The sequence below is a fragment of the Hyperoodon ampullatus genome (assembly GCF_949752795.1).
Source record: "Hyperoodon ampullatus genome assembly, chromosome: 9".
Classification (NCBI taxonomy): Eukaryota; Metazoa; Chordata; class Mammalia; order Artiodactyla; family Ziphiidae; genus Hyperoodon; species Hyperoodon ampullatus.
Window position 1 is genome coordinate 67,685,777 of NC_136922.1, and position 288,358 is coordinate 67,974,134.

At 41.6% G+C, this 288,358-nt stretch overlaps 1 protein-coding gene and 1 pseudogene across 2 annotated transcripts; one reads left to right on the forward strand and one right to left on the reverse strand.

Moving 5' to 3' along the window:
* Positions 1–13,526: 13,526 nt before the first annotated feature.
* LOC307057732 (heterogeneous nuclear ribonucleoprotein A1-like) lies at positions 13,527–14,546 on the forward strand (annotated as a pseudogene). Its single transcript has one exon. The product of its transcript is annotated as a heterogeneous nuclear ribonucleoprotein A1-like (transcript).
* Positions 14,547–39,169: 24,623 nt separating this feature from the next.
* On the reverse strand, positions 39,170–216,230 carry AOAH (acyloxyacyl hydrolase; the record flags this gene model as incomplete). Its single annotated transcript, XM_079711786.1, has 21 exons — positions 39,170–39,298; positions 50,517–50,593; positions 57,595–57,691; positions 58,961–59,020; positions 59,103–59,161; positions 65,593–65,765; positions 75,478–75,552; positions 76,265–76,301; positions 93,280–93,362; positions 110,735–110,826; positions 133,391–133,485; positions 135,348–135,396; positions 137,796–137,844; positions 138,709–138,779; positions 139,863–139,923; positions 148,337–148,407; positions 154,269–154,328; positions 176,009–176,108; positions 184,168–184,234; positions 200,576–200,671; positions 216,104–216,230. The coding sequence occupies 21 exons, from the start codon at positions 216,228–216,230 to the stop codon at positions 39,170–39,172; spliced, it is 1,728 nt and encodes a 575-aa protein (XP_079567912.1).
* Between the last annotated feature and the right edge of the window lie 72,128 nt (positions 216,231–288,358).

Consider the following 288,358-nt stretch of genomic DNA (forward strand, 5'->3'; position numbering starts at 1 on the left):
GTTGCTGTGCGTGGGTTTTCTCTAGTTGCAGTGAGCGGGGGCTACTCTTCGTTGCCGTGTGTGGGCTTCTCGTTGTGGTGGCTTCTCTTGTTGCGGAGCACGGGCTCTAGGCTCATGGGCTTCAGTAGTTGTGGCGTGCGAGATTCAGTAGTTGTGGCTCGCGGGCTCTAGAGCGCAGGCTCAGTAGTTGTGGCGCACGGGCTTAGTTGCTCCACGGCATGTGGGATTTTCCTGGACCAGGGCTCGAACCCGTGTGCCCTGAATTGGCAGGCGGATTCTTAACCACTGCATCACCAGGGAAGCCCTTGTGTTTATTTTTGAATAGGCATTATATGTCATTATACAAAGTTCAAAAGACACAAAGAAGTTAAGGTGAAAATTATGTCTTTTCCTCTTGTCACAGCCACTTTTGCCAACTTTGCCGTGTCCTCCTAGAGAGATTCTGTGCATATTACATCAACATATTTCTATTCTTTTGTTCATTAAATATATTTCACACATACTGTTTGTTGTAAGTGAAAGAAAAAGGCATAACAGTATTCCTTAGCAAACATTATATCTTAGTATATGTATAGAGGGTATATAAAGTTCAGTTTTAGAAGAAATTTAAGGTAATTATGGAACATATGTTAGAAATACCTCATAAAAGGGAACCCTCTTGCACTGTTGGTGGGAATGTAAATTGATACAGCCACTATGGAGAACAGTATGGAGGTTCCTTAAAAAGTAAAACTAGAACTACCATATGACCCAGCAATCCCACTACTGGGCATATACCCTGAGAAAACCGTAATTCAAAAAGACACATGCACCCCAATGTTCATTGCAGCACTAGTTACAATAACCAGGTCACGGAAGCAACCTAAATGTCCATCAACAGAGGAATGGATAAAGAAGATGTGGTACCTATATACAATGGAATATTAGCCATAAAAAGGAATGAAATTATGCCATTTGCAGAGACATGGATGGACCTAGAGATTTTCATACAGAGTGAAGTAAGTCAGAAAGAGAAAAACAAATATCGTATAATGTTGCTTATATGTGGAATCTAGAAAAATGATACAGATGAACTTATTTGCAAAGCAGAAATAGAGACACAGGCATAGAGAACAAACGTATGGATACCAAGGGGGGAAAAGGGGGGTGGGATGAATTGGGAGATTGGGATTGACAGATATACACTACTATGTATAATATAGATAACTAATGAGAACCTACTGTATATCAGGGGGACTCTGCTCAGTGCTCTGTGGTGACCTAAATGGGAAGGAAATCTAAAAAAGAGGGGATATATGTATATGTATAGCTGATTCACTTTGCTGTACAGCAGAAACTAAAGCAACATTGTAAAGGAACTATACTCCAATAAAAATTAATAAAAGAAAAAGAAGAAATACCTCATAAACCGTGGGAAATACTGCTCTGAAAATTTCAGTGTTTTGTGCCTAGGGAGATTGTTGAAACCATTAGAGTCGATAAGATCATCCAGGGAGTATGATGGTGGAAAGAGAAGCAAGAACAAAAAGAACATGATCTTTAGGGGAAAAGTGAAAAAGGAGTGGCTGATGATTATCTTCCATGAAAGAAATACAAGAGTGATGTCTGCTGAGACCAAAAAGGCTCTTAAGATTTGACCACAAAATCAAAAAGTGGGTTAAAGAAAACAACTGAAATTTGAAATGGTCAATTCAATAAAATGGTTCAGATGAAAAATCAGGTTACACAGAGGAAAAGAATGACAGATTTGACTGCATAAAAAATTTCTTTCCTGATAAATTTAAACAAAGTTTAAGCAAAGTTAAAACATAAGCCCCAGACTAGGAGAAAATATTTACAACACATTTAATAAAGAATTAATACACAAAATATATAAAGAGCTCCTTTGGCTGGCTATCATCGTTTAAGCATTTACTGTGTACCAGATTATATTCTTGGTGTTTTGCATGCATTATCTCATAATCTTCACATGACCTTATGGTATGGGCATTCAATGAGGAAACTAGAACTTAGGTAACTTTTCTAAGGCAACATGCCTGTTAGAAAAAAAATCAGCCATATCCTACTAAGAGCATTCCATAGATAAGAGATCTCCTAGCAAATATCATTAGTCTATTAGCCAGGAGGTCAAGTTTTCAGCACATTTACAAGGAGTTTATGGGTCACCTGCCTTCTTCCTTTCCTCAGAACAAAAGGCCAGGTATTTTAACTCCTTTTTCGCCACTCTCCTCAGATGAACTTTGAGGTGAGCAAAGTTACATAGAAGGCTGATCATTATGATACTGTTTTTAAGGGGAAAAATAGAGATAACTTGAAAGTCCATCAACAGGAAAGAAAATTGGAAATAATCTCAAGCCCATTAATAGGAAATCATGGCGCACCCTTTCTACAACACACCATGCAATGTTCAAGAAGAAAAGGAATCCTTATATATATATATAACTTTTCAGAACAATTCATGGGAAAGAGGGATATGCCATGCAACATGAAATTATATATGTAACATACCTGTGTATAAATACCTAGATGAAAGTGTGGAAGGAACCACACCAAATTTTATATCGGAAGTGTAATGGAAAGGTTGGGAGTAGCACTGGGTGGAGAAATGCTTTGACTGTTGATTCTATTTCTAGAATATTTGATATGTTTACAATGAAAATATTTTCATTTTGCTTGTGTTCGTGCACTTATGAACACTTTAAAATTTAAAATCGGAATGAAACTTTGAGTGAGTGGAAGACTGAGTAGAGACTACAGGTTGTTGGATTGAGACGGAAAGGTGCAATGGGACAATAGTTTGGTGGGGAAATATTGAGGCAGGATATTTGTTACTGCACTGATGGGGAAGAGCCAAAGGTGAGGAAGGCCCCGAGGATAGTGGTAAAAAGGAATATAAGAGCCGGGGGAGGAGGAATTTGTGGAGCAGGGTGAAGGGTGATAGGACCCAGATGATAGGTGCAGTTTAGACCCCATCCCAGCAGTCAGCATGTTCGTGGGAACTTTGTGAACAAGTATGGTAGAATTGGGGCACCCAAACTATGCAATCATGGAGGACTGGACAGCGATCTGTAGGTTTTACTCCTTATTCATGAAATATGCTGGCTACTGGGAGCCTTGTAGAGGCTGGGGCAATTGCAATGTGGAAAACTGCACAACGGTTTCAAATATGAAGTCAGAGCGTGACCAGCTATAGCAGAGAAGGAGACTCTGCACAGGCCTCTATGGTAGTAATCCCTAAACCCTAACAGTTTATACCCTAAAAAGAGTCTGAACCCTAAAAGACCGTATGACCCCCTCCCATTTGCAGGGACTGCCAGCAGGCCCTGCCACTACTTCTAACTCCTTTGTTTTGGTTGAAAGCAGAGATATGAGAACCACCTGACTTGCAAAAGGATTTGTTATTCTGCCTTGAGAGTCCAGGAAAACTGCTATTTGAATTGTCCCTTTTCTTTTAGTTTGGGAGGTTTTTACATACCAGGAAAATGACATGGACCCTACTGACAGTAGGGTCTGTCAGTACAGACCTCCAGTTGCCAGCTGGAGGAAGAGAGCCAGGTCCTAGGGTGTTGAGCCACCTGGGAGCAGAAAGGTGCTCCATTGGTTTGTACCAGTGGCAACTATTGTTATGATCTGAACTTCACATCTTGTTGAGGCTTGGGATACATTTTTTCTTGGGACTCCACAGCCTTCTCTTGAGACTTCCTCTTGAAATCTGTCTTCTGTCATTCCTCCTGCCCACTCACTCTTGGCAGGCAGTTTTCCATGGTTCTGTGGTGTTTCTGCACAACTTGCACTTATCTTGCAAATTTGTTCTAGACTATCTTTTCACAGATGTTGTAGAAAGGTTTTGGAAGATGAAGTCTCAGCCTCTGGAGCAAAGAACAGGTTTGCTTACAACCTTGGAAGCTAGAGATAGTGTCTTTCTTGAGAGCAAAAGGCAGACATACTGCTCATTATAAAAGATGCAGTTTTCCTAAACACAGAGTATCTCAACCCAGAGTATGTGCAGGTGTCATCTGGCCTTCGTTGCATTGTCCTATGGGAATTGAGGTTTGGCGAACCAGCACAAATGCTGATACTCTGACTACTGTTGTTGCTGTAATACAGTCCTTTGTCCCTAACCCAGGATTGTCTTCTGTCAGCACACATGAAACTGTGGCCGGCTAAATGGTTAGCCTGCAAGTAGGATAAAAATCTCGGACCCTTTGCCTACCTGAGTTTGTCTGATCTGCCTCATGTTTCTAAATCCCAACCTGGGGTAAGTATGGAGATGCAAGAAAAAATAAAATCCCAGGTGGTGAGAAGCAATGTTCATCAAGGACTGATTGAAAGACAAGCATTTTTAATGTTACCCTTGGAACATGAACTTTCGGCTCAGGCACTTATTCTAAATTGTATTTCCATTTTTTTTGCCATCCGCCTATTTTGATGGACATGATAAGAAAGAGCAATGGGGCTTCCCTGGTGGCGCAGTGGTTGGGAGTCCACCTGCCGATGCAGGGGATACGGGTTCGTGCCCCGGTCCGGGAAGATCCCACATGCCGCAGGGCGGCTAGGCCTGTGAGCCATGGCCGCTGAGCCTGCGCGTCCGGAGCCTGTGCTCCGCAATGGGAGAGGCCACAACAGTGAGAGGCCCGCGTACCGCAAAAAAAAAAAAGAAAAAAAAAAGAAAGAGCAATGGGAAAATTTGCTGATCTTTGGGATAGTTTCAAGTACACCAACTACAGCATTATGCAGTGACCTTTTTATGAGGACCTACGGGAAGAATTTGTCTCAGGTATTAGGAAAAGCTGCATTTCTGTTTAACAGCTGTGGTGTGTTTGTCCTATGGACACTATAAATCTTGTAACTGACTGTGTATCTCAGCACCTTGGAAGAATGAAGCCAAATTTGTGGTCTAGTTCTTGGAATTACTTGAGGCCAGACAGTATGCATTTGAGATATTAAGTTTACCCCAGGTTGTTTTCTTCAATCCGTTTCCTCATTTATTTATTCTTCTGTTTTTACAGTATGCCTATTTTTCCATTTTTATTTTAATCAAATCTTGAGGGTCTGATATTTCTACAAAGTTTATTATAAGACCAGTTCTCCCTGCCTCCCCCGTCCCCATCCCCATGGCTCCTGAATCCTGTCTCTTCCTCTCCCAGGGTTAAAGTCCTGGTTTTTTTGAAGCATCTGAGAATAATGCTGGGAGGTACATTCCTGAGGGCTAACTGGTCTAATGTCATTAGTCTACCATCATACTTCACTGATAATTTGGCCAGTTCTAGAATTCTAGGCTAGAAATAGTTTTTCCTTAGATTTTGAGGACTTTGGTCCATTGGTTTCTAGGTTCCAGCATTTCAGCTGTGAAGTCCAAAGCCATTCTGATTTGGATCCTTTGATGTGACTTGTTTTTTCTCTCTAGAAGCTTTGTTGGGTTTTCTTTCTGTTCCGAGTGTTCTGAAATTTCGGGAAAATAATGGGCATTTCTGGGGTCTTTCTCCATCCACTGTGTTGGGCTTTTGTAATGTGAGAACTCACGTCCTTCAAATGAAGGTCATTTTTCTTTTCTTGTCTTTTTATTTTTATTTTACACTGGAATATGGTTGATTAACAATGTTGTGTTAATTTCAGGTGTACAGAAAAGTGATTCAGTTCTACATATACATGCATCTATTCTTTTTCAAATTCTTTTCCCATTTAGGTTATTACAGAGCATTGATCAGAGTTCCCTGTGCTATACAGTAGGTCCTTGTTGGTTACCTATTTTAAATATAGCAGTGTGTACATGTCAATCCCAGACTCCCAATCTATCCCTCTCCCCACCACCCCACTGAAGGGCATTTTTCTCTGTTTCTTCAATAATCTCCTCTCTTGCATTTTCTGAGTTCCCTTTTTAATGACTTTATTTAGGTTTTAGACCTTCTGGGTCAGTTCTCTCATGGAATCTCATGACTCTGGTTTTCCTTCTCTCTATTATTAATTTCTGTTTCTTGGAGGGTCTCAGTGTATTAGCTTCCTATTGCTGCCATAACAAATTACTATAAACTTAGAGGTTTGAAACAACACCCATTTATGATCTTAGTTTCTAGGAGTCAGAAGTCTGGGCACAGCATGGCTCATTTGGGTCTTTGCTTAGTGTCTCACAAGGTGGAAATCAAGTTGTTGGCTGGTTGAGCTCTTATCTGAAGGTTTGGGAAGAATCTGCTTCCAAGGTCATTGAGGTTGGTGGCAGAATTCCATTCCTTGTGGTTGTAGGGCTGGAGTCAGTCCCCTTTTCCTTACTGGCTGTCAGCCAGGAGCTGATCTTTGCTCCTAGAGGCTGCCCACATTCCTTCTCATGCTTCCCATGAGCACCTAGAGGCCTTTCTCAGGTAGTGTCCTTACCTGAGGCCCCTACACTGCACAGCCCTTTCACATCTCAAATCTCACTTAATCATTGGGATTCCTCTTCTGTAGTTAAGGGCTCGTGTGATTACTTTGGGACTTACTTGGTAATCTAGGATCATTTCCCTTCTTTAAGATTGGCTGATTAGTAACCTTAATTGCACATGTAAGTCCTTTCACAGTAGTACCAAGATTAGTGTGTGCATAACTGGAGGGTGGGGATCTTGTGGGGACATTTTTGGAAGTCTGTTTATGACACTCCTCAACTATATATTGCAACTCTCCTGTTTCCTGAATTTTTTTTTAATAACATTCTGTTCTTGGGACCTCTGCAAAATATCTTCTCTTCCTTTGAAGATCTTAGTGAAATTATTTTCTTTTGTCTCCCCCTGCCCCTCCCCACATATTTTCTGTTTCTTCTAAGTTTCTTTCTTCTGTTTATTAGTTTGGGGCTTTCTTTTTTCACATTAGAAGCTTTCCCCAAGTGTTCAATTTCAGTCTGTGGCTCTCTGTCCATGTTTACGAATGAGGGACTAAATGCTGACTGCAAACTCTGTATGTGGCAGACTCCACTTAAGTATCATGGGGTGGCACATTTCACTGTGGGTCTACAGTGTCAGTATATGTGGGATTATTTTCTATGACCAGAGAAGAATGTCCCAGTCCTTGGTGGAGGACCTGGCTGCCAGTGAGGGAGGAGCCTGGGAGCATCTCCAGATTCAGCGGACAGCCTTCCCAAAGCCTCCTGTTTCCAGTGTGGCACCTCAAACCTCACTCTGCCTGTCGTTCTGGAGCAGAGTCTCTCTGGCTCACCATTTTCTCAAAATAAACATACACCATTTTGCTGAGGTTGGGGAAGGAATCTACTGTTTCTTAACAGATTTTTCAAGCCACCATCCTGTTTTTGACTCTGATTTTACCCTCGATTTCAGAGGTACCTGGTGCTGCTTGTTTCTGAGATTTTGTGAAATTCTGCAAGGCAATGCTGGTGGTTTCTGGGCTTCCCCTCCTCTGGCTTGGCTCTTGGCTCTCTTGAGTTGACCAAGCCAGCTGCTTTTTACCACTTTCCACATGCTGTTGCTGCTGTTTCCTCTCCCACTGACTTTGTGTAAATTATGAGTCTCTTTAACAGAACTCCATTGCTGTCTTTTTGTGGGCCTCCATGAGAGAGCCAAAGTAAACACATCTGTCCAATGCACCATCATTACTCAGAAACTCCATACATTAGATGTAGGATTTTATTTTTAATGGAAAAGCCTTAAATCCTTTTTGGAATGTGATGAGGAAAAAAAATCAATTCACTAAATTAATATTGTGTCTGGGAGTCTGGGAAGTTTGCTTCTGAAATGAATTTTCTCATTTGTAAACAACCTGAAAGGTTTGCTATAAAGATAAAATGTGATAATATTTGAGAGTACCTAGGACAGTACTTGACATGCAGTCGACATAAAATATATGCTTGTTGAATAAAGGAATCAAATGCATTCACGTGAAACCAAAAGATAATATATACCTATATTGGGGCAGGGGGGTAGATATGGTGAGCCAGGGCTGGTTATAGACATGTGGTGCCCAAAGTAGGGTAGCAATATGGAACTCCCCCAAACCAACGGACTTCCCATGTTTGTTCAACATTTATTTAGTTTGTGGTTGAAGGGAAGACATGAATTTTCTCTTTAAAAAGTTGTATATCTCTTTCGAATTAAGGGCTTGTTATTTAGAATAAATGTAACATTTTATTTTAACTTTCTTAGAAATGTCTTTTTTGGGGCTTCCCTGGTGGTGCAGTGATTAAGAATCCGCCTGCCAATTCAGGGGACACAGGTTCGAGCCCTGGTCCGGGAAGATCCCACATGCCGTGGAGCAACTAAGCCCGTGTGCCGAGCTACTGAAGCCCGCGCGCCTAGAGCCCATGCTCCGCAACAAAAGAAGCAACCAGGATGAGAAGCCTGCGCACCACAACAAAGAGTAGCCCCCGCTCTCTGCAGCTAGAGAAAGCCCGCACGCAGCAACGGAGACCCAACGCAGCCAAAAATAAATAAATAAATAAAAATTTAAAAATAAAAGGAAATGTCTTTCTTTTCCCCATGCCATGTGGCACGTGGGATCTTAGTTCCCTAATCAGGGATTGAACCTGCGCTCCCTGCAGTAGAAGCGTGGAGTCTTAACCACTGGACCCACAGGGAAGTCCCAGAAATGTCTTTTATTTCACAATTCTTCCATAGCATTATTCATGTTCACTAATTATAAGGGAGAACGAATGAATGTAGTTGTAAAGTTTTATTAAAATATGTTTAGGGCTTCCCCGGTGGCACAATGGTTGGGAGTCCGCCTGCCGATGCAGGGGACACGGGTTCGTGCCCAGGTCCGGGAGGATCCCACATGCCGCGGAGCGGCTAGGCCCGTGAGCCATGGCCGCTGAGCCTGCGCGTCGGTAGCCTGTGCTCTGCAACGCGAGAGGCCACAGCAGTGAGAGGCCCGCGTACCGCCAAAAAAAAAAAAAAAAATTGTTTAAAGCCTTTTTATAACTTTCACAATGGCAAACGTTTTTCATTTTTTTGGTAGATGTTGTATTCCTTCACTTTTATTTTTTCCTGAACCGGACAATGTTTTGGGAGGCCTATTAGAGGGTTAAGACACATACAGTAAAGCAGAACCCTCATTCTTTGTTGACTGCACCAGGTCAAAACTCACCCGGTGCCAGAGCTTAGGTTGACTTTGTCCTCATTGTAGGACTGTCAGCCTATCCACGTTCCATCACTGATGGAGAGGCAGAAACAACAACAAGCAGTTGGCCTATGGGAGGATGGCTTTTCAAATGCCCACTTGTACTTTGGGCAATTGGTGAGAGCAGGACCCATTAGCTTCCCAATAAAGCAAGAAACTACATGTGGAAATCTCAGCTAACTGGCACAATATTTCCTCCTATTCCAGTGATGTCTTGGTGCCCATTATGGGGTGGCACCATGGGTAGCTGCCAGCCTGGCTTGCCCCTTGATCTATTTCTGCCCTCAGCCTCTGCGTTTTTTACTTTTCCCACTGGTGCCCAGTGTCCTGATAATCTCTCTCCTGCACTCCACGAAATAGCTGTCAGTGACTTCATTCACATTCAGGTATAAGCATTTGATAACACCATAAAGACCTTTATTTCTCGTGACGTTTGGAACTTTAATAAAGTACCATACTTACAGCTATACAGTTGGCATTTGTAGGGTGGATTTTTAGCTATCAGCCCAAAGAAGAGCATTGGTCAGAGTGACTACTTCCCATTGTCATTGAAATGCACACTGTAGACCCTCTCTCCCCACTCTCTGGCCCTGCATCACTCCTCTAAGTGATGCCATTTGCTCAGGAAACACCTTGGACCACGTGAAGGTAAGCTCCAGGGTATATTTTCCATTTAACACTGTGAATCACCTTTGATCACTTTCTAACTCCTTATTCTGCTCTGCAGCCAACCTTCCAAACACTGTTTTTGCTACTTTTTCTTCCATTTTCATCTCGGCCCCTCTTTAAGAGGTTTAATACTTGACTCTATTTGGCTTCTGTGAGCAGTAATTCTGACTCTTCACTCTGGCTAAGCTTCCTTGATGAGCATCCTTCCTGATTTCACTTGGCCTCTTATCTTGACTTCCCCAGGTCTTGTGAGTGGGGCTTGGGCAGCATGTGAAGCAAAACCAGAATATGCACCAGAGAGCCCCAGTCATGTAGAACACATTACATGCCAGGGTAATGCTTAGACAGCCTGTCTGAGGGACCATTGGCTTATCTTCTGGGCTGCTGAACCAATGGTGGTATGTAATGCTAGATGCCTACGAACATTCATTCTTCCTTTCTTATATCAGAACCACTGTATAACTTGGCTGGGGGTAGGGGCTTGAAGGGGGGACAGTGTGCTCAACTAAATATAAGAGTATATCTCCTAAACTTCCTTGTATCTAGATACGACCATGTGAGTTGTTTCTGGTCAGTGATATGTAAGAAAGTTTCATTAAGAGGGACAGACACTAAGGAAATGTTTTTTCTCCTTCCAGCTCCTTAAAATAAATGCATGATGACTGGAGCTGCAGCAGTGATATTGGATCAAGAGGATAGAGGCTGTGTCCTGAACACAGTAAAACATAAAGATAAAATAGGGCTTCCCTGGTGGTGCAGTGGTTAAGAATCCACCCGCCAATGCAGGGGACAAGTGTTCAAGCCCTGGTCCGGGGGGATCCCACATGCCGCAGAGCAGCTGGTCCCATGTGCCACAATTACTGAGGCCCAGGCACCTAGAGCCCATGCTCCGCAACAAGAGAAGCCACCACAATGAGAAACTCATGCATCACAACTAAGAGTAGCCCCTGCTCGCTGCAGCTAGAGAAAGCCCGATGCAGCAACGAAGACCCAAAGCAGCCAAAAATAAATAAATAAATAAAATTTATTTTAAAAAATAAAATAAACATAGTTCTCTGATAGATTAATGATGTCACCTTCTTAGACTATTTCTGAACTTCTTTTATGTGAAGATAATAAACATTTGCAGGTTTAAGTCGTTGTCACCTGTGTTTTCTGTTATATGTTGCCAAACCTAAGCTAAACATATATACCAACAGCTTCCCTTCCCTTACTTTTATCTTGTTGCCACCTCTGAAAGGGAGAGGAATACCCTCTAAAATTGGTGATGACAACCCAAAGTCTTGGATTACTCTTCTAGGCTGTTGCTGCCACCAGGGCTGTTGAAGCAAAAGGGAAACATACTGTTTTGCTAAAAGTAATAACATCCATGGCCATAGCTTCCAAATCCCAGGTGCCCAACACGTTGACATCTACCAGCAATAAATAAGTACTACTCCTCACCTCCACCCTTTACCTGTGGAAGTGTCTCCTTCTTAGAAAATGTGCACAAAATCTTTGCATGCAAAGATTTGAAAATCACTTTATCAAAATAAAATAATTTGAAATCACTTTATCAAAGTCAATGTATGAATAGACCTTTAGTGGGAATTCATAGATATATGCTGAAAAGAGTCTCTTGCTCAGATTCACTCTTCCTCCAGCCTTCAACATTTAATTTTTAAAAATTTTCAAAAATACAGAAAAGTTGAAAGAATGTTACAATGAATTTTACTCATACTCCTACCAAGGAGATTCAATAGCCATTAACATTTGCTGCATTTGCTTTGCCTATACTTATATATATTTAAAGCTAAATCTATATCTAGAGCAACTTTTTTTTGGCTTACTATTTGAAAGTGAGTTGCAGACATCATTTTTTCACTCAACATATTCAAAATTCCCAAATTGTGTTTTATGTGGTCACGAGAGGGCCAAAGGCATATTTTCTAAGTGTTTTCAGCCCAAGAGTGTGTGTGGCTTGGAAGGAGGTCTTCAGCTTTGTTGTGGGTCAGGTGAAGGAAGAGTATGAAGAAGCAGTGTTACAAAGTGAACAGCAAGGCTATCTGTATTTTGTTGGCCCAAATTAGGGAACTATTTCCTTTGTTCCTAAAATACTGAAAAGTCAACTAAACTCCACCAAATCAGTTCAAACACATCTGAGCCTATAATGTTGACTCCTGGATATTTCTGGAAAGCCATTGTTAAGTGGGGTGACCAAGTCGTCCTGTTTTGCCCGGAACTTGGTTTTAGCATTAAAATCCTGGGAGAGGGCTTCCCTGGTGGCACAGTGGTTGAGAGTCCACCTGCCGATGCAGGGGATACGGGTTCGTGCCCCGGTCGGGGAAGATCCCACATGCCGTGGAGCGGCTGGGCCCGTGAGCCATGGCCGCTGAGCCTGCGCGTCCAGAGCCTGTGCTCTGCAACGCGAGAGGCCACAACAGTGAGAGGCCTGCGTACCACAAAAAAAAAAAATCCTGGGAGAGCCCTCTGTCCCAGACCAAACTGGGTGGTTGGTTACCCTACTTAAAATAATTCTCTGACTTAACCTCCCTAGTGAAAGAGTTGGCAATTATTTCTTCATTCACTTAACAAACCCTTACTGAACAGCTGTTGAGGTGGACCCCGGGCTAGGGTTGGCCATGTATTGGACTGTGACATGGTCTTTGCTCTGCAAGGATTTGACACTATCTGCTGTATTTGCCATGGGTAGTTAAACACAAATCTCTGTGTTTTAGAATTGAAATTTCTATTCTTTTCAGGGTTGCAGGTAAGAGAAAGAATGAGAATGGCTTTACAGAGAGAATAATCTGGATACCTAAACACACTTTGTCCAACTGTGGGGAGATTTAGCTGTCTTAACCTTACATTTCCAACCATGGTTCCTTAACACAGAAAAGTTAGTGCGGAAGATAAACTTGTGGCTACAATCTCTCATTGTCTCCTGAGAGCCTTCAAGCTATTAAGTTGCTCAGTGTCCTTTGAAGTAAAAGCAGGTTTTTCACAATCCAACAGTCCATTTGTGAAAAAAAAGCTGATGACAGATTCCTAGCAGGTTGTACTTATGGCTTATAATCAGTGTCTCTGTCCCTGAAGAAAGTGACAATGTCACAAGTGCCACATTCTAGGCTTTATGGCCCAGGAGCTTTGAGCTCCTTTACGAAAGGGTACTACTTCTGAGGTAGGAAAATGTTCGCAGCCACCATGTCTTATTGTTTTAAAATGCTGAGAGCTGTCTGATCACTACAAGGCCAGGTGTTGGGTTTCTTCATGCCTGTGTTTCCAGCTCCAGCCCAGCACCTGGCTGGGAGGAGAGTCTCACTGAAGTTGTTGTATCAGATAGATTTGGATGAAAAAGGGGAAAAAAAAGAATTTAGATCACTTTACTAAGTAAAAAGTACAAACTGAAAAAATATAAGACACAAATATTTCAGTTAAAGTCTAGCATGGGTGTGAGCTGGCGAGATTGTAAGGATTAGATGATGATTCCTGGCGAATTTATCTCCTGCTCTGACATGATTAGGTTTCTGTTGAAAATATTTAAGCAAAGATGCAAAGATTACTGTTCTCTTGTTTAACTAAACAAACAAAAGCCCCAGGCAAAAATTTGAAGAGCCTAAATTTGCACATTTTTACCTCTATCGGGCTGCTGTGCATTCTGCTTCTGTGGGTGAAAGGCCAGTTCTATGCTTCAGTTCTCAAATTCAAAACCTCTGAGGAGCTTTCTGCCCATGGATGCCGCCGAGTAAGCATCGGTGAAGTCTCCCCCCTCCACTGCCATCATGTCTAAGTCAGAGTCACCCAAAGAGCCCGAACAGCTGCAGAAGCTCTTCATCTGAGGTTTGAGCTTTGAGACAACTGATGACAGTCTGAGGAGCCATTCTGAGCAGTGGGGAATGCTCACAGATTGTGTGGTAACGAGGGATCCAAACAGCAGGTGCTCCAGAGGCTTCAGGTTTGTCACATATGCCACTGTGGAAGAGGTGGATGCGGCCATGGATGCAAGGCCACACGAGGTGGATGGAAGAGTTGTGGAACCAAAGAGGGCCGTCTCAAGAGAAGATTCTCAAAGACCTGGTGCCCACTTAACTGTGAAAAAGATTTTTGTTGGTGGCATTAAAGAAGACACTGAAGAACATCACCGAAGAGATTACTTTTGAACAGTATGGGAAAAATTGAAGTGATTGAAATCATGACTGACCAAGGCAATGGCAAAAAGAGAGGCTTTGCTTTCGTAACCTTTGATGACCATGACTCCGTAGACAAGATTGTCATTCAGAAACTCCACACTGTGAATGGCCACAACTGTGAAGTAAGGAAAGCCTAAGCGAGAGATGGCTGGTGCTTCATCCAGCCAAAGAGGTCGAAGTGGTTCTGGAAACTTTGGTGGTGGTCGTGGCGGTGGTTTTGGTGGGAATGGCAGCTTTGGTTGTGGAGGAAACGTCAGTGGTCGAGCTGGCTTTGGTGGCAGCTGCGGTGGCGGTGGATATGGTGGCATCAGAATGGCTATAATGGCTTCGGTAATGATGGAAGCAGTTTTGGAAGTAGTTTTGGAGGTGGTGGAAGCTACAATGATTTTGGCAGTTACAACAATCAATCTGCAAATTTTGGACCCGTGAAAGGAGGAAACTTTGGAGGCAGAAGTTCTCGCCTCTATGGTGGTGGAGGCCAATACTTTGCCAAACCCCGAAACCAAGGTGGCTATCGCGGTTCCAGCAGCAGCAGGAGCTATGGCAGTGGCAGAAGGTTGTAATTACTGCCAGGAAACACAGCTTAGCAGGAGAGGAGAACCAGAGAAGTGATAGGGAAGCTACAGGCTGCAACAGATTTGTGAACTCAGCCAAGCACAGCGGTGGCAGGGCCTAGCTGTTACAAAGAAGACATGTTTTAGACAATACTCATGTGTATGGGCAAAAAATCTCAAGGACTGTATTTGTGACACTGTATAACAGGTTATTTTAGTTTTTGTTCTGTGGAAAGTGTAAAGCATTCCAACAAAGGGTTTTAATGTAGATTTTTTTTTTGCACCCACGCTGTTGATTGCTAAATGTAATAGTCTGATCATGATGCTGAATAAATGTGTCTTTTTTAAAAACAAAAACCTCTGAGGAATCCTATTACCAGCTCCCCTTCATGGAAACCCGCAGCTTTTGTTACAAAAGCTTAAGAGCTGTCAGTAAACAGCTTGGGGACAAAGATATTCACTCACTGAGCCTGTTCCATGCCCTTGTTTGACTCTCACAACTATTATTATTCCCTGCAGACAAGGCACTACTATTACTCCCACTTAACAGATGAGGAAGCTGAGCCTCAAGGAGCTTATGTGATTTGCTGAAGTTCATGCAGCTAGTAAGTGATAGAATCTAGGTGTTTTAGTTCCCAAATCAGTGGTCATTCCATCACGTTTCTCCTATTTTACACTGGAGACATGATGACAGATAAAGTATGGTTTTCAAGAAGGAAAAAATCATGACTCATATAAATATAAAATGAACATATGTCAAAGGTTTTCTGTAACTCACTAATTAATGAGGAACTGGTAAGACACTAAAACCAGTTTAAAGAGCACTGAAGAAGTAAGATATTTAGAGGCAGTGTTTGGTAAGATTGCTGGGTTAGATGTAAAACTGGTCAATGTCCAACAGGGCAATAAACTATTGCCTTTGAGGTTATCTATTCTAATGAACATAAATTATTTACATCTCCACTGAAAAAAATTCTACAAATTAACCTCTGTCCCCAAAGATTTGTGAAATAGCTCAATCAATAGGAAGTCAAGTCAGCACCACAGTATAAGAACACCTTGTAATCTTTTCTGCCTATTTACAAGTTTCAGATAATTTCAGACGGTCTTTCAAATATGACTTTTGATTGAATTTGACAGATACATAAGAAAAAACTTTTTCTCCCTTTTAAGGAAGAAGGTACTTGTGGCATTCTCCTTACACACTGTAGAGTTTCCTTTCTTATGCCATTATTATTGTTGATATCTGATACATTATTATTGTTGACAAGTAATACACATGCCAGTCCAAAACCTGCAGGAAATCTGTCATCAGCTTTCTTATGTAAAGATAAAGCTGTGAAAAGCCTTCACATTTGGTAAGAAAACTGACTTTTGAAACATTATATGGTTACTACCCGAAAAGTCTTATGTTCTTGTAGTAACTCACTGAATTTCTAATTAATGGAAATTCTAAGGACAAAAAGTGGATCTTTTCCTATATTAGACAACTAGTATTTACCTGATTAGGTTTCTCTGTTATAGTGGAAAGACAGACCAGAGTTGGACTACCTGATTTTTGCCAGTTACGTTAACTTATTTGAACCTTAATTTCATTATCTCTAAACTGGTAATAATGCTAAACCACATGCATTCCTCAGTTTAAAAGTATTACTAAGTGTTCTTTATCTCTGTATTGTAAGTAGAAAAATATTTAACCAAATATAACTGGACCATTTTGATTTTTAAATATCATGCTATTTTCTAGTAAGATCTTCTTGGGGGCATACAACTGCTTTGACCAACTAGCCACAGCTGATGAGGGTCCATCCATTTAACTTCCCCATAAAGTTAAAGGTTAACTTATAAAAGCTGATATGGTGTGTGTGTGTGTTTGACCTGATAGAAGATAACCCTACATGTTATGGTATTATTGCTCTAAAGGAAGTTAATCAGCTTTATATCTAATCTGACATTCTCATTTTTGCATTGTTTTCCCACTATTATAGCTTTATTTCTCAAATGCTCTTCTTGCCAGCTCTTTTTGTCTTTCTGCTGATCCCCTCATTAAGTAGTTAAGTAAAGCTTTATGTTTTCTAATTGTATGAAAAGTTGGGTTGTTTTAGAAGTAGGTTTTTTTTTTTTTATCAGTTTGAGAATTAAGCTTTTAACGAACTAAACAGAAACAAACAAAAAACCCAACAACCCGAACTTGATTCCAGAATCTTGGAAGAACAACACAGATTTTCACCGAATAGTCCCAGAGACAGAGTGGAGGGGATTATCGTGCCCAACTGCTAAAACGTGCCTTGTAAGTTTCTCTGTCTCCCCAAAGTCCCAGACACGTAAGTAGCTGCCTAAATTCTGTTCGTCCCTCTCCCAGCTCAGTCTTCCAGTCCCCACAGTCCCCAGGCTCTGCTGTTCTCACCTCTCTCTCCCCTCCTCTGGCAGACATACCCTAAGGTGACCCCCACTGAATGACATTGAATTTTATAATCTTCTCCTTGGGTGAGAGTGGGAGGAACCTGTGACTTGTTTCTAAGCAATAAAATATGGCTGATGTGATGAGATGTATTCCTGTGATTTCGTTTCATTATCTAAGACTGTTTTAGCAGATTGGAAGGAGACTCGCCTACTGGCCTCAAAGAAGCCAGCTGCTATTATGTGAACTGGCTATGGAGAGAGCCACGTGGCAGAAAATGACAGAGTCCTCTAGGAGCTAAGAGCCTCCACTCCAGCACCACAAGGAACTCAATTCTCCCGACACCCACTTGAGCTCGAAAAAGGCCCCCAAGTACCAGGAAGGAACGGAAGCTGACTGACTCTCAATGCAGCTGGTGAGACCCCAAGCCAGCTAAGCCAGCCTGGACTTGATCCTTTGTGAGTAGATCAAGTGAGATAAATCCACAGTGAGATAATAAATGGGTAAGGTTTCAAGCTGCTTAGTTTGGGTTAATTTGTTACAGAGCAAAACCCTCTCATTCTTTTGGCTTCTTTCATTTGCATCCCCATAAACTTCCCCTTCTCAGGAAATCTAAAGGATCTTCCTTAGCACCACACTCCTGAGAAACCAGAGTGTGTGTGTGTGTGTGTGTGTGTGTGTGTATGCACGCATCAGAAACAAACCATAAGTCTCACTTCACCATCTCACTATATTAAGTTGCTCATTCTCCTGGTAAAATCTATTGACTAATAACCATCCAGATGCCAGTAGGCTGCTCTCCAATATGTGTGTGCATTTCTGCTTCCACAAGCAAATGGCAGAAGAGTCAATGTTGTTTGTTCCCAAATCTGATCATACCAGTTGTAAATGTTATTGTAAATGACATAGTTAAATATTACATAAACTGAAAGTGGGAAAAGGGAATTTTTTTTTCCTTTGAGAACTAGGAGAGGTTCTATAAGGAAAGTGCTGTCATATTAAGTAGAAAAGAGGAAAATAATAGAAATCTAGAAGGATATTGCTCTGAGATTTCTTCACAATGTTTTTAAATTCTGGTTCTTTTTAGGGACCTGAACATTGCACATTGGTTGTTTATGTAAGGAAGAAGCTGTATAGCTCATTCTGCACTTCAGTTAAAATGAAAGGCCTTGGGCTTCCCTGGCGGTGCAGTGGTTGACAGTCCACCTGCCAATGCAGGGGACACGGGTTCGTGCCCCGGCCCGGGAGGATCCCACATGCCATGGAGCGGCTGGGCCTGTGAGCCATGGCCGCTGAGCCTGTGCATCTGGAGCCTGTGCTCTGCAACGGGAGAGGCCACAACAGTGAGAGGCCCGCGTACCACAAAAAAACCAAAAAAAACCCCCAAAACAAACAAACAAACAAAATGAAAGGCCTTGTCCTTACAATACATTTGATGAATGAAAATGAATATTTGAGATGTGTGTGTAATCTTTTATAATGCTTTCCCACTTTAATAGACTTTTTCAATTATTTGATAGTGCTAGATAAAAGGCTCCTTCTGAATTTTAATTTTAACACTTTTTCCGCTGTCACAGTAAGATTGCATACAAGAAATTCTGTTTTTAAGAAAAGGAATGTTTTGAGCTTACTGGCTGAAAGTATTTTAGGAAAAATCTAAGGCCTTGTCATAAAGCTAACTCTTGAATTCTACTGTTTATCTTAGAGCAGCAGCAAAAAGAGCTGAAAAGTTAAATGAGAGGTTTGACAACAAAACAGGAAAGTTATCTCCACGTGGTGGCTCTTGACATGTTTTCAAATGCATAACGTAACAGGGTTGGAAGATACTGTTATTGCTGACCTTGGCAAAGAATAACTGGCTATTGCGAATTAATTTATAAAAGGTAAATAACAAAGGACTCCCAGAGAGGACTTCCTCCCTCCGTCCCTCCTCCCTCCGTCCCTCCTCCCTCCTCCCTCCCTTCCTTCCTTCCATCCTTCTTCTTAGATCTATGGTTTACAACCCATATTTATCTTAAGGCATAATGAGATCCCAAATTTATTCCTGACGGCCAGTACAAGCACATACAACGATCATATCCCTGGAACTAAAAATTCAGACAATTGGTTTACCAGTGGGGACAGACTAATTGAAACTGGGACATGAACTTCTCTTCTGCTTTGGATTTATATAAAGAAGGGCTTGTGACTATTGCTAACAGCATTAAGAATCTGAATTCAGGACATTGCCTGAAGAGTTGCCTGTAATATTTCTATTTTGTCCTTGGACAGGCCTTTGGAGAAGACAAATACCTCTCTTAGCCAAGGGAGTATTCAAAATCCCGCTCCAGAATCTGCAGAAAGGAGGCTGTTAGGAAGTGGGAAAAGAGCATAGTAGATTTGCTTCTGAGATTACTTTGCTTTCTGAGATTACAAAGAATCATGAAAGCAGCTTTCCAGACAATAGGCTCCTTCTTGGGCTCCAAGCTCTAGACACCTGTCCCTTCTTGCCCTGGTCCACCTCCAACCATGCACCTCCTCTGTGAAGCCAAGGGGACATGCCCACCCACAGCCTGCACCTCCCCTTCTAGACCGTGCTCCTGGCCTCCGGGTCCTCAAAATCCCCACCCAATAGGCCACGGTCTGCTTCTGGGGGCTGTGCGGGACTTTCTCTCTGGTCATCCTCTCAAGGATCGACCATGACGCCTGTGCTTCCTTGACCCTGAGGGGTGGCTGTTCATAGGGTGACATGAATAGAGTTTAGAGGTATGGGTATCTGCATGTGTGAGTGCAAGGCCCCCTGAGTGTGGGACTGAGATAGGGATTGAGAGAGAGAGGAGCAGCTGCAGGCTGGAGGCTGTTCACCATCTTCTGATGCAGAACGCTGAGAAACCCATGATTTCTAAATTCAGCCTGGAAGTCCAGGTCCTTATGAAGGTATATTTATCATGGCAGTAGAATAGAATGTACACACTTTATTTAGCAGCTTGTTACCTTAATTGATAAGTTTTACATATACTTTTCTATAAATAGCATGCAGGTCTTCACTGCACTTTGTCCCACACTCTGCATATAGTTGTACTGCTGATAACAATACAAATTAATACAACCCCTATGGAGCAAGCTGGCAACATCTATCAAAATTAGGAGACACTGCTTTGGGAAACGTTCCCGGTGTTCTCCTTACTTGCTGCAAGTAATAAATTCTTCCTTCTCCCCGCCAAAAAATCTATCGAAATTATAAATGTGTACTCTATGGCTCAGAAATTCCACTTCTTGGAATTGCACAGATGAATTTGTACAATTGCAAAACAAACTACATACAATGCAATTTTGAAATAACAACTGAAAACAACACATGTTCATCAATAAGAGGTAGTTAAATAAGTTAGGGTACAGCCATACAATGGAATATCATGCAGCTGTAAAAGAAGATGTGGAAGTTCTCTATGAACTGATGTGGAAAGATTTTCGACATTTATTGTTAAACATAAGAGCAATCTACAGAGCAGGGAGGGAGAAAAGACAATGGATTCATATTTGTTTGTACTTGCAAAAAAAAGATTGGAAAAAATGAATAGAAATTATTACTTTTGTTTATTTGGGGATGTGAGCAAGATTATATACCTTTGTATGTTATTTTTAAACTCCATGAATGTATTATCTATTAAAAATATAGGTATATGTTTTTCATTTTTATTTTAAAAATAAATGTTATTTTTCTAAAAGTTAACAAAGAAAATATTTTCCATTTTTATTTCTCAAAGGAAGCAATATATATATATTATAAAAGAAAACTGATTTCCAAAATGTGGTTTGAGCCCTGGAACTCTCAATAAAATGAGCACCTCTGTAAGCCAAGGCAGGCGGCTCTACCACTGGGGAGCAATCTCTGACCTCACCCAGGTTCCAGGCAGCGCGGGGCTCCTGGGCACACCACGACTGCACTGTACCCTCACTCGGCCCCTCAGTCTTGGGACCCTCCCCCCGGTGTCCTGTCTCGTTTCTCCCCTCCTCAAAGCTCCCCGCACCCTCTCCCCACCCAGGGGCTCATGCACGATCTCCTAAAGAGGCCAGAAGAGGGAGCCTCTGAGCAGCTTCTCCTAAACCCAGGGCCTGGTTATCCTCTCAGCACGGGGTGGGGCTGGGAGCCAGGAAAAAGCTCCGAGAACACAAATAGTCTCCTTCATTCTGATCCTTCTGCAGCAGCAAACACCGAGCATGACTGAATATCGGAATAAAATTGTGTACTTTACGTAGACGAGGAGCTGCTCTAGGGGATTCTAAAATCCTCTTCACAGCCTTTTTGGCTGAGAACATGGACTTAAAGAACTCCCCTGTTTCCAAGAAAACCACTGTTGCGGGAGAGTCGGCTACTTCTGTTTGGCACCCAGGGGCCCAGAAGGGGCCTCTGGAGGCCTGAGGGAAGTGGGTGGAGTAGGACTGTATCCAGGAAGCCTGGGTCTCCGGCCACTGCCTTGGTGGCCGCTCCCAGCCCAGGCCTCTGGGGCGTCCCCGCCCCCATCCTGGGCAGAGGCTGCTGGCAGCAGCACATAGGGAGGCACTGAGACCCAGAAACTCAAGACAATGACCAGTTTCTCCAAGGGATGCCGCTTCCTGCTTCCCTAGGACTCAAAGCAGCATGGAGAGGAGAGGCGGCCAGTAGGAGCACGTTTGGTCTGATGAATTCCTTCCTACACAAGGACCCATGAGTCTCCCTGCTCTGAGAGGGAAGGGGGCTTGAGCCTCCTTGGTTAAGTTCCTCAGAGGAGAACCTAGAATTTTTTTTTTTTTTTTTGGTGGTACGCGGGCCTCTCACTGCTGTGGCCTCTCCCGTTGTGGAGCACAGGCTCCGGACGCGCAGGCTCAGTGGCCATGGCTCACGGGCCCAGCCGCTCCACGGCATGTGGGATCCTCCCGGGCCGGGGCACGAACCCGTGTCCCCTGCATCGGCAGGCGGACTCTCAACCACTGCGCCGCCAGGGAAGCCCGAGAAGCTAGAATTTTAACAGAGCTGGTGGTGTAGAGGGTGGTTACCATTGCTCTAGGTGAGAGTAACACTGCTTGGGGGGGGGCTTTTTATGCTGTTTTGCACATTTAAATATTGTATGTTTCATTCTACATCCTATTTGTTGTTTCTTCCTTAGTTCATCACATCCTTCTTCACTGTCTCATAGAAGGATCAAGAGCAGGGCTTTAACAGACTCCAGTCTTGTCTGCTCAAGGGGAACCTAGTGCAGGGATGTAAACCCAGGACTGGGCATTGCTCTTCACTCATGCCAGGGCCCCTGCTTCTCAAGGTCCAGCTTCCTGGCTGTTGCCTTTGGTGTGAGAGCCTGAATACACAAAACAGACAATGACCAGACTACACATAAGAATAGAACTCTGACCCACAATCTGCAGCAACCAGCGGAGAAAACCAGCTCATTATCTACAATAAGCAGCCCAGGAAGCCAGTTTGCTATCTATGGGTCAGACTTGTAGAAAGTCAGGCCGTATCTCTAGTCATTGCTCCAGGAAGCCAAACAGTAAGCCCTGGAACAATCGACCCCAGATGGCCAGGACTTGATTAATAACTGACAGCTTCCCTAATTTTTGTCCCCACTTCCAATTTAGGACAAACCTGAGAAAGTGAAATACGAACTTCTAACCAATCGTAAGATGCTGTGCTTCTAGGTAGCCTGCCATAGCTTCCCCATGCCAGCCGCCTCCATTCAGGGCACACTGGAAGACTTCCCCCTTTCCAAAGCTCTCCCACTCCTCTGCCTGCCTTTGAGTCTCAGCCAACACAAGTGAGAGACCAGTGGCTGACTCCCTTGTTGTAGCAATCCCTGAGTAAATTGCCTTTGTCTGTTTCACATTTGGGTAGCCTTTGTTTATTTCCATGATTGCAACAGTTTTCCAAATCTCCCTAATTCTCACATCTAACCCAAAGGCAACACTTGAAGGCTAACAATGATTACTCAAAATATTTATGTCTTTATTATTTACTTAATACATGTAAATATTTTTTAAAGTTTTCTGAGGTGGGGGAAAAGGATTAAAAGTATTTGAATGTTGGGAACCTGGAAGTATATACACGTGTGTCTGTATTTGGATTCTTATAAAATAGTTCCTCATAAAACTTTTTTTACGTATGTTTTCTTTTAACGTAAACATGACAGTATCTCAGTCTGCTGGTGTGAATTTACAGAGCTGATTATAGACATTTTGGAAGGAGGTCAGCACTGGAGGAAATAACACTGGCTTGTTGATCAGTAACCTCTTTCAGTTTAAGGATTGAGCTCGTAGCAGCTGAAAGTGGTACATGCACAGTTGCAGTTTTCAGTTTCACCAGAGGATGGCACCCATACTTCTCTGATAGGTTTTGCCAGGCTGCTTCGGCATCCTCTCAAGCGGCATCTGAGAGACATTTTAAAGATTGGTTACCTAAACTGTTAAGCAAATTAAGGTTTTTATTATTAATTCAGCTTTATATACAGTTAAAAATAAGTATAAGTCTATAACATCTTCAGAACAATTTATGCCAAAGAATAAAGCAGCCTGAAATGAATGGAAAGCTACTTATTTCCTGTAACTGTACTCTCACTTTATATTTAATTTATACAACACTCAAAAACCAGTTTCTACAAGTCAGATCTGTCAAAATTTCCATTTTCTTGCCATCTGCTGCTTTGTAGATCAGTCATTTAATATTAAAACTTGCTCAGAAGCTGTGCTCTTTAATGCACGTACTAGCTCATCAGGTGATTCCTCGAACAGTTGAGCTGTTTGCTCCTAAGCTGAGAGGGAGAGTGCAAGTCGCCGGTCTGTCTTCTTGGCTTCCCTGGCGGACTTGAGACAAAGGTACGGTCATTTTCTGGTCTCCTCTTCCTGGAATCCCCTCATTTGTTCAATGGTGTCTTCTGAACATGAGTGACCATGATTTTTCCTCCTTAAACTTTGTATCCTGGAGACTCGAGAGCTGTCTGGAGGTAGTAGGAGTCTTTGCTCGGAAACTGTGCTTCTCTTTGGGAAGATGACAACAACCTCACTTATATTATATAATCCACTCAAAAGCAACCACAATCAACGCACATAAACTCTTTTAACATAAGTTGAATCCATACCTGGGAGGTTTTGATGTGCCATGAAGTGGGAACAGTGAATTTATAAAGTGCTAATAAAATGAGGATGTCATAGAGGTTCACAATCCTTTATCTGAAATTCTTGGGGTCAGATGTGCTTTGGAATTCAGAATGTTTTGAATTCATAAATTTAATCCAGTGTATATACTGCATATTATGTAATACTCCAGAAGGGTCTAGGGCAACTCCCCATAATCAAAACATTACTACTTCTACAGAGAAACATGAATATTTACATTAAGTGGGATGAAGACTAAATGGCCTCATGTCATGTCATGTCAGGTTTTGCCTCCAAATGAGCTAGGAAAACCCCTTGGTTATAGGAGATTTTTGGATTTGGGGAATGCAGATAAGGTATTGTGGAGCTATATTAGGTGATTTTCATGTACTATGTCATTTAATCCTCACAGGTGTCCTATGTTAACCATAAGGATCTAAGAATATGGGGAACCTGAGGATCAGAGTGGTTAAGTAACTTTCCCCAGGTCACACAGCAGAGCCAACATTCAAACCTTGGCCTGATTCCAAAAGGCAAAATGTTGCATTATCTCCCACATTTACTAAAAATACTAAGTATTCTAAAATACTAAAAAAACTTTAACTTCCTTGCCAACTTTGTTTTTTTCACCCACATTTTGCACTATTATTTATTTTCTTTGGGGTCCATGACAGAGACTATGAAGGCATAGTGAATTATTCCACCATGATGGATGGAGGTAAAGCCCCTCCCTGGCATCTTCACGGAGCAGCCTTGCCTGGCTGCAATGCTGAAAAGCAAACAGTCAACACTGCAAATGGCAGATTTTCCAGTGGTTAGAGATTCCTGTTGTGCCCTTGGTCCACACAGCTAATCAGCCTTGACATTGTCTGCAATATAACCCAGCATCTAATTAATGTCCCCCACCTTCTTTTGCAAATTTTGCACCACCCTGGCCTCCCATAAAGGTATTCTGTTTCTTTGAACGGGGACTTCAGAAGTCACTTGGCTTAATAAAGTTGTCAGCAGGCCAGGGAGGAACTGTTGGCTCTATTCTGTACATTTTCTCAGGATGGGAATGAATTAAGATAATTGTATTTTAAAACTGCTTTCAAGGTAATTCAGGAGCTATGTTCTTTTTTTGCGTCGTAATTATCCTTTTTTCGCATCCTAATTATCCTTTTTTCTCTTTTCCCTTATGTCTTTCCTTCTTCCAAGTTAGGAGCCCATTTATACTCTAAAGTTTAGGAGCTTACAGTCTTTTTTTCTCTGCTGTTTCTTTCTTGTAATTGAACCAATAGCTTAGCAATTGCATGAACACACAACTCTTTTTATATGCCTGTAAAAATATTACAGTTCTCAATAAACTGTGAAACATTTTAATGGATTCTTCCAGTGACATTTTATAGATTTTCAAGATTTGTTCAAAAAATGATTCATCTATAGATGTACATATATCTATATGTCATCCTGTATTAAAAAAATCACACTTGACTTATTTTTATAAAGGTTAATAGCAGATACAGGTATTAATGCCTTCACACCTAGCTTCCTACCTGTCCATAAAATTTACCTACAGTGAAGTGCACAAATCACATTGTACTTTAAATATATTACAATTTTATCTGTCAATTATTCCTCGACAAAACTGGAAACCCCCCACACAATAGGATACAACTTCATACACATTTGGCTGGCTGTTATTTAGAATGAAGAAAAAATGGAAGTTAACAAGTGTTGGTTGAAGATGTGGAGAAATTGGAAGCTTTGTGCATTGCTGGTAGAAATGTAAAATGTTGCAGCCACTGTGAAAAATAGTTTGGTGGTTCCTCAAAAAGTTAAACATAGAATTATCATATGATCCAGAAATTCCCCACTCCAAAGTATATACTCAAAAGAATTGAAGACAGGGACTCAAACAGATACTATTAAGCCAATGTTCACAGCATCATTATTCACAATAACCAAAAGGCAGAAGCAACCCAGATGTCCATCAACAGATGAATGAATTAGAAAAATGTGGTTATATGCATACAAGCTGAATATTGTTCAGCTCTAAAAAGGGATAAAATTCTGATACATGCTACAACATAGATGAACCTTGAAAATGTGATGTTAAGTGAAATAAGCCAGACAAAGCAGGACAAATATTGCATGATTCCACTGATATGAGGTACCTAGAATAGGCAAATTCATAGAGACAGAAAGTCAAATACAGTAGAGGTCACCAGGGACTGGGGAAAGGAGGAAATAGGGAGTTATTGTTCAATCAGTACAGAGTTTCAGTTTGGGATGATGAAAAAATCCTGGAAATGGATAGTGGTGATGGTTGCACAACATTGTGAATGTACTTAATGCCACTGAATTGTAAATTTTAAAATGGTTAAAATGGAAATTATTATAAATATTTAAACAGAATAAAAAGTGAAAAAAGGGCAAAAAGAAGAAAGTTTCCATTTATTTCAATTAAAAAAGCATCCTTAGGGCTTTATTATATGTATGGTTTTATTGAGATATAATTTACATTTAGCATTGTTTTTTTTTTTTTCTTTCTGCGGTATGCGGGCCTCTCACCGTTGTGGCCTCTCCCGTTGCAGAGCACAGGCTCCGGACATGCAGGCTCAGCGGCCATGACTCACGGGCCCAGCCGCTCCGTGGCATGTGGGATCCTCCCGGACTGGGGCACGAACCTGTGTCCCCTGCATCGGTAGGCAGACTCTCAACCACTGAGCCACCAGGGAAGTCCACATATAGCATTATATTAGCTTCAGGTGTACAACATAATGACTCAATATATATATATATTGTGAAATGATCACCACAGTAAGTCTAGTTAACATCCATCACCACGTATAGTTACAACTTTTTTTTTCTTGTGATGAGGACTTTTAAGATCTACTCTCTCAACAACTTTCAAATATACAATACAGTATTATTAACTATAGTCACCATGCTGCACTTACAGCACCAGGACTTATTTATTTTATAACTGGAAGTTTGCACCTTTTAACCATTGCCACCCATTTTGCCCATTGCCCACCCTCTGCCTCTGGTAACCAACAATCTGTTCTCTGTATCTATAAGTTCAATTTTTGTTTTTTTTTAAATTCCACATATGAGATCATATGATATTTGTTTTTCTCTGTCTGACTTATTTCACTTAATATAATGCCCTCAAGGCCCATCCATGTGTTGCAAATGGCAGGATTTTCTTTGTTTACAGCTGAATAATGTTTCACTGTGTGTATATATAACACATTTTCTTTATTCATTCATCCGTGGATGGACACTTAGTATTTTCCCCACATCTTGGCTATTGTACATAATGCTGCAGTGAACATGGGGGTCTAGATATCTTTTCAAGTTAGTGTTTACATTTCCTTCAGATAATTACCCAGAATTCGAATTTCTGGATCATATGGTAGCTCTAGTTTTAATTTTTTTGAGGAGCCTCCATACCGTATTCCATAGTGGCTGCACTAATTTACATTCTCACCAACAGTGAACAAGGGTTCCCTTGTTTCTACATTCTTGCCAACATTTGTTATTTCTTGTCTTTTTTCTTTCTTTCTTTCTTTTTTTGTGGTACGCGGGCCTCTCACTGTTGTGGCCTCTCCCGTTGCGAAGCACAGGCTCCGGAAGCGCAGGCTCAGCGGCCATGGCTCACGGGCCCAGCCGCTCCGTGGCATGTGGGATCCTCCCAGACCGGGTCTTGTCTTTTTGATGATGGCCATTCTAACAGGTGTGAGGCGATATCTCACTGTAGTTTTGATTTGCATTTCCCTGATGATTAGTGATGTTGAGCACCTTTTCATGTACCTGTTGACCATCTGCATGCCTTGTTTGGGACATGTTACAGAGTATTTTCATGCCCTAAATATATTGCATGTGCTCCACTTATTCATCCCTCCCTACTCCCCCACAATCCCTGGCAACTGTTGGTATCCATAGTTTTGCCTGTTCCAAAATGTCATGTAGTTGGAATGATATAATATGTACCCTCTTCAGGGACTTCCCTGGTGGTGCAGTGGTTAAGAATCCACCTGCCAGTGCAGGGAACACAGGTTCAAGCCCTGGTTTGGGAAGATCCCACATGTCGTGGAGAACTAAGCCCGTGCGCCAAAACTACTGATCCTGTGCTCTAGAGCCCGCAAGCCACAACTACTGAAGCCTGCGTGCCTAGAGCCCGTGCTCCACGACAAGAGAAGCCACTGCAATGAGAAGCCCGCGCACCACAATGAAGAGTAGCCCCCACTCACCACAACTAGAGAAAGCCCGCGCGCAGCAACAAAGACCCAACGCAGCCAAAAATAATTAATTAATTATTTTTTTTAAAGTACCCTTTTCAGATTGGCTTCTTTCACTTAGTAAAATGCATTTAAGGTTCCCCCATAGCTTTTTATGGCTCAATAGCTCATTTCTTTCTAGCACTGAATAATATTCCATTGTCTGGATGTACCACAGCTTATTTATCCATTCACCTACTGAAGAACATCTTGTTTGCTTCCAAGTTCTGGCAATTATGAATAAAGTTGCTATAAAAATCCCTGTGCAGGTTTTTGTGTGGACGCAAGTTTTCAACTCTTTTGGGCAAATACCAAGGAGTGGGATCACTGAATTGTGTGTGGTTTTGTAAGAAACTGCCAAATTGTCTTCCAAAATAGCTGTACCATTTTATATTCCCAGCAGCAGTGATGAACGAGAGTTCCTGTTATTCCACATCCTCACCAGCATTGGGCGTTGTCAGTGTTTTGGACTTTTGTCATTCTAATAGGTTTTCAGTGGTGTCACATTGTTTTAATTTGCAGTTCCCTAATGACATATGTTGTTGAGACTCTCTTCATATGCTATTTGCCATGTATGTATTTTCTTTGCTGAGGTGTCTGTTCAGATTTTGGGGTTTTTCTTTTTCTTACTGTCAAGTTTTAAGAGTTCTTTTGGATAACAGTCCTGTATCAGATATGTATTTTGTAAATAGTTTCTCCCAGTCTGTAGCTTGTATTCTCATTCTCTTCATGGAGTCCTTCACAGAGCAGACATTTTAAATTTTAATGAAGTCCAGTTTACCAACAGTTTTTTTCATGGATTGTGCCTTTGGTGTTGCATCTAAAATGTCTCTGTCAAACCCAAGGTCATCCAGATTTTCTCCTATGTTATGTATTATAGTTTTGTGTTTTACATTTAGGTCTATGACCCATTTCAAGTTAATTTTTGTGAAGAATGTAAGGTCTGTGTCTAGATTCATTTTTTTGCATGTGGGTATCCAGTTATTCCAGCACCATGTGCTGTTGTTTTCCACTGTTTTCTTTCAGAATTTTTCTTTATCTTTTACTTTTTGCAATTTTAAAATGATATGCCTCTGTGTAGCTTTTTTTGGTGTGGAGGGTGGCATTTATCGTATTTGGTGTTCTCTGAGTCTCCTAGATCTGTGCTTTGATGTCCGACACTAATTTGGGAGAAATTCTTAGTCATTGTTGTTTCAAATACTTCTGTTCTCTCTTTCTCTTTCTTCTCCTGGTATTCCTATTATGTGTATATTATACCTTTTGTAGTTGTCTTACAGTTCTTGGATATTCTGTTCTTTCTTTTTTCTGTCTTTTTTCTTTAGCCTTTACTTTAAAATTATAGTTATTTTAAATTCCCAGTTTGATAATTTCAACATCCTTGCCATATCTGAGGTTTGTCTGATGCTCACTCTGTCTCTTCAAACTGTGCGGGTTTTTTTGCCTTTTAGTATGTCTTCTAATTTTTGATTGAAATCCAGACGTGATGCACTCAGTATTAGTTTCCATGGAGGTTCCTGCTCCAGTAAGTTGTGATTCTCTGTATCTGTGCGTCTATCTCTCCAACTCTGGGGGCAGTGGTTTGCTCTGTGACCTCAGATTTTATGACAGATATAAGAGGAGTTGTTGGTTTTCAGTTTGTTCAGCTTTTTTACTTGTTATTAGGATGGAGTGACAACTTACAAACTCATTATATGCCAGACCAGAAACCAGAAGTCTCTCAGTGCAGTTTTATTTTGTATTTATCTAATTATGATTGAAGTGGAGCATATTTTCCTATCTTCCTATGTGTAAGGGGCATTTGATCCTTCTGTGAACTTTGCCCATTCATATTCTCTGCCAGTTTCAATCTTGAATTATCGGTTTTTCCTTCTTTATTTCAAGAACTCTTTATACGTTGGAGAGATGATTAGCTCTTTGTGAAATGAGTTGCATTCCCCCTCCTCCATTTTTCCATTTGCCTTTTGACTCTACTTATGGTATATTTTTGCCTTACAAAGCTTTTTACTTTCAAGAAGTAAATTTATAAATATGTCAGTGGTTTCTAGAATCTGAGACAGATATGGAATCTAAAAGATTTTGAAATGCATGAAGGTAAAGAGGAATTATTTACGATTATTATTCAAAACACCGTCTTCCATAGCCACTTCTGTCTCCCAAGGGAGTGGGGGTCTTTCTCTTCAGAGGAGATTTTTTGGCAATTTCCCTAATGAATCCTGTAATGTGAAAAGACAGACCTCAGCGGAGTAAGGTGAAGAAAGGAGAAATAACTTGTGCTGCAAAATGAAGTAAGAATAGGTACATTTCCAGGAGTACCTCAGACAGGGGCTCAGGGGAGGAGCTGAGGAATAGCAGAACTGACCAGCACACTAGGTGGCAGTGAGCCTGGAGAAGGGCACCCAGTGGAGGATTTCCAGGTGGGGTAGGGTGGAGTGTTGAAAGGCAGGGATGTGGGACGCACAGTTTTATGTTGTCTTTTATACTGCACTACAGTGCAACCTCCTGCATTACTCCCAAACCATTATTAAGTAGGCACAGACACAGCCAAAATAGAGTGGGGTGAGGTATGATCAAGAGAACAGAAGCCCCAAACAAATTTCCAGAGAGGCAGATGAGACGCTGCAGGCTGGGTGACTCAGGAGTTACTGTGAGACAAATTCTTTCCCCCAAAAAGCCTAGAGCCACAGTTTGCCAAACTTGGTTATACATTAGAATCGCCAGAGGGAGGTTTTTAGAATCACAAATGCCTGGATTTCACCAAGGCCAATTAAATTAGGTGCTCTGTAGGTAGGACCCAGGCAACAGGAGGCTTTAGAAAGTTTCCCAGGTGACGCTGATGTACAACCAGGGTTGAAAACCATTGTTTTAGATCAGTTCCTCCCAGACTGAAGTGCTTCCCAAACGATTTGAAGTGTGCAAATAAATCACCCGAGGCTATCGTTATAATACAAATTACAAATCATTAGCAGGCAGCCCAAGATTTTGCATTTTTAACAAGCTTCTGGGTGACGCTGATGATGCTGTCTGAGAACCACATTTTGAGTAGCAAGGGGTGGAGGTAGCTGACGTGTGGATTACTGCTACTGCTCAATTGCCTTCCTGGGGGCTTCTAATTTACTCTGAGTTGAGACTGCTACTTGTCCTACTATATCCATCCTCCCTTCTCTCCTGGTAGTAGAACTTCCTAGTTTCAGCTGCACACTTGTCTAGACAGAATTTTTAGCCTCCTTTACAGCTGGGTGGTCCTGTGACTATGCTTGGCCTACTGAGGTACGAGTAGAAGTCATTGTCCGGCAGGGGCTGTGGCCATTCCTCTCCCCACCCTTCTTCCCGCAGGCCCAGGTGCAGTCAAGGCAGTGGTTGCCCAGGAAGCCTTCTTGAGCCACAAAGTGGAAGCTACATGCTGAAAGTGGTGGCAACGAGAGAGAAGGGGCCTGGGTCGCTGGCCACACGGAGTCTCCTTCTAGCCCTGCACCACCTGCCACTGGAAGTCTTTTATGTGAAAAATAATCTTCTCTCTTTCTAAAGCCTTGTTCTTTTGGATTTCACTCATAAGCAGCTGAACCTAATCCTAGAGATACTTATGACCTCTGGCAGACTGTGTGTCTGTATCTTCCCATCCCTGACAACAACGGGTTGAGACAGATCTTTTTTATTTTATTTTATTTATTTTTAAACATCTTTATTGGAGTATAATTGCTTTACAATGGTGTGTTAGTTTCTGCTTTATAACAAAGTGAATCAGCTATACATATATCCCCATATCTCTTCCCTCCTGCGTTTCCCTCCCACCCTCCCTATCTCACCCCTCAGGTCACAAAGCACCGAGCTGATCTCCCTGTGCTATGTGGCTGCTTCCCACTAGCTATCTATTTTACATTTGGTAGTGTATGTATGTCCATGTCACTCTCTCGCTTCGTCCCAGCTTACCCTTCCCCCTCCCCGTGTCCTCAATCCATTCTCTACGTCTGCGTCTTTATTCCTGTCCTTCCCCTAGGTTCTTCAGAACCATTTCTTTCTTTTTCTTTTTTTTTAGATTCCATATATATGTGTTAGCATACAGTATTTGTTTTCCTCTTTCTGACTTACTCCACTCTGTATGACAGACTCTAGATCCATCCACCTCACTACAAATAACTCAATTTCATTTCTTTTTATGCCTGAGTAATATTCCATTGTATATATGTGCCACATCTTCTTTATCCATTCATCTGTCAGTGGACACTTAGGTTGCTTCCATGTCCTGGCTATTGTAAATAGAGCTGCAATGAACATTGTGGTACATGACTCTTTTTGAATTATGGTTTTCTCAGGGTATATGTCCAGTAGTGGGATTGCTGGGTCATATGGTAGTTCTATTTTTAGTTTTTTAAGGAGAACAGAACACCATACTGTTCTCCATAGTGGCTGTATCAATTTACATTCCCACCAACAGTGCAAGAGGGTTCCCTTTTCTCCACACCCTCTCCAGCATTTTTTGTTTGTAGATTTTTTGATGATGGCCATGGTGAGCTGGATCTTGAAGAATGAGTAGGAGTGTTCCAGTCAGAGAAGGAAGGGAAGGCTGAGGAGACAGCACATGGAAAGACATGGAGCTGTGAGAGGGCCTGGCCTGTGTTCAGGTCACCATTGCGGCAGACCAACACCCTGGAAAACTCAGGCTTGAAATGAGAAGAGTGTACAATATCCCATGATTCTGTGGGCTGGCTGGGCTCCATGTGGTCTTGGCGGGAAATGCCTATGTGGCTGCATTCAGCTGGTGGAGGGCTGGTCTGGAAGTTCCAAGAAAGCCTCTTTCGCACCTCTGAGGCCTTGGTGTGGGCTGGGGTGCCTCGGTTCTTCTCTGTGTGGCCTCTGTCTTCCACATGGTGTCTCACTCCCAGGGTCTCTCTCACAGCAGCATTGCCTCAACTTCCCCCAGGATGAAAGTGGCAGCTCAGCTTCCTTGTATTAGGCCTGGATGTGGCCATCTCACCTGCACCTCCTTCTCTGGGCCAGGCTGGCTTGGAAGCGTGGGTACAGATGCTCTCTCCCTGGAAGGAACGGCACACGTGGGCAGGGAGGGCAGCCGTTGGCGACTTACCCACTGCCTGTGCTTGTAATGACAAGTTTCCTGTGGCCAGGATGTAGGCTAAAAGAAATGGGCAGGGAAAGAGTGAGCCTGCAGAGGCACAGGCTGTGGGTGTTGATGAGTTCCGGTTTAGACAGACTCCAGCCTGCGTGGTGGCTAAACTATACCCTGGTTGTAGAGACAATGAGAGCAAGTGTTGATCCATCACTCGTCATGTTGTACTAGTATTATCTTGCATAATAAAGGCGGGGTCACCTCGTGGCTAACAGCACGGAGCCTGGAGCCAGACGGCCTGGCTGCAAACTCCTGATTCATCATTTATTAGCTGTGCAATCTCCAGCAAGTTACTTAACTGCTCTCTGCTTCTATTTCCCTATCTGTAAAAGCAGATAATCATGGCAGACCTGCCTAATGTAGTTGTTGTAAGGATTAAGTGAGATAATCCACGTCACGTAGCCCTCTGTGAGCATGAGCTCTTGTCGTTAGTGCTCCCAGGAGCACTAGGAAACAGGTGTTATTGCTCTCATTCGAAAGAAAAAGTAGCTGAGGCACCAGGAGCTTAAACAAGATTCAAACCCAGACAAGTGACTCCAAAACCTCTTGCTTCCTGAATTTCCCACTGGTTGTGCTTTGATGTGTCCCGCAGCCAGGAGGCAGCAGGACAGAGTTTTGTTCTTTCCCACCTCTTATTTCTCAAAAGCTCTCTGCTCCCCTAGCAGCCTCGTACAACGTCCAGGCTCCCGCTGATATTTGCAGAGGTACAATGGGGGGGAATCACTGTAAAAATACTAACACCTGGTGTTTTTCTGAGCCTGTGCAAAGTGTGCATCTCAGAGGGTAGAGTCCTCAGGGGAGACTGAAAGTCTCCGGGGTCTGAAGCTGCCTTGAACGTGGGCTGCCATGGAAGCCCTTGGTGTGTCCTCTTGTCCATCTTTCTGCTGCAGTTTATTGACTGCAGCTTTGTGAACCCGTGAGTTACATTTGCAGCATTCTGAGGCCGAAAGCGTTCCTGTAGATACTCCATGTAATTAATTATAAACAAAGCAGCCAGCCAGGAGCACAATGCCCAAACAAATCCTTAGCAAGCCTCATTGTGTGCTCTTTACCTCTCCTCTGCATTTCTATCCATCCAAGAGCTTCAAAAGTGTAATCCCCAGGGGAATTAGCCTCCAACACACTCACCGGCTGTGTGAGGAATTTCCCAGGTATATTCAGACTAGAATCCCCACTCCTCATCTTCTGTATAAAACAGGATGTCTTTGGAATTCTTCTCACTGCAACAACAGCTTTTCTGGTAGAACTAAAAATGGCAAAGGCAGCATCTCCCAAGGTGTTTCTGTAGAGCACGAAGACCACAGAGTGTTAATACCTCTCATAGGAGGAGAAGGTGCTCTAGGTCAAAAGTGTTGGGTAAATAATGAGCTGAACACACTTCTCTACTGCAGAACTTTCACGCTGTGACTTTCCAGGAAGCAGAGAAATTATGCTGTGCTTCCAGACTTTTTAGACTGTGGAGTTCTTTTTAGACTGTGGAGTTCTTCCTTCTCAAAGCAACACATCCCAGAACATACAACTCTGTGTGTGTCATGCACCCCCTTGGCAGGCTGGGGAAGCTGGGGATCCCTTCTCAGAATAACGTTTTTAAGTGCAAAAAATAAAACACATAGGATTACAAGGAAACCATTTGTATCAAAACCTAATATCACATTACTAAAAATATTATGAAATATTAAAAAATGGGCATGTATTAATATATGTATTTCTTTTTTTAATGGATCTAATAATTACAGGTGTTTCAAAGTACTCATGGCCATAAATGATATTTCAAGATAAAGTCATTCCTCATTATTCACAAATTCTGTATCTGTGAATTCACGTACTTGCTAAAATTTATCTGTAACCCCCAAATCAATACTCGTGGCATTTTTGTGGTCATTTGAGCGATGAGAAATTTCAATCACCTGACCTGCACGTTCCCAGCTGAGGTTGAAAAAGGCAGGGCTCTGCCTTGTTTCAGCTCTCACACTGTAAAAAAAAGGTGTCTTTTTCACGGTGTATTTACTGCCACATTTTGGACATTTTTATGCTTTTCGTTGGTGACTTCACGGTTTAAAACGGTCTCCGAGTGCAGTGCTGAAGTGCCACCTGTGTGCTTAAGTTCAGGAGACTGTGATGCGCCTTATGAAGAAAATAGATGGGTAGTTAAGCTTCATTTAGATGCGAGTTGTCGTGTTGTTGGCCGAGTTCAACATTAATTAACTATAAATTAAATAAGGTGTCTTTAAACAAAAACCACACATTAAAAAAAGATTGTGTATTGATTGGTTGATGATAATGTTGTGACCAGGGGCTCACAGGAATGTAAGCCCATATTTCCATTAGGCACAGTGGTTCAGCGTTTACTAATTCAGTATTCAAGGTGACTATAGCACATAACTGTCCTGAGTAACGAGAATTGACTGTATCTGCAACAAATGTAATGTGATGTGAAAATGTTTGTGACAGACAGCTATGAATACAGTTGCAAGCATACAGTATTTTGTAAAAAAAATACAGTGTTGGGCTTCCCTGGTGGCGCAGTGGTTGAGAGTCCGCCTGCCGATGCAGGGGACACGGGTTCCTGCCCTGGTCTGGGAAGATCCCACATGCCGCGGAGCGTCTGGGCCCGTGAGCCATGGCCGCTGAGCCTGCGCGTCCGGAGCCTGTGCTCCGCAACGGGAGAGGCCACAGCAGTGAGGGGCCCGCGTAACGCCAAAAAAAAAAACAAAAAAACAAAAAAAAAACAGTGTTTTGTTGCCTACGCTCATAATTAAAGGAAATGGTGAATTTTACTTAGAGGGTAGTAAAGACAATTTTTCCTTCAAGTTCATAGGCACTCTTAATTCTGGGAGAGGGTGGTTCCCATAGACTGCAGTTCAGAATCCCTTCTTTAGTGGGACTAACTCAGGAGAGGGTAGAGTGGGGTAGCTGGTGAAAATTCCTGGGGGCTCCAGTCCCTGCTATGTTGTGGGTCAATAAAAGTCTCAGATTTTTTAGCTGATTTGCTCTTGCTGGGGGGTCTGAATTTTTTTTCCACCAGGTCCTGAACCCAAAAGGCTCTATGATAGAAGTTCTTGATAATTATTCATGTGGAAAATGAGGAGTCCCATTCCAATAGCAAAGGGTAAGAGAGGTCTTTAATCTGAAAATAGGAGAAACAAATGACAATATTTTATTGGGGCGTTTAGATGAAAGTCATGTCTTCTGACCAAGGGTGTCCAGAAAGGAAAGCATCCCCTGTGTTGATTGCTTTTCTTTCTTACCCTTCACACCACAAGGAGTATGATTCAACAGGGCTAATTCAAATGTGTCAAAAAGAGGCTTCTTTTTTTCCCCTAAATAGCAAGATATAAGGAAGTGTGCCCTGGAGAGCAACTCTAATATTCATTCATTCATTCAATCAGTACTACTTATTGAGCACCTCTCATGGGCCAGGCATTGTTGTAGGGCTATTGATACAGGAGTGAACCTGACTGGCCTGGTTCTCATCTCCTGGAGTTTCTGTTCAGGTTCTGGCTCTTCTCTCCAGGAGGCCAGTCCAGGAACTGGGGAAGGGGATGGAGAGGGGTGCAAGCCACCCCAAGAAAGCCCTTCAGGTACCTGCCAAAGGACAGCACTCATACACTATGATTCTGAAAAACTAGAGGCTGAAGATAGTAGCTCAAGGGGCACCAGTGCAGAAATACAGAATAGAAACTGTCCCCCATGGCTCTACCATAAATTCTGGACGCTCAGAAGCTATCAGAAGTATATACAACACCTTACAGGGACAGAATATCCCCAAGCCAGAGAGAAAGACATGGTTGAATCTCAAAGAAAGAACATGTCTGGATGGGAGTATAGAAAATGGAGGCAGAAGTGGACAGGCCTCACCCATGCGCTCCCAATCCAGGGAAGTGGGCCTGGCCTGGGACTCCAGTTCTTGTGGAGACAATGGTGATACCTAGTATTTCATGCAGCATTAGTGTTTTATAAAAAAATTGAGATGGGAGCACCATCTTCTCCCACCCTTTGATTTCTTGGTGCTTTGCCCCAGGAATGAGGTCAGGGCTCAGAACCCAGGTACCTCCATCCTCCCATCTGAACCTGTTCAGGTGGAGAATGAGGAATATGGAACTGGTTAAATTATCCCCAAGGTGGGGGGTTCAGTCTTAAGAGAATTTAAACAGGAAAAAGTGGCAGGGACAGAAATGACATCTAGGGTGGGAGACGGGAGGTGGTCGGGCTCAGGAGGATCCAACCTGGGAACCCCCTCCCTGTACCTTCCAAATCTCCCTATACACTCCCTCTAGTTTCCCCCAACTTTTAAAATAATTCTATTCCTTCAGGGCCTTCTGGAAAAAGATCAGGGCCTAAAATGAATTCTCCATCCCCCCAACAACAGCAAAAGCAATACAAGATTATTGACTTCACTAGTACTTGGAAATAAAAATTAGAATAGCAATAACTTGGAGGCGTTTTAAACAGGGGGATTGAATAGAATTTTCTAAAGGAATACGAAATTTTAGTGCACTGTTCTCTGGGTATATTTTGAGACTGAATGATTAAGATTTCAGATTAAAAAAACAATAACAAAACAACACTACAACAAGTATTGGTATTTTAGTCCTTAGAAATAAGATGGGATGTTGGAACACCAAAACCAGGAGGGGATGGATATACCAGGTGTCCACAGCCCCACACCTCCACACCTCACACCTTCAATCTATACTCCGAGTTTGTATTTCCTGCTTGAAATAAGCAGCCTCCTGGGGGCTTGTTGGTCCTCTGCTGATCTGCCTCCTGGGGACATGTGCTGGTCATGCTGAGCCAAGGATTCTGCCCAGGTGACAGAAATTAATGGGTTCACAATATTTTAAGTGTGTTGGCCCCCCAAACTGAAGCTCACACAAATCTGGCCAGTTCATCTTGTGAGTAGAGGTGGATTTACCATAAGTCTAAGAAAGATTAAATTTTAGGGTTCCTTCCAAAGCCCTGTAAAGGGCCCCAACAATGAGTTCACATGGTCCTATGCTTTGTAAAATTTGCAAAAGTAAGATATTTTAAACACTATTGCTTCCTCTCTGTCACAATTTCCCTTATATCCAGTGGCTCTGGAAAAGCCATGGGAATTTTGAGGAAGTTGAAATGGAGATCTGTTTAGGCTGGATTTAGGTTGGACTATTTATGTGGTTAGCTGTCATTTCTGTGCACAGTTAGGGTACCGCTAGCCATCCTCATGCAGGAAAGGGCTTCCAGGTATGCCCCTGTTGTCCACCAGCACCGTGACAAAGGTTCAGGGCTAGTGGTCAGATCACAGTATGAGAGAGTGTCCTATAGCTCCCGGCACAGGAAGTGTGTGGATCGTGGAGGAGAAACACGGTGTGAAATGCACAGAGCCAGAAGCTAGTCTGTGGTAAGGTCTTCCAATCATTGATACGATGAGTGGGAGATTTGGTTCACGCTGGTGCCTAGCCAAAATAGAAGTATTAATATCTCCCTATCAGGAATAAACAAATGAATTTAAAAATAATAAAATAATAAAGCATACATAATTATACACACACTGTCATTATAATTTTGTCTTTATTGAGACAAAGATTTGGGTGCTGGTGGTTTATTTGGGAAGCCATCCCCAAAAGTGGGAAAGGGGAAGTGAAGAGAGTGACACTAGGCTCTTAAATGGGAGAAAAGCATTTTGCAAAGATGCTGTTGAAGAGGGGCCTGTGAGTTTGTAACACAGCCACCCCCATAACCATTTCTTGAATGAGTTTACCCAAGTTTCTGCCTTCCTGAGCTCCCCAGGAGCAGGTGTCCCTGAGGACTTAGTGCCCCCCTTGGTCTCCAAACACCTGCTCAATCTGGGGGTTGAATGGATTCTCCTTTCCCAGGACCTGGGGCCACTGGAGCTCCACCTTCTTCCAGAGGCGATCTGCCAACAGCTGTAAAGCCACCTGCAAGAGAGAACCCAAAGGAGGAGTAAAAGGGAAATTATAACAAAGTAAAGAAGTTACCAGCAAGATTTACTCTATTCCTTGTGTGGTGGACAGACTCTATGATGGTTCCCCAGGATTCCTACCTTTGGGTCTTTGTATGATCCCCTTCCCTTGATGTGGATGGAACCTATCACTTGGTTTTATGCAATAGAACATGGTAAAGGTGAAAGAATGTCCCTTTGGTGATTATGTTACATTATCTAAGGCTCTGCTTTGCTGGCAGACTTGCTCTGGAGACTCGCTGATGGGCTGATGATGTAAGAAGCCATGTTGGAAAGTCCACATGGCAGGGAACAGAGGGTGGCCTCCAGCTGACATCTAGTAAGAAGTTGGGTCTTCAGTCCTACAACCACAAGGAGATAAATTCTGCTAACAACTCAAGTGAGTCTGAAATCAAATCTTCCCCAGTTGAGTCTCCTGGTGAGAATGTAGATTTTAGCCTCTGAGACTCTAAGTAGAGAACCCAATTAAACTATGCCAGCACTCCTGACCCACGGAAACTGTGAGACAACAAGTGTGTATTGTATTAAGCTGCTACATTTGTGGTAATTTGTTATTTAGTAATAGACAGCAAATACACTTTCTCAGAAAGGCATTTATTCATGTACCTGTGGATAGCTAACACTTACTGCAGGCTTAAGGCTTGGGTTTTGGAGGTGAACAGGATGAATCCTTCCTTGAAGGAACTCCCAGTCTAGTGAGGGACCCAGACATGCAGAATGACACCACCAAACCCACAGGGAGGGCTGTGAGGGATGCACATGGCTGGAAGGAGAAGAGGTGGCAATTCTGCTGGATGCGAAGAAAGGATAGGTCCTCTCTTAAGAGTGTGATGGCTGAGCTGAATTTTCAAGGAGGAATTCACCAGATGGATCATGAGGAAAGCAGTGTACGTGGTAGAGGACACAGCACATGCAAAAGCTTAGAGACGTGGAAGAGAAAGTCATGGAGGGGGACTACGGGTGCCTGGGAGATGAAGCTGAACCGGTCCCCTGGCAGGGCTGGGCTCCTGAAGGAGGCTGTGGGCACGGAGAGAGTGGTTGGAATGCCAGGGTGTGGAATGTACAGGCTTAATTCACAATAGGCTTGTCCCTCTCTCTCTTGGCCTGATGCCCGCTCTCTGGTTGCATTGTTGTATGTCCCTTTATTCACAATGTCAGCAGGATCCATTCTTGGTTGTTCGGTCCTCTGGCTTGTCATTAACATGCCTTTGATGAGGAGTCTTTCTCTGCAGATAATGCCCTCATTTAGCAAATGGGCCCTGGACAGGCCTTCAGGCCCCAGATGGCTACATCTCCATGGGAGGGGGGTGTGGGGGGGTTAATGCTGAATGATAAGAGAAACGTGACTGCTGAAGGCCTCAGAGGGGAACACACTGTTCAGGGCAGATGCTCATGGATGTACCTGACTTTATACAGAAGCACATGGACATTGTCTTCAAAGGGCACATGCTCTTCATCATTCCAGCAAGCAGTGCAGCCAGCTCCCTGTGTGATGCTGGGCAGCCCTCTTCAAGCTTCTTCTCTGGGCTGAAATTCTCTCATTTGCAAAATGAGTAAATGATCTAAAGACTTTTCTGGGTCTAAATTGTGTGTAAGATTTTAGCAGTTATTAGAAAAAAATAGAACTGGTTGAGTCGATACATTAAATATCCCCAGTATTTTAATATGTTCCTGAGCCTTCTGAGGTGGACCCCAAATTCCATCTATCCAACAATGTAATCTTGATCATATCCATGTGGTGTCTAACACACATACACACCCCACTTGCCACCAACACACACAACACGTACCACATACCACATACCACACACACCTCTCAGACCTAAAGAGGCTGATTGTCAAGCCAGCAGGTTTCCAGGAAGGGCCTGATCATCTCTCACACTATAAGCAGTCATGTCTTCAAAAACAGAGGACTGGTTTTGGGCTGTTTTTCTTGCTACTTCTCAACAAAGTAGGCTGCTTCCAAGTCTGTGGAAAATTACTGGTTCTTCTTTTTTGTTTTTTGCCTTTCACTTTGATATACCTAAGCAGTCTTCCTAACAATTATGTGGTACCAATACATTTGTAGTCATTTATTTTCCAATGTGAATTAATAAAGGAGGAGATGAGGGTGAGGATAAGCAGAGGAAAGTTAAAATAAAAGTTAAAATAAAACTATTTGGTTTGAAAGCAATTAGTTGGCTGTCACTCTAATGGAGACTAAAATATTCATGTGTGCATTGCCAATATTTTGGGTCTAAAATGAGAATGGTATTGTTAATACTAAACTAGATACTTGTGATAAAATGACCTACTATAATTGTTCATTCATCTGAGAAACATTTACTGAGCACCTATTGTGGGCTTCTTATAACCAACCTCCTCTTGTAACTCCCATGATGCTCTGCACAGGGCAAGGCCCAGTCATCCTCATTACTCCAAGCGAGGTGTTCCTTGAACACAAATATCTTTTGTGCTTCCTTTTTCACAATTAAAAGTATTAAAGCAATATCTATTCATTTGGGAAAAAATTAAAGGACAATTAAGCAAAAAGAAAAACAAAAAAATTTATCTTAATTATAATAGAGATAGTCACTGTTAACATTGAGCCTTTCTGAGGCACACACACATGCACACACACATACATTTGATCCCTCTGTAAATATTTTATAATCTGCTCTTTTGGAGGTATAATTTACACACAGTAAAATGAACTCTTTTTGGTAAACAGTTCCATGAGTGTTGACAAATGCATTCAGTTGAGTAATCATCCCAACAACCTCTAATCTGCTCTATATTACAAACATATTTCTGTGCCACTAAAAGTAGATCTGTATCGTTTTTATGTGCGGCATGATATTCCATCAGATACATGCAAGCTAATTTATTTCACTGATGCATTTTTTTCACACACATCTCCCTAACATTTGTCCTCAGGACAGGGGTGGAGACAGTTTCCTGTTGCCAGTGTGCCCAACATCTGCAGCCCAGGAGGGGTTCACAGGCTGCCTCATTTACTAACCCTACTAGACATGCACACGGAAAGAAAACTGGTCCAGCAGAACGCTAGGGAATGTGGAGTTCTGGTTAAGTGGAATATTCTGGTTAACAGGGTTAGGCCCTTCCTTGTCTCTTCCTTTGCAGTTCATTCAGCTGCCTGTGCTCTTGAAGGGCCCCAGCTGCAGAGTCCAAATGGTGGCCACATTGGCGGTGCTGCTTTTGTCTAGGTGCCACTCAGTTCTAGCAGGTGTGGCCCTTCCTCTGGGTAAGTCCACATCTGATGGGCACTGGTGCTGTTCTGCAGGCATCCCTGCAGCTCCAGTGCTTCTGTGGGGCATTGCCACCCACCCATGTGTCTACTGCTACTACTCAGAAGCCCTCATGGTGGCAGAACCATGTGATGGTCATTGGTCCACTGTGAAGTTTTCTCTTTGAAACTCTCATAGAAGGGGTGACAAAGTAGGGCAACTTAACACCCCATTGTCTTATATAAGTTTTTGGTGAAGCAGCTTTTTCAGTTTTTACTTGCAGCCCCTGATCTCCCTAGGATTCAGGCATGAGTCCATGGAGAGGGGAGTTGGAGGGTAGGGACCTGGTGCCATTTCTTGATTCAGCCCTTGGTGACAGCCACCATATGGCTTCTAGAATTTCTCTCCCTTCTAATGACAATTTAAAATTGCGCCACGCTTCTTTGCCTAATCATGTTTGTATTTATGATGAGTTCTAAACCAAGAGAGTACCGGGTCCTCCAAGAAAATATACCATGTCAGATCCAGCCCACATGCTCATGATCTGCTCACATATCCAGACATGATAGAAGCCCAGCAGTGGTCATAGCTGGACATCATCTGTGATTCCTCCACATTCCCACTTTGTAAGCTAACTGTATTATTTTGCTACAAAAATGGAACTCTTTAGTAAGACAATCATAAAAATAAACCCTGAACAGTAACTACATTTTTGTAATATTTTTAAAGAATAAATGCAATTCAGAGCAAGAGTATATAGATTTCACCAACAACTTATCATGACTGATACCTTTTTTTTTTTTTTTTTTTTTTTTTTTGCTATATGCGGGCCTCTCAGTGTTGTGGCCTCTCCTGTTGTGGAGCACGGGCTCTGGACGCGCAGGCTCAGCGGCCATGGCTCACGGGCCCAGCCGCTCCACGGCATGTGGGATCTTCCCAGACCAGGGCACGAACCCGTGTCCCCTGCATCGGCAGGCGGACTCCCAACCACTGCGCCACCAGGGAAGCCCATGACTGATACCTTTTAAGTTGAACTCTTGCTAAATTTAACTCTGGGGTTCTACCAGACCAAAGTAAAAAATCTACTGCGAATTTATTTTTCTTGAAGGGAGAACAATTCCAGGCTGTCTTGTATGATTGCTTTTAAACACCTGCAGAGAAGCCCTCACCACAGGGAAGGCACAGTTTTACTTCTCTGCCTTCTTAATCTGTCCAGAAACACAGTCTATTGGACCTGGTTACTTTTGGTCCCAATTAATTTTAAATTTGTAAACTTACAACATGACAGTGGTATAAGACGTATTTAAAAACATTTAAGGAAAAATGTTACGTTTCCAGCTCGAGCCTGTCTGTGCTGGTTCAGGGTGCCACCACCAAAACCACTGCTGCCAGTTGGTGTATAAAGCAAACTAAACAAACATGGTCCCTGATGCATGGGAGGGCCAGCCTAAGTGTCTGTTATTTGAGGGTTCCCTGGCCCAGGAGGCCCTCCCTCCTCTCTCTCCCCACTGCCAGCTTAACTGCCTTTTTTGAGGGGCTCCACCAGTCTGTCAAGGACCTAGGGTCCCAGGGGCTTACATGTTGAGACAAATAAAGACCTAGAGACTGTTAACTTATTTAAAGCCAATCCACTGGTTATATATCTGATGTCTGCCACCAGCAGTGTATAAGGATCAGGGCTCAAGAAAGAAGAGGGGATTGATGTCATGGAAAATTCACTGCCTGTAGGAAGTTTTAAGAGGATTGGTTTCAGTTGCTACTTCCATGAGGAGGGGAGAGGAGAGGAGGCTGTTTTGCAGAGTTTTATTGGGCAAAGCTTCTACGGCAGGAGGTGTCAGGAATGTTTAGCTAGGTGGTCTCAGCATAGCCAAGGAAAGCAGACTTGTATGTTCGTGGCTCTTTCAACGTTTTCTGTTTACTATTGTCTGATTTTAGGCCTAGAGATCTTTTACGTGCCTTTTCAGATACTTAACTTTGCAAAGATTTTAAAAAGTGGGTGTTTGAACAGGTAGAATTGCTACAGCTTCAACAGGCCACAAATCTGGGTCTCGGGTCTTTGCAATGACATTTCTTTTCTAAGAAAAACTTTCTTTGCATTTTGTCAGCAGTTTGACTGCTATTCCCAACTCTCGGATACACCTGCTCTCTCTGGAGGCATCTAGTGATGTCCTAGGACTTCTTTCCAGTGGGTCCTGCTGAGATGGGCAATGGTTCCCACTTTGTGGTAGTCACAGCTGCGTAATCCCTCTCCTTTGAGTGTGGTAGGACTTGTAACTTGCTTTTAACTTCTAAAATATGGCAAAGGTGATGGAATGTTACTCTGTGATTAGGTTACGTACAGTAGTGACTGACATAACTGGCAGACTCTCTCTGTTGCCATTTTGCACTCATTGATGAAGCAGGTGGCTCAGGTGGCCTCTGAGCAACAACCGATTAGGAACTGAGACCCTCAGTTCAACAGGTCTCGAGGAACTACATTCTGCCAACAAATTTGAGCTTCCAAGTCAAGCCTTCTGATGAGACCCAGCCCTGGCAGGCATCTTGATGGAAACTTGGGAGAGTCAGTGGAGCAGGATACCCAGCCTATCTGTGCCTGGATTCCTGGCCACAGAAACTGTGAGACAAGAAATGTGTCTCCGGGGCTTCCCTGGTGGCGCAGTGATTGGGAGTCTGCCTGCCGATGCAGGGGACATGAGTTCGTGCCCCGGACCGGGAAGATTCCACATGCCGCGGAGCGGCTGGGCCCGTGAGCCATGGCTGCTGAGCCTGCACGTCTGGAGCCTGTGCTCCACAGCGGGAGAGGCCACAACAGTGAGAGACCTGTGTACCACAAATAAAACAAAAAAACAAGAAATGTGTCTCTTACACTGTTGGTGGGAATGTAAATTGGTACAGCCATTATGGAGAACAGTATGGAGGTTCCATAACAAACTAAAGATAGAGCTACCATATGACCCTGCAATGCCACTCCTGGGCATATATCTGGAGAGAAACATGGTCTAAAAGGATACGTGCACCCCAATGTTCACTGCAGTACAGTTTACAATAGCCAAAATATGGAAGCAGCCTAAAAGTCCATCGACAGGGGAATGGATAAAGAAGATGTGGCACATATACAATGGAATACTACTCAGTCATTAAAAAGAATGAAATAATGCCATTTGCAGCAACATGGGTGGACCTAGAGATTGTCATACTGAGCGAAGTCAGTCAGACAGAGAAGAGAAATATCGTATGATATTGCTTATATGTGGAATCTAAAAAGAAATGATACAAATGAACATGTTTACAAAACAGAAACAGACTCACAGACTTAGAGAACGAAGCTATGGTTACTGGGGCGGGGGGTGGGAAGGGTGGAGGGAAGGGATAGTTACGGAGTTAGGGATTGACATGTACACACTGCTATATTTAAAAAGGATAACCAACAAGGACCTACTGTATAGCACAGGGAACTCTGCTCAATGTTATGCGGCAGCCTGGATGGGAGGGGAGTCTGGGGGAGAAAGGATACATGTGTATGTATGGCTGGGTCCCTTTGCTGTGCATCTGAAACTATCACAACATTGTTAATCGGCTATACTCCAATATAAAATAAAAAGTTAAAAAGGAATGTGTGTGGTTTTTAAGTCATTTGGTATGCAACAATAGATAACTAAAATACCTTCTCAGTCTTAATTCTCTTTTTTTTTTTTTTTTTTTGCGGTACGCGGGCCTCTCACTGTTGTGGTCTCTCCCGTTGCGGAGCACAGGCTCCGGACGTGCAGGCTCAGCGGCCATGGCTCACGGGCCCAGCAGCTCCGCGGCATGTGGGATCTTCCCGGACCGGGGCACGAACCCATGTCCCCTGCATCGGCAGGCGGACTCGCTACCACTGCGCCACCAGGGAAGCCCTCTTAATTCTCTTTGATCTTTATTTTTCTTCATAATTTGATCCCTTGGGTCAATTTCATCCCTGCCAGTGTCTCCTGCTCTCAGCTAGAAGCTGGTGATTCCCAAACCTGTGTCTCCTGAGATCAGAACCCATAAATACAATCTAATGGCTGGATACTGTGCAGGAACCCCAAATTCAGAATGTTCAAATCTGCTCCTTCTTCTGAGTTCCTTCACTTTATATTTTCACCTCCCTTCATCCAGTTGTTGAATCCTGTGAGTCGTCTCACTCCCACCCACCAAATCCAATCAATCAGCAAGTCTAGCCTTATATATATTTCTTAAAATTCTGGTTCTACACTTTGGAAATGAGATGAAAATGTAAAGCGGTTGTCAGTCTATTGAAATACAATAATTTTTATATGCTTATTTATTTTCCATTAAAATATAAGTAAAGAATTTAGGTGGTGAATATAATCTGGCTCAAAAATTAATATCTATCAATCATAAATTTGAACTGTTCAACATAGCCCATATTTATACTTAAACTTGTCTGCCTAAGAAAACTGGAGCAGTTGAATCAATAGTGGTTACACACTCCCCCCTGCTTCTCTAGCAGGGTTTTAGGAAGAAATAGGCCAATAAAATAAAGCCTGCTCACCCACTGGTGGTGAGGGGCCAGTATCAACTGTTTTTGCTCAGATGTACAGGATTGGTGAGGGGACACTTGAAAAAGGTCCGAGTCTACTCTTTTGGTTGGTATTATGTCTGTGCCATAAGGATGAGGTCCTGAGACTCAGCCTTGCCCATCTGACTCTTTCAAGATGGAAAAAATGTGGACTCCCATAGCTGCCCCATGGTCTAGAAGGATCCCTTCACACTGCTTCTGCTGTAGGGCACACCATCGGGAGGCGAGTATGCAGGGGCATCCAGCGGCCCCTCTTCAAGGCTTCAAGTCACAACCCTGTCCTGATGGTGCTCACATCTGTATCTCCAGCTCAGATCCCTTCCTGAGCTCTAAGCTCGTATATTATCTGCTGCAGGGACATCCCCATATGGACGTCCTAGAGGCTCTTTAAATCCAACATGTACCAAACTCATCCTCAAACCACCCTATCCCCCTAAAGGTGTTCTTGACCTCAGCAGGCAAAGAAATCATCTATCCCGTTTCCCATGTCACTAAAGAAGTATAATGCTTAGCATCTCTTTCTCTTTCACCTTGACATCCAATAAATGACCATGTTCTGTTGATTCAACTATCCGAATCTCTCCAATACAGGCCCTTCTCTTTCTCCTCACTAGCTCTGTTCAGGCCATCACCCTCTTGTGCACAGGAGTGTCCACACCCCTGCTAGACCAAACCATTCTTCATGCTGCTACCACAGGTATCTTTGTAGAGAACAAGTCTAGGTATTTTTCCCTCTTGCTGAAAAACCTTCAACGGCTCTCTGTTCTCCACAGTTGAAAAGGTCAAACCCTATTCAGACCTTATGTGACCTGTCCCTGAATCTCTCTCTTGCTCCTTCTCTCTCCACTCCACTCTCGTGTTCTATGTCCCAGCCACACAGAAGCACTTTTATTACCTCCAATGTGCCATGCTTCCTTTTGTATTCAGGTCCTTGGCCCTGCACTTTCCTCAACTCAACACTTTCTGCAGCCCCTTCCCTCTTCCTTTCACTTGACTAGTTCATGGTCTTCGTTCTGAGTTCCCTCCTCTGAAAATCTTTTCTTGCACCTCTGTCTCCCATTCCGTCCCCCATAATGCTCCCATAGCATCTGTGCTTGCACAGTTTGGAGGCATTGACTACTTTTTACATTTAATTATCTATTTATTTGTCATTCTCCCACTCTACCCTATAATCTCCTTAACCAGCAGGGGTGGTTTCCTGTTCACCCTTCTCACTGTGTTTGATACCGCGTAGGCACTCAATAGACATTCTAGGATGGCAATTTGCTATCTAGACTGCTCAGCTCAACATACATGATAACTAGGCAGGCTTTAGGCATATCTATCCATTGTCACCCACTTTAGATGTGGCTCCACCACTGTTGCCCACTCTATCACCCACTCTCAGCATGTGAACAAATCTCTCAAGAATAACATAAGATTATGGCACACCGATTTTCAGCTTTTGACTCTGTTCTCAACAATTAGTTAACGGCGAAGCTGTTTGAGTGCAAGAAAGAGCCCCAATTTGACAGACCTTGAACCCTAATACTATTTTAAGAGTCAGGGACAGAATAGTCTTTTGATAGATCAGACAAATATGTCCCAAGGGATACAACAAAGCTGTCTTTGACTCTCTTCTTTTTAGTTTGTTCCTCATTGCTCCCTCTCTGACCGTCTCCTCTCGTCCCCATTCTCTACAGAATCAGAAGGGTAAAATTATGTAATGTACAAAGAATGACAAGAACTACTACCTAATTATTGCCAGAAAGCAGGTCTCCACATTAACTATTCTAAAACCAAAGACATCATTTTTTTTTGGTGGGGGGGCAAACTCTAATATTTAACCAGCTTCTAGCCAATAATTCTCTTGGATCAACCCATCCAAGTGATACACAGGAAACAGATATTCTGAGGTGCATTACTTAGATTGTTTGGGTTGTTGTTACTTAACACAGTAAGATGCGCATTTAATACTCACTTTAAAATTTACCCAGCATCTGTGAGACTCTACTGTCCATCCATCTGATCTTGGAGTGGCACTCTTCCTTTTCTTTTTAATTAATTAATTAATTAATTTTTATTTTTGGCTGCATTGGGTCTTCGTTGCTGCATGCGGGCTTTCTCTAGTTGTGGCTAGTGGGGGCTACTCTTCATTGTGGTGGCTTCTCTTGTTGCGGAGCATGGGCTCTAGGCTCTTGGGCTTCAGTAGCTCTGGCATGTGGGCTCAGTAGTTGTGGCTCGTGGGCTCTAGAGTGCAGGCTCAGTAGTTGTGGCTCACGGGCTTAGTTGCTCCGCGACATGTGGGATCTTCCTGGACCAGGGCTCGAACCCGTGTCCCCTGCATTGGCAGGCAGATTCTTAACCTCTGCACCACCAGGGAAGTCCCTCTTCCTTTTCTTTTGAGACAGTTCTTAGCCCTGCCCATGGGTACTCATGGCACCTAGAGCTCAGGGGGAGGGAGGACTATGGTTCCCTTCATGTTTCTTAGGGGATGATCAGCCCTCCCTGTGGCCTGGCTGACCATGGAGATCAAGGCTACAAGGAGTGCTTCTCGCATTTGGACCCTTGTCAATGCTACAAAGGCCACATCAGAAAGACAATAACCACAGAGGATTGCTTGTGGGGAAATGGCCCATCCCTCTTGCAGGGGACTGGCTTTCAAAATGTTAGAAGCAGCAGAGCTACTCCCCCACTTCTATTTTTTATACAAAGAAATACCATGAGCAAGTCCAGTACGTAGAACAGATAAAAGTGGAACTTCCCTGGCTGCAGCCAGGACAATGGACAGGGGAGGGGGAGGGGACAGAATCCCACCGTCTAGCTCCCTTGCTCTGTGAAGAGGCCAGAGTAGAACTACTTTCCAGATTGTTCCTCAGAATCCTAAATGAGAAACGGCTCTTACTGCAGGATATTGCTAAGGACACTGTTCTCCTCTCGTATGGTTCTTTTTTTCTAGAAGGATCCATAGAAGGAATTTCTCAGAGGGCTCACTTCCAGGAGTCCTTCTGATTTTTTTTTGAGTACTTAATTTATTTTTTATCTTCTTAAGGCTATGACTTATGCCCTTCTTTGCATCAGCCACGTAGGAAGCGTGGAGCTGATTTCGTGGGCCCTTGCAGGCAGTTTCTTAGGACTTCCTGGGACACATTGTGAATTGTAGACATTAAGTCAGGAATTCAGGTATCATTTCTACCCTATTTTCTTTTTACTCTGATTTTCACTTTATTATTTTATTTATATTTTATCAATTTTATTTATTTATCTTCTATCTTACACATGTGTGCACATCACCTCAAATTCTTTCTGGAATAAAATAGGATAAAAACGAATGCATGGGTGCATAATTATATTACAAAGATAACGTAACAGACTGCCCTCAGTAGCCATCGTGTGACTGCACTTACCTCGCTAGGGTGGAATCCATCCACGGGTTCAATGAGCTGCCAGGGCTGCCCTCCGCTCCTCTGCCACTCCTCCGTGACTGCGGGGCGTGCACACACACACACACACACACACACACACACACAGAGGGTTAGAGACATGCTTTCCTGAGCAACAGTCAACACCCAAGAGCAAGGGCTGTGAAGGAGGCTCCTCCTGGGCCCATGCTTACCCAGACATGTCTGCCTCTGCTGGGGGCTTTCTGAACAGAAATATCTTTCCATTGTGTCATTATTTTTTCTCTAACTCAGGAAGACAAATGTGTGAGAGTGTTGGATGAATGTGGTTTGTAGAGTAAGGAGGGTGGTGGGGAAAGGTGAGCTCGAAAATATTCAGCATCGATTTAAGTCCATCTCGTTTCTCAGTGGCCAGGAGGACAGAATTTCAGGAGCAGGAGGAAAATATTAAGCATTTTGTTAACATCTCCTTTCATTGGCTGCCATTTCCACACACTGCCTGCACATGTCAAGCAATCATCATTAAAACTCACACAGTTCGTCAGAAATATAATTACCTAAAATGATCTGGACATCACATTTAGAGTGAGTATGGCTACAGAGAAAACGTTATGAGCCCCAAAATGATGAACAGCAATAAAACTGTCCTTCAACAGGGGTGAGACCAGGAATGTCAGTTGCTCCAAGGCAAAGGCATAATGAACTCTACATTATAATATCATACAGTCAATAAGAACTCCTCAAGGAAACTTCAAATCCCTAGAGAGCCTCCAGAGAGAAAAATGTGAAACCTACCATTCCCAGTGTAGCCCATGTCCTCATGTCCCTGGTGTCCAGAGAGGGGAACCGGCACAGCTGAGATTCCTCTAGTTCTTTCCTCTTCACTTCACAAAAACTCAAGGGCAGGGATCTGTTCCCTCTTGCTCTCTTTATCTCTCTTTTGCCCCAAGGGAAGGAATGGAAATGCTATTAGGGGCTTTAACTGGATGAGAGAAGCTGGACTTTCCCAGGGCTGAATCAATACTATGCTGCTTTTGTAATTAGTCCTAATATCACGCCAGGCCGTCCACACTTGCTACCCAATCCTTGTCCCCAGAGGGGCTGCAAATACTGCTGTCCTTCTCAGAGCACAGGAAACAATTCCTGCTGGTGGTTTGGAGTCCTATACTGGATCACCAGTTCCTGTTGGCTTTTTCCCTGCCAGAATGGCCACCACTGAGCCACTCTCTTATACTTTATGGAGGTTGCTAGAGGAAGCAGCTAATGGAAAGTGGCCTTTGCATTTCTTGTGAAACTCAAATCAAGGCTATTGTCCACTGTGTCCTCCACATGTGGTCACAAGGGAGAGATTGCTTCATGCTGGTAAACGGTGTATCTCTCTGAAGGAATGTTATGTATCTGCTCTTCTGACAGGAAGCTCAGAATTACAATGATACTGAAACCACACTAACCCTTATGAAGGCTTATTTGTTCTGCTGAACCAGCTTGCAGACCTCACAGTTTCCTGCCATTGGTCCTAGGTACCCCGTAAAAGACAGAGCCTTGGGGAAGCTTGCCTGGCTCTAGCTTCAGTTTACCTGGCTGTTCTGTTTTTTAGGCATGACCTCAGAACCAGATTTTCTGCTTCAGGTTCAATTCTGGGTGCTTCACCTTCCCCTCTGGATCTGACACTTTGAAGCACCTGTGGGTCCCTCCTGTCTTTCTGGGTGTGCCATACTGCTCCAGCCCAGCTCTGCTCATCCTGGCTCACCTGTCATGCATTCCCCATGCTTGGTTCAGACTGTTCTTTCTCCCCCTTGGTCGGGAGAGAATGGGTCACTTTCCTACTTGTTTTTTGGGTTCTGCTGTTCTACTTTCTAACTTTATGCTGATTCTCCCTCTGAGCCATTTCCAATCTGAACATCCAATCAATTACCCTTAATGGAGCACCAGGCATTGGAAGGGTTTCTTCAAATACAAAGTCAATGTCACCCCCACTGAGCCCCCTCAGTGCTTTTTGTTCTTTTATACTATTTGTCTCATCTCTACTTTGCAGCCCCACAGGTTTTCTAATACAGAAATCAACACTGATGCAGAAAGGTCCAGCCCAGGCAAGATGTCAGCCTCCTAGGCTCCTCTGTGACTTCAGAGGTGACCTCGCTTCCATTCTATTTGCACTCCTTTCCTTCACGCAAATCCTCAGTGAACTTTTCAATCCTTTCTCCTGCTTCTCCCTTATTTTCAGTTTGGTTTCACCTTATGCTATACAAATGTTAAAAAGAGAAAGAAAAGAAAGAATGAAAGAAAATCTCAATCAGATGTTAACTCCCAGGCCTGTTAGACAATGGGAACCAAGCCCAGTCAAGACCTGAGAAAGGGTTGTATTAAAGAGATAGACAGCAAGCCATGGGCCTGACCTGGACCACTCACACAGCCTCTGACCCAGCAGGGGTAGGAAGTTCCTCATAACACTTTTTGACTCTTCACATTGGCAGAGAAAGTTGCGTGACAAATTGAACCTAAACTTGTGCCTTCACTGGCCAAGAGAATGTTCAGAAAGGAATTACAGTGATCTGGAGATCTGGAAAGTCGACAGTGGAAAGCAAATTTGAGCTTATGAATGAAACACAGTTTAAGCCAAGATCGTGTTCCTGGAGAGGAATGCTTGTTAAGAGCTCCACATTAAAAAGACCAGACTTTCTTATACCCGTGTTTCCTCTAGTGTGATTCAATGCTAGTCTTACGAGGCTTAAAGTTAGTCTAGGCTGTTTCCATTTTGATTTGAATTTTATGTGCATTACTAACTACCAAACTAAAAACTATCACCCTTAGAGAAAGGGAGAGGTGGTGATAGATATTATACTTCATGGAACAGATGGACATCAGAATTAATGACTATTTTTCAAAGTGAGAAGGAATGGTGATTCTTCTACTCCTCTTGGAGGCTTGATCCCATAACGTAGGATATTCTCTCATATGATTATTGTGTCTCTGAGGCTTACCAGTCACTGAATATCTGTAGACATAAGAATTATAACACTTACAGGAAGAGTCAGTAACTCACAGGCAAGAGTTTAAGGTCTTACCTGTATTATGACCAGTGCTAGACAGAGTGACCCTTTTTAGTTTGTTCATCTCAGGGTGAAATTTTGCTTTCTTAGAATAAATGCAATACCAGACAGTGGTCTCTACTTCTTCCCTGATTTAGACTGGGTGGTCCAAGCAGGGTATTATGGTAGGTTGGTCAGTTCCCTTCCTGCCTGGGGCCATAATTAAAAATAGGCAGAGGGGCTTCCCTGGTGGCGCACTGGTTGAGAGTCCGCCTGCCGATGCAGGGGATACGGGTTCGTGCCCCGGTCCGGGAAAATCCCACATGCCACGGAGCGGCCGGTCCCGTGAGCCATGGCCGCTGAGCCTGCACGTCCGGAGCCTGTGCTCCGCAACGGGAGAGGCCACAACAGTGAGAGGCCCGCGTACCGCAAAAAAAAAAAAAAAAAAAAAAAATAGGCAGATAAATTCCCGTTTGTTCTTTGGAACACTTGAATTAAAATAAAGCTCTTGAAAGATCATGAGCGATCTCTTTGTATTTGGTACGTAATGTATTTCCTTTATTTGTAAAGTCAAAGAAGCTCTGCTAATGACCAGTTTTTCAGAGATGCAATAGAAATCACAGGAGTTTCATAGAACATTTGGTAGCTCCTTGATGATTAGCAGATATTTAAAAAGAGAAATCTGAATTCTGGTCAGCACTATGAAGTCACTGGTCATTTTGACAAACATACACTTGAGGGGAGGGGAACTAAGAACCAAAACTCTGAGTTGTCTTAGAGGCTGAGGGGAGCTGGTGGTATATTTAAAGTGTCGGTGAAAAAATGGCCTAGTCAGCCAAATGGCATGCTCCTTCCTCCGTTTGGGAGGTGTGGTGGAGATGAAGAAAAAGGACATCACCTGCTCAAGCTGGCATTTCCTGAAGGGAAAAAAAATTGCTGCCTCTGTTTAGCTCATAACCAGTTGGAGGATGAGTCAGCAAGAGACAAAAAAGAGTCTTTGAGGTGAGCAGTCATCTTTTGGTGCTGGACTGAGGCTGTCAGAGCGGAGAACAGATAGGTCTCGTGTCTACTCTCAAGGGACGGGGAACTTCAACTGTCATTTGCTCTGTCACAGGGTGTAAGATTGTAAATCTCATATGAAAAGTGATATTTGTGAGGCAATAGCTCAAATACAGTATAGAAATGAGAGCAGAGATTTTCGTGTGACTAGTGAGACTGCAGATTTAATCAGTGACTCTATAGGGTTTTTATTTCTGATAAAAGGAAACTGTGATAAGGAGATGCATTTCTACCATAGCTTCCTGTGAGGAACTCAAAGTGATGCACAGGCTCAGGTGGTGATGGGGAGAGTTAGACATTGAAAAAGAATAAACATTTATTATCCATCTATCATAAGCCCTGGAAGAATGTGGTAGGTGCTTTGCATACAGTGATGGTAGTGGCGATGGGAGGGTGTCAGCTAATAGGTATCGGAGTCCTTACTACATGACAAGCACTGTCTCTATCCTTACATAGAGCCCACGGTTTAGTTACTGTTACCTTACACAAAAGGAAGCTAAACCTGAACGGTTATTTCATTTGCTCGAGGTTACACAGCTATTCTATGTCTGAGTTGAGATAGGAATCCAGGTCTATCTGGTTGTAAATTCTGGGCTCTTTGTATGATAACATATTCGCCTACATGAGGTAGGCCAGATTTCCAGGATGAAGAGCTGCCCAGCTGGGGCAGCTTATCCACGGAGATGGATCTGGGAGTGGATGCGCCCTCTGCCAACTCTGGCAAATGCTGAAATCTCAAGGTAGGCATGCCCTTTGCAGTAGTCTAACATTGGGTGTAAGTTAAGACCTTACCACAGTTCTTGAAAACTAGATTAAAAACGCCAGCTCTCTCAGAAGCACACATGATAGCACGTAGCCATTAAATGCACGATGCTGTATCGGATGTTTCTGGAAGCAGATCCCAGAGTACCATTTCCTCTGCCTCCACTCTCCCTCCCACTGTATCTTCTCTAGTGGAGACTAACTTCATGTGGAGAAGGTGAAGAAGGCCCTGGACCAAAACTGGACCTTCATTTTTAAGAAATGTCAGGAAATTACAAAGTCTCAGCAAATTCCTTGAACTGCTGATGAGAAGTGTCAAACAAGGAGAGACACCTAGGAGGTTTCTCAGTAAGGTGACCAACTGCCATGTTGATGTAGAGTGTGCAGGTTAACTGAACTTTTTGCTATTTTATTGCATTTATTGATGCTCTGAGGATAAGAACGTGCTGAGGAACCTCTGTTTCCAAGCATGTGGAATGCTGGCCAGTATGGGGGTCCAGGAGAAAGCTCTTTTCCCTGTATCTTTCACGAAGAGAGGACTGTTCTGTTTTGTTAACAACCATATTCCCAGCACCTACACAGCACACAGGAGGGCTTAGTAAAAATCTGATGACTAAATGACTAAGTTCTTAACCTTGGAGCATTACAGGAGCCCTATTTATTAAATTTTAATGTGCGTTTTAATTTTAATAGATCATCTGTGGGTTATGTACAGGTGCAGACTCTGATTAGGTATGTCCTAATTAGGAGTGGGGCCTGAGGCTCTGCATTTCTAACCAGTCCCCAGGTGTATAGATGTTGCTCATTTTGAACTACGTATTAAGTGGCAAAGGTGTGAGGGAATGGTGCTCTTTCCTGGGTGCTGGCTATGTACCAGGCATGGCATTTGGGAGGATTACACATTATTTTACATAATCATCACAAAGACTTGTTATGTAGATATAGTGTCTCCATTTCCAGGTCTGGAAAGGAGGGTTTAGAAATGTTCAGGGAATCGCCAACAGTCCCAAAGATAATACATGACAGAGCTAGAGATTACGGTGGAAAATGAAAAAGTCTCAAGTGAATGCTGGGCAATATTGTATTTTTAAAAACTTTATCTATATTCAGGGTGGGTGATGATCAAAGATCACTTGGTGGTGCATCTGTTTACACCAGGAATTCATTAATGAGGCTTTAACTCTGCATTTTAATGACAGGTCATTTATCAAAATGTCTCTCCCCATGAGAGAAATACATATCACCTAGGCAGGAAGTCTAGTTAACGGAGATCAGTCTTGTTGAAAAGATGTTCAGAATTGAAGTACTAGAGTCTACAATGCAAAACGTGTCAGCTAATGTAATATTTGATAATTCATGATGGCCATCTGTCTCATCCCAGATGCTTGGGCTGGGGGAGCTGGTGGTGGGGAGATAGAGATGATAAACTCTGTATGAGAAATCGTCCACTCTTTGCATACACTGCAAAGCTTTTCATTAGCATCATCTCAGCTGGCAGTCAATCAACAGAGACTTTTCTCTCGCATAACAGTTGCTTAGCAATGAAAATGGGACTGGAAGGATTAAAGTCAATAGATAGTAATTTTTCAGAGTCAAGATGTAAAGGAAAAATCCAGTAATCATGGCTGTTTTCTTGTGGCCACTCATCAGTGACCCCAATGTTTGGATAGAATGCTAGAAAAGCAGCAGTAATGTTCTCTCCAGAAAGCTGGGATATGGTTTGTCCACTTTGCCATAGGTATCTGAAGTCCTCCCTTTGAGACTCATTAGTTTCATCATGTGTGAGGTCTGGGAATCTGCCTTGTTTTGAGTCCTTAGGTAATCCAGTGGCCCCCAAGGAGAGGCAGTGCCTTACCCCTCATTCCGGTCACACTCATCTTTAGCCCAGCCGTAAGCGGGCCATTGCTAAACTGTCAAGAATAAGTTAGATGATTCCACTGATCTGTTGGATCCCAGCCCAAAGCTGTTTCCAGCTGGTCACTGGCTCTATTGCTTCAGGGATTCTAAAATAATGGTGAATTAAGGAGGTGATGCTAAGTTTCCACCTTTCCAGAAAGAGTCTCACACTTTATCTTTTTTCAATACTCAGAGCTATTAATGCGTCAGAATGGGCAGAAGCGACCCTGCCCAATATACTGCCTGTTGGCTTGTAAACAAACGCCTTGCCCAGGTAGACTCTAAATGGTAGCTGCTGCTTCTGTCTTGTGTCAATACCTAAACCAAGCAAAACTTACTTTCTTGGAAGTCAAAATCCATGTAGAAAAGATTGAAGTTCGTAAATTTCTGGCTGGTTGCAATTTTTTTCAGCGTATTGGAGAGTTGTTCTGCTCTCTGAATATAAAGGAAACAGGGAGAATTTCATGAAACCTAGACTTGGGCTTTAGGGAGACAATTCAGGCAGAACAAAGAAATCAATAGTCCCCACCCCACCCCGACTACAAATCACCAGCAGAGAGCAGCTCTGCATATTAAATTCCATTCATGCACAAATGGCCAACGAGCATACAAAACTGTTCAAATTCATTAGGAACAAAATCAGTGCAAATTAAAGTATTAAGATACCACTTTCTCCCCATGGGTTTGGCAAAGAAAAGATGAACAATCATGATAATAAGGAGTATTGCCATGGGATATGTGATTGAGAATGTCAATTTGTTTAACCTTTCTAGGGAGCAATTTGGTGATAGGGATCAAATCGTTAAACATGAGGTACTCTTGACCCAATAATTTCCTAGGTATTTGTCTTAAGGAAATAGACATGGTACACAAAGACATACATCTTCATATATACAAAGGTTCATCACAACGTTATTTATCATAGTGGAAAATTAGAAACAATCCATATGTCCAACACCAAGGGATGAAATAAATCATGGTACATTCATATGCTCTGTTTTCTAAAATGATTACAAAATTATGATGTGGAGGAATGATTATGAACATCAGAAGGTACAAAACAATATGTAGGCAAAAACCCCAAAATAACTATCTATGAAAATAATATTGGAAAGACGTACATACATATTAATTTTGGGTGGTGGGATTTTGAGTGATTTTTGTTTTTTGTTTTTGTATTTTTTACATTTTCTAAGGCTTTTTAAAAATTGAAATATATTTCCCTTGTAAAAAATGTTTACTAAACTCCTTACAAAGAAATTATTTACCATCTGTGAAAGAAATGTGGGAAACTTTCTCAGAGAAGAAAGGAAGGCTCTGGGGCACCTGGTTGTCCCCTACCTTGGAAGAATTCCAGCCCTGCGTACACTTAACCTTCACTTCTCTGACTCTACAAATATGCCTAGGACCAGCTTTCAAAGGCGTGTGTGTTTGTGCATGTACACGCATGTGAGTGTACAAGAGAGACAGGCACACAGAGACAGTGATCGAGAAACCCAGCAAGAACTACAGACTCAGCGAGGCAGGAGGGAGACAGGTCACCCCGCATTCTCCTGACTCCTCAAGCATCCGGGAGTTTGTTTCTTTTATTCACCAGCTTGGAGGCCATCGCCCTGCCAAAATCCCATCCCCAGTGAAAACCCTGCAGCAAACACAGGGAGAGAATGATCAAAGACAGTATCAAAGGGCCTGCGACAGCCCTACCTCGGAAGTGAGAGTCCGGAGCGTCTTATTGGAAGACATCCAGCCGTGGCAGGGGCTGACCTGAGAGAAGGAAAACACTGATTACAGAAGAACAGTGCTGGTTGTGGGAACATAGCTTTGGAACAAGTCAGCGTGAGCTCACCTGGAGACAGTTCAGGAAGGAGTAGAAATGCGCGTAGGTCACGTCCTTGTTCAGCTGGCCTGGAAAACAGAGAGGTCTGGCATGTTGCATGCACTCAGATATAGCAGCCACCTAGGGACCCTGGTGGGTGAGCCTGCCTCTCTCGCAGAAGGCTGGCGCCTCCAGGGACCTGCCCTGGCTATGCATTCGGCGTTGCTCTTGAAGATGCCTGTGCTTTCCTTCTTTCTGAGCCCCCTAGAAATTCAGACCTGGGGTTGGGGAGCGGCCCCAAGTTTACTCCTATCTTGAGCTCTTCGCACGGGCTAGGGCAGGGTGTGAGGGGCCTGACCTTACCTGGACCCCAGCTAGAGGGATTCAGGGCACCGTATGGACCAGAACACCACTAACAAAGGACCTGGCAGAGCAGTGACTTTCTCCTGGCAATGGTATGAAACGCCAAGTCCCTGTGGGGTCCAGGGAGCATTGAAGGTGGGAGTTGACCAAATCCTCCTCCTTTTGTGTTTATGAAACACTCAGGTCTGACCCGATTATCCCATGCTGAGGACCTGGCGGGACTCTGGAGGGTCTGAAGGTCTGACCATGCACTGTCCTGCAGTTTGGTGAACTGAAATTTTCCACAAGTGCTTGTGTGGCCAACGGACTGGGGAGGCTGGAAAGTTCGTTATATCCCTTCGTGGCCCAGTGGTTATCTTATTTGAGCCATCATTAGTAGCTAGGCTCTATTTTTTTGGTGCAGGTTAAAGAAGTACATACGCATGAAGTGGTAAGCGCCAAATGTGAGTTCATGCAGAGCCTTTCCAAATATCAGCTGTAGACCCAGAATCTGGGGGCGTTATTTATTCTCTCTTTTCACCTCCCACCACCGCCCCTTCTACCGTATCGTGCGCCCCACCTCCGAACCGAGGCAATTCAAGTTTCATGCTGTGGCTGAGACACAAAATCCAGGTTCTCCCAAATCTCAGGGGTGAATGACCGATGTCTTATCCATTAACACTTCTCTCACGCTTGAAAAAATAAAGGAAAATAATAGGGCCTATCTCGGAGCGAAGAGAAAGATTGAAGGTGATAGAACACGGTCTTATTTTTCACGTATACCTCAGATCAGTTAGACTGAAAGATAGATTCAATTTTCTTGTCATAGGGGAAAAATATATTCTCTCTCTGTGTGGGTGAGTGAATCCCAGGACTGGAAAACCGCAGGCTCATTATCGCCATTAAAGTCACAGTGACACACTGGGTCTTCTCTGTGCTCCAAAGGTGCCTGCATTTTCACATTTTAGATGAATCCCAAGCCACTGGCTTCTGTCTTCACTTTCATTTTATGGGCTCTACATGGAGCCCTGAGCTCCTTGATCCATCTTTCTCCAAGATCCTGTTTTCCATCACAGAGGCTGCTTTCCCTCTATTTGTGTGTGTGTGTGTGTGTGTGTGTGTGTGTGTGTGCTTTTGTAATTTGCCTCCCTTCTGTATGTGTCCCTGCTTGTCTCAGTCCAGCCCAGCTGCAGTGACTGACACCTTCAACCTGCGTTCCCCACCCTCAATCCTCCACGTGCCCGGAGGACTTGGCTCTTGCCCCCTTCCTAGCGGCAGCCTTCCCTCTGCCATCTTATTTCTTTGTTGGGACGGGGGGCCTTGTAATAAACCTTAGGGAGCTTGGCTGGGGCCCTGACACCCTGCTTGGCCCTGACTCTCACCTGGTGGCCTCTCTCTTTTCCCCGCCCAGTGGATGAAGTCTCTTCAACCTGCTGGAGGTGGCACCTCATGCCTGACCATAAATAACACTCCTGCACCCTCTCCCTTGCCACCTGCAAGACTGGACTGCTCTGCTATCCAGGGGTACTGGAGTTTATCTTGCCCCTGGATACTGGAAGCTCATCTGCTGGCTCCCCTTTGGGGGTTAAGCTGAGCCATAGCCTCGTTGTATCCCAGCTTACTCCCCTCTTCCTACTGTCTTACTGCTGAGGTCCCAGAACATGTTAGGATGAGACCACAAGGCATATCCTCCTTCTGGACCAATCCCTGTTCCCTCCCCTTCAAGTCCTTGCAATTCTGGCACTGGCTCTAATTGGACCAGGTTGACGGAGGGGAAATTCTTAGGTGAGTAGGTGGGTCTGTGGACAGGATAAGCACACATTAGCTGTAGTTAGAAGAAAACTGGGAAAGGTATAATGGGTTGGTTTCCCTCCTCTCTGGTATTTCTGCCTATTAAAGGTCAGGGTGTCTCTGGGGCTGGTCATGTGGAAGGTTGGCTGGGAGTGCTTGTGACGGGTTTATGACGAAGAGGGAAAACAGTTCTTACCCTTTTCTCCACTGATTGGAACTGTCAGTTAGTTATTCGCTCTTTCTTTTTATGTATGACTTTTTATCCTTGTTACTTTAATGGTATTCTCCCATAGCGAGAAGCCCTGGTATAAAGACTGATCCTACCTATATGTTGTACCTACGTGCAAAGAGGTGGTGTCTGTGACTCCCTGGTTAGAAAGTGAGTCTGGTGAAGAAAGGTGGTCATGAATGCCCAGGACAGGGGCAGAGGGCTGTCCCACAGTGGCCAGGAACCATCAGAGTGTGTGTGTGTGTGTGTGGGGAGCCTGTGGGTTGGCCCAGTTGATACCATATGCTCCCTCTGAAGATCAAAGGGATCTACCCCAGCTCCTATAGTAGCAGCTCGAGTCTGTCATGTGTATGTTCTTTAGGGCAGAGTCTTTGGCATTTATTTAATGCTGGGACCACAATTGAAATTTTAGCTACCGTAAGAGCTTAGTACTAACAAAGATCAGCCACACCTTCATGAAATACCATCTGAGTGTATTAAACCTTGGTAAAACCACATTAATTTAGACAGGGAGGAAGCCAGTAATAAAACTGAAGGCATACTACAAGGTATTTTAAAATACATTAGGTTTCAAGTTTAAGAGTAATTGGGACAAAATGGAGTTTTTGCGGATATTCTGTGGCAGAGGCCCTTCAAGGAAGGCTGACTTGCAGACTTATTTGTAGCCAGCACTCCCAGTCTAACCCTTTGGATAGCTCCCTGAATGCATATGGCTTAGAAAAGTGTCACTGGCCCTCGGTAATTTCACTGTCAGGATCTATATACTATTTGACCTTTCCTTAGAGGACAAGGACTTCATCTTAGCATCATTTTTACCCTCAAAGCACGTAATAGTTATCTCAGACATATTAATGGAAAGATTGCCTTCCTTATAGACTGTGCCTGAGAGGACTCATCCCTGGCCAAACATAAACTTTCTTGAAAGATCTATGAATGTATAATCCTAATGTGTGAGACTTACTTTCTGGTAATTCCTCAAAAAGACAAAACATTCTCACCAGGAATTTTAACTGCTGGTAGAGCCTGTGGGGGCTGTCACAGCCCTTGGCAGCCAGGCAGTGACTGGGTCGTGACTCACAGACAAGGCTAAGAGGAATGATGCTAGCCCCTTCCTCCCCAGCAGGAGTCAGCAAGACACCCATTCTTGTTCTGGGCCTCCACTACCTGCAGATCTGATGCTGTGGCATTTAATCTTCTCTTTCCTGAATAGTCAGGCTGAATTCCCACCTGTTTACTGAGGCAGCAGAGAATGTAATCCCTGACTCAGGGCTTCTCCCCTGACCCTTTTTGCTCCCTGGCCTCTTTCTTAATCCTTAAGGGGTGGCTAAAGTCAAGTCTACAGATTATCATCATCATGTTTCTTGGCTCAAAGGCAGAAGAAATGGAAAACCCCTTTTATTTGCTTGCCCCACCCTTAGCACAGTGCCCCAGGAATCAGACTCAGGTATGTGGCTACTGATTAAGATGAGATCCACCCTAACCTGGGCAAAGCAACCAGGCCTTGAGGCTGAGCTAGCATTAACCTGCTTCACTGCCGGTTCCTGTCTGTGGGAACGAAGATTCAAAGACTGGATGTGGAGCAGGGCAGAACGGAGGCAATGAGAGGGCAGCAGCCCCCTGTTCAAGCTTCTCACCGTATGTGAGTTAGGAGCCTGCCAAAGGAGGAATGAGGAGGCTGGGTAAATCCCACCTACTTCCCCAGTCTGTTTAGGAAGGACCCTGATGCTTCGTTGAGGAATTTATGATTTATTTCCCATGGCAACCAGGCAGCAGAGATAATTTAGGATGTGAATAACAACTGAAAAACATTAAACAAATTTTAGGTGGTTATAACTTTCTCCCTAATTGGATTCCCCCTACTCCCAAACTAGAGTTGTTTATATAGAACACACTTGTTCCACCCTTTGCTCTTGTGCTGTGAAGTGCTAGTCTAGATCAGCGGCTGGAGGGAGGCCATCTGAGGATAATGCAAAGCCCAGAGCAGGGTTTCTCAACGTTGGTGCTATCGACATTCTCGGTTGTAGGGGGCCGTCCTGTGCATTGTAGGATGTTTAGGAACGTTCCTGGATTCTACCCCTTGGATGCTAGTAGCACTCCGTCTCCAGGGGTGATATGATAATGGGCGGGTGGGTTGCCCCTGGATGAGAACCACTGGCCAAGAGAATCCACCAAGTGATTGATGAGTCCCCTGATCAATCACCTTTTTCCTTTCCTTGCTCTCTTCCAAGTTACGTGGAGTCATTTTTACATACTATGGTTGAGTCAAGGGAACGGCCTGGCATATCTGAGAAAATTTATGGAGTCAGTCTAACTGCAGTTCATGGGAAGGGAATGGGATTTAAAGTCAGAAAACCCAAAGTCAAGTCCCTATTGGTGTGACAGAGTAAATTGGGAGCACATCTCCCCTACTCCCAACTTCCCTTCCCCAAGCATTTCTTAGCATGGGAAAAATCTAGGAGTCTGAGAACATCTGTTGGGGGAACTGAACTTTTCATCCCCAAATGGCTCAGAGACATGATCAGCCCAAGTGGTTGTCCTTCACATGTCCAAGGCAGCCCAGAATGGAGTCAAGTTCACTGTGTGATCAGGTTATCATTTCTAAAGGGCATGGTCAAAGCCGTGTGAATAGGAGGAACATGCTTTCCACATGAGAGGCTGGACAGTGTTTCCTTGGAATAATAACATTTGTGGCACATTTCATAATTGAAGAGAAAAATGACTTCAGTCACATCGGTGGGGAGCCTGGAATGTGGACATGTTCCATTGTTCCCCAGTGAAGGGACCCTAGTGGAGGGGTCAGAGCCCTTTGAGAGCTGGTTAAAGGGTCCCTGCTCTTATGTGGGGTGATGTGGAACTTCCTGCGGGAGCTGGTAGGGAGGTTGGCTTAAACAGGAACTACAGGAGGAGGACAAGGGGGGATTGAAAAGGCACAAGGATGTTATGTATGCCAGGGAAAGCTCTCCACCTCTACCCACTAAGGAGGGCGCAAAGGAAGGAGTTTCGGGTCTTCCCCCTCTGAACTGCTCGCCTGACTCATAAGGAACTGCTTGGACCTCCAGGACAGTGTAGCACCTGGGCACTGTCGCTTGGGTTGGTCTAAGGAGGTGGCTATGGCAATACCAGGGAAAGGGCAGCCCTTTTCCATGAGAGACTGGCACAGGTGTTGTCGATATGGGGCTGAGGGGATGGTCCCCAGGCCCCTCCTTGTAGATGCCTGTCAGAGAGGCCTGAGGCCAGCACTCCCCATCCTCCCTCCCTGCTTAATTTTCTGTAGTAAAACTTATCATCCTCTGACTTTTGGAGTCTTTCTCCCACTGTAACATAAGCCTATGTTGACAGAGATTTTTGACTAGTATGTTCACTGATGATTACACAGTGCCTAGAACAGCGCCTGGCATATAATAAGTATTTTTGGAAGGACATTCTTCCCTGAAACACAGAAAGAGAGCCCTGCTACACCCGGCTTGCATATACAATAAGCTGTGCAACATTTGGCAAGCTACACAACTTCTCTGAGCCTTAGTTTTTTCATCTATCAAATGGAATTAATAGAAACATTTATCTCACAGAATTGTTTTAAGGATCAGCATGGCAGCCCTTCCCAAGGTGAATTACTACTACTTTCACAAGGTTTGTGAAGCATCTGGCATGCTAGAAATTCTATTAGAAATTTCTTGGAACTTTAAAGCATTTCAGAGCCAAGGACTCCAAGAGAGTGTAGAAGCAGGGAGCAAGCCCTCTGGAGGACCCTGTTGTACAGAACTCTAACTGGCCACCAGGGTGCACAGACGTCATTAGAATCCTGGCCACTAGGGGGCACTCACCACCGAGGTTTGGAGAAATCCTTCCCTTTGTCTCTTTCCTCTCTCTTGTTTGGGCTTCATTGGCTCCTTCTAGATTTCACCTTCAGTGAAGGAGTTTTAAACTCTTACCATTCAGTTTGTCCTAATTCTTTGCCAAATGCATCTGCCCTTTCTGACTTTGGATCTGGTTCTGGCCACCTTTGGATACTGACCTTTTAGATCCTGTACCTGGGTGCTCTTCCCTTCATTGTTCTGGTGGCATTTTAGGTGTATTCCTATATGGTTTGAACTACATATATCTGAACTACGAATACATTGACATTGTTAAAGAGTAAAAACATCTTCAAACTGATACCGAGAGGATGATATCTGCTGTGCAAATTATCCCAGAGAAAGGTTCCATCTGGTAAGCCGTTTAAAATAACATGGCTGCCATTTGGCAGGTGGGAATCTAGATACTGCAGAGTCTGCATGACGTTTGAGTAAAATTTTTCAGGAGTGGTCATTGCTGGGACGGGATCAATCTTCCTGTTCACAAAAGAAACAAAGTATCTTAGTATATTATAGGATAAATGCACGCAAATATAAGACCCACCCCCAAAACACACACACACACACACACACACACAGTAGTTATTGGTGTTATTTGCAAAATATTTCTGGTTTCTGGACTCCCTTGTGGTTGGGTGGGCCAGGTCTGGCCTATGAGTTGTGAGCACAAGTGACATGTGTCATGTTTGGTTGTATGAGAGCCTCCAGGATGCCCTTTCTCTTTGCCATGAGTCTGGGCAATGTTCTAGAAAGCAGCTGCTTCACCAATCTGAGTCCTGGAACAGAGCTCCATGGTGATCCCTGAGGGACAATGTAGTGCGAGTGAATAAATATTTATTGCTTTATGCTACTAAGATTTAGGGGCTGTTTGTTCCTGCAGCATAATTTCACCTATCCTGACTGTTACTCACAGTTAATAGGATCAAAGGGGTCTGGTATTGCTTATTATTTGTTTGACACTTTGAGCTCTGCAACTTGGTCTTTAAAACTTTTCACATATGTAACAGTCAGGGAGATGAAATTTCACTGAGAAATGAAGTGACATTATGTGTCCACATTACATCTTTCCATTCTACAGTGAATTTGAACTTTCATGAATTTCCTGATAGAGTGCTATTCCAGGCTATACCCCTGCAACAATATCTGTCAACAGATAATTCCAATTTGCATCACTGCCTTTCTCTATATAGAAGTGCGTGTGCTCTATAGAGGATATGTGAAATTTTAAATTATATTTTAATCTTCTTGTTCCACAAAACTAGTGAAAACAGAAAAAGGAAGTGCTGAAAGTAGTTATAAGAGCACAGTCCTAAAATCAAAGAATTTAAGACAAAGATGTAAATCATAAGTGAAAGTAGCAAATCTTTAGCTTCAATTAGACATTTACTGAATTTAAGCTGGTTGTCTTATTTTCATTTGGTTTGGAAAAGAACAAAAGTGAGGATTGTACAAAATACTAGAAATACATCATTGAAAGTTCCATTTAAATCTCCCTCCCTCCCTCCCTCCCTCCCTTCCTTCCTTCCTTCCTCCTTTCTTTCTTGTTATCTTTAAAAGGCAAGGTATACACCTGGAGACTGTCATACAGAGTGAAGTAAGCCAGAAAGAGAAAAAAATATATCGTATATTAACACATATATGTGGAACCTAGAAAAATGGGATAGATGACCCAGTTTGCAAGGCAGAAATAGAGAGACAGATGTAGAGAACAAACGTATGGACACCAAGGGGGGAAAGCGGGGGTGGTGATGGTGGTGGTGGGATGAATTGGGAGATTGGGATTGACATGTATACACTAATATGTATAGAATAGATAACTAATAAGAACCTGCTGTATAAAAAATAAATAAATAAAATAAAATTAAAAAAACAAAAAAACAGGGCTTCCCTGGTGGCGCAGTGGTTGAGAGTCCACCTGCCGAAGCAGGGGACATGGGTTTGTGCCCCGGTCTGGGAAGATCCCACATGCCGCGGAGTGGCTGGGCTTGTGAGCCATGGCCGCTGAGCCTGCGCGTCCGGAGCCTGTGCTCCGCAACGGGAGAGGCCACAACAGTGAGAGGCCTGCGTACCGGAAAAAAAAAAAAAACCAAAACAACAAACAAACAGAAAAAGATTTAAGGGAATAAAGAAAACTACGGAGTGGCTAATAAATTTACATAATAGCATTTCAGAGGGCAATGATAAAGGCTATCACACTGAAGCCCAGAACCTAAGCGACTGGCAAGTTTAACATAATACTAACATACTTTCTATTGAACTGTTTAATACAACCTTTCCTCCTTCCCTGCCATTAAAAAACACTTTGATGACTCTTATCTACTACAGAATGAAATTCAAACTCTGTGGTTTAGCACTAAGACCCTCTACTGTCTGCTCTTCCCTATCTCTCATTTCTTTTGCTTCTCCCAGGACAGGATGAGCTGTTAATGCCAGTGTCTGTAGATGACCACACCTCATGTTACCCATTTTCTTTATTTTTGAAACTGCTGCCTGGCCAAATGCTCAGTACTGTGAACTATACTAGTAGTTGTAGTAGGTAAACTACACTCCATGTAGGCAGGGATTTTGTTTTGCTCATTGCTGTATTTCTAGTGCTTGGAGCAGAACATTGCATGTAGTAACTATGTGTTGAATAAATGATTAAAGGATTGAATCAATAAATGTAAATACAGGGAAAAAAAGGGCAAGGTATAAATAGGGATTCTAGAATATTTTTTGGCTTTAATATGTAAGTCTATTATTGTTCGTTTTTTGCACCGCTGACTTTTGTACAAGCCTTCAGGAACCTATCAAATTTGAATTAAGATACTAACCTGCATTAACCTGGGAGTTGAAAATAGAATTCTCTTTAGGCTTTAAACTGCCTGTTGTTAACCTAAATGGAATCATGCTATAAGTTACCTTCTATTTTAAGTCCTTAAAATTCCAGATTTACCTAATGATCCTGGAGTGGATTGAATAGCCTCCCTCAGAATGTGACCTTATTTGGAAACAGGGTCTCTGCAGATGTAATCAGTTAAGATGAGGTCATACTGGATTAGGCTGGGCCTTAAATACAATGACTATTGTCCTTTTAAGAACAGAAGAGACCCACACACATAGGGAAGAAGGCCATGTGAAGCTGGAAGTGGAAATTGAAGTTATGCTGCCACAGCAAGGAATGCTGAGGATTGCAGGGAGCCACTAGAAGGATGAAAAGACAGGAAGGATTTCCCCTAGACACTTCAGAGGGAGCATGGCCCTGCTGACACCTTGATTTTGGACTTCTAGCCTCTAGCACTGTGAAAGAATAAATTTTTGTTTTTTGAACTCACCCAGTTTGTGATATTTTGTCACTGCAGCCCTAGGGAGATTGATACAGCTTCCAAACCAGAAAAAGTAAGTTCATTACTCACAAGCTGGGCACAACACACAAGAGACATGGGAAGAGGAGACAGAAAGAAGCCCCTAGGGGTATCCACTATTGTCACTTTTAAGGGAGCTGCTCCTAAATGGAAATTGGTGTTGTCATTTTGGAAGGAATTTTTCAGAATGTGTCAAAACTTGAAGTTGGTTCAACTTTTGACCTTGACATTTCTCTTTTGGGAACTTGTCCTATCATAACATTTCCACAAATGTGCAAAAATGTACATACAAGCATGACAATATTTCTTGGAATAGAATAAAATTGGGAAAAGCTAAAAAGCCTGGCTATATAAATTATAGTAGATCCATGCAGTAAACCTCTATACAGCCATTAAAAAGAATGAAGTAACTAGATATAGGTGATGGTTGCACAATATTCTGAATGTACTCAATGCTACTGAATCGTTCACTTTAAAATGCTTAATTTTACATTATGTGAATTTCACCTCAATAAAACAAAAATTTTTTTAAAAGAATAATCTGTACGTCTTAGCATGGAAAAGACTGCTAAAAGGTATTGTTGAGCGAAGAGAACAAATTACAGGGCAGTGAACATAATATTATTTTATTTCAATGAATATTAATCAGTCTGTAAATTAGAACTTACATGGAAAAAATCTGGCTGCAAATACAGGAAACATCTCTATTGGTTAGCTCTAAGCAGTGGTGCTGGGGTGGTAGGGAGTGATTCTGGAGAAACTTTCACTTCCTAGACCTGTATTATTTGAACTTCTCACAACAGATGTTATTTTGTAATCAGAGAAACAGTCAAAATGAAAGGGGTTCTCATATCATTTTTATTCTTTCTAAAATGAGGAAGAAAGCTAAATATTAATGGGAGGGGCAGAAAACATTGTAATTTTATGTCATTTCCCCTCTACCTATGTCACTTAGTGAAATAAAATGACTTTTCACGTTGTTGCTGTCCAGAGGGTGACAGGCTGACCATGGGTGTGAAGGTCACACGGGCCAGGTTGTGAGGGGCAATATGTCGCTGCACAGAGGAAAAGGTGGAGCGAGTCTGATGTTCGGGGCGTTCGGTGTGGTTGGTGTATGTGATTCTGCACTGGGTCATGAGTTCCTTGGACTTTCTGAGAGAGAGAGAGAGATAGGAGGAAAGAGAAAGAGCTGTCCCATTGTACAAAACCCCAGCATGTAGAATAAAATGCTATATTCATGTTTTTCATTACTTTGGCGAAAATTATATGACTTTATGAATCAAAAGCTCTCCAGCCTGCATAAAAAGCACTCAGAAGGATTTGAGAATAGGTTGCCTACCTACTAGGGGCCAAAGGTTGGTTAAGGCTTTGGCTTGATTTGCAGATGCACAGAAGCCCTAGAAGGACCCCAGTTTGCGAAGGGGATTGAGGCTGCCTTGTGCGTTTGTTCAGACCAGGAGAACGAGGTTCAGAGTAACCAGGTTTTCTCTTCACTGTGTGTTTGGAGTGTGACAGCAGGGGTGAAACAAAGCAAGTTGGGTGTCTATATCCTGTCTTCTGTCATTGGTAAAGCTAGAATGCACGGCTATTAACTTTTGCCTTGGCATCTCAGGGTTGGTTTTTTTTTTTCTGCTGCTGATACAACAGTTCTTTGGCACAAACCGATGATGCTGAGCTAGGACTCTCCAACCACCTAAAGGCAAGATGAATTAAGATGGAGCAAACTCTCCCATACTCCCTATTTAATGATTATTTTTTAATTAGAGACACAACCCTGATGATAAACAAAGAATTTCAGCTAATTTGCATTTATGAAAGGGCACCTCACAAATTAAGCAAGCATAACCAAAATGGCTAATTGCTACGCGAAATCAGAATGTAAGCCTTGGTATATATCCAGAGAAAAACATGGTCTGATAGGATACATGCACCCCAATGTTCATTGCAGCACTGTTTACAATAACCAAGACATGGAAGCAACATAAATGTCCATCGACAGAGGAATGGATAAAGAAGATGTGGTACATATATACAATGGAATATTACTCAGCCATCAAAAAGAATGGAATAATGCCATTTGTAGCAACATGGATGGACCTAGAGATTGTCATACTGAGTAAAGTAACTCAGACAGAGAAAGAGAAATATCCTATGATATCGCTTATATGTGGAATCTAAAAAGAAATGATACAAATGAGGATATTTACAAAACAGAAACGGACACACAGGCTTAAAGAATGAACTTATGGTTCCTGGGTGGAGGAAAGGGATAGTTAGGGAATTTGGGATTGACATGTACGCACTGCTATATTTAAAAAGGATAACCAACAAGGACCTATTGTATAGGTCCTGCTGGACCTACCTATAGCACAGGGAACTCTGCTCAATGTTATGCAGCAGCCTGGATGGGAGGGGAGTTTGAGGGAGAATGGATACATGTATATGTATGGTTGAGTTGCTTTGCTGTGCACCTGAAACTATCACAACATTGTTAATCGGCTATACTCCAATATAAAATAAAAAGTTAAAAAAAAAAGAAGAAGAATGGAAGCCTTGGTGTTTCTGCTGGAACATTCTCCAGTCATCTTTGCTCCATCACGTACAGCTAGATAATTTACATACGCACATCGCCAGGTAAACCCTGTACTGTGTATAGCAAAATTAACCAATTCTTAGTTCAGGCAAGGGCAAAAGGGTCTGAGTGACAGGTGGTGGGTCACCTCCTCTGGATGCTATAGATGGTCCCTCTGAGCCTATCCCTGAAAAATTCTCAACACCCTTTGATCTGTGTATTCTTTCTCCTCCGGTGATTTTTTTTTTTTTTGCGGTACGCGGGCCTCTCCCGCTGCGGAGCACAGGCTCTGGACGTGCAGGCTCAGCGGCCATGGCTCACGGGCCCAGCTGCTCCGCGGCATGTGGTATCTTCCTGGATTGGGGCACGAGCCCGTGTCCCCTGCATCGGCAGGCGGATTCTCATCCACTGTGCCACCAGGGAAGCCCTCCTCTGGTGATTTTTGAGGGGACTTAGCACTAGTATTTTGGGGCCAAAGGGTCCCAGTGGTTTGGGAAACACCTCCTAGGCCTGCCCTGCTGTCAAAGGCCGAATGGGCTGAGCTGAAAGTGTCTAAACCTCTTCACGCAGGTGCTCTGGAGCCCACGTCAGGTTCACTTTGCCATCCCGCGTTTGCCTGCCACGGCAGTGCCCTGCACCCTTCCTCACACACCGGTGAGCTCACGCCAGTCAGTCCTGGAGAGGTGAGGGGTTGAGGGTGCACGGCTTACAGGGGAGAACTATGAAAGCCAGGTTGAGAGACGTGACGCTCATTCCAGGAAAATAATGGGAGAGAAGACGGTGCCCAGCACCACGCTCTCACACGTCAGGAACACGTGGTGGGCTTGGAACAGATAAAGAGCCTCATCTTTCGGGTGACTCAGAGTCTGTCCCTGTCCTAATGAATTGCGCCTGATCATGTAAGGTAAGCCTCATGACTTGGGTGCAGGGCCAGACGCCATCATTTCATTACCCTGGCGGGTGTTCCAGCCAGATTTCACTGATGGCTGATGGCAGGGGTGCCCCCCTCTCAAGGAAGAAGGCAAACAGCCTCTGCAGAAAACATTGCCCAGAACCAGAGTGAAAGCCCAGAGACCTGCTGTGGTTGAGTGCTCAGATTTCACTCACAGCTAGCTTTCGTATTTTTGAAGCATCCAGCTAATAGAGGTAGCCCTTGGCTTCAGGCCCCCCAGTTGTAATTGCATTATTGACCTCCCACCCAACCTCCTTGAGGAGGCATCTTGACATAGACTGGGAATGGGGTGGGGTCTCAAATGGGCCCACATTACCCGATGCATAGAGATCCTGGGTCCCCTAAAAGAGGATACGGCATGCTGGCTGGTAGAGAAACTCATTATTCCCTTGGCTACCCACACCTTCACTGAGGAGGCTGGGAGAGAAGACTCCTCTGAGCAGCAGAGTTCTAACCTTCCCTTCTCTGCTGGTTTTCTACCCTTGACTGGATAGAATGGATTGTTTCCTGGCAGTTCAGGCTCCTTGGAGTCTGTGATCTATCAGCATCTTGACTGCTTCCTCTTAATGCAGTGCTGGCCAGCTGTCCTAGGTGACATCTGAAACATCGGCATTGCAGAAAAACACTTGGGGGCCGGCGACACAGACAACCTCTGTAAGGCGGCTCTGGCTCTCTCCATTAGGTGAAAAATGTTCAATTTATAATGTCTAGGTCCACTATAAAAAATGGAACCATGTCCATTTCTGTGGCTAGTGTTAGATGCTTCTATTTTTTTAAATCACATTTCCAGTAATTACAATGTTTTTTTCAGGGATGTTGTAATCGGATATTGGGGAAGGTTTGTCTTCGCCCTTTATGACTTGAGATTCTTGAGGTCATTCCCATCTTTCATTGCTGCCCTTGCTACCCAAGCCTCCGCTGCTGTAGCTCACTCATACTTGCCCTATTTCCAGGAATTTTTCTCCTTCTGTATCACTCACATTCTATAGCTTTTGAAGGCAATGATAGGAAAAGCCCAAAGAAGTTGGGTTAGCGTAGGCCAAATTGAGTAGAGGTACAACAAGAAAGCTAGGTTTGTCTATTTTACCTTTCTTCTTGAATTCCTGATGCTAAAAGCTATCCTGCAATCATGATCTTCATTCATTTAACAAGTATTTATTATCTACGTTTGTTTAGAGAATTGAGAAAGAAGCACATAGCTGCATTATTTTAGTAAAAGCTAGCATCGTTGTAAAAAAAAAAAAAGAGAAAAGTCAAGCAAATATCCTAAAAGTTTTTTCAGGATGGACTTATGCAATTCGTGGCTGGCCTGAGGTTTTATGAAATCACTTTGCTCATTTGGGGTAATCTCCTCCACCTCGACATTCTGGCAGATGGGGAGGTATACTTGCCATCTGTCTTTATTTTTCTAACCCCTCCACAGGACGTTGCAAAGTAGGCACCACGGGGACATCCCACACTGCCAACTCCATTCTTTCACCCAAATGCTTGCTGCTTCTCTGCCTGCATCCCCGGCGGGGAGAGAGGCTGGCATGGGTCTCTGGCTGATATCTGCCTGCCCTTTGGCTCCTTGGAAAAGGAAGAGCAGGACTGGGCTGGAGGGCCCTCTGCGTGTACAGCTTCTGCTGAAAAAGTGCAGTTTCAGGGATTTTGGGCTCTTGGACTAAAAGACTCTTTCTGAAGGTGTTTTTTATGCAGTATAACCAGCTTGTTCTCTGTCCCCTCCAGCGAGACAGGATCCAGAAGTTGGAGGGGCACTGGCTGATCTGACCATAGGTTTGTTCTGTTTTGTGATGGAACTGGGGGTTGAAGCTCATTGCTTCTCCTTCCATAGGCTCCTTGAAGTTAGGGACAGTGGCCTCTTTGCCATCATATCCCAGAGCCAGGCACACGGCTTGGTATTTCATAGGTCGTCAATACGTACGTTTAAAAGTGAATTCATAAAAGAAAGCAAATAAGGCAAGTGTGGACTGTAGAAAGAGTACAGAATTTAGTCAGAGAACCCGGACGGGCTCTCAGCTTTGCTGCTCAATAGCAGCGGAAGCAAGTTCCTTACCTAACCTTGCTGAACCTCAATTTCCTCATCTGTAAAATGGGACCAATCACATTTGCTTCTTAAGGCTGCTCTGGGGATGACCTGATATAGAGACTGGTGTGGCTCTTGGCTTATGGAAGGTTTTGGGGGTGTTTACTATTTACTGGAGAGTTCCAGGTGGGTCATTACAGAGCTACCTTGGGTCCGCAGCATGTAGTCTTGGCAGACTTGGGGTTCTACGGACAGTGGTAAAGCAGTCTAGGGGCTGCCAAGGCAGGGCATATCAGTATCTCTGGATCGCAGTGTGGTATCTCCTGCCCTGAACTCACTTCACCGTTTAGGCCTACACCTCCTTCACCATAAGAGTTCTGGAGCTCTCATGGAGGTATCCATGAGGGCAAACACACATTCATAATATGGAACCATGTTTTTAACACAGGCTTAGAAACTTGGTGAGTGAAGTACGAGAAAGCAAAAGGTGGGCAGTGAACAGGGTGGCCTGCTTCTAGCACCTCTTGGGTTGGAGTCCAGCTCTGCCATCCGTCGATTAATTGGGCAAGTCATGTCACCTCTCTTGGCTTTGCTTTTCTGTTTTACTAAAATGATGGGTGGGTGGCGACTGGGGAGTTGTTTTAGATCTGATCTCACCTTTTTTTTTTTTTTCTTTTTGGCCATGATCACAGGACAGATGGCATTCACATGTGCGGCATATTCTTAGGGGTATGCACAGACTTCGAGAAGCCTTCCAAAATGTTGTGGGGGACTGAAGGCATTCAACATTTTGAAATCACTACTGATATTAGCAGTTTAGCAAAACTACTTTCTTACGATGGGCCATGGGCATAAATAGGATTGGCTGTGAATAATGCGCAGTTTCTTTGCAAAGTTCCAAGTCTATGCTGTCTCGACCACGTGGGTAGGTAAATCAGAATATGAGTGAGGAAGCTGTTCTTATGAGATAGCTGTGATTTTGCCTTATTTTATTTAAAAAGCCATGATTCTCAATCTTGGATTTTTGATTGGCACTAACATATTTCTTGTGGTATAACTCAGAGTTGATCGTGACACACTCCTTTGTTATGAATCAGAGCAAAGAATGAATGGGTCAGATATTCTTAAAGTCTTTCTGCTTTGCAGCTTGGTTTTGTTGATTTCACATGTGTCTAGGACTTGCTAAGACAGGGAAATTCAGTTCCACAGCACGCTACTGTAATGGAGTGGATCGAGTTGAGAGGACAGGGAAACTCAAAGTCAAAGAACTTTCCAAACCTTTCTCAGTAACTCACCTGTTGCAGACATCATTTCCAATCATGGCGTATATGACAATGGCTGGTTGGTCCAACAGCTGGTTCCTAGACAAACTGAGAACCCATAGATGGAATCTGAATGTCAAACACTTGGAAGCCTAGCTGTGAATCTGTGTATGACCATCTTCCTGGTAACGTTTTGCTATTTTTCTTTCATTCCAGTATCACCATTCCCATTTCCCCTCTTCTTCTCTATAAATTTTAACCCACTTTTCCATTAGGAAAAGACCACATAAATGCATAGAACTAAAAGAGTAGATTGAAGTCTCCCGTAGGGGGACACACTACCATCTTTATAGCATGTTTCACAAAATTTGTCATGAATAAACACAGGTGAGTTATCTGAGTTACTTGTGTCCAGACGTGTAGGACATTATTACAGCTGTGGACCTGTGGTCAACTTTGAAAAATCAAGGGTTTATCAAGGTTTCTATTCTGGACACCCAAGGCCTTGCTTCTGAATTTTAAGTCCAATACAAGCACAAAATTGTTTTCTTGTTCATAAAGCAGGATTAAGAAGCAATACTTTGGCTAGACCTAAGTTTTACCCACTTCGTATGCATTTTTATGGACACATGTAAATTAATCACTTCCTATGGTCACTGGCTCAAGAATTGACAACTTCCCAGTGTATGGAAACTGACTAACAAGTTATGGATGCTCAGTATAAGTGGTTACTGGGTAACAACAAAGAGTTTTTATTCATTTTTCAAAATAGAAACCTAACTTTAAAACAACTTCTTATATCCCTCCCTCTTCCACTTACCTTTCTATAAATCTCTCCAGGCTTTGGGAAGATGCACCTTAAAATTAAGAAAATAATTAAAGTTAGTAACTTCAATTCAGCACCATTAGTATGAGAGTTTGATTGATTGACTGAAATCATGGAGGAAGCATCACTGTACACTCAAAGGTCATCCAAACCATCATGCCGATGGGAATGACTTCATCCTGCACCGCTCCTTAATGGGTCTTCTGTTTGCTTGGCATTATAATTAACATAATCCTAAAAGTTTTAGATTCACAGGTTTCAAGACATTTCCTAAGCATGAATGGGTACACTTTCTAGTAAATGTGAGAAAAAGGTATAAATCTATCAGCAAAGACAGAAACTACCCAAAGATTAAGGAATGAGTTGAGGGATGAGAGGTACAGTAAAAAGGGTTATTTGAGAACTGCCCATCTCCCTAAAAATCCCCATTTAATTGCCTGCCAGTATTCCTGCTCACTCCTGAGGCTCCTCCTGACTGGCTGGCCTGTGCAAGGTTTAGATTGTAGAGCTGAAATATTTCAGCTCCTGTAGTGACATGCATAACCATCCTACCCCCACCCTTGTTACCACCTGTCATGCATCTCCTATATGAAAATTATATATATTGAATACTCATTTTATTAGAGACACTCTGTTAAGCACTTATATTATTAGTTCATTTAGACCTTAGCACCACTGTACGAGGTAGGCATAGTAGTATTCCCATTTTATAGATGAGGAAACTGAAGCTCACTTAAAGTGACTTGCCCATAGGCACACAACTAATCATTCAGAGAGCTGCAATTCAAACTCAGTCCTTTCTGTGAGGCTGAGCTCTGGTTCCTTGTGTGACAGTGCTTCTCTAGACTGGGTGTCTAGAAAGGGTGAACCCAAATAGGTTTAGTGTTTCTTTGTCCCTTGGAAGACAGTCTGCAGCAATTAGTGAGTAATCCTCAGATGGGTGGTACAATTCAAGGGGCAAGGAAGATTTTCCTGTAACTTCCAGCTTTGGAAGCTTGGGGGGAAGGCCAGTGGGTGTTCCTGCAGATCCACATGGGAAAAAGGGCAGTGCACACCCATGAGGAGCGTGCTGGCCCATGTCCCCTCAAAACCGTGTGACCATGCAGGGACTGCCTCCTTTTCCACATACTGCTAGATGCAAGCTGTATGGGCAGCACTGATGTTCTCCTGGCTGATTCAGGAATGTTAGTATGATAAATGAATATCGCTTTATTTCCCCTCTTATTGTGGTAAAATATACAACACATAAACGTAACCATTTTAACCCATTCTGAGTGTGCGATTCAGTGGCGTTAAGTATCAATACATTCATATTGTTGTGCAAACATCACCACTATCCATCTCCAGAATTTTTCTGTCATCCCAAATTGAAGCCCTGTATCCATTAGAGAATACCCCTCCCACAGCCTCTGATAGCACCATTCTACTTTCTGTTGGTATAAATGTAACTATTCTGGGTACCTCATATAGGTGGAATCATACCATATTCGCCTTTTTGTGTCTGGCTTATTTCATTTAGCATAATGTTTTTTTGTTTGTTTGTTTTGTTTTGTTTTATTGTGGTACGCGGGCCTCTCACTGTTGTGGCCTCTCCCGTTGTGGAGCACAGGCTCCGGACGCGCAGGCTCAGTGGCCATGGCTCACGGGCCCAGCTGCTCCGCGGCATGTGGGATCTTCCTGGACTAGGGCACAAACCCATGTTCCCTGCATCAGCATGCGGACTCTCAACCACTGCATCACCAGGGAAGCCCTAGCATAATGTTTTTAAAGTGCATCCACTTGCAGCATGTGTCAGAATTTCCTTCCTTTTAAAGACTGAATAATATTCCATTGTATGTACATACCACGTTTTGTTTATCCATTCATCTGCTGAAGGGCATTTGGGTTGTTTCTACATTTTGCTATCGTGAATATGCTGCTATGAACATTGGTGTGCAAGTATCTGTTTGAGTCCCTACTTTTTAGGTAACTGAAATTGTTGGACCGTATGGTAATGCTATGGTTAATTTTTTTTTAGGAATCACACTGTCTTTGTTTCCTTTTTGTAGTGAGGCGGGGTAGTATTAAATATGCACACAGACATACAAGTTAAGGGTAGTCATTTCATCTCAGCATGCATGCATTCATTCACCCTCTCCATTCATTTGTTGAGCACTTGCCACGTGCCTTGCACATAGTAGGGAATTAGCAGATGAGTTGGACACAACCTCTATACCTGAGGATTAGCATCTGTGGGGTTAGACACATAACTGAGCACTGGTGAAAGGTTTAATGCAACCAAACCCAGAAAACTCAATGTGATTTGAGCCTATTATCTTGCCTCAGAGAAGGTGCCAGATTTCACAACACCGAGTCATAAACATAGAGACCCAAAGTATTTCTGGGTGTGAGATGGCTCCCTCTTGCTCCCAAGAGGGAAGAGAAGGAGGGCAGCCATTGGGAGCCTACGGTGGCTCACTCATCTCATCGTCTGGGCCCTTCATCCAGTGCCAGTCCCAGGACTCTCATCTTCCCATTTTCAGTAAACTAATAAATCAGGAGGTGTTTAATTCTCACTCTTTGATTTTTCTCTTAATGAGAACTGAAAACTAATGAAAGCTCAAGCCATGAGTGGGAAAAAAAATTAAAGGACCAGGTCAGGCCAATAGTTTTCCTCATTCTCCAGAGTACAGCTGGGCATGTGAGGTGCAGAGCATCCACAGAGCTTGAGGGACATGGAAATGCAAACCTGTCATGGCGTGCCGCATGGGCAGCCCCTCCCTGGACCCGCATCCCTACATCCCTCTGATGCTCAGGGCAAAGACGGCAGGCCAATGGCAACGGCTTGCGGTGGATTTAAAAGCAGCAATCACAAACAGCCACCCAAAGAGAGGGGAAGTGCCCACTCTTCCTTACCCAAATGTTTATTTTTTCTGGTGGGTGTTTACAACAGGAGCACAGCATCTTCTTTGCTCCCGAGTTGGGGCACCTTCCACGATTTCCATTTCCTTTTGGAAAGCTCAGTTTTATGAGATTATGTAATGAGTTTATGTAATTCCCATGTCACTTTCTTTTCTTAGTCCCCCTTTCATGTTGTTCTGCTATCCCTTTGCCAGCCCCATCATCATTTGCTGTCTCTCTCCCCCCGAAGCTCTCTTTTCTCTCTCCTCCTGTGTATAGACTTCCTCTTGGCTGCTGATTTTGTTACGGCTGCTGCTACTATTACAGAAAATACTTAATAAAGTAGTTGGAACAGGAAGATGTAAGCAGGAGAGAAAGATAGCTTCTAGCCTGTGGGATGAGACAAAACAAGGTGAGCATTTGAAGAACTGGTGCTACCCTTAAGAGGTCCATACCTGGTCTCTACAATAATAGTTCAGAGAAATGGAAAAGTTTTGACTCTGAAATAGGGACATTTAATTTATTTGTCAAGGTGGTACAATGGAGAATCTACCTGTCCCCAATTAAGAAAAGAATAGGGTCCTTATTGGCCACAAAAGTCTGAATTCTGGCTCATTCAGTCCCTTTTATTTATTTACTTATTATGTTTATTTTTTTTGTGGTTACGCGTGCCTCTCACTGTTGTGGCCTCCCCCGTTGTGGAGCACAGGCTCCGGATGCGCAGGCTTAGCGGTCATGGCTCACGGGCCTAGCCGCTCCGCGGCAAGTGGGATCTTCCCGGACCGGGGCACGAACCCGTGTCCCCTGCATCGGCAGGCAGACTCTCAACCACTGCGCCACCAGGGAAGCCCCTCATTCAGTCCCTTTTAAATAAGGCATAGTGTATTGCAAGTAAAGAAGGGTTTCCCACAATCTCAGCACTGGTTGTCTTTCATGAGTAAATTTCAGCTTACATTCCTACTGCTGGATCAGTGTTGACCACAGCAGCAAGTGCTTCATATTCTGGACATTCGAATCAACTGGTAAGACACTCTTAACGGTGTTCTAAATAAGCCTGTAATTTTTTGTTTTTGTGCCTGGCCCAGAGTACGTGCTCAGTCTCAACTTCTTCATGGGGTATATTAAAGTATAAGTATAATAGGTCTTCTTAACTTAATTAATTCATTCAGCAACATTTATGGAGTACTTACTATGTGCCAGGCATTGTAATAGATGCTGGGGACACATCAGTCAATAGAAAAGATATGGTCCCTGTTTTTGTGAGGCTTAAGAGTTATTCATAAGTAATGAACATCAAGTGTTAGGGATTCTGAGAAGCCCTTAAGAAGTGGTATTAAGCTGAGCACTGAAAGAAAAGTAGGTGCTTCTTCTCTTGAAGTCCTAAGAGAAGAACTTGGCAACGAATTCCCAATAAAATATCTGATGCTTTCTAGACACGACTCAGAAACAAATCTCTAGTTGAATGCCATCTTTGTTATAACTCTCTGAATAGGACAGAGGCAGATCCAGGTTTTGGGTTCTGAAGATTATACAATTTGGAGGACCCTCTTTAAGGAAAAGAATACAAAACACAAAAATGAGACCTGACACAAAGAGAAGCCAGAGTGCAAAGAGACGCAAGTCTTAATCCATTGTGGTTAAATATCTCAAGTTGGTAAATGTTACAAATCCATATGGTTACCAGGCAAGTGAGGAGCCCTCAGGCTTCAGCATCACTAACCTTATAACTCTGCCTCTTGGCACTCCGTAGACATCGAGTGCAAAGTCTTGGAGCATCAGTGCTAGGTGGGACCTTTGAGAGTATGTGATCAGGTAGCCCACTTTACAGATGAGGCCCAGAGAGGGAAAGAGGCTTGCTCAAGGTCTAACAGCTAGCAATCAGCATCTCAGCTAGTAACCCATTTTACGTATCAATTACTAGACATTAGTAATGACTGAAACAGATTATTTTAGTTCTTAAATGAGAATATGTGAATTATAAGATCTAGTTCTTATATGAGAACCCGTAAAAAGGACTTCGAGGTGCATTTTGCAACCACTGCTATAAAATTTTTTATCAGATAGTTCCAACATCTGACATCTGTTAGTTTTCTTTTCCCATGTGAGTTGAGATTTTTCTGGTTCCTTATATGCTGAGTAATTTTGGATTCTATCCTGGGCATCTTGGATATTATAAGACTCTGAGCCTTATACTTTTGTCTTATTAGGCAATCCACCCAGTTAGGTTCAGGTGGCAAGTTCTAACTAGCCTTCTGGGAGGTTATGATTTCAATGTCAGTTCCACTCTCAAAGCCTCTGTAGTGTTATTCTGATTTGTCTCATGTCTGTGCCACTGAGTGGCCATTCTGGGACCTGGGCAGTGGTCTATGTCCAAGTTGAGGTCTCAAAGTCTTTGGTATGCAATTAAGGATCAGATCTGTGCATGTGCATCTCAAGAGGAAGCCCAGGAGTTCACACACAACTTTCTGGGGTTGCTTTCCCAAGCTCCTCCCTCTCTAGGAGCTCCTCGGTCCTTTCTAGTTCCCTGGGCTCCCCTCTTTGGTCCTTAAGCCCCAACTTCCTTTTCCCCACTCTCCTGTGCACGTCTCACAAATTAACTAGAGATGAGAGGACGGAGTGAGAAAATAAGCAATAGGGGATCTGCTCCACCCTCCAGGGAGCACAGCTCTTCTAATTGGAGAGACTGTCCCCCCACCCAGAATTCTAGACACCTCCTCACTGCTGCGCTGTCACTGCAAAGAGACCCCTTTCCCACATCTAGAGTGAGAACTAGAGGGTTTCTTCTGATGCCATCTCTCCATGCCACTGTCCACTTCTGGGTTTGGGGCAGCATTGAGTCTAGGTTGGGAGATATCAGAGGACAACAAAATGCCAACTGCTGGTTTGGCTGTACTCCTTATTCTGGTTTGATTCTTCAGTCGGCTACTATTTTCTTTCCAGGGTCCTCCAATACCTTTTCCATATCGTCTGTCCAGGTTTTATAGCTGCATTCAGTGGGACGGACAAGGTGGAGTCTGCTTACTCCATTATACCCGGAACCAGGAACCAAATGCATTATAGAGAGTATAAATAGTTCATGAAAAATGTGGTGTCATACATTGATCTAAAATCAATCTAATAATGCCATTTAACTCTAATTAGATTTTAAATAATACAGATTTTGCTTATAAATTTAGGAAGCATTTTGAAGAGTGCGATTTGTATAATCCAGTTAAAAAATCAGCCATGAGAAACTTAAATTCTTTGTTTTCTCTAAAAATCTTTGCTTGCAATAAGCAGAAATATTCAGACTAATACACTGACCGTCAGCTCAAAATAGTAGGTACTTAATAACTGTTTGTTGTGACAATTTCTGATGGTGTTTCTACTACTGAAAATGCTTTCAAATTCACAAGCGTGGTTCTGAATTTCTGTGACAAACTAGATAAATGATTCCCCCAAACATATATTTTTAAAAGAATATAACAGCCTTCCCAAAGCGGCTCTAATCTACCTCCTGCTCTCAAAACTTGACATAATTTCACAAGTAGCCTTCAACCATGCTGAACTTCTCTCTCCTTCTTCCCTAAAGATATTTTGCCCTTGGAGCATCAATGCACTGAGTCACCAACTCCCCATGGTTTTTGGATTGCTATTTTTTTCTGCAAGGCTCTCTGCTCAAATGTATCTTCTCTGAAGTTTTCCACTCCTTCTCCAGGCAGAGCTGTGTCTCTCATCTCCAGAGACCTCAACCTACCTCTATTTATTTTACAAGAACCATAATTTTTCCTTCTTTGTCTCTCTTTTCTGTTTACTTATGATCTCCTTGAAGGCAGGGACTTTGTCTTGTTCACCTTTCTGTTTCTAGGAGCTATTGCAATATTGGAGAGGAAAGAGAGGGAGTGGTGGGGCAAAATCAAATGGAAAATGAGAGGAAGGGAAGTAAAAGAGAAGACCAGAGGTAAAAGGCACCTCCCAAGATGCTTTGAAACTGACAAAACCCCGGCAAGTTCCTTTAAACTATCCACACAAGTAGCAGTGAGCTTTCCCTATAATGTCCTTTATCTCAAGTCCTAAACAAAAGGGATCGATTGAAAGGAGACCCCTTAGGACTTCAGGAGCCCTTGTCATTGACAATCACATACAAAAGTGTAAGATATTTGCTTCTGAATTTGTCCTCTTCAGGTGTGTTGATTCAAGAGGTACAGGATGAAAATCTTGATCTAACAGAAGAATAGAAAGCATACACTCTTCATATTATAATCATTGTCAGATGCCTTGCTCCTACTTGGATGAGTTGCATGGAACAAGCAGAAGCCAGGAAGGGCTGCATAAATAAGTCCTAAGAAATAGTCCCATTGGAATCAGAATGTCTCCATTCTTTAATGATTCTTTGGAATTCCAGAAAGTATTAGAAATTGGAATGATGTCCTCTAATAAAAGGAGGGAAATGTGTCCCTCTGTATAAAATGTGTCACACTGAAATGTTTCTCTTTCAAAAGTTTCTATTATAATTAAACATTGTATCTTGGAGATATTTTTGGTCTTTGAGAGAGAGAACAAGTTTTGATGCCTGTAGCCCTGTAAGCATTTGCCTTTTAGATCAAGCATCTCAAAAATCGGTATTAAAGTCTTTCTTTGTTGTTGTAACCACACTGGATCATGGCTCCCAAACAAAAATGTCCTAGTTGTTTTGTTATAAGTAATTTCTGTTATCTCCTGTCAACATCTTGGGTTGAGACCAAATATTCTGCCCAGTGGTTGGGTTCATTAAATAATTACTGAGGGCCTATTTCTGTTTGGCAAAGGTGACTTCTTTGCTTCTTCTAATACTCTGTGCCTTTAGAAAAAATTGTCTTAACATTTTCATTTTGAAATGATTTCCAAAAAGTTGAAATAATTTCCAAAACTCAAAATAATTTACAAAAAGTTGCAAAAATAGAACAAAGGATTTGCACATACCCTTTCATCCAGATTCCTTAAATGTGAACATCTTTCATAATCATAGTGCAATGATCAAAATCCGGAAATTCACATTGGTACAATATGTTGTCTACACTAAAGACCTCATTCATATTTCACTATTGCCCCATTAATGACCAGGGCCAGGATCCAATTCAGGATCACATGTGTTTAGTTTCATGTCTGTTTAGCCTCGTTTAATCTGGGCTGATTCCTTAGTCCTTCTTTGTCTCTCATGACCTTGACACTTTTGAAGGGTACTGGCCAATTATTTTATAGAATGTCTTCAATTTGGGTTTGTCTTATGTTTCTTCATGATTTAATTCTGGTTATGACTGAATAGAGGCAAGAATACAGTAGCAGTTGCTCAGTTAGTTTAAGGAACAAAACATTTTTTCTTCCAATACAGAGATCTTATGGGGTGGGAGGTGTATAAAAATATAAGCCCTTGTATGTATAACTGAATTCAGCTAAGCCTGGATTAATACTCATTTGCAGTTTTTCTCTTCATCCTTCTTTTACTTTTTCCTTGCCTCTATCCCTTTCTGAGAGGACCACTTTTGATAAAGAAGGCTGACACAGAATGCTGGATCAAGGTATCTAATTCTGACATTCACCTGCCTCCAGGGCAGGTACTGGCTGTCCTAGACAGCAAGATAGTGGTTTTAGCAGCTAGAATCCAAAAGGGGGACAGTATGGCATGGTGGGGAGCAGGGACAGACATGCTCTGGTGTATCTGGTAGGAGATGGACATGAGTTTAAACTCTACCAAGCTAATGGACCTTGGGCAAGTTACTTAACTTTGCTGTGGGGTTTAAATGGGGATAGAGTGTGTAAAGTACTTAGCATAATGTCTGGCTTAGAGAATGTACTTTCTATGGACAGAATATTTGTTTCTCTCCAATCATACATTGAAATCTAATCCCCATTGTGATGGTATTTGGAGGTGGGGCTTTTGAGAGGTGATTAGATCGTGAAGATGTGCCCTTATAAGAAAAAATGCCGTTCTAAGAAGAAGCCAGAGAGCTGGCTCACTCTCCTTCTGCCATGCTGCCAGGGGATGCAATGAGAAGTCAGCAGTTTGCAACCTGGAAGAAGGCTCTCATCAGAACCTGCCCATGCAGGCACCCTGAGCCTCCAGACCTGTGGGAAATAAATTTCCGTTTATAAATTACCCACTGTGGTACTTGGTTAAAGCAATCTGAACTAATTAAGCAGTACTTAGTATTAGCTAAAGTCTATAAAAGTAATAATAGCAATAGCCACTTCAAACAACTCTCCAGCTGAATCTGTCCATCCTGCTAACAGATGCCTTAGAGGGCTGTGCCCTGACCAACGGTCCTTGGCAGTATTTCTTTCTTTTTTTTTTGAAGATGTTGGGGGTAGGAGTTTATTAACTTATTTATTTATTTTTGCTGTGTTGGGTCTTCGTTTCTGTGCCAGGGCTTTCTCGAGTTGTGGCAAGCGGGGGCCACTCTTCATCGCGGTGCGCTGGCCCCTCACTGTCGTGGCCTCTCTTGTTGTGGAGCACAGGCTCCAGACACACAGGCTCAGTAGTTGTGGCTCACGGGCCTAGTTGCTCCGCGGCATGTGGGATCGTCCCAGACCAGGGCTCGAACCCGTGTCCCCTGCATTAGCAGGCAGATTCTCAACCACTGCGCCACTAGGGAAGCCCCGTTGGCAGTTTTTCTGAGAGAAACACGATTAGCTGCCTGGAGACTGGAAGGACATCAACCTGTTCCTTCTGGCTTGGAGTAAGGCCTGAAGAGTGGTGTCTCTGTGCCCAGGACAAGCTCCTTCGACAGTTCTTGTGCTTGTTGAGGAATCAAAATCCTCTCAGTCAGGCTTAAGAGCAAGAGGGATTTCTCCCCCGTGTCTACTCTTGTTAGAACACCTCCCAGAGGCAGCTTCTGTCCCTCTGCTGGACGCCCAGGGCCTGGTAAACTCTCAAGAGCTATTCCTCACTTTCGAACCCTCTGACCTGTTGTGCATCAAAGTCCTAGTTCACTTTCCCTTGAATAGTTGCTGACCATTAGACTTGGGACGGGGTTGAACTCTCAAATGGCCACAGGGACCAGGTAGCTAAGTCCATGTGCAAATGGAACAGAGTGGGAACCTTGGCCAAACACACAGCACATGATCCACCTGAAGGGGAGGCCACTACTCAGTGCCAGCCCATTGTTGCCAGGCAGGAGCAATGGCTGTTTACCAGAACTGCTGATTTTCTAAGATAAATAGGAAATTGGATTTTTATGTAAAATCTCTTGATTATTAAACATCAGCAATAAACCACATTAAAAAAACAAAAAACTTAAACACGGAGTGAGTCTGAGGATTGCTAGTCTAAGACACTCTGATTTACGATTTCAGAATCATAGAGCTTGGATGGACATTGATTATCCTGTTTAAGTCCTTTATTTCAGGGAAACTGAGGCTCAGAATGGGGAAGGGACTCACTGAGGTTATAGAACCAGCCATTGAGGGGTCAGGACTTGAACATGGTCTAGGCATGCATTAACGTTTAGTCTTTTTATCCTCTGTGTCTATCACAGTGACTGGTGCTCAAAAATAACTGTAGAATTAAGGAAGGCATGAAGGATCATTCTCATGAATCTGGGGCTCGCCTCTCCTGGTTTTTCACTGGAGAGCAACAAGAGAGAGTTGTATTATCGTGTGGGATATGAATAAGGTTGTTTTCTTTGCTCATGTGATTCACATGTGAATCTCATGTGATTCATCCCAGAGCAGCGATGTGTAGGAGAAACAGTCCAAGCGTCATGAGAAGGAGCCCTGAGTGGACTCACAGTTGTCATGGACACGATGTGATGTCCCACATCATGTAGAAATCCCCTCTCCTCTGCCATCCCCTCCCTCACTCTGATTCTGCTCCAAGGCCTCCTCCTCAATTTGCCTTAGAAACTCTTCCCTCACCCCTTCACTGCCCAGCTTTCTCTTCTCTTCACCCCACCCACTTAGGCTTCCTAAGACTTTATCCTGTAGATGGTCTGAGTATGAATTCCACAGGCAGCCCTGAATTTTGCCCCTTTGTTTCTAGTTTCTCCTGGTCTGTCAGATTCTCTCCCATTCTTCAGATGGTTTAACAAAAGGCTAAACAAGGGAACGAGCAAGATGAAGTTTTTTGGGGGGTGTGAGGGATGGAGGGTGGGTAGAGAAGTTAAGAAGTTCAAGACTGAATTTGGTTTGTAGCAAAGGGATTGGGGTGAGGCTGGGTAGGTGAGGCTGCAAACACATGCACTTTCGCAAGTGTTAAAATTCTCCCTTTTTCATATCTATATACTTGCAGTTAGTCCCTTACTCCCCACTCTCCCACTAAGTGGGTGAGCATATGCGTGCACAGAGAGGGGCGACCTCTCACTGTATGGATGGGCCCCTCCAAGAAGACATGCTCTTCAGCACTTTTGACTTTCTGAAAACAAAACAACCCCAAACAGGTGTTGACACCAAGGTTTTGCTAAACTTGCAAAAATAAAATGAGGAAGGCTGCAAGTGAAAAAGACATTCTGTTTCAAGCCAGTAAAGTCCTGCTTGCAAACTGTAAAGAGATCCTTGGTGCGGCCTCTAAGACCATCAGAGTGCCCTCCTCTGCAGGCTGTGTGGCCATGGAGACTCAGGGCTGGGATTTGCTTGTTTCGTAAGCAGATGAGTCTTGTTTATTTTGGAAGTAGATGCCTTATGAATTTTTCTTTACTTTAAAATACATATTGATATTGAATATCATGTTAACATTTGCTTTTCTTCTACCCTTTATTTTAGATGAAGCATAATCTTGTCACTCATGGTTTTTGCCCACCATGGAGGTATTCAGTTTGGCAAAAGATTACTGTGTGTGCTTTTCTTCTCTTCAAAGGTTAAATGTAACTCCTGAAAGTTATTTAGTTTAAAAAAAAGTGTGTCAGTGTGACAAGTCCCTACTATGTGCAGCAGAAGCTCAGCTCAGGGCTGGGAGTACAAATTCGGTTCCCATGCAGCTTGTCCTCACCGTCAGACTGGGAAGCCAGACTTAAAGCAAATGACTCAGCTACAGGCGAGGAAAGGCAACAACAGAGGCAGGGACAAAGGGCTTATGTGAGGGCTGAATAAAAGCTAATACTGGGCTTCCCTGGTGGCGCAGTGGTTGAGAGTCCGCCTGCCGATGCAGGGGACACGGGTTCGTGCCCTGGTCCGGGAAGATCCCACATGTCGCGGAGCGGCTGGGCCCCTGAGCCATGTCCGCTGAGCCTGCGCGTCCGGAGCCTGTGCTCCGCAATGGGAGAGGCCGCAGCAGTGAGAGGCCCGCGTACCGCAAAAAAAAAAAAAAAAAGCTAATACTTATTGAGTCCTCTCTGAGCACGAGGCCTAAGGCCTGAGAACTTTGATGAGGTCCCAAAGATTGGAACGTGCAGCACGGGTATAGGAGGTGCTTTTGGGGTCCACGTTGTTGGCCTCCCCAGCTGAATATTGACTGGCGTCCACGCCTGAAGCTCTAGTCTCTGAGGGGTGATCATTGCTGGGGAGAAGATGACATCCCTCATCTGCTTCTGCTCCTTCCAACGTGTTCTAGAGCTTCCAGCTCCAGCAGCCAAGGCTTGTTCTCCAGCCCCTGCCACCCACAGCTTCCAGCTCTTGCCTCACCCATCAGCAGGGGTCTTCCACTGCCCCACCCTCAGTTCTCACACTGTCCCCTTAACCCTGCCCTTGCCCATTGTCTCCTCCAGCCTCTCTAGGGGAGCCCCGAGCCTGCTCCCCAGGCTGCACCCGCCTCCCATTCCCCAGGGCTCCCTCTGCAGTCCCCTCATTTCTCCTCTAGCCTTCACCCCAGATCCCCTCTGTCAATCTTAGATCTGCCAGCTACCAGTTTCCATCACTGCCCACTCCTATCCCTAGCCCAGCTTCTTCCTCCCAGAGGAAGCCCCTTTCTTTCTGCCAGATTCTCCCGGTGGGGCTGGCAGCCCCTCCCCTATCCCCATTACCTTCCTGCTTGTTACTGTTCCCAGGGGCCAGGAAACTCAGTGCTAGATGTCCCTCTTTCTGCCCTTGAACTCTGGAAGCCACAGGCCTTCCCAACATGGACATGTTTTGTTTTGTTTTTTTGCGGTACGCGGGCCTCTCACTGTTGTGGCCTCTCCCGTTGCGGAGCACAGGCTCCGGACGCGCAGGCTCAGCGGCCATGGCTCACGGGCCCAGCCGCTCCATGGCATGTGGGATCTTCCCGGACCGGGGCACGAACCCGTGTCCCCTGCATCAGCAGGCAGACTCTCAACCACTGTGCCACCAGGGAAGCCCTGGACATGTTCTTTTTTTTTTAAATTTATTTTTGATTTTTCAAATCTACTTGCTTCTTTAAACAAAAATTTATATTGAAAAAGTGACTGATTTTTTAAAACGCTGAGTAAATAACAGGACAGGTGGTGTGTGAAGTTAGCGAGAAAGATGGAGGATCAGGAAGCACTGTATTTCCCCATTCAACCTTACCACGGCCCAGTGAAGTTCAAGTATGGACTGCTATCACCCCCATTTTGCAAAGGGAGCCCCATCTGGGTTTTGTGATGAATTCTTATATGTCATGTGACATAGTTTAAGGAATTGGCTTTATTGGGGGAAAGGACAAACTTACAAGGCTGGGTTTGTCCCCTTAACCCCATCATCCCACTGAGTTTGGGTGCAGCCTTTCCCCCAGGAGGGTGGGGTGAAGAATCCCATTGGAGCTGGCTTGTTGCAACAGCAACAAAGAATGAGATGCCGGCGTTGCCTTGGGCAATTGTGCTCATCCAGCCATGATCCCCATTTTATAGATGTAGAAACGGACCAGAGAAATTTAACAATTTGTCCAAATCACACACCAATTCCAGGGCCTAAATTCAAAACCGGTCTGCTATTTTATACACAAAGAAAAAAGACTTTATGAAGTAACAAGGAGGGGAAGACCTCTGCTCTCTGTTCTCTGGGCTTCACCTTGTATCTCTGAGAAGTAAGGTGATATTCTGTGAGGACCCAGCCAACCCCCTGGTGTTTTGACCCTTTCCCCGTTCACCGCACTCCCTTCTGCTCCCCACCCAAGCCGTGTTGGCACGCTGGGAGCTGTAAGGGCTGCTGCAACCCATCTCCTTTGCTGATTGTAAAGAAGGCCTAGCAAGAAACTTCCTACGCTTAACCCTCCATGCCAGAGAATTAGTACCCAAATTAAAATGACTTCAACAGTTTACATTTTAAAATACCTTATAATCACTGGCAATGGTTCATGGTAGAGCTATCTATAGAAATTTTTGAGATCTTGTACATAAACCTCAAGAGGAAAATAGGAGCTGTTTCTTTAATTCTTATTACACAATTTTTAAGAAACACTTTCATATTCCATTCAACTCTTTCTTCCCTTTTTCCTCTTTCTCTCTCACTGGTTCTGAAAAATAAATGTAGCCATAAAAATGCAGGCTATAGAAAGCTGACTTTTTGTATATCTAATAAAAACCTTAGGGAGTAATTGAAATAATTTGGCACTGGCAATCAGGTTACATGCTGCATAATATCAAAGGAAAAATCCATAGTGAGGAAAGCAGCAGAAAACAGGAAGATGTGCTGGAGAATAAAGCCAGGACATTAACTAATGAGTAACTATGAGAAACTTAAAAAAATTTTTTTTATAATTACATCCTTAGAAAAATAGTCAAGAAGCATCTTCAAAGAAGTTATACTAGACAAAGTGTACACTCTCTGTATTTCTAAGGATTTTGAATTTAAAGAAAAGAACAGAAATACTCCTCACCCCCAACTCCACCCCGGCATCTATTCATTAGATAAAAGTCTGACAGAAGCCATGGGTTTCAATCAAATTTTGACACACACATTTTTTCATGATTAGGCTATCCTCCCATCTCCTTTCTCCCTTTTTATCTCCACGATCTGAATTTTAAAGAAATGCTGTCAAGACAGTGTATCACAAAAGGAGAGATGTCTACTATAAATTGTACTGAGTACTTTTCAGAGAATTTTACTTTAGTCTTTTAGATTTTACAGAAGATGGCTGCATTCATGTGGGAGCAAAGTGACGTTGAGATGACACGTCTGGGTCTTGTGAGAGAGAAATGCTGGTGTCACAGGCACACGGGGAGAGCGCAGCCTCCAGCCTGCATTTCTGGCCGAATCCTATTCCTTATTCTGCACCCTAACATGGACTCTTGGCTGGGGACCTTGGGCAAGTTCTTTACTGTTCCTTCATTGTTTCCATCTAGATTTTTTTTGTTTGTTATTTCTATATAAAACCAAAATCTGTGGAAAACAGAAATATTTAAAAAAATGAAAGCTATCACCCATAATTTATCAAACATAATGATTTTGGTGTATTTTCTACCAATTTTCTTATGTACATCTAGTTTTTTCTTTTCTTTTAAAAATATAGTAGAAATTAAATTATACTATCCAATTTTATATGCTAATTTTTCTTTTGGCGGTGTTTTGCCTTTCTAAATAAAAATATATGGACTTTTAGTCCTCATTTTCTAGAGCTGCATAATATTCCACATGGTGTTTTTCTGTTGTTTTTACAGTCTACACCGACAGAGAGCTTTTGACAGCACTGGGACTGTTTGAATATCTCATTAAAGGAGAAGAGAGAGAGCAACAAGGGGTCAGTATTCACTTTGTGTCTATGATGATTCTTAGCCAGGTTGCATGACAACTTTCCAATAAACTGGTGGTCATGTTCATACGCAGAGAGGCAAGGCTGATTTCTTTCTGTGGGTCAATCTCGGATCATAGACCAGTGACTGTATTATCGTTGTTGGTGTCTGAGTGGAGTGAGATAAGCTGGGTACAAATTCCAGCTCTGCAACTTTCTATTCTGTGATCTGGACAGGGCTCTTGGTTCTCTCTATGCCTCTGTTTTCTCAGCTGTAACAGCGTAGATATTATTACAAGTTCCCAATTCTGAGAAACGTATTTTAATACATTTGATACTGGGTTGAGCGCTGCAATCAACGTGTACATTGCCATTTTTCTTTCCTTTTTCCACCATTAACACTCTCCAGAGCTAATACAATCAATGATATCTTAGAATTGAAGTAATATATAATATGTAATATAATAAATACTTGCTTTATAGTTTGTTGAAAGGATTAGGTGAAATATTATACATAAATTGTTCTTAGCATTTGGTAAGAGATCAATAATCAGCTATTATATTATTAGTAAGAAAAAAACTATGTTGTCCTTAGAATAGAACATTTGTTCTGTGTAGAATATATATGATAAACAATACATTATTTGTAGGTCATATATTTAGATAAAACTTGTACTGCTTGGAAAATTCCTTAGTACTCTGTTGATTAGAGATGGCATAGGGATGGCAAATAGGTTTAACTTTATGTGCCAAGTCTAATCTGTTGATGATGATTGTCAGGTGTGCTGTGTTGTGAGAATCGCTGAAGCAGAATAGCAGACAAGAGTGCCAAGGTGGGTTAGTTAATATCTTCCCCAGACCTTGGAAGATGGAGTGGCAACACACAGACTAAGTGTTTGCCATCTCTGCATTATGTGTCACAAAACATTACTTGGCAGCTCATTAGGTACTAGCCAGGCCATGGTTTATCAATCAGGAGTTTCACCAAAATCTTGTGGACTGAATCTGGGTCCAAGGTGGGAGGTGAGAACCACACAGGTAAGAAACAAGCCCAGAAGACACAGATGTCTGGGAAACATGGGAAGCTGATGGAGACAATACCCTGAAAACACGTTCCTTTTTAAAATGGCTTTGGGGGATTTCAGCCACAAACTTTTAGCTATTTTTCTTAAAACTCCAACCCCAGTAGAAATGTGGGAGATTTTGCACCATAAGGGAGGGCAGAGTCTTGGCAATGACCTTGATTTTGCTCAGCCCCTGTTATGCAAATGCTCACTTAGGCCTTACCTCCTGAGCCTTGATGCCCTGCACCTTGGCCTTTCTAGAGCTTTGCTCTTGGATGACTGAGGTGCCCCCGTGGTCTCTACCTTAACGGCATCTTGTCTTGTTCTCTTTTGCTATGGGTAAAAGGCTTTAAAAGGGCCCCTCTCTCAGAAAAGGAAATGGTATTGAAAAGGGGGACTGTTCATTTTATTCTATGTTCATTATTATCTAATCCCCTGCTTTTGTGGTGCTTACAAAATAAAACCAATCATTAAAGGCACATTGGTGAAAGTTTAAATGGAACACTACATACCATTTCTTGAAATGTTCTGGTAGTCCCTGTGATTGCAGCGGTTTCTTTTCCGTAAACGAAGGTAAATAGAGTTTTCTTTAACTCTGAAAGAAATATATATGTGTATATTTAATGACAGGACATTCACATGATGGAGTTAAAAGAAACATGGTTTTATTATGATTTTTTAAATGTGAAAATGAACTCAGAAAATCAAATCTCTGCAGGCACATTTTCTCTAAACTGTCAATACATTATTAGGAGTTTTTATAAGAAACAGTTCTACAAAATGGGTTGCACTGATGTGATAAGATCAAACTTTTTCTTCTTTTTATGAAGACTTCCAGTCATCCCTTTCTAACCTTTTAACCAAGAGCTGCTGTAAGTCTCTTGAGCAACTGGTCATTTTTACCAACTCGGTTATTTTGAACCTGACCATGTTCCCTTTCTTCTTTCGGTTGCCGTGAAGCTGTGGCAGACACTCCTGTTGTCTTTCAGATCCATTTCTCCCCCTTCATCCATTTTATTAGAAGTTTCAGTAGGACATGTGTCTGCCCTGAATGATGACTGCTTTACTCAGCTTCCCTTGCAGCTAGGAGTGGCCACTTCACTAAATTCTGGACAATAAGATGGAAGGAGAAGTATCCAGTGAGAGTTTCTGGGAATGTTTCTCAGGAAACAATTGGCAGGTGACCCTTGCTTAGTCCTTTTTCTCCATTCTGCTGCTCACAATAGGAATGCTGTCATCTTAGACTATGGGGATAAGTTCTACACTGAGAAAACAGAGGTGTGAGCTGGAAGGACCCTGGATCCCTGAGGACCAGTGGAGTTGACCTCCCATATCAGACCTGGACTGCACATGTGAGAGAAATAAACTCATCTGTCATCTTATTTAAACCACCCATATGTTGAGTTTCTCCGTTACTTATAGCTGAATCTAATACTAATGGACACAGATTTTAGAGACAAATTTTCAACCAGCATCAGGCTGTAACTGCACATATTTTAAGTCACTTTATTGGCTTCTCTTTGTCCCATCTTTGATTTTCTATCTTCTTTTGCCAAACTTTAATTTAACTTAAATGGAATTTAATGTTATTTTCTCTATACTTTTATAGGCTTCCTAAAATCCATTTTGAAACAAGACCAGGTATAAACTAATGAACAATAATTAAACTCAGATATATTTGATTATTCCTCAAATGTATTTTATCTCCTCTTCATTATAATAAACTTCATATCTCACAACCTTACATAAATCATCACTTATTTTTAAGTGTTATCTAAGTCTCACTCATTGTATTAGAGTGCTTGCCTACTGTCTCAAGTGCTTCAGGTTTAGGCACTTAGAATGCACTGTAAGTATTGTTCTTTCTGAAGTCTGAGGAAACTAATAATAATAGACAAAAAACTTGTGGTTACCAAAGGGGAAAGGGGGAGGGAGGGATAAATTAGGAGTGTGGGATTAACATGTACACACTACTACATATAAAATAGACAACCAACAGGGACCTACTGTATAGCACATTCTTTTCTCTTGTAAGTTATTTTGTAATAACTTATAAGGGAAAAGAATGTAATAAAGAAACTAATACAACACTGTAATCATCTATACTTCAATTAATCCCCCCCCCAAAAAAGAAACTACTAGTAACATTTCTTAATAGAAGACCAAGATCTCTGAACAATAGTTTAATTATGGAATTTTTGCTTTGTGGTAGAGTTTTGAGGTGAGTGATTTATTTTACTTTTTAAAATCAAAGCTACCCATGCGCATAGTTTTAAAAATCAAATTCATTTTACTTGAATAATGTTTATTGAGGCTTACTATGTTCCAGGCGCTATTCAAGGCACCTGGGTCCTACTGGTAAATGAAAAAGACGAAGATCCCTGCCCCTGTGTCACTGACATTCTGGCAGGGAAAAAACCCCACTAAACATCATGAATAGGCAAATTATGGAGCATGCTAGGAGACAGTAAATGCTATGGAAAAAAGGGAGGCAGGGGAGCTAGGATTAGAGTGGTCAGAACAAGGCTTATTGAAAAGGTGGATGTGAGCAAAGACTTGAAGTGGTGAGCCTTACAGAACAAAATAGTTGAACTATTTTCGTCTATAAGGCTTGTAGTGATAAACAGCAAGCTCACACTCCCCATTCCTCCCCATTTCTCCATTCCCAGAGGCAATTAATTTCAACCTTATTTGACTGAGTCTTTTCGTATTTTCTTTCTTATCTCTAAATAACATACTTTCAAGGCTACTTCTTGATTTTTAGTCTTTGGCATTATCTATTCACTTCCCACTATCAAGAGGAGGATTTAGCTATTCACAACACATCTATGATTGTTTTTTCTTCTCTTCACAATGCTTTCATTTCCCTGGAGTTAATAGCTGCCTTTGTTTCTCTGTTTAATTTTCTTAAGTGTTTATCATCAATTCACCCTTAAATCTTTTTACAGTTGTTTGATCTCTTTTCAATATGCTCTGATATATCAGATAGTTTATTAATTTCATCTCCTTGTGGAAATCTCTCCTGGATCCTCTTGCCCTGCTTAATCAGGACTTGTTGCCCTCTCACTCTGCTGCAGAGCAGATATCCTGGGAGCCTTCTTCTTCATATCTTTGGGATTCTTTTCACCTCTTCCTGACTTGTTAGATATCCTATTTCCTGGAAGACCACATTTTTCTTATTTTTGATGGAGAGTACTTTTACATAACGTTTGAAGGATGTGTGTGAAGTAACATTACTTTTTTTAGCATCTGAAAATGTTTTTATTTTTGACTTAGTGAGGTGTAGGGTGGTGAGGTATTGCTGGTGAGGTGTAGGGCAGGCCCAGAAACACAGCTTGCACCATAAATACAAACACAAATAAGGGTTAATAGGACTTGTTGGGGATGAACTTCAAGTAGAGAAGTAGCAGTGTTCACCTGGTTCCTGAACTCTCATTATCTCATAGAAAAGTGTCTTAGACAGGACATAGCTAGACTGGACACATATGGGACACCCTATATATTTTTAGGGAAAGCAGGTTCTGGTGTTTATAAGTCGCTATATAATAATAATAATAATAATAATAATAATAAATTTCAGGGATAGGTAACTGTTTTGTTAAAAAGGAGGAGTTCCAAAGGATAAATCAGCTTCTCGTTGAGTACCAATAGGAAAGAGGAAATGGGTCTCCAGAATTATCAGTTTGCCTCTTGTTGACTGGTGTGGTAGATTTAAGAATAGCCTCATTATCTTTGACACCGCTACCCTTAAATCTTGACTGCCTTGTTACTTCTTTGACCAAAAAGATATGGTGGAAGTGACATTATGCCAGTTTTGGCCTGGCTTTTAAGATTCTTGGCAACTTTGGTCTCTTGGAGCCCTGGTCCACCACCTAAGAAGTCTATCTTTCTGGAGACACCATGTTAAAAAGGCCCTATAGTGGAAGCAACAACGATGTCCTTCAATAGATGAATAGATAAACAAACCGTGGTACACCCATACAAAGGACTATTATTCAGCAATAAAAGGAGGTGAGCTATTACGCCATGAAGAGATATAGAGGAAGCTTAAGCGCATATTGTTAAGTAAAAGAAGCCAACCTGAAAAGGCTACATACTGTGTGATTCCAACTATGTGACATTCTGGAAAAGGCAAAACATGGAGACAATTAAAAAATCAGTGGTTTCCAGGGGTTAAGAGGAGGGAGGCGGGTATTAATAGGTGGAGTACAGGGGTTTCTTAGGGCAGTGAAACTAATCTGTACAATACTGTAATGGTGGATATATGTCATTATGCATTTGTCAAAACCCATAGAACGCACAACACAGAGTAAACCCTAATGTAAACTATATACTTCAGTTAAGAATAACGTATCAATGTTGGCTCTTCATTTATAACAAATCTACCACACTAATTTGAGATGTTAATAATAGGGGGAATTGAGGAGATGAGGGAGTATTTGGGAACTCTCAGTACTTTCTGCTCATTTTTTCTGTAAACTTAAAACTGCTCAAAAATTAAAGTTTATTAAAAAAAAAAAAAAAGCCCTACCTGGAAAGGAAAAGAGATCCAGCTAAACCCAGCCTTCTGGTCACCCCTTGTCAGGCACCCACTTCGTGTGAGTGAAGCCATCTTGGACCCTCCAGCCCAGCGCTAAGTGAATACTGTCATGTCCATGGTCAATATTACATGGAGAGGAAGAATTGGCCAGCCAAGCTCTGCCTGAATTCCTGACCTCCCAAACTGTGAGGTATAAAAATGCCTTGTTTTAAGCCACTAAACTTTGGAGTACTTTTTACACAATAATCCATGTCCAGAACAGATGCTTACAGAATTCTGGGTTAATATCGTTTTCCCTCAGAAGTTTGAAGGAATTGATCCATTGGATCCTGACTATGTTGTTGTCTGAAGCCATTCTGTGCCTCAATCCTTTGAGAACCTGAGTAGCATCTCTTCCAAGTGTTCTGAAGTGTCATGAGGACAGGCTTGGTGTGGTTCTATTTCCATTCAGTGTTAGACACCCTTTCAACCTGGAAATTCATGTCACTCAGTTCTGAGAGGTGTTCTTGAATTATTCCATTGATAATTTCTTCCTTTCTTAGAATTCCTATTATTTGGATACTGGGTCACCTAGACTGGTCCTCTAATTTTCCTAGTTTTTCTATCTTAGTTTCCATTTCTTTGTCTTTTGCTCTATTTTCTGGATGATATCGTCAACATGATTTTTCAATACATCCATGAAATTCATCTTATATCATTAGTATAATCTCCCAATGATCTTTTTTGGTCTCTGAATGTTTCTTTAATTTTAGTATAATGTTTTTATTTCATGAACGTAATATCCCCTCTTATTTTTTTGAAGATATCATTTAAATTATTTTTATAAGTAGGATATTAATTAAAGTTAAAAAAATTTCCCCTTGGAGCACTGTCTCTGTTATCTTGAAGTTGTTTTTCTGTTTGTTTTTGTGTTTTTCACATTCGAGGTTGGTCTCAGATATCTCATGATCTTGGGTTGTTGGCTTATGTGTAAAAGTGGAAACTAGCTGAAAACTCAAAAGCTGATTGGAAAGTGGGCCTGCTGGGTGTGGCTTGTTGTCTATGGCCCTTACTAGAGGGTAGACTGGCTGGGCCTTTCTCAGGGAACCCCTGCTGTCGAGTCTTTGGGGCTTTCCTCTTAGGATGTGCAGATTCCCCAGAGAAAGGTCTTCTAGTGTCCAGCTGGGTTGCCAGCCCTCTGGGTCCAGGGGTGGGTGGACTTCAGATTCAGCATGCTTGTGTTTTAGCACAGTGCTCCTACCTCCCCTTGTCTGCTGTCTTCCAGTCCAGAAGCTCTTGATTTTAGCATCTCCAGAGAGAGATGCTATAAATATGCTATAAAACCCTAGTCTTATATCAGAATAAGGGAGGGGAAGAGATCCGAGGATCTAACTACTTCTTCAACAATCTTTCAACCAAGACTTGTTTTTAGCCTCACTTTCATTTCTAGAGCTACCATACGGAGCCAGTTCCCAAGGCCTCTGGGGTTCTGTGGTGTAGACAGGGTTGCTTCTCAGCTGTCCCTCCTCCTAGTTTAGGATGCAACTTTCTTGAATCGACTAAGTCAGTTACCACTTGTCCTTCTGCTTTCTGGCTCCAACATTTTGTGGCTGTTGGCTCTTCCTGTTCTCTTTGCCCTTGTGGACAAATTCGTTTACTGTCATTTTAGTGGGGTTTCTCAAGGAAGAGAAGTAAATGCTTTGTTCAATCTGCTATCTTACCCAGAAGGCTGAAATGAATACTTTATACACTGCATCATCTACACCCTCTGCCTTGACTATGTTATTATATTTTGAAAAAGCAGATGGGAAATGGACATTAGATCTGAGTTCAATACTAAAATAATTTCACAGTCAATAAAGAGGGGTTATTTAACTTTGGGAAAGTAATTATTACCAATATTTAGCCAGAAAGGTATTTTTGATAATTCTAAAAATGGAATTTATGTACTGAAATATTGTTTTGCTCTTGACCTGTTCATGGAGAGTAAACAGTGTGGATATTAATATTATAGATACAGTTAGTCACACATTACAGAAAGAACATAGAAATCTTTATCAATAGGCAAATAGCTCCATTACTATTTCTGACCAGAAATAGCATCTAGAATTTTGGGATTAAGGTTTTATAATACTAAGTACTAGAAACGATTTCACCTAAAAAGTTACTATTTTCTTTCATCCCCATTCTCAATACATAACCTCTCTTATAAATCTTAGGAACTGAATTTCTCATGCAGTGCTCAAGAATTCTGAGAAGATAGAGGGATCAGTACAATATGTTGAGAAGCTTGTAATACAATATTTGAGATGCCTATAAATGGAGGAGATTGCTTAATTGAAAGTTATTTACATACAAGGTCAGTGAAACTGAATTAATAGGCTAAACTGAGGATACCGTGCATAGTAAGGTTAACGGTGATCACCATTCTGGTTTCAACTTCCCCTCTTCTCACTCCCCTCTCCCTACTTGGACTCCAGTTTCCTGTATGATCTCTATTTCTCTTTTTCCTCTGTTGTGCATCAAAACCCAGTCCAGGGCTCCCCTGGTGGCGCAGTGGTTGAGAGTCCGCCTGCCGATGCAGGGGACACGGGTTCGTGCCCCGGTCCGGGAGGATCCCACGTGCCGCGGAGCGGCTGGGCCCGTGAGCCGTGGCCGCTGAGCCTGCGCGTCCGGAGCCTGCGCTCCGCAACGGGAGAGGCCACGGCAGTGAGAGGCCCGCGTACCGCAAAAAAAAAAAAAAAAAAAAAAAAAAAAAAAAAAAAACCCAGTCCAACAGGTTAGTAGAAGAGGCAATGGCTTCAGTCCTGTAATTTGAGGGGTGCAGAGAAGGAGTGTTTGAAAGTTCTCTTCCTCACACATTCCCCAGTGTCTAAGGTAGGGGTGCCCTCAGCATTGAGAGTAGGCTTGGAGGTTCACCATATTAAATTCCCCGTTTTATCAGCTCCATCTATTGTAGGGCCTGGGAAGTATAGCCCTTTCACTGAGGACACACTAGTCATATTTTGATTTCTAATACCAAAATTCAAAACAGATAAATCTCAGAATGTCTACTAGTTGCTTTCCCCAACATGGGCTCAGGTAACACAAAAACCACTTTCTCTGAGAGCCTTCTAATGACCCCACACACACACCTCATTTCGCTATGGCTGAAAGAAAAACAAAAGAAAGAGTAAAATTAAGAACAAGCCTCAAGAATAATGCAGACAAATTAAAAGGGTTGTTTTAAAATTGAAAAAATTATCACCTCCTATGTTGATTCCAAGCAGAACCCACTTGGAGAGAGGCAACACAACAGTTTCCCAAAGGGCTTAGCATATCAGAGGTTTTTTGGGATAAACCGAGTGAAATATTATTCAAGCAACAGTGATGTATCAGGTCCTGTTTCTGAGTCTATTTCTGACTCTCTTTAGCAGCACAGCTAGTTTGGGTATAAATTCTGAGACCCTGTGAAGCTGAATGGGAATAAGTCACACAAAAAAGGCTGGGGCTTGGAAGGTGAGTGAGAGATAAATGGTAACATTTGATGTGAAGGGTTTGGACAGGGGAGTGGATTGGGATAAAGTTGAATAATTTAGAGACTAGACAGGCTTTATTCAGGGACCTCTACTGCTAGGAAGTTTTAAGACAAGGGTGGATAATTTTCTTTCCGATGTAGATGGAGGTCAGGCCAGCATGGGGCCAGGGAGATGGATTAAAGAACTTTAAAAATTCCTTCTAGCTCTTTGATACTAGCCACATCCCAGAGCCCTGTGTAACCCCTAATTCACTGCATCACAGGAGAGCCAAGATTTCAGCCTCAGAGAGAGATAAACATGCAGAATATGACTCATTGTGTATTCAAAGAGCCTGGCAATGGGCTAATTATGCAGGGGGGCTTTCAGGGTAAGAATGACTGCAGAGGAGGTCCCAGGAGTTCAGACATGAAAAGATTAGCAAGACAGCATGATAGATTTTTGAATTTGGAGCAGCAAAATAGTAGAGGGAAATAGACTTCAGGGGCATCGTGTTCAATAATTCATAAGCTGCTATACTCACACAAGGCTTCCTACCTGTTAACTTTCCACTAAGATTCCTTCCTCTCCCTTCTCTGAGCTTGTGGCATCATAACTCTCTCCATCCTGGCTTTTGCCAGCCTCAGATTTGATTCTAGGCCACTGTATCAGGGTAAACTTTAAACTGTGATAAAACTGAGGGATTTAAGCCTGTGGATGCTTATAAATCTGCAAAGATCATTTGTGGCATAGAAGAAGATTGTTTTAGTAATCTCAACAGTATTTCTCAAAGGATGCTCTGTGCAACACTAGTTTCTTGAGACATATTTTTCTCATAAAACAGACACACATTCTACATGGTTCTGGGGTCAGATTAGTTTAAGAAATGTTTCATATTATACCTTGGAGCTATATACAAAACTTTTGGGGCTTATTGAAGGCTCTGATAAGCCTTACACTGAATAAACCTGTTTCCCTTTATTTAAACCAGCATTTCCAAAACTTATTTGACCTAGAAATCTTTTTAAAAAGTGTGCATAATCCCTTTTAACATCTTGTGGAACTAGCATTTCACAGAAACAGTTTCTGAAGAATATTGATGAACTATCCTCTGTCATCTATATTTGAGCTTTATGAGATGGCCTAAAATCTCAAGTTCAGTTGGTTACAAGAATTCTACTAGAAAAATTTGGAGGTTGTACATTTACTTTGATCAATCTAGATTGCTGTAAGATTATATCATTCTGGACAAAAATTCACATCAATGCTTAATTTATCTATTATTGACCAAATAGCAGATCTCTCCTTTGTTTTACCCTTTCTACCTGACTACTGAATTGATAATTTTACTTTAAACTTATTTTCTCCAATTTGTTGACTGTGCAGTTATCTTAATATTGTGATGAATTTTGCTAATTTCTTGTAGAACATTTATTATCGAACCCACTTAGAAGTCCAAGGGCTTAAGTTACACTGATTTATTTTTATATGCGTCCCGTTATGCAGCTGGTGATCAAATTCATGCTGTTTACACTCCTCGTCCCGTGTTCCTGGTGTTTTCCCTGAAATGTTAATTCCTGCAAATCTGATTTGATTTAGGCAATCTGAGTAAATGCAAGGGAAGGATGTTTGTAGATCGTACCACACTCTGCAAATATAAAGTGATGTCATTATAAACTTAGTGATTCTTTTATTGAGTACCTACTATGGTGCCATACTCTGTGCCAGGGGCTAGGGCCACAGAGCGAAGTCAAGCCAAATTCTGGCACTTGAAATGCCCAGAGTCTGGTACGGGGTGGGTGGAGTGGGGAGACAGTGAGTAAACAGTTATGACAAGTGAGATGACATTGGTATTGAAGGGGCAAAATAGGAGCACAGGAGAGAATCGTATAGTCAGATGGGGGTTAGTATGGAGAGGCCGTCAAAAGGAACTGACCCCTGACTGGTGGTTGTTGAAGCATGAACGGGGGTAACTAGATAAGACGAAGCTGAGGTTCAATACCTATGAAAAATGCTCAAACTCACTAGTAATCAAGGGGTTACATATTAGAAGAGCAATAAAATATTTTTTGTTAGATGGGAAAAAAATTAAGAAGATATTTGTCAATATCCGGTATTGACAAAGGTGTGGGGAAACAAGTATTCTTTTTTTTTTTTTTTGCGGTACACGGGCCTCTCACTGTTGTGGCCTCTCCCGTTGCAGAGCACAGGCTCCGGATGCGCAGGCTCAGCGGCCATGGCTCACGGGCCCAGCTGCTCCACGGCATGTGGGATCTTCCCGGACCGGGGCACGAACCCGTGTCCCCTGCATCGGCAGGCAGACTCCCAACCATTGCGCCACCAGGGAAGCCCTCCCCTCTTTTTTAATCCAGGTGGTGTGGAGGTGAAGACCACAGTGACTACTAATATAGTTTGGTGCTACTGCTTTGATTCATGCTCAGATGTCAGCAGTTTTTTACCCACCATTACTTTTTCACCATCAGTTCAAAGGGCTACACAGTGCAAAAGGCAACTGCTGTTTTAGCATTGTTGTGAAATAGTTTTATCCTGTGGGCCCCCTGAAAAAGTCTTAGAGACCCACTCCCAGGGGTCCATGGACCACACTTGGAGAATCACTGATGTAGACTATCTCTCACTCCAATCAGCCTCACCCAACCTCAAAATGACCAACTCTTTGGCTAATTATTTGTTTTGCAAAGTATAATTATAAGATGGCTAATCATTTGCAATTATATCACATGTAATTTTTTTTTTTTTTTTTTTTGCGGTAGGCGGGCCTCTCACTGTTGTGGCCTCTCCCCTTGCGGAGCACAGGCTCCGGAGCACAGGCTCAGTGGCCATGGCTCACGGGCCCAGCCGCTCCACGGCATGTGGGATCTTCCCAGACCGGGGCACGAACCCGTGTCCCCTGCATCGGCAGGCGGACCCTCAACCACTGCGCCACCAGGGAAGCCCCACATGTAATTTTTGAATAATGGTTTTAATAAGGTTATTAAGCCTATTAGTGCTTCGTACTTACATGTCTTTTGTTTTTTTAAACAGGAAATTAGGTTAGCAAATGTTAGCTGCAAATCCCTTCTCTCCAATTTTATGTTTTTAATGCCCCAAGTGACTTGGTTTGGAGTTATACACTGCTTTTCAAAACTGTTCTCTCATATAATGTCTATTGGGTTGGAGAGAATAGATAACCTTTAACACTTAGATTCTAGGACACCTCTCATCAAAGATGTGTGTTTAAACGTCCTTGAATAGCATTACTGTGCCACTTATAACAATGGCTTTATCTATTTCTTTCTAAGCATTTGCTCTGTTTCTGGCCCCAAATAGCAAATTTAAGTCAGAAGCAGAGGGAGCAACAGTTACTCTAGAAAATTCCATCTAGTTTGCACCCACTTATGTTGACCCACTGGTCTCACTCTTAACTCTCTAGCTTGATATGGTAACTTTGGTCATTGTTTTTGGTTCTTTTGGCTTTCGTGACTTTTTAAGGCTAACTGCAGGCTTACTTTATTTTTTTTAAGTTGTGTCTGTTGCCCTGCTCTTCCTCCCAGCTTTGAAGAACTTCTCTATCATTTAGCCCCGGCAGGCAGAACTCCACTGACTGGACCGACTCCTGGCCTCACTTTCAGAAGGGGATTTGGATAACCATAAATTCTCCGGTTAGAGGCGTTGGGTTCAGGTGGTTATTTCTGTTAAGGATTTGGAGTCACCTGTTTCCCTCTCTGGGGGTCGCTTGGAAGAAATAGTACGCGTAAAGGATTATAATGGAGAACCGCTTTAACTAATAAGCTGGTCAAACACCTCATGCAGGGCTTACTATGTATGAGCTTGACTTCTATTGCACAGTATCCCTGGCCCTAGAGAAACATGGTTCCTAGAACATTTCAGGCTCTGACCCATAAACTTAGTCATATCTTTTCTCAAGGTACGGCTAGTTAAGGGTTGGAGAAAGCATATTTGGTGGAGAGAAGCAGCAGCATCTCTCTCCAGCAGTTTCCCCTAATGCTTCTAAATCAAGCAGCAGCATACAGTAGGATGTGGACTTGAACATCATGTTGCCTTACAACAACCAAACTTGAATATCGGAGAGAACGTCGGAGATCGGCAGGTGCAACTCCATTTGATCATATAAATGAAGTCCAGGGATGCTAAATGTTCCACCTAACAGCCACACAGACCAGAACCCTTTCACCTGTAAACACAGACTTCTTCCTACTCTACCACATGGACTCACAGTGCTCTGGAATTTTAGATGTTGCATTTTATTCTTCCAGTTTCATTGAGATATAACTGACACACATCACCATATAAGTTTAAGGTGTACCGCTTATTGATTTGACTTACATCCATCATGAAATGATTATCATAAGAAGTTCAATGAACAGCCATCATCTCTTATAGATACAGCATAAAAAAATTATTTTCCTTGTGATGAGAATTCTTAGGGTTTATTCTCTTAACTACTGTTATATATAATGTGTAGTAGTGTTAATTATTTTATCATTTCGTACATTACATCCCTAGTACTCATTTATCTTATAACTGTAAGTTTGTACCTTTGTACATTTTGATTGTCTTCATCCAATTCCCCCTCCCCCTACCCTCTGGTAACCACAAATCTGATCTTCTTCCATGAGTTTGTTTGTTTTTGAAGTATAATTGATCTATAACACTCTGTTAGTTCCTGATACACAACACAGTGATTCGATATTTTTATGCATTTCAAAATGATCACCATGATAAGTCTAGTTACCATCTATCACCATACAAAGATATTACATAGTTATTGACTATATTGCCCACACTGTACACTTCATTCCTGAGACTCATTTATTTTGCAGCTGGAAGTCTGTACCTCTTAATCTCCCTTATCTATTTATGTATTGCTTTTTTTTTTTTTGCGGTACGCGGGCCTGTCACTGTTGTGGCCTCTCCCGTTGTGGAGCACAGGCTCCGGACCCGCAGGCTCAGCGGCCATGGCTCACGGGCCTAGCCGCTCCACCGCATGCGGGATCTTCCTGGACCAGGGCACGAACCCGTGTCCCCTGCATCGGCAGGCGGACTCTCAACCACTGCACCACCAGGGAAGCCCTATGTATTGCTTTTAAGCAAGAAGTTCTTCCTTCCTGAAGTTTTGGTATTGTTTTTTATCCTTCTACATGAGTTACTGGGCCTTGGCTTCTTTAACCTAAATAGGATTTTCCTGTTACATTAATTGCTTTTGAAAGTGATCTGAACACAAATAACTATTTTTAATCTTTAAAAAATACTTTTTTCTGGGCTTCCCTGGTGGCGCAGTGGTTGGGAGTCCGCCTGCCGATGCGGGGGACCCGGGTTTGTGCCCCGGTCTGGAGGGATCCCGCGTGCCGCGGAGCGGCTGGGCCCGTGAGCCGTGGTCGCTGGGCCTGCGCGTCCGGAGCCTGTGCTCCGCAACGGGAGAGGCCACAGCGGTGAGAGGCCCGCGTACCGCAAAAAAAAAAAAAAAAAAAAAAAAAAAACCAACTTTTTTCTACTCACTTATTGTTAAGAGTTCTCCCTATTGTCAACGTCCCAGCCCCCAAGCTGCCAACCTCATAGAGGGCTTTTTGTTTTTGCCTTTGAACTACTCAATTTCTTTCAGATAGCACATGGTTTTAAGGGATATAACTTTTTGAATTTTCTGAAGGCTGAGAGTCAAGAGAACAGATTTCATTAATGTTGACTCAACTGAAGGATGTAAAGATTTGTAAAACTAAGCGGTTATGTTTGTCTTTTAATACATGCATGTAATTTCAATTAGAGTTATATTCATCTCATATAGGAGATGCTAAATTTTGAGGGGGTGGAGGGCATAATGGAAGAAGGAAAGGAAAGCAACCATCTTCTCTTCCAAACTTTCGCTTTCAAAGGTACATTTCCAAAGAACATTGTTAATACACAAAGCATGAGGCTGATCACAGATGATAGGAGGCACTTTCTAGAGATCCAGCTGAATAGAGAAATCCATAAATTCTATCCCATGTTGATAAGCATTTGGACTCAAAGGGACATTTGCTCAAAATGCCTATGGCAGCTGCCACATCTGTCACAAACACTGCCTCTAGGTCAATGTTCTATTTATTCTCCTTATTCCACCAGAAGAGGACCCCCATTCTATGCCAATCTCTCTTTAGTAATTGTTACACACTTGATAGCTCTTTGTTCTTTTAAGGAGACTGGCCTAGCACAGGTTATCTGCAGGTATAATTTACATGAGAGTACATGAGAGTTTAATAGGAGCTACTGCTACAAGGGACATACTGGATGGTGACACACAGGGACTGTCATGCTGCTGTGTTTTTGCTTAATGGGGGATCCACTGCAACTCTGATTCCAGACAGAGAATTTCCTTTTCTATCAAAAGGAGTTAAATATATTCTTCTCCATTCCAGCTAAACAGCAGAGAACACAGGCACAGTACACAGAAACAGGTGGCAAAAGAGCACTAAGAGAGAGATAACTAGATAACTTGGGCCCACAAAAGCATAGAGAAAAAAACCCCTGCAGGGCAGGTGGCCAACCAGCTGAGGTGTGTATCTCCTTAGAAATACAGCTAGTAAGGATAATGCTTAGAGTCAACACTGAGCAAGTTGCATGAGCAGACTGTTTTGTAAATAGCAGTACAGAGACTAATACAAGAAGGTGCTATGTCAGCATAGTCTAGCTCACGATAGAGATGATTTTCACATAAGCTGCACCTAGATGGTTCCCTCCTTCGTGACGTGTGGTCAGAATCTCTCTGCATAGCCCTCGTAAGAATTATAAACCATTTGTGTCTGATGACTTACAACTTTTCCCCTCCCTTTTCCCCCCGCTGCCTTTCTCCTAAGGAAGATCTGTCTGCCTGCTGGGCTCTGATAGGATGATGCGTGGAAACTGCAATAGGATTGGCGAGCTAGCAGGATTTCACATTGATAAAGAAGGAACCCCCTGGTCTGAGGACAGAATAGAGGCAGAAAAGAAAGAGGGACACTGGCTCCTGCTGCCACCGCCCAACAAAAACTGAAAACAACTGAACAGAGTCTGCTTGGGAGCAGGCGCTAAGTTTGGGTAGAGATTTTAGGAAAATTAGGTTTAGGACATGTGGGGCAACTATTGGTGGGTATGAGCTGTAAGTGGAAAAAGATAAGGAAACAAGTTTTCATCATTTTAGCTGCACATGGGAATGGATTCCCCTTTCATTCTTTGAGTGTCTCCAGTGAAGGTTTAAACTAGTAACAATTAATTTTAAACATCAGACTAGTATTTCTTCAATGGCAACTTCATGAGGCTTTAGGTCAAAAGGTGGGGTTCATATGTAAATTTAAGCTTCCATTAAAAGTATGGTAAACTGTGTCCATTTCTCATTCATAACTAATTCTTTTTTTTTTTTTTTTTTTGTGGTACGCGGGCCTCTCACTGTTGTGGCCTCTCCCGTTGCGGAGCACAGGCTCCGGACGCGCAGGCTCAGCGGCCATGGCTCACGGGCCCAGCTGCTCCGCAGCATGTGGGATCTTCCCGGACCGGGGCATGAACCCGTGTCCCCTGCATCAGCAGGCGGACTCTCAACCACTGCGCCACCTGGGAAGCCCATAACTAATTCTTTTTGTGTGTCATAAAAGCCTGGATTTAGAGAAATTTCCAAGTACTTTTATACACAGATAGCTGGATTGCGTGGCAGGTACTTAAATAATATTTTCTCAATTTTGATGTTGACAGTGGGGAGATAAACGAGACTGTTGTCCTGAATGCTGCTTTAGGCAGGCTATCTCTGGACGTGTTCCAGGTGACAAAGACCACCTTTGGTCTTTGTCAGGGGCCCCAGACCACTGGGAGTACGGGGGCCCTAGGAAGGGACAATGGGCACATGATCAACGTCTGAAACAATGCATGCCACCTCTTCACGTGGGGAGGGCATCTTTGATTCTTGGTCATTTCCTCATCCTAGAGCTACACTCTCAAACAAAGGGACAATGGCTAAAGGGGGTCGCGTTCCCACAGGTAGAATAAAAACAGCACATAAAAGTTGGAAGTTGTGAGCTAGGAGTGCCTTGGCTCACCAAATTATTCTCTGGTTCCATTATTCACAAGGTTCCATGATGGTGGATCTTACCACTTCTTATTCACCTGTGGCCTTGGTCAAGTTTCTTAGCCTATCTACTTAGCCCTTAGATTCCTCAACTTTGAAATGCATAAAATAATACCACCCACCTCACAAAGAGATGAAATGAGAAAACCTCTAAATAACACTCGGTACAGTGCTTGGTATGTAGGGAATGCCTATGAAGGTTACTTCCTACTATCTCTATTAATCATACTGTAAGTATTGTTACACTAATGACAAGGACTGACCTAATTTGTTTTACATGATTAAACTTGAAAATCTACACCTAAACTTGAAACCACATTTCTTTTACTTTCCCTTATATTCACGAATATAAGGGAAATTATGATTTCTACATAAATATGAGCGCCATTTCCGGAAGTTTGGTTATCTTTTCTAACTTTTTCTCTACCTTTTTCATTGTCCCCATCTCCTAAATCCTTTCAGGTTTGAGCCCTTTGCCAAACACCCCAAAAGGAGGTGGCTGTTGACCATTTCCATGAATTCTTCTTCCTTTATAGACCCCTGTAGCTCTGTGTTGACAGTTGTCTTTTGGCACATCTAACTCATATTAACATTGTTTGCACATTTCTCTCATCTGCCCTCCTTGATTATAGTTGACTGCAGAGGCAGGATGAGCCTTATTTATCTTTGAAATAGCTACAGCATCTGTGCCTTATTAGGTAGTAAGTATTTAATAAGTATTTTTAAAATGAGTGAGTAAAGATAAGAATAAATTATTCAGGATATGCGATGTCCTCTATTAAATTAAAAAATGGGGTGCTCAAACTCTAATTGGCTGTCCCCAGGCCCCGAGACAACACCCAATCACACACGGCGCACTGGGTTTGTGTGTCACTCAGACTCGCCATGCATCTTCTCTACTGTCAACTCCAGAGCATTAAAACCAGAATGATTCTAGGACCTTGAGACTTGCCTGTTGCCTTTTTTTTTTTTTAACAGCTCATGCAGCTCAATATCAAAAAAAGAAACAACCCAATCCAAAAATGGGCAGAAGACCTAAATAGACATTCTCCAAAGAAGATATACAAATTGCCAACAAACACATGAAAGAATGCTCAACATCATTAATCATTAGAGAAATGCAAATCAAAACTACAATGTGATATCATCTCACACCAGAATGTCCATCATCAAAAAATCTACAAACAATAAATGCTGGAGAGGGTGTGGAGAAAAGAGAACCCTCATGCACTCTTGGTGGGAATGTAAATTGATATAGCCACTATGGAGAACAGTATGGAGGTTCCTTAAAAAACTAAAAATAGAACTGCCTGCTGCCTTTTAAAATGTTAATATAGGAGAGTAAATAAGCAAGTAAGGGCTTCCCTGGTGGCGCAGTGGTTGAGAGTCCGCCTGCCGATGCAGGGGACACGGGTTCGTGCCCCGGTCGGGGAGGATCCCGGAGGGGCTACGCCCGTGAGCCATGGCTGCTGAGCCTGCGCGTCCGGAGCCTGTGCTCCGCAACGGGAGAGGCCACAGTGGTGAGAGGCCCGCGTACTGGAAAAAAAAAAAAAAAAAAAGCAAGTAAACTTATTTGTCTCTTGAGGCAGAAAAACTCAGTGATGTGCTTGAGTATTTTTCATCGGAGGTCAACTCTAGAGCCCCTGAGCAGGAATACCCCCTCCTTGCCAGCAGGGGTAAAGTCTAATTTGCATAATGCCCCACCACACAGTAGACTCTATGTCAGTGGTGGGTTTGTTGTATGTCACTCATGTTCCAGAAGCAATTTCTAATAATTCTCATTTCAACATCTTGGAGACAAATCTCATCTCCTGTTGTTTCCTTACATAGACATATTGAAATGTTTGAGGGTGTGCAAACACACATACCCGCTAGTGGAGTCCAGAAATCCAGTAGTGCCAGAGAGTTGGGGCCAGTCGAGCTCATTGGTAAGAGCTGTTGGTAAATTGATGAAGGATTTCTAAAGGAAAAATAAAGTAATAATTATCAAAATGATCACTTGTTTTCTATAAGGAGTAAGATTATCTATTGCTCAGGCACTGTGGTCTGTCTGCCTCTCTCTCACTCTCTTTCTTAATCTCTTTCTTTAAGGGCCTTTGCATTTAAAGCATATACCTCTTAAGGTTAACCATCATCAGAAAATTCACAAAGATCAGCATCATTCATGAGCTGGCTTCCATTCAGCTCCTGGGAAAAATGTAGAACTCATGGCAGCTCATATTAATCCCTCATCTGAGAGAGGTGCTTCAGTAGACAAGTAAACTTTCCACCCTTTAATTTCTGAGATTTTCTCCATTTCTAAGGCTAGATAATCAGAAAATTGACTGTCTGGAAAGTAATAATACCCAAGCCTCCAGCAAATATGCCTTCCCTGGGTTCAAAGCTATGCCTTCAGGCATTAGGATGGTGCCTCCTGACCTCTTTGGGTGGGTGGGGGGTCCTCAGACACCTTTGAAAAATCTAATTGTGGTTCCTTTCTTCACGAAGATGCACATATACTCAGCATGGCCTATGATTTCAAGGGGTTCACAGAACTCCTGCGACTCTTGCATAGACTCCTACTCAAGAACTCCTGACATAGAGCGTTGACAAAATTAGAATTCCTTTGAACCACATTCTATGACTTGTGCAAAATCACAGAAGAAAAATGTTGCCAGCTGTGTCTCCTGATTTTTCCTCCTCCCCTCTGGTCTAATTCCTAGAAAAAGCTTATCTAGATTGATGTGTTCAGAATAGGGTTGCCAGATTTAGCAAATAAAAATACAGATGCTCAGTTAAATTTGAGCTTCTATGAACAAAATGTGGTATATATTTTCGGCAGAATACTACTCAGTCTTAAAAAAGATGGAAATTCTGACACATGCTACAACATGGATGAACCTTGAGGAAATTATGCTAAGTGAAAGAAGCCAGTCACAAAAAGACAAATACTGCATGATTCTATTTGTATGAGCTATCAAGAGTAGTCAAATTCACAGAGACATTAAGTAGAATGGTAGTTGACAGGGACTGGGGGGAGACGAAATGGGGAGTTGCTATTTAATGGGTATAGAGTTTCAGTTTTGCAAGATGAAAAGTTCTGGATGTTGGTTGTATAACAGTATGAATATACTTAACACGACTGAACTGTATGTTTAAAAATGGTAAGATAGCAAATTTCAAGTTGTGTGTATTTTACCACAATTTAAAAAAAGGAATATGCAAAAAGTTGAATTGAAATTAAACAGGGAATAATTTTTAGTATTAGTATGTCCTGGGCAATATTTGGAACATACTTATACTTAAAAAATTATTTGTTGTGTATCTAAATTCAAATTTAAGTGGGTGTCCTGAATTTTACTTGGGAATCCCAGTTTGGATAAAATCTCAGAAAGTCAATGATCCCTTTTTGCCTTGGCTGACAGGAAACCTCAGTGCCTGGCTGCAGGAAGCAGTTTATTTCAGGAAATAATGTCATCTCCTCCATGTGCTCTGCGTTTCTCAACCTTGAAAACCCATGCCCCCTTTGGATGAACATGAAAGCTTTAAGTCCACCTTCAATCTTATTTTAAAATGAAAAAGAAATGAAAGATAATGCCTAAGACAAATCACATCAAAGCAACTGTAGCACTGAATATGACTTTTCAAATGGCCTATGGTCCTGCCCCCTGCTCACTTTCTCACCCATGATCATCCTTACCTTGTCTCCTAGGGAGACTCTGAATATGGAGGCTGTGAGGGAAGGAAAAGCCACATTTCTCTCTCCTTAACCATTCAAAAATGTATCTTTATTGTTTTTTCTGATTACAAAGTAGTACATGCTTCTTATAAAAATTCAAACATTATAGTAATATACAATGTGGAAATGAAAGTCCCCCATCACCTCTCCTTAAGAGATAACTATTATGAGATAACCACTATTAACACTTTGTTTTATTTATATGTATATAATATATAACAGAATCTACTCATTCTCCCTACTTCAGAGTGTGTGATAGTTCCTACTATCATATAGAGAATGAGTACTCAAAAGAAATAAAATAAAATTTGTATTTCTCAGTTTTGGACTGCTACTAGTTGGATGTGTTCCCCCAAAAGTTGGGTTAAAGGCCTAACCATCAACATCTCAGAATGTGACTTTATTTGTAATTGGGTCATTGCAGATGTAATTAGTTAAGTGAGGATGAGGTTGGAGTAGGAAGGGTTCCTAGTCCAATATGATTAGGAGTTCTTATAAGAAGAGGAAGAAGAGAAGCTAGAAAAGAGGCATGGAACAGATTCTCTCTCAGATCCCTCAGGAGGAACCATCTTGCTGACATCTTGATCTCCAACTTCCAACTTCCAAAACCATGAGAATAAATTTCCTTGGTTTTAAGTCACCCAGTTTGAGGTACTTTGCTGTGGCAGCCCTAGAAAATGAGGACATGGCCTGAACTGGACAATTTGCTTATAGTTCTTATGATTCAGGGGTCCAAGACATAAACCCTTCTATTATGCTGACTTCTCAAAGTAAGTCATATAATAAATATATTCCACATGCACTGGTTATCCCATGGTGCCTTGCACTCTTTTCCATGGCTCTGTGAGCTTCCTTCACTCCCCTTTCCTCAATCACCTCCCCCTTGCACATGTCAATCCCAAGGTCCCCAGCCTTATTCTTCTCCCAAGTGTGATTTCCAGCACAGTAGGGGCTGGAAGTGTATGGGAGGTGGTTGGGAAGGACGGCTTCTTGGGATACATCTGTATTCATTATGATTTATCCCTGTCAAAGGAGCAGAAACAAACTCATGGGAAGGAGGCTCCCAATAAGTCTCGGAGCACCATGCAATTCCAGTGACTGGCACTTTGTTCCCCCTTAGCAAGAAGCACCCACCACATTACCGTGGTGGAGTTTTGAGCAGGAACTCTCTTTTAGTTTTTGTTCCTCCTGGCACTATAAATCAAATGTTTTCTCTGTTTGTTTATCTTCTTTTTTTCCATAGGCCTTTCTGCTTATAATGTGTGCTTGCTGTACGATTTGGGAATATTCAGTTCTGCTGGAGAAGACAAGAAAAACACATAGAATAGATGACAATCATAAGATGTGGTAAGTCGAGATAGTGAGCAAGCAAGTGGTTTGTGAGATGCAGGCAGGATTTATGAGCTGTGTTAAGTAAGTTAGCAACCTGTAAAAACATGTTAAAACTTAAAAGAACGATACAACACTCCCCCACACCACCCTCTCACATTTTTCTCAGTCATCCGCACAATGACAAGCCCAGATTTGGGAAACTGGGTTTGGAACTGGCCTTCTGATTCTGGGTGGGTCTGCTCTCTCTTTCAGAAGAAGTTGTTAGGCAAGAACTCTGCTGACATAGGGAGGTGTGTCTGATACCCTCTGCAGCCTGGAATAATAATGGCGGGGATGGTAGTTCTGAACTGTGCCAGCAAAGTGGGGAAAGGGCTCTGCTCTAGGAATTAGGAGATCTGACTTCTATGTCTGGCTCTACAAATACAGTAAAACTTCATGGTTTGGATATGACACTCTGGAAGTAGGTTCCATACTTCATGAAGCCCCCATTCTCAATCAGTGGTGGGTAAAAAAATTTTATCTCCCTGGTGGGGGAAGAAAAGATGTTGAGAAAGGGGTAGGACCAGTGAGGAAATGGACAGCCACCCTGTCTTGAGAAGTGGGGCCTCCATGTCCCCAGCATTCTCCCAGCTCAATCTCTCTGGATCAACCTGGAGAAATGGTCTCAACTACCTGGGAGAATCCTGGACCCTTTGCTCTTCAAGAAGCCCCCACCATCTGTGGAATCATCCCTACCAGGTGCTGAATTATAGCTGGGATCAGGGTGGGTTTGCATTCCATAGTTTGAGCCCTAGAAGGCCCAGGAAGGTAAACTGCATAGGTGTATCCTGGTTATTTGATTAACCTTGAAATAACGCAAATTTGTGTTTTCCTGGTTAAATACTTTTGACTTCACTTATGGTGTTATGGCAAGGTTTTACTACTGTTAACTGTGCAAAATCAAGGAAAATGTAGCTTTACCAGCGTTCCAGCTCTGACGTCTCTCATTATATCCTATCTACTTCAATAAGACTGTTGGGAGGATCAAAAGACAGTGAGAGAAGCAGCTTGACAAGCCAAAGGCCTGCACTATGTAAAGCATCATGTTTAGGATGGATCACCTAGTCTCTCCCTTTCCAAGTGGATTGTCCCAGGTTTTAAGAAGAATAAAGTTTATTGCCAGATAATAGAAAAGATTTGAGCAGACAAATGGAAGCCTCAAGATATTTGTTCTTCCTTAGGAAATTTGGTAGCTAAAGATGAGAAGTAACAGCTAAAGGTTTTATAGACCTTAGCAAAAAGAGAATGTTTAAGTCATATCACATTAAACACTAAAAGCCTTATTTAAGCAACATTATACTCAAGATATTTCATGCATTTAAGGCAGGAAATATGCAAATTAAGATCACCCTCATGAACTCCTGCTTATTCCTCTTAAGCATTTATGTTCTCAGGAAACTCATCTTAAATGTACCTTAAATGTGCATATGTGGAAAGACTTTATATTTACCAAGAAAAAATTTCCAGACTTGTAAAGAGCATCAGAAACTCAATGAGTATTAAATCAACTACTGCATTGCTTCAAGTTTTCTTCTGATTTTATCAATGACATAAAAATGTTTTATGTCATAATTGGCAAGTGTGTACCATTTTTTGTATAATCACTTTTTGAGCAATCACTGTGTATCAGAAGCTGGATATTACCTCTTAAAAAAGAACAAGTACACAGGTCTATGGCTTCCCTGGTGGCACAGTGGTTAAGAATCTGCCTGTCAATGCAGGGGACATGGGTTCGAGCCCTGGTCTGGGAAGATCCCACATGCCACAGAGCAACTAAGCCCGTGTGCAGCAACTACTGAGCCTGTGCTCTAGAGCCCACGAGCCACAATTACTGAGCCCACGTGCCACAACTACTGAGCCCACGCACCTAGAGCCAGTGCTCTGCAACACGAGAAACCACCACAATGAGAAGGCCGTGCACCGCAACGAAGAGTAGACCCCACTTGCCGCAACTAGAGAAAGCCTGTGTGCAGCAACGAAGACCCAACGCAGCCAAAAATAAATAAATTAAAAAAAAAAAAAAAAAAAAGAACAAGTACCCAGGTCTCATACAAACGGCAGTAAATTAAATGACCATGCCTCAACCCGATTAGAGATATTGAAAAAGGCCCTTTTAAGATGGCACCTCCCATCACTCATTCTGGTCCACGGAGGATTTCTGTATTTTCTGTTGGTGGAAGAATCCCTTACACTGGGCAGCAGGGCCCAGAAAAACTATTGAGAAGGGAACTTAGAGGGAATTTGGATAACTTGCCAAAGTCACAGAGCTGGTAAACAGTGGTGCTGGGATTTGAACCCAGGTTCTGGTGGAACTAAGAAAGGAGAGGCTTGGAGCAGGCAGGGGTCCTCATAAGCTCAGCTTTTGATAGCCCTATTGTACCTGGTCCTTGCTTTTCCCTTAAGCTGCCAGATCTCCTGGAATCACAACATTGGCTAAGCTGGGTTTGCTAGTTTTTGAAAATGAGGCTTCCTGATTGCCTGCTGAGGGGACGGTCTCTCAGACACTGCTTCGGGTAAGAAGTTCAGAAGCCTACAGATATCTCTAGAGTTGTCTCCAACTTTTCCTCCTCTGTGTTTCTCTTTTATGGAAGCCATGCATAATTTATAAAGAATGCAGAATGAATGTTCTGGGGATAAGTACTGAAATGATATGTGGACCCTACACAGACACCTACACACACACCCCACTCACATTCCCAGGGCCTGTTCTGGCCTGACACATGCTGGGGAAAGGCAGCCACAGAGAACAGTGCACTCTGCTGCTCTGGAGGTTTATCTTCCAGTGGGGCCTGGCAGATGAAATTCTGGGAGAACAAGGAGAGAACAAATCATTGGGTTTCTGCCTCTGTAATCTCAGGCTTAACTAGACCAGGCAGCACTGTTCACTCAGCTAATGCTTTGATATAGACAACTTTAAGAACATAATGTAACTCTGAGTTAGATTTGTAAACTTTAGCAACTCATGTGCAGCGAGACGAGTCTGCTGTTGAGGTCCCTGTGGCCCTATAATTCATTACATTCAGAGAGAGAGAGAGAGAAGGAGATTGAGAAAAACAGCAAGTGCCAGACTGGCATTCTGTTGACCACTGTGCCTTATTCGTGGAGCTCACAGTCTAGAGGGACACAGAAAATAAACACTTCCCAGCTGAGTAACCTGGAAGACTTTCTTTAACTCCTGTGTCTCACTCAGTTTCTTATCTATAGAATGGACAAATAAAAGCACCTATATCATTGGGTAGTTGAGAGGATTAGAAAAGATAATCTGTGCCTAAAGTTTAGAATTGTAAGTGCTCAATAAAAGTTAGCTATTAGTGGTATTGATAAGAAGTCCAGGGTAATAGAAAAGATACCTATTCCACATGTGGAGATTTGGGGAAGGAATCTTGAAAGAAATGTTATCCAGTGTAAGTCCTGTAAGGTTAGTGAGAGGGAGTCAGCGGAAGAGGGGTAGGGAAAAAAAGTTTAAGCATTGGCTGTGCCATATGTAAAACCACAAGGTTAAATCCATCATATTATATACAAGGAAGACCAACAAACTCCCCCACTCCGACCAACCCCAAACACAAAATTGGCCAGTTATCTATTGCTATGTAACAAATTGCCTCTAAATTCAGCAGCCTACAACATACTACATATAAGCAGATCAGTAACAGTAACTGCTCAGCTCCAGGGATGATGTCTGTTCAATGTACATTTAAACTTCGACTTGAGCTAAATAAGTGATTTTCAGGGAAAAGGTACAGCATTTCATCTTTGACCCTCTGCCAGTCCAAAAACTTATGCAGCAGTGAAGATAAAGTCAAATAAAGAATTCTAGCAAATATGACCAGTAAATATAAAGAGGACAGAATGGCAGGCAACAATCTTTCATCATTTTGCCTGAAAATAGCTCTTTTTATTTTTTAATTTTTACCTTGTCAGCTTCTCTTAGTCTTTTCCTTTTTCTATGATTTACTATTTAACCTCTAACCCCATGATTTATTTATTCAATGAATGAGTGGAGGGATGCTTTTATCTAACTGCCCCATATCCAGTGAAAATGCATTGTGTAGTTGGACTTTTTCTACAAATTCAATTCCTTCCATCATCATTTCCAGAAGGATTGGAGAACTGTATCCAAATTCATAAAAGTGAGAAAACAAGAGTTTAAAATGTGAGCCCACCTGCCACAACTAAGACCCTGTGCAACCAAATCAATCTATCAATCAGTCAATATTTTTAAAAAATATCATGTTCACAAATCAATCTTTCATGGGGCCAATGAAAAAAATTCTTTCACAAACAGAAAAAATAACTCCTCTAATGGCCAGAAACAGCAACAAAGGGTGCTTATCATAAAAGTCTACTCGAGATACCATCATTGGATTTTGCTAAGGTTTAGTCATTCCTGAAGCAGTAGGGCTGCTATTTGTCTGAAGCGGGGGTAGTTTTCCTTTGAGAGGTAAAATCCAGGCTTAGATTCTAGAAGAAGCCCAAAGTCCACAGTCAAGCTACAGAGGTGAGGACATGGGAAGCCATTACTGGGCCACCTAATGACCAGGCCTGAGCTGGGCTCTCCAACCCACTCTCTCACTCATAAAAATGATCTCATTTTCTTTCTCTCCTCTGTTTCACCTTCTACCAAGAAGCTGTCACAAAACCTCGCTCTTTCTATCCTTCCAACTTGAGTTAGTGTCACAGTCTTCAGCGGCGTATCCCAGAATCTCGTGGGGAGGTTCTTTAAAATATGGATCCTGTTTGGGTAGGTTTGTGGTGGGGCCCTAGACTTCTTATTTTTAAGAAGTGCCCTAAATGGCTGCAGTGACTGGCCAAGTTTGGGAAAGGCTGCTCTACAGGCTACTGCCGCTATTCAACATCATCCTCCAAGTGGCACCACCAAGTGCCCCAGCCTCTTCTCCCGGCCCTGTCTCTCCCACCACTCAACCACCTGCAGCCCCTCAGACCTCCAGGCTTGTCACAAGTTCTTCCTCTTCCTTCACTGTCTTTATTGATCACTTGCTACTCATCAGTCAAGCTTTAGCTAAATGCTGACCTTCTTGACTGCCCTGACCTTCCTCTGTGAGGTACCCTCCTCTGACTCTCGTCACAACTTATTATATGAGAGGAAAGCACATTTCCATCTTAAGTCACTAATTTGGAGATTCTTTCTTTCACAGCAGCTGAGCCTATACTCTGCTTAATTAATAATTAGTCCTTTAAGAAGTGCTGACCTACCCTCCCTTCTTGCTGGCTAATATGTTATCAATGTGAGAGCATGACCTCTTTGGTGTTTCTTTTTTTAAAAATTGAATTATAGTTCATTTACAATGCTGTGCTAGTTTCAGGTGTGCAGCAAAGTGATTCAGTTATACATACATACATTCATATATATACATATATACACATATATACTCTTTTTCAGATTCTTTTCCATTATAGGTTATTATAAGATATTGAATAAAGCTCTCTGTGCTATACAGTAGGTCCTGTTGTTTATCTATTTTACATATAGTAGTTCATATATGTTAATCCCAAACTCCCAACTTATGCCCCCCCACCCCCTTTGGTAACCGTAAGTTTGTTTTCTATGTCTGTGGGTCTATTTCTGTTTTGTAAATAAGTTCATTTATATCATTTTTTAGATTCCACATATAAGTGATATCGTGATATTTCTCTTTCTCTGACTTACTCCACTTAGTATGATAATCTCTAGGTCCATCTATGTTGCTGCAAATGGCGTGATTTCATTCTTTTTTATGGCTGAGTAATATTCCATTGTGTATATATACTCTTTGGTTCTTCTTGATCTACTTACTTTTGGGCTCTTTATCAGTCTTTAAATTCTTGGTGACGCTGTCCTCAATTTCTGCTTCTGGAATCTTTGGACCTTGTATTTCATAATTTCCCTCTAGGAATGATGGTTTAGCTCCTACCTCTGACCAATCCTCCAGTCATTACCTTAAGCAGGAAATCTCCAGGAAATCACACAGAGGCCAGTCTTGACCCCCAGACCTTGGCAAGGGCTGGGCTGGGTAACTGCTGTCCTCATCATTCCCCCAGGAGTGGCATGGAGGGAACTAGTTGAAGGAACCAATGAGTGAATGGTATGTAGCAATCAATTCCAACTATCCAAAATTATTTTTAAATGCTAGGATTGTCCTCTTCCCACATGCCAACTGATTTGAGATTCTAAATGTCCCCCTATGAAGAGTCACTTCCATGAAACCTATTTTATGGCTGAGGAACTTGAGGGAGAGTGTAGCAAAATGGTAGATATAATTAACTAGAGGGCAAGAGATTGTTCTCTGGTCTTAGCAACACACTGGATTGCACAGGTGTTTACTGACTCACACTATCTAAGCGGAGATGTCTATCTAATGTGCTGGGGGAACTGGCATGTGGGCTGAGTAATTATAAATGCCTTTCAGAAGTATGGAGCTTAAAATAATTTCCTCTTGTAGTTTTTCATAACAACCAGTGTTTATGTCTTTTTAATTCTTGCAGAAGGCAGTGAGGGCTAAGATCACTGATGTTTTCAGAAGAATGAGCCTGCAAGAGCCCCTGACTTTGCTGGCAGGTAAGAGACCCAGATGCTCACCTTGAGCAAGAAGAAGGGCATTGAATTGATCAGGACTCAAGACGACAGCCCGTCTGGCCTGTGCCCGTGAACAGGGAAAGGGAACACAAGAACATTCTGTCTCTTGTGGCCTGATTGCTATTGGAGAAAAGGATTCACCATGGGGCACACAACTCTCTTTTTCTGACAGAATAAATGAGAAATAACTAGGATTGGGGCTTCTCTCCTCATTGTTTAGCATCTTTAATCTGCCAGCCTGCAAGATGTCTGAGGAGCAGAAAATGTAATTTTGTCCAGTTTTACTAAACAACAGCTTTTCCTCATCAGAAAAAATAATAAAAAAGTACTCTAACTCTTAATATTTCTGGAGTTGACATGACGTTGTCAGAGAGATGATTTCCATATTTTATTATGCACCATGAAAATCAGCCTTTATGGTTAATGGAAGCTTTATGCTCACTGCTAAATCCAGAGAGCGGAGGCAGGGCGGGATAGCGAGAGGCAGGGTGAGAACTCAGATACTGCCTGTGTCACCTGTGGGCTAATAAAGAGTAGCCTAGGCTGATTTACAAAATCGTCTCAAAGAGAGGAAAAAACTGCATAGGGGCTTAAAAGATCGGAGCCGCTTTGCTCTCAGGTGAATATGCATTTTCTGCAGCCAGATTAAGGATACATTTTGTCCTTGACACAGCACGAAATTCAATCTGTGCCTACTTACCCTACAGACAACAGCTTGCCAGGGGTCGTGCTAAGATTTTATAATAGTACAGGCACCAGCCTTTGCTAGCAAAATAAACATTTGGGAAATTGTATTTCAGAATCACTTCTCCTTCCTTCCTGTCCGCCTCCCCGCAACTTGACATGCAATTCTGGTTCAGTGAAGTGCAGCATTTAATATTTTGGAAATAATTTTCAAGCAGATGGGGAAGAGGCAGGAGGGCAGCATCTACTGCTGGCCTTGATGATCTCTCTACCTCCCCTTCTTCTGCAACAAAGCAACTCGAGCAGTGATTGTTTTTCCTTTGAAAGAAAAAAAAATAAGACAGCATGAAAGTGTTTTCAGATTTGCTCTTTGTTTTTTGTTGAAACCTTTCTAAGTTGAGGTCTTCTGTGTGATATGGGAAGCTCATTTTGAACCTGACTGCTAAGGACATCTTGGACAGACGCTAAGGTGTTTTTAAGGAGGAAGAGGGCAGAGGGAGGTTCAGAACCCTTAGTTGCTGTGGAACCATGAGGGTGATTCTTCACACTCTCTTTATTGAACTACAGATATCTTTCCAGATGAACACACTCCTAATCTAATTAGCTGTAAACAGGCCTCTTGGGTGCTGCAGTGCTTTAATTAGAGGATGGCATGAGCAGGAGGGGAGGTGGGCTGGTGCAGGAAAGATACCCAAGACTGTGAATTCCTTTTTGATGGGCACAGTTGGGATGGGGTGATGTATCGGCAGGAGTGTTTTCTGCCTTATAGGGAGACAAAAGCAAAGACATGTTGACTAGTCTCATAAAGGGCAGAATGGCCTATTATGAACAATGAATCCTTGTTTCTCTACAGCACTTACTGCTCTTCCCAGAATATGATTTACTACTTGGTGCAGCAAAGGAATGGCACCAAACACGCTGGGGGTTCCTGAAGGGTCTTGGTTGATAATATGCATTCCCATGGTCAGACCCTGAGAAAGACCACCCAGCCAAATGTTCACTTCGGAAGAGGTGGTCCCATTACTATTCCTCGTGGAACATGAGATCATGGAGGGATTATAGGGTGGGGTTAGGGGTCAGCGGGTAGTTTCAAGTTTCACAGTCAGTGGTACAGAATCCAAATTCAGAACCTCTTTCTGCTGAACAGGTTGGAGAAAGGTCACACAGCTTCATTTTAAAAGACAACTTCTGGCTGTTGCCCTCTTCTGTCATTATGGGAAGGTTTCCTAAAGGCAGCTGAGGAGGGGACGATCTGGCATTAACTGAATAACAACCAGTGTGCGTGCTCCCTGGGTGAGGCAGGTCCCAGGTTAATAAGGACGTAAAGAAACAAGGCTTTACTGGGTTGAGGCCATGCTGACCACCAACCAGGCCTCTGATTCCACAGGGCCCATGAGGTTGAGTAATCAGCACTGGCCTCTGGCAGCTGTTTCCCTTCAGTCACCCAGCCTTGAGCCAACACATAAGATTTCTGCTGCACTTCAATGCCCTTGGACATCTTTGCTTTCTGGTGTCCAGTGCTGGCTGGAACTGATTCCAGACTTGACCTGAAAGGGTTTGAGTGGCATGTGCTGGGTAAACACCAATGGCCTCTGGGCTCCAAGCCCACCCCTCTAATCTCTGCTCTGTGCTATGGAGCTGGACTCTGCAAACTACACTTCCCAGATTCCTGTGCAGGTGGGAGATGGGCAAGTGGGGGTGAGAGAAGGAGAGGAGGAACTATTTTCTGGTGTCTAGTTGAGGTCGATATCCCCCAGTAGCTTCCAGACTCCAGCCTTCTGTGCTACTTCCAGCTCCTCTCCACACTCCTCAGTGGTTCAGTAGCAGGTGGTTTGTGTGCCCTTGGCAGTCAGAGTACAGGCTGTGCAGTAGTCCAAACACCAGCTGCACCCCTCCCTCTAGCTTCTGGTAATACCTCTTCCTCCTTGTTGTTCCTTAGCCCTGCAGTCAGCAGCTGCTTTTTGCAATGATTAATCTCTGATAACTTCAGCATCCCCTTTTTTGTTCTAATACCTGTGTAATCAGTTCCCTGTATTAAATCTACCAGGGTAGCCAGTCCCCTATATTAAATCCCCTCTGTTGGAATGCTTTCATTTTCCTGACTGACCCCTCATAAATGGTGACTCTGACAGTGACAAGAAACACAGTTTAAAAGGGTTCCACATGCTGAATTAGCCAAAATATTGGAGGCTTTCTCTCTTTGCGGTGACATCACTAAAAGGCTCTCAAATAGGGGAACCTGTGGGCAGAGTGAGGCCTGAGGATAGTCTGATGGGCAGAGATGCTCTCTTGGGGAACCTCGCACTTTCCAACGTGCTCCAGAAATACTTTGGTTGAGGGACTAGCCCACACCATGCTGAAGGCTTCCCCATTTTGCCCTGCAGCGGTCTGTCTTAGAGTGCAAGCTCTTCCCTGACATGTGAAGAATTTTGAAAACTACACTGCAGTATCCCACGACCACATCTTTCTTTTGTAAATCCTCAAAGTTTGGACATTGGAGGCAGTGGGGAAATCCTATGACAGTGGTTCTCAAAGTCTGGGGACCCCTGAGGATCTTTGAGACCCTCAGAGAGTGTCCATGAGATCACTATTATCATCATAATACTAAGACTTGATTTATCTTTTCTATTTTAATTCACTCATAAGGGTACAATGGAGTTTTCAAGAGGCCACATACATGGATACAGAAATAGATTGAACGCAGAAGCAGATAGGGGAATTTAGGTGTCTTCTATCCAGATATCAAGGAGATTCACAAAAGTAGAAGAGAATGCTATTATTTTAGCCTATTTTTTTGTTTCAGAAAATAAAGTTATAAAAATATGTTATTTATGTTAATGTGTTTCTTATTGTTATTTTCTAATGAATTAATAAATCCCACTGTGGAGCTGGTACATTCCCTTCACCCTCACTAGTCACTTAAGTTTCATGCTCCAGCCCCTGGTCATCTGGAGTTTAATCCCCACATTGAGGTCAAATCTAGGCAGTTCTCTCCAGGATTTTCAATGGCCCAGGTTGGCTCTCCCTTCCTGGGGTCCATATCCTTGCCCCAGGACACACACTCTTTCTGTCCTGATGACTCAGTCACCACCCTTACATTACTCACAAGAGTGTCAGACTCCAGCTTTTTTGACCCCAGTCTCCGAAGACACCTGTCCAAGTCTCTTAGTGGCCTCCTACAGTGAGGGGAAGCATCCTGCCCTTCCCCCATGGGGAGAGTGGAACCCCACTGCCACACTGACACTAGCGATTCTCAGCCTCAAGCTACAGGTTGCAGAAATGGTTTTCACTCCCTTCTTCTGCAGGTCCTGCTGAAGTCCTTCTAATATTTGACTGTGGAAGGCGGGGCTAGTTGGCCCACATTGTCTTAGGGTCTCACTTGAAAGTTAGGTAGAAATAAATAGTCCAGTTTTTAACATCTGTTACAAAATCATCCTGAATTTCTAATGAAATATCTCTCATTATTTATATTTTATACACAAGGAAATTAAAGCTCAGAGAAAATAAGTAAAGGTAAGTGGCTAAGCCAGGATTTGAACACAGGTATGTCTGATTCAAAGTCCAAGATTATTTTATACAGAGATAATTTAGGGGCTTGAAATTCCCCTCTGGGTTCATGGTGTCAGTTTCACAAATGGCTTCTGTGCCATCAGTAGGGTGGCTATATATCCCAATATGTCTGGGCTGGTCTGGGTTAATGCCTATTGTCCTCACATAATTAACAGTAATGATCCCTCTTCTCTCAAGTTTGGGCAATAAATTATAAGACCACCACAACCGCTAGGGTTAGGGGAGTTTGGTGCAGAGGAACCAGAAGCACCAGAAGTTTTGTAGGAGGGCAGACTCTTCCAGTAGAGTCTCCAAAGCCTGGCTTAGACCCTGCAGGGAAGATATGCGCTGGGGAGATGAAGTCCAGGCAGCCTCCCCAGATGCAAGGATGCTGGGAACAGCCCTGGGTTAACCGCAGCCTGAGATATCTGGCTGGAGGAGGGTGGTCCATTCAGAAACTGGATGTAAAGTCCACAGAGCAGGCAGGGTGTGAGAAAACTACATATCCATTGTTGATTCTAGATAACTTCTGAGTTTGTCCATTTCTTTTCTTCCCAATGTACTCTTCTAGCTTAGGACACTTTTACTAGAATAATAACAAACTCCTAGCTGAGTTTCTTGCCTGCTCCCCCTTCCTCCCCCACACCCCCCACCAACGTAATCCATCCTGCCCATTGAAACCAGAGTAATTTTTCTGAAATTCAAGTCAGACTGCTGCTATTTCTTAGTTTAAACCCCTTTGTCAGCTTCCTATTGCCTTCAGGATAAACTCTGAGTTCCTTAATGTGGCTTTGAGGTCCTTTGAGATCAGCTCCTATGCACCTTCCTAGGCTCTTCTCTTACATTCAGACCTTGTGCTGGATCAGTGTCAGTTCAGCCCCACCAAACTTCTCATAATTCTGCACCCTCTTACTTGTGAGCCTTTGCACGTGCTCTTTCAGCCCCTAAGACACTCCTTCCTAGGTCTGCTGGGACGGATGCCTCCGATGCCTTCTTCCTCCCAGTTTGGGAAGCACGTGTGCATCACAGCAGCTCACACTCTGGAATTGCCTATTTGCTTAGCTGCATTTCCCCACAAGGCCTGAAACTCTCTGAGGACCTGGGCTCTTTCCATCCTCTTCACCTCTGTGTCATTAGCTCCTATCACAGGGTTTGGCACTTGGTAGGTCCTGGGTTAGGATTTAGTGATATTTTGCTTACACACATTAAAAGCCAAATAACCAAAACAGGAGACATCTGAGCTCAACATACATCATGGGTGTCCGCTAGGCATGGTACTTATACCTAACCTGATTCTCTGTGCAAATGAAGAGACTCTATAGATAATAAGTTTGAAAAACTGGAAGTCTTTTTTAAAAAGGAACATTTAAAAAATATTCCATATATGAGTGAAATCATATGGTATTTGTTTTTTTTCCATCTGACTTATTTCACTTAGCCTAAAACCCTCAAGGTCCATCCATGTTGTGGCTAATGGCAAGATTTCATCTTTTTATTTTTATGGCTGGGTAGTATTCCATTGTATATATATACCACATCTTCCTTTTTTTTTTTCCTAATCATGGTTTTGATCTTTATTATCTGATTGATCTTGGGCAGGATCCTTAATTTCTCTATGCTTCCATTTCTTTTTTTTTTTACATCTTTATTGGAGTATAATTGCTTTACAATGTTCTGTTAGTTGCTGCTGTATAACAAAGTGAATCAGCTATACATATACATATATCCTTATATGCCCTCCCTCTTGCATCTCCCTCCTACTCTCCCTATCCCACTTCTCTAGGTGGTCACAAAGCACCGAGCTGATCTCCCTGTGCTATGTGGCTGCTTCCCACTAGTTATCTATTTTACACTTGGTAGTGTATATAGGTCAATGCCACTCTCTCACTTCGTCTCAGCTTACCCTCCCCCCTCCCTGTGTCCTCAAGTCCATTCTCTACGCCTGCATCTTTATTCCTGTCCTGCCCTTAGGTTCATCAGAACCTTTTTTTTTTTTAGATTCCATATATATATGTTAGCATATGGTATTTGTTTTTCTCTTTCTGACTTACTTCACTCTGTATGACAGACTCTAGGTCCATCCACCTCACTACAAATAACTCAATTTCGTTTCTTTTTGTGGCTGAGTAATATTTCACTGTATATATGTGCCACATCTTCTTTATCCATGCACCTGCCGATGGGTACTGGGTAAAGGGGTTCAACTGTATGATGATGGATAGAAACTAAATTTTTGGTGGTGAACATGCTGTAGTGTATACAGAAGTTGTAATATAATGTTGTACATATGAAGCATATATAATGTTATAAACTGATGTTACTTCAATAAAAAATAATAAGTAAAAAAAAAAGGAGTATGATCTATACTGGCCAGAAAATGAAACCATGAATCAGCTTAATATCCAGTTGTGGATTATGGCTTGTACACTGAAAAGGACAGTATGAAACACTGACAGATATAATGAGTAAAAAGACTAAGTAGGGCTTCCCTGGTGGCGCGGTGGTTGAGAGTCCGCCTGCCGATGCAGGGGACGGGGGTTCGTGCCCCGGTCCGGGAGGATCCCACATGCCGCGGAGCGGCTGGGCCTGTGAGCCATGGCCGCTGAGCCTGCGTGTCCGGAGCCTGTGCTCCGCGGCGGGAGAGGCCACAGCAGTGAGAGGCCCACGTAACGCAAAAAAAAAAAAAAAAAAAAAAAAAAAAAAAAAAAAAAAAAAAAAAGACTAAGTAGCAATGTGGAAAAATGATTATGATTAGTACTAATTTTAGAAAAAAGGAGCATTGCCAATTGCTTACTTGCTATTCTTGTGACTACATAGTGTGTGCATGTGTGTGTGTGTGTATGCATAGTGAGGGTAGAGTACTGGGGAAGAGAAAAGTTTAAGATAGTAGGGATAATTTTTAAAAATATTCTCATAATTGGTTCTAATGTTGACTTTATATCTTCTTTTTTCCCCAATAAGAAGAATATTAAAAGAATATTTCAAAACAAATCTGATACTCCAAAATGTTAAAATGATTCTCTCTGGGTGGTAGCACAAGGGAAATTTTAATAATTTCTTCATAATTTCTGTATTTGCTTATTTTTCTCCACTGAATATTTAACATATCTGATTAGATAAAAGCAACAGAGCAAACATTCCCTCTCTTCCCTCTTTCACTTTGGGCAGATTACTTCCTTCCCTATTGGTCTTGGCCATGTGACTTGCTTTGCCTATGGGTTGATGGTGGACATGATGCAGCAAATATGTTTGTGTGAGGGCCTTGCCCTCTTGCACTTCTGACATTATCATGAAAAGTGCATGCTCTGGATAGATTGCCCAACCAAGGAAAAATGAGAGACATGTGGAGCAGACCTGGACCCAAGCTTCAGCTTGGAGCGAAGACCAACAGAGCCCAGCCTAGAACAGCTGTGTGAGTGAGATGAAATGACGATTGTTTTAAGTCATTGAGATTTGGGTGGTGTATACAGCATTATTTTGACAATAACTCAGTGATAAATCTTCATTTTCAACATCAACTTTCTGAGCAAAATCTCTGTCTTTTATTCTTCTTGTCCCATCTTTCATTCTTATCAAATGGTATCCCACAGAAGTGGCCCAGGCTGGGAGCGCCCAGGCTAACTTTTAGCTTGGAGAGGAATGTTAACCTGGAGAGATATTTTAAGAATTCTAGAACATCAAAGGCTTGAAATAGATGACTAACACTAAAACTGTAGTGTTGTCTCTACCATCAATAGCATTATTAACATATTGATGATACTAATGAATCCCAATTACCGTTATGCCCAATATGGGTTCCTCATTGCCATTCTCATAGTCATTTTTCAGAACTACTAATTTACTGCCAAAAAGGGATGGGTGTGGGGTGGGAAATAACCCAAACCCAAACCAACAACTGCTGATCTGCAGTTATTTCAATTCATGTGTTGTTGCAAATAGCAAATAAAAAATTGCTACAATCCAAATTCCAATTGTCTGGATTCCAGGATGGGGCTGGCTACTGGGCTTGTGGGAATGATTTCTTTAAAGCATCTTCTCAATGGGTCTTTCTTTTCCCCAGAGACTTAGCACACTGAGGGGAGAGCTGCCAGCTCCAGTGAGAGGCTGTCCTCCCCAAGGGAACCCTAAAGCGAGAGGCACCCCTCGCCTCAGCCTCCAGAGGCCAGGTGTGAGATAAGAAGGTCAAGCGTGAGGACATCGACCAGCCTGGTTAGCTACCACTGCACTACGTGAGCTGTATGTCAATCTACTTTTGTCTGGTTTGAATCCAACATACAGTTTCTAAAGCATTTTCACAGACCGTAGCTCACTGAAGTGCATGGCCTTCCTTCATCATCTACAGAGTTTCTGGTTAGGTGGTTTGTTCAAGATGATACTGACAGGAAGTAGTTCTGCACCTCTTAGCTGTGTGACCTTAGGCTATCTACTCAACATTTCTGAGTACTTGTCTGGAAAGTGAGGCTATGTTGTAATAACACCTACCTCAGAGGGCTTTTATGAAGATTAAAAAAGTAATGCTTTAGTATTCTTTAGCTGGTTTCCTTAGCTATTTGCTTAAAAACCAAACAAAACAATCCCTCAAAAGTTTGGTACATACATAACAATTATTCATTGAAGAAAAACTAGAATAAAAGTTACCCAAAATTCTAGAGTCCAAAGTTAACATACTGATCTACAACCTTCAAATTATTTTCTTTGTCTGAACACACATATATTCATAAAAACTGGCCCATATATTACTATCTTGTAACCTGGTTTTGCCACCTAACAAATTACCATAAACATATTTTCTTGCTAAGAAATGTGTCTATAATACGTATATTAACAGTTGCATAATATTTCATTTTGTGGATGCAATATATTTTTAAATATCTAATCCCCTATTTTTTTAAACATCTTTATTGGAGTATAACTGCTTTATAGTATTGTGTTAGTTTTGGCTGTATAACAAAGTGAATCAGTTATATGCATACGTATATCCCCATATCCCCTCCCTCTTGAGTCTCCCTCCCACCCTCCTTATCCCACCCCTCTAGGTGGTCGCAAAACACCGAGCTGATCTCCCTGTGCCATACAGCTGCTTCCCACTAGCTATCTATTTTACATTTGGTAATGTATATATGTCAATGCTACTCCCTCATTTTGTCCCAGCTAACCCTTCCCCCTCCCCATGTCCTCAAGGCCATTCTTTACGTCTGCATCTTTATTCCTGTCCTGCCCCTAGGTTCATCAGAACCACTTTTTTTTTTTTAGATTCCCTACATATGTGTTAGCATATGGTATTTATTTTTCTCTACCTGACTTACTTCACTGTCTATGACAGACTCTAGGTCCATCCACGTCACTACAAATAACTCAATTTCATTTCTTTTTATGGCTGAGTAACATTCCTTTGTATATACGTGCCACATCTTCTTTATCCTTTCATCTGTCGATGGATGCTTAGGTTGTTTCCATGTCCTGGCTATTGTAAATAGTGCTGCAGTGAACATTGTGGTACATGACTCTTTTTGAATTATGGTTTTCTCAGGTTATGCCCAGTAGTGGGATTGCTGGGTCATATGGTAGTTCTATTTTTGGCTTTTTAAGGAACCTCTATACTGTTCTCCATAGTGGATGGATCAATTTACATTCCCACCAACAGTGCAACAGGGTTCCCTTTTCTCCACACCCTCTCTAGCATTTATTGTTTGTAGATTTTTTGATGATGGCCATTCTGACCGGTGTGAGGTGATACCTCATTGTAGTTTTGATTTGTATTTCTCTAATGATTAGTGGTGTTGAGCATCTTTTCATGTATTCATTGGGAATTTGTATATCTTTTTTGGAGAAATGTCTATTTAGGGCTTCTGCCCATTTTTGGGTTGGGTTGTTTGTTTTTTGGATTTTGAGCTGCATGAGCTGCTTGTATATTTTGGAGATTAATCCTTTGTCAGTTGCTTCATTTGCAAATATTTCCTCCCACTCTGAAGGTTGTCTTTTCATCTTGTTTATGGTTTCCATTGCTGTGCAAAAACTTTTAAGTTTCATTAGGTCCCATTTCTTTATTTTTGTTTCCAGTACTCTAGGAGGTGGGTCAAAAAGGATCTTGCTGTGATTTATGTCAAAGAGTGTTCTGCCTATGTTTTCCTCTAAGAGTTTTAGAGTGTCTGGCCTTACATTTAGGTCTTTAATCCACTTTGAGTTTATTTTTTTGTATGGTGTTAGGAAGTGTTCTAATTGCAGGCAGTTAGATAGAGCTGGGTCTTGGTGCTGAAATGAGAACCTCTGGGAAGCCTCACTCCGATTGATATTCCCTGGGGTCTGAGGTTCTCTGTTAGTCCAGTGGTTTGGACTTGGAGCTTCCAACACAGGAGCTCCGGCCCAGCCTCTGGCCTGGGAACCAAGATCCCGCAAGCTTCGTGGCATGGTAAAAAAAAAAAAAAAAAAGGAAGAAAGGAGCAGTACAATATCAAAGAATAAAAAACAAAATAAAATTAGAAAGATAAAAAATATATTAGGAAAAATAAAATTATAATTGAAACAACTGCAACAAGGTAAAATAAAACCAAAGCAGAAAAAAAAGGGGGGGGGCGGGCAACAAGCCAAAAAGAGAGATCACCGGTTGCTGGGGGTTCCTCCCATCCCCTTAGGTGTCTGTGGTCCCCCACTGGTGCCTGGTAGGTGCCCTAGTTGTGAGGAGATGCAAATTCCACATCCTCCTAGTATGCCATCTTGACTCCACCCCTAATCCCCTATTTTTTTGTTTGAATTTCTGTTTTCACTTTTGCTCTTATAAATAACTCTTTGATGAATACTCATGTACATAGATTCTCAAGCAAATGACTGCTTAGTCTTAAAGAGAAATTTTCAGAAGCAGAATTACTTGTTAAAATCACAAACGTTATAACGTCACTTTATACATATTGTCAAGTTGCCTGTCAGAGAAGTTCTAGCAACTTAAAACTCTCATTAGTGGTGAAGGAACATGTCCCTTTCACCATATTCTTGCTAAAAGTAGGCCTTTATCACTTTTTAACCTTTGCTTATTAGACAGATGATAGATGATACCTCATTGTTGTTTTAATTTGGTTTTCTTTGATTACTACTGAAGATGAAACTGTTTTTATATTTATTGGTCACGTTCTTGATCATTAAAAAATTAAATTGTTTTTTCCTTATTGATATGCAGGAACTCTTTGTTATTAGAGACTTTAAATTTTGTTTTACATGTTATAAATATTGCTCTAGTTTTTCATTTGTCTTTTAATTTTATGAATTTTTGGACATTGTATACATTTGAAGATTTCATGTAATTAAATCTAGTAATACTTTTTTGGGGGCTTTTATAATACCATGCTCAGAGAGATTGGAATACTTCTTAAAATAATCTTTTTCAGGAAAGCATAAATCTGTTATATTTTCTGAATCTTTGAATGACTGAGAATACATTTCTGTGGGCTTCATGTAGGAACCATATCTTGGCAGCTGGAGCAGTTTTGACACACTATCCTCAAAATGTTGTAGAGGTCGTTCCACCATTTTCTGAAATTTATCATTGAAAGGTAAGTCTGATGTCAAAAGGATTTTTCCTCCTAGTATGTCCCCTGGTTGTTTGTTGGGCTGAATGATTGGAAGATTTTTCTTTATATTTGGAATATAATGGAAAAGCAAGAGATGACGAGGAGAGTCTCTTTTATATTCTCTGGAGTTCAGTGGGGTTTTGGATTAAAGTCAAGGATTTCTTCAACTCAAGAAAATTATTTTTTGCTGTTTATTTGGTCACCACTTCCTCTCTGTCTGATGTGTTCTCCTCCCCCGGGTTTCCTATTCAATCTCCTGGACCTATAACCTATATGCCTCTTATGTGAGTTCCAGAATTTGGCTGACTGGTTTTCTCACCCTGTTTTTTACATTGTCCAACTTGCTAGTCAGTATGACCATCACATTTTTATATCAGGCCATTATTGTTTCACCTAAAAGTAGTCTTCCCTAACCTCAGATTGTTCCTTTTTCATGAGTATAATCTCCTCACATTATTGTTGAGAATCTGGATTTAATATCTTACAAAATTTACTTTCCTGTAGCAAGCTTTTTTCAAGTGTTCTTTTCTTTGGAGACCATGAACATTTTTTCTATGTTCAAATGTTTCTCTGTTTGCTCATCTTACAAGGGAGGTCTGTGTTTGCCCAGTTTTAGAACTTGGGAGAGGTTCCATCAGAGAGTATTCAGGTTCATGTCTGATTTCTTCAGTGTGAGAAAAGGGATTAAAGAAGAATGTATAATTCTTGTAGTTTAACTTCCCTGGATCAGCGTTTTCATTTTATAGGAGGTTGAAGAGAGAACTACATCCCGAGGTGGCTGTACAACAAGGGCTTCCCCACTATGCCCAAGTTTCCTTTCCACCCGGCAGGGGCACCATCCTCCTTCTCTAATGGACAAGATAGCTCTTGTTATGAGCCTGTTGTTCTTATCACACTGTTTGAACTGAACTGAACTGAAATGGCTATGGATGTGCCTTTGATGGCAGATTGTGCTGAGAAGGGAAATTTGCACCTGTTTGGATCTGGCATCACATTTATAGAGAGCAAGGGGGAAACAAACACAGAGGCCAGCACATCCCACATGATTACTGCCAAAATTACTTACCAAAGACATCTGTGAAGCTGTGATCCAATCGGGAGGGATGTGAAAATGAGCCCCAGCTGAGTCTCCCAGCAAAATGATTCCCCTGGGCTGTGAACCTAGGTGGCACAATTTATTTGCATTATTTATGCACTCAAGTAGTTTGGAGCCCCCAGATTGGGTAGTTAGGTGAGTACATACCCTGGTGCATATTCTGTGCATAGAGCATCGTAACAGTGATGCATTGCCACTTTTCGAGTGTTGGAGAGTGAGGGGCATAGCATTTAGGAGCTGAACGAGATTTCCAGGCCATTGAAACTGCCAGCTAAGCTGTACAGATGCAGGTGTGCTTCCTAGCTCAGCATAAAACAAACTCCTGTGCAACATCTTGAGTGAATGATAGATGAATAAAGCATCAAAACTTTATCTGAACTCAGAAATATGCCCTAAATTTTGGTTCTGAAAATTGCTTTCTTGGAAAACACACTCATTTCTGTTAATATCCACTTTAGGAATTAGTAAGCTCATGGAGCAATTTTGATTTTTTTCAAAGATGTTATGGTCTTTTAATGTCCTTAATCTATATATACAAAAGCACTGGATGGACAATTATGGCTGATTAGTGGGGAGATGGAGAGATAAAATCTCTATGCAGCCCTATATGTTAGGAGGTTAAGAATCACTTAATCTGATTCTAAGGCCCATCTACATGAATCATTCATCCATGGGTGATGCACGAACTCTTCCAAATCCGTTAAGATCCTGAAAGAATCAATCAGTGCCTCTCAGAGTCAGAGAGGAGAGCCTACTTCCTCCACCTCCAAAGGCCCCAAATCAAGCTAAGGATGGCCCAGCCTCACTCCGGCGGCTCCCTATCTCGGCACTTTGTGACAGCTAGCACTTGGCCACACAAATGGGGACTGAGAAGGCCCAGGACATTGAGGAGGGGTTGGGATTTGGGGAATCCAAGAGGCTTCCCACAGTGAACCCAGAGCCTCACACCGGGATTTCACTTAGATCTGAGTTTACTTATTCATTTGTCTATTTGTTAATGCATTCCTTTATTCATCCAACAAGCATTTCTAAACTGCATTACTATGTGTCGGGTCCTTACATTTTCTACCTCCATCCTGTCCTTCTAATAGCTTACAGACAATTAGACTTTAAGCTGATTGAGGGCAAGGACTGTATCACGTCTGCCCATAAAAACTCAGAGCCAAGTATAGCCCTTGGTGCATAATAGGAATAGGTGTTCAGGAAATATCTGTTGAATGAATGAATGAATGAAATGCTTCTAAATGTTAGGGGAAAGCATTGTCTAAACATAAAACAGTGATGCTACCATACGGTCTTGTTTGAGACTCTTTGGGCATCACCAGGACCATGTTTTCAGTACTATGTGGGTGGTAATAGGTTCCTCCTAAGAACACTGGTAGCCCAGGTGTATGTGGCATTGGGCATTTAGAATACAGAGCTTTTGCTCAGGTATTTTTGGGAACTCTCAATGGCTATTGCTTGGAGGTCTCCCTCAAGTCACCCAGATTTGAGTCTTTAGCCCAGTCGACACAAGGACTCTGTCAGTACAAGTCTAGATGTCTGACCTTGTAGTGTATTGAGGAAGACACAGAGAAGACTGAAAATTATCACCTCCACTTATTTTCTTATTTGGAGAAGTGCTGGATTTCAGTTACCCTGTTATCTATCTTACAGCCTTTTCTAATATTATCATTAAAGTTTCCAATTCCCCAAAAAAGGAATCAATTAAACACATTTAGTTTTGCTTTGTCTTGATTCTGCCTCATTTGTCTATAATCTCTTTCACGTCATTTTCTAATTTGTCACAAAAATAAATGTAAATTGGTCAACATTATGTGGTAGCATCAGGCACTTCCTCACTTGGATGGTCTGTTTGCTTCAATCTGACTCAGACTAGAAAAGAATATTCTATTGGAATAAGTACACTGACTTTTACAATTCATACCTTCACAGAATTTCTTCTCGTATGGAATTCCATCTTTTGGATCAACACCCTTTAAGAGGAATGATGAAATTAGCAGCTTGCTTTTAAATTTATGAGACACAGACACAAAATCCTTCCCAAATGGCTTTAAAAGCACGAAAACAAATCAGTAGATAAAATCCTTTAAAGTCTCTTGAGCCCTTAATCCAACATAGCAACATCCTAGGTAAGTGAATTGGGCTTTAAGGAACTGGGGGCAGGAATAAGGAGACATCCAGAAACTGGACCAGGGTTGATGCTTCTAGAGCAGAGATTCTCAACAGGGCTGCTTTTGAGGCACCCCTTCCCCACCCCTGCCCCACAGCCATCCGAAGGGACATTTGGCAATGCCTGGGAGACATCTGTGGTTGTTAAAATGGGGGGAGAGGAAGCTACTGGCATTTAGTGGGGAGAGGCAGGGATGCTACTGACCATCATACAATGTACAAGGCAGCCCAAACCATAAAGAATGATTCCAAATGTTGATGTGATGAGACTGAGAAACCCAGAAGTGAGGTTGAGCCTGTGAGTGGGACAGAGTTACCACAGCTGAGGGCACTTCCTAACACTTAAAGCTAAGTCTGTGAATTAGTGGAGCAGCTGGTCCTTGGAAGGCTTGAGCAGAGTCTGGATAACTTTTAAAAAGTTAAAATATATATATATAATTCTTTTTTTCTTTTGTTTGCCAAACTCTGGTCTGGAGAGCACTGGCATTCCACTAGATATTAATGGTATTAACAGTATTTTAGGAAGAAAGAACCTGATGGTCAGAGATGTACTGGAAACAGTGTGTTCACTGTCTTGGTCTTGGGGACTCCCAACATGCATTAAAACATTAAAGATGCTGAGAAATTCGGAAGTAAAGAAAACTGTTCAGGCTTATTTGACCCAGTACTTTCCAAACATTGCTCTAGCGCCCCTCCTCCCTTACCTCTTAACCTACCACTCAACACTGGAGTTCTTGGACACAGTCTGGGAAATGTTGGACTTAGTGATTGTAAAGTCCTCTCTGAGTTTATGATTTTGTGATTCTGTGAGTCATTTTTCCTCCATGGAAAGGGATAGGTATGAAGGTCATGTGTCTTTCTCCTATTACTGATGATAAATTCTGAGTCTTGGCTCCCTGGGCTCCTGGTGGATTTCCACTGGTCTAGCACAGTCTCTTATTGGCCTTCCTTATGTAGGTGGGCTCCCATGTCAGAGGCAGGGATGGGGTCATGGAACCAAGACAGCAGCTTCACACACTAATAAACCCCCATGTCCTCCAACATGACAACTAAGCTTGACTTTATCGAACAAGAGCTGCCTTGGGGGTCTTGACACCTTGACACCTTAAGATCTAGGGGACATGTCTTCCCCTCCTCATGAAAAGGCAGTGTGACTGATGATAGGGTGGGTGGGTAGGGCTATACCAGGATACAATCTGTCTTGCTCTCCATATCTCAGAAGAAATGGACCATCAGTGTCCTGGAGAGGGGAAACTGTTTACAGAAACCTTCTCCTCTTCATCCAAGCAGACAAATTAGGCAACCATTCAGAGGCAATCTATCTTGAAGCTGGGGAATCTTAAACTTCAAGGCTCCTTGTTTGTACGATCCCTGCCTGTGCGAGTGCTGGGAGCAGCTGGGAGCTATAGAGTGTTTTAGGTGGAGAGCAGCCAGGCTGCACTCAGAACAATATTTCTACATAAGCACTCCTGGTAAATTGGAAAAGAGATCTCAGAAGAAAGGGACCTGAATTTCCAAGACTCCAGGAATTTGTTAAGATTTCTTTTATTGTTCTAATTAATTATACTTTTATTCTTGATTTTGTATTTGTATTTGGTATTCTTTTTCTTCAGGAGGACCCCTCAAATCCTATAAGCTCAAGACCTCACAAAATTGGGTCTGCTGCCCTTGCCGTGCTAAGATTAAGTGTTTGGCTTTTCTCTTTCCTTCCCTTTTCTCTATGTGGAAGCTGCTAATTTATTATTCATAGGGAACTGGGGCACCAGCATTAGATGCCTCAGGATGTGGGTAGTGGGGTAACTACAGGTAACTTCCACTCTGCCTGACTAGCCTTATGAAATAGAAAAGAATGGCTGCAATGAAATGGTGACAGCATGCGGTTTGCTCCAATAGCTGTTTGGGTTACTGTAAAACTTTGTTAACACCATTCTCCATTTAATTTCCAAACAGAATAAAGGGATTAGATGTGAATGACCTTAAGCAAGACTTAGAGGGGCTGTGACAGAGACAGCCTTAACTCTCATTACAACATGGACACTCTTCACATGGGATTGGATTCTATGCCCCTCTTCCAAACAGCAGAGGAAGAGTTGCTGTAATCTACCATCTTCTTCCTTAGGTGTGACTGAAGCAAACAGGCAATGGGCTTTTAAGGAGGGCGGAAAGCAAGAGAATAGGGTTAAATTTGAATTTAGTCGCTTACCCAAATGCCATTACAGTTTGAATCCTGATGTGTATCCCAGTTGTCTGGCCTATGAAGAAAAACATCAACATTGGTCTTTGGCATGTATTTATCATTCTGAATGTCAGCTTCACAAATGAAGGGATGAACGAATGAGTGCTACACCAAGTGTCTTCGATAGACAACAGTTTCTTCAGGGAAAAGTGCCACACACCATTGTGTGTTGTGGCACACAGAAGCCTCACTTGGCCTCCTTGCCATTCTCTTGGCTTTGGATGTTTGCTGGGAACTGTGGACCAAATGCAGTCTTCTCACAATTGACTATATTCATGGGAGGTATTGTTGTGGAATGATGCTGATGGGAATAATGAACACACCTGCAGTCCATTTCATTTAGACAGGTGACACCATTAAAGTTATGCCTCTAACGTCCCAAACATCTGGTTAATGCTTCAGCACTGTAGTCACAGCTAAGATGAAGGCTGGCATACCCAGTTTGAGGTCTGAGATGTGACTGAACATCAGCCTGGGACTAAAATGTGACCTGCGCTCTACTCTGCCCCCGTCGCCCTCCTCCTGGTGGAAGAGGCTACTCTTTCTGGGCCCAGGGCTGCCTGTAGAACTCGTGCAGGAGGCTGGATAAACGTCCACAATAACCTGCCTACTCACGTGTTTCTCCCACTAGACTGTAAACTCCTCCTATTTCTATTTGTTTACCACCCAACATGGTGCAGAGTGCTTGGCAACGCTTGATGAGCATTTTTTGGGCAAATGAATGAACAAACAGTTTTTCCATTGCGCTTTACTTCAATTAGGACATGGAGGTCCCTTCTCTCTGTAAGCACGAATCCCCTAGGCTGAGGGAGATAATTATGCCTTCTGCCTCCTTTTCAGAAGGTAATTTTCAACATCAGTGACCAGCAGAGACCGTTACCTCCTGCCTGGGTATGCCATCTTGTTGCTGTCGTTACAGTCTCTCCCTCGCCAGTGAGAGCCCCGCAGTGTCTGAAATTGAAGAGCATACACAGGAAGGGTCAGTTCTGCTTTGACGTTATCCACAGTGAAGGCCAATCAGAGCTGTCTGAGGGGTACTGACATCTGCCATTTTAAATCCAAATACAGTCTAGGAACACTAGAGATCACTAAGAAAATTAAGATGATATGCTAAGACCTCCTGTGTGAGGTGAAATGTAATATGGTACCAGGGCCAATCACAGATGAAGTGTGTGTGTATGTGAGAGTGTGTGTACGTGTGTGTATATGTGTTGTTGGGTGCGTGCTGATATGTGAGTGTATGGGGGTGCATGTGTGTGCATGTATGTGGGCACGTGTGCATTCACATGGGTTATGTGAATGCATGTTTTATACACGTGTCTGTGTACATGTGTGTTCATGTGTATGTGTCTATGTGCACTTCCACAAAGAGCAGGACCATCCAACTCCCTGAACTTTCTCTATCAAAGGCTCCAAAACAACTGGTTTATTTGGTTCAGTGATTAATCATTTTGCTGGATAATTTTAAAAACCTCTAGCCAAACTGGTTAGTTGTGTGGATTTATTATATTTTTGACATGTCTGATTTGAAAGAATCAAGAGTCATGATAATGTCAATGTTTTTATTTCTCACATTCCCAGGTAGAGTATTTGAGATCCCACCTACTTTGGAGAGTTTGTGACATCTGTTGCTTGCTTGTTGAATTTTGCAGAGAACATTCTGACATCCTAACTGTTCTAAATCTAACATGTGTACACAGACATAAACACACACACACACACTTTAAAAAAGTAAGTTAAAATACGTTTAAGAATTTTGAAAATAATTCCCAACACATTTCAAGATAACTGTTATCCCCGTGGAGAATTCCAGGTGGGAATGGCTTCAGGAAACGAAAACAGTCTAGGACTAAGATCCACTTTGATGGTCCATGTATTAGTAAGATACCAAAAAGTCTGTAAACGTCATAAAATGGTGTATTATCACATTAATAATACATTCAAATGGCATTCAACCTTGTCTTATTAAAGGAAAAATTTATACGAAGCGATGCAATATTTAGCGAACATCTGGTTAGTCTTAATGATACTTACTGGGAAAACACTGTATTTGTCTGAATCTACATCTTTGAATGGTAAAGAATTTTGTATAGCCCTAGAAGAAAAAAAAACAAAACACCTGGTGAGCTAACAAAAAACAAATGGTGTTTGTGAAAACAAATAGAGACATTTTTAGATATGGCTGTGTTGAGTTTATGTGACAGAACCCCATTCTAAAAATAAAATTAAAGACCTAAATAAAAATTTTAAAAATAAAATAAAAATAAAATGAAGAGTACCAGTCAAACTTTGCTCATCCCTGCTCTCCACTCAACAGAACTATTTTCTCTCTGACTTTTTACTTGGCCTATATGGGGAGGTAAAATATAATGAACTCAAGTTTTAGAGGGCATGGGATACGGCTGTTGAGGTCCTCAGGAAAGAACCTACATTTTTGGTCCAGTCAACGAGCTCAGTACTACAGATTTTACACATTTTACACATTTTGTGATGGAAATCTTTTCTTAAGATTCTCCTCTGTTAAACCACTTATTCTGAGAATCTGACAATTTAGTTGTCACTCCCGTTCAAGAGCCTGGGGAACCAAGGGCTCTGTTGTGATTGATGACCAAGCAATTCATGCCAAAACCACGGACACCCCCCTGAGTGAGGATTTCCCCTGAGATCTCACTACCAGACTTTTCCCAGCTTCCAAAGGCAAACACTGTTTCCCTCTAGGAAAATCACTTACAGAGTAGCAGGGAAGTGCCATCATATGGCAGGGTGAGCTTAGAATATAGAGGGAGTAACATGACCCTTTAAAGGATTTAGTAAATGGTCTTTTGAATCAAGAGCTTCTCAGCAGTTCTGAGAGTCTCAAGTCAAATGAATTCAGCCAGAGCCAGCATGGAGCCTAATTGGTGGTATGGAGCCTGTCTTATGAGCTCTGAGATGGTGGACCCACCACAAGTCCACATTAATAGACCCCTTGGGAGATGACATCTCCTGTAAGACTAGGTAGTTTTCTCCCATGTATATATTTGACCTCTTGATAGCCATTTTATGTTTCTAGATGAGAAAAGGAGGGAAGACACAGAGGGAGAGGGAGAGGGAGAGGGAGGGGGAGATGGAGAGAGAGAAAGAGGACGAACAGACCCAAAGAGCCGTATTTTCAGTCTGAGAAAAGGTTCTGGGTGAAAGGTCTCACTGAGGATGACAAAGCTACCCCTTTCCACCTTTGCCATCTCAGGGATGAGAGTTTGTCCTTGAAGGAAGGAACAATGAGTTGTCTCTAGAATTAGAAAGCTAGTTCATTAAACTAACATTTACCTGCTTATTTTAAAGGCTCAAAGTGACAAACCAAAACCATACATTCTAGACATGAGAGGGTAGATTTGTCACCATAAGTCACATAAATTGCAATTTACATAAACTCCACAATCCCTTATTCATAGCCCCCAAATCCAAACAGGTCTGAACACCAAGAGTTGTTTCTTATTTTCAACTTTGCAACTAACACATTTGGTGGCAAAACTTGACCCAAACTGGTCTAAGGCAATTCATAAGCTATACCTTATTTAGTGTGACTATCCGTATATTTCATTGCTGATATATAAATCTGTTTGATTAGGAGGTGCTGGGAGTGTTAGGTGAGTTATGGCATATGTACCATATGTTACTTTCTTAAAATCTGAATTCAAAATCACATCTGGCTCTGTTTTGGATAAAGCATTGTTGACTTTCACTACTATTACTTCTGCAAAATTGTATCTAAACTTGATACCTTGTGTATCCTTACAGGTATCTGGTTGTATGCTGAAATATTCATTCATTCATTCATTCCCCAGCCATTGTTGAAGTCCTTGCATGTGCCAGGCATCATAATAGATATTAGGGCTGAATATAAGATGCATTTCCTATGCTAGAAGAGCTTAATGATGGGTGGGGGGAAACAAGGCATCAACAGATAATCACAGTGCTATGGAGAAAATTCTATAAGAGGGTTGTGCACACAGAGGGAAAACATTTCTAACTCTATACAGGGAAGGAGGTGATCTTAAGGTGAAAGCTAAAGGATGAGAAAGCATTTTCAAAGCAAGTAATTGGGTGATGGGTGTGGGTGTTCTAGTAGGAAGGAAAAGCATGGGAAGCCCCTTAACATAGCTCTAGGTTCTGAAATTAGACTCCTTGGATTTGAATCCCAGGTCTGCCGTCTACTTGGTATGTAACTTTGGGCAAATTATTTAATCTGTTTGTACATCTGTTACCTCATTTGTAAACGGGGCCAGTGTCAGTACCTGCTTCCTAGGGCTGTTGCAAAGACTAATAGCATTGTTATGTGTGAAGCAAGGAAGACTGGTGCCAAGCATGTGATAAGTACTCACAAAATATTAGCTCTTTTCATTATTATGTGCAATGCTAACAGTTATTCCAAGGATGGTTTCTAGGATTGGGCAAATAGGAATCAGGTGTCTGCTCTTATGACATTTTAGTTTCTGGAGATATCTCGAATCCAATCCATGGACTCTCTTCAGATTTTCAGGTTCCCAGCCACACAATGTCCCGTCCAGTTATGCGTGTCCATTATTTTTAGGTATTTTAACCATAAGCACCTTTGCAGCAAGCATTTTTGCTGTAAACATTTTCACTGCATAACTAATTGGCCATAAGACAATTTTGCCATAAAAGGTAAAATGATTGGTTGATAGTTTGTTTTGATATATATCATACAAAAATCATGACAGATGATGATGATTTGCCCCAAGAGCTGGTTTCTGATTTTGAAGCACACTACAATGGAGGAGAAAGAGGTTGAGGGCCTGAAAGTTGCAGATTTGAACTCGCATTTCCCATAGAACTTTGGAGTGTTTATCAACAGACATATTACAAGATGCCAAGAACACACAACAGTGTAGAGGTTTTCACAACACAATACAAAGCTTAGGTATGAACATACGTCCTCGTATTTGGAAACTGATACCTCTCCTAACGAAGGAAGAAATCTCAGCAAAAAAGAAAAAGTGTGATGCCAAATGAGGAGAAGAATCAACAAGAAAAAACAGTGTGTAAAATACTAAGAATGAAAGACCTGGAAGACAAGTGCTTATGTACAAGTCACGAAATAAGATCAGCCATTTTCACAGTATTGCCATGAAATATACACACACTTTAAATATATTCAGATATTTTGTATTTAGCAATAAAGTCTCTTTAATTTTGTAATTCATTTTTTCATGTTTCATGATGTCCTTCTTAATGTCTCATTTTTCATTGTTTTATCCTTTACAGCAAAATCATGGCTAATTAGTTACCTGGCAAAAATGTTTTTGGCAGCAAAGCTGTCTAAGGCAGAGAAATTTACGGTGAAAATACCTAGAACCCCAGTTACCACGTTGGCTGGTGCAGCTAATCACCTGCTTGCTGCTCCTGCCCTATGACTATCTGGGGTTGGGCTAGCAGGCTTGACCCAGGGAGCAATTGTGATTGCAGCTGAATGGCATTCATTACATAATGGTGAGCTATTCAAGTTCAAAGTGCCTAAAATTATGTCATGAAACTGGGGCATTACAACAAAAGAAGACTAGGGGGAATAAAATTTCCATGTGTATCTGCCTCATATTTGAGTCCCAGGCAGTACTCCAGGGCCAGCGTGACTCTGTTTCATATGCATGTGGATGCGTTACGTGCACCCCTGTAAGATAAAATGAGAGCAGAGAAAACCATGGAAGGACACATCCTGACATGTTTACACGGCTCACCATGTCGTGGGGACAAGGACGATGTGGGAGGAAAGAGCAGGGCAGGAGCAAGAAGGAACAAATGAAAAAAGGCAAAGAATGATGAATTAAAAGCACAGTTAACGTAAGATAAGATAGTCTGTGTGAATTTATGTGAAATAATACATATGTGGGTTCATGCATTTGGAAATTCAATAAAAAGAATAAATTATTAAGAGGGGACCCTCCTGTCCTACCACTGCTACAATAGAAAATAGGCAGTATATAGGCACTGTGAACTCTGATCAAAACAAAACAACAACCAAAAACTTGGCTGCCCCATGGTAGTAGCCTGGTATCCTAAACATTTGTTTTTCTAATAAAGTAGCGCTTTTTATTTATTTATTCCCTTGTTTCTACAGAGTCCCTACTATACTAAAACTAAGCACTGTGGTAGGAACCAGGGATAAAAAGTTTACCAAGAAATGGTATCCCCGCTCTCCAAGAGCTGTCGGTGGGGGCGGGAGACTCATGGGGAAGCAGCCAGAGAGGAACAGGGTGCAGGAGCAGGCACCAGTGAGCCTGGAGTACGGAGGAGGCTAGCCAAGCAACCGGAGCTAGGGTGGGAGCTGGAAAGCTGCCCAAGGGTGGAGACACCTCCATTGTATTTTTTTTTTTTTTTTTTGCAATTGACAAGGAAATTTAGTTATTTCTGAGATATACATTTTAAAGTAATAACTAGAATTATAACTTATAACATTATACCAGAACATATAAGACTTTTAGAAATTTCATGTAATGTATGAAACATTTATATTAACATATTTCCATACAAATAATCCAAAGAAAGTTTAGTATTAGTTGTTTTTTGTTGTTGTTTGTTTATACTGCAGGTTCTTATTAGTCATCAATTTTATACACATCAGTGTATACATGTCAATCCCAATCGCCAAATTCAGCACCCCACCATCCCCACCCCACCGCGGTTTTCCCCCCTTGGTGTCCATATGTTTGTTCTCTACATCTGTGTCTCAACTTCTGCCCTGCAAACCAGTTCATATGTACCATTTCTCTAGGTTCCACACACATGCGTTAATATATGGTATTTGTTTTTCTCTTTCTGACTTACTTCACTCTGTATGACAGTCTCTAGATCCATCCATGTCTCAACAAATGACTCAATTTCATTCCTTTTTATGGCTGAGTAATATTCCATTGTATATATTTACCACTTCTTCTTTATCCATTCGTCTGTTGATGGGCATTTAGGTTGCTTCCATGACCTGGCTATTGTAAATAGTGCTGCAATGAACATTGGGGTCCATGTGTCTTTTTTGAATTATGGTTTTTGCTGGGTATGTGCCCAGTAGTGGGATTGCTGGATCATATGGTAATTCTATTTTTAGTTTTTTAAGGAAGCTCCATACTGTTCTCCATAGTGGCTGTATCAATTGACATTCCCACCAACAGTGCAAGAGTGTTCCCTTTTCTCCACACCCTCTCCAGCATTTGTTGTTTGTAGATTTTCTGATGATGCCCATTCTAACTGGTGTGAGGTGATACCTCATTGTAGTTTTGATTTGCATTTCTCTAATAATTAGTGATGTTGAGCAGCTTTTCATGTGCTTCTTGGCCATCTGTGTGTCTTCTTTAGAGAAATGTCTATTTAGGTCTTCTGCCCATTTTTGGATTGGGTTGTTTGTTTCTTTAATATTGAGCTGCATGAGCTATTTATATATTTGGGAGATTAATCCTTTGTCTGTTGATTCGTTTGCAAATATTTTCTCCCATTCTGAGAGTTGTCTTTTCGTCTTGTTTATGAAGGCATTAGACCAAACAGGATGGGGACAAGACAGGCACAGAGCCAGAAAGGCATTCTTACTGGAGGGGATTTTAGGGAAGCATTATGTAACAGAAGACACATAGGTCTTTGTCTCTACCACCTGCTGACTGTGCTAGTGGGTCAAGCATTAAATAAACTAGAACCGACTTGCTCATTTGAAAGTGAGGCTCCGAGTCAAGGGACAGGCAATGTTGTGGCTCTGAGCCTGACCTTTATAACCAGGCTGCTGGGTTCAAACATCATATTTATCCATGACTAGCTCTGTGACCTTGGACAAACGGCTTTACATCTTTAAAAAGGGGACCAAAAAACTGTTGTCTAACAGGGTTGCATTTATAAGAGTTCCTGGTGCAGAGACAGTATCAGATAACTTTTCCTTGTCATTATTATTACTGAGCCACAGGTTGTTTTAAAGAATAAACGAGGCTGCATTTAAATCTGCTTTATAACCCATGCAGCACTGAATAATTCATGACCTGGTACGAATTATACTAGAAGCACAATGATTTTTAGAAAGAAGAAAAGCATACTGCTTTTGCTTTTTCATGAAAAAATTTCCCTTTGAAATTGGGCCAGGAAAATCCCTGGCCACAGATGCTCTTGAATTCAGGTTTTCAAAGGTGGTTCAATTGAAGAGTTGTCATTTTAGGTCCTGAGGGCCCACGCTTGGTTTGACACAGAAAATGCAATGATGCTTTCAGCAAGGAGGGGACGGGGTCTCGATTCAACAAGAGCTAAGCACGATGAAATGGTCGGGGGCTTGGGACCTGGCCGCATCTTAGCCTACCACACTTTCTTTCACGTCCGATATTTCCCCTCTACTCCTCATGTCCTGATGGTCTCTGCCTCCACTTCTATTCATGAAAAGCGGGATTGATAACTGTTCCAGGATCCAAGTCCGCACTTTGCACAGTTGGCTTGCAGGAGCTTATGTGGGCAGATGAACCAGGAAAAGTTTTTAAACTCTTGGATCCCTCAGAGGCTCTGAATGTGGGTCAGATGCACAGCCGCCTCCTCTCCTGAGATACTTTCAAAGCAGACGGGGGATGTTCAATGCATTTAGCGTCCACGAAGCTCATGAGATGAAGGAAGGAGGAACATAGGAAAAGTGCCTCTATTGTGGGTTGAACTGTGTTCACCAAAAAGATATGTTGAAGTTCTAACCCCTGCTCCCTGTGAATGTGAACTTACTTGGAAAAAGGGTCTTTGCAGATGTTACTGAGTTAAGATGAGGCCATAAGTGTGGATCCTAATCCAATATGACTGGTTGCAAAAGGAAAACCAGACACACAGGGAAGATGGCCATATAAGAAGAGGGAAGCAGAGATTGGACTGACACAGCTGCAAGCCCAGGGTTGCCAAGGATGGACGGGCACCACCAGAAGCTAAGAGGCAAGGAAGGATTCGACCCAGAGTCCCCTAGGGAATCTCAGAAGGAGCAGAGTCTCAGAGGGATCTAGCCAACACCTTGCTTTCAGACTTCAGCCTCCAGAACTGGGAGAGAATACATTTATGTTGTTTCAAGCCATCTAGCTTGTGGTATTTTATTACAGCAGCCTTGGGAAACCAATACAGCCTCTCAGTCCAGATGTTCAGCCTGACTCTCACCTCTGGGGAGTTCTTCCCTCTAACTCCTCACCATGAGAGCCAGGCTGGACCGGAATGCACTCAAGTGATAGGAACTGCCTATGGGAGAGTGAGAATAAAAGCAGCAGGGGCCAGGGCAGACGGAGTGGTCTCCGTGAATGTCTCACATGAAGGACCATTATTTTGAGTCATTAAAGCATCATCTGTACAGGAAGCATCTGCAGTCTGGCTCCTGAAATAGAATGTGAGCGCGCTAGGGAGGACACAGTCAACCAGGAACCTACGAACGTGCCACTCTGTCCCATCAGGTCTCAGGCCAAGGAGTCTGCATTTTTAAAACTTTCCAAATGGGTCTATAGCTTGAATTTAGACATGGGGAAACTGAAGCTCAGAGACATTAAGTGGTTCAAGTCTTCAAAGTTGGCTCAAGAGGCAGCATTGCACAAGAGTCAAGAAAGTGGATGTTTCCAAAGAACAAGTGGGGTCCAATATACCTGGGGGTGTATCTTGGGTCCTCATGGCTGGGGGGAGTTACTTCTGTAAGACTCAGTTTCCTTCTCTGTGAAATGGAAATAATGATAATCCCTACTTCATGGAATTGTGAGAACTCAGTGCAGAAGTGCATTGAAAGTTCAGCATCTGGACCCCAGAACAGTGCCATACACTGCCTGGCAGCAGCCTCTGCCGCAGTCACATGGGAAGCAGCCGAGTGGAAGGTGGACCTATGCTATTTTGCTTCTTAGTCCAACGTGCCTCTCAGGACTGTTCCATCTTTTAATGTTTTGGACAGTGATGACTATAACACCCAGCATAACCTCAGACTCAGAGTGCAGCTGGAGGGAGCATGCGATTTTAAACAGAGACAGGAGGGCTTGGGAACTTTGGACAGTGTCTCTGTATTAGGAATCCTGTTCATACATAGCAGAGCTAGATTTTCTAGGTAATAGGTTGGGCTCTGTGAAAAAATGGTCCTTTTCTAGCCTTGTGAGTGCCTTGCTCTAAAGATGCTCAAAGGGTCCCTGCCATAACAGGTGGCCAACCTTGTCTGTATCTTACACAGCAAGGAGGAGCTGTCCTGTCCCCAGGTGCGGTGTGAGCATGCACTGAGCCACTCACAAGTCTCACTGGCAGGCAGGCTGCATTCCAGTCCGGGGCAGTAAGTCAGGTTGGAGGTTCAAAGACGCTGGTGTTCAGTTTATTTCCAAAATGATTTGTTCTGAGCTAATTTGTCTTCTAGTTTCTGTACAAGTCATGAGCAAGAAACACTTTCACTTTCAGAAAGATGCCTTTTAACTTGAAGACCATTTTAGTCATTAGAAAACAGGGACAACCAAAGATGCTATCCCCTGCCAGTGCTTAGGAAGGGGAACTTGTATACGTACAATTTAATCCTCTGACAGATCTTGGCCCAAAATGGGAGTGAACAAATATCAGAACCACTTCTGGAATATGTCTGGAGAGAAAAACAAAAACAAAAAGAGTTGTTTAGTTCAAGGGATGATTTTCCAACTTCTAAAGGCCCTTCCTCTCCTCTTGGCTCCACAGTTTGGATTTCTGGACTCTTCTTTCTCCAGAATCTGGGCCATTTTACTTAACTAAATTTACCTCTTGTTCCTGTTTCCACGCTCCATATTCATTCCACCTGTGTGCCTTTGTTCACGCCGGCTCCTCAGCCTGAAGGCTTCCCCTTCTCCCCCAGCCAGCTAGTCCCACCTTCATCTCTTTTCCACCTCTTCCCAAAAGGCTCTGGCCCACCTTGGTCCATTCTACTCAGACAACGTTCCTCTCCTCACTGCCCTCAGTGGCTTTAAAAAAGGATTTGAAAATAAAGACTGTTTTCAAATAAAATAATTCCTTCCTGTTATGAGATAAAATAAAGACTAATGGGAGAGACACTGGCTTAGGAAGAAGGAAGAAGGAAGGTCCCTTCCCTGGGGGAGGCGGGGTAGGGGAAGGAGGGGTGTGTAGATGAAGCCCCTCAAAGCTTCCTGAACAAAGGGATTTCAGACAGCAGTTTCCATAAGAATCTAGCTGTGGGATAAATTAAAAGCCTTGGCTTTTTACCAAGTAATGATTTTAGAAAGATTGCAGTTCCCTTGAAGCTTTTCTCAGACAAAAGAAAAAATCAACAGGGTAGAAAAAGTAAGGAACCAGCATTTATCAACAAAGGGAGAGATAGTTCGCTTTTCAAAAGTTCACTTCAGGGCTTCCCTGATGGCGCAGTGGTTGAGAGTCCGCCTGCCGATGCAGAGGACACGGGTTTGTGCCCCGGTCTGGGAAGATCCCACATGCCACGGAGCGGCTGGGCCCGTGAGCCATGGCCGCTGAGCCTGAGCGTCCGGAGCCTGTGCTCCGCAACGGGAGAGGCCACAACAGTGAGAGGCCCGCGTACCGTGAAAAAAAAAGTTAACTTCATACCACTTTGCTTCTATGAAAGACCTAGGTTACTACCTACCTACTCACGAACTGAAAGAAATCCAAAGAAATTTTTTGCTCTCACACAAAAAAATGCAAAAAGCAAAAATAACGTTCATCGTTTGTTTTGCAGGAGCCAGTGGAGAGGCAGCGAGCACCCTGAACAGTGAGAGGGGCACCGCCCAGCTCCTTCCCCAGAAACCACACTGAGCAGCTCAGCATCAGGCCACCATAGCTTTGAACTGTGTCTGTGAGCCTCTGTGCTTGATCTCAGTTTATTTTGTGCATCTGTTAGCAAGATGTGTCCTAAGGTAACTGCTTCTTTGCCTTAGGAAAGACTTCATAGGAATGCTTTACTTTTGGATAGCGGGGAAACCTGTAGTGATTCCCTCTAGCCCAAAAAGTCCTTCAGATGGCTGTGAATGGTATTAACAGCGTTGGTAATATTTTGACACTAGCAAAGGTGGACAGGTAACCTTTTCTGGTTACAAATGAGGTTTTTAAGGATCTTCAGGATGCTTGCCCAACTTTCTAGGATGAGGAAAAACGCTGATTAGCATGCAAGATTTGGAGACAGAAAAGACTGTCCTTGTTGTCATGCAGCTTACTGTCTAGTGGAGCATCAGGGTGAATAGCCCAGCTCTTAGCATGCTCTGTGATGTCTATGGTGGTCCAGGCATTAATATGGCTTTCTGGGAACTGGAGGAGGCAGGCGAGGACCCAGAAATCAGACAGGAGGCAGGTGGGAAGGAAGAGACAAATGCTCTATGCTTTTCAACTCCAAGTGCAGCTTGCAGACTTGTTACAAATGTAATTCATGGGCTCCCCCCAATCTAGTAAATCAGAAAGTCTGGGGTAGGTCCCAGGAATCTATGTTTTCACAGCCTCTCAGTCGTTCTGATGCTCACTAAGGTTTGAGAACTACTGCTCTAGGTTCTAGCTGATGAAAGTGTGATCACAAACCAGGAGCATTGAGGCCAGCTGGGAACTTTCAGGACTAAAGTCTCTGGCCACAAATTCAGTTGACCTGCTGAATCAGAATCTGCATTATAACAAGGTCCCAGGTGGCTGGAGTATACACCACAGCTGGAAAAGCATGGCCGCTGGTAGAGGGAGCACCCTCGCAGTGCTGTGGGCACGTGAGCAGGGCTGGCGTCTTGGGGGACTGCCAAACATTTCAACCTGGCTGGAGTATAAGGTAGTGGGAGAATACGGTGAACCATGGAAGGAAGGAGACATTAGGACAAGCCTAGGACACTGCACTATGTGCTATCTTGAGGACAGTGGGGAATCCTGTCTTAAGCAGAGGGATCACATTTGTATTTTGGAAAGATATCTCTGCAGGTGACAGGAAGGCCTCGAGGAAGCAATATGGGACAGAGAGACCTGTTGGCAGATAAGGATCTGAGACGTGATCTCGGGGTTTCTAACCTCAGCACTACTGCCATTTGGTCCTGAATAATTCTTTGTTGTGGGCTGTCCTGTGCATTGTAGGATGTTTAGCAGGATATCTGGCATTTGGCCACTATAAGCCAGCAGCCCCCAAATGTCTCCAGATGTTGCCAACATTTCCAGGAGAGGAGGAGGGAGGACAACATTGCCCCTGGTTGTGAACCACAGATGTGAGGTGGGAGGGGGAGGATGGTGGTGCAAAGGAGGGGTGGTTAGAGACCTGGTAACTGATTGAGATGAGCAGTGTAGGTACGCTGTAAAATAAACACCAGCGTGCAATTATACCCAACGTTGGTGGCAATTTGGAAAGAGACACATTCTAAGACCCAGAATCAGACTGCATTTGAATGTGTGAGCTACATCTTTTAATATTTACTTTAGTCTGAAGGCCTTGGTCTAATGAACGTAATGGCAATGTAGATTTTAACACTGATGATAACCAATACATCAAAAGATTTACACAACAGCCTGATAATTACTATACAAGGGGTACAATGGAATAAAATGTTATAATTGCACAGCTGTTCACTGTCAAGATTCAGCCTGAAGGCTGCAGCTGTCTTTGACATTCATTGTGCAGAAATTAGATCTAGGATGTGGGCAATAGATGATGCAACTTGTCCAGGGACCCCCAGAATTCCTTCTGTTTGATTATGTAGCCTTTTCATCACACAGTACTGGAAGGACTAACCTCTTCTTACAAACTTGCAAAGGGAACTTAGATGGACACAGAGCAACAGCGAAGAGGTCCTCACTTGCACGTTTGACAGCCCCTTCCTTTCAATTCAAACCTTACTAGACAGAGGCAGAATGTGGGCTGTTATTAACTCAGCAATGGATTTAAAACATCACATCTGACTGCATGTAATCCCATCTAAAATGAAAGTCTCAAATCTGGGCTGTCCCTGGGCACAGGAGTCAGGCAGCATATTTATTTTGCCATCTATTTAACCAGCTTCTGCTTGCATCTGGAGCTTTCCCACCCCAGGATGTTAAATGAATACAGAACAACAAACAGGGGTTGAATAAATGGAATGAGGTGAATGGGGTAAATAGAGGGTCAAAGTGGGAGCATAACATCTCTTCTGTACACAAACAACTTAAGATTGAATTTCTGTGTGATGAAGTGCTTTTAAACCATTGTTGTGTATTATTTTACTTGAATTTAACTTGGATTATTTTACTTGGGGCAAGTTTGAACAGCAGCAATTTTTAAAGGCTTTCCAGATGGTTCTGTTGAGTAGGTAGGTTGGAAATCTGGGCCATCACGTACAGCAGTACAGGTTGTGCACTACAAGATTCTAATATTCACATAGCCTGTGATGTGAATGGTGCTTCCTGAAATTCAGTACTGAGGAGATCTGGTTGAGAGCTATTGGAATAGTGGAAGGGGTAGAAACTTGGAAGAAGCTAAATCTGGATGTAAATGATGGGTTTCTCACTTATTAGCTATGTGGAGTAAGGGAATTACTTAACCTCTCATCCTTAGTCCTCTCATCTGTAAAATGGGGTTGATAACAGAAATATGCTATCTACTTTGTAGGAGTTTTTGTGATAATTAAATAAATTGATGCCATGGCTCAGGTGTTCTAAACCCTCAGATGCTTAGTGTTCTGCCAAATCCACAAAGACCCCCCGAGGAGCCTCTCGGGACCTCCTTGAGAGGCAGATCTTCTCTGGAACATTCCATTCCCTTCAGTAACACTAAACTCTTCCCCAGTCTGGATTCTCCATCTGACAGGCTGTGCTGAAATGACATGCAACCTACTCTGTGTTTCTCTCCGCATTCTGGCTAGGTCGGCAGTTACATCAGCCATCACAATGGAGTTAATTGCAGCCAGTATCTTCTGAGCAGTTTTTCAGAGATGCTTATTTGCATTTCCTGATTATTTTTTCCCTGATAGCTTTAATCTAGAGAGTAAATAAATTGGAGGAGGTTTTTGAGGAGTTTTTTTTTTAAATTGGTGAATTGTTCAGTTGATTTTTTTTTGGCTTCTTGCAAGTCATGATTGGAATCCTGCCCCATGAATTATGCTCGCAATTCTGGTGACAGAAATGAAAAATTGTAAAATCCTAATTAGCCTTTGAGTTAATGCCAAGGCAGTTCATACTAGTGAAGTAAACAATGCCCTGAGAATAAGTTTTTAGATGCATGTTGAGAAGAATAAGAGAAAAACGGTATTATTCTCCAGTCTCTTTAGAGTTCTGAAGGTGGTGGTCAAGGGTTTCATGTGATGTTTCAATTTCTTATTCAATAACTTAAGCAGATTAGCTGAACCAGCTATGGTTGGCCTTTAATTACTCACTCAATTAAATAATAATTGGAGATGCAGGCATTGTGATTGATTAATCAATTGTGCAGAAATGCCTGCATACTGTCATCCAACATGTATCAGCCTTGTACATCAAAACCCATGTGCCCCCCACAAGTAGGGTTGCCAAATAAAGTATTGTACTGGACATACTTACACTAAATAATTATTCATTATTTATTTGAAATTCAAATTTAATTGGGCATCCTCTGTTTTTATTTGCTAAGTCTGACAAACCAAGCCATGAGGAATTTTCCTCCTCTTTATTTCTATGTTGCCAAATCAATACTACTTTGAATGTATTGAATCAGGGCCAGCAGGAAGAAGCCAAGGACGAAGGCCATGCCCTCTCATCTCTGATGAATGCTTCCTTCCTGCCAGGACTGCTAGCATTAGGGAGACACTGTTCTTTAAAGGTTTACCTTTCTGCTTCCTCTTCAACTGGGGCTGATTGGCCACCAGGGCCCAAGTCAAATACTTGACTTAATGATAACTGATTTGAACTAGGCATTCTGTTGAATAAAACTATGATTGCAAAGAGGAAAAATTAGAGGAAAAGAATAATAATGGTGATGATTTTAGCTGGCATATATAGAGTGCTTGATAAGTCCCAGGCATGATACCAGACACCCCACACACATCAACTCTCTTAGTCCTGACATCCATGCTTTGAGAAAGGAACATTCTTATTGTCCCTACCTCACTGATAGGGAAACTGAGGCTCAGCCTAGATCACATACATAGAAAGTGGAGAAGCAGGAGGATACAGCCCCCTCCAATATGGTCTACCAGAGGGCAGCAGTTCTCAACAGTGAGTACCAGTAGATATTTGGCAATGCCAGAAGACATTTTTGGCTGTCACAACTATTGGTGGGGGGTGCTGGCATCTAGTGGGTAGAGGACAGGGATGCTGCTAACATCCTACAATGCCCAGGACAGTGCCCACAACCAGAGTTGAGAAACGCTGCTCTAGAGAGAAGAGAGGAGAAAAAAGAGGAAGGGGCTCATATTCCTATTCAAACCCAATTCACCTGTGGCATGTTGTGTTGTGGGTTTGCGTCCGGGGTAGCCCCTGGCCTTTGGAGGTGAACGTGCCAAGGAAAACGCTGGCATTCTCCCAGCGTTGGTTGCTTACCAGAGTTAGGGATTTCTTGACAATCTGTCTTGCCTTCTCTAGTGTCAATTTCCACGTCCCCTATAAAAATTAAGTTAGACAATATTACAACTTGTGTCTCATCTTTCCTTTCTCCGTGTTTTCCAAAGTTAGGTTTTTTAAGTTCGTAACCTAGCAATAAAGGAATTATTCCATAAATTTCTGATAAAATAATTCACAAGAAAGCAATTTCATGTTAATAACTCTCTTTATTAAGGGATTTGCACTGTGCCAGATGCCACGCTAAGCACTTCACAAATATTATCTTATTTAGTCTTCACAGCAACTCTGAGATATATGACCTTTTTACAGATGAGGAAATTAAGATGCAGAAAAGCTAAGAAACTGTCTGAAGATCTCAGAGCCAGTGTCCGACAGAGATGCCATCTGAACCTCTGTCTTCCTGCCTGCTACGCTAAACTCAGTAACTTGTTTTTGGATCTGAAAGCCTAAGGGCAGGAGGCGGTCGACAGACAACCTGAGTGCCTTGTGCTGCAGGACAGAAGAACGGATGACAGCTGCCATTCGAGCTGACTCCACCTCTTGTTCACCTCCTCTTCTCCTGCTTTGACATCCCCATTTCTAGAGCATCCAAGGGCATCTTCTGAGTTTATGTTGCAAGTATAAAGGGTTAGCTAATTATTACCGATAACTTTTGTTGTGGAGCTCCGTATCTGTGTATTTGTGGGAGGGTTGGGAGAAAAGTAAGCTGGGGCAGGGGTGGGGGAGGGGAAGTATTCACTCCCAGCACTGCTTCCCAGAGCTTTGGTCCCCCCTCCTCAAATGTCCTGACCCTGCCATATTCCTCCTCAGGCTGTCTCCTGTGTGGCCCTAATAGAACTTGGGTGATGGTTTACATGTCTGTGTTCAAACTCCAGCTCTGCTGTTGACTAGCTGTGAGTCCTTAAGCAAGTTATATTCTGAGCCCCTCAGTATCCCCAGAATTCCTTGACATATAAGAAAGCCCTATTTTCATTATCTGCAACATGGGAATTATAGCTACTGATCTCAAAGGGTGCTGTGAGGATTACAGGACATCATGTCAGGCCTCTAGTCCAGGGCCTACCCTGATAGCCCCTGCTCAGTCATTGATAGTTTGATTGGAAAACTGTCTTTCAGCCCCAGCTATCCCCTCACCCAAATCAGTAGGGAAGCTGAGGTTCAAGGAGAGTGCCATAGTTTTCATAGTTCTCTCTCCAGGTAACTGGGAATGTTGTCCCTGCACCTAAGCAGAAAATACAGGTACTGGGACAGGACTTGGAGCTGGCTGGTCAGCAGGACAGGCCTCTTGGGAGATGCTGGCCTTTGTTCAGGAGTTGAGTCCCTACATGACCATATTGTGTGTTCTTCACCCTGGGAGATGCCTTCCTCCACCATGGAGCCCCGTGTGTTCTGAAGACCTCAGCCACGTTGTGTATACATGAGTGGAGGTGTGACTGCTCAGTGGGAGCCTGGGTTAGAGTGAATTTTCCAGGAGGTTCTTTAGGAAGGAGGGGGGCAGAGCCAGCTGCAGCTTGCCCCCCATGGGCTGGCTCTGAACCCCTCTCCCTAGTGTCTGCCCCAAATCATATTCCACCTGCTCAAGTTGAAAGGATGGCAAACCACAGCTCTTGTGTCACAGGCAGCAGGCCCGCTGACATCTAAGAGCACACGTTTAGCAACTTGAGAAAAGACGTTGCTCTCCAGGTAGGTCTTGTAGCCAGGATGCACTTGTACAGTGTATGCTTCTTAAACCACTGAAGCACTACTGTTCCAGTTGGTGAGCAGTTGTGTCCCTGAGTGTCCCCCATCACTGCCTTGGCCATCCAGCCTCTCCTTAGGACTCCCCAGACCTCCCTGTGATCAGTCAATGTAGGGGCCAATGTCACGGTACAGTCTGGTGGGCATCTTCAGACCTTGATCCAACATGGCACCCAGTGTCCATTCTGATTGGCTGGCAGCAGGGCCAAGACAGTTCATTACAATCCTCATTTTTAAAACATCGATGTCTTTAACAGAAAGACTGCTTGGGAAATGGCCCCATTCAAAAACTGACCTTACTGATTGCAATTTTGTCCTTTTCTGGAATTTTGATAAATCCTGGAAAATTTCCTATTGTATCAAGTAAGCATTTCTGGTAGGGTCATTATAAGACACTAGATCTAGCTGCAAATTTCTATTATGGTGTCCTTTTTGGCTGCCCTTGTTAGCTTAAAGTTCATTGTCCACAATATTGAAGGTGGAGTTCCTCTGCCTTAATTATGGGTCCCCTACTTCTCTGCTTTGGAAATACCCCTTTGCATTTTAAGGTCCATCTCAAGCATCTACAGGGCCTAGCACAGTTCCTGCTACATAGTAGGTGCTCAATAGATACAGAAATAAAAGTAAAAGAAAACATTTATGATACTGTGCTAAGCAAGGAAAGAAAAGGCTATCAGATTTTACATACACAAGAAAAAATTCTGCAAAGAAATATGCCATAATAACTGTTGTTGATAACTTTTCTTTTTGGTTCTTTTCTGTGTTTTCTAAATATTCAATAATGAACACAAATTCAGCAATACATGCTTTTTTAAAAAAAGAACTCAATACATGTTGCCCTGTTTCTTACTGAAGAAGAAAATGATTTGTTCCCAGCACAGGGATGTGGTGAGGACCCTGGAGATCTGGGGGTGAACAGACACGCCTGCCCTCCCATAGTTTCTGGGCTGGCAAGGAGACACCAGGAACTAGTACAGTAAATACAGTAAATAGAAGTGAGATGAAGCAGAGACAGGGCATTGGCAATGTCTTTTTAGGAGAGGCCACTTGGATCCCCTCAAGATAACTGATTTGATTTTAATCCAGCTCAGTTCTCAGGGGAGATCAATGTTTAGTGAGGGATAAAGACAACCAAAAAAAAAAAAAAAAAAAAAAAAGAAGAAGTGACAAGGGCTTCACCAAATGCCTTCTGATCCCTTTAGTACTGGGCACAGTTGCTGCTTTTGGGGTCCTCCCTGGAATGCTGAGGGCAGATTTATCTGGTCTTGGCTTGACCAAAGCACCACTGTCTCCCACAGTTTAAGTGCACTAATACCAACATTAAAAAACAAACAAACTCATAAGTGCTTTTAAAAAATGCTTTGGTAAAGCTAAATCCTATGTATTGAAAAATAGTCACTGTAGGATACAGTGGAAAGCAGATATAATAATAGACCAGCAAATTCCACCCAAAGGCCCGACACTCCACTATCTGATAAAAAATTATAAGCAGCGGAGCTTCCTACATTTGTCTTTGTACCTAACAGAAATGTCCTCAAAGCGCTTTTGTCCTTCTCTCTTAACTCCTCTGGTCTGCCTTCTGCTGGAGTTATTTATGTGCTTACTGCCTTCAGGGGGCAGTCAAGTCCATGGGGATGGCTTCGTTCAAACCTTGCTCCATTTGTAAATCAACTTACGCCATGAAATCTGGGGGTGAGGAACAGCCTGTCCTAATAAACTTCTAGAAAAGATCTGGAGTAGATCAGAGATCTTCTCCCCACCCTCAAACCCCCTCATAAATGCCTGCTCTTTGACAATAAGAAACTCATGTCTAAAATCATTTCACGTCCCAGGGGCTTTCTCCTTTGTGGAGCCTGTCACTGTTGTCAAAGTACCACGTGAACAAAAGGCACTTTCTGTAATTTTCAAATCTACTGCTGCTATAATTGATAGCAGATAACCCCATCACTAAAAATTATTCCCTGTAGAAACTCATGCCTAAAAATACGATTTTTCTTTATTTCCTTCACTCCTGAGTGTACCAGAATTCAATTCTTTAACATCACAGAACGTGAGAAGGCCCACTTTGTGAATGTGTCCTGTCCAATTCACCAATACTCCTGAAAAGTCGAGGGACATTGTATTGAGTTCTGGAGCATCCCCTGCACACTACATTCTCTGCATGTTTTCCCATCATTGTCAATACAGTGCAGTGTGCTTTGGCTGAAACATTTGAATGTTTGGGAAATGCCTTTCTAAATAGTATTCCTTACCACAAAGTGGCTCAAACCCTTGAACGTGCTAATATGTGCTGTGGCTCTCCCAGCAGGACATTTAGTTTACAGATTTCCCAAACTTTTAAAACTTAAAACAGCAACAATTTTCTTTTCTAGCACACCTATTAGCATCTCTCAGAGCGGGAGTAAAAGCAAGGATTTTTGTGTCACACAGGTCTGAATTGAATCTGGACTGTTCCACTTATTGGCTCTGTGACTTTGAGCAAGTTATGTATCCACTCTAAGACCCAGTTACCTCATCTATAAAATAGGGATAATAGTAATTATTACTTAACACTTTCTACATTGTAGTTTTTTTGGGGTTTTTTTTTTTGCGGTACGTGGGCCTCTCACTGCTGTGGCCTCTCCTGTTGAGGAGCACAGGCTCCGGACGCGCAGGCTCAGCGGCCATGGCTCACGGGCCCAGCCGCTCCGCGGCATGTGGGATCTTCCCGGACCGGGGCATGAACCCATGTCCCCTGCATCGGCAGGTGGACTCTCAACCACTGCGCCACCAGGGAAGCCCTACATTGTAGTTTTATCACAGTTTGCTGTCAATCTTCTCTCCCAAGTTATAAAACCCTTGATGAGAAGGATTATGTGTCATTCACTATTACACCCCTAATATATAATTCATGGCATGACATAGATACTTAATAAGTACTTGTGAAATGAATGAATAGAATGAATGATTACACAGAGAAATGACTGGCTGAATGAATATTTCTTTCTCCTTTCATTATCAATCATATGCTTATAACTGCGCTTGTCCCTAGGTTACATGGATTTCTACACACTTGTGTAGGTGCTTGGCACACAGAGCCAGAGCTCTCCCCCAACCATGTGATTATCTGCATTAAGTCATCCACCCTCCATAGGAGCTACACTTGCCATTCCCCTGAGCCTTAGTGACCTCATGAGTCATATTATCTGGCTTGTATTAAAATTTCAGGCATACTTCCTTCTTGGAAAATAGTGTGGCAATGGTGGGAAAGGTGCTGGAGTCCAGAGACCTGAACCACCAGCTCTGCTTGCAGATGGCCATGGTTAAATTATGTAACCTTGGGCTTCCCTGGGGGCGCAGTGGTTGAGAGTCCGCCTGCTGATGCAGGGGACACGGGTTTGTGCCCCGGTCTGGGAAAATCCCACATGCCGCAGAGCGGCTGGGCCCGTGAGCCATGGCCGCTGAGCCTGCACGTCCGGAGCCTGTGCTCCGCAACGGGAGAGGCCACAACAGTAAGAGGCCCGCGTACCGCAAAAAAAAAAAAAAAAAAAAAAAAAAATTATGTAACCTCTGAGCGTCTGCTTTCTATCTGTAAAATTGGATGGAAGGACTCAAAGACATTTATTAAAGCTAAGTTTTTTGCTTGTCTTAATGACAGGCAAAGGGGGTAAATTGTAAGCAACGTGAAAATGAAGATAATCGCTCTCTCTCCTTGGTAACCTTTTCACTGTCCGCAATCTAGCGTTTAAGCCATTGTTTCTAAAGTATGAAGACCACGCTTCCATCTTCTGAAAAATTACAACTTCAGAATGGAGGGTGCAACTGTAATCAGTGGTTGGAGAGAAAGTTGGGGAATAGATTGTGAGCTGGATATAAAACTCTCCTAGTTGGAATCTGTAATGATGTTTCTGACTCACTGAGAGCAATCACCTGAGGCATAAGCAGATTCTCCATCAACAATGAGGGGCTTGGTTCTGGAAGTACTCGTTTGATCCTGCCATTTGTTATGGTCAAATCTTTTCAGCTTCTCATTACTTTCTCCCTTTGATTGTAATGTTTCCTTATTCCAGTTTCAAATCCCCTTCAGAGTCTACTTAACACTCTCATGAGTGAATTGCAGAGGAAGCCATCACAGGCTTACAGAGATATACGCCCTCAGCCTAGGGTCTTACAGCCCAAAGAACCATGGATGTGTATATTGCATTTCTTTATTCAAGGACTTGGAAAATTCCAAGGACAACATGGCATGGCTCCCTAGCAGTCTACAAAAGGGGAGAGGTCAACCCTTTGCTTGATCATCAGAGCACACAGCAGCATATACCCATGATGGTTTTGCTCATATAAGTTTTTATCAAATAGTGGCATGTCTGGCTGGAATTTGATGGTTTATTATTTTATCTGCATTCCACCATAACCTACAGTGCCTATTTTCCAATACATAGGATTTAGCTCTACCAAAGCCCAATTTGATTTTAACGTTCCCACATTTCCCAGCTTTATGACTTTAATAAGATATGTGGAAAAAAATCATATCAGTTCATGTCATTTTCTTCTTCCAGAGACCAAAAAAGGAAAAAAAAGGAGAGAGAGAAAGAAAGAACTGTAAAAGTAACAGAAAACACCACCACTTTTGAATGCATTCCCTATATCACTAAATGACTTTTCTTCATACATATTTTACCATTAGCTAAATTTCCTCCTTTTCTTCTCCTGGACCAATTCTGCACTGTGGAGCTATTAGTATCATCAGTACATTTAGTCACACTGTTTTTATCCTTTTCTATAGGAAATACCTATTTTTTTTAAAAAAAGTCTTATTTTAAATAACACTATTCCCACCCCACAACTTTTCCTGACATAATTCACTGATTTTACTATAACCACCGCCACTGCCATCATCACTACATACTTAAAGAGGTTCTTCTGTGTATCAAGTTCTCTATCAAGCACTGTATATACCATATACCTACTCAGCAAGGTAGGAACGAACAGTTCTTAACCTTACTTTATAGTTGAGAAGTCTACAACCCAGTACTGTTTAAGTGAATTGTCCAAGGCTTCACGATGAATTTTGTTTCATTTTGACAGTTTCTTCGCTAGTATCTGGGCATGTGCCCAAGTTCTGCATGGCTGGACTCCATGGGCTTTTCTTATTATTTGATATTGTCCTACTCTTTAAACACATGATTTCTGGCAAATAATTGGGTTCGTCAGATAGTGGGTGTGGTTCAGTCATTGGGTTGTCTTGGGTCAAGTACTTTATAACATACTATTCTAATTTTTTACTGTTATTCTATTTGCGTTCAGGTTCCTAGATCAGTATTGCGTTATGTTACACAATTAATCAATTTCTTCATCTTAGTTTCCTACTGTTGCCGTACAAATTACCACAAATTTAGTAGCTTAAAAACAAATTTATTCTTTTTTTTTGGCCATGCCACTCGGCCTGTGGGATCTTTAGTTCCCTGAGTGGAGATCGAACCTGTGCCCTCTGCAGTGGAAGCACAGAGTCTTAACCACTGGACCACCAGGGAAGTCCCCACAAATTTATTCTTTTATAGCTCTGGAGGCCAGAAGTCCTAAATGAGTCTTAGGAGGCTAAAATCATGTGTCAGCAGGGCTGGTTCCCTCTGTACTTTCCAGGGGGAGAATCTGTTTCTTGCCTCTTCGGTTTCTAGCAGCTGCACACATTCCTTGGCTGATGGCCTCATCACTCTGACCAATACGTCTGTTGTCACATTTTCTTCTCCCATGCTGATCCTCCTGCCTTTCTCTTGTAAGGACCCTTGTGATTACACTGGGCTCATCCAGATGATTCAGGATAATCTCTCCATCTATAGACCCTTAACTTAATCATGCTTGCAAAGTCTTTTTTGCCATGTAAGGTAACATTCACAGATTCTGAGGACTAGGATGTAGACCTCTTTGGCGAGGCCATTATTCTGTATACAATACTGCTCATTGAACAAATACTTATTGAGCAATTAATATATGCAGTGAAATGTGCTGGGCTCTGGGGAAGTCACAGGGAACTTGAGAAATAAATCAGCCAGATTATCTGCTTTCATGGAGCTTACACATTAACAGAAGGGGCAGACATTAAATAATAATTCTACAGTTATTTATCTTATTGTACAACTGTTTAATTACAATTATGACAAGTTCTGGAAGCATGGAATGCCATGAAAGAAGAGGAATCCTAGAGGACCTAACTTAACTTGGGGCATCAAGGAAAACTTCTTAGAAGAAATGACTTCTGATCTGAGCTCAGATGTGGGTGATTAATTAGGTAAGATAAGGGCCAAGAGTGGAAACTGAGAGACCAATGATTAAAACTTTAAAACTTAGGGCTTCCCTGGTGGCGCAGTGGTTGAGAGTCCGCCTGCTGATGCAGGGGACACGGGTTCGTGGCCCGGTCTGGGAAGATCCCACATGCCGCGGAGCAGCTAGGCCCGTGAGTCATGGCCGCTGAGCCTGCGCATCCGGAGCCTGTGCTCCGCAACGGGAGAGGCCACAACAGTGAGAGGCCCGCATACCACCAAAAAAAAAAAAAAAACCCATAAAACTTTAAAACTCAAGGTACCTTTTAGAACTTTTCAAATTCAATAGGGTCATTAGCTTTTCTTGAGCTAAGGGAAGAAAGCATATTATCAAGAGATATATAGTTGTCATTATTTTTTAACTTCTCAAAAGCAGGTAAGAAACATTTCCAAATTTGAATACCATGTAAGTAAGTACCTTCCTTGGAGTTATCTGATTTCTTCTACTTATCAGAAGTCAAGGGTAACTTAACATTTGCATTGTTAGTACTATCCACTGAAGATTCTTGGGATCGCTAAGAGCTTAATGACCCCCAAATAAGACTTTAAATAAGTCTGAGTAGATACATTCTCCAAGATTCGAAATATAGACTTAAACCAAAATACGGCTAGCAATGTCTGTCAAATCCTTTGAAATGCTGGGAGAAATGATTGAATAGCAGACTATACATCCAAGTATGGTGTTAAATGCTGTTCTAAGTTCTGTTAGAATTTTAAATCTTCAAGTCTTCAGGGAGAAATTTAATTTAGTGGTCTCTGATATTTACAGCCTTTCTGTTTCTGTGATAATTTCTTGTCTAATGAACTTCAGAGAGTTTTGCAGAGGCAAAATACATAAGAGGCAGACGGAATCTCATTTAGTTTTCACTTTTTTAATTATGAGAAAAGTATCATCATATCCCCCTGTCATTTTTGGCCCCTTGATCTTCTTCTATAGACCAATTTTTCTTGCAGCCTTTGCTCTGTTTTTTCTTTTTGATTTTGTAAGAGCTCTTTGAATCATGGAGAAAATAATTCATAGTGTGGCATATTATAAAAACATTTCCCAGTTTGCCATTTGTCTTTTGACTTTGTGTATGCCAGGTTTTTATAAGTTAGATGTATTCATATTTCCCTTTGTGACTTTGGGCAAATTATGAATAAAATTGCTCAGGTTTTTCTTCTTTTATAGTTCCATTCTTTATGATTCAACCTTTAATTTATTTGGGATTTATTTTGCTATAAGGAATAGATAAACACCTAGCTTAAATTTTATTCCCCAGATGGCTAGTCTTTAATCCCACCCATTTACTGAATAAACCAGTGCTTTGCCACTGATTTGAAAGGCTATCTTTTTTTATCAAAAACAAGAATCTCAAATGCATTTGGGTTTATTTTTAGATACTATATTCCGTTCCAGTTTAAGCTTTTAAGCTGACATTTTTGTATCTAGATGGCTATATTCCCCTGTAATTTATCTCACTGCTCGTAATTTCCTGAGATGTTTAAAGAGGAACCTTAGAAATATTGTCAAGTAAACAACTCCACAACCAACAATTTACTTGAATTTTGATTTCTCATGTATAAAATTGGGAAAATGGAATAACTTCTCAATTGTGTGGGAGGATTTTAGATGATGTATGATAAGTACTTAGTGCAGCTTTTGGTATGTTACAGCCACTCAGATTGTGGTTGTCAATTGCCTTTTGTTTTTCAGCCCCTAATGTGTACCTATCATACAATAGGGGCTTAGTAAACGTATATTATGAAACTAAGAGAATGACTGTCTATGCCTTGAAAGCCTATCAGTTTTAGCCAAGGCTCTTTTCACCTTAGTACCATTTCTGGCCTCAGTTATCAGAGATATGGTTGTCTTCCAGACACAGCTATGAGTTTATTAAGTGAGGTAATTTGGAAAACTTTATTAAGTCTTCCAGAATATCAAGGTACACAAAAAATGTTCCAAAGCTGTAGGTTATTCTTTCTCGGATGTTTGTTCCCTTCAAAAATAACATTTGATTTTCTAATGATTTGCCAATTCACAGTTGAAGAATAGCCATCACTCAGGAAGGAAATTTCCTTAACCTAAAACTCTGATGATCACACAAATGCCTTCTTTCTTATTTAATAATTTGTTTTCTCGTAGGCCTGGATTTGTAAGAAAACACTCACATACTATACAGTTAGGGTGGAGAACAGGAGAAGAGCAAATACAAGCTGGGTAGGTTGACCAGACAACTGAAGGAGAAGAGAAGCTTATTTTTTTCTATTTAGTTCAGGTTTTGAGCTACTATTTTGCTAGAGTTGTCCATGGTAGTAGCCTTGGAGGCTCCAATATAACCATGATGACAGAGGAAGCAATTTCCTTTCCTTGCTTGACACAGAGATTCTGTTAAACTGAGAACACTTAATCATTTTTATTTTCTATGTGCCTGTCACAAAAAAGCCAAGTCATAACACAGATAGGTTAAAGAAATTTACACACACACACACACACACACACACACACACACCATGTTAAACAAAATGGAGCTCGGGATCAGAGATTACTTTTCTTGAACAAGAACAAAGGAATAATTGATGGTTACTAGAGAACAGTTTGGTTTTAAACAGTGGAGATGCTAAACTCCAATCCTCTTGCCAATTCGACCTCACTGCTCATTCATTAATTCATTTTATTTAAAAAAATCACCATTTATTGAACATATACTTGATTCCAAGAACTGTGGTAGCCTCTGAGAATATGCCTCCAAAACTATTCAAGTTTGAGGCTCCTATTATAATGAACTCTAGGCTGTCTCAATAGGGGAATAATACAGAGATGCATTTCTGGGAGATAACTATGGCCTTGGTCAGAGTGGAGAACTGGAAAGGAAAGACTGGATGCCCATGATGAGTCATCTGGAAGATTAGTGGCAGGAAAGGCCCAAGTCTAGATAGATGGATCAATACATCTTTTTTTTAATTAAAAAATACTTTATTGTTTAAAAAAATGGGATCAAGACACCTTAAGGCTTAGGTTGGGTCTGTAAAAAAGATAAAGAAGAAGATGCACTGGGAGTACAGACTCCAGCAAGTGCTGGGAAGGAATGTAGCGAGAAGGGGTATTATGAAGGCATTACTCTCCTATTTTATAGAAAGAACTGGGTTCAAATGTAAGCCCATTCATTCAATACACATTTACTGGGCACAAGTAGTGTGCCAGCCTCCTATACCCATACCAGGCAGTGGGGAGAGAGAGCTGGCTCAGGTGTAGTCCCAGCTTTACAACTTGTAGTCCAGCAGTCAGTCTCATAAGAGCCAGACACTTAAACTAATGACTAAAATGCAACACCGAAAGTGCAATGCAACACTGAAAGTGCAATGATAGCTGTTAGGACATGGTATCTTGGGGACAATGAGGAAGGGAGTCTAATCCTCACTAGAGTGGGAGCATAAGTGTCAGATGGTTTCTAGCAGAAGGTGACAACTGAGCTGGGTCTTAAAGGATGACTCAGGGAAAGGGTATATTATAGGTGCAGGGGGAAATAGAGCAAGGCTGGGAGGTGAGACCCAGCAGGATGTGATGGAAATGATAAGAAGTGTTGAGATGCTGGAGAGAAGTAGATAAGGCAGTTTCTCCAAGAACAAGGCTGGGTAGGTAGGGACAGGCTAAATAATGCAACTCAGACTTCATCCTGACCTTGATGGATGGCTCTGAGGGATTTAAGCAGGAAAGGGAACATGGTCTGATTTGAGTTTGGAAACATCACTTTGGTGCCTGGATTTGAGGATTTCAAGGCTGGAGGAAGAGATATCAGTTACAACGTTGTTGCAGTACTCCATCCTAGAAATGATAAGCCCCTGAATTAGGCAGGTGGAATTGAGGATGCAGAAGGGGGATAGACTAGAAAGAACCATTTAGGTGGGTGAAAGGTGGTTTCAAAACTGAGATATGGAATATGGGAGGGATAGCTGATGTGTGGAAAAGATAACAGTCCAGTTCCTGACATGTTATGTTCAAGGCGTCTTTGGGACCTATAAATGAGGATATGTATCTGGAAGCTGTATGCACTGGCAGAAGCTCTGAGGAAAGTCTTGAGCTTTATTTGTGAGGCTTACAAGAGCAAACATTCTGTATGTTTATGATGATCAGTCACTATTCTAAGAATTTTCACACATACTAATTTATGTAATCCTCACATTAGCCCTTGGAGGTAGGCTCTGCTATATTCCCCATTTAACATATGAAGAAACACAAGGAAGTTAGGTGATATATCTCAAATCACTCAGCAAGTACACGGTGGAGCCAGGGTCACTGATGCCCTCAGGCTGGCATCTGAATCTCTGTGCTTAGCCACCAGGCTGTCCTGCCTATAATCACTCAGGGAGAAAGCCCAGAGTGAGCAGCTTCTTGGCTGGGTGGGTCCTGGTGCTCAGGAAGGGAAGGGTAACCCTCAAAGGGACAGAGTAGTGCAAAGAGAACCAGAAAAGGGCAGAGGAGTTTCTTGGGAAGGGAGTGGCAAGCAGTGTCAAATGCAGCAGACGATGGGTAAGAAGGTTTTTGGATTTGATGTTTAGGAGGTCATTGGTGGCCTTAAGGGGCGGTGTTTCATTAGAGTGATGGGGCTAGAGGCCAGCCTGCAGTAGCTTGAGAAGCAAGTGGGAGGTGAAGAAAAGCTCTCCTCTTTTAAAAAGTTGCTGGATTCTGCTGCTGCTGCTGCTAACACATATTAGTACTTATTATAAGCAAAGCACTGTCCTAAAACTCAATCCCCTCCCCCCTCAGACAATATACATACACACTTATATGTATGTATGTGTATAAATGCACAGAGATCTATATTAAATTGTTAAATATTCATAACAACTGTATGAAGTCTGAGTATTATCACCATTTTACAGATGAAGAAACTGAGGCCCAGAGTGATTGAGCAACTTGCTTCAGGAGAGACAGAGATGTAGCCAGGCTTTGAGCCCAGGTGGTCTGGCTCTAAGATCTGTGCTCATAACCACCCTATTGAACTGCCCCTCAATTAGAGGCAGCAGAGAAATGTGATTGTAGCTGGAGAGGAATGGGGGTTCTGGGAGGTTTATTTTTATATTTAATTTTTGGAATGGGAGAGACCTGAGCAGGTTAATAGGTATCCTCATTTTCTTCCTTGGGTGTAGATAATTTCAGTGCAACCCTGCCCAATTAGCATACTGTTATGAGAAAATCCATAAATAAGGAGTGAACTCTAAATGGATTATTTCTAAAACCTCCAGTTCCCTCAGCCCTTCTACGAGGACTTATTCCCAGGGGACTGGAGACTAGAAACCCATAAACAGAGTTTGTTAATGAATCCATGAGAAAAGGGGCAGAAATCAAGGAACCAAGGATAATGCTAGGGGATAAGTGGAGACACGTGACTTTGGGTGTCTGAGAAGCTACCAGATGACAAAGAAAAGGCCAGTAGCAGGAGGAGAGACAATACTTTCAGGCTTGTTAATGGCAGCTTTCAGGCTTGAGCCAACACTTCTCACCCTTTAATGCTCATCCGAAGCTTTGTAGAAGTGCATAGGCTCACCCCAGAAATACTGAACCAGATGTACTGAGGTGGGACTCCACACATATTTCTGAAAATTGCTTCACATTCTAAAATAAGCTAAACCTTTTACACTCTGGTATATTCCATTGAGACCAGATAAAGCCTCACAAGAGAGGAAGTAAAGCACCTACTTGTTCAGAACTGCCCTTCCCATCTTAGCTTTCATTTAACAAATCTTATGAAGCACCTACACTGTGCCAGGCATTACACAGTCCTGGAAACATGATGGTGAGCAAGAAAGGCATGGTCCCTGCCCTCAAGTGCTATGAAAGAAACAAAGTGTTATGTGAGAACACAAAGGAGACCTTCTTCAGGTGGGCGGTTCGGGGAAGGCCCCTGTGAGGAGGGGACATTTCAACAGAAAGCTGAAGGAGGAGAAGGTGCTGACCGTGCAGAGAACTGGAAGGGTTCTGGGCAAAGGGCCCAAGAACAAGGTGCTGAGACAGGCAAGGCCTGGAGTGTCACATCAACACTTACTCCACCTTGAAGACAGCCACCTCCACTCCTGCCCAGGGAGGGCCCAGCCCTTCTCTGGAGCTTTCTGTTCCTCTTTGCACCCGCTGTTTGAACACTTGTCTCTCATCATAGTTTGTTTACAAGTTGGTCTCCCTGTCTAGAATCACTCTATGCATCACGATTGCCCGCCTCATTTGCTGGAATACTGTCCTACATAATTCATTCTCTATAAATATTTGCTGCCGGAAAAAAGAAAACAGAATCATTCTGTAGAAGCTACAGGACTTTAGGCAAGTCTTTTAATCCTCTAGGTCTCAGTAGACTTATTTATAAATAAAATGGGGGAATCACATCTGTCCTGCAGATATGTGATGGTTAAAAGAGACAGCTTACCCAGGGTGCCTCGCAGCAGGGCTGGCACACAGTAAGTGCTTGAGAGATGTTGGTTGAGGCGTGACTGACTATGTGAGTGATGACTATATGATTTAACTGGTAATGAGAAAGCTGGGATACTTGTGCAAGGTTCTTGGAAATTAAGCTCTTCATAATATTTCATTAAAGCTAAAACCAGAGCTGTGTTTACTTTCTGACACTGAGAACGGGCTACTCTGAATGTGCTTCGTAATTTATGCCAAACACAGGTGTGCTGATGTGAAGAGCTGCAGGTTGAGTTCAGGTTCTACTCACTAGGTATGAGACCTGGGTCAAGACCTTAAGCCTTAGAGGTAAAATATGTTCGATAACTATACCTATAAAATAGAGTTTGGCCCTGTGATACTATACTAAAGTTGGAGACATCAGTATGAACTCATGTCCACACACACACACACACACAGATGGGTAGATTCATGGCTTACATACATACAAATATACTTTACTAAGCTCTCCTCTAGGAGGATCTAGAAGCAATGCCATCCTAGTAACAACAGGCACACCCAGCAACCAGATCTCAGTGTCTAAACACCATTCTCCAATAAAAGGAACCAGGTCTCCTTCGAAAGTGGTGGATTGTAGGGTTGGGGCAGGAAAAATACAAGATGACCCTGGATCATCTGGCACTACCAGAAAGTAAGGAAATTCTAAAGAAAGAAAGGAAAAAAAGAAGGAATGAAGAAAGGAAGAAAGAAAGACAACAAGCAAAGAAAAAAAAAAGGAATGGAATGGAATTGTGTCAAAAGGACCCAGGGCAATCCGAAAGAGCTCCCAGTGGCCAAAGCTGAAAAAATCTGAGCAAGAAAATAAGTAACGTAGTACTGAATTATAACTCGAAGTATGAAATACATATACACAAGTCTACATTGACATAAATGAATAACTGAATACATAAATAGGGAAGGGGAGATATATCTTTGCAGAAGAATTCCAAATAATATACTCTCTTCTCCAGAAGGTGAGCTTAGAGCCCCCATCCTATTGAGTGTGGTTTGGACATAGTGACCCAGTTCTAAAGAACAGAGAAAAGGAAAAGGGAAAAATAGTGACTTTCCCGTGAGGAAGCCTGGCAAACACCACCTTAACAAAGAGATCAAGGTTAACGTCCCCCTGGATGTCATGTGGGTATCAGGTACCCCTGATAAAATGTGATGAGAAGGGCACTTAACCTCTGTGGTGTTCCTTCCTTCCAAAAAAAAAAAAAAAGACTCTGTCTAATCAATATAAAAACATCAAACAAATCCCAATTTGAGGGACATTTAATGAACATACTTAACCAGTAATCCTGAAAACTGTCAAGGTCATGAAAAGCAAGGAAAGATTGAAAACCCATCATAGACTAGAGGAGACTAGGGAGACCCTAAATGCAACGTGTGTCCTGGATTAGATCCTGGAACAGAGGAAGGACATTAGCGGAAAAACTGGTGAAATCCAAATCCAGTCTGAAGTTTGGTTACTAGTCACATACAAGGGTAATGTTGGCTTCTTTAGTTTTGACCAAGTAATGTTAAAATGTTAACATTAGGGGAAATTGAACTTGGGTGAGGGTGTACTCTCTATGGAATCTTCACAACCTTTTTGTAAACTTGAAATTATTCCAAAATAAAAATCTTATTAAAAAAACAAACAGAGTTTGGGGGCGATTAAACGGTAAAGCACATTGCAAGCTCACAGAGCTAAGCACATCATTATGAACGGAAAGGCACTGTCCATTGTACGGAAGGAAATTTAGTGATTAATGAATCTTAGAAAATGTTAAATTTCCTGTCCATCTATAATTTTTTCCTAAACCCTATTACCTCCCATTAAAAGAGACACCAGATAGTTTATCTGACACTTAATGTTTAAAAAATATAAATTCCTGAGGTCAGATTGTTTATTCCTCAGTTGAACGAGAATTTGTCCTGTGTCACTTTCTCATAAAAAGTGCTAACTTTCTCCTTATGTCGGCTTCCTGGTAGTTTGATTCCAGGGAAACACGAATTCCGTGTACATGCACACACGCCCACACACTCAGCACTGGAGAGCTTCTGGTTCCTGCAGAAATCAGATTTACTGTGGGAAAAGCTGTTGCAAAGCCTGGATTGCTTTCCTAAGGCAGCAGGTCTCTTTTGCAGTCGTTTAAATGGGTTGGAGGCCCCAGGGAATTAGAAGAATCTATCTCCACTAACGCACACATTCTGAACATAATTCTCTTGTAATGTGGATCAAAGTGGTGTGAAGTAAGTCTTGACTACGCCTTAGAGATGTTGGTAAATACGGCCTGTCCCTCCAGCTCAGGGGTGGTGAGGAAGGAGGTCGGTTCAAAGCCACAGAGTCGGCTTGGGGATCTCAGAGTTAAGGGACCCAGGAGGGAGCAGCATAAAACTGCAGAGGCTCCAGGCTGCACCGGGCCCAGTCGGGGGCTCGTACATGGTAACCCTCTGATCTAAAAATGAGAGGTTTAAAGCAACAGGGCACACAAGAAGAAACCACATCCAGTTTTCAGCTGGAGAGCTGTGGTGTCAGGATGTGCTCATGCACATGCACACACACACACACACTGGCAGCAGGCAGGGCCTTGCTTTGTGTGCAAATGAGAGGAGGAATGCTATAAATAATCCCCCCAAAGTAGCACAAAACCATCTGGGTGGTCTTTACAACACAGTCTGCAATTTCCTTTTTCCTCTCCTCTTCTCTCCCCTCCCCTCCCCTCTCCTTTCTCCTTGTCTTGTCCTCGTCTTCCCTCCTCTCCGCCTAGTCCCACTCCATCCTCCTCGTGCCCGCTGAACACTGTAGACTGTTTCTTGCTTCAATTAATGATGGAAGGAGTCCGTCATTTTTGAACGCATGGTAGAGAAGGATATGGAGATGTGACTAAAGGACTGGCGAGAAGTGGGCTGGAATTTCAGCTTTGCTGTAGATAATGAACACAGGCTCGTTGCAGTCCCTACATGCTGTCCCACCTTTCGCTTTTGGCCCCACTAAAGTCAGGCACCTGTTGCTCTGCACTGCGGGGCTTCGCCCCTGCAGGCCCCTGGAGCAGAGAGACCCCTTTGTCCCTCTACTCCATAGCATGCATTTCGCAGGGACAATGGCTTGCATCATACTACGTTTTACCGGAATCTGAAACACATGAAAAGCAGGACAGTGAGGGTGCAGAGTCTTGCTTGTGAGGAACTAGCTGGCCCAGGAGCAGTGGTTTGACTCAGAATACCAAAACCCCAGGGGTATCAGTGAGGCACAGAGCACAGGGGTAAGAACTTGGGCTTTAAGGACAAACAGACCCAGGGCTGAATCCTCTCCTTGCCCCTTCCTAGCTGTGTAACCTAGGCAAACTCCTTATCTTTTAGTCTCAGTTTCCTCATCTGCAAAATAAATACACCCCCAAGAGCGCTGCTAAATGAGATCACGTATGTAAAGTGCAGTGCCTGGTACATTACTCACATACCACATATGTGCCTGGCAAGATGGAGGCGACAAAGATGGGCGAGATGCAGAGCTGCTGCCTGATATATTTACATTCTAATAAGGAAATCTATGTAAACTTAATATCTCTGTGACTCCCTTTCCTCATCTATAACGTGTGGGTGACAACAATGCTTATTTCATAAGATTGAATGATTAACATACATGAAACATTTAGAAAAGTACTGGCACATTGTAGTACTCGAAAAGGTATTTCATGCTGATGGTTGAGAGGAGAGTTAACATTTTGTGGAGAGGATTAAGAGTTATTTTACAGAGAAGGTGACAATGAGATGAGCTGGAAGGATGGCCTTGGTGTTGACAGGGCATTCTGGGTAGAAGGAATGATTAAGAGGTGCAAAGGTGCAGGGCTGCGAAGGTTGAGATGGGTTCAAGGGGGAGCCAATCACTCCTTTTGGGCTACAGCATGAGCTACACAAGGATAATAGTAGAGGTCCAGGAAGGCTTTTTGAGAATCCTAAAATGCTAAGTGAAAATGTGTACTTAATTGTGCAGGCAACGTGGAGGTCATAGGCTGGGGGAAATAATATGATTAGAGGTATGCAACAGGAAAATTAGTGTGGCCATGAAGTAAGGACAATTAGAATTTCCATCAGCAATGCAAATGAGAAACTAGTGGCACTTCATTTATTCATTCAACAAATATTTCTTTGTTATGTATAAGGCACCATCCTAGACATTGGGTATACATAGATACATAGAACAAGATAGAATCTGACCTCCTGGAGGTTATAGCCTAGTGGGAGAGACTCACAGATGATCATGCAGGTATATCATTCAAGACAAGGCAAGTTCAAAGAAAGAACCTACAGGAGCTTTGACAAGAAGAGTGTGTAAAGAAGTCAGGGATGGCTTCCTCATCCTTCAGGCAAAGATTTTGGGGTGCACAAGATCATATCTATTTTATAGAAAGATATTTCTGGCATCCGTATGGAAAATTTATTGGAAAGAGGTCAAGAGCAGATTTGGTTGAACTAGTTGGGAAGCTATAGCAGGAGTAACATCAAAAGATGATTGGGTGAAAACTTCATGCAATGATACTGTTACTTGTAATAACACAGATGACTCTCACAGACAAAAGAAACCAGACACAAAGAAGAATATACTGTATTCTTCCATTTACATGAAATTCAAGAGTAGAACTTTATATAAATGAACTAATCTGTGGTGGTAGATTTCAGAGTAGTGGCTGTATTGGGGGGTAGTTATTGACTGGAAGGGTCATGAGGAAGGCTCTGGCAGGCTGGAAATTATATCTGTATCTTTACTACTAATTCACACCTGCTTTGTAGGTGTAATTTGTGTGCCATGGGAATGAAAAGTAGGTCTGATATGTACCATTTAAAAAAATGCATACTCAAAATGTAATGTTAAGGGGGAAGAGTAGGATAAAAATTTGTACATATAACATTATCATAACTCTCAAAGAAATTAATATAATTTATGTAAAAATTAAAAGGAAAATATCCAATATTTTAATATTGGTTATTTCTGGTGGTGGGATTTCAGTTGACTACTGTGAAGAGATACCCCGAGGGGATTTTCAAGAAACACTAACACAAAGATTGAGAGACCAACCAACCTCTCTGAGCAAAGGACAGGGATGTGAATCCCAGTTCTGGTCTTTCTCAGGGGAGTGACTTCCAGCAAGTTCTGTAACCTTTTTAACCCTCAGTTTCCTCAGTCTTAGAAAAGGGGTCATAATGGTGCTTCCACGCTGGGGCTATTTGGGGGACTAGACAGGATGAAGAGTAAGCACAGTGAATGCTCAGTAAATATCAGTTATTGCTATTAAAGGAAACTGTGGAGACAGAAGAGGATGAAGCTGTCCACATTTGCACCAACTGCCCCTCTTTTCTGGGTCCTCCGTAGAGATGGAGGCTGGCGATGGGATTTGAGGAGGAGGGTGGAGGGACCAGGGAGCACGCCCAGCTGGGGTGGAAGCTGAACATTTCTGAGATGAAATCCTCCGACTTCCTCCCAGCCAGAAAAGATGGTCGAAATGTTCCCAAGTTGGGAATTGAAAAGGGGGTGGTGATGGGAGGACAAGGAAATGCTATTTCGAGTATAAATTCTACAGAGTATAAAAATAAAGAATGTCATTTTAAATGGGATAGTTTAAAGTTGAACATTTTGTGACTATGTATAGCTGTGAGTGTGAAAATATATAAAATGATGTTATTTAAGGAAATCACAAAAACCCATATCACTTGCCTTTGTACATAGAGACACGTTACTTCTGTACATTATCAAACAGTGAATATTATTATATTCGCATGCTATTTGAATACATGGAAAAAAATTTTTTAATTAAAATTAACTCTTCTAGAAATCAGTGGAGACCACATCTTCTCAGGTAGAATTAAGGGAAATTTAACTGGCGCTTAGTCAATAATCGAGGTAGCATGAAATGCACATGTACCCCAGGTATTTGCATCTCTTTCTTCCTGCTCAAGGAGACAGCCTTATGATATTTAATATTACCAGTAACCCAAATCATGTTCATTGGTTAGGCCAAAAAGTGTTAAAATGACTTTATTTCAATAAGAATAAAAAGGAAATTACAAATAAAACAGAAGCCTGTTGTTATATATAGAAAGACTATAATTCTGAGAAAGGGGGCATAGAATTTTATTTTTTTTTTAATTTTACTTATTTTGTTTTATTTTATTTTATAGGAAGTTTCTGAAAATCATTATTTTGAGGCCTAACCAGATCTAATATCATACTCTCATTCATAGCATGAGCAGGAAATTGTGTCCACATTTGTCTCTTTCCATCTGCATTCCAATTCAGAATTGTCAGGACCTCCCTGGTGGTCCAGTGGTTAAGAATCTGTCTTGTAATGAAGGGGATGCCAGTTCAATCCCTGGTCAGGGAACTAAGGTCCCACATGCCGCAGGGCAACTAAGCCCACACACCGCAACTACGGAGCCCACATGCCACAACTAGAGAGCCCTCGCACCGCAACTAACGAGCCTGTGTGCCACAACTAGAGAGAAGTCCATGCACTGCAATGAAGAGCCCACACGCTGCAATGAAAGATCCCATGAGCCGCAACTAAGACCCGATGCAGCCAAAAAATAAATACATAAATAAATATTTTAAAAATAAATAAATAAAAAATTGTCCAACATGATATAATGCACACATGGTATTCTGAAGAGCTACCTCTGAATAATAATGATATTGGTAATAATTATATTAGCTACCATTTTTATTAATATTTATTTATGCAGCAGGTATTGTGCTAAGCATTTTATATATATTAGTTCACCTACTTCCCCCAACAAATCTATGAAGGAGGTATTTTAGGTATTTTGTTAGACCAATTTTATGGGTGAGAACAACAAAGCTTAGACTAGGGGGAACAACTGCCCAAGTTTTCCCAGGATGTGGGACTTCCAAGTGCTTATACCAGGAAAGTCCTGGGCAAACCGCATGAGTTGGTCACTCTATAAAAGTAACTTGCTTGATTTTTAAGGGGTAGAGAGGGATTTAACCTCTTCTCACCTTGGCTGGTCAGATTTCCTATGTACTGCCAGCCCAGCTCTAGATTACTGTCTAAAAGAAATAGCAAATACATTCTTTGGTGGCATGGGGGAGGGATCTAAGTTGAAGTTTGGGAATATTATTCCAGGCGATGTAATGGAAAATGTCATTTTTCCTGTCCCTGTCCCCAGACCACTGAGCCAGTGAAGCTGAACCTCCCTTTACCAGATTTCCAAAGGGCTTGCATATCACCATAATCTGACATTCAGAATGAAAAAGCACTCACCTTGGGAAGGGGATAGAGGTGACACAAGGGTTGGCCAGGGTCCTGTTTACAAAACTCCAGGGTGTGACACACCACATCAGCATTCACATCCGCTCTGAGCCTGGAGGGAAATAGGGCAAAACAAAGGATATTTAAAAGCTCGCAGGCATTAGGAAACAAAAGCTATTTCAAAAGAAGGTCAACTCCCAGAATGAATTCTAGTATGTATGGCCTTTGAGTCCAGTTCCATGCAGCTGCTGGATCATAACGATTTCCTGCCACTTGCTCTCTCCTACTTTTAGAATAAGGTCCTGGGGGTGGGGAGAGAGGACTCACAGCACTGAGCTGTGAGCCGGCCTCTCACACGGGCACTGTGATGCTTTTCAGGAGAAGCCGCAAATAAAACTGAGAAAGGAAAAATGGACAGGGGTGTAATTTCATGGGAACAACATTATTTTTATTTATTTATTTATTTATTTAATTTATTTTTGGCTGTGTTGGCTCTTCGTTGATGCGTGCAGGCTTTCTCTAGTTGAGACGATTGGGGGCTACTCTTCATTGTGGCGCATGGGCTTCTCATTGCTGTGGCTTCTCTTGTTGCAGAGCACGAGCTCTAGGTGCATGGGCTTCAGTAGTTGTGGCACGTGGGCTCAGTAGTTGTGGCACACGAGCTTAGTTGCCCAGAGGCATGTGGGACCCTCCCAGACCAGGGCTCGAACCCATGTCCCCCGCATTGGCAGGCAGACTCTCAACCACTGCACCACCAGGGAAGCCCCAGAACAACATTTTAATGTTTGCTGAGCCTTCCAGCAAAAAATCTTTGATATAGCCTTAAACACCTAAAATTATTTTCTTAGATGTAATCCAAATCACCTCTTTTCCTTTTAAAGTAAATATATTTATCTTTGACTTTTTCCCCTGAGTATGGTGTAAGGATAGTGCTCTTCAAACATTTTGGTTTATGTCTAGGTTTGAAGGGGTTAAAACAAACCTTCCATATTCATTTTCTACATGCCACCCCCAACACTCTTAAACCAAGAAGAATGAGTATAATGTGCTGCTTCAAATGACGAACAAGTCATGTGTGGGCTTTTAGTAACTTTTCCAAGTAAACTACTGACTCAAACTCAAATCAAAACAACAAAAACAAAGACTCCAGAAACATACGTTTATTTAGTAATATCTAGAGACTAATCTTGGAAGGACAGTTATCTAGTAATATCTAGAGACTAATCTTGGGAGGACAGTTATAGATTCTAGAAGCTATTTTGAGGGGTTTCTTCGCAACTCACAAGATCACTTAACTGTCCCCCTTCACCTGTAGGGGTGGGTTCCTGGCAACTGTGTATATACTTCGTATCTCCCGCCAGTTGATTGGTCCTCATTAGACTGCAATTCAAGTAGGACCAATCAGATTCTCTCTCAGGGAAATTTGGAATTGGTATTAAAAAGTCTGACTTCATTCTGGGCTGTTCCAAGAATAGCAGGAGCTATAGTGACTGGGGACTCTAATGTCATTTCCTGCCATGAGGACAGAGCATTTGGAAAGCTAGTCTGTAGGATGGGGGTCAGGGGGCAGAACCCAACGTGTGCAGTGAGGAAGAGACTCTGTTCCTGGTGGCTTCCCAGTCCTGTTTCCAGCTCTGTCTGAAGCCTGGATATTTTCCTGTCTTTAAGTTCCATGACATGCTTTAGGTGCCCTTGTAATAAATCTACTCTAACACCCTCCCCCTCCAACTATTACAGTGACTATCTCTACAGCTACTACAATCACTACCACCATTCTTCTCTCCCTGACCCTCCTCCTCTTCCTCTTCCTTCTACTTCACAAGCAAAGCTAAGTTGTTTCTGTTTTTTGTGTGTTTTTTGACTGAATGCAGTCACAGCCCACACATGGGCCAGCCCTTGAGAAGCATCAGTGAGCTTGGCAAGGCTTGGCCCCGTGACCAGGGCCTGGATGTAAGTCATTAGGTCTGCTCCCTGGTTTCATTCCTGTTTCTGCTTTATTTCTCCAATAACCTTCCAGCAACCCTCCATTGGGTTGTCCACTCCTCCAAGGGAGTTTTCTACCTGGACATGCAGAATAAAAAATGAGATTTAGAGAGGTAAAACAAAAGCAAGGTGCAAACAAAACAAAATAAAACAGAAACGCATCCTGGTTTCACTTAGTGTGCATAAGTAGCACTTTTAATAGTTGCTGAACATTGAAACATCTTTAAAAGCTCTAAATAATCTTAACTTTGGACTGCCAAGCAAAAAGTGCAAGGAGGGGCCTTGAGTCTTAATTTATACCATGAACCTTCTTGCAAAAAGAACTGCCCCAATATTAATGAAAAGCCTATCAGAGAAAGAGAGTCCATCTCAGAGATCTTTAAATATTTTGATGTGATCCAGGAATGCCATTCCTGGGCATCTATCAGGAAAAGATGAAAACTCTAATTTGAAAAGACACATGCACTCCAATGTTAATAGCAACACTATTTAGAATAGCCAAGACATGGAAGCAACCTAAGTGTCTATCAACAGGTGAATGGATAAAGATGTGATATGTGTGTGTGTGTGTATACACACACACACACAATGGAATAAAAAAGAATTAAACAATGCCATAAAAAAGAATGAAATAATGCCATTTGCTGCAACATGATGGACCTAGAGCTTATCATACTAAGTGAAGTAAGTCAGAGAGAGAAAGACAAATGTTATATGATACCACTTATATGTGGAATCTAAAAAATAGTACAAATGGACTTATATACGAAACAGAAATAGACTCACAGACATAGAAAAGAAATTTATGGTTACCAAAGGGGAAGGGAGAGGGATAAATTAGGAATATGGGATTAACAGATACACACTACCATATATAAAACAGGTAAACAACAAGGTTTTACTGTGTAGCATAGGGAACTATATTCAATATCTTATAATAAACTATAATGGAAAATAATAAAAAAGAATATATGTATAACCAAATCACTTTGCTGTACCCCTGAAACTAAGACAATATTGTAAGTCAACTATACTTCAATTAAAAAAAGAGAAAAAAAATTTTTTTTTAAGAGAAAGTATTTTGATGGTCACTAGTATGTGAAAACATAGGCTGGGATCATGGCTTTCAAATTTCATTCCAGCTGAATGAGACTAACAGTGTGACTGGCTAGATGGCTTTTCAGCTTTTTGTGAGCATCTGAGTTAAGACAGGAAAGCGAGCTCATCATGAGAGTCATCTGCTTGGCCCCAGGGTTCCTTCATAGGACGTGGAGGGGAAGGTAACGTAAAGGTGACTAAGCTGTGGGACAAGCAGTTTGTGACACACAAGGTCCATTACCAAAGTAATGTCTACCAAGGGTCAGTAAATCAGGAGATGGTGGCTGTTTTCACACATCTGTTCTCAACTTAATGGTTCATTTATTTAATTGATGACTGCTGTCTTTGGGGAGATCTGGCATTTTGTGGACTCAGGAGGGTAATAAATAGAGCTCTGCTTAATCTTTTTTTTTTTTTTCAACCTAAGGCCAATATCCCATCTGTGGCAATTCAGAACCACCAGAGCTAACACATCATATGGTGTCCAAGATCTATTCTCTTTCCCCTGCAAACAGAGCAAAATTTCAATAAGTGAACTTGAATATGGGAGTGGGGATGGGGGCCCCTCATTCAGCATGTGAGACTTGTGTTCTCTGAACTGAAAAATAGAAGAGGGGAACTGCGTATGTGGTTTCCCTCCCCAATCCTCTAAGATCAGAGCTTTATCATCAAAAGACTGGAATTGAGAAGCACTCCTTTGGACAAGAATAGAAAGTGCTGAGCCTCATACATCCAGACAAGTGTAAGACCATGACAATGTGCAAGATGCAAAGAAGTGGCAAAGTAGCATGTGTGCTCTTAACCAATCTTGGGACAGAAGGCTTAGGCTATACATAATTTGTGAAATCCTTAGGAAATCTCCAAACCCTTAATAACTATTCCCATCCAACATTGCCTTCTTTTTCCCGGAGCTGCAAATAAGACCAAAATGGTCACATTTCAATTTACATCCTTTGCTACGTTTACATGTAACAGAGTTGTACAGGAGTGAGTCATGTGGGGAGGAAGCTTCAACACATTCAGCAGAGCTAATTAACAAGTTTAATTAGGATCATGGTAGAAGGAAGTCAATGCTGATGATTGTCATCATCATAAATCAAAAGAAGGGAGGGCTTCCCTGGTGGCGCAGTGGTTGAGAGTCTGCCTGCCGATGCAGGGGACACGGGTTCGTGTCCCGGTCCGGGAAGATCCCACATGCCGCAGAGTGGCTGGGCCCGTGAGCCATGGCCGCTGAGCCTGCACGTCCAGAGCCTGCGCTCCGCAACGGGAGAGGCCACAACAGTGAGAGGCCCGCGTACTGCAAAAAAAAAAAAAAAAAAAAAAAAAAAAGAAGGGAGCACGGTCAGGGTTAAGTTTGAACAGACAGGCAGAGTGATACCTATGGCAGGGAGCAAGGACAGAGCCTTTCACACAAGAAAGCTCTCAGATTTAGACCTTTGACATCACTTTCAAAGGAGAATTTATACATTAATATATAGCCACAGAGATACACTCACAGCATTGAAAGAAGATCTTCCTCATACGACTTAACACTTTTATCTCACTTCAGGACCACACTCTTTAGAGTGTACTAGGAATTTAATCATTTCTATAAATCTTGTCATTACCTTGTCAATGGCTCAGTTGTATTATTGTACTTTATATTTTTGCTATTTAAAAATATGTTAGTTACATTTAAGTTGTACCAAAATTGTTTTAAACCCTGTTTTGCATTTTTCTTCTAAACATGTTAGTAGTTTAGGCCTCTCCTGATTTCTGAAAACCCCTAAGTTTGGAATATAAGATTTTATGATTGAGAGCATAAATAGATACCATGAAGCAAGGTGAGATGAACAGAAGACCAGCATCAGCTTTGCTATGGCAAGCTCTGGCACAACAGAAGTCAAGACAAGGAAGACCGAGCACGTGGTCACTGGCTAGGCTTGGTTGCTCCCGAAGTAGCCCCGCCCTGCCTGACCCAGGTTCTTGGGCTAATGAATGCCCGAGTACTCAGGTGTCCCACTTCCTAACAAGATCCTGTGGTTTGCCTGTGGGTAGGAAATGTAACTGTTGAATAATTAGTCCATGAATCATTGAGAATTGACCTGTGAAATAATGAGGAGGGATGCCCTCTGGGTTAGGAAACACATTTAGTATTGGAAGCCTGAAATTCAGGTAAAACTAAATCATAAGGTTGTCATATTCAGGGTCTACATCAGCCCAGAATTGCATGTGATTGATTAAAATAAGCTGTAAGAAGAGGCCACCATAGGAAGAGAAAGTGCTATCAGCAAACAACTAATATGGGTCCTGGAAAATTACACACAAACAGAACTAATAGTGGACGGAACCACAAAGGGGGATCATTTATTATATCTATCTTTCTTCAAAGGGGCCTCCCCCATACTAATGAGAATTAGTCACTTATGACTCTCAAAGGAAAAACTTTCTTCCCCTCCCCACCACCTATTCAGCCTCTTTCAGTGGCTTGCCAGGCCCATTTTTTCTCAACACCCTGTGTCCACTTACAGTTATTTGAGGTGGGGACTGTCTCTTGTACAGTCCACACCTGCAGTTATCTAGTACAGTGTCTGTCTGTCCTCTCTTTGATCCCATGCTTAACTGGCTCTTGCACTCAGCGCCCTCTAGCCAGCTACAGAAGAGCATTGGGTTTCCCAGTGAACCCAGACCACTTCCCTATTACTCCCAGCACACTTGGTAGCTAATCTCTGACATCCTTTTTGCATATCTGTGTGCACTGCCCTCTTCGGCTTCTATGACTGTTTTCCACTTACTTCTCTGGTTACCTGATCTAGGCCCAGGAAAACCTCTCTGGCCAAGCTGATGTTTCCCCCAGAACACCTGGCTCAGACTAAGTGTGTAAACAGATTCACTGAATAGGCTAAATTGTTTTCTTTTCTTTAGTTCATCTGTAGTGAATTTTATTTTTATAAAGAATCAATTTAACAAATGTTTACTAAAGGCTTTCTATGCTCAAGTATTGCACCAAGCCCTGGAGATACAAAGCCCCCTGCTTCCCCTCCCTCCCTTCCTTCCTTCCACATATTCAGTATTTTGCTTAAGATGAATAAATGTAGTCTTAGTTCTCAGAAGTCTTTCAATCTAGTTAGCAACTCAAAAAAGTAAATGGAGAATTAAAGTACAAACAGACATGATAAGTGCTGTTTGCAAGTGCTAGGGGTTTGCACAGGATAGGAAGAATGTGTGTGTCTGTGTGTGTGTGTGTGTTGGGGGTATCTATCTTAGCCTAGGGAGGGTCAGGAAAGCTTCCAGAGGAAGTGACCCTGGAGCTGAGGTCCAAAGAAGTAAGATTTGTTTGGGGTACAGGTTTTGGATGTGCCAAGCTGAGTGAACAGCTCACGCAAAGGTCCTGAGGCAAAAACCTTCTGATGTGTGGGGAGAATTACAAGTGGTTTGGAGCATGGTGTGCTGTGGAGCAGCCAGAGGTGAGTGTGAAAATGTCCTCAGGGGTCAGTTCATAAAGAGCTTTGTGTAGGGGGCTAAGGAATCCTGCAAAGGGTGTGAAAATTTTATGTTGGAGATTGCCATAATTAGTTTTGCATTAAAAAGCTATCTAGCCAGCTAGAATGTGGATTATGGACTTGCAAGGCAATGGGCAATCCTGCAGGGCTGGGGTCCTATTAGGAGGCAATGGCAGTAATAGAGTTATGAGCTAAGAAGAAGGGGTCCCTGCCTTCCAAAAACTCCCAGTCCAGGGCCCGTGAAAAATCACTGACCACAGTAGAGGGAGGGCAATATAAATAGAGGCAGGTGCACAGCACGATGGAACACTGATCATCCCTTGGGTCTGTATCATTTTAAGTTCCTTTTGTCTTTAGAATTCTGTAACTGCAGGCTACCCTTCTGTGGGGTTAGCTTCTCTGAGCCACTCTGCTCTGAGGCTAATATTAGGCATATAAAATAGGAACCATGTAAGAATGTTCACAGTAGCACTGTTCACAAGTGCCACATGTGAACAGTGCAAAACCAGAAAACAACCCAAACACCTGTCAATGGGAGAGTGAAGAAATAGACTCTTGTAGAGACACAATGGAATATTGTGTGCAGTCAGAGTGCATGAACTACAGCAGTGACACAAATCTATGGATGAATCTTAGACATACAAATTTAAGGGGTAAGTCCCCAAAGATTATGAACAATGTGATACTCTCTTCATAAAGTAAAGAAATAACCAGAATTTTAAAATACGCTTTAAAGGAATATATAAAAGAAATATATTAATAATTATTTGTTGTATTAGCATATATTATTTTTATGATTATAATTTATCATATTAATAAAATATACATATATATATAAAGACTATAGAAAAAGGAAACAAGAGAAAGATAAACATGGGATTTATTACTCGGGTGGAGAAAAGCTTGAGAAGGAAGAGAAGGACCGTGTGGTCAGGGTAAGTTATTGTCAAGGACCTAGAATTTGCCTTGGGTGGTAATTTGGAAGCTAATTACAGTATTCAAAGTAACTAGGTAAATAACTAAATAAGAAATACAAGAAAGCCATGTATGAATCCTTGATGAGAAAGTGCCATGAACAGGAATATGATTTATCTGATCCAGTGCTCTGAGCTCAAAAAAGAGAAAAGAAAGAAAGGAAGCAGACAGGTAACGATAATGGTGCACACACAGGACCTTGAGGGGTGGGGCTGGAGAGAAGGCCAGGAAGCCAGCAGGTGGGAGGAGAGAAGGAAAGAACCTGAGAAGCACGTGGCCTGAGAACCCAGGAGGGAGTGTAGGGCAAGCTCAGGAGAAAGGGTCAAATTCCCATGTCCAGCCACTAGGATCTTGTCATTTGTTGGCATTATTGGTGAAATGCCTTCTGAAATCCTCTTGGAGAGAAACTGAGCCAGGTTGCCACACTGTAATTCAAAGGGAGCCTTTGCCTAGGATCACAAAGGATCTGAGTCAGGTTTGAATTTTCCACTATTAACAAGAACTGGATAGATATTACGCCCTTTTACAAAAAGTACATCCAACTGGAAATGGAGCCAGCTACCTCCCCGTTTTCCTGCTTCTCCCCCATCATGTCCCAGCAACCAAATCAGATTAATGTGCTGGCATACTCACAGTTTTATGATGTCTGGTCCAAATATGTCTACCACTAAATAGCAGGTGGTCTTCAAGAACAGTTTTTCTAAGAAAAATCGGGAAATAAATTATTTTTCATTATGATGAATTTAACACACGAGTTAATAATGATCTTTACTAGGAACTGAAGCTAAGTGCTTAATTTATTATTAATTCAAGTGATTAATTGTAAAGGTTTGGGAGAAATGTTACAGTTAATATACCCATGAAAATATCATTTCCACCTCAGGTTTATGTAAATGGCACTTTGTTTACTGTAGATGTTAAAGACCACTGATTTTTGATAAAAATACAGTTAAATTCTGAGTCTCATTTTCTTTTGTACAGCAGGGAATGTCTGAATGTTGGTAAGGGTCTCATTTGTTGATGACAGAAACAGGACTTGCTTTAAAGTAAATAATCTGAAATATTGCTTTGTTAAAAATATTCTTCTCTGATGCTCATTTGGGGAAAAAAGACTTTACTTTGGCTATTTAATTTTTGCTGTTGGTATTCCAGACATAAAAGGATACTAACTGTCACAGGTGTCTCTGCATTGCCGTCTACACCAGAGAACATACACGCACACACACACACATACACACACACACACACGCAAACCCACGGCCTAGACAACCTCTTTCTCCTGCTTCCCTGTTATGAAAATACAGGAAGGCTTTATGGATCGGTCTGTTTGGACAAGGAAACCTGTTAAATCTCTGGACCTCTTTCTCCAGTTTGTCAGCCAACTGTGGAACCCTGGTAATTCTATGGAGGGCTTTTGCATGGTTAGGACGGATGGACTGTCCTGGGGACAGATGGGAAACCCTCCCTGAGAAAAATTTTTCTTGTCATACTTACCTCAAACTGGGCCACCAGTTGCTTAGAGAATAGGCACTATTCAGGATAAATATGGGAAAACTCTCTGGTACTTCAATTTTACTCAATGGCAAATAATGTAAATATTACTTTTATATTAAAATAGATAGTTTCATGGGACTTTTTTTTGCAATAAAGCATGAGACTTCAAACACATTATGCTTTTGAAGTAGGAACTTAAAACTAATCTCACATTAGTATTGACCTTACAGAAATAAAAACAATGATAAGGAAATACTATGACATCTGCATGGCAGCAAATGAAAGGCAAACTACCAAAACTGACTGAAGAATAAATATACAATCTTAATAGACATACAACAAGAGATTAAATTAGTAATCAAAAATGTCCCATAAAGAAAAGCCCAGGACCAGATAGCTTCACTGGTGAATTGTACCAAACGTTTTCAAAAATCATCTGAATAGATATTCTCCAAAGAAGTTATACAAATAGCCAATAAGCACATGAAAAGATGGTCAACATCATCAGCTGTTACAGGAAATGTAAATAAAACCCACAGTGAGATACCACTTGACACCCTCGATGATATGTGAGAATAAAAATGACAGATAAGGGTTTCCCTGGGGGGGGGGCAGTGGTTGAGAATTCACCTGCCAATGCAGGGGACACAGGTTCGAGCCCTGGTCTGGGAAGATCCCACATGCCGTGGAGCAACAAAGCCCGTGAGCCACAACTACTGAGCCCGTGTGCCACAACTACTGAAGCCCGTGTGCCTAGAGCCCGTGCTATGCGACAAGAGAAGCCACTGCAATGAAAAGCCCATGCACAACAACAAAGAGTAGCCCCCGCTCACCACAACTAGAGAAAACTCGTGTGCAGCAATTAAGATCCAACGCAGCCAAAAATAAATAAATAAAATAAATAAATTTATAAAAAAAAAGAGGTGGCTACTTTTATTTTAAAAAAATGAAGGATGATAACAAGTATTGATGAGGATGTGGAGAAATTAGAATCCTCATATTCTGCTGGTGGGTGTATAAAACGGTACAGCAACTTTGGTAAACAGTCTGACAGTTCCACAAGTGGTTAAATGCTGAGTTACTATATGAGCCAAGAAGCCCACTCCTAGGCCCAAAAGAATTCAAATATTTATATACTCACACAAAAACTTATACATGAATGTTCATAGAGGAATTATATAAAATAGCAAAGAAGTGGAAATACCTCAACCCAAATGGCCATTAACTACTGAGTGGATGAACAGAATGGGCTATCTACACAACAAAATATGATTCAACTATAAAGAGTAATGACAGACTTCCGGGGAAGATGGCGGAAGAGTAAGACTCGGAGATCACCTTCCTCCCCACAGATACACCAGAAATACATCTACACGTGGAACAACTCCTACAGAACACCTACTGAACGCTGGCAGAAGACCTCAGACCTCTCAAAAGGCAAGAAACTCCCCACGTACCTGGGTAGGGCAAAGCGGAGAGATTCCCGCACAGAGGATCGGTGCCGACCGGCACTCACAAGCCCGAGAGGCTTGTCTGCTCGCCCGCCGGGGCAGGCGGGGCTGGGAGCTGAGGCTCGGGCTTCGGTCGGAGCGCAGGGAGAGGACTGGGGTTGGCGGCGTGAACACAGCCTGAAGGGGCTAATGCGCCACAGCTAGCCGGGAGGGAGTCCAGGGAAAAGTCTGGACCTGCCGAAGAGGCAAGAGACTTTTTCTTCCCTCTTTGTTTCCTGGTTCGCGAGGAGAGGGGATTAAGAGCGCTGCTTAAAGGAGATCCTGAGACGGGCGCGAGCCGCGGCTAAAAGCGCGGAGCCCAGAGACGGGCGTGGGACGCTGGGGCTGCTGCTGCCGCCGCCAAGAGGCCTGTGTGCGAGCGCAGGTCACTGTCCACGCCCCCCTTCCGGGGAGGCTGTGCAGCCCGCCACTGCCGGGGTCCGGGGATCCAGTGACGGCTTCCTCTGGAGAACGCACGGCGCGCCTCGGGCTGGTGCGACGTCACGCCGGCCTCTGACGCCGCAGGTTCGCCCCGCCCTCCGTGCCCCTCCCTCTCCGCGGCCGGAGTGAGCCAGAGTTCCCTAAGCGGCTGCTCCTTTAACTCCGTCCTGTCTGAGCAAAGATCACACGCCCTCCGGCGACCTACACTCAGAGGCGGGGCCAAATCCAAAGCTGAGACCCAGGAGCTGTGAGAACAAACAAGAGAAAGGGAAATCCCTCCCAGCAGTCTCAGAAGCAGCGGATTAAAGCTCCACAATCAACTTGATGTACCCTGCATCTGTGGAATACATGAATAGACAACGAATCATCCCAAATTGAGGAGCCCTGTGGATGAAAGGTTCTTGGTGCTGCAGCCAGGAGTCAGTGCTGTGCCTCTGAGGTGGGAGAGACAACTTCAGGACACTGGTCCACAAGAGACCTCCCAGCTCCACATAATATCAAACGGCGAAAATCTCCCAGAGATCTCCATCTCAACACCAACACCCAGCTTCACTCAACGACCAGCAAGCTACAGTGCTGGACACCCTATGCCAAACAACTAGCAAGACAGGAACACAACCCCACCCATTACCAGAGAGGCTACCTAAAATCATAAAAAGTCCACAAACACCCCAAAACACACCACCAGACGTGAACCTGCCCACCAGAAAGACAAGATCCAGCCTCATCCACCAGAACACAGGCACTAGTCCTCTCCACCAGGAAGCCTACACAACCTACTGAACCAACCTTAGCCACTGGGGACAGACACCAAAAACAATGGGAACTGCAAACCTGCAGCCTGCAAAAAGGAGACCCCAAACACAGTAACATAAGCAAAATGAGAAGACAGAAAAACACACAGCAGGTGAAGGAGCAAGATAAAAACCCACCAGACCTAACAAATGAAGAGGAAATAGGCAGTCTACCTGAAAAAGATTTCAGAATAATGATAGTAAAGATAATCCAAAATCTTGGAAATAGAATAGACAAAATGCAAGAAACAATTAACAAGGACCTAGAAGAACTAAAGATGAAACAAGCAACGATGAACAACACAATAAATGAAATTAAAAGTACTCTAGATGGGATCAATAGCAGAATAACTGAGGCAGAAGAACGGATAAGTGACGTGGAAGATAAAATAGTGGAAATAACTGATGCAGAGCAAAATAAAGAAAAAAGAATGAAAAGAACTGAGGACAGTCTCAGAGACCTCTGGAACAACATTAAATGCACCAACATTCCAATTATAGGGGTTCCAGAAGAAGAAGAGAAAAAGAAAGGGACTGAGAAAATATTTGAAGAGATTATAGTTGAAAACTTCCCTAATATGGGTAAGGAAATAGTTAATCAAGTCCAGGAGGCACAGAGAGTCCCATACAGGATAACTCCAATGAGAAACACGCCAAGACACATATTAATCAAACTGTCAAAAATTAAATACAAAGAAAACATATTACAAGCAGCAAGGGAAAAACAACAAATAATACACAAGGGAATCCCCATAAGGTTAACAGATGATCTTTCAGCAGAAACTCTGCAAGCCAGAGGGGACTGGCAGGATATATTTAAAGTGATGAAGGAGAAAAACCTGCAACCAAGATTACTCTACCCAGCAAGGATCTCATTCAGATTTGATGGAGAAATTAAAACCTTTACAGACAGGCAAAAGCTGAGAGAGTTCAGCACCACCAAACCAGCTTTACAACAAATGCTAAAGGAACTTGTCTAGGCAAGAAACACAACAGAAGGAAAAGACCTACAATAACGAACCCAAAACAATTAAGAAAATGGGAATAGGAACATACATATCGATAATTACCTTAAATGTAAATGGACTAAATGCTCCCACCAAAAGACACAGATTGGCTAAATGGATACAAAAACAAGACCCATATATATGCTGTCTACAAGAGACCCACTTCAGACCTAGAGACACATACAGACTGAAAGTAAGGGGATGGAAAAAGATATTCCATGCAAATGGAAACCAAAAGAAAGCTGGAGTAGCAATTCTCATATCAGACAAAATAGACATTAAAATAAAGACTACTAGAAGAGACAGAGAAGGACACTACATAATGATCAAGGGATCAATCCAAGAAGAAGATATAACAATTGTAAATACTTATGCACCCAACATAGGAACACCTCAATACATAAGGCAAATACTAACAGCCATAAAAGGGGAAATTGACAGTAACACATTCATAGTAGGGGACTTTAACACCCCACTTTCAGCATTGGACAGATCATCCAAAATGAAAATAAATAAGGAAACACAAGCTTTAAATGATACATTAAACAAGATGGACTTAATTGATATTTATAGGACATTCCATCCAAAAACAACAGAATACACATTTTTCTCAAGTACTCATGGAACATTCTCCAGGATAGATCATATCTTGGGTCACAAATCAAGCCTTGGTAAATTTAAGAAAATTGAAATTGTATCAAGTATCTTTTCCGACCACAATGCTATGAGACTAGATATCAATTACAGGAAAAGAGCTGTAAAAAATACAAACACATGGAGGCTAAACAATACACTACTTAATAACTAAGCGATCACTGAAGAAATCAAAGAGGAAATTAAAAAACCTAGAAACAAATGACAATGGAGACATGACGACCCAAAACCTATGGGATGCAGCAAAAGCAGTTCTAAGAGGGAAGTTTATAGCAATACAATCCCACCTTAAGAAACAGGAAACATCTCGAATAAACAACCTGACCTTGCACCTAAAGCAATTAGACAAAGAAGAACAAAAACACTCCAAAGTTAGCAGAAGGAGGGAAATCATAAAAATCAGATCAGAAATACATGAAAAACAAATGAAGGAAACGATAGCAAAGATCACTAACACTAAAAGCTGTTTCTTTGAGAAGATAAACAAAATTGATAAACCATTAGCCAGACTCATCAAGAAAAAAAGGGAGAAGACTCAAATCAATAGAATTAGAAATGAAAAAGGAGAAGTAACAACTGACACTGCAGAAATACAAAAGAGCATGAGAGATTACTACAAGCAACTCTATGCCAATAAAATGGACAACCTGGAAGAAATGGACAAATTCTTAGAAAAGCACAACCTGCCAAGACTGAATCAGGAAGAAATAGAAAATATGAACAGACCAATCAGAAGCACTGAAATTGAAACTGTGATAAAAAATCTTCCAACAAACAAAAGCCCAGGACCAGATGGCTTCACAGGTGAATTCTATCAAACATTTAGAGAAGAGCTAACACCTATCCTTCTCAAACTCTTCCAAAATATAGCAGAGGGAGGAACACTCCCAAACTCATTCTACGAGGCCACCATCACCTTGACACCAAAACCAGACAAGGATGTCACAAAGAAAGAAAACCACAGGCCAATATCACTGATGAACATAGATGCAAAAATCCTCACCAAAATACTAGCAAACAGAATCCAACAGCATATTAAAAGGATCATACACCATGATCAAGTGGGGTTTATTCCAGGAATGCAAGGATTCTTCAATATATGCAAATCAATCAATGTGATACACCATATTAACAAATTGAAGGAGAAAAACCATATGATCATCTCAATAGATGCAGAGAAAGCTTTCGACAAAATTCAACACCCATTTATGATAAAAACCCTGCAGAAAGTAGGCATAGAGAGAACTTTCCTCAACATAATAAAGGCCATATATGACAAACCCACAGCCAACATCATCCTCAATGGTGAAAAACTAAAAGCATTTCCACTAAGATCAGGAACAAGACAAGGTTGCCCACTCTCACCACTCTTATTCAACATAGTTTTGGAAGTTTTAGCCACAGCCATCAGAGAAGAAAAGGAAATAAAAGGAATCCAAAACGGAAAAGAAGAAGTAAAGCTGTCACTGTTTGCAGATGACATGATACTATACATAGAGAATCCTAAAGATGCTACCAGAAAACTACTAGAGCTAATCAATGAATTTGGTAAAGTTGCAGGATACAAACTGCACAGAAATCTCTGGCATTCCTATACACTAATGATGAAAAATCTGAAAGTGAAATCAAGAAAACACTCCCCTTTACCACTGCAACAAAAAGAATAAAATATCTAGGAATAAACCTACCTAAGGAGACAAAAGACCTGTATGCAGAAAATTATAAGACACTGATGAAAGAAATTAAAGATGATACAAATAGATGGAGAGATATACAATGTTCTTGGATTGGAAGAATCAACATTGTGAAAATGACTCTACTACCCAAATCAATCTACAGATTCAATGCAATCCCTATCAAACTACCAATGGCATTTTTCACAGAACTAGTACAAAAATTTCACAATTTATATGGAAACACAAAAGACCCGGAATAGCCAAAGCAATCTTGAGAACGAAAAATGGAGCTGGAGGAATCAGGCTCCCTGACTTCAGACTATCCTAGAAATCTCCAGTAATCAAGACAGTATGGTACTGGCACAAAAACAGAAAGATAGATCAATGGAACAGGATAGAAAGCCCAGGGATAAACCCACGCACATATGGTCACCTTATCTTTGATAAAGGAGGCAGGAATGTACAGTGGAGAAAGGACAGTCTCTTCAATAAGTGGTGCTGGGAAAACTGGACAGGGACATGTAAAAGTATGAAATTAGATCACTCCCTAACACCATACACAAAAATAAGCTCAAAATGGATTAAAGACCTAAATGTAAGGCCAGAAACTATCAAACTCTTAGAGGAAAACATAGGCAGAACACTCTATGACATAAATCACAGCAAGATCCTTTTTGACCCACTTCCTAGAGAAATGGAAATAAAGACAAAAATAAACACATGGGACCTAATGAAACTTAAAAGCTTTTGCACAGCAAAGGAAACCATAAACAAGACCAAAAGACAACCCTCAGAATGGGAGAAAATATTTGCAAATGAAGCAACTGACAAAGGATTAATCTCCAAAATTTATAAGCAGCTCATGCAGCTCAATAACAAAAAAACAAACAACCCAATCCAAAAATGGGCAGAAGACCTAAGTAGACATTTCTCTGAAGAAGATATACAGACTACCAACAAACACATGAAAGAATGCTCAACATCATTAATCATTGGAGAAATGCAAATCAAAACAACAATGAGATATCATCTCACACCAGTCAGAATGGCCATCATCAAAAAATCTAGAAACAATAAATGCTGGAGAGGGTGTGGAGAAAAGGGAACACTCTTGCACTGCTGGTTGAATGTGAATTGGTACAACCACTTTGGAGAACAGTATGGAGGTTCCTTAAAAAACTACAAATAGAACTACCATATGACCCAGCAATCCCACTACTGGGCATATACCCTGAGAAAACCATAATTCAAAGAGTCATGTACCAAATTGTTCATTGCAGCCCCATTTACAATAGCCCGGAGATGGAAACATCCTAAGTGTCCATCATCGGATGAATGGATAAAGAAGATGTGGCACATATATACAATGGAATATTACTCAGCCATAAAAAGAAACAAAACTGAGCTATTTGTAATGAGGTGGATAGAACTAGAGTCTGTCATACAGAGTGAAGTAAGTCAGAAAGAGAAAGACAAATACCATATGGTAACACATATATATGGAATTTAAGAAGAAAAATATGTCATGAAGTACCTAGGGGTAAGACAGGAATAAAGACACAGACCTACTTGAGAATGGACTTGAGGATATGGGAAAGGGGAAGGGTAAGCTGTGACAAAGCGAAAGAGAGGCATGGACATATATACACTACCCGTAAGGTAGATAGCTAGTGGGAAGCAGCCGCATAGCACAGGGAGATCAGCTCGGTGCTTTGTGACCGCCTGGAGGGGTGGGATAGGGAGGGTCGGAGGGAGACGCAAGAGGGAGGGGATATGGGAACATATGTATATGTATAACTGATTCACTTTGTTATAAAGCAGAAATTAACACACCATTAAAAAAAAGTAATGACTTTTTGATACATGCTACAACATGGATGAAGTTAAATACATTATGCTAAGTGAAAGAAACATATTTCTACGATTCCATTTTCATGAAATGCCTAGAATAGGCAAATTCACAGAGGCATAAAGTCGATTAGTGGTTGCTTAGCGCTGGGGAGAATGGATGTTTGGGAGGTGATAGCTAAGGGGCATGGAGGTCCTTTTTGGTATAATGAAAATGTTCTAAAATTAATGGTGTCGATGGATGCAAAACTCTGTGAATATACTAAAAACCACTGAATTATACACTTTAAATGAGTGAATTGTATGGCATGTGAATTAAATATCAATGCAACTGTCATAAAATAAAAACAGCACCCCTTGGGTGCGTCTCTTTAGGGGTGTCAGAAAAGCTCTGATGTCCCAAGTCTCAGACACCAGGGTTTCATCACCGGCTAACTGGCTTCTGACCTTGGTCAGGTTGCTTCCCCTTCTCGGTTTCAGTTTCCTCATCTGAAAAATGTAGGAGTAGGATTCAGTTCAGTTCCCGTCACTGTCTTGGAAGCTTGGAGGATTATGTAACTGACATTCAAAATTACGTGAACTTGCAAAGCACTTTGGAAATGAGTTTCCAGTATCGTTAATGTAAAACTAGTTTAGCCGAGAGCAGAGCAATTTAAAAATCGACACCATGGTGTTCTTTGATATACTTGCAGTGCTGCCTGAAAGGCAGAGAACATTTTTCTTTTTTCTGGTAGAATAAGAGGTGTTTCCATGTGTGTGTGTGTATTTCTTATAGAACATTATTTTGCTCAAGTTGAAGTGAGTGGCAGCAATGTTCTCCTCACCCTCTGTGCAGGGCCATCTGAACAATTAGTTTTCTCAAACAGATTCTGTGATGGTTAAGAATGAGAGGCTCCTGCAGAGATGGCTAATGTGGGACAAGAGATGGGCCTCTGAGAGCTAAACTCTAGATCAACACAGAAGGGTGCAGAGACGAGAGAGGCAAAGTCTCTAGAAAAAGCCAGACAGGGCCCAGTCAGCCATGGTCCGATGGTAACCTGTTACTGCTACAACTGAAGAAAAGACTGGCACTAACAGAGTGCTAGTAACCTATCTGATGTAAAATGTATACAGTTAAACCTTGCCCGTGACCAGGAAAGTACAAGAGCATTTAATTTCTACAGAATCAAAAGGACTTGGAACAGCATAGGGAAAAAAAAAAGGATGGCCATTCCCAAGGGCAAAGGAAGGTTAAAAAAGGAACAATAGGTGTATCCACATATGTGGGTATAAATAAAACCTAGAACATCCCAAGTTGTAAGTCACTTTTATGTTTATCATCGCTTCATTTCTCATAAGAAACTTTTGAGGGGGTGGTTATTTTTACCCTCATTCTATGGGAAGGAACTTTGAGGTTTAGAGAGATAAGGCTGCCCAAGAGCACAGTGGTTCAGTAAGAGATTAAAGTCTTCTACCCCAAAAGCCCAAACTATCTGTAGTATGCATTTCAACGTACTTAGGACATTTTATTTGATGCTTCTACCTCAGGTATGGCAGGTACACACTAACTACTCATTAGAAATTTGCAGAACAGTGAGGTGAATGGACCACTGAGATAGTTTTGTAGCTACGTGTTCTGGGCTGCATGTAGATTTTCAGAACCTACAGAATGTGAGGAGAGCTGCCTTCCTCATTTTAAGACGACATGAGTTTTTAGCTATCATACTCCATGGAGACAAGATTTCTGCACAGGTGACCCAAGAAACTGAAATTCTAGCAAGAATCCGAGGGCATATGAGTCTACTGACCCCTAGTGAGAATGATTCCATTAATCATTTTTCCATTAACAATTCTGAGATCCTTCCAAGGTGTTTACTAGTGAGAGCCAGAGGCAAATCCAGTGGGTGAAACTGAAGGTCAGAAATACTTTGCACAATTCGAAAAAATTGTCTTTCCAGGCATCAGAAAGGCCCGCATGATTTACTGAGTGATTATTCTCAAGAATGTTGCTTGCATGGTTTCTCTGCTAAGGTTATGTTTTATATACTTGTTTAGCTGTGGAGATAAAAGCAGTACTACTTAAAAATAATTTTTAAAATAATAACTGTGTGTTGCTGTGCATATTTTGACTTCCCCTCTCTTCCATTCTCACCAGACAGAAGGCAATACTGGGTGCAGGCAGTCACTGTGGACCAGGCCTATTATGTTTTCTAGAAGGAGAAATCTTTAGCTAAGGGTCAGACTATCTTTGTCACCCTATACAATTCATGTGACCTTTCTGTGCATTCTTTCTTATCCACAAAATGGAAACAGTAACGCCAAGCCTGCCCTTATGTCTGTCAGGTGAAAGAGCCTTTAATCCGAACTGAGAACTTTATTTCTATCTAGAGGTGAATATTAATTAATAAAATGAAAATAACTCCAAATAGCCTTATTAATCCTTTGAAATTCCTCCAATTAAAAGGTAACCCTCCACTGAAAAACTGCAATACCAACTTTCCTTCCCTTGGCAAAGTGCTAGCTTCTATTTTACCAGCATCTGACTTTTCAACTTCTCATTTTACCTCAGCAGACTAAAATTTTCTATTATGAGTCAAAAGGAACCAAAGTGGAACCTTGAACACCAGCAATCTTGGTTCATGTTGTTTTCTATTTTGCTGGTACATTGGGACAGGATCATCTGAGAAATAAGATTTTTACTCAGCCTTTCATCTTTGAACAACACAACTTTGCTTAAAAAGAGAAAATCAAACTCAAGGTAAAAATGGTGAGATCTGTCAGTGTGGTCTACTACACAGAAATGACAACAATCAAAACAAGTCTTAATGATGATTATGACTTTTTAATTTTTCTTCCTTTTTATAAAACGGTAATAACATTCTTCTTTCTCTAATTCAAAGATGTGAAAATATAAAGTAAGGTTTATAATAGATTTTGAATGTCCAATAAAAATGGGGATGGATAAATAAAATATGGGACATTTATATGGTGAAGGACTATAGAATAATTAAGAGGCTTGACCTAAGTCTATATATGTATTGACACATATAGATCTCAAAAACATAATGGTGAGTGAAAAGCAGAAGTTGCAGAGTTGTATATACAGTAAACATTGATGTGAAACTACAGTCCCCACAAGGGAGGATTCTGGAAAGATGATGGTGGAGGCAGCAGAGTTTTGGAATTTCACTGAATCTCTACAAAAAAAAATAAAATAAAATAGAACTTCTAGATAGGAAAACCAAAACGCCATGGACGATACTTACAACAAAACTAGATATCTCCACGAGCCCCAGAATACAATTAAGGCAATGATAAACCACTCACAATCATGAGACTTAAGGGTTATCAACATCAGTGTGGGAGAAAGTAAAGGAAAGCAAAGGGATGAATAGCAGAATCTCCACAATAGCCCACAGGTATTGACGACAAAGTATGGTGGGCCAATGAAGAACATCAGCTGAAACTGGGAGGGGTTTTGCCCACTGCAGTAGCAGATGAGTGCAAAGGACTCAAGGTTATAAGGACTAAGGGATTTGAGTGGTCAGGCATTTACAAATTCTAGAAATGATCTACCAGACCTCCCTTCCAGGACAGGGTCCACGCTGAGGGGAAACTAGTGGGTTTGGAATCAAAACTGAGTTGGATAGAAGCAAAGTAAAGAGAAAATCCAGGTAAAAGTGTGCAGAGGGACAGAATCAGAAAATTTCAAAATGAAAGCAGCCATGTGTTTATTTACTTACTTTTTAACACTACACAAAAACAATAGAAGAAGGAGTTCTGTGCATTTGGAGAAGCTACCCTTAGCCACTTCTCTTTCTAAGAGTTTTTGAAAACTAATTTCACATAAAAATGAGCAACAGATATGTATCTAGGTCAACTCCCATACAAAGTAATTATAAGAAAAAAAAAAGAATAAGGAACAGAATCACATCCTTACAGATAGCAAAAGCACGCCAGAAAATCATGCCAAAAAAAGGATTAAAACATAACAGTATTTCAAAATGAGTGAGAAGCATTAATAAAATAGTATAAGATATGAAAGAACAACAGAAATCAGAATTGGAAAAACTCAGGTATGGAATAAAAGAACTCAGGGAAGAAAACAAGATTATAAAAGTAATGAAATCTAAATTAGAATGAACACAAGAGGAAGGGAATACAATAGCTGATGTTTTAAGAGAAATAGAATATGAAAAAGAGGAAAACTTTCAAGATAAAAAATAAATGAAGTGATAAAAAGTATTCATTCAAGAGATAGGCAAAATCGTGAATACAGGCAAAGAAGATTTAAAATATGGTTATTAGAAATCCCTGACAAAGAAAACCAAATCAAGGAAACTGACCAAATACTAAAAGCTTTCCTGAAATTATAAAAAATGTATTTGAAACCACATATTAGTTTCAAAATGAGAGAATAAGAGCACACTGCATGCCTGAGAACATCAATATACAACAGCCGACACCAAGACATAGTCTAGTTAGATGACTAAATTTTATAGAAGAACAAAAAATCCTTTGAACTAGGCAAAAACAGCAAGTGACTTATAAGAAAAAGAAAATTAGATTATCATTAGGCTTTTAAATAACACATTTAAGACACTTAGGGAAAGAAACTGTGCCAAGGGTTTTTTTTTGGTTTTTTTGGCCACACTCTGTGGCATGTGGGATCCTAGTTCCCTGACCAGGGATTGAACCCGAACCTCCTGCAATGGAGGTGCGGAGCCTTAACCACTGGACTGCCAGGGAAGTCCCTGCCAAGGATTTTTATATCCGGAAAAATACTGACTTTCTAATATAAAGGACAAGCCAGCTTGTTATCAACGTGCAAGAATTCAGGGAATATTGTTCCCATGAGTCCTTCCTGAGGAATGAATTTTAGACAGCACCTCAACTAGAGAGACATCTGCATAAGGGCTGGTGGTGAACATCAATCTTATAGTTGCTGATGGAACTAAAACTAAATGAAGATGAAAAGGAATGTATATATTGTACGTAATGGCCATATACTCAAATAATGGAGAAATGAGGTTGTCATATGTGTAAAGAAGGATAGGTAAATGAGTAATTATGAGATATTTTAATTCTATCAATCCCCCTCTCCTTGAGAGTTAGGACTTTGAGTGTGGAAAGAAGATACAGATATGATACAGAAGAAACTAAGAAAAAAAAAATCCTGCAGTCCTGAATTTGAATTTGAAGTGTCAGAATGAACTCATATATTTTATATTAAAATAATATATGTAAATGTATATATGTATATTTTCTATCACTGTCAACAGAAGAAGTCTAGAAAGAATGACCAACTGAGTAGCAATGACATTCCTATGCACCCAGATCATGGTCTTAATACTATTTCCCACTAAAAGAAACCAGAGCTTCTAAGAGAAATGACTGATTTCAAGCCTGGGATTGGAAATGTACAAGACAGGCTGGAACAACTTGTCACACTAGTTAGTGAGGAAGCTACAAAGACTACTTAGACTTATGTCAAAAGGACCCAGAAGCCAACTTGAAGAAGTTCCTACTGGTCAAAGATGAGAGAATTTGAGCTTTAAAGGGATAATAATTGAAGTAGTCTGAAACTCATCAAATGTGTATAAATTCATGAGTTCATAATGATACTTTAAAGAAAACCAAGTGACTACTTTGGGATGACACTACAAAGGCAATGAGTTATTGGAAAACTGGCAAGTAAAACAAAAGAATCAAGCATTTATCCTGCCTTTCTTAGAATGAACAATAGTACCATTAGGAACTGTGGGGGAAAACATCCCTAAACTATGATGATGATAAGGGAAACTGTCTCTAATATATTTCAACTACTAAAGGAAATATAATTGATAGATTAGAATAGCACCATTTTGCAACCTCCAATGAACGGATAGACCTAGTCATAGAGCATCAACAGCTGCTAATATCACAAAAATAAAAAAGAGAAAACCACTTATGATGGCCTCCTGTTGAAAGAAAACACCATCACTTATAGCCTTGCCAAAGATATCAAACTGGAGTCTCATCAAGCCTCTGGATCTAGCTGCCAATTTTCAGGAAATACAGGGCACAGAGAAACATATTCAATCATACCACAGGGATGCCATCAGCAAAATGCAGAAACTCTACATGACAGATACCACAGCTAAATTACAAGGAAAAGGAAGGGATGGAAAGGAAACTGGTAGATTAAAATCGACTTAAAAGACATATCAAAAATTTAAAAACTGGGCAAGACTATGGTGTCTGGAGATACGCAGTTGGGTGATAAAGCTGTAAAGCAATACAAGGAAATGAGTATAGTGATCTTCAGGATGTTGTTTTTTTAGGGGGGAGGAGGAATTTATGATGGGTTGGGGCATGTGGATGGGACTTTTGGAGCAGCTACCTATCTGTTCCTTCCTGATCTGTGCTATGTTTACAAGGGTGTTCACTTTTCAATAACTGATAAAGCTCTAAATTTATTTTGTGTGTGTTTTTAATTTATTTCCTTTTACCAAAAAAAGGTTAAAAAATTATCCACAGACAATACTACACATAGTCTATGGATTCATACAAGTGAATGTAAAAGTATAAAATTTGCCAAACCCAATGCCCATCAAGTTCCTATGAATGGTTCCATCTAGGGAGGTGGTAGGAAAATGTAACTGGGAGTGGGGGAGGCCAAAGGGCGTTTCAAGTTTATTTGTTACCTTCTAATTCTGTGAAAATATGTCAAAGTCTTAGCAATGGTCAAACTGGGACATTGCAAACACATGTATTTGTGTATTATCCTCTCCCAGTCTTTATTTTTGAATTCTAAAAAAATGAGCTTATGAGTATACATTGAGACTGCATGCAATAAATTTTCCGAAAATGTTTTGATGCCATTGACACAACGTCTGTTAAATCAAATATAAAATCGTCATGAGTCCAACTACCTTACTTAAAAATAATAATGTAGGCATCTTTGAAGAATTAGTTCCTTAACATTAAGTGAATGAAAATTTGACTCTCAAAGAAGTTTATTCATTGTGATTGTACACCTAACAGTATTCTATAAGAGAAATAGCGTCAATATTTTCTTTCTGCTGAGAGTGTAAAAAACTATACAATTTGTTTAAACCACCAATCATTTCCTTCTTTTGCAGGATGTGTAAAGGATTTTATAGGGATCCAGTTCAAATAAATGGAATGTCCCCAGATTATTTTCCCATTTGGAGTTTTAAGATCCATTGTCTCCTCAGCCGAAATAAAGCTCTGTGTTAGAAAGGAGGTGCTTGCATCTGAGAATGTGTATGTGGTTAAATTAACATAAATCATTGAAAATTATTCATTCATAATTTTGACCTTCTTGGTACTTAAGGCCATGATCACCAGGTGGGCAAATCATTATAAATGTGACACATAAAACAACAATCGGCCATTCTACATTTTATTCCCTAAATGTCCATAACAATCTCATTCTGCTATGAGAGAAAATGAATGTCGGGGGAAAAAATTGCCTCAAGTATTTTTTTGTGTCTTCCTTTTAATTTCTATGAGCTCCATAAGAATATCAACTCACAGAAATAACACAATCAGATCCTCCTCTGTAAGCACACGTAGGGTATAAACTCACTCATGATGGCTCATGAATGAAAAAAAACGCAGACCCACAGCCAAGTGAGCCTTTCTGTATTTACCAGGCAAGTAGCTGCACAGTCTCTCCATTGAGGTCTGGACCGTTGAGTTGTGAACTTGAGCAAGCTGTTCAATCACAGACACCACCAGCACACACCCTGCAAGGGAGCAGAAGTCAGCCATGTCACATGGAAAGCTGTGCTGGAGAGTTGGGGCAAAGAAAGGGGATATATGTGTGTCCTTAGAAACACAAACCTTTCTAAAACAGAGAACTTTTCTTTGCCATGCTTTTTATAATCAACCATGTATGTAAATGCACTGAGTTGTAGTGAAATATGAAGTGTGGTAAGAAGATTGTGTATTTGGGGGTCAGAAAGACTGGTTATCAGCTTATCTTTGTCACTTGTAAGCTATGTGACTTCGGGGAAGTAATTGAATCTTGCTTTATTTCCATTTCTTTTTGATCACTATCTCCTGTAAATGGGGAGACAGCGCACGGAAGACATTTACAGGAGTTAGTGCATGGAAGACAGCCAGCACTGAGGAGAAGCTCAGTGGACAGTGGCTCCTCTCCTGTCCCCTCTCCTTCCCTTCTGCAGGACAGCTTCACTGTGAGTAAGATCATTCTCACCCTACACATTCTCAGCCCGTGACCTAGGGTCAGATTTTTAATTGTGGAAAAGCAGTGGAAATTGTCCAACATTTGGAGTCAGAAGACCTGGGATTGAATCTTGCCCTTGAATCCTGGACTTACCACCCATCCTTTCTAAGCCTTGTTTTCCTTACTGCAAAGTAAATAATTTTCCCAAAGGGCTGCTGTGATGATTAAATGAAATAAAAGTGCAAGTGAAAGTGCCTTTGAAATCATACACTATTGTGAAATATTATTTTACCTCCCAGCTATAAAGCACTCTGCTTGAAAGCATGTACCAATATAATAAGTGTCTAGAAGGAACCTTGGATTAAATTAGGAATATATTCTTTAAGCTACTTTGATGTATGATAAGTGTGAAGGCTCAGAACTGCTAGGCTAATACCCCTAGAAGTTTCTATCACCAGCCTTGATCTCCTAAACTGCTAGGGAAGCCCAAACCTCCTTTGTCCAAAGGGAGGGGACTCTTCTATACACAAGGGGTTGGTTGGTCAAAGATCAGTAAGCCTGAGAAGAAATTGTTAGGCTTCATTTGGATAGGAGGAGTAGCACTTATTGGCAGAGGTCGGTCTCCAAGGAGGCAAAAGAAGGATTACATCCAAAGTAAAGAAGTTCCAGGGTGCCTGGCCCAGAAGTATGCTCACTCTTATCCACCTGCTCAAGGAGCTGGGGACCCAAGTTCACATGCAGTGTCATTAAAACCAAATTCCCACTAGGAATCCTTGAGGGAAAGTGGCTGATAACAGATGTGAATAGTATAATTGGGCATTTCTTTAAACCTCCCATAAAATGAGAGACTGCCAACAAAGAGGGAGAGATTTCCACCTTTCTAGACACTGCCACACCTGACCAGGCTCTGGCCTCATTTGTTCTGTACCCTCTGGTAACGCTGGGCAAAGCTGGGCTCACCAAATCTGAGATAGTTTGATCTTGATAACCATAGTCTTACTGCTCTGGGAGCACCTACTTCTGGGACATTTATCAACATCAGTTACCAAGGTTGATTGGATGTGCCTTTAACCTAATCCATGCATTGAGGGTTTTATTACATTGCAATGAATTCAGTAGCTGATACTTATTAGCACTTTACAGCCTAAAAAACATTTTCATATATATTTTGTTTTATTTTAAAAGTAACTTTTCAGAAAAGATAGATGCAATGCAATCTCATTTCAGAAAAATTTTAAGATACACAACAGTGTAAAAAAGATAAACATCATTTAAATCACCCAGAGATAAACCAATTTCACTTTTGTTTTAAATATATAAAATATGTTTAATATATGGGAATATTTTCAACATTTATAATGCACTATTACACCTTGATTTATGTCCCTGCTAATCACCTGCTAAGTTAGTGGAGCTAAATACATTTTAATAACTGCAATTTAAAATAATTATAAGTAATTATACTGCAATGTGACAAGAGAATGCAATGTGGTATAGTTGAAAAGGGAGAAGCTTTGGAATAAAAAATAAACTTTTTTTAAAAAAACAAGGTTCAAATGCTGGATCAGTCACTTAAAATGGTGTAACTTTGAACAAGTTACCTACCCTTCTGGAGCCTCTTTTTAAGAGTTTAGAGTTAGAGCGTAAGTTCCTTGAGGGCAGGAATGGGGTCTTAGTATCTCTAATTTTGAGTGCCTGACATAAGAGCCTGGTTTGGAGGAAGGAGATAAGAGATGTTGGCTGACTTGCAGCCAACTGACTGGAGAACCAACCGAGGGACACTTCTGTTGTCACTTGCTCGGGACCTCCATAGGAAACGGTTAATGGATGCAACTGAATTTGTGTTCTGGCTCAGTCATCCCACTGATGACTTTGCTTACTCTTTGTTCCATCTCATTACAGGAAAAGGCTCCACTTTTCATCCTGGTGTGAAACAACCAGCGCCCTCTCTTAAGTCAACCAGCAGATTCTATAGCAAATGGTCATGATGTGCAGCTCAGAATCAAAGAAGAACGCAGTGGAGATTGGGTTGAGACCTTGAATAGCAATCACTTCATATGGAGTCTTATCAATGAGTTGCAGCATTTGGCACCCAGAATGGACTTGAAACACAGGTATGTATTTATTTTCATCCTTGGAGTGGAAGGATGAATGCAAAGAGAATTGTGCTGCTTGAGACCAACCTGCTTCTTTGTACTTACAGATATGGGCTTTTCTTTCACTCAGAGCAATCCCAAGGACTCATGACTTTTGTGGCTCCTTAGCACTGCTGGCTAAAATTGGAAATCATTAGATAAATAAGAAGGAACCAAAAAAGTCAGCTGTCTCTGAAGATAGGGTGGATCTTGCCACTACGGCCACTCTGCCTAGTGAAGAGTTATTATGATCAAAAGGACCCTGCAGAAAAGCAGGTAATGGGGCTTGAAATATGTAAACACCCATGTTGGGCTCAGCTTTGATTCGAGTCCTGCTCCCTTGGACATCCCTGCCCATTTCCAGCGAGCTCATCTCCCATTGGATTGTTAATTTAGGGTCTGCACTGAGGTGCGTCCTGAATCCTTTAGCAGCAAGAATGGAGAAATTGACTTTGCTATAGTTTCTAATAAGAGCATTTACTGTCTTGACAGGCTAAAAAAATTTTTTTCCTTGGAGAAATGCATATGCAGAGTAATTCCTCCCATTATAGACTATTCTCTGGCTGCTAATAAAAGGCCTGGGTCTGCTAAAGCAAGTTTGTCCAAGCAACTGTTCATTAAGGAAGTGATGAGAGTGGGTGAGAACTACGTATTTTGCTCAGTGGTCACTATCTGAAATCTCCCATATGGAAAATCTCTTCTCACCTGGCAAGTGAAAATAATGAGTATAATAGAAACAGACACCCCTGATATTGTAGGAAAAGAAGCAAATAGGCCAGAATAAAAACACCTGCCACAGCAATCTGCTTCTAGACACACATCTCAGGTAGACTGCAGACTGTACCACGGAATCCTTTTGAAATGAAACAGAACTCTTGAAACTCTAATTATAATCATATCTGTGCTGGCTGGAAACTCAGCCAACTGCAGAGAGCAGTCTAGTAGATTTCTCATTTGTCTGAAGCCTACACTTCATTGAGAAGCCTTGAAAGCACCTGGCAGTTGTCAGAACCAGGATCGACATGACTACACTCCATTTTTGACCCTGAGTCAGGGCATAAATAATTCATCACATGGCTAGAATGTTCTCTGCAGATTTCAAAGGGTTTTGCATACATTATCATCTCATTCAAACTTCTGAACAACTCACAGATGTAGGAATTACTGTTCTTATTGTATAGACCAGCAATCGGAGGCTCAGAGAGGTTAGATGCCTTGCCAATTATGTAGCTAGTGAGCAGGGGAGCTGGGACTGGAACACAGTATGTATTGAGTCCAGGCACCATGCTGAGCTATAAGTACATGCTGAGAACAAACAGATATGATTCCTGCCCTCTCAGAGATCATACTCTATTAGGGAAAAGTGATTGTAAACATGTAAGCACACATGCAGTTATAAATAATTTTAGGTACTATGAAGAAAAGGAACAAGGTGAAGTAACAGAGGGCAACAAGGATGAGGTGGTATGAACATCAACTAGAGCTGATAGAGAGAGAAGGCTTCTCTGAAGAACACACACAAAAATGGCTCATATAATGGAAAGGAACAAGCAGGGTGAGCAGCCAGGCAGGCTTTGTAGGTAGGAGGAGCTGGTGCCTACCTTATGGCAATGAGACTGGGAAAACCTGACATTAGGAGATGAGGTGCAGGCACAGGTGGAGGTCAGGTCTGTGGCTTCTGTAGATGGCAAAAGAGGTAGGGATTCAACCTGAGAGGAATGGGAAACTGTGAATGTGCTTTGTGGAGAGGGCTGCTGCTATTTGATCTGTGTCTTTACAATATCATGCCGGCTGTCAGGAGGAGGAAGGATCTTGGGGGCAGAGAGATGAAGAAGGAGGCTATTTTTGTCCTGGAGAGAGGTGACTGCTGATTGGATAGAGTAATGAGTGGCAGTGGGGATGGAGGAAAATGGGCAAATCTGGAATCTGTTATGGAGGCTGACCCGATTGGATTTATTAATAAATTGATGAGAAATGTGAGAATCAAGGATGACTCTTGTTTCTGGCTTAGGCCCTAGAGAAGCGTAAAGCACAGGTTTTAGAGTCACACCACACCTGGATTTGGGCCCCTGCACCCCTGTTGGACCAGCATGACATTATCAAGAGCATTCCTCACCTGACCCCTCCCTCCCCACCCAATGCCCCTCCACAAACACCTAAATTCTGTTCTCAGATTTCGCTCATCGGGTGGGAGCAGAGGATATAGTTTTATATGTTGTAATTCTAATCAACAACTTTTATCCCAGATCTTTCTCATGTTGGTGAAGAGAAAAGGAAATAAGAAAGAAAGGTAGGAAAACAATCACCCAAAATGATCCTACAGCCAACTTTGTTTCCCTGAGATATTAGTTATCAAGCCAGAGATGGCAGCACACAGCCCAGGTATGAACACTGCAACTTCACTTTTTCTTCTGCATCCTACTCTCAGTCTGGACATGGATAGGGAGAGTGGGTAGGAGAAGAAAAGAGAGTGGAAGGGAGGAAAGAGAAGGGAGAAGTTATGGTACAGCAGAGACTGAAGAATTTGTGGTTCAGACAGACCTGGGTTCAAATCTTGCTTCTATTACTTATGAGCTGTTGTATTTGGCAGGATGGTTAAACTCTCTGAACCCAGATTTTGGTACCCACAGAATAGAATAATAAAGCCCTCTTGTGTGGTACATTAAAAATGGCCACAGACTTTTTATACTTCCTCCCATGAAGAGGTGATATCTATTTTCCAGGCTTTGAATCTGGCCTTGTGACCTTGCTTTGATCAGTAGAACATAGAAGTGAGAGCATGTCAGATCCAAACCTAGACCTCAAGAGGCCTTGCATCTTCCCTTTTGCCCTTTTAGACCTTCACAGCCATGAGCTTGAGCTAGCCTGCTGGAGAGGCTACATGAAGGGAAACCCCAGTAACAGTATGCCAACTACCAGATTCGTGAACAAGGCCATTCTAGATATCCAGCCCCTCTCATTCTACCATCTACCATGCTCTAGAGTGCAAACCAATGGTTTTCAAACATTTTGCTCTGAACCCCCAAAAGAACTTTGAAAAACTATGTATGATTCTACATTTTAATGGATGTTAAAATATTATTAATGGATGTCAATTTCATTAGTTGCAAAATTCCAGGAAGATTGTAAATATTATAATAGAAATATTACATTAGTCTTCTATATGTTTCTAAAGGAATCTAAATATTATAGTGACTTATACCAACTCTCATCTACTTTAAAAAATATATGATCAAGTTCTTTTTCACAGTGAAAAATATACTTTGATAATTCCTCTCCTTGAATTCGTATTTCAATAAAAATCTACTTCATTGAATTTTTATTCCACTAGAGTTTTATCCCAATGTAATGTATTTTTATTGTTGGAAGTATTTTTTCACACTATTATACTTCTTAACACTAAAAATATGTATAAAATTTAAATAAAAACTTTAATTTCTTAGGAATAAAACCCTAGAAGTACTTTAAAAATTCTTCTGGATAGAGTTTTCTTTATTAGCAAAATTAACTTATCTAAGCAATATGTATTGTCAATTTGATAAACAGTTTCTAAATAATAAAGGCAAAATTTTCTTGGAATTAAATCTCTTAATGAGATGGTTGGGCTGTTTAAATTAGTACCTGTATCTGTTAAAAAATATTACTTACTCATGTAAATAAACAAGGTTCATGTCAAATATCATGTCTGTTTTTCTTTTTCTTTTTTCTTTTCCTTTTATTTAATTGAAGTTTAGTTGACTTACAGTGTTGTGTTAATTACTGCTGTACAGCAAAGTGATTCAGTTATACATACATTCTTTTTTTAATATATACTTTTCTATTATTGTTTATCATAGGATATTGAACATAATTTTTGTGCTATATGGTAGGACCTTGTTGTTTATCCATTCTATACATAAAAGCTTACATCTGCTAATCCCAATGTTTTATTTTTCATTTTTAAAGAGGTAAGTTCTGAGAAAACATGCTTACTTAAATAAGTAAATGAGAATGGAAGGACTTTTGATATGGCGATGTCACTCAATTCTTTAACTCCTTCTGAGTTAAATGTCAAAAATCTGATAGTGATCTATCATTGAAAATTATTTAAGTCTCCCTTCAATTGTGTTGAAAGCAAAGAACTAGAAACCACCTGCCTTGCAAAAACATTTGTTACCCAATCAATGGAGTCTTTCGCTTTCTCATTTTCTGAGAAATATTAAAAAAAGTTTTACTAAGACTTATCTTTTAATTTTACCTACTACAATTTCATTGAATGAGGCCTTGTTAAAACCTAATATACTCAGAAAGAACTGACAAGTTGAAATATTGTTCTTTTCAACACACTTTTACCTATACAATATTTTAAGTAAAATTATTTATCTTATTGCATACTTCATAGATATTTTTGTCAAATGTTGGAGCTGCAGATTTAGTTCATTCAAACTATGAAAAATGTCCTCTGTATAAACCTAAATAGCAAAATCAGATCTTATTATCAAAGAAATTAACCAATCAGATTTTCAGAAATTTTCAGAAAAATTTCAGAAAAAGTATGACTTTATTTTTCCATTTACTTCTGTATTTGAATTCTAAGATAGATAGAGGATGGATGAATAGAAAAAGATGGATGATTGGGTGAGTGGGTGGATGGATGAATGAATAGATGGATGAATAGAAAGAAGGGTAGACAGATGCTGAATAAATGGATAGATAGGTGCATAGATAGAAAAATCATCTTAGACTATGCCCAATCATTTTTATCCACTAACTTAGCTGCTAACTTGAAAAGTTCCCACCTGCCAGCAAAGGCTTACTACTGCCAAATTTCTTACAAATGTTTTGTTGAAAGAAAAAGATGTTTAATTTTAGATTGTCTACTTAACAATTCAAACTTAGAAGTTAAACAAAACAATAAAAACAAGATCCAAACTCTATAAATATAAACCTAGATGGTTTTGAAAGGAAATATACCCGAATATCAGTAGTGATCATCTGAGTTTTGGGATTACAGTTGATTTTATTCTTTAAAAGTATTCTGTATCTCTATAAAAATTATATATTCTTTTATAACTAGAAAAAACCCAATAAATTGTATTTTATCAAACAAATTCTCATTGAGTACGCTTTTTAATGTTGACTTCTACCTCAATAAGTTTTAGGAAAACATGAAAAGACCTTTGGACCTTTGTTCTTTCAGCTCTCCGCTAGGTGTTTTCACAAACTATATGTCATTTAATCCTCACAGCACCCTCATGAGATTGTTACTTCCCATTTTACAGATGAAAAATATGAGGCTCAGAGAGGTTAAGCAATATATCTAAGGCCTTTCAGCTAAGCAGTGATTCAGCTGCTCACTGGCTAGCTGGTAATTCCAATCCAGATCTACTGAACCTTGAAATTTATACACTGCTGAGTGTCACACTGCATACACTGCATACATTAAGATTTTGAAAGTGAAAATTATCAATCATGTTAATTAAAATAATCATTGCTATACTGAAGTCTATATGATTTGTGAATATTGTTTCCCAATATTCTTTTCTCTTTCTAATGATGTTTTGTGCAGAACAGTGTTTAAACTTAATAAAGTACATGTTATCAATTTTTTTCTTTTTGTATAGTTTTTTTTTTTTTTTTTTTTCTTTTTGAAGTACGCGGGCCTCTCACTGCTGTGGCCTCTCCCGCCGCGGAGCACAGGCCCCGGACACGCAGGCCCAGCGGCCGCTCACGGGCCCAGCCGCTCCGCGGCACGCGGGATCCCCCCGGACCGGGGCACGAACCCTCATCCCCTGCATCGGCAGGCGGACTCTCAACCACCGCGCCACCAGGGAAGCCCTGTATAGTTCTTTTGATGTCATATCTAAGAGTCTTTGCCCAATCCCAAGTCACACAGATTTTTCTCTTGCACTTTTTCTAGAAGTTTTTAGTTTTAGCTTTTACCTTGAGGTCTATGATTTATTTTGAGTTAATAATTGTGTGTGATTTGAAGTAAGGAATCAGATAGTGTCAGTTCTCCAACCACGTTCTTCAAAAATTTTGTCTATTCTGGCTTCTTTTCATTTCCATTAAAATTTTAGGATCAGCTTGCCAATTTCTACTAAAAAAAAGGATGTTACAAGTTTGAATGGGATAGTGTTTAGTCTATAGATCAATGTGGGGAGTATTGCAATCTTAACATTATTGAGTCTTCTGATCCATTAGTGGGAAGCATCTCTCCATTTCTATAAAGCATCCTTTAATTTCTCTCAGCAATGTTTTGTAGTTTTCTATGTAGAGTAATTGCATTTCTTTTGTTAAATTTATTCCTTAGCATTTTTTATTATATTGTGAATGGAATTGTTTTCTTAATTTCAGTTCTTCAATGTTTGTTGCTAATATAAATAAATACAATTGATTTTTTATATTAATCTTGAATCCTGGGACCTTGTTAAACTCTCTTATTAATTCTGGTAGTTTTATTGTAAATATCTTAGGATTCTCTACATTCAGGAACATGTTGTCTGAAAATAAAGACAGTTTTACTTATTCCTTTTCAATTCACATATCTTTATTATTTTTCTTTCTTTATTAAACTGAATAGAATTTTCAAAACAATGTTAACTACAAGTGGTGAGAATGGACATCCCTACCATGTTTCTGATTTTAGGAGGAAAGCGTTCAATCTTCCATCATTAAGTATGACGTTATCTGCAGTGTTTCATAAAAGTCCTTTATTAAATTGAGGAAGTTCCTTTTTCTTTCATAACTTGTTGAGAGGTTTTAACATGGGTGGGTGATGGATTTTGTCAAATAATTTTTCTATTTCTATTGGGATGATAATGTAGTTATAGCCTCTATTCTACTAATTTGGTATATCCTATTAATTGATTTTCAGATGTTAAAACAACCATGCATTCCTAGGATAAACCCCACTTGGTCATGGTGTATAATCCATTTTATATGTTGTGGGATTCAGTTTGTTAATATTTTATTAAGGATTTTTGCATCTGTGTTCACAAAGGATATTGATCTGTTATTTTCTTTCCTGTGATGTCTTTGTCTGGATTTGGTATTAGTGTAAAACACAGAATGATCTGGGAAGTCTTCCTCTTATATTTTATGAAAGAAAGGAAATGTATTCAAATGGGTTGGTGAATACATTCAAGGCTGCATCTAGTTCTCAAGTCTCCCTCAGTTTTCACTTTTCTTAGGCTCTTTCAGGTCTTCCTAACACAGGTACAGTTTCCCAATCAATCAGGGATGTATGGAGACCTCATCTTAGCCCTTCTATAATGTTCACATTACCAGGGTCTCCCTGTTAAATTTCTGGCTGATCTTCATTGTCCAATCTAGGGCCAAAACTTTGAGTTAGCAAAGCTGCGGTTTCTCCTTGTTAATTCCCAATGGAGTCCATCACTTTTAGCCAACAAAGCCAGGGATCTTTGAATCCTGGTTGAATCAAGTCTGCCCCATTAGCAGTAGACTTACTGGTTTTTGCAGCCAGTTTCACAGTGATGAAACTACTCTTCTCACTAAGCTGAGAGCAAGTGGAGATGGAGCAGCCTCAGGCAAAAAGGTCAGAGTCTTACTGTTCTTCCTGAAGTTCAAGCAGTTTTTCAAGAATAAACATTCCTCAATTCATTGTGTGCCATTGGTTGATTTTTAGTGTCCTGAAATGGTTGCTTGTGACAGTCTTTCCAGTTTTACGCTTGGTCTTAGATGTCCTTTGTCCAGGGAAAGATTCAGATGGGGAATTTGTTCTCTATACTAACATTGAAAAACAACTACTTTATGAGAGGAAGGGTATGGTAGTGGAGTAATTTGTTTTCCTTTCCAAATTCTGAGTGTGAAGGCCAGGAGAAAAATCTTGAATATCAAGCCCCTCTCCCTCAAAAACAAAACAAAACAAAAAATGCTTCAACCCACAGTTTACTCTTCATCTATGAATTTCTACTATATAGTCGTGCCTATTTGGTGAATCACTTTGGGACCAAGTCACATCAATTCTCTTTTGCAATACTATCTGGTGTTTAGTTTGAAGACTTTTTCTTTTTTAAGCATTTCTATGAGTGGTAGGCAGAATGATAAGATTACTGTCTCCTGATGTAGAGGCCTTACTTAATCCCCTCCCCTGAGTGAGGGCAGAACCTGTGAGTGTGATTGGATATCACTTCTGTGATTGTGTTATGTTCTATGATAAGAGAGATTTTGCATATGTAATTAAGGACTCTAGTTAGTTTACTCTGAGTTACTCAAGGTGATCCTGGGTGGACCCAACATAATCAGGCGAGCCCTTTAAATGTAGAGAGTTTGCTCCAGCTGTTCTTAAACAAGAAAGAAATAGCTACGTTATTAACTTCCTTTGCAAAGGGGCAGCCTCTCAGAGCTGGCTGACAGCTCGCAAGCACATGGGACCTCAGCCCTGCAAATCCAAGAACCTGGATTCTGCCAACCACTAGTGAACTTGTGAGAGAACCTGAGTCTCACATCACATGCAGCCCCATGTGACATCTCGATTTCAGCCTTGTAAAACTCTGAGCAGAGAACCCGGTTACATTATGCCCAGACTTCTCATGTGCAGAAACCGTGAAATAATAAATTTATGTTGTTTTAAACTGATGAATGTGTGGCAATTTATTACACAGCAATAGAAAGCTAATACACTATGAAATCTTTTTTCATAAGTGAATCTTTCCTTAAGATATCCAAGATTTGAGAATTTGTATTTACATAAGATGTAGATTCACATGTAATTAATTATTCAGTTTACTCAGGCCTCTTTGCCTTATGATAGGTTTAAATGCAGGACTTCCATACCTTATTTTCAATATTTTTTTCCTGATTTCCAAAAGAATACATAATCACAACCCCTTTGGGTACTTAGTATGTACCAAGCACAGTTCTAAGTCCTTCATGTGTATTTACTCATTAGCCCTCCACACCACCCAAGGACGCAGGTCCCATGTCATCTCATCTTACAGATCGGGGACACAAGGTACAGAGGGTGAAACTGTGCCCTTAATGTCACATATGTACAGAGTGGCAGAGCCAGGATTCCAATCCAGGCAGCCTGACCCCAGAGCTTAAGCTCTTTTGCTCTTAACCACCATGTCTTACTATTGTTTTTGCAAGCTCATCTAGAAAATGTGGAAAATTCAGAAATGCACTGAAAAGAGATTACAAATCATTTGTAACCTCATCACTCAATCACTCATAGATAACCATACAACAACTATTGGCATTTTGCTGTTCATCCTATCTGGGAAGACAGCTATATAAATAGAGAGATAGGCACATTATATATAATTTTACAGGGATTTTACTCTGCTTAATGCTTTGCCACATTCTTTTTTCCCTTCTTTCTCATAGTACATTTAAACTATGATCTAGTTTACTGTCGCCCACCCCTTCCCACCAAAAAAGAAATTTTTCACTTTCTCCTTAAGGAAAAGCATACTGCCCACTTGGATTCTTTTGGTTTTGCTCACTTTGGGACCTTTCACAGAGTTGTGGACCTCTCTCTAGAGCGTCTTTGTGGTCCTTCTCTTCAGGGTTATGCCCCAGAACAATCCAGGAAAAAAAGAAAAAAAGGCAAAGGTGAGTTTAGTGAAAATTGAGATGATCAGAAACCTACCATCTGTGCCAAGGTTGGGATTAAATTCTGTGATAATCTAAAAATAAAAGTAGGGGATTAAGGAGAGGGCAAGTGTGAAGAGTGAGGGACAAAGTGCAGAGGGCTGCAGCTGCAGCTGGGAACCAGTGGGCATCTGGCTACACCTCAAGGGTCTGCAGGGCCCGCGATGGGGGAGGTGGGCAGCTTGTCAGCAGGGATCGACCATGGATTCTGTTGAGAACAGCCCATGAGCTGCACCAGCCATGACACTTCACTGTGGGAGTTCTGAGGGCTGAGAACCGTGTCAGGGTGATACACGAGCCCTCCCCAAGGACTGAGAGCAACCCTAAGACAGGGGAAAAGGAAGAGAGCCCTGAATTATCCAGAGGAGACTAAATTTAAACACATGAGTGGAAAGATGAAATGTTTTCTGCCCTCAGCAGCAATGGTGGTGGCTTATGAACAAGTGTTCAGATATAGAGAAATAGAGAAAATGAAATTTCTGTACATGTAAATTGTGATCATAAATTTTCAATCTTCTCTGCTGGCTCTGTCTAAATCTTTCCTATTTTTGTCAGCGACATTGTCATTTTACCATTCATGCTGGTTGAAAGCTTAGGATCATGTCATCCCCTTTATCTTTCAAACTGTAAAGTCATCTCTGACCACTGTGTGTGTGATGTGGTTCGGGGGGGAGGAGGTTTTATCGGACTCTGAGGGCATTTTATATATTTAACCAAACATTAATGAGGGAAAAACAAATTTTTTTAAGTGCTTTAAAAAGCTTCCTTGAAAAAAAAAAAAACAAACCCAAAATTCAGTGAATTAATTTAAATGTCAATGACTTAGAAACATAAGGATTACTTTGCCCCTAAATCAGCCATGTAAAGAAAATAATGTTTTGCAAAAATGAACATGGCTTATTATTGATTTCATAACATTTGAAAAGTGGCAGAAAGGGGCCCTGGCTGTTCCAGCACAGTAGAATCAGAGTTTACTTAGTGATCAAATGAACGTACAGTTCAGTGCAAAGGAATTATGGTAAATTGGGAAAGAGGCCACTGGGGCTTTGCATAGCTTAGTTCTGATTTTGGAATATGTTCAAGGCCATGCCCTCCAGATCTGCTGGTTGGTTCCCCACTGCAAAGGTTCTTCTTGGCATAGGGGCTGGGGTTGTTTGTTTATGATGGGGATGTTGGTTCAATCACTCAATAACTTCTACAGTGGCTCCTTGTGGAGTATCTCTCCAGTCACAAGAGTTCCCACTTCTGTGAGAGCTGCCCCCTCCCTCCATGACCCTGGCAGCCACATCTGCACTGGGAGCTCTCCTCACTCTCCCCTGCCTCTTGTTCAGTGAGCTAAAGACTTAGCCCAGATTCTCTGTGCCAGGATGTTAGATGACAGCCAGAAGAAGAGTTCGTCTCTGTGTGGGTTGACCTCTTACGTGCAAACTCTGGACTATGGGAGCCAATGAGTTGGAAGGCGTGTAGTTCTGCTTTTCGTTTGAAAGTTGTTGGGATTAACAGAAGTCCAAATGACAATTCCTCCTCTTCTCCCACCCCCTCTTTGAGGCTCTTCCTCTTACCACCAGCTGCGAGTAAGTTTACTTTGCTGCTTCCTAAGACACTTCCACATTTGGCCAGTGCCTAAGAGCACCCCCAGGTCCCCTTTCAGGAGACACCTCCAATCCCCACAGCTGCTGGGCGTGCTGGTGCTGAAGGTGCACACTCAACCCACAAGATCATGGTATGACAAAATGGTTATTTTAAAATTTGTTATGCAATAATAGATAGCCAGAACAACCGCATCCTAGAATCCCCTCAACACCTCCTTGTAATTCTCTATGCCTCAGTGGGAATGGGGCAGGGAAGGGAATGAGTATCTCATGTCTACTTTATAGGGGTGGAGGGCCAAGTATCTCAGATTATGCAACCATCCTAGAAGTAGAACTGATTCCACTTAAGCCTTTCTCAAGTGCATTTCCACTTGACAAGCTTTAGGTGTTTGTTTTGAGGAAATAGGTGGTAAATAATTATCTGACGGAACCAAACAGTGGGTGGGGATAACCTCCCAGGCATGGCTCCAATGGGGCCACAGACCTCTGCTTCCAGGCCTGTGGAGAATAGATTCGCAGGGAATCTGGGTCTTAAGGTTTTAATTTAAAAGAAGACCTTGAAACCAGAGATGTGTTCCTTAACATGTATAAAGACTGGAAATCCTGGTTTTTCAGGAAATAGGACTAATTCAGATATTTTTCTGTACTGTCTCCAGAAATAATTCACATGTATCATAATCTGTATCCACACTTTTCATTTGTAAGAGATGGCCACCATACTTATCCCTCGAGTTCTTTTTCTGGCTTCTTAAACCAGGATTTTATTTTGAGATCTGCTCATTGAATAATTACTACTCAAACTTTTGAGTATCCTTGGCTCCATGGACTGACCCACTGAAAGCCCTTGGCCCTGTTCAGGAATCTCCAGGTATAACATGAATATCAAAGATCTTACCCTACTTTTACTCCTCTCCAAAAAAACAAACAAACAAAAAAACAACCCCCCCTAAAAAAAAACGAAAAACAAAACCCAAAACGCCAAACAACAGCAACTACTTTGAAGTAAAATACTTCAATAAAAGATAAGTGAAAGCCATATCTCAGTCAAAGTTCAATGTTTCCAGGTGACTGTCCTTTCATTGCCATCTCTGTACTCACTGAGAGAAGGAAGAAAACTAAGATTGTTGAATCCTTACTGTGTGCAAATACCATAAATTTACACGCATGATCTCAATTCTCACAACATCGCCATGAAGTGGGTATTATAAGCCTCATTTCATCCATAAGAACACAGAGGCATGGAAGTGTTAAGTGGCTCCAAGTTTCAGACTGTAAGGGACAGAGCAGAGGGGGAGGAGGTGGCAGCAATTCAAAGGTCAAAGTCCATCTTCCTTCTACTGTGTAATGCTGCCTACTGTCCTGAAAGGTGGAAAGAATTTCATGCTTTTATAGTTGCCCATCCAGGGGGAAAAAATTCCAATCACCAATGAGGTGGAAGACTTTTAATGCAAACTAGCAACTATATAGCATGCTTCTATACACACATATGTGCATGTAGTGTGAACACTTACTCTAAGAAGCAAAATCTTTCTACGCTGGTAAGGTTATTGGTGTCTTACTTGCAATCTTATAGCTATGGATGTCATTAAATAGGTGATTTACTATGCAAGCCAGGGATTTGACTCCATGATATCCACATTAAAAATACACAGAATATTTACGTACCTATACAGACTTGGCCATTGGAGCTTCTGGTGCCAGGCTGGTGGTCATAGGCTGGAGAGGCCAAGGTGTGAAGGGTCAGGAGAAAGAACAGAGGAGTGGCCATAAGGATTTTCCAGGGTAACTTCATCTCGGAGCTACTGCACTAGAAGACACCAGCCTGGGGACAGAAGCAGCCGACTAAGGGATGCTGAAGTTGAGGCCGAAGAATCGATCAGTCTCTCTCCCCTTCTCTTTCGTTCTCTGACACACACACACACCACACTCACATACACATTTTTCACTACGGCAGAGCCCTGAGAGAGAGCCACACTGGCCTGGGTCTGGGAAGAGCTGGAGTCCCTTGCACACTGTTCTTCTAAGCTACAAACTGCAAGACAAGGGAAAACCCAGGTTGCAGCTGAGGCAGCAACAAGTGCTTCTGCACTTGCTGGCTGAAGTCTGTGGTTGTGAACCCCGGGAAACTCGAGGCTTGCTGGAATCGTCCCGCGGCCTGGTTAGGTGGCACTTCCTCTTTCGTTGTTGCAAAACAAAACTAACTTAAAAGTAAAACCGAAGAAGAAAACTTCAACCACAAAAACAGCAGCCTTTAGCAATTTGATCAGCAGTGTTCACAGGCTGTAGAAATTATAATCTGTTGTATTCAGAAGTTTAGTTTTGCTCTAAACAGTTTTATATGGTGAGGTTGGGCTCCTTATTTTGTTGTTAAAGAATATTCTGGTCAAGTAGTTATTTTCCTCTGGAGAAGTTGGATTATTCCTTGAAGGGTCAAGTTTTCCCAAGGCCATTTATTGGTGTTCAGAAAATGAACAGTGGGACAGTAATGGGCAGTCAAAATGGCTGGATTTTCAATCTAATAAGAAAAAAGATGAGCTGTAATTAACCAATTCATATTTACTTGGCTGTACACAATACATCTCTTTTCTCCAGAATTTCAAAGTCTGTTTACATCCCTCACCTGTGAAAGATTTGTTCATTTTTAAGACTGATTTTCTATTTTGAAGATGAGAATTGAATGCTGTTTTTCCAAGAAGAAAACAAACAAACAAACAAACTGAAAACTAAACCAGATCATAGATAGAGAAAAGACATATAATCTAAATGCTTTGTTCTAAAATAGGATACAGCAAAGTCACAAGCCATTCTCCGACGAGGTAAGGGGAGTGGGGCAAAGGGCCGCAATCTAGATAAGCCTGGGGGATCATGCAATTAATATTCTCCCTGTTTAGGCTCTGAGGAAAGCTTATCATAAACATTATAAAATATTATAAAAGTTATCAAAATTGGTAGACATTTCTTCTCCTCCTCCTGCTTTTACTTAAGGAATAGCATTTTAAGCAGCAGGTAGAATTTTAGAGTTGTATTCTTTCCAGGAGGTAGGAAATACCAATTTTTATGGTTTGAAGACTTCTTGGGTGAGCATTAGTTTAACAAACACCAATTTGTCAAATCTCTGAATCTGCAGCAGAGATATCACTCACCAGGGTATTTCCCTACTTAAGGGTCCAGCACTGGTTAGGCCAGTGAATGCCATGGATGTCCTTGGTCACCATGGACCCGTGGCTTCCTTTGAGGCTGAGCTGCTGTTTCACAAGGTCTCTGACCCTGTGGCCAAGGGAAGCTCTGGAGGTCACCCGGACCAACAGAGGGGTCAGGGCCTAGAGAAATTCCAGAGAATTCCTCGGCAGGCAGGATAATAGAGTTATTAATAGCACTGACTGGAAAGACAAAAAGACACATGTTCAACTATCCTATCCATTGTTCACTTCTGAGTCATGTATTAGACCAGTGATGGAACCTTTCTATACTTTCTTCTACTTCTTCATTTATATTGTAATTATAATATTTGTCAGGGTTGCTGGAAGGACTAAAATAGACGATGTATTCATACTATAAAGCAGTGTGTCCAGCAAGAAGATTTGGTAAATCAAAGCTTTGGTTATTATCCCAGCAGGAGTATGATGAAATTTGCACCCCAGGCCAGATTTCGAGAGAATTCTAAGACGCCCATTGTAGTTGCAGGCCAAGGTATAGGAAAATGACACTGGCTGCATTTACTGAAGGCTGCATTTATCAAACACCATCTGTGTGCAGGACAGCCCTCCAGGAGCAGAGTCTAGTTTGTTAACCCATAGGTGGGTGAGGAATCTTCACACAGCTTCGGCAAAAGCATTTGGCCCCGGCTCTGGGCCTCCTGAGGGTCTCCTGGTCTACGTCTATAGCTGCGAGCAGGACTGGGACACCTCAGGGTAAGAGGCATTTCTCACTGTTAGGCTGTGTGCAAGTTTTAGGTCCTTGGTCATGTGTGCGTGACCCAGGCAGTTCCACCCACAAGCACCCCAGGGATGGCAGTCCTGAGGCCGCCTGAGATGCTGGGGCTTCGGGCAGGGCTGGCTGCCCTGGGAACCCCGGGCTTAGCTGTATAGCACTGAGCCAGTCCCTTACCATTTCCAGGGCTGAGATTCTTCAGCTGTTGGGGAATGTCATGGTAGTATTTCACATATAGTAGGTTTTCCCTAAACAGAAGTGATTTTCGTGCTTGAAAGGTGAGTTCTTACTTGGCAGGGTCAAAAGAGGAACACAGAAGTCAGGAAGTGATTTTGCTAACTGATGCTGAAGGGAGTGCGTGAGCCCACGTACCACTAACAAACCCTCCCTCCGGTCACCGAGGCGAAGGCGCAGGGCTCCTACCGTTTGCACAGGCATCGCTCAGACTCCCTGGTCTCATCTCCCCGACAGGGCTGCCTGTGCTCCTGGAGCGTTGAGTGCACATGATCTATTAGAATCTCTGTAAAACTTGCTGAAAGGCCCTGAACCTGCCAATGGTTTCTAACGACTTGTTGGACCCTGTACGATGTCCCCTGAGGACACCTGTGTCAGATGCTCCCATTCTGAGTTTCTCAAAATCTGCTCTTGGGAGATGAGATTTCTTCCTTGGAGCACTTTGTTACTTACTTCACTCGGAGAGTTGCGATTCATATCACAGTCTGTCCAGCTGCTACCTAAGGCTGAGGGTTTATAATTCTCAAATGTTACACCGGTGGTTCTGGCTTGTTCTGTTTGAATATGCTTCCTGACTATTTTTTGAACTGCATTGGCCTCCACCATCTCATTCACAGCAAGTTCCTTAATCAGAAAAACAAAACAAAAAACAAAAAAAACTGACCTGGGTGACAGGAGAGATTGTAGAATCTGGTGCTCTCTCAAAAGCGCCTGTTCTCTTTGACTTCCTCCTCTTTCGGACACCAAGGATCCCTCCCCTTGCTTCTGGCTTCCCAGGATTCTCTGCGGTGACCCTTGGTTCACACCAAGCCCAGATCCTTTGCTGACCCCTCCTCCCCAGTCAGGGTTTATTTATTCTACCTCACGTCTCTGCTCTCTGCTAGGGAAACGGTAAATTAATCCATGACAAGGGTGCATGACGGCTAATTAAAAGAGTTCTGGGCTTAGAATCAGGGGCACTTTCATCTTCATCATGGTTTCATCACTTACTAATTGTGTGTCCTTGGGCAAGCTGATCCACCTCTCTGGGTATCAGTTTATTTAACTACAAAATGGGGTATATGATGCCAATATTATAGGGAAATTATGAGGATTAAAGAAACAACACGAATGAAAAAAAAACCTAACAGTAAATGTTAGGTAAATTTAAAGCTAACAATGAATTAACACTATCCTTCTCAAGTATTGGAATTTTAACATGTTTTATATATTTTCTCGGAATCTTTAAAGGAATGTCCATTTTAGTAATGCACTTAAGTAGATACAAAGTAGAAATTCAGAACACCCCAGAGGAGTGGCCACCCAAGCGTATTATCACTGGTAGGAGAGAAACTTGCAGATGTAATGTAGGAAATAACCACATGGTGAGAGAGAATGTGGAAACCCACCTCCCAAGAGGTACACTGGTAGTTTCCAGCAGGAAGAGACACACACCAGGAAATAAGCCAGTGATCCTCAATGTGTTAACAATGTAGCAATGGCAAGGGTGCAGAGTGACCCAGACACCCAGGCGGATCTTTGCTCCAACACTCCTTTCCCGCTCCGCATACACCCCACCCACTCCTTCGTGCACTCTGAGGTTCTTAAGATTTTTAGAGCTACGTTCATACTCACTGGCAGAGGTATGCCATTTACAGCTACAACTGCCTTCTTAGGGGAGTGAATTCTATTAAATAGAACTTCTTTTGTCTGCCAGGCACCTGAGAGTAAATTTGGGTAAAGGAGCTGTGGCACATGGGCTACTTTTTATAAGTGAGGCAGTAGAATTTGGATGTAAAAGGAAGGAAGTAGGTGCAGAGAAGGGAGAAGCAGGATCAAATGAGACACTGGGGTCTTCCTGGCTGAAGCGCCAAAAGAGAAGTGCTGGGAAGTGGGGTGGTGAAAAGACCTGAGCTAATAGGAAGTTCAATATAGATCAGTAAGTTGTTTGCTGTGCCATGTGAGAGATGATACTTTGCCAAGATCCTGAATGGATTCTTGTGGAAATCAATGAGGAAACAAGTTTCATGTTTGGATCAGAGCAGGGCAGAGCAAAGGAGGCACAGGTAATAACAACTCCAGAAGCTGAAGGACTAGGAGTTTACATGCTCAGGGATTCACGGGTATCTTGGGGAGGGCTTAGGACTCTCATATATCAATCATAGATTGATTCTCATATGCTTTAGACTCCCGTATGCTATAGAGTGGGAGGATGGTAGACTTAAACTACTTTTACTTAGATCTCCAATGTGTCAACTTGAGTTTGAATGCACATACGGAACAAAATAAAATAAACATAGCTGAAATAAGCTTGAAGCTCATTCATTCATTCTTTTATTCATTTTTAGATAAAAGAAGTCCAGGGGTAGGCAGTTCAAGGCTGTTATGGTTGTCCCATGGTGTCTTCAGGTGCCAAAGCTCTTTATTTTCTGTTCTACTATCCTATAACTAGTAGGACAGAAAATTTTAGACCTTAGATGGCTAAAATAGCTGCTAGAGCTCCAGCCATCATGTTTATGTTCCAAGTCAGCAGTAGAAGAAAGCAAAAGACGGCTAGGGAAATTCACACCTTTCCTTATAAAGAGCTTCTTCCCCAAAATCTCCCAACATTTCTGCATACATCTCAGTGGCCACACCTGGCTACAAGGGGTGCTGGGAAATAGAGTCATATGACCACTCCTAACTAAGGGAAGCTGCCATCACTTATTCTGATGGCAACATGCTCTGCTAAAAATCAGGGTTCTAAACAGAAGGAGAAATAGAATATTGGGAGGCAACTGCCTACTATGTATATTATATATAAATACATGTGAATATTTTTCTTTCTGAATTGAATATGTAAGATTACCTTGCATTATGAGTTTTTAGAAAGTGGAATGAGGCACACTGGCCTGTCCTATTCTTCCCAGTGCGGTTTTCTTTGAATCATGGGCAGCAGATGCTCCCTAAAGGCACTTTTCTCTCCAACTCTTGTCCTGGACAGCTCATGGAAACACAAATTGGCAAAAACCAATATCACAGCTGAGACTGAAATGAGACAGGCTAACCTGTGATCAGGGGACTATCATGAATAAGACAAGGTCCTGACTTACTGGGGAGTTTGCCACTATATTAAAAAATATGGATTAGTTAAATCTCTTCTGGGGATATTTTCATGGAGGAAGCCTAAGTAAAATGCACTAAGCTTCATGTTAACTGTGAACAAAACGCTAAAAAGCAGCTTCAAGGTGCGTGTGGAAGGTATGGGACATTGCAATTGCAGAAGACTAGAGCAGTCATGGTCAAATGGTCTGAGAGGTGAAGTGGCTAAATATAAGATCACCTTAAGAACTTGCCTTGAGCTGAGTGTACACTATTTTACTGCACGAGCCCCAGAGGCACAGGGTGAGCTCAGAGCAGTATATTACAGGCTTCTTTGGAGTTCTTCATTTGGTTCAAAGCTCTCTCCCCGATACTCCCAGTCATTGTGTTAAGAGTTAGTGGACAGACAGTAAGGGGAGAGGAGAGAAGATCATGAAATTGCTTTACATGGTGCCTGGCACAGAGCAAGTGCTTAAAATGTTGTATGCAAATCTACATCTAAACTCCTGCCAAGTGCTTCCAATGGGAGGGTGATGGAAGGGAGGAGAGGGTGGGGATGAATATACTTTTATAGGTTTTGGAAAATAGATAATGAGAATAAATATTATGGGCTTTAAAGAAAAAGAAAGATACAGGGAGTACAATTAAAGGAAAAATTAGAGTTGAAGAATATTAGCAATCTTAGTCAAAAACACAATAGATCATATTACCCTGATGCTTACAACCCATCAAAGCTCCCTATGGCCCACCAAATAAAGAGTGAATTCCTTGGAAGGGCCCACATGTCTTCTCATCATCTGGAGGCTTCATCCCTCCAGCCACATTTCTAATCACTTTCCCATGTGCCCTATGTTCTGGTGGCACCAAATTACCAGTGATGTCCCCAGACATGCCCAGCTGTTCATGCCTCAGTGCCTTTGCATGAGCTGTCATTCTGCCTGAAATATCCTTCTCCTGGTAAGAGGATTTGTTTCCAGGACAACTTCTTTTTGTTCAAGTTCTCCTCTTCTCAAAAGCCTTCTGTGTCCCTTGCCAAGCACAAGTGTTTGCTCCATCCTCAGTGTTCCCAAGACACTTCAGGCAAGCCTCCACTGGCCCTTGCCTCTGTGGCATGGCCATTAGTGTGGGCACCTGATTCTCCCTGCCACCCATTGGATGCTGACGACATCAGCATCCAAGTTATTTAGCTCCATCACCGTAGAACATGCACCTGACTCATGGCAGGTATTCAATAAATGATCATGGGGGAAAGAAGGGAGCAAACAAAAGGCAAAAAAATGTAAGATATTATAAAAATTTTATGAAAAATTTAAAGATATATTATGGCAGTACAGTGAAACTGATGAAGCTATTTTAAAAAATGCTCTCAGGACTATTATGCAAAAGGAAAAGCATTGAAGGCAATAAATTTGGGGTTTAGTACTAAACCCTAGTGCAAATGCTGTGGAATCAGATCAGCAAAGGATGCAATAAGGGCCAAGCATCCAAGTCAGAATTTGAGATGCAGTCCCACAACTGTGTAGAGAGAAAACAAGAAGTGAGAGTGTTATGTTGTCAGGGGGTGAAGTCTAGAGTCGTGCAATTTCCTCCAGTTTGTCATGGTTTTTGTAATAAGATGGCAAAGTTGATTCCTCTGCAGACTGCAGACCTGCCCAGTTTGCTCTGACCAAGAGTGACCCTTCTTCAGACCCTCATCCCTCTATCTTCTCCTGGGCCTAGACTCTTGAAGGCCATTAATTAGACCATCTGCTACCCTGGTGTTCCCTGCTTTGCTGGAATACATTTTAGGAGTGGTTTAGCCTCTCTGGAGACACCACCTCCTCACTGCTCTGTAGCAGCAATGCATCTACCTTCCCAGTATACAAGCCAAAAAGAATGGGACCATCTAACTGGGTGTTTCCTTTAACATGGCTCCTTTGAAGGCATCTTCCTGCAAACTGACCAACGAAGGTAAAGCACCCAGCCGGTGCCTCTCTTTAAAAGTTCTGGTGAGACATCTCTCTCAGGAAGTTAGCACACCTTATGGCTGCAGGCCATGAGATAAGAAATCCACTTAGTTTTTGATTCAGAAACTTCCCTTCTGCTCTTTGATGTGAGAAAGTGCTCAGACTTTAAAACAGAACTGTGGGTTTAGAAGGCCAGTCTGACTCAAGATACCCATGTGGAAATGATCTTTGCCACGCTTAAACAAGCTATACCAAAGACAATCCAATTAATACACAGCACGATGAAGGACATCCCTGACTTCCACCATGCAGGGAAATAGTTCATTCTCAACCAGCAACAGTTGAAGGCTTTCATCCTGTCATTGTTAGCTCTGAAACTTAGATCTTTTATTTCCATGGAGTCAGAGGTCCTAAATTACATGATTATGAATGCAAAGTATCAGGTAGTGGCCCTTTCTCCCCATTTTATTTCATATGTAAATTTTAATAAAAATAAGGAAATACTGCATTGATGAAAGATGAAATATTTCAATGAACAGCTTTCAGACATTCAGAATGAAAACAATTATAATAAAATATGAAAATTTTTGATTTAATGTCAATATGTGGCTTTTAATAAAACCAAATAAATTTATTAGTGCTAAAAGAAATTAAAAAGTCAGCCTAGGAGACCTTCAAGATGGCGGAGGATTAAGACTTGGAGATCGCCCTCCTCCCCACAAATACATCCAAAATACATCTACATGTGGAACATGTGGAACAACTCCTACAGAACACCTACTGAACGCTGGCAGAAGACCTCAGACTTCCCAAAAGGCAAGAAACTCCCCACGTACCTGGGTAGGGCAAAAGAAAAAAGAATAAACAGAGACAAAAGAGTAGGGACGGGACCTGCACCAGTGGGAGGGAGCTGTAAAGGAGGAAAGGTTTCCACACACTAGGAAGCCCATTCACTGGTGGAGACAGGGGGTGGTGGAGGGGGGAAGCTTTGGAGTCATGGAGGAGAGCGCAAGAGGGGTGCAGAGGGCAAAACGGAGAGATTCCCGCACAGAGGATCGGTGCTGACCAGCCTGAGAGGCTTGTCTGCTCACCCGCCGGGGCGGGCAGGGCTGGGAGCTGAGGCTCACGCTTTGGAGGTCCGATCGCAGGGAGAGGACTGGGGTTGGCTGAGTGAACACAGCCTGAAGGGGGCTAGTGCACCACAGCTAGCCGGGAGGGAGTCCGGGAAAAAATCTGGACCTGCCTAAGAGGCAAGAGACCATTGTTTCGGGGTGCACGAGGAGAGGGGATTCAGAGCACCACCTAAACAAGCTCCAGAGACGGGCGCAAGCCGCAGCTATCAGCGTGGACCCCAGAGACGGGCATGAGATGCAAAGGCTGCTGCTGCAGCCACCAAGAAGACTTTCTAAGAAAGTCCATTTCTTCCAGGTTGTCCATTTTACTGGCATATAATTGCTTGCAGTAATCTCTCATGATTCTTTGTATTTCTTCAGTGTCAGTTTTTACTTCTCCTTTCTCATTTCTAATTCTATTGATCTGAGTCTTCTCCCTTTTTTTCTTGATGAGTCTGGCTAATGGTTTATCAATTTTGTTTATCTTCTCATAGAACAACCTTTCTTAGAAAGGAACAGTCTTCTGAGACTGAACCAGGAAGAAACAGAAAATATAAACAGACCGATCACAAGCACTGATATTGAAACTGTGCCTAAAAATCTTCCAGCAAACAAAAGCCCAGGACCAGATGGCTTCACAGGCGAATCTTATCAAACATTTACAGAAGAGCTAGCCCCTATCCTTCTCAAACTCTTCCAAAATATAGCAGAGGGAGGAACACTCCCAAACTCATTCTACGAGAGCACCATCACCCTGATACCAAAACCAGACAAAGATGTCACAAAGAAAGAAAACTACAGGCCAATATCACTGATGAACATAGATGCAAAAATCCTCAACAAAATACTAGCAAACAGAATCCATCAGCACATTAAAAGGATCATACACCATGATCAAGAGGGGTTTATCCCAGGAATGCAAGGATTCTTCAATATACACAAATCAATCAATGTGATACAACATATTAACCATTTGAAGGAGAAAAACCATATGATCATCTCAATAGATGCAGAAAAAGCTTTTGACAAAATTCAACACCCATTTATGATAAAAACCCTGCAGAAAGTAGGCATAGAGGGAACCTACCTCAACATAAGAAAGGCCATATATGACAAACCCACATCCAACATCATTCTCAATGGTGAAAAACTGAAACCATTTCCTCTAACATCAGGAATGAGACAAGGTTGCCCACTCTCACCACTATTATTCAGCATACTTTTGGAAGTTTTAGCCACAGCAATCAGAGAAGAAAAAGAAATAAAAGGAATCCAAATCAGAAAAGAAGAAGTAAAGCTGTCACTGTTTGCAGATGACATGATACTATACATAGAGAATCCTAAAGATGCTACCAGAGAACTACTAGAGCTAATCAAGGAATTTGGTAAAGTAGCAGGATTCAAAATTAATGTACAGAAATCTCTTGCATTCCTATACACTAGTGATGAAAACTCTGAAAGAGAAATTAAGGAAACACTCCCATTTACCACTGCAACAAAAAGAATAAAATACCTAGGAATAAACCTTCCTAAGGAGATAAAAGACCTGTATGCAGAAAACTATAAGACACTGATGAAAGAAATTAAAGTTGATACAAACAGATGGAGAGATATACAATGTTCTTGTATTGGAAGAATCAACATTGTGAAAATGACTCTACTACCCAAGCAATCTACAGATTCAATGCAATCCCTATCAAACTACCAATGGCCATTGTTCACAGAGCTAGAATAAAAAATTTCACAATTTGTATGGAAACACAAAAGACCCCGAATAGCCAAAGCAACCTTGAGAAAGAAAATGGAGCCAGAGGAATCAGGCTCCCAGACTTCAGACTACACTACAAAGCTACAGTAATCAAGACAGTACAGTACTGGCACAAAAACAGAAAGATAGATCAATAGAACAGCATAGAAAGCCCAGAGATAAACCCACACGCATATGGTCAACTAATCTATGACAAAGGAGGCAAGGATATACAATGGAGAAAAGACAGCCTCTTCAATAAGTGGTGTTGGGAAAACTGGACAGCTACATGTAAAAGAATGAAATTAGAACACTCCCTAGCACCATACACAAAAATAAACTCAAAATGGATTAGAGACCGAAATGTAAGTCCGGACACTCTAAAACTCTTAGAGGAAAACATAGGCAGAACACTCTTTGACATAAATCACAGCAAGATCTTTTTTGATTCATCTCCTAGAGTAATGGAAATAAAAACAAAAATAAACAAAGGGGACCTAATGAAACTTAAAAGCTTTTGCATAACAAAGGAAACTACAAACAAGATGAAAAGACAACCCTCAGAATGGGAGAAAATATTTGCAAATGAATCAATGGACAAAGGATTAATCTCCCAAATATATAAACGGCTCATGCAGCTCAATATTAAAAAAATAAACAACCCAATCCAAGAATGGGCAGAAGACCTAAATAGACATTTCTTCAAAGAAGATATACCAATTGCCAAGAAACGCATGAAAGGATGCTCAACATCACTAATCATTAGAGAAATGCAAATCAAAACTACAATGAGGTATCACCACACACCAGTCAGAATGGCCATCATCAAGAAGTCTACAAACATAAATGCTGGAGAGGGTGTGGAGAAAAGGTAATCATATTGCACTGTTGGTGGGAATGTAAATTGATACAGCCACTATGCAGAACAGCATGGAGGTTCCTTAAAAAACTAAAAATAGAACTACCATAGCACCCAGAAATCCCACTACTGGACATATACCCTGAGAAAACCATAATTGAAAAAGAGTCATGTAGCACAATGTTCCCTGTAGCTCTATTTACAATAGCCAGGACATGGAAGCAACCTAAGTGTCCATCGACAGATGAATGAATAAAGAAAATGTGGCACATGTATACAATGGAATATTACTCAGTCATAAAAAGAAACAAAATTTGATTTATTTGTAGTGAGGTGGATGGACCTAGAGACTGTCATACAGAGTGAAGTAAGTCAGAAAGAGAAAAACAAATACTGTATGCTAGCACATATATGTGGAATGTAAAACAAAACAAAACAAAAAAATGGTTCTGAAGAACCTAGGTGCAGGACAGTAATAAAGATGCAGACGTAGAGAATGGACTTGAGGACACGGGGAATGGGAAGGGGAAGGTCAGACGAACTGAGAGAGTGGCATGGACATATATACACTACCAAATGTAAAATAGACAGCTAGTGGGAAGCAGCCGCATAGCACAGGGAGATCAGCTCAGTGGCCTGTGACCACCAGAGGGGTGGGTTAGGGAGGGTGGGAGGAAGACGCAAGAGGGAGGAGATATGGAGATATATGTATATGTATAGCTGATTCACTTTGTTATAAAGCAGAAACTAACACACCATTGTAAAGCATTATACTCCAATGAAGATGTTAAAAAAAAATCAGCCTAATATAATTGGACTCACAGTATTCATAGAGTTCTAGAAAACTCTTTATTGATTCTTTAATTCAATGCATATTTCTTGATCACCTATTATTGACCTTCTAATGGCCAGGCAAGGTTGTAACCATCAAGTTAAGAAAACTCACAAAGATTCCCACCCTCTCTGAGTTTACATTCTGTGGACTCGAAGTGCCACCTGGCATTTCAGTTTACTTAAATATAGTTAAATCACTTTTGCTTTTTGTCATTATTCAATCACATGATAGAACAGGCAGCTGTATGGAAAGCCCCTCCTTGGGAAATTCATGAACCTACCAGTTCCACGGGGCAGGAAGCTGGCATTCTTTGTATTACTCTGCCCTTGAGTGGGTGCTGAGGCAGAGCTCTAGAGTTTGCATAGATCGGTTCCTATGTTGACTTTTAAGTACATTTCATAGATAAAATGAAACTACTTCTTGTATGAGTAATTAATGACATGAGGCCTTTTCTCTATTCCTTATTGATCACCTGATATAAAATATCTTCTATTTTATAGACTCACAGACCCGTTTGGGAATCTGATGAAAGCTATGGATCCGCTTCCTGGGAAAAAAGCACATATACAAACACACTAATTTGTACATGTGAATTTTAAAACATCATGGATCCTTGAAACCCATTTATTTATTTTCTGGGGGTTCATGGATCCCAGGTGAAGAACTCATAGTTTGGAAGATCTTACTTTTCTCAACTTCTTATTCCATATTCCACAGATGTGAAATACCCATGAACTGACGTTTTCTTCTTTAAACTTATCCCCTTGGATTGAGAAATTGTGTAAAGTTTGGGGCACCCCTATTTCCATATTATCAACATGATATAAGCTCTTACTGTTGAGCAAGAGCATCAGAGCCAACATCAGCCCTGTGTCTGGCTGCTGTCATGAGGCAACGTGTGGGAAACCCCAGCCCAAGGGCTGATCATTCCCCACTCCAGATGCCATATACTGGCTTTCATTTCTTCTTTCCGGTTTGTAACAGTAAAGCCAAAGTCCTTTTGTATATTTACTTTACATATTTGAGCGAGCTCTTTTATTTCAGTTTGTATTCCTCTTTTTGCCTTTCGTAAAATCTGCTGAACACCTTATCTTGGCCATTCGGAGAACAAGTACTGGGCTGCCTCCCTTTTCCCTGCCATGAGGGAATACGTTCAGAGGATGAAATGGTGACATTAATTTAGAATTGGTTATGAAATTCATTTTTCAGTGTGGTAGCCTGGATAATGGCCCTCCAAAAATGTTCATGTCCTAATCTGGGAATATGTTACCTTACATGGCAAAAGAGATTTTGCAGATGTGATTAAGTTAGAGATCTTGAACTAGAGAGATTACTCTGGACTACCTGAATAGGCCCAACATATTATGAGAGTCCTTATAAGAGAGAGGCCGAAGGGCAAAGTAAGAGTAGGAGATGTGACAATGGAAGCAAAGGTTGGAGTGATATGAAGAAGCGGTCACAAACCAAGAAATGCAAGCAGCCTCTAAAAGCTGGAAACGCAAGGAAACAGATTCTCCCCAAGAACCTTCATAAGAAATGCAGCTCTGCCAACACTTTCAGTTTAAACTGCAAAACTCAGTTTGGATTTCTGAGCTCCAGAACTGTAAGACAATAAATTTGTGTTATTTTAAGCTACGGTTTGTTGTAATTTGTTACAGCAGCAATAGGGAACTAATACAATCATTGACTATGTCATTCAAAAAGAACAAAGAGGTAAAGTAGAAGCAAGATCAACCTTCCTGAGGAACTCACTTGTGCTCTGTCCCCTAAAACATCTGGACTACAGGTGCCTGGAGTTCGCCCAAGTGAACGTGGTTGTTTCTCCTCACTGGCTGACTCTAGATGGCTATGCCTTCATAGTTCTTGTGTGCGCTTCTCATAGTCTTTTTGTCTCCTCCCTCACTTCTTACAGACAGTGTATATGCTTCCTTGCTCTCATGTGATACCTTCATTCTTTTGTGGGCTGAAAACCAAACAAATTATGATTCACTTTAAAAAAAGAGAAAATAGGGGACTTCCGGGTAAGATGGCGGAAAAGTAAGACGCCGAGATCACCTTCCTCCCCACGGATACACCAGAAATACAGCTACACGTGGAACAACTCATACAGAACACCTACTGAACGCTGGCAGAAGACCCCAGACCTCCCAAAAGGCAAGAAACTCCCCACGTACCTGGGTAGGGCAAAGCGGAGTGATTCCCACACAGAGGATCAGTGCCAAGCGGCACTCACCAGCCCAAGAGGCTTGTCTGCTCGCCCGCCGGGGCGGGCGGCGCTGGAAGCTGAGGCTCGGGCTTCGGTCAGAGCGCAGGGAGAGGACTGGGGCTGGCGGCGAGAACTCAGCCTGAAGGGGGCTAATGTGCCACAGCTAGCCGGGAGGGAGTCCGGGAAAACTCTGGAGCTGCCGAAGAGGCAAGAGACTTTTTCTTCCCTCTTGGTCTCCTGGTGCGCGAGGAGAGGGGATTAAGAGCGCTGCTTAAAGGGGCTCCACAGACGGCCGTGGGTCGCGGCTGAAAGCGCGGAGCCCAGTGACGGGCGTGGGACGCTGGGGCTGCTGCTGCCGCCGCCAAGAAGCCTGTGTGCGAGCGCAGGTCACTGTCCACACCGCCCTTCCGAGAGCCTGTGCAGCCCGCCACTGCCGGGGTCCCGGGATCCAGGGGCGGCTTCCCTGGGAGAACGCACGGCGCGCCTCGGGCTGGTGCAACGTCACGCCGGCCTCTGCCGCTGCAGGCTCGCCCTGCACTCCGTGCCCCTCCCTCCCGCCCGGCCTGAGTGAGCCAGAGTCCCCGAAGAGGCTGCTCCTTTAACCCTGTCCTGTCTGAGCGAAGAACAGACGCCCTCCGGCGACCTACACGCAGAGGAGGGGCCAAATCCAAAGCTGAGACCCAGGAGCTGTGAGAACAAAGAAGAGAAAGGGAAACCTCTCCCAGCAGCCTCAGAAGCAGTGGATTAAAGCTCCACAATCAACTTGATGTACCCTGCATCTGTGGAATACATGAATAGACAACGAATCATCCCAAATTGAGGAGCCAGGAGTCAGTGCTGTGCCTCTGAGGTGGGAGAGCCAACTTCAGGACACTGGTCCACAAGGGACCTCCCAGCTCCACATAATATCAAACGGCGAAAATCTTCCAGAGATCTCCATCTCAACACCAACACCCAGCTTCACTCAACGACCAGCAAGCTACAGTGCTGGACACCCTATGCCAAACAACTAGCAAGACAGGAACACAACGCCACCCATTAGCACCCATCATAAAAAGTCCGCAGACACCCCAAAACACACCACCAGACGTGGACCTGCCCATCAGAAAGACAAGATCCAGCCTCATCCACCAGAACACAGGCACTAGTCCCCTCCACCAGGAAGCCTACACAACCCACTAAACCAACCTTAGCCACTGGGGACAGACACCAAAAACAACGGGAACTACGAACCTGCAGCCTGCAAAAAGGAGACCCCAAACACAGTAACATAAGCAAAATGAGAAGACAGAAAAACACACAGCAGGAGAAGGAGCAAGATAAAAACCCACCAGACCTAACAAATGAAGAGGTAATAGGCAGTCTACCTGAAAAAGAATTCAGAATAATGATGGTAAAGATGATCCAAGATTCTATTTCCAAGATCCAAAATCTTGGAAATAGAATAGACAAAATGCAAGAAACAGTTAACAAGGACCTAGAAGAACTAAAGATGAAACAAGCAACAATGAACAACAAAATAAATGAAATTAAAAATACGCTAGATGGGATCAATAGCAGAATAACTGAGGCAGAAGAACGGATAAGTGACGTGGAAGATAAAATAGTGGACATAACTACTGCAGAGCAGAAGAAAGAAAAAAGAATGAAAAGAACAGAGGACAGTCTCAGAGACCTCTGGGACAACATTAAATGCACAAACATTCGAATTATAGGGGTTCCAGAAGAAGAAGAGAAAAAGAAAGGGACTGAGAAAATATTTGAAGAGATTATAGTGGAAAACTTCCCTAATATGGGAAAGGAAATAGTTAATCAAGTCCAGGAGGCACAGAGAGTCCCATACAGAATAAATCCAAGGAGAAATATGCCAAGACACATATTAATCAAACTGTCAAAAATTAAATACAAAGAAAACATATGAAAAGCAGCAAGGGAAAAACAACAAATAACACACAAGGGAATCCCCATAAGGTTAACAGATGATCTTTCAGCAGAAACTCTGCAAGCCAGAAGGGACTGGCAGGACATATTTAAAGTGATGAAGGAGAAAAACCTGCAACCAAGATTACCCTACCCAGCAAGGATCTCATTCAGATTTGATGGAGAAATTAAAACGTTTACAGACAAGCAAAAGCTGAGAGAGTTCAGCACCACCAAACCAGCTTTACAACAAATGCTAAAGGAACTTGTCTAGGCAAGAAACACAACAAAAGGAAAAGACCTACAATAACGAACCCAAAACAATTAAGAAAATGGGAATAGGAACATACATATCGATAATTACCTTAAATGTAAATGGACTAAATGCTCCCACCAAAAGACACAGATTGGCTGAATGGATACAAAAACAAGACCCATATATACGCTGTCTACAAGAGACCCACTTCAGACCTAGAGACACATACAGACTGAAAGTAAGGGGATGGAAAAAGATATTCCATGCAAATGGAAACCAAAAGAAAGCTGGAGTAGCAATTCTCATATCAGACAAAATAGACTTTAAAATAAAGACTACTAGAAGAGACAAAGAAGGACACTACATAATGATCAAGGGATCGATCCAAGAAGAAGATATAACAACTGTAAATACTTATGCACCCAACATAGGAGCACCTCAATACATAAGGCAAGTACTAACAGCCATAAAAGGAGAAATCGACAGTAACACAATCATAGTAGGGGACTTTAACACCCCACTTTCACCAATGGACAGATCATCCAAAATAAGGAAACACAAGCTTTAAATGATACATTAAACAAGATGGACTTAATTGATATTTATAGGACATTCCATCCAAAAACAACAGAATACACATTTTTCTCAAGTGCTCATGGAACATTCTCCAGGATAGATCATATCTTGGGTCACAAATCAAGCCTTGGTAAATTTAAGAAAATTGAAATTGTATCAAGTATGTTTTCCGACCACAATGCTATGAGACTAGATATCAATTACAGGAAAAGAGCTGTAAAAAATACAAACACATGGAGGCTAAACAATACACTACTTAATAACTAAGCGATCACTGAAGAAATCAAAGAGGAAATTAAAAAACCTAGAAACAAATGACAATGGAGACATGACGACCCAAAACCTATGGGATGCAGCAAAAGCAGTTCTAAGAGGGAAGTTTATAGCAATACAATCCCACCTTAAGAAACAGGAAACATCTCGAATAAACAACCTAACCTTGCCCCTAAAGCAATTAGAGAAAGAAGAACAAAAACATCCCAAAGTTAGCAGAAGGAAAGAAATCATAAAAATCAGATCAGAAATAAATGAAAAAGAAATGAAGGAAATGATAGCAAAGATCAATAAAACTAAAAGCTGGTTCTTTGAGAAGATAAACAAAATTGATAAACCATTAGCCAGACTCATCAAGAAAAAAAGGGAGAAGACTCAAATCAACAGAATTAGAAATGAAAAAGGAGAAGTAACAACTGACACTGCAGAAATACAAAAGATCATGAGAGATTACTACAAGCAACTCTATGCCAATAAAATGGACAACCTGGAAGAAATGGACAAATTCTTAGAAATGCACAACCTGCCAAGACTGAATCAGGAAGAAATAGAAAATATGAACAGACCAATCACAAGCACTGAAATTGAAACTGTGATAAAAAATCTTCCAACAAACAAAAGCCCAGGACCAGATGGCTTCACAGGCGAATTCTATTAAGCATTTAGAGAAGAGCTAACACCTATCCTTCTCAAACTCTTCCAAAATATAGCAGAGGGAGGAACACTCCCAAACTCATTCTACGAGGCCACCATCACCTTGATACCAAAACCAGACAAGGATGTCACAAAGAAAGAAAACCACAGGCCAATATCACTGATGAACATAGATGCAAAAATCTTCAACAAAATACTAGCAAACAGAATCCAACAGCACATTAAAAGGATCATACACCAGGATCAAGTGGGGTTTATTCCAGGAATGCAAGGATTCTTCAATATACGCAAATCAATCAACGTGATACACCATATTAACAAATTGAAGGAGAAAAACCATATGATCCTCTCAATAGATGCAGAAAAAGCTTTCGACAAAATTCAACACCCATTTATGATAAAAACCCTGCAGAAAGTAGGCATAGAGGGAACTTTCCTCAACATAAGAAAGGCCATATATGACAAACCCACAGCCAGCATCGTCCTCAATGGTGAAAAACTGAAACCATTTCCACTAAGATCACGAACAAGACAAGGTTGCCCACTCTCACCACTCTTATTCAACATAGTTTTGGAAGTTTTAGCCACAGCCATCAGAGAAGAAAAGGAAATAAAAGGAATCCAAATTGGAAAAGAAGAAGTAAAGCTGTCACTGTTTGCAGATGACATGATACTATACATAGAGAATCCTAAAGATGCTACCAGAAAACTACTAGAGCTAATCAATGAATTTGGTAAAGTTGCAGGATACAAACTTAATGCACAGAAATCTCTGGCATTCTTATATACTAATGATGAAAAATCTGAAAGTGAAATCAAGGAAACACTCCCATTTACCATTGCAACAAAAAGAATAAACTATCTAGGAATAAACCTACATAAGGAGACAAAAGACCTGTATGCAGAAAATTATAAGACACTGATGAAAGAAATTAAAGATGATACAAATAGATGGAGAGATGTACCATGTTCTTGGATTGGAAGAATCAACATTGTGAAAAGGACTCTACTACCCAAAGCAATCTACAGATTCAATGCAATCCCTATCAAACAACCACTGGCATTTTTCACAGAACTAGAACAAAAAATTTCACAATTTGTATGGAAACACAAAAGACCCGGAATAGCCAAAGCAATCTTGAGAACGAAAAATGGAGCTGGAGGAATCAGGCTCCCTGACTTCAGACTATACTACAAAGCTACAGTAATCAAGACAGTGTGGTACTGGCACAAAAACAGAAAGATAGATCAATGGAACAGGATAGAAAGCCCAGAGATAAACCCAGGGACATATGGTCACCTTATCTTTGATAAAGGAGGCAGGAATGTACAGTGGAGAAAGGACAGTCTCTTCAATAAGTGGTGCTGGGAGAACTGGATAGGGACATGTAAAAGTATGAGATTAGATCACTCCCTAACACCATCCACAAAAATAAGCTCAAAATGGATTAAAGACCTAAATGTAAGGCCAGACACTATCAAACTCTTAGAGGAAAACATAGGGAGAACACTCTATGACATAAATCACAGCAAGATCCTTTTTGACCCACTTCCTAGAGAAATGGAAATAAAGACAAAAATAAACACATGGGGCCTAATGAAACTTAAAAGCTTTTGCACAGCAAAGGAAACCATAAACAAGACCAAAAGACAACCCTCAGAATGGGAGAAAATATTTGCAAATGAAGCAACTGACAAAGGATTAATCTCCAAAATTTATAAGCAGCTCATGCAGCTCAATAACAAAAAAACAAACAACCCAATCCAAAAATGGTCAGAAGACCTAAATAGACATTTCTCCACAGAAGATATACAGACTGCCAACAAAAACATGAAAGGATGCTCAACATCTTTACTCATTAGAGAAATGCAAATCAAAACTACAATGAGATATCGTCTCACACCAGTCAGAATGGCCATCATCAAAAAATCTAGAAACAATAAATGCTGGAGAGGGTGTGGAAAAAAGGGAACACTCTTGCACTGCTGGTGGGAATGTGAATTGGTACAGCCACTATGGAGAACAGTATGGAGGTTCCTTAAAAAACTACAAATAGAACTACCATATGACCCAGCAATCCCTCTACTGGGCATATACCCTGAGAAAACCATAATTCAAAAGGAGACATGTACCAAAGTGTTCATAGCAGCCCTATTTACAATAGCCCGGAGATGGAAACAACCTAAGTGTCCATCATCGGATGAATGGGTAAAGAAGATGTGGCTCATATATGCAATGGAATATTACTCAGCCATAAAAAGAAACGAAATTGATCTATTTGTAATGAGATGGATGGACCTAGAGCCTGTCATACAGAGTGAAGTAAGTCAGAAAGAGAAAGCCAAATACTGTATGCTGACACATATATATGGAATTTAAGAAAAAAAAATATCATGAAGAACATAGGGGTAAGACAGGAATAAAGACACAGACCTACTAGAGAATGGACTTGAGGATATGGGGAGGGGGAAGGGTAAGCTGTGACAAAGTGAAAGAGCGGCATGGACATATATACACTACCAAACGTAAGGTAGATAGCTAGTGGGAAGCAGCCGCATAGCACAGGGAGATCAGCTCGGTGCTTTGTGACCGCCTGGAGGGGTGGGATAGGGAGGGTGGGAGGGAGACGCAAAAGGGAGGGGATATGGGAACATATGTATACGTATAACTGATTAAATTTGTTATAAAGCAAAAAAAAAAAAACACCTTTTTAAAAAAGAGAAAATAGGCTTTGAATGAGAGCTCAAGGAAATCTATCAAAGGACCACATGATCTTTTTTTTTTCTAATTTTATTTTATTTTTATTTTTTGCCTGGGTTGAGTCTTTGTTGCTGTGCACGGTCTTTCTCTAGTTGCGGCGAGCGGGGGCTACTCTTTGCTGCGATGCGTGGGCTTCTCATTGCGGTGGCTTCTCTTGTTGCAGAGCACAGGCTCTAGGCACGTGGGCTTCAGGAGCTGTGTCACGCGGGCTCAGTAGTTATGGATCATGGGCTCTAGAGTGCAGGCTCAGTAGTTGTGGCACACAGGCTTAGTTGCTCCGCGACATGTGGGATCTTCCCGGACCAGGACTCGAACCTGTGTCCCCTGCATTGACAGGTGGATTCTTAACCACTGCACCACCAGGGAAGTCCCAAGGACCATATGATCTTTAAAGGTTTTACTGTGGCATTTATTTTGACCCTAAAGCCTCTGTAGTTTGTCATCTATGTTCAGAATAGTTTGATATTCTGGATAAGCATTCCCCAAATAAACAAGAGTTAGCTCTGTATTATTAGATATACATCTCAGTAGTAATTTTATATCAATCAATAATTATTATGGTGCCATGTCATACGCAGGTGAAGAGAAAGTTAACTGGAAGACTGCTTACCTTGTGTTGCTTGTGCATCTTGATGCAATCTGAACCTCAGTTTCTCCCTCTGTAAAATAAGCTTCACAGCACTTTCTCTCTCTTCTTCTTTACTTGATTCTTACAACTGCCAGATGAGATATTATATGAAAGTGCTATTATTTTTAGCTGCACATTGTGACAGAATAATGCTTGATATCAAAAGTCACAGAGAAAGTTTTATTTATCTCTACTAGTGTACTAGTGTTTGGATATATCAAGATTTTCTTTAGGTTGTTTGGTAGAAATTCATTCATCCATTCTTTCATCATTCATTTTTTCAGTTAGTGCTAGCTGAGCATGTTTTTATTTTTATCTTTGGTAATCTCTAACTCTTAATTGTCCTGCAGCTTTCATATTGATTGAAGCCTAGAGAGTTTAGCATGTAACTCCTTCCAGGGACCCTTTGTCTAGGGCAGCCAGGCCTCGAGATTTACTGGCCTAGGTAAGTAGAAGAAAATGACACAAGAGGGTTTCAGATCAGACAAAAAGGAGAAGGGGAAGCCTGTCCCTTCTGGGCCAGCAAAGTAGAGGAGAAGGACAGCAGAGATAGGTGACCAAGCAGTCAGACATATATAATACAACTTCTCTCCCTCCAGCCAAACTGAGGGTCCTAGGTGTTAGAAAGATTGCGGGGGCAGCCGGGAGCAGAGAGGTTTTCACCCTGCTTGCTGTTTGGGACAGTGAGAGGACCCCATCACAGGAATCTCTCAGCTGCATGAAGTGACTGTGGCAGACTAAAATGTGGGATGCAGCAGGTCTGCAAGGGAGGAGGTCTGAATTAGAATTCCCCAGTTTCTTTCCCACCACCCTGAAATCTCCTCATTTCCTCACACCCAGATGCCATCTTGAAAAGGAGAAGGTAGGGGGATCTGGAAGGTTGAGTGTGTATCCAACAGACCTGATCACCCCAGAAAGATAACTGAAACTCACAGAGACTGAGATTTACTCATTGGCACGTTTAAAGGGTGACCTCAATATACATTATCCACAGGATGAAAGGAAGATTCCATCATTTGTAGAAAATAAGGAAGCTGTTATCTTATTCACAAAAGCTGGCAGTGTGTGCAATTTTTGACCCCAGTTAACACGGCAATGATAACAAGAATGAAGGGGTTTGTAATGGGGGGGCCCAGTCCTTGCCCTGGAATAAGATCAATTAGTTCAGGCTTGTGAGTGACCACAGGCTGAAGGACTAAAGGCCATGGAAGAATTATGCCAGGAGAGCCGGGGAGCACAGAGCCAAAAGGTGGCTAACTCAGCTCAGGCAGCAGGGGGGCTTTTCTGAGGGGGGCGGTGCAGTTACTGGGGGCAGGGAATGTGCTCACCTCTTACAGGGAGTGAGGCTCTCTGAGGCCACGAAACTGAGCTGCAGAAGCCTGGCACCTTCCTTAGGCTCTTCTGGTTATAAGTTACAGGAATCCGTGGGAACCAGCTTGAGCAAAACCTAAATTTCAGTGGAAGAGTATTACAGTAGCTCATGGATGCCAAGGGCAGAGAAGCCACAGGGCCTTAGGAAGGTATAGGACCGGGAACTATAAGAAATCCAGAACAGTATCCTCGCTGTTTTTCTCTGAGCCTCCCCTTCATTCTTCCCTTTGGCTTTGGACTATCTTCCCTTCCCAGGTTCAGCCCTGAAAGCCACCAAGAGCGCCTGAGTTTACATGTTGCAGAGCCAAGTTTCTCTCCAACTCAGTTACAATTCTCCACGAAAGGACTCATTTGCCTTCTCTAGACCCATCAACTCTGGCTGGGAGAGAGGGCGATCAAGCGCAAAACCACTCCCAAAGCAATGTTGTGGATGGGAGGGGCCAGGTATGAATAAGGGGGCTAGGCTCCTTTCTCCTTCCTGGTACTCTCGCCACTGAATTCTGCAGATTCTAGAGCGCAGATTGAATGGCCGGGAGGAAGGGAGTGGCAGTGGGCGGAAGAGAGCCCGGTACCCATGGACTTGGGAAAGCAAGAGTCAGCACTCTCCTGGTAAGTCAGGAAACAGAGCAGTAGGGGGTGGCTGAAGGTCCATGGGCACATTTTTTTTTTTCTCGGTACGCAGGCCTCTCACTGTTGTGGCCTCTCCCGTTGCGAAGAGCAGGCTTCGGACGCGCAGGCTCAGCGGCCATGGCTCACGGGCCCAGCCGCTCCGGGGCATGTGGGATCTTCCCGGACCGGGGCACAAACCCGTGTCCCCTGCATCGGCAAGCGGACTCTCAACCACTGCGCCACCAGGGAAGCCCCATGGGCACATTTTATCTCATTTTTTAATTATATCACCTTGAAGAAATTAAGTGAAACTGTCAGTGAGGAAAACGAAGTTAGTGGTGGGGAAATAATCCAAAGACAGAAAATTGGTTAAACATTATACTGCGATTTCACAACAGGTTGGGGTACTGGTTTTCTCATGGCTTCTTAATGAGTCTTATGGAAAACTCGTGGTATAATTTTAATGTGATTTTGATTGCTTTGTTCTCAGGTCAGCCTGAGAAGTTTCTCATGATGCAAAATGATTCGTTTTTCTAAGAAGCTTGCATAAATAAAAGTATAAGTACTGGGTTGTCTGAGAATTTGGGGGAAGGGGGTGGAGAAGATAAGTGTGGGGAGAAAGTGAGAGGTGGCCAGAAAGAGGGGCTTTCTCTCTACTCCATCAGAGCCAGAAGTGGAAGTACCCCTGTGTTTGGTTTTTAATTGATTCAAAATCAGAGAGCCATTCAAAATTCAAGATGAAAAATGTAAAATATTTTGTGTTATTTTATGGATGTTTTAATTTTTCTGCCTTCACATTTCGAGGTATGATTGCACACAGCAAAATGTGCAGATCTTAAATGTGCAGTTCAGTTAGTTTTGACACATGTATATTTATGTAACTGTATCTCTTAATTTTTAAATGTTTTTTCTTTATATGACCTAACTTAATGAACGCTAAAATAGCTTTGGCACAGTAGTCAAGATTCATAAATCAAACAAATTTTCCTGACTTGGAATTTCATGAGGTTTATTGAAGCAACTATGTGAATTACCATTTTAATGTCATGTTCCCTACACCAAGCACAAAACCATGCCTGTCTCATAGAACATGAATAAATGTCTTCTAGATTGAAGTAAATTGTTGGCTTTATTTTTAAAATTAAGTTGCTCAAGTCTTTGCCTTCAGTAATAAATAACATTGTTTGGCAATTTTGTTTGAGTTATTTTTAAACCACTTTTTATTATAAAAGTAAATCATTTTTATTGTTCAAAGATGAAAAAAATGTAGAAAGACTTCCCCACCAATTTTCTCACCAGTTCTATTCTAGATATAACCAATATTTATAGTTTGGTACATACTCTCCCTGGTATTTTATGCCTATACATTTTTTAAATAAAAAAATACTGTCATACATTTTTATAAACTGTTTTCTCTTTACATTTACCAATAAACATTTGTCTCATATCCACAATTATGTGTCCACACTTCCATTTTAAATAATGCATACAGCGTATTGCATGGAATTTACTTTAAAAATACCATATTGTTGAAACTTTGGATTATTTCCATATATTTTTTATTAAAACCCACACTATGTTATACATCCCCAAAGTGAAAACATTTTCCAATCTACTAATTATTTCCTTAGGATAAAATCATACCAGAGTAATTGCTTAGTCAGTGTTATATACATTTTTTTAAAGACTTTTTCAGGTAGCAAGGTTTCCCATGAGAAATTCTTTGACAGTTGGGCTTCATCAGATGCATAAGATAGGTCTTTATTCTCTCCTCACTACACCAACAAGGACAGAAAATATGTCATTGTTTTAATTTATATTTCTTTTGTTTCTGTTGAGGTTGGGACTTTTCCCCTTATGTTTATTCTCTCTACGTATATTTTTCTTTTGAAAAATGCTTGTTTATGTATTCTTTATCTTTTTGGACTGCTCATGTATTTTCTTACTGATCTATAATAACAGTTTATATATTTTATATATACATATATATATACATATATATTATATATATGGAAACCATTGCACTTTCATATACGTTACAGACACTGTTCCCTGTTTGTCTTTTGCCTTCTGATTGTGTTTGCTGTTGCAGTTCTCATGAAGCGTCACAGGTTAGCACTGCAGAGCCCCAAGCATGGGGTGCAAAGCAGGAAGGACGGTCTGAGAGAGCTGAGGCTGGAGAGTCACAGGCCAGCTTGCTTAAAGGCTGGCTGTTCATGCAAAGGACCTCAGAGGTTCTACTGAAGAGGGAGGGATTTAAAAATATCTAGGGAGTGAAGTCTTCAGGTTTTGCTGACTAGATGAGGGATGTGAGAGTGAGGGACGTCTGGCCCAGGCAGTGAGGTGGAGAGCGATGCCTTGAACTAGGTGAAGGCCACCAGGTGGAAGCATGCCTGGGAGGAAGATGATGAGCATTATGTAGTGTTATCATCTCTGCATTGTCTGCAACACCCAAGTATAATGGGCCTTCAGAGCCCTCAGCTGAATTCAGTCCCTGGCACATGGTGAATTGCCCAGGGGGTTGGGTTTACTTGAAATGAATTCATCGTCAGCCTGCATCTAGTAGGGTGTTCTCCTCTTTGATGCCTTTTGACCTCTGTGCTTGGTGCCAGCCCCTCACAATTAATTTTAATAATCTCAGTTCTGCTTCTTTGGAACCCACAGATCCCAAAGAGAATAAAGGTCACAAGTGACATTCCCTTTACATCTGGCTGAGGGCCAGGACCTTCCTAGGGGCTTTGTTTCTTTTCTTTTTCTACTCTGGAGTTTGTGTGGCTTTCCTGACTAAGGTAAGTGTTTCTATAGTTCTGCGTGGATTTCCTGGTAGAATCCAAAAAGTGGCTTTCGCCCCTTTTTAATCTTCAGCAACTTCTTTGGCTCAGGTGGAAGCAACTCATTGTGAACTCTCTTTCAACCTCAGAGAAATTAGATGGTCCCTAGAGAAGGCATTGCTCTGATCAGCAGTGGCATGAAACGCCACTGCCACACAGCAAGTGCAGGGAGCTGCAGGTCATCCTGTGGCTGCTGATGGGTGAGAGAGACAGTGTTCTAACTCTGGTGGAAAACAAAGACAAGGGGGTTGTTGGGTGAGTGGATGGAGCAGCGGGTGTTAGAGGGATGGCTCTGAACAGAAAAGCTTGCAGGAAATTCAGAACAAAATCTACTTAATTCTGCACTTTCCAATATTCACAGCTATTATAAAGCTCTCATTTGGGCTAATTCTACAAGTTACTAATCACCCCCTACTAGCTGTATTGGGTCTGTGATCACATAGAGCTTCACGAGCAATTAAAACTTCCCCCTTGCATGTAGAACGGACTGACTATAAATCTCAGGAGGGTTGGTCCATGTAGAAGAGGCAGCCGCGACAGTTCTCTACCTGAGATCCTTGGAAAGCCTGCACCCATCTGCTTTCCATTCATCCACTCACAAACAGCTCTAAAGGTTATGCAACCTGTGGGCAAGCAAGCTTTTTCTCAGGTGCTAGAGAGGGCTTGGTGGTGGGAGGAAGCAATATGGTCTACCCTATAAGTAAACTTTGCATCCCTTTGATATTTCATACTATCTCTTCTTTTTCATTCACACTGAAAACATTATTGGGTACCTACTTTGTGCTATGCCATGCCAGTCATGGACAACTGAGAGATGAATTAAAATACAGCCTGTGTCCTGGAGAAGCCAATGGGCAGGAGGAGGCCATAGGCACATCAGAACTTAGAATCCAGTGCCATTTTTGCTGTACAGATGCATGAACAAGTCCTGTGGGATCACAAAAAAGGATGCAAGTAACTCCGTGTGTTGGGGTTTCACAGAGGTCTATGCAATGCAGACTTGTACAGGTAAGAAGGATTTCAGTAAGAGGAAAGTGTGGAGGGAGAAGCTTTGCATGCAGATGCATGGAGGATTCCTGAAGACAGTGGCTGGAGCGTAGGGTGCCCAGGAAGAGAGGGCAGAGCTGAGAGTGGAATGTAGGAAGACGGCAGCACGGGAAGAATTTAGAGCCATGTGTGTGCATTTTCTGCAGAAGAAAGGAGAAGCATTGCCCCTTCTGTCACCTTAGGTTGTGTGTAGGGGGCTCTGGAAGACCATGCAGAAGTGGACAAGGCATAGAGGGTTACTTTCCATCCTTTAAACAGACAGTGGCTGTAGAAACCGAAGAGTTTTCCCTACTAGCTTTTATTTCCATTTCTTTATCAACAACAAATATTTATGCAGCCTCTGTAGGGAAGTGTGTCCCACAGACAGTGACAGGTAGGAGATACAGAGGTTATTCAAAAGACGCAGTCCTTGGGGCCTTATGTTTACAATTTAAAATGGAAACACATGAGAAGAATTAATAGTAGGACAGATGTACAACATTTCTGTTAATCAAATGTTAGCTATAAGGCTTTGCTGTGTTCTTTTATTTTGTTTGCACCTTAGCATAGTGGCTTTCAAACATTTTTAACGATGACCCAAAGGAAGAAATACATTTTATGCTGTGACCCAGAACAGGTAAGAAAATGTCATCAAGTACTGTTGAGATGCACTCTGATACTTTATATCCTCTTTTATTTTATTATTTTTTAAAAATGCTGGTCACTGACCCTCTAAATCGATTTTATGACCCCCTGCTGGGTTATAACTTGCAGCTTGAAAATTCCTGTCTTCCCATGTCTTTGAGGGGGTGATGTGTGTGTAGGGGAGGGGAATGAGATCACAGATCAGGGAGAGAAAGAGTGAGCATGTCCGTGGTGAGGAAAGGGGCAGCATGCGCAATCACCACAGTGAATTTCTGTGCCCGAAGAGGGGAGTGAATGACCAAGGGGATTCGCTAAGAAGGGGGATTTATTTGCTCCAACTTAGAAGACAATTTTTTGATATTTGGTAAAGGTATAGAGTAGCATGGATAAAATTATGTTATGTGGAACATAACATAGTTTTAAAGAATAATGGATATTCCTTAAAAAATTGTTGAGTGATGAATTAATCTTGAGTAATGTTAAGCTTGAGTAATCATCCCCAATTTGGATGGCCACAAAGCATATTTAAAGAGCTGAAAACATTTCCAGTAACAAAATAATTTTATCCTTTTTAAAAAGCCCAGGATTATAAACAGAAATATAGATCAATGGAACACGATAGAAAGCCCAGAGATAAACCCACGCACATATGGTCACCTTATCTTTGATAAAGGAGGCAGGAATGTACAGTGGAGAAAGGACAGCCTCTTCAATAAGTGGTGCTGGGAAAACTGGACAGCTACATGTAAAAGAATGAAATTAGAATACTCCCTAACACAATACACAAAAATAAACTCAAAATGAATTAGAGACCTAAATGTAAGGCCAGACACTATAAAACTCTTAGAGGAAAACATAAGCAGAACACTCTATGACATAAATCACAGCAAGACCCTTTTTGACCCACCTCCTAGAGAAATGGAAATAAAAACAAAAATAAACAAATGGGACCTAATGGAACTTAAAAGTTTTTGCACAGCAAAGGAAACCATAAACAAGACGAAAAGATAACCCTCAGAATGGGAGAAAATATTTGCAAACGAGTCAAGGGACAAAGGATTAATTTCCAAAATACACAAGCAGCTCATGCAGCTCAATATAAAAAACAAACAAACAACCCAATCCAAAAATGGGAGAAGACCTAAGTAGACATTTCTCCAAAGAAGATATACCAATTGCCAACAAACACATGAAAGGATGCTCAACATCACTAATCATTAGAGAAATGCAAATTAAAACTACAATGAAGTATCACCTCACACCAGTCAGAATGGCCATCATCAAAAAATCTACAAACAATAAATGCTGGAGAGGGTGTGGAGAAAAGGGAACCCTCTTGCACTGTTGGTGGGAATGTAAATTGATACAGCCACTATAGGGAGAACGGTATGGAGGTTCTTTAAAAAACTAAAAATAGAATTACCATATGACCCAGCAATCTGACTCCTGGACATATACCCTGAGAAAACCATAATTCAAAGAGTCATGTACCTCAATGTTCATTGCAGCATTATTTACAACAGCCAGGACATGGAAGCAAGCTAAATGTCCATTGACAGATGAATAGGTAAAGAAGGTGTGGCACATATATACAATGGAATACTACTCAGCCATAAAAAGAAACAAAATTGAGTTATTTGTAGTGAGGTGGATGGACATAGAGTCTGTCATACAGAGTGAAGTAAGTCAGAAAGAGAAAAAAAAACCATATGCTAACACATATATATGGAATCTAAAAAAAAAAGAAAAGGTTCTGAAGAACCTAGAGGCAGGACAGGAATAAAGACACAGATGTAGATAATGGACATGAAGACACGGGAAGGGGGAAGGGTAAGCTGGGAAGAGGTTAGAGAGTAGCATGGACATATATACGCTACCAAATGTAAAATAGATAGCTAGTGGGAAGCAGCCGCATAGCACAGGGAGATCAGCTCCTTGCTTTGTGACCACCTAGAGGGGTGGGATAGGGAGGGTGGGAGGGAGACGCAAGTGGGAGGAAATATGGGGATATATGTATATGTATAGCTGATTCACTTTGTTACACAGCAGAAACTAACACAACAATGTTAAGCAATTTTACTCCAATAAAGATGTTAAAAAAATTTTTTAAAAAGAGCCCAGGATTTAATTCATTAGATTAAAGAACCATTTGTGCTCTGTCCTATTACCGTATTGCAGAAGAGTTTGGAAAACGCAGGTATAGACAGGCATCATTGCAGAAGACAAAGCTGAGGGTGCAGGGTCAAATGAGAGAGGGTTTGTGTCCATGGGGACCTTCCTACTTGTGAAGGGTCTAAGCCAGGCAAATGTCTTCTGTAAAGAGCCAGGTAGTCAAGATTGTAGGCTTTGGGAATTCTCTGGGGGTCCAGTGATTAAGACTTGGAAATTTCACTGCCATGGGCCCGAGTTGGATCCCTGGTTGGAGAACTAAGATCCTGCAAATAAATAAATAAATAAATAAAGAAGAAGATCGTAGGCTTTGTTCTCCATTGCAACTACTCAGCTCTGCCACTATACTGTGAATGCAGCCATAGACAATACACAAGGGGTTGAGTAGGCTGTGTTTCTGTTCAATTTTATTTATAGACATTGAAATTTGAATTTCACATGATTTTCCTGTGTCAAGAAATCTTATTCGGGCTTCCCTGGTGGCGCAGTGGTTGAGAGCCCGCCTGCCGATGCAGGGGACACGGGCTCGTGCCCCGGTTCGGGAAGATCCCACGTGCCGCGGAGCGGCTGGGCCCGTGAGCCATGGCCGTTGAGCCTGCGCGTCCAGAGCCTGTGCTCCACAACGGGAGAGGCCACAACAGCGTGAGGCCCACATACCGCAAAAAAAAAAAAAAAAAAGAAATCTTATTCTTCTTTGTATGTTTTCCCAACCATTAAAACATGTAAACACCATTCTTAGCTTGTGGGTTATACAAAAACAGGCAGCGGGCTGGATCTCGTCTGTGGGTCATAGTTTGCCAGCCACTCGTCTAAATCTTTAGGTTTTGCCTCTTTGCAACTCAAGGGAGAGTCCAAGAGTCCAAGTGAGGACCAAGGAAGGCCAGGAGGCTGGGATTTCAGGGAGCCCATGCTAAGATAAGCTGGCTGAAGGACATCTGAGCAGCTAATATCTGGGTTACAATTGTGTTATAACCCTCAGGAGGTGGGAGACTATTATTAGAAGTCAGTTGTATTAGTTATGGTAACACTGGCTGCTGAAACAACCCCTGAACATAATAAAAGTCTATTTCTCACTTTCCAAAATAGGTGTTTCTGATGATCAGCAGGTGGTTCTCCTCCAAGTGGAGATTAAAGGACCTAGGTTGCTTCCTTCTTGTGTCCCCATCACCTTTATCACTCAGTTCTCCAGGTACTGTGGTCTCTGGCAATAGTCTGCAGAAGGGAAAGAGCTAGGAGGATCTTGTCTGGGAAGTTCTTATAGATCAGGCCTGGAAGTGGCACACCTCACTTCTGCTCACATACTATTGGCCAGAACCCAGTCACATGGCTACAGCTGACCTCAAGGGAGGCTGGGAAATATAGTCTTACCTGTGTGGCCAGGAAGAAGAGGAAATGGATTTGATGAACACCAGTCAGTAAAGAAGTAGGGAAGGCGTTCCAGTAGAGGGGACAGCATAAATAAAGGCATGGAGGGGGAAAACAGGTGAAACAGGGAACTACAAGCCATTTGTGGTTGTCAGAAATGTTCACGGAAAGGAGAGGTTAGAGGTGGGAAGCTGGTGGTACAGTGCTCAGCCCTAACCACCCTCTCCCCCGAACTCCGCCTTGCATAGGATAGAGATGGTTGGGGCATTTAATGGGAAGAGTGAAATGAGTATTTGTACAGCATGGGTGGGAGGTGTTCTCTGCTCTTCTCTTCCCTGCCTTCAAAGAAGTAAGATCAGTGATGTCAGAGTGAGTGCGGGGAAGAAGAGGCAAGGAGCAGGGTGATCAGGCTCCCTTTCACTTAGGTTCCAAACTGCTAGGCTCTGCATCTTCATACGCTTCCTGACAATCCAGTGTCTCAATGGAATGGACAGAGAAGGGAAGCCCATGCTCCAGGTGTAAAGAATCAGCATTTTCTTGGCATATTCTTTGCCTTCTTTCCCCACAAAAGCTTCAGATGCACCAGTGGATGACTGGACTCACTAAACGGAGACAGGCACACTCACCTTGTGCTAAAAGCTTTCTCGACTCCTGCTGTGCTGTTTTACCTCCTCCTACTTTCAAATGCCTAGAGAAAAAGTGCAGACCCTTGCAGGGAGACTGTGACATCCTCCTGGGAACACGTCCAAGCCCAGGATGAGGTGTATTAAAGGGTGAAGGAAACTGCCATCTGCATTAACTAAGTCTAGTCAAGGAAATTGTTTCTGTCTGCTTGGGCTTGACAAATCAATCGATCTATCTCACTGTTCCCTGGGTTTCCTGAGAACAAGCTCTCAGCTTTTCTGTACAAATATATCCCAGTATTGGGCTCGGGTGATAGAGAGGAGGTTATCAGCGATTATATGAGTAAAGAACCTTTCTCCAACAACACTTCTTAGCCCTGAATTGCTCTTATCCACACAGCTTAAAAGGAGGAACGTACGTTTTTACATTAAGCATCCCTCCTTTAGTGATACTGTCCCTGTTGTTCCTGACAGGCTGCGTGATTACACCACTAAAGGACACTGGTTGATGCCATCATCTCCCTTCCAGACCCTTTTCTCTCTCCCTGCATCCCTTTCAATGATGTTCATTCACCTTCTTCTCAGCCTCCACTCCTGCCTCCATCAGGTCACAACCAAAACATCCCAAAGCCACTTGAGATGGTCCAGGCAATCATGGACAGGATAGCTGCAAATAACAGAAATTACAGCTATGTAATTTGCAGGCCCCTGTGCACAAAGAAAATGTGGGCCCCTGGTTCAAAAAGCAGGAAAAAAGAACCATATGTTGATTTTGTCATGCCATGAGTAATGGGGGAGCTTTAGTCCTCCCGTTTTAGTTTGCTAGGGCTGCTATAACAAGATGCCACAAACTGGGTGGCTTAAACATCAAAAATGAATTTTCTCACAGTTCTGGAGGCTGGAAGTCTAATATCAAGGTGCTGAAAGGTTTGGTTTCTCCTGAGGCCTCTCTGCTTAACTTATAGATGGCTACCTTCTTGCTGTGCTCTCACATGGCCTCTTCTCTGAGTATGGGCCTCTCTGGTGTCTGTTCCTCTTCTTATAAGAACACCAGTCCAGGGCTTCCCTGGTGGCGCAGTGGTTGAGAGTCCGCCTGCCGATGCAGGGGACAGGGGTTCGTGCCCCGGTCTGGGAAGATCCCACATGCCGTGGAGCGGCTGGGCCCGTGAGCCATGGCTGCTGAGCCTGCGCGTCCAGAGCCTGTGCTCTGCAACAGGAGAGGCCACAACAGTGAGAGGCCCACATACCGCAAAAAAAAAAAAAAAAAAAAAAAAGAACACCAGTCCTGTTGGATTAGAGCTCCACCCTATGATCCCATTTAACCGTAATTACACTTCTTTAAAGGCCCTATCTCCAAATACAATTGCATTCTGATGCACTGGAGGGTTAGGGCTTCACCATATGAATTTTGGGAGGACACCATTCAGTCCATAACACTCTCCAAAGTAAAATGTGGAGTTGTCACCAAATGAAGGGGAAAAAGCTGCCAGGCAGGCAAGAGCAACAGATGGCTCCAAACTTGCTCCTCTGGACCCTCATCAAAACACAAATGTGTTTACCCAACCCCTGCTTTTTTAAAAACTTTTTTTGATACAATTCTGTTTTTTAATTATATAAATGTATTAGGGTTGAGGGAAGAGATTTGAGAGCCTAAAGGAGTTATAGTTCTTCTCAGTTAATCTCAGACCCATTCACCCCCTCTTCTGCTGTAATATTATAGGCTGAGAGAAGAAAAATAGATTCTGAGCAAGGTGGGGGAGACCCAGGTTTATCACCTGGACCATGTGAGCCCATTTCAAGTGTTGGTCACTTTTCCTCATTAATCCTTAGGGTAAATAATATATTGAAACTTCTGTGAATTTACCAAATTCTTCACTGGCTCTCTCTCTTTTCTTGACATAAATTAAATCTTCCTCCCTCTTTCTCTCCTCTTTCTATACCTCAGCTTTGTCCCAAATCCTCTCTTTAAAACCTATGGAGGGGGCCTCCCTGGTGGCGCAGTGGTTGAGAGTCCGCCTGCCGATGCAGGGGATACGGGTTCGTGCCCCGGTCTGGGAGGATCCCATATGCCGCGGAGCGGCTGGGCCCGTGAGCCATGGCCGCTGAGCCTGCGCATCCGGAGCCTGTGCTCCGCAACGGGAGAGGCCACAACAGTGAGAGGCCCGCGTACCGCAAAAAAAAAAAAAAAAAAAAAAAAAAAAAAAAAAAAAAAAAAAAAACCTATGGAGGATTAGAGAGTTATCACTATATATCAGCTCTTAGGTTTGCCTTCTTCTCTGTCTACCTCTTTCCCGTTATCCACAACTCATTATTTGTATTCAGCAACATATATTTATTGAACACCTTTGTACCAGGCATTGTTCTGGGTAATTTGGAGGCATCAGGGAACAAACCAGATGAAGATATCTATGCTAGGAGAACTTACTTTCTTTTTTTTTTTTTAAATATATTTATTTATTTATTTATGGCTGTGTTGGCTCTTCGTTTCTGTGAGAGGGCTTTCTCTAGCTGCGGCAAGTGGGGGCCACTCCTCATGGCGGTGCGTGGGCCTCTCACTATCGCGGCCTCTCTTGTGGAGCACAGGCTCCAGATGCGCAGGCTCAGTAATTGTGGCTCACAGGGCCACCCGCCCTGCGGCATGAGGGATCCTCCCAGACCAGGGCTTGAACCCGTGTCCCCTGCATTGGCATGCAGATTCTCAACCACTGCGCCACCAGGGAAGCCCTTTTCTTTTTTTTCTTTTTTTTTTTTTTTTACAGCTTTATTGGAGTATAATTGCTTCACAATGGTGTATTAGTTTCTGGTTTTTAACAAAGTGAATCAGTTATACATATACATCTGTTCCCATATCCCTTCCCTCTTGCGTCTCCCTCCCTCCCACCCTTGCTATCCCACCCCTCCAGGCGGTCACAAAGCACCGAGCTGATCTCCCTGTGCTATGCGGCTGCTTCCCACTAGCTATCTACCTTTGGTAGTGTATATATGTCCATGCCTATCTCTCACTTTGTCACAGCTTACCCTTCCCCCTCCCCATATCCTGAAGTCCATTCTCTAGTAGATCTGTGTCTTTATTTCTGTCTTACCCCTAGGTTCTTCATGACATTCTTTTTCTTAAATTCCATATATATGTGTTAGCATACGGTATTTGTCTTTCTCTTTCTGACTTACTTCACTCTGTATAACAGACTCTAGGTCTATCCACTGCATTACAAATAGCTCAATTTCATTTCTTTTTATGGCTGAGTCCCCTACTATGAATGTGTATTTGCCTTATGTATTGAGTTGCTCCTATGTTGGGTGCATAAATATTTACAATTGTTATATCTTCTTCTTGGATCGATCCCTTGATCATTATGTAGTGTCCTTCTTTGTCTCTTCTAATAGTCTTTATTTTAAAGTCTATTTTGTCTGATATGAGAATTGCTACTCCAGCTTTCTTTTGGTTTCCATTTGCATGGAATATCTTTTTCCATCCCCTTACTTTCAGTCTGTATGTCTCTAGGTCTGAAGTGGGTCTCTTGTAGACAGCATATATATGGGTCTTGTTTTTGTATCCATTCAGCCAATCTGTGTCTTTTCTTGGGAGCATTTAGTCCATTTACATATAAGGTAATTATGGATATGTATGTTCCTATTCCCATTTTCTTAATTGTTTTGGGTTCGTTATTGTAGGTCTTTTCCTTCTGTTGTGTTTCTTGCCTAGACAAGTTCCTTTAGCATTTGTTGTAAAGCTGGTTTGGTGGTGCTGAACTCTCTCAGGTTTTGCTTGTCTGTAAACGTTTTAATTTCTCCATCAAATCTGAATGAGATCCTTGCTGGGTAGAGTAATCTTGGTTGCAGGTTTTTCTCCTTCATCACTTTAAATATGTCCTGCCAGTCCCTTCTGGCTTGCAGAGTTTCTGCTGAAAGATCATCTGTTAACCTTATGGGGATTCCCTTGTGTGTTATTTGTTGTTTTTCCCTTGCTGCTTGTAATATGTTTTCTTTGTATTTAATTTTTGACAGTTTGATTAATATGTGTCTTGGCATATTTCTCCTTGGATTTATTCTGTATGGGACTCTCTGTGCCTCCTGGACTTGATTAACTATTTCCTTTCCCATATTAGGGAAGTTTTCCACTATAATCTCTTCAAATATTTTCTCAGTCCCTTTCTTTTTCTCTTCTTCTTCTGGAACCCCTATAATTCGAATGTTTGTGCATTTAATGTTGTCCCAGAGGTCTCTGAGACTGTCCTCAGTTCTTTTCATTCTTTTTTCTTTCTTCTGCTCTGCAGTAGTTATGTCCACTATTTTATCTTCCACGTCACTTATCCGTTCTTCTGCCTCAGTTATTCTGCTATTGATCCCATCTAGCGTATTTTTAATTTCATTTATTTTGTTGTTCATTGTTGCTTGTTTCATCTTTAGTTCTTCTAGGTCCTTGTTAACTGTTTCTTGCATTTTGTCTATTCTATTTCCAAAATTTTGGATCATCTTTACTATCATTTTCTGAATTCTTTTTCAGGTAGACTGCCTATTTCCTCTTCATGTGTTAGGTATGGTGGGTTTTTATCTTGCTCCTTCACCTGCTGTGTGTTTTTCTGTCTTCTCATTTTGCTTATCTTACTGTGTTTGGGGTCTCCTTTTTGCAGGCTGCATGTTCGTAGTTCTCGTTGTTTTTGGTGTCTGTCCCCAGTGGCTAAGGTTGGTTCAGTGGGTCGTGTAGGTTTCTTGGTGGAGGGGACTAGTGCCTGTGTTCTGGTGGATGAGGCTGGATCTTGTCTTTCTGGTGGGCAGGTCCATGTCTGGTGGTGTGTTTTAAGGTGTTTGTGGATGTTTTATGATTTTAGGCAGCCTCTCTGGTAATGGGTGGGGTTGTGTTCCTGTCTTGCTAGTTGTTTGGCATAGGGTGTCCAGCACTGTAGCTTGCTGGTCGTTGAGTGAAGCTGGGTGTTGGTGTTGAGATGGAGATCTCTGGGAGATTTTCGCCGTTTGATATTATGTGGAGCTGGGAGGTCTCCTGTGGACCAGTGTCCTGAAGTTGGCTCTCCCACCTCAGAGGCACAGCACTGACTCCTGGCTGCAGCACCAAGAACCTTTCATCCACAGGGCTCCTCAATTTGGGATGATTCGTTGTCTATTCATGTATTCCACAGATGCAGGGTACATCAAGTTGATTGTGGAGATTTAATCCGCTGCTTCTGAGACTGCTGGGAGAGATTTCCCTTTCTCTTGTTTGTTCTCACAGCTCCTGGGTCTCAGCTTTGGATTTGGCCCCGCCTCTGAGTGTAGGTCGCCGGAGGGCGTGTGATCTTTGCTCAGACAGGACGGAGTTAAAGGAGCAGCTGCTTAGGGTACTCTGGCTCACTCAGGCCGCGGGGAGGGAGGGGCACGGAGGGCGGGGCACGGAGGGCGGGGCGAGCCTGAGGCGTCAGAGGCCGGCGTGACGTCGCACCAGCCCGAGGCGCGCCGTGCGTTCTCCTGAGGAAGCCGTCCCTGTATTCCCGGACCCCGGCAGTGGCAGGCTGCACAGGCTCCCTGGAAGGGGGGCGCGGGCAGTAACTTGTGCTCGCACACAGGCCTCTTGGCGGCGGCAGCAGCAGCCCCAGCGTCCCACGCCCGTCTCTGGGGTCCGCGCTTTTAGCTGCGGCTCGCGCCCACCTCTGTGGCTCCTTTAAGCAGCTATCTTAATCCCCTCTCCTCGCGCACCAAGAGGGAAGAAAAAGTCTCTTGCCTCTTCGGCAGGTCCAGACTTTTCCCCGGACTCCCTCCCGGCTAGCTGTGGCGCATTAGCCCCTTCAGGCTGTGTTCACGCCGCCAGCCCCAGTCCTCTCCCTGCGCTCCGACTGAAGCCCGAGCCTCAGCTCTCAGCCCTGCCCGCCCCGGCGGGCGAGCAGACAACCCTCTTGGGCTGGTGAGTGCTGGTCGGCACCGATCACCTGTGCGGGAATCTCTCCGCTTTGCCCTACCCAGGTATGTGGGGAGTTTCTTGCCTTTTGGGGGGTCTGAGGTCTTGTGCCAGCGTTCAGTAGGTGACCTTTAGGAGTTGTTCCGTTGGAGTTGTTCCACGTGTAGGTGTATTTCTGGTGTATCTGTGGGGAGGAAGGTGATCTCCGCGTCTTACTCTTCCGAGAACTTACTTTCTACCAGAGAGATAGAGAATTTACCACAAATATCATAAATAGGTAAATCACATATGGTAGATGCTGATGATGCCATGGGAAAAGAAAAGGTAGAGCAAGATACAGAGGAGGAGGAATTCCAGGGCTTGGGGACATATTGATATATTAGAGTTCACAGGGTGGGTCTCTTGCTGAAGATGATGTGCTGGATAGTCTCCCTTAGCCCTTCCAGATCTATTATTTGCCTTTCATCCTGCTCTGTGCCCTGGGAGGATGACTTATATGGGCTGCACCAATAGGCCCTCTCACTCTCTGACTTCCCATTGAGTTGGGTCTAAGGATGACACTGGCAGGGCATTGGAAGGCGGTAGTGCATTGAAGTCAAGGTATTTATTCCTCTGGCTACCTCCTCGCTAGGTTACAGGTTGTCAGTGGCTACAATCTTGCTGAAGTTTACAGCGCTTTCCAGGTTCCCTCCCTTGAGTTTCAAGGGGTGCTCCCACTGTTGCTAACCCTGTTGTTCTTCTCTATCCCTTATTGGCTTCTATTAAGTCTGCCCACATCTTTGTAAAATGTCCCTTTATTACACTCTCCAATTACCCGAATTTGAATGTACTACTTGTTTCCTGCCAGAATCTTGAATTACATAGTAATTAGTACTGAGAGAAGTGCCGCTGGGACACAGCCTCTTAAAATGAGGTTCTGTGATTGGGTTGCCTATATTTGAGGAGGGTATAGATAACCTCCACGATAGGAGGAGAGGGAAAGGGATAAGACACAGATAATCCTTGGCATGCAAAAGTGTCTCCTCTTACCCAGTTCTCACCTTCTAGTTATTTTCCCACTCCTAAAAGTATAGTGAGAGCTGATGTACTCAACTGGCAGAATACTCACATTAGTTCCCTATGGTGTGGAATGAAGATTATATTGATAGGAAGAGCCAAGTAGAAGCCCCAAAATAATCAGCTTAAAGTAATGTGGCATCCCTGGAGGAACTGCAAAGTTTAATGCCATCATCAGAGACTTAGGAGGTGCAGGGGTGATTATACCTACTGTATTTCCATTTAACTAGTCTGTTTGGCAGGTGCAAAAACCAGATGGGTCTTAGATAATAATTGTAGATTGTCCCAGACTTAAGGAGGTGGTTATGGAAATCACAGTTGAGATTTTGGATGTGGTATTGTCACTGAAACAAATTAATAATTACTCCTGGTGCCTGGTTTTTAGCTACTGACATGCAAATGCTCTTGATAGACAGTGGGAAAGGTGGCTGTTGGTCACTGTCCTTCCTCGGCAACATTGGTGCTTGTTCAAAGAGCTAAAGTAGAGAGTGGCAATAGAGACAAAGATGGAGGCTTAACATGGACTTTCATTCCCAAGGTTGATTTGGCGAGAGCCACTACCGATTGCCCAACTTTCCAACATCAGAGGCCAGCTTCGAGTCCTAATAAAACACCATTCCCCAAAGTAGGCAATGATTTATCCTCACAGGAATAGATATATATCCCAGATACACATTTGCCTTCATTTCTCGAAGTGCTTCTGCTGGCATTCCCACTCATGGGCCTACAAATGCCTTATCCATTGACATGTATCTCACAAAATGTTGCAGCCATCTAAGGCACTTATTTGGTGGTGAAGGAGGGGTGGCAAAGGGCTCTTGACTTTGGCATTCACTACTCTCTCCTGTCACCCAGAAACAGATGGCTTGATAGATTACTGGAATGGTCTGATGAAGATAATTCCTTATAAGCAGTTACCTTAAACCAGTGGTCAATATCTGGTGCCATCTTCCCTGGAGCCTGAGTGCATGGGCCTAAGAACCAAGAGAAATGAGAGTGGCTGGAGTCGTGTTTGGTATTATCCTTACCTTGAGATCTGTATTCTAGGAAGGAATGTTATGCCTGAAGTCAGAGTCATAGTTCAATTAAATTTGGAGCTAAGCTTACTCCCAGGCCACTTTAGGGCTCCTCTTAACCACTGAACTAACAAACAAAGAAGGTGTGGAGTGGTCACTGTTCTCGCTGGGGGAATTGATACAGGAATCTTGTAAAACTAATTTCTGAAAAGACTAGAATAAAGTCACAATCAGCTGAAATAAATATTTAAGCAAACTGAAGCCATCAAAGTATCACGAAAGGAAGTGGTTAATGTAAAATATATCATCAAGGACTTCTCCTTCTTTAGAGAATTAGAAGGTGAAGTCCCTAGAACCAGTAGGTAATTATACTATTCTCTCTCTTCCAAGAGAAGAATGGGCCAAGATGTTTTCCCATCCAGGCACGTATTCCTTTGGAATCTGCAAGGCTTCCACAGCCATCTTTGTAATTTGTTCTTCATATTCAACATAATCTTTATTTGTAGCCACATTAGGGTTTGATGACTGGACCATAAAGTAAACATCACGCCAAAAATATAAAGGCTTTAGCCAAGAGAAGAAATTGCCAAAAATTCTTGTTTGGGGAAGAAGGCAGTTTTTTTTTTTTTTCTATTGGCATCAATGTTCTGCTGCTCTTTGCTGCAGGAGGCTTTAAGCACCGTGATTCTACAAAAACACTGCACTGACTTGACATCAGCCAGAATGATCACTAAATCCCTGGGCCTGCTGGGTATTGGTCTGCCAGACATGGTATGACTGAGACTCAGTGGCGTCAAGGTCATGGCTCAGGAGGGGTAAAGCAGTATCAGTGAGACAATAGCATTGTCTGGAAGCTGGGTTATTGTCCATCATTGGAGACAGACAGCTTGGCAAGGGAATAATTTGACTGTCCTTTGGCTCAGTGTATACGATCACATCCAGGGAATCTGCAAAGCTGCATGAGGAACCAAGGGCAAAGGAAAGCTGTGATTATACCAGCTAGACCAGACCCATGGCTCTCTTGGTTTCAGTAGTCACTTGAGTGCTACTGCCAGCTTTTGAGATGGAGATACCTGCCCAGCACTGCTATGCTTGGCCAGATCCTACAAACTCAAATTGCCTTTGATGATTATGCCCTCACTGTCCATATCTTCTGACAAAGGCAGTATTGCCAGTTGCTTGGGGCTTGAGTTAAGGGTAAAAATCCTAACTCTGACATCTACCAGTTGTGGATCCCAAGGCGAGTTACATGATATTTCCCCAATTCTCAGATTCTCACGAGAAAAAAAATGGGAATCATAGTATCTACTTCATAAGGATGTTCGTAAGAATTAAATGAGATCATGTTTGTAAAGAACCTTCAATAGCATCCAGTACATACCAAGGCTCAATAAATGGTAGTGGTGTAGATCAGCATTGTCATCACCATGAAGGCAGTTTATCCAGAGTCCAGAGGGGCAGAAAATTCAAATAGACTTGGGACTGGGCTTCTTTTTAATGCATTTTTCACAAACTAGGCTGGGCAACAGAGATTCCAAGATGGTGAAAATGAGAGATACATATTTGTGTCATTGGCATTGAGTATAGTCAAGACTATGAGGACTGAAGACCACCTGCATGAGAAAAGGAAGAGATATAATAAGTGGCATGAATACTCTTAGGAAAATGACCAAAGTTAGAGGAACCAGGGGAACCAGAAGAAGAGAGAGAGAGATTGGGAAGAGAGCCTGAATGGTATTTCCAAAACGAAAGGAGAAGTGATTTAAAGAGGTGATGGTTATATACACTACCAAGTGTAAAATAGATAGCTAGTGGGAAGCAGCCACATAGCACAGGGAGATCAGCTCCGTGCTTTGTGTCCAACTAGAGGGGTGGGATAGGGAGGGTGGGAGGGAGACGCAAGAGGGAGGGGATATGGAGACATATGTATACATATAGCTGATTCACTTTGTTATACAGCAGCAACTAACACAACAATGTAAAGCAATTATACTCCAATAAAGATGTTAAAAAAATTTTTTTAATGAAAAAAGGTGATGGTCAGTGGAAGCATCATGCAAAATGAGCACTGAGAATGTTGTTAAATTTGGCAGGAAGGAGGTCTCAGTCTCATCAAATGAGCAGTTTCCATGAAGTGACACATGTATCAGTCAGGCTTCAATTAGAGAGGCAAAACCAGTAGGATACATATGTTGATTATAAGTATTATAAATTATAAACTATGTATTATAAATTATATAATAATTATTAATTTTAATATGAATGTGTTGTTTATTGATTATATCAATAATATACTATCAAGGATAAATATTAATGTTTATATTATGATTATACTATAGTATTACAGTATTATGTTAATTCTTATTAATATATTACAGTATTTATTATAAGGAATTGGGTTACACAATTGTGAGGACTGGCTCAGCTAGCCCAAGGTCCATAGGGCAGGCAGTCGGGAAGGAAAGACCTCCAGCAAGCTGGAACCCCATGGGGTCAAGCTGAAACTTGTTCACAAGCAGGCAGAAAATAGATCCAATGGGAAAAGAGAGCAATTGCAGAGCCAGCTGCTGTTTGCAGACTCCAGCTCAGGAAAGGCCTAAACCCTCTTTTAGAGGGCTTCCAATGGATTGTCAGGCCCATCCATGATAATCTCCCTTTTAATGAATTTAAAGTCAACTGATGAGGCAGTTTACATCTGTAGAATCCCTTCACACAGATTATCACACTAGGTAATCTGGTAGTATCTAGATTCGTGTTTGTTTGTGGAAGTAACTGGGAGAACATGGGAAAACAGCTGCTTCTTCCCTCGGTCCTCCAGCTTACACGAAGGAATATCCCTTGCAGCCTGCCCTGATGGGAAATACTAGAGGAAGTATTCTCTGGTGGTTCAGCTTAGCCTAGTTGACACATCAACGAGCGTTTCTAAGAACTTTGGGGAGAAAGTGGGAGATGTCTGCAACAAGAAAGAGAAAGAACCTGAAGAAATATGTGCAAGGGATGATTCTAATGAAGAGCAAAAGTATGAAATTGCGGTTGGAGAGGATAAGTAGAAACAAGACCTCAGTGTTGTCAAGGTAAGGACTTGGTGCTGGGAAGGGCAGTGCACCATGGACCCTAAGCCTCCCTACACACTCCTGCTGGGTATGCCCAAAATGGAAGGCCCTGGCCATGCTTTACCTAGGCCAGTTCTCAGAGTTGTGTTTGTAGTAGGCAGTCTTGAGGGATGAGGTAACATGTCCCCCAAACAAAGAATAGGCTTGCTTCCACTTTCTGTGAAAGCAGCAAATGCCCCAATTTTAGTGTCCCTCTCCCATAATGCAACTCATGGCATGTGTGGGTACCCACCATGGCCTCTCTTCATCACACTTCTGGGACTTGGTGAGAGCGTTGGTGTTGAGAACCAACTAACACAAACCAGTGTAAACCTCTGGCTACTGCTTCTGCCATGAGTAATAAAGTCCTTGGTCTCTGACTGGGAGTCTTGTGTCTTCTGCCAGCATCCATAGAATAGTAACAGTCTAGATTATTCACTTTTAAGTAGGGTAAAATCCCAGACCCTTCACAATTCTTGACATGCAGATGAGGAGACACAAATTCCTATTAACTACCGAAAGCACTAGACTTTAAATCCAGCAGAAAACCACTCGCAACTAACTTTTTAAAATTTAAATAAATTCTGAGATTCATTAAAATATTGATTGATTGGTTCTTATAATCTGGAATGAAAACTAAGCATATCTTCATCTAACCCCCAAAGTCTACCTTCAAATGTATCATCAGTATGTAGTCTAGCGATTCAGTTGTAGAATCGTAAGACCTGGGCTTGAATGTAAGTTTTGAGCCTTATTTTCCTCAAATGTGAAACTCAGACATTAATACCTGACCATTGCAATATTGCTTCATGGATCAAATGAGAGCTTGTGTGGTGCACAGGTGAGATATTGTGGACACCTCACAAACATTGGTTCTCTCTTCTGTCTCTTCCTGCTCTTAACTCACACACAGACTTAGAATTGTTTTCTAGTTTTCATAGAGTTTGCATATGTTTCTATTTAAACCAGTGACATTCAGTATTGTCAGCTCTTTAGATACTTCATAGAAGAGTCAACCATTAACTGAGTTCCATATTCCTCTCTCAAGAGTTCAGCTACTTATGGCTTAATGTTACCCTTCTAGTCTCTATTTCAATCCATAGTCTTTTAAATGTGCTGCTTTCTGTGTAATAAATGCCACTTGCAAGCACTTAACATTTACAAAGAGCGCTCACATTTATCATCTCAGGTGAGCGTCCCACAGCGCATCTTGTTATATATTGCAGCGGGATCAGCCGTCCACTCCGCAGATCATTAAACAGAAATGTTAACGCTGTCACCCAAGATCACATCTTACCAGGGTCATTGGTAAATGGTAGAGCTGGAACATAAACCCTGGTGCTCTCTGAGTCTGATTCTCTTCTCACTTTGTCTTGCTGCTTGCTGTATCCACCCTTCTCTCTTCCTTTTCCTGTTTTGCCCACCTCTGGGATGGATTTTCTGAGGTCTCTTTTTGCCAACACTGTTTTTGCAATGACCCTGTCTATTAGCCAGGGCTCTTTCAATTTCAAGTGACAGAAAACCCACTCGAAAAAGATTTATTGGTTCATGTACAGAAAAGGATGGGGAGTAAGTGGTGTCGGGCAGTGCAGGATCTGAGGGCTCACAGATATCATTAGAGTTTTTCACCTCTCCATTTCTCAGCCCTGCCTCTTTCTGGTTTTTGGCTTCATCCACTTTCTGCAGATGTTTCCTTTTTGTGGTAGCAAGTATTGCAGGCCATAGCTTCTATGTATGTCTCCACTGCATGTTATTCAAGAGGAAAGAGAGAGTTGTGTTCTTCATCTGTCTGTATGAAATTAGCTCCATTTGAGTCATGTGCCTATTCATGGGACCAATCATTGGTCAGGGAGTGGGATATTGTGATTGGCCAGGTCAGTGTCACATGTCTATTCGATCAACCAGAAGTTGGGGTTCTATGTTTGGCTGCTCACCAGAGTCGCCTGATTAGAACGGGAGAAGCATGGCTCAGAGGAAAAGAGTAGGGGGATGCCTGAGAGCAAAGCAAAGCAAAACAAAACAAAACCCCACAGATGTCAACAAAGCTTACATTCTAGATTGTCATAGATGATGCAAATTTCAAATATTATAAAAACTGATATATATTTTCTTTGAATTTTCACTTGAGGTTTTATTCTTTGCAATAAAGATTATCCACTGAATTTCATGTGATTTAATTTAATACCCATGAAAACCTTTTCATAAAAATAAATTAAAACTCAGGAGAAAACACATTTGTCAGACCACACATCCCAATTTGGAGCTCAGTAAACGTGGTCTTGGTAAGTAAGGACAGCAGGGTCTATGGCAGGGGGTGTCTGTCATCCTTCCACCTGCCCACCTACAGGACTCCATTTCTTGGCAGGGAAGCCAGCTGCTTGAGCACTCATTGAATATATATTTAATGGTGTGACATTTACACGATGCCAAGGAGACTTTGAAATGACTAAATTTAAAATAGATCTTAATACCTAAAGTAAGAGAGAGAAAGCAGAAGGAAATGAAGTACATTTTCTGAGTTTAAAAGACACGTGACAACAGAGCTAAAATCAAATATGCCTGCAGATTTCCAAAAGAGACATTTATTGTTTTACTTCATCTTTTTTCCTTTCCAGGCCAGACATACTAGGCAAATTAGTGAACAATTATAACAATGATGACATTATTAATAGTAATTAACTACTCTTTATGGAGTGCTCACCATGTGTCAAGCACTCTACCAAGATCTTTAGATATAATATCTAATTCAATCCTCAGAATCACAGAATGAGTATTATCCCCTTTTTACAAGAGGAAACTGAAGTTTAGGGAAATTAAATATTTTCCCAAGTTTATTCACTTGATAATACTACTTCTATTAGTTTCTGATTTCTTCTGCAACAAATTACCACAAATTGAGTGGCTTAAAAAACACATATACTGTTCTGGAGTTCAGAAGTTTGACATGGGTCTCACTGGGTTAAAATCAAGGTGTGGGCAGGGCTACACTCATTTCTCGAGGCTTTAGGAGAGAATCCATTTTCCTGCCTTTTCCAACTACAAAATGTTGCCCACATTCCTTGGCCTCTTCCCAGCATCCAAGCCAGCAACCTTGGATTCAGTTTTTCTCACATGGCCGTCTCACTGCTTCTCTATTTTCTGCCTCAATCTTCCACTTATAAGGACCCTTATGATGACACTGGCCCAACTGGGATAATCCAGGATAATATCCTTATTTTAAGGTCAGCTAATTAGTAGTAACCTTAATTCCATCTGCATTATTAATTTCCCTTTGCCATCTGCACTATTAATTTCCATATGTAGGTGAACATAGTCACAGTTTGAGGGGTTTAGGACATGGACACCTGTAGGGGCTATTACCTGCCTTCTGCAGTACTGTCCTGGTTACCCTACTCCTGACCATTCTAGTTTCTCCCTTACTCCTGATCCATGAACTTGGCATTTGAACGCCTACCTCCAGCTCCTTCCCTCAACACTCTCTGAAGATGCTGGCTACGCTTCCAGCATCTGACTCTTTAGGCTCCTGGTACTTTCGTTAAGATGGTTCAATCTCAGACTCACGTACAAATATTCGCAGATACATACAAACTTTCTCTAGGGCCACTTGGAACATCATGAGCTTCCCTGCCTCCTCACTTAGTACACATTTGTTGAAGCCCAACTATATGCCAGAGATAAAAGATAGACACTGCCATCAAAATGCTCAGAGTCAGGGGGAAGACACATAGGACAGCCAGTGATCGCAGGACCTTTTGGTAAAACGCACAGGGTACTGTGCGGACAGAGAGGAGTGGGGTGAGGAGAAGCATGTTAAAGAAGGATTTGAATAGAAGCCAACACCTGACTGGAATCCTAAGGCACAGATAGGAATTATTCAGGCAGACGGAAAAGGGGGACAGATTCTAGGCAACGGGAACAGCATGTATATAAACATGGAGGATAAAAGAGTGTGGAACATTTGGAGCATGCAACGAGCCTGGTATGGATGGAACACAGAATCCAACTGGAGATGAGGGCAACAATGTCACGAGAAGGCATTTAACTAGTTAGAGAAAAGGTTAGGGTAGAGCAATAAAGGATCCCAAAATACAACACCGCCAATAAGATAGATTTTTATTTCCTTCTCACACGACTGTCTTGCTAGCCTAGGTGATAGGTAGCTTTGCTATATGGGAGCCATCTTATCCCTCTACCTTTGCACAGCTGAGGATGGGTCACTGCCATGTCTGGTTCCAGCTTAAGGGGATAGAAAGTGAGGAAGTCTGGGGCAAGCTATTTCCTTTTAAACAAGTAAAGCACAAACTTCATCACATGGCCACACCTACCCTTATGGGAAATGTATTATAGCTGTTAGCTGGAGAGTGCCAGGAATCAAAAGGAGATTGGTTATGGGGGACATGAGAGGAAGGCAGGGCTAGGTAAGGACATTGATGGCCATGTGACAGCATTTAAAATTTACCTTTAAAGCAACGGGATGTCATAAAGGGATGACAGATTTAATTTCAAAAATGCAAACTCCAGCACAAGCAAGGACAGTAGACTGGACAAAGACAAGATGAAGATATAGGAATTCCATTTAAGCTGTATTTAGCAGTAACCCAGGGCAGAAATGATAGGGAAGGAAAAGAATAGATGGAATTGAGAGCTATTTGGGGGGAATCCACTAGGCTTGCTGATTGTCTTACTGTGGAAATTGGGGTACAAGAAGGAATAAGGATAATTCTAAAATTTCTGTCTGAGTGAACGGAAGTGGCATTCAGCAAGATACCTAACTAGATGGAGACATAAATTCAGGCAGAAAAGAAATAAAATGAGGCAGTTAGATTTAGATTTTGAAGCTCAAGAGAATGATCTGCACTGAAGATACAGATGACTGTGCCCGGTGTATGAGTGGTCATCCAAACCATGGGAGTGAATAAGACTTCTCAAGGAGAGAGGGTCAAGTGAGCAAAGGCCCAGAGATGGAACTTTGCAGAACAGAAATGTTTAAGGAGGCAGCATGGAGGAAAAAGCACTCCAGGAGGAAAACTGAGAATGTGCTTCAAGAACTGCAGCAGGAAAACCAAGAGACAACAGTTTGCGGAAGCAAATATTGGAGAGCTTAAAAAATGAGGATGTGCTAAATTGTTAAGTGCTGCAAAGAAGTCAAGCAAAATAAGGGCTGAAGACACATCCAATGGATTTGGCATTAGAAGGTCATTGGTCAGTTTGGTGAGAAGAGGCTCAGAGGAATGTTGACACAGAAGAGGGTGGAGAATTGGAGATAAGAAATATAAACAATTCTCCAAGACATTTGGCTTTGAATGGATGAAGACATATAGGGTGATAGCCTCCTTTTTTTTTTTTTTTTTTTTTTTTTTAAATATGGAAGAGCCAGGAGAGGGAAAGATTGAAGACAAATGTGACCAAAGAGTAGTTAATGAAGCAAAATGATTAGAAGGACAGAGAGAAATCAAAATGGAAGGAATCAGTAAAGGAATAAGAAAATACTCGTAAAAGGGGGGGAAGGGAACTTTAAAGAGACGGAACTCTATACGTGAAGGAGCAGACCCATGAAAGAGCACATAGCATGCAAAGAAGAGTGAGTAGAAACAAGTCCACTCTGCAGTCTTCTCCAGAGCCTTGTTAACAACCACATTTAGATTTGGGGAAATCACTTTTACTAGCATTTATTTTTTTGGGGGGTGGGGGGCACCTGGATTAAGTTATTTTGTTTCAAGAGATCGCCAAACAAGGATCTAGGCTATTAATTTTTGCAGCAGAGGCCAATTTTTTTTTTTTCTTGCCAAATATAGTCTAGATTTCATTTCTCAATGTTCCTCGGTGGCAAACTTTTGGTAGCATTTGGGAAACATGCTCTGGTATATGACACCTATTACCTACTAGCCCTGTGATCCTGGGCAAGTTACAAAATGTCCCTCAATTGCCTCATTCTCACAAAGTTGTTTGGATTAAATAAGATAACTATATAAAGTCTCTTGGCACAAAGTAATTGCTCAATAAATGGTTGTCATTTTATTATTATAATTATCATTATTACTAAATTCCTTTCTGGAATCTGCTTATGATATGTAATTATCTAACCAGTGGAGAACAGTATTAGGAATTTCACTTAAATACTCAAATGCTGGAATTTCTCACCTTCTTTTGCAATCGGATTTTCCCCCAGCTTTATTGGTATATAATTTATGTACAATAAAATGTATGCATTTTTAATGTACCATTTAATAAGCTTTAGAAATTGTATACCGTCATGTAAACATGCCAAAAATTAAGATATAGACCTTTTTTTTTTTTTTTTTTTTTGCGGTACGCGGGCCTCTCACTGTTGTGGCCTCTCCTGTTGCAGAGCACAGGCTCCGGATGCGCAGGCTCAGCGGCCATGGCTCACGGGCCCAGCTGTTCCGCGGCCTGTGGGATCTTCCCGGACCGGGGCAGGAACCCATGTCCCCTGCATCAGCAGGCGGCCTCTCAACCACTGCGCCACCAGGGAAGCCCAAGATATAGACCATTTTAATCGACCTAAAAAAATTCCTCATGCCTTTTTTAGTTGATCCTTCTCTCAACCTCCAGCAGCCAGTAACCACTGTTCTGCCACTATAGTTTTGTCTTTTTTAGAATTTCACATAAATGGCATCATACCGCATGTAGTCTTTTGTATCTGACTTTTCATTTATCACAATGCTTTTGAGACTTATTCACTTTGTTGTTTTAATAGATATTCTGTTCCTTTTTATTTCTGAGTTACATATCATAGTAAGGATATACCATGATTAGTTATCTGTTCACCAGTTGATGGTCATTTAGATTGTCTCCAGTTCCTGACTCTTATGCATAATGCTGCTGAGAATATTAGCATACAAGTCTTCCTATAGATGTATGTTTTTATTTCTTTTGGGTAAATATCTAGGAGTGAGACTGCTGGGTCATTGTGGCAAGGGTAAGTTTAACTTATGAGACACTATCATAACGCTTCCCAAAGTTGCTGCACCAGTTTGCATTCCCAACAGCAGCAAATGAGAGTTCTAGTTGTTCTACTTTCTTTCCAACACTTGAAGTTGACAGTCTCTTAAATTTTAGCCATTCTAGTGGGTGTGTTGTGCTATCTCATTGTGGTTTAGTTTGCATCTTTTCATGTGCTTTTGGCCATTTGTGTATTTTCTTTTGTTAAGCGTCCATTTAAATCTTTCACCCATTTATATCAGATTATTTGTTATTTTATTAAATAGTAAGAGCTTTCAAAAATGTATACTGGATATAGTTACTTGATCACAGATACGGTTTGCAAATATTTTCTCCCAGTCTAAGGTTTTCTTTTTAATCTTCCTAACTGTATCTTTTTTTTTTTTTTTTTTTTTTGCGGTACGCGGGCCTCTCACTGTTGTGGCCTCTCCCACTGCGGAGCACAGGCTCCGGACACGCAGGCTCAGCGGCCATGGCTCACGGGCCCAGCCGCTCTGCGGCATGTGGGATCTTCCCGGACCGGGGCACGAACCTGCATCCCCTGCATCGGCAGGCGGACTCTCAACCACTGTGCCACCAGGGAAGCCCCTAACTGTATCTTTTAAAGAGCACAAGTTTTTAATTTGGATGAGGTCATTATCAATTTTTAAATGGTTCACATCTTTTGTGTCTTGTTCAAGAAATCTTTGCTAAACCAATATCACAAAGATTTTCTTCTATATTTTCATATAGAAGTTTTATAGCTTTAGTGCTTACATTTAGGTATTTGATACATTTTCAGTTAATTGTTGTATATCATGTGAGGTAAAGTTTGAGATTCCTTTTTTTCCTGGTTGTTCCAGCACCATTTATTTAAAAATCTATCTTTTCCCTCTTGGTAGCTTTGTCAAAAATCAATTAACTTTATATGTATATATATGGATCTCTTTCTGGATTCACTATTTTGATTTATGTGTCTAAGCTTATGCTAATATCATGATATCTTAATTATGGCACATTTATAGTAAGTCATCTTAAATCTGATAACGTAAGTTCTTTAAAGTTACTTTTTTTTTTCAAAATTATTTTGTTCATTCTAGCTCCTTTGCATTTACCTATAACTTTTACAATCCACTGGTCAATTTTTTCAAAACTAAATCCTGCTGGGATATTTATTGGGATTCCTTTTATTCTATAGTTTGAGTAGAATTATTTTCTTAACAATATTGATTCTTTCAATTTATTAACATAATATATCTCTCCATTTATTTAGCTCTTTAAAATTTTTCCTTGGTTATCTTTTGTATTTTACAGCGTGCAGGTCTTGAAAATCATCTTTCGTCAAACTTACTCCTGAATACTTTCCTATGCTATTGTTAATGGAGTTTTTTTTAAATCTCATTTTCCAATTGTTTGTTGCTAGTATATCAAAATACAATTTATTTTTGTGTATCAATCATGTATCCTGTGATCTTGCTAAATTCTTTTATCAGTCCTATTACTTTTTTCTGTCGATTCCTTAGGATTGTCCATGCACGTGATCTTATGATCTGCAAATAAATACAGTTTTATTCTTTCATTTATAATCTGTCTGCTTTTATTTATCTTTCTTAGTTTATTGCACTGAGTAGGATCTCCAGTATGATGTGGAATAGAAATGACAGGAGTAGAATTGCCTTCATCCTGATCCTAGATAGAAAATGAGTCTTTCAGTATTGAGTACTGTGATGGTTAATTTTATGCGTCAACTGAGTTATGCTAAGTGACCTAGACATTTGATCAAACTTAAGTCTTGATATCACTGTGAAGGTAGTTTTTTAGATGTGATTAACATTTAACTCAGTGGACCTTGAATAAAGAAGATTACCCTCTGTACCGTAGGTGGGCCTAACCCAATCTGTTGAAAGCTTTAGCTAACAAAGACAGGTCCTCTGAGAAAGAAAGAATTTGGCCTCCAGACTGCTTGCAGACTCCAGCTGCAGCAACAACTCTTCCCTGGGTCTTCATCCTGCTGGCCTGCCCTGTAGATTTTGGACTTGTCAGATCCCATAGTCATGTGAACCAATTGCTTTAAATAAATAAATGTATGTGTATATGGTATATGTATATGTACACATACACACATATACCCTATTCTGTTTCTCTGGAAAACCTTAGTATAAGTATGCTATTAGCTGTGGTCTTTTCACAGATGTCCTTAAGTAGAGGAAGTTTGCTTCTATTCTTAGTTTGCTGAGATTTTTTTTTAAAATCATGAATGGATTTGCATTCTGCCAAATGCTTTTTCTGAACCTATTAAAATGAAGTATTTGTTCTTTAACTTAATATGATAAATTACCTTAATTGATTTTCAAATGCCAAATCAGGCCTGCATTCTCAGTAAAAACTCATTTGATCATGACTTACTATCTTTTAAATATACTGTTGGAATCATTTATCACAATTTTGTTCAAGGATTTTTATCTTTATGATCATGAGGAATATTTTTCTGTAATATCTTTAGGGTATCTTTGTCTGTCGATATTGAGGTGATATCATAAAATTAATTGGAAAGTATTCCTCCTTTATTTTTTTTAATCTCTAAAAGAGTTTGTGTATAATTAGCATTATTTCTTACTTATATTTTTGATAGAATTCATCAGAGAAGACATTGGGGCTTGAAGTTTTCTTTGTGGAAGGGTTTTTTTAAATTACAAATTGAATTTCTATAATTGATATAGAGTATTCAAATTTTGTATTTGTCCTTGGGTCAGTTTTGGTAATTTGTGCCTTTCTAATATTTTTCCATTTCATCTAAACTGTCATATTTATTGACATAAGTGGTTTGTAATATTCCTTCACTATCCTTTCACATCTGTAGGTTCTGTCCCCATTTTCACTCTCAATGCTAGTAGTTTTTGTCTTTTCTCTTTTCTCTTGAAAAGAGAAACGTCTAGTTAGAGATTTATCAATTTTATTTGTCTTTTCCAAAACCAGCTTCTGGTTTCAATGAATTTTTTTCCTCTATTTTTTGTCTATTTTCTATTTCATTGATTCCTACACTTATCTTCATTATTTACTTCCTCATATTTAGGTTTAATTTGCCTTTTTTGTTTAATTTCTTAAGGTAGGAACTTAGATCATTGATTCTATACCTTTCTTCTTTTCCAGGGCTCTGTGAATGTTTTCCATAAAGGTTCACATAGTAAATATGTGAGGTTTTGCAGATCACATATGATCTCTGCTACATTTTTTTCCTATTCTCCTCCTCCTCCTCCTTCATTTTTTACAACCATTGAAAAATGCAGAAACATTCTTAGCTCACAGGCCATAAAAGACAGGCTACACACCAGATTTGTCCTAAGGGAAGTGGTTTACCAAATCCTCTTCTAATATAAACATTAAAAGCCATACCTTTTTGTCTAAACACTTATTTAACTGCATCCAACAAATTTTGATATGTTGTATTTTTATTATCATTCAAAATATTTTAAATTTCCCTTGTGACTTCTTTGATTCGTAGAATATTTAGAAGTAGGTTTTTATTATTTTTGAAATTTAGAGGGGTTACCTAGATTCTGTTTGTGGTTTCTAATTTAATTATGTTGTGGTCAGAGAATATACTTATAAATCTTTTCAAACTTACTGAAGCTTGTTTTATGCCCAGCTTTTTTTCCATCTTGGCAAATAAATCATGGCAGTTGGAAAAAAATGTGTATTCTACAGTTGTTGGTTATATGTTTTTTGGGTTTTTTTAATTAATTAATTTATTTTTTATATTTATTTTTGGCTGTGTTGGGTCTTCATTTCTGTGTGAGGGCTTTCTCTAGTTGTGGCAAGTGGGTGCCACTCTTCATCATGGTGTGCGGGCCTCTCACTATCGTGGCCTCTCTTGCTGCAGAGCACAGGCTCCAGACGCGCAGGCTCAGTAGTTGTGGCTCACGGACCTAGTTACTCCACGGCATGTGGGATCTTCCCATACCAGGGTTCGAACCCGTGTCCCCTGCATTGGCAGGCAGATTCTCAACCACTGCACCACCAGGGAAGCCCTGGGTGTATGTTTTATAAACATTGATTACTGCATAATGGTAATAGTTTTGTTCAGTTCTATGATTTTACAATTTTTTTACCTAGCTTTTCTGTCAAAGACAGAAAAGTAGTGTGATAAAATCTACAATTTTGGGGGCTTCCCTGGTGGCGCAGTGGTTGAGAGTCCGCCTGCCGATGCAGGGGACATGGGTTCGTGCCCTGGTCCAGGAAGATCCCACATGCCGTGGAGCGGCTGGGCCCGTGAGCCATGGCCGTTGAGCCTGCACGTCCGGAGCCTGTGCTCCGCAACGGGAGAGGTCCCAACAGTGAGAGGCCCGCGTACCGCAAAAAAAAAAAAAAAAAAAATCTACAATTTTGATTGTGGAATTGTCTGTTTTTCCCTTTGAATCTATAACTTTTTGTTTCATGTATCTTGAAGCTCTGTTATTAGACATATACATAATTATGATTGCTATGTCTTCCTAATGGATTGCACTTTTGACATTTTGAAGTGTTCCTTTTTAGTTCCAGTAATCATTTTTGTTTTGCAATTTCTTTTCCCTGATATTGATATTGTTACTTTGGCTTTCTTATGTTTATTGCTGCTTGTTATATCTATCTCTATGGCTCAACTTCTGTCACTTTTTACTTCTCCATCTACTTTTCTGCTGCTTCCATCTACTTCTCTGCAGATCTGTCTGCCTCATAGTATCTTCAGCTTTATAGCTTTTGCTCACTGTCAACTCTCTGGGTTTCCTGCCTTCCTTCACTCATTTATTCCACAAATAATATTACTATTGCTGTTGCTGCTGCTACTACTACTACTACTACTACTACTACTACTACTACTTGCTAGCACTCTTAACACCACTTATAAAGCACCTACTATGTGCCAAACACTGCCCTAAGTGCTTGACATGAATTAACTCATTTAATTTGTTGAGTTTCTATTACAGCAGACAGTGTGCCTTTGGGTGTGAGTCTGTGAGGACAGGGACTTTTCAGTCTTGTTTACTACTTTAACCTGAGCATTCACCACAGTATTAGGCATACAGAGGGTGCTAATAAATATTTTTTTTGAAATGCATGAACCTTTAAGTATTTTGCATTGAAATCTCCAAAAGAAACGTTCTAGCTAATTTGATAATCACTCTGCAAAAGACAGGCTCCCTGCCAGCAGAGATGTTAATCAAGCAGCTCTCTGAGCCTTCAGCCAGCTGTAGATGGGGACTTTGTACCAACTATAGTGAATCTATGACTTGCTAGGTTGTAACCAGGATAGTGGGGTAAGTAGTACAAAACACATGGTGACCTATGAATTCTTTGGATGGGAACAGTAAAGACAGCATAAGCCACCCAATAGAGACATTCAGCCATATACATATGCACTCTTGTGCATATTTGTGAAATGTATTACACATAGTACATAGATGAAGGTATGGGATGCATGTCTCCTTTCATTTTACCACTTGGTATTCATTCGAAAAAAGAAATACTGAATAAAATAATAGCTAGTGCCTCAAGATTACCCTGTCAATATTGCAATGTGTGGGGACAAGGCTTTGGGTAGCAGGCAGGACCTAGGTTTCAGCAATGGCACTGGATTGAACATATAGATCCTATCCCTTCAAAACTGAGCTTAATCTATGATTATCGTATTTTTCTGTAATCACAGCCATAGCTCAGAGGTAAGAAGGGTAAGCAATTGCCCTTACACTAAAAATTTCAGATAATAACAATAACCCTGCTATTAAAGTAGCAAGCAATTATAGAGATTATCTTCTACAGCATTGTTTAAAAAGGGGAATATTGGAAAGAATCTAAATGTCCAACAGTTGAGAATTGGGTAAGCAAACAATGGCAAATTCATACAACACAATATTTTTCAGCTATAAAAATGATGCTGCGGAAGGGTAGGCAATAACTTGGAAAGATATTAAAACATATTATTAAGCGAAAACAGCAAGTTATAAAACATCTACATTTGATTAGATTCTTGCGAGGAAATACCTATCTATTCACTTAGCTAGCCATCAATCACCATCTACTGAAGGGTATTGTCCCTCAGTGTATTAACTGGTTATCTCAGTGTGGAAAGATTATGGGTCATTTTATGTTTTATTTTCCTTTCGCTTATCTTTATTTCTATGGTATTTTTTTCTTTGCTGGCTATTTGTTACTTCTTAAAATAAGAAAAATAAATGGAATGTATTATAATAAGAGAGAGTAAGAGTGAAACAGAGAGAGTGCCAGCGTGCTAGAGAGAGTGTGTCTCGGAGAGAAGAGTGCTTTAATTCAGAGATGGACTGGTGTCTCCAGGCTGCCACCTACCCTAACTCTGAGCATGACGCTGGCCTTCACCCTGCCTCCTACACCAAAGCAATTCAAGCCATGTTCCCTATGGGTGATTAGTCCTTTTGTTTATGAAGTGTCTCCCTATTTCTCGTACCTGCAATCCCAAATCAACTCATGCCTATGTCTGAGCTCCACTTGAACTCCACCTCCCTCAATCCATGTAGTTATGATCTAAGAAGATTTTGTTCTAAGTCAGAAGTTGGACCATAAATGATGTACCGGACTGCATCAATTTTATGATTGGTTAGGATTGCTTGCAATACACATATATACACACATACAGGTAGCAAACTTCCAGTCTATAGTGGAGGTACAAGTTAATTGCCAGTTGTCATTTATTAATGCTCTTAACTTTTATTTTCTTGACACCTGGATCCATTTTCTCAATAACATTATCTGCCCTGACATATAGTATATAAACATGAATGTTAATTTTTGTATATTGAAACTTATATTTAAGTAAGATCACAATGATTAAGATTTTCATATTTGGGGAAGGGATTTTTATATTTATAGCATTATTCCTTAATGTTAAAAAGCATACATTCAAAATAACTTTAAATCTGGTTTTCCAATCCTTTTCACTTTTTTAACTGTTTCATTTGTTAGGATAATGAAAAACAAAATTTAACTTGCCTGGTTCAACTGAAGATTTTAATGAAGAGATGGTGCTATGGGCTGAATGTTTGTGTCACCCTAAAATTCTTATGTTGAATTCCTAAACCTCAAGGTATTAGGAGGAGGAGGCCTTTAGAAACGATTAGATCATGAATGGGATTAGTGTTCTTACCACTAAGAGAGATTCCCTCATCCCTTACACCATATGAGGTGACAGCAAAAACAAAACAAAACAAAACAAAACAGCTATCTAGGAAGTGGACTCTCACCACAGAATCTGCTGATGCTCTGATCTTCAACTTCCCAGCCTCCAGAACTGTGAGAAATAAATTTCTGTGATTTAAGTCACCCACTTTATGGTGTGTTGTTATAGCAGCCCAAATTGACTAACACAAATGGTTTACCTAGATGTGGGCAGAGTTGAAGAAACCAAAAACAATGTGGAGACAGCCGGGAACCAACAATGTGAGAAACTGTTATTAGCCTTACACCTAAAGGGGCAAGAGGAGGAAATAATGTTTCTGGAAGCCAGTGAGACCTGGTGCCATGGAAGAGGGGCCACTCTGGGGGAGCTGTGGTTGTGGACGGTACAGCCACCCCAGAAGCAAAGTGCAGAAGGAAAGGGGAGTGGAAAGAGGTACACAATGTCTCTTTCCATCTTCTGACCTCCCATTGCCAGTAGCCAGCGGGCAGCCATGCAGCACAAATGCCTGGGTGAAGCAGTCTACAGGGGTCAGGACAGAGAATGGCAGAAGAGGAGGAAAAGCAGAGAATGAATGGCAAGGGAGGAAATGAAAATGGTGTATTCACTCAACAAATATTTTTTTAACTAATTGTTATATTCCAGACATTGGGCTAAGTGTACTTGACACGCTAAGCTTTGTTTGGGATTTGTAAGTAGATCTATTGGGCACAGATCCAGAGGCAATTTCTTTTCGCTTGAATATTATTTCTATTTATAGCATTTCAATAGGGATGGTTCTGTGTGGATTAGACTTCCAATGAGGTTTGCTCCCTTTTTGCTTCTGCTTGCTGCTCTACGTAATAGCACACTTTGAAAAGCCGTAGGTATAGAATAGGCACAACTTCTTATAATTAAGCCAAGGAGTAAAATACACAATTGAATTTTGGAATTTTTACATAAGGGAGTTTTCCAGGCTCTTTGTTGGCTTTAAAGAAAAAGCACAAATAAGGATGCAGAATACAGGAGACAGGAGGCAGGAACAAAAGCAAATAAATTAATGAGCTATTCAAAGGGGAATTCACAAACTCTGCTTCCTGAAGCCTTAATGAGAAAGATGGAGGCATTTGGGTGAGGAGTTTATATTATTACTTGGAATGTGTTGTATGGAGAAAGGCAGTTGATTCTCAAAGGAGAAGCATTCTGACAAAAATTCTAAATCAGAAATTAAAGAACGTGCTTCTTCATCCAGAGCTACACAATCCAGTCTGTGGAATATTGCATGGACTTGCATTTCTCTCTTCTACCCTCTGGCAGTTTTAGAGGCCATTCCTTTGCTTTTTAAGCACTACCCTCTCCCTTTCCTTCATAGATGCCAAGCAAAAGAACTTAGATAGTACTAGTCTATCTTATATGATACAGTCGATTAGTTCCTTTGTTACTTTATATAAATTGGTATTTCTTAATAAATGTATGAAGCTTGGGAATTAGAATGTCCATCTTCTGATTCAGGTTCTGCCACTGTGTAAACGTGGGTGAGCCACTTAATTTCTCAGAATCTCAGAGTCCTCATCTGTGAAATGGGCATTTTGGGTGGGGGACCAAGTGGAAAACAGAGGGTTTCCCTGGGCTTTGGGAAGTCATTGATTGCACAAATTGTATAGAAAATTGTATCTGTACATATCAGTGTGTTCACGTTCCCACTTGTGAAGAGATAATCAGTGTGTTTCACTAGATTCTCCAAGAACTTTGTGGTCCCTAAAAACTATTATGCAAATATAAACCAAAAAACATTAGATAAGTCTTATGTTAAACTAAAAAATTCTACAGCTTCATAAACATCTTTGGTTTAGATTGTAATTTCAGAGCTGCCTCGAGTTCTTCCCTTGAGCTTCACTTGGTAGTGGTTTTGCCAATTCTAAGTTTAAGTTTCCACTTTCTTCCCCGTTTTAATGATCTATAAACACATAAATCAGATTCTTAACAAGGACATAAGCCATCAAATATATTAGAAACATTCACATTTAAAAGATTATTTTTATGATATATATGAATATATATGCCCTATTTTATCTGTTATAAAAAGTACCATTTTAATATTTGGTTTCCCATAATGTGCAAGGAACTACAGCTTGAGATATTTAACAGGATTTCAGAGTAAAAGAAGATCTTGCAACAGTATTGTCCAAAAGAACTTTCTGAGATGATGGAAATGTTCTATAAATTTGTACTGTCTAATATGGTGACCACTAGTCATAACTTTGAGCACTTGAAAGGTGGCTAGTGAAACTGAGGAATCAAAATTTTAATTTAATTTAATTTAATTTTAGTTTAGTCACACGTGGCAAGTGACTACCATATTAGACAACACAGTAGTAGAGAACGTCCCATGTAACCCATATCAGGAGTGGAAAATCTCATAACCCCTCCTAAAGCAAGGGTTCCCAGCAGCAACACTGTTGAGCGGGGCCAGATAATTCTTTGTGGAGTGTGGGGAGGAGTGCTGTCCTGTGCACTGCAGGGTGTTTAGCATCATCCCTGGCCTCTACCCACTAGATATCATTAGTACCCAATCCCTAGTTGTGACAATGACTTCAGACATTGGCAAATGTCCCCTGGATGGTATAGTCGCACCAGGTTGAGAACCACTGCCTCTGAGTCAGTTGTCCTTGAGGTTTTTTTTGAAAACATCCAGTGACCAGGCATCTCACCAGATAGACTAATTCCATCTTGAGTTCTTGAAATTATTAGGTGGTTATTCCATTTGTATGGCTGCCCACAAATTATTTTCTCTCACTTGTTGGCAACTTTGTTGAGGAGGAAAGTGGAAATGAACAGTTGAAATGCTTATTAACAGGAAACACAACACATAGTTGTTAAAGAGTGTGAGCTCTAGAACTAGAAAGACTGGGTTCAATTACTGGCTCCGTCAGGAATTAGCTGGGTGATCATTTGCAAGTTAATTCAGTTCTCTGTTTTTTAGTTTTCCCACTTGTTAAATAAGAATAATACTAGTAACCAGAGTAGTTTTAGGATTAAATAAAATCATGTTTATAATATGCTTGGTTATTATTACTACCAGTAATAACAATGACACCATTTTAACTTCCTGTTGTGCTAATAGTTGTTAAATATTTTATCACATGCGATCCTCCCAGTGATTTTGTTATTCCCACTTGATAAATAAAAAATACTGATGCTCACATAGTTTAACTAATGTGCCCAAGGTCATGCCTGGTAAGAAAGCTGGGATTTAAATCCAGTTCATCCACTCATATGTGGAATATAAAAAATGTTAAAACAAACAAATGAACAAAAACAAAATAAATGAACAACCAAACCAAACAAAAACAAACACACAGATACAGAGAACAGAGTAGTGGTTACTGAAGGGGAAGTGGTCGGCGGGGGAGTGTGAAATGGGTAAAGTGGATCAACTGTATGGTGATGGATGGAAAATAAATTTTGGGTGGTGAGCAGATTATAGGATATATAAAAGTAGAAATAGAATGTTATACACATGAAAACTATATAATGTTATAAATTAATGTTACCTCAATAAAAAGAAAAAATAAATCCAGTTCATCCAGTACCAATTTTAGTGTTCTTTCTGCCATACAGAAAGAACTCTGCCAGATCTCACGATCTCATAATTTTTGTCTGTGAGAGATCAGTCTATGTGCTCCAGGTATGGAGAGTTTTACATAGTAATCAGGGATTTATGTAACCCTTGGAAGAGCCAGGGTGCAAAAGTGAGAGAAGCCACCAGCCAAAGATCTCAGCCTGAAACACTAAAGCCAGAAGTTTTCAGGAGCCGGTGGGAAGCTGCTGTGAAGCTCCATCTGCCTAGGTGTCTAGATACAACCACCTCTGCAGGATAAAAGCCTCTGCCTCTCTCCTTCCTTCCAAATGTCTCTCACTGATGCTCTAACCTGGATCCTGCAGGGAATGGCATCCTGGGAAATGTAGTTCCTGCTTTGCTTCTGCAATGCAGAGGAGACCTAGATGGGGATGGTAGCGATGCTTAATTGACACCCCAAAATCCAGCACACAGCCAAGGGATTCATTCAGTCACCAGTAGATTATAGGAGTCAGTATGCTCTGTGGGAAAGTTCCTGAGTCCAAATGTCCCCTTTGGCACCATAGTTATGAGTGGGCAAGTTACTTCACCTCAGGCTCTTTGCCTATCAGGATTATGGAAAATAACACTAACTAAATCATTCTTACAGAGTCTGGAACAGAGTGAATGCTCAGTATTGGTTCTTGGTCCTGCCAGCTATGAACAGACTAGTGTATTCTGAGAGCTGTTTGCCCTTAGTACTCTTAAATAGCTCAAGCCAAATAACTCTTTGGGCAGAGGTGACTGGTTGCCCCGATATCCACCTTTCCTTCTTCCATAGTGATAAAGGCCCTGTGATGGTCCAGAGGAAGATCAGATTTCCGGCCTCTTTTGAAGTCAAGGCTGGCCGCACTTTCACGTATGGCTGTGGAGGTGGGGCGGGGGAGTGATACATGCAAATTCCAGGTCTGGTCTGGAAAGGAACTGGACCTGCACCTCCCGCCTCTCTCTCTTTTTGCTACCTGGGATGAGGCCACATCCATGAGAGCCAGGACAGTGTTTTAGACCGTGTGTGGGCTGGCAGCCATGGACTGAAGGCAGCAGAGCACCGAGCAGAAGGAACGGGGCTCCTTGTCGCTCTGGGACTGCTGTGTCCAACAAAACAGCTTGGGCTCAGACTACTAGGTGAGTGAGAAATAAACTTCTGTCTTGTTGCCACCACTGAGGTGTTTTTGCTGTAGCCTGTCTTCTAAATGAACACCAGTGGATTCAGACGCTCCTACATAATTCCTCAATTATGATATTAAGGCAGCTTTCTATAGGGGTGTGAGTGCTCACTTGAGACAGATTTCAAGCCTGCATGGCCAGTATCTCACTTAGCCAGCTAATTGTATTTTGAAAGGTAGATCCTGAAAATTGCGGGTGAGCAAAAGAAGTGCAAACCCACTTCTTTTGAGCCTCAGGAACCCAACTCTGAGGGAGGTTAGATGCCCTGCAGGGGAAGCTGCGGCCCTTTAAAGCAGCAATGTGCGCCACCCAGGATGACAGGAGGCCTGATAAGAAATGCTTTAAATGCACAAGTCAGTGATACTTCCTGGCTCTCATGAATACTGCTGCTGTTAAAAAAAACCCAACAAACTGATGCCTGGGTGATCATCTGTGCTTAGCAGAGCAGCACACATGCTTCCACCAATAATCATAATTTAAAGATTGCAAATGATAAAAGCATCACACTGAAATATCTGTTGCCTTTACGGATATGAAGAACTGGCAGGTACCACCACATCGTTGGGATGTTGGCTGGCACGTTTATCGTGATATTAACTACATTGTAACCTCATCAGTTGTATAGATGTCCTTTCTCTAGACTGTGAGCCCTCTGTGAATTATTTGCCTTTGTACCTTCTGCTCCTAGGATGGTCGATAAATATTTAAATGGTTGAATCTGTTCAACCTCTTCACTTTGTAGTGACTTGTTCAAAGTTAAAATTAATAATAGAAAAAAAAACTGCTTGCTTTTTTTCTTCTAAGTAGAGAGTTCTATTTCTATTTTCCCCATAGCCTGGATGGTTGTATAGCAACCTTATCACTTGTATAGCACTCTTATAACTTGTATAGCACTCTTATTAGGAGTGCTATAACTCAGATCCACATGTACACACAAGCACAAAAACCACATACCCACCTACACACAAACACACAGGTACACAAACAAACCCCAAACAGCTATAAATGCAGAGGCCCACATAAAACATACACAAACGCACACTTAGGTTTCATACTTGAATTTCAGGTAAACAATGAGTACTTATGTTAGTATAAATAAGTCCTAAATATTGCATACACAAATACATATGGAACATACTTACGCTAAAAGTATTCTTTGCTGTTTATCTGAAATTCAAATTTAGCTGTGGGACCTGGATTTTTATCTGCTAAATCTGGCAACTCTAACACAAACACACACATAGATACAACTTAAAAATACATACAGACACACATAAGTAAGTACACACACATAACACCTCAGAAATACATACAGACACAGGCAAGTACACACACAAACGTGACACCGCCAAAATACATACAGACACACATAAGCAAGCACACACACACACGTACACACCCAAGATTTAGTTGCTCCTAACACAGCCTGTCACTACCGAACTGGTCATTAGAACACCAGTTCTAGCTTTCCCTCGGAGAGCTAGGGAGGTGTCAAGGAGGCTTGGGAAGGAAGCAGAAGGCTTCCTGCAGGGAGGAGGTAAAGCGGGTCCTATTCTCCAGTGATAGAAGCAGCTGCCTTAGAAAGGGCACACCTCCCCCAAAGATACACACACACACATCTCAGCGTCTGTAACAACTATCAACAATTCCTTCTACATGATTTTGTGAAGAGATTCAAGCTCCGGAGAGGAGCTTTTTTTCGCTAGAAATCTGTGATGCTGAGTTTAGAAATATGCTTGGCAATGAATGATTGGGTGGGTTTGCATGAAATTTGACCTCTGTTTAGGGTACTACCATGTGCCCCTAACTTAGCCTATGGGTAATTTCTGGCTCTACTTTATTGCCCCCCACCCCATAACCATTTTCCATTATACACCCACTAATGTCTATTGAGTTCACCTCAGAAATGTCTTGGGAAGGCTTTTGGCCCTCCATTCCCATGGCACTGGCCATCCTTAGCCCCTTACCATCTCTCACCTGAGGACAACCTCAGCCCCTACCGCCTAACCCCCCAACCTACCAACAGATTCATCATGGGAGAAATTACCAGAATGAGGCAACAATGTGCAAATGATAATGCCCCTCCCTTCCTTGAACTCCTTTGATGGGCACTCCATTTTCTCCATCATAAACCCAGATACCTTAGCATGGCCTCCAAGGCCCTTCTCTATCAGAAGCCATTGCGACTCCTGTTTCCACTTTTCACTTCAGACATCCAGTCTGGTCCCCACCAAAATGAATTATTTTCCCCATAAACTCTCAGTCACTTTCATTGTTGTTTTTTTTTTTTTCTTAAACTTAACAGAAACACTTCATTTATTTATTGTAAATCTTTCTCCCTTAATAACAAAAGCATTAAATGCTATGAATTTCCCCTGAGTACAGTTTTCGCAAGAATGTGATATAGTTATCATTAGTATGTCCTAAGTAGTTTATAATTGCATTTTGATTTATTCTTTGATCCCAGAGCTATTTAGGAGAAATATTTTTTGAGTTCCCCCAAACTCAAAAGCTTGATGATTTTTGTCTGGTTTTTTTTTTTTTAATTTTTTTTTTTTATTTCTGAATTTTCTGGCTCCAGCACCTAGCATACTCCTTGGCAAATGGTAATGCCCATTAAATATTGGATGGATGAATGAATGAACAAATGAATACATGAGAAAATGGGGCCTATAGAATTTCTATTCTTGAATTTGTTGATGTATTTTTAGCCACTATTGGTAAACTTTTGTAAATACTTTAGGGATAATTTTAAAGAATCCATTCTTTTGGTAGGGTAAAACGCTCTGTTTATTTATTTAAAAACTTAAGTGTATATTTCAGAGCTTCTAAATCCTCATGTATTTTTGTCTATTTGATCTCTTCGTTTATGAGAAAAAATGTTTAAAGCAGTCCATCGTGTTTTAATAAGTGTTAAAAGTACTGTAGAGATTATTATATTTCTGGGCAAGACTTAATATGTAAATCTTTTAAAGGCAAAGGTATAGAGGTTTGATGGTCTCAAAAGACAGAGTCCAATCAAAGCAAGACGAGGCTAAGCATATAGTACCCAAATTGCTTCAATCTCTCTGCTAAGAAAGAAAAAGAACTATTTTTCCCTACTCCCATGAAATCCCAAGCTCCCAAGTTAGTCTAGTTCCCTTAAATAAAAGAGGGGCACAAGGAGTTTGCCTTGACCCAGGAATTGCCATTGATGGGCTCTACCAGGTGGCTAGTTCAAAGAGTTGTAATTCTGTCCCCTTTTATTATTTCTCCTGGGGTGGAATTAGAGGGCCTAAGGATGACATCGAATCATAATGCTATCGGATTTGAAATGCTAAGGGACCATCTTTGGTTTTTTTTTCTTTTTCTCTAATAGGAACATTAAACAGCAAGCAAGCATCATTTCCAGACAGAGGTGAGTGCTCGGAGGAATTCTGCAAATATTACATGGTCTCTCTGGGAAGGAAAATGGAGCTTGGAAAAATTGCCACACTTTATTAACTCCATTTGTTTTCAAAGAGAAGGACGGTATTTCACATGGCAATGCTAAAGAACCCCAGCCCATAAAAAGACTTTCCAAGAGTTTTCCTATAGCACATCCCAATTGTGGCCTTTTGTTTTTGTCTTTTTGTCTTTCTGTTTGTCTCTTTCTGGGTTATGTTATTTGACATGGACAGGTGCACACCTGCTGTATTTCCATTGTGAATTGTAGGCTTATCCATTAAAAATAGGTTCTTTATTTTATTTAATCCTTTTGCCTTAGATTCTACAATGTCAGATAATATCACCACTCCTACTTTTTTGTGTGTTTGTGTTCACTTGGTAGATCTCTGCCTCCCTCTTTCATTTAAAACCTTCTGGTTATTTGCTATTAGATGTATCTCTTTAAAAAAAATCTGGTAATAATGTGAGGATCCTTGTGTTGTAATAGGGAAAGTAATCTGTATTGTTTATCCATTCTTGTCATCTCTAAGAATTTAATTTTTTTCTATTTCTACAGTAATATATGCTTTTTCACTTTTAATGTTGTATATTTCTGTTCTTTGTTTCCTTAGTCTGCTCAGAATTAAATCTCTTTATTTATCAATTGTTCTGTTTCAAATTTATACATTTCTTAGATTGATATTGATAAAAGCATGGGTCATGTATTCTTATTCTTCTTGAAATGTCTTTGATATAGCTTTGGCTATACCCGATTAAAATTTGAGATTCATTCTAGTTATTATAATCACTTTCTAAGTCATCCTTAACTGCACTTTTAATTTCTTCTTTCACTTCAGTGTTATTTAGCTGTGTTTTTTCAGTTTCCAAGTAGAATTTTAAAAAGCCATTTGCTATTCATTTGCAGTTTTATTGCACTGTCATGAAAAATTGGCTAGTATGTAGTCTCTTTTGGAATTATTGAGATTTGCTTTGTGGCCCTAGATACGAATTTTCATAAATATACTATGGATAGTAATAAGTGCAATTAATGACAGATAGAATGATAGATGGTTAGATAGATAGATAGATAGATAGTAGAGATCCAAGCTTATAAATTATATTAATTTTTCATATCCTTAGTAATTGTCTCTACTACTCTAGATTCTAGGACAGGCATGCTAAAATTTCCTATTATATATATTTTTTGCCAATTTCTCCTCCTAATATAGTTTTATCATTTTAATGCTATGTGAGTCAATGAATAGGTTCAATCATTATTCATGAGTATTTTATCTTTATTGTAAATATATTTCAAAAATATGAAACAAGCCCTTTTGTCCCTTTTAGCAATTGTTTCTCTTTATTTCAACTTAATTTGTTATTATTATTGCCATCCCTACATTCTTTTTTGGCCCAGTGTGTCTTTATCTAACTCATTATTTTTAACCTTTCTTAATTAATTTTAGTTAATTTTAGTTGAGTCTCTGGAAAATCCCATATAATTGAATATTTTATTTAACTAAATCTGAATATTTTTGTTTTTAAGATTTCTATTTAATATGTTTATATTCATTTTAATAATTTGTATCACCTTGATTTTGTCATCTTATTTTGTACTTTTATGCATTTTTCCTCATCTTTCACTTTTTTCTTTTCCTACCTTTTTTCACATTGGCCGAATTTCCCTAATTTTTTTTTTTCTATTTCTTTAGAAACTAAAATTTGTAATTTTGGTCTACCAGTGATAGCCTTTAAACTGAAAAAGATATATTTCCCAATTAATATCAAGGATAAGATAATATGTATTTTGGATACCTGTATAAACTGTGGGAGATTAGCACCCTCGTACTTTCTCCTGCCTTCCTCCCTTCTTGACTTCCATCTCTCTTTTGTTTTTCCAATAGACAGTGGACTTTCCACCCAGATTAATGATAATAATAATTTTTAAAATGTTATGAACATTAAATTTAAAGAACTATTCTTTTTAAAAATAGGAGTATAGTTGATTTACAATACTGTGTGAGTTTTGGATATGCAACAAAGTGATTCAGTTATATATATTTTTTCAAATTATTTTCCATTATAGGTTATTACAAGATATTGAATATTGTTTCCTGTGTTATCCAGTAAATCCTTGTTGCTTATTTATTTTATGTCTAGTAGTTTGTATCTGTTAATCCCCTACTCCTAATTTATCCCTCCCCCCTTTCCCCTTTGGTAAGTATAAGTTTGTTTTCTATGCCTGTGTGTCTGTTTCTGTTTTGTATATTGTTTCATTTGTATTATTTTTTAGATTCCATATAAGTGATATCATATAATATTTGTCTTTTTCTGTCTGACTTCCTTCACTAAGTATAATATTCTCTAGGTCCATCCATGTTTTAAAGAATTATTCTTGGTGTTTGCATTAAGTTTCACTCCAAGCTAATATTAATTATTTAGACTAATTCAAAATTTTACTTATTTTATTGCTCATCACCATTAATTTCTTATCCAACCTCCAGACTCAAATTCTTGGCTTGGAGAATTTGTGAATCAGTACTTCTTCACATAGTTTTTATTAAGGAAAATATGTGGATTCTAAGCTTCTTAGTTCTTGCATGTATGAGACTCTCTTCTGATTCTCTTGCACATGTTAAATATCATTTAATTGGATGCAAAACCCTTAGGTCACAATATTTCCCTCTCAAATGCTCTGGTTATTCTTTGTTAACTTCTGGTATTTGAGATTTTTTAAAGAAGTCTGGTGCCAACTGAACTATTTTTGTATTTGAACAACCACCTGTTTTTAATATCTGAATGCCTGTAAGACATTTTTTGTGGTCATTTAAGTTTAAAAATTCTACCATATAAATGTGCATTTCTTTTGCCTGGTATCAAAAACCCTTTTGCTCTGAGCTTCTAGTCTTTTCACACCAAGGAATTTTTCTTCATTTATTTGTTGTTGACTTACTTTTAATAACACAAATAGCAGATTAATTCATCTCATTGATAAAAGTTAAAGCGAGTCAAATAAAATGAAAACTGCCCTTAACATTTCCCCAACTTACTTCCTTTCCCCAAATTAAAAAGACGTATATATGTTTGTCTATCTTTTTCTGTGAATTTACACCCATATAGAAATGTATGCTTTTTTCCCCACTATTATGTGCATGGAAAATTTCTATTCATACTGTTTCACATTTTGCTTTTTTCATTCAACAACAGGTAATGGAGGTCTCTCCATACTGGCTTAGGTTAGGTTTCCTGGGAAACAGAAGCTGAGATGGAGATCTGTGTGTAGGAGGCTAATTAGCTACTGCTCTTAAGAATAACACCTGTGGAAGAGTAAAGGGAGCAGGAATGATGAGAAGAAGGTCAACTGCAATGCAGCCACAGTAAAGCTTGCAGCCATCTCGTAGGGGGTCATGGAGTCCCAAACTGTGGTCGGGGGCCTTTATCCACACATGGACCAAAAATTGGATGTGAACTGCTCCTGAAGGGGCCATCAACTGATACAAGTCAGCTCCCCTTTGGCCAAGGACAGCTCCTGGGGAGGGATTCAGCTTTGAGACATTAGCAGGGAACTCTCTGGGCAGATGAGGAAATAGTCCCTCCGTCCTGAAGGAGGACACAGACCAAAGCTTTACAGCACCCAGCACACACGCCAGTACTTACAGATCTAACATCAGTAAATTTGTGTGGGATAACTTTGGGAGTAAGTAGATCATCCAAAAAAGAATACTCTGTTCCGGTGGCTGCTCCTTGTGATAGTAAATCAGATGGTGAACACTCTGTCCATTTTGACTGAGATGTTACTGATACAGTAAAAATGTTTAACATAAACATTTTCAAACACCAAAAGGTAGAGAGAAAAGAACAATAACCCTTATTTACCAGCACTTGGATTCAACAATTTTCAAGATGTTGCAGCATTTTCTTTATCTATTCAATTTTTGTTATTGTTGGAGACAAAAATAATCCCATCTAATATCCAGCACGGTGACTGTAATTAACAAGACTGTGTTATATACTTGAAAGTTGTTCAGAGAGTAGATCTTCAAAGCTATCATCATAAAAAATTGGTAACTATGTAAGGGGATGGAGATGTTAGCTAACCTTATTGTGGTAATCATTTCATAATTTGTGGTATCAAATCATCACATTGTACATCTCAGGCTTACATATATTATATTCCAATAAAATCTCAATAAAGCTGGAAAAAGTAAATAAAAAATAAAAGTGATCCCAGACAGCATCATTTTACCCCTGAATATCAAGCATGCAAGTCTAAAATAAAATGGACCTATCTTTACATATAACCACCATGCCACAATTACATCTAATAAAATTGACAAAAATTCCTTAGTATCACGCAACATCCAATTTACTAATCAAGATTCTCTGAGGGCTTCCCTGGTGGCGCAGTGGTTGAGAGTCCGCCTGCCGATGCAGGGGACATGGGTTCGTGCCCCGGTCCGGGAGGATCCCGCGTGCCGTGGAGCGGCTGGGCCCGTGGGCCATGGCCGCTGGGCCTGCGTGTCTGGAGCCTGTGCTCCGCAATGGGAGAGGCCACAACAGTGAGAGGCCCACGTACCACAAAAAAAAAAAAAAAAAAAAAAAAAGATTCTCTGAATGTTTCTAAAAATGTCTTTTTGCCATTGGTTTGTTTGAATAAGGATGCCAACAGGGTCCATGTACACCATTTGTTTGTCTTTTCTCCTAAGTCTCTCCCAGCCTAGGCAGCCCCTTCTCTCCTGGCTTGTTTTATGCCAGGAAGTTGTCTTCTAAAATGTCCTGCAGCCTTGTGGTGTCAACTGACTTGTCCTTTCTCCCCACACCCATGTTTTCTATAAGTGGCTAACTTTTAAAAGATTCTATTAGATTCTCTTTCACTTCTTTTTGGCCAGACTCCATTAGAGGTGGGGCTGTGTGCTTCCCATGGCATCACATCTGGAGGTGCAGAATGCCCAGATGAACTGCCTTAAGTGATGCTAAGGTGATCACTAGCACCGTCAGTCCTCACTTCAGCCCCTTCTTTACAAAGTTCCCGGCAACCTTTGCTCTCATGAAGCCATATTGTCTGAGTCAGGTCATGCATTTAAAATCCACTCACCAAGTTTCTCATATCCAAGTAATATTTTCTCTCATCATCTTGATCCTCTTTCAATGGAACAACATTCTCTTGGATCCTGTCAAGATGCTGAAAATACATTTTTCAAAAATGTATTTGTATGTGGCTCTTTTCAGTTTGTCATGTATTTTCCTTAATTTCTTATATAAAACTCCTTTCATTTGAACCACTGAAACTTGTCAAACATCTGGTGATTTTTCTTTAGAGAGAGATGTCTCTCTTGCTGAAGTATGGATAGTTGTGATTTCAGTCCCTGCAAAAAGAGACAGGCATTTCAAAGGTGGTGGAAGGGAGGGTTACAGTCAGGAGGTGGATGAACCGCACTCTTGGTACTTCCACGTGATTATGGGCTGAAATCTGGCGCTGCCCGTGTGCCCCAGGGAGTCCCCTTGTATGGGGGTGGCTCCTCTCTGCTGAGATTGCGGGTGCAGGGGGCTCTGGGCTTGTCCTCGCCCCCTTCCAGACTGTTTCTTATTTTTTATATCTTTGTCATTGAAATTAGGGAGGAAAGGGAGTTAAATATGGGGTCTCTCATAGACCTCATCAAATTTACCAGTTTAAACAAGATACCATTATTTATTTATATAAAGGCAAGTGGATCAGTGAGCCATAACTTTTAATTAAAAGCTATACAATGTTCCAGGTAGAATATGTGTCAAAAGAGTATAAGTAACTCCTGTGTATTGTAAGTTTCATTGCTAAGTTAACTGTTGAAGCTTTTCTTCTAACAATTTGCTTCATCTTTCTCCCATGTATGGGCTTCCCAGGGCTATTTCACAGCTCTTTGTCTTTTGCAGCAAGATGAACTTTTACTGTGCAATAGAGGTATTCATTATCTCCCTTACACATTTTTTTTCCTTTTTTTTTTCACATCTTTAATGGAGTATAATTGCTTTACAGTGGTGTGTTAGTTTCTGCCTTATAACAAAGTGAATCAGCTATACATATACATATGTTCCCATATCTCTTCCCTCTTGCATCTCCCTCCCTCCCACTCTCCTTATCCCACCCCTCTAGGTGGTCACAAAGCACCGAGCTGATCTCCCTGTGCTATGCGGCTGCTTCCCACTAGCTAGCTATTTTACGTTTGGTAGTGTATATATGTCCATGCCACTCTCTCACTTTGTCACAGCCTACCCTTCCCCCTCCCCATATCCTCAAGTCCACTCTCTAGTAGGTCTGCATCTTTATTCCCGTCTTGCCCCTAGGTTCTTCATGACCTTTTTTTTTTTCCCTTAGATTCGATATATATGTGTTAGCATATGGTTTTGTTTTTCTCTTTCTGACTTACTTCACTCTGTATGACAGACTCTAGGTCCATCCACCTCACTACAAATAACTCAATTTTGTTTCTTTTTATGGGGGAGTAATATTCCATGGTATATATGTGCCACATCTTCTTTATCCATTCATCTGTTGATGGACACTTAGGTTGCTTCCATGTCCTGGCTATTGTAAACCATTACACATTTTAATTCCTCACTGAGCTCCAAAGTTATGTAACGGTTTTTACTTTTTTTCTCTGTAAGAGTGGAGCACTACCTGAAGCTCATCTCTCTGGAGACTTTCCTGTCTTTTCCTCTGTTGCCTGTAAATAGCCTTTAATATGATAATATACAATGTCTATCACCCACTGCTCCTAATTTGGGTTCTCACTTCATCTAAGTAATTGATATAATCTGTCAATAAGAAAGCCAGACCTATCTCTCTATCAATCTATCTATCAATTTATCTAAGGTCCTGGTGCCATCTATCTATTTTATTATTTTGAAAATATTCATGAAAATAGAACACAGATGTCACCAGTTAAGTAGGTTTCCTAACT